Source organism: Phocoena phocoena, chromosome 3, assembly GCF_963924675.1.
Source record: "Phocoena phocoena chromosome 3, mPhoPho1.1, whole genome shotgun sequence".
Lineage (NCBI taxonomy): Eukaryota > Metazoa > Chordata > Mammalia > Artiodactyla > Phocoenidae > Phocoena > Phocoena phocoena.
In genome coordinates, this window is record NC_089221.1 from 59,500,341 (window position 1) to 59,788,698 (window position 288,358).

General features: G+C 37.5%; 3 protein-coding genes and 1 non-coding gene across 8 annotated transcripts in view; 1 reads left to right on the top strand and 3 right to left on the bottom strand.

The window, feature by feature from the left end:
- Window positions 1–13,482: 13,482 nt before the first annotated feature.
- Window positions 13,483–143,316, bottom strand: ANKRD31 (ankyrin repeat domain 31). The gene is given in 26 exon segments (XM_065873656.1): window positions 13,483–13,628; window positions 25,778–25,849; window positions 28,527–28,629; window positions 36,066–36,206; window positions 41,694–42,693; window positions 45,276–45,372; window positions 56,453–56,540; window positions 60,319–60,434; window positions 62,535–62,697; window positions 68,649–68,791; window positions 76,553–76,690; window positions 78,516–78,686; window positions 79,210–80,728; window positions 81,922–81,974; window positions 84,897–85,041; window positions 91,480–91,622; window positions 99,082–99,237; window positions 109,005–109,114; window positions 111,608–111,876; window positions 114,199–114,729; window positions 117,968–118,011; window positions 119,519–119,595; window positions 123,220–123,260; window positions 130,937–131,040; window positions 134,477–134,550; window positions 143,213–143,316. Coding segments are annotated over 26 exon segments (5,748 nt in total).
- A 32,723-nt stretch (window positions 143,317–176,039) lies between these two features.
- On the top strand, window positions 176,040–197,152 carry HMGCR (3-hydroxy-3-methylglutaryl-CoA reductase). 2 transcript variants are annotated; one of them, XM_065875527.1, is made up of 20 exons: window positions 176,040–176,117; window positions 181,135–181,322; window positions 181,748–181,859; window positions 182,133–182,220; window positions 183,550–183,634; window positions 184,533–184,638; window positions 187,682–187,788; window positions 187,893–188,009; window positions 188,441–188,589; window positions 188,708–188,955; window positions 189,065–189,243; window positions 190,277–190,471; window positions 190,815–190,973; window positions 191,115–191,272; window positions 192,003–192,108; window positions 193,722–193,892; window positions 194,185–194,325; window positions 194,411–194,569; window positions 195,014–195,168; window positions 195,313–197,152. In XM_065875527.1, exons 2-20 carry the CDS (start codon window positions 181,158–181,160, stop codon window positions 195,365–195,367), a joined length of 2,655 nt encoding a protein of 884 aa, XP_065731599.1. In that variant the 5' UTR covers window positions 176,040–176,117; window positions 181,135–181,157; the 3' UTR covers window positions 195,368–197,152. The 2 variants fall into 2 exon arrangements, with proteins under 2 accessions (XP_065731599.1, XP_065731600.1); XM_065875528.1 differs by lacking the exons at window positions 176,040–176,117; window positions 190,815–190,973 and having other exon boundaries at window positions 181,158–181,322; window positions 195,313–195,450.
- Window positions 197,153–213,149: 15,997 nt separating this feature from the next.
- The window catches only part of CERT1 (ceramide transporter 1), a 125,670-nt gene continuing 50,461 nt past the window's right edge, over window positions 213,150–288,358 (bottom strand). Inside the window, exons 4-18 of one of the 4 annotated variants that reach the window (XM_065873446.1) lie at window positions 281,992–282,099; window positions 281,060–281,198; window positions 276,182–276,265; window positions 265,816–265,973; window positions 261,558–261,650; window positions 239,360–239,446; window positions 237,173–237,265; window positions 236,589–236,666; window positions 230,226–230,321; window positions 222,322–222,454; window positions 221,405–221,475; window positions 218,706–218,834; window positions 218,027–218,156; window positions 216,675–216,811; window positions 213,167–213,211 (exon numbers count right to left, since the gene is read on the bottom strand). In XM_065873446.1, the coding sequence (XP_065729518.1) occupies window positions 216,684–216,811; window positions 218,027–218,156; window positions 218,706–218,834; window positions 221,405–221,475; window positions 222,322–222,454; window positions 230,226–230,321; window positions 236,589–236,666; window positions 237,173–237,265; window positions 239,360–239,446; window positions 261,558–261,650; window positions 265,816–265,973; window positions 276,182–276,265; window positions 281,060–281,198; window positions 281,992–282,099 (1,527 nt within the window). In that variant the 3' untranslated portion in view covers window positions 213,167–213,211; window positions 216,675–216,683. Of the gene's footprint in view, window positions 213,212–216,674; window positions 216,812–218,026; window positions 218,157–218,705; window positions 218,835–221,404; window positions 221,476–222,321; window positions 222,455–230,225; window positions 230,322–236,588; window positions 236,667–237,172; window positions 237,266–239,359; window positions 239,447–261,557; window positions 261,651–265,815; window positions 265,974–276,181; window positions 276,266–281,059; window positions 281,199–281,991; window positions 282,100–288,358 lie in introns of those variants that run through there. The other 3 variants (XM_065873447.1, XM_065873445.1, XM_065873448.1) reach the window with 3 other exon arrangements.
- On the bottom strand, window positions 287,132–287,204 carry TRNAG-CCC (transfer RNA glycine (anticodon CCC)). The gene has a single exon. It is a non-coding gene; the product is annotated as a tRNA-Gly (tRNA).

A 288,358-nucleotide genomic window follows, 5' to 3' on the forward strand; every position in this document is an offset into this window, starting at 1 on the left:
ACTTACGAAAGGGAGCGGGGGGAGCCCCGAGCGCGGGGTCCCCGCGGGTGCAGGAGCCGCTGCGGCGGGGCCGCGAGCTGCGCGGCGGACTCCTGGTCCCGCGGCGGCGGCGGTGACTGGCTCCCGCCTCCTCCTCCTCCTGGTCCTCCGCCGCCACCTCGGCGGCTCGCCCTGCTAGACAGTTGCTCTCCCTCGGCCGGGGACTGGAGAGCGCCGAGCGGCCCCCGTGACGTGGAGGGGAAGGAGGAGCGCCTCCGCCACGCTCCCGCAGAGGGAGCTCCCGCCCCTGCACTCGGGGGTCCAGGCTTCGCGCTCGAGACAAAGTTCCCAGGCGGCGCGCTCCGCTCTCTGCCGCTGCCCTGAGCGTCAGCCGGGTTCGGTTCCCTGCCCACATTAAACAGCAAGAAAGTCGAGGTCTGGAGAGCTAAGTGACTTGCCCAGAGATGCTCAGGGGGCGGTGACAAACCAAACACATCTGCGACTCCTTGCTTTTCCCTCTGCGAGGCTCCGGTCCTGCAGGAATCGCCTCGCTCTCATTGGTAAGACCAGGATAGTGTCCCACGCAGCCTGGAGAAATATCATCTAGGAGCAGCGTGGGAAGGGGGAGCTGTATGTCCAATAGTACGAAGTTGTGTTTCAGTCTGTGCCTACATTTCAAATAGACATTCTAAAGCTTCCTCTTTACCCTCAAGCGGGGGTGAAGGTGGCGGGCCGTGCCGGCACGGTATCCGGTCCCAATTCTGCTCACCCAATAATTGCCTTGAAAGCAAGCACAACGCCTACTTAACCAACTGGGCAATATCTACGCCTCAGCCTTGGTAGCGGGCTCTTGGGACTATACTAACTCTGTGAAGTAGATGCCCTACGCTGTGCTTGTAATTCCCGACCTCCAGACGTCTCCCGTGGCGCTCCAAGTCCCTGGGGGCCAGAGGCTCCTGGGCCCCGCTTCAGTCAGGGGATGCGCCGGGGAAGTCAATCCCAGCCGGTTTCTTCCTTCCGTCCTCAGTCAACTCACGTTGTCTGAGAGCCTGCTGTATGCCAGATGCGTTGGTGAGGAGCCAGAGAGGACCAGGTAAAACGTGTTAGGCCTTGAGACCCAGGGAATCCCAAAGAGGGAGCGCTGCATGGGACCCCATATCCTTTACTCCCAGGATCTGGAGTCTGCCCACAGTACTAGACACTCTGAGGCCACCCTGCCTTAAAAAAAATCCCTTGTGTTCGGGGAAAGCAAGTATTTTAATATCCACCTTACAGACTTATTTTCAAGCAAATGACCAGCTTTGCATTCATCTCCTTCTCGCTAGTGCGACCTCCTCTTTCTGGAAGAGTCATTAAAGGTCACATTATTCACCCTTCTGGTCTCCCTCATGGTGATGATGATGATAAAAACAACTAAGGCTTCTGTTATCCACTGTGAGCACTGTTCTAAGCAGTTTATGCAGATTCATCTTTCAATCCCCACAACTTTATGAGGGAGAGGCCATTTCTATTCTGATTTTATGGAGGACCAGAGAGAGGTAAGTGAGGTGTAATAACGAACCTGTAAGGGACAGAGCCAGAACTCAGACCCGGGTGGTCTATCTCATTGTTCATGCCATAAAAGTTGAGGAAATGGAGGCTTCCAGGGCTGGAATCCAAATAATCCACCAGCCATCATCAGCCTGGCTCACACCATAGATTCCAGTTACCTAAGCAAGGGGTGCTATGAAATCCATACACACACAATTCCTCCCAAGTTGGTCAATTGAAAAGTTCGAATATATCATATCATAAAGTAGTTGTCCATTCACTTACTTGCTCCCCTGTTTCCAACTCCCAGATCAACCTTTTTGTCATAAAGCAAATTGTTTCTATGGTGGGACCTTAAAAAAATACCTTTACCATAAAGTTTGTAAATTTTTTTTTTTTCTACTCAGACCATATTCAGCTCATTCCCTGTCTTCTTCAGTTAGTTACTCTCTTCCCTTAAAACCTTGCTCTAATCAGCATCCTAGGTCTTCAGAAAGGATGCCTCTAGGCTGGATGGTGGCCCCCTAAGGCCTCTGCTACACTCTACAGTGTACTTAGCATCCCCAGGGTATTAGTTTCCCAGGGCTGCCTAACAAATTACCACAAACTGGGTGACTTAAAACAGCAGAAATTTATTCTGTCACAATTTGGAGGCTAAAAGCCTGAAATCAAGGCATTGGCAAGGCTGTGATCCCTCTGAAGGATCTAGGAAAGAATCCTTCTCTGCCTCTTCCTAGCTTCTGGTGGTTGCTGGCAATCCTTGGCATTCCTTGGCTTATAGCTGCATCACTCCAATCTCTGCCCTGTCATTACATGAGCTTCTTTTCCTGTGTCTCCTCTGTGTCCAAATTTCTCTCTTCTTTACGGACACCAGCCATTGGATTTAGGGTCACTTAAGTCCAGTATGACCTCATCTTAACTTGATTACAATACATATGCAAAGACATGAACTTTGAGGAGACACTAGTCAACCCAGTACAATCCCCAAAAGTCATCATCAGTGAAAATGTATTGCTTGAGCTAAGGATGCAAAGAGGCATAAATCACAGACCTTGCCCTCAAAGAAAGACACTGTAGTTACAGAGGTGGTCCCTGCACTCGGAACATAAATCACCAACAAGATAGGGGATGCTTAGAGTCAACTGACTGGGGCCAAATGGCAGCCATGCCAGAGGAATTCAGCCAAGGGGACACAGTCACTGAGGACACCACTAAAAGATTTCACTCAGAGTGGCAGGGCGGGTGGTGGTGAGTTCCAAGTAGATCCTTGAAGGAAAAGTAGGAAAAGCAAAGATAAGTAAGGAGGGCTTATCAAAAGCACAGCTCCAAGGGGGAAGGTGTGCCTGGCAGAATCTTACTTCTGAAGTTTTGCTGTAGAAATGAGAGGCTGAAAGGATGCAAATATCTACCATATGGAGTAGAAGAACATGGTGAATTACTTTGGCTATAATAATAGTATGCTGTAATGCTGCAGCAATTAGCATGTTGTGAAGTGGTCTCTCGTTCATTAATTTTATCTAGTCTTCAAAATGACAATCCTGAGTGTTATCATATAACCAAGGATCCTGGGGCTCAAAGGTCAAGTAACTTGTCCAGGTCAATCAGCAAATCAGTTGTAGAACTGGCAGGAAACACACTGGTCTCGCTATTCCTCGTTCAGGAATTTCCCCATGAAATGATGTTGCCTCCTGGGTCAACCTTCCAGTACTGATTGTGTTGTTCTTGGCCCAAGGAAAGCATTTGAAGAACAGAGTAATCCTGCAAGAAATAGAAAGGCTCCTAAAAGCCATATAAATCCCAAATTGGAATTGTGAAAAACCCTCCCAAGCCATCTGAATTGGTTTCATGAAACCTTCTGAGGAATTTCCAATGTAGTAAAAAGTCTTCTTTGGCCTTCAGAAACATTATATGATCCAGTGGCCTTCTGCAGAACTCAGCTGTTTATCTTGAGGAAATAGGGGCTGAATGGAACTTGAAGGCATGCAGAGACATTGGTAAGAAGTTGAGGGGAAGTTGAGTACAAAAGACAAATTACATCACAAGGTGGTAAGGCAGCAGAAACTGATAATCGAAGCTCTGGGGCTGGGCTCACCAGCGTGGAGTCATACACCGACGACCAGATCTCGGCGTGTTTTGGAGCCTTTCTAATCAGAATTTGTAACTATGGCTACCAACTGGAAGCAAGCAGGAAGTCTAGCCTTGGGCTGAATGTCTGATGCTTAATATGTTTCCCTGGATTTTCCTTTACTTAGCAAGCAGGTAACTTGCCAAATTCTCTTCTGGCTGAGTCTTTAAAGGTATATTTAAGGATGAAATTCTTTTGCGACTAGTGTGATTCACTGAATTCTTGCTTGTGCAAAATGCCGCACTGGTTGCTATGGAAGAATACAAAAATATAAGACAGTCCCTGACCTTGAAGAAAATCCCATTTAATTTAGGAGACATGAGACATATAGAGTAAACATGGTATAAGTGAGACTACAAATGAAATTTGTAAGCAGTTTCTCATCACTCAGTTGTCTGTTCAGATGCAACTTTTCAAAACCAGGCCCTCCTGGCTCCCCTTTTAAAAACAATGGCTTGCCCCACCTCCATATCACCTTCTAGCCCTTTATCCTGATATGGCTTTATGACATCTATCACTATCTGAAATTAAATTTTTTTGAATTTAATTATTAAATTAAATGTTTGCTTGTTTACGCTAGACATACTCAAGACATAATAACCATGAGGACATGGAATTTGTCATGTTCTTTGCTGTATTCCTAGCACCTAAAACCATGTTGAACACACATTAGGTGCTCACTAAATATTTGTTAAATAAATGAATAAAATACATATTAATCAACTGAAAATGGGCTAAGATAACTTGGATTAATGTAGTGTTTCCCACATTTGCCTTATAAGAATCACCTAAGCAGCTGTCAAAAAAATTCCCTGAAGGTTTTGATTCAGTAAGCCTGGAGTAGGGCCCAGGAATCTGTATTTTAAAGAAGCATCCCCAGTGACTCTTTTAATGGGGCAGCATTGGAAACACAAGGTTAATGCAGTGATTGATGGTGGGTGAAAGAGAAAAATGAAGTGATAAGAGCAGGTGCCCGAGGTCAGTGGCTGCTCATTGGAATCTCATCACTGAGTGATGAGAAACTGCTCATTGGGGGAGATTTAAAAAGTACTGATGCATAGATGCACAGATTCCAGATCAATGAGATTAGAATCTCTGCCAGTGGGTCCTGGACTTGGGCCAGTTTTAAAGTTCCTCAGGTGATTTTCATGATCAGCCAAGGCTGAAAACCCCCTAAGGTCTGTGGAAATATTTTATCAGTACTCCAAGTATATTGCTAGGTTGTGCTCCAGTGGTGTCCAGCTTCTTGGATCCCTCAGCTGCAACCCTTGATCTCCTAGTCTGGAAGGGACATGTGTAACTCGGTTTGTGGTGAACTATAGTAGCTTTTTGCTCTTGTTTTTTAAAAAATGTCATTTAAAGCAACAACTGAATGTAATCTCTTATACTTCATGGCTGGAGTGGAAAACACCTACAAGAATATTTTTATGGTGAGAAAGCCAGGGTGCCCTGAGCAGAGCCTAGATGGGCAGAATTGAGTCACAGAGCCCAAATGCTATGCTTCTAATACAATGAGGAAAGCATAGGAGAACACTGAGTTTCTCTCATGGGCCTGGAGAAAGGTGATAGGTGGCTCAGGAAAGAAAGCCAAGGGGAAGATGTTGAAAGAGTCTATAGATGTAGGTCTCAGCCTGGCTGCGTATTATAATCACTTGGGGAGCTTAAGTCATTACTGATGCCCAGACATTCTCAAAGATTCTGCTGTTATGGATATAGGGGTGTAGTGTGAGTGTGTGTGTGTGTGTGTGTGTGTGTGTGTGTGTGTGTGTGTGATGCAGCAGCGTTGTTAATCAGAGGTTTACAGAGAAAGGGGGGAACCTGGTAACTTACTCCTCATAGAAACAAAAGCTACTATGTGCCAGCCACCGGGATGCCCGCTTTGCACAGATTATCTCATTTAATTCTCAGGAACATCTCAGGAGGGAGGCACCTTGGTAGCTCCATTTCAGACATGGAATGAGACCTAGGGAGGGTCACAAGGTTCCATAACCAGTGAGTGGTGGAGCCAGGATGTCAGGTGAGTCTGCGCTCATACCCACCGTCCTATACTGCTTCAACCAGAGCAGGGTCTAAAGAGAACATCCTTGAGGAGAAATTCCCTGTGGTAGGGGTCATGTCCAGTCAACCTTAGGTTGTTTGCTGTGCTGTGCTCTCACTCCTTTCTCTTTACCACCAAGCCTTCAGTGAAGCCTGCCCCACAAGAGCGGGGGTGGGTGGGGCTTTGGGGGAAAGACCGGGGGGTGAGATTAGCATGTGGTAGAGAGCTTTGGGGGTAAGGACAGCACTAGTGGCTGCGAGCAATGCCCAGGTACCAAGCTGACCGGCTTGCTGCTGGAATTTCATAGAAAAGCAGCTACAGGGACTTCCCTGGCGGTCCAGTGGTTGGGACTTCCCCTTCCAATGCACGGGGTGCGGGTTTGATCCCTGGTTGGGGAGCTAAGATCCCACATGCCTCCAGGGCCAAAAGACGAAAACATAAAATAGAAGCAATATTGTAAAAAATTCAATAAAGACTTTAAAAATGGTCCACATCAAAAAAATCTAAAAAAAAAAAAAAGAAAGAAAGAAAGGAAAGCAACTATAATGGGAGAGCCCATTCTTGGGAAAATGTAGAACAACAGGGGTACCTAAAGACAGGGAGGTGGTGGACTTTGCCCTGTACATTGACTGAGGGACTCAAGTCATTCTACTTGGCTTCTAAAGGAAAAGGAGATGCACGGCTACAGAGACTTAGGGCTCTCTGGTTTACATTACTACACATAATCATTCGTGGCACAGAGCTAAGCTCTTCCAAATTTCACTGTTTACTCCTTTTTTCACCCTGGTTTTTTATTTGGCTGAGAACCAACATTTTTTTTTCTTTCCTTTTTAAAAAAATTGAGGTATAGTTGATTTATAATGATGTATTACTTTCAAGGAATTATATATATATAATATATATGTATATATATTAAATATATGTATATATGTGTATATATATATATATATATTTTTTTTTTTTTTGAGGTACGCGGGCCTCTCACTGTTGCGGCCCCTCCTGTTGCGGAGCACAGGCTCCAGACGCGCAGGCCTAGCGGCCATGGCTCACAGGCCCAGCCGCTCCGCGGCATGTGGGATCCTCCCAGACCGGGGCACGAACCCGTGTCCCCTGCATCGGCAGGCGGACTCTCAACTACTGTGCCACCAGGGAAGCCCTATATTCTTTTTCAGATTCTTTTCAATTATAGGTTATTACAAGACATTGAGAACCAATATTTTCTTAAACCTCTTCATTTCCATCACCAGCATTGCTTTTGGGGCCATTTTTACCCAAGAGATATAGTTTTTGTTTCGTTTAATCATTTCACGACAGTTAATGAGTAGGCAGTAATGAACAGAGAACAAAAAAGCTGTGCTGATATGAATATGCTGAGGGATTGGCAAACTCGCCCACCAACTCGGTGACTTGCCTCACCACTTCCTTGCCGCCAGCTTTGAAGGACATGAGCCAACGTCGTATCTCAGCCACAATGCCAGGTGTCATTGAACTTCAAGGTGTCTTGTGAACAGCGAAAAACAGAAATGTTAACTGCTTTTACCTTTAGAAGTACCACTCTTTACATTACAGCTTCAAATGTTTGCATCTACTGTTCCTACTTTAAAGTCCCTAGCAGAGTAGCCTAAATGAAAGAATATGAACTTACAAATATGTCCAAGGAATTTAGAAGTTAACTATGTAGCTTTTACTTGGGACTTTAAATGGAGGCGACTTGATTTGACATGGCCTCAAATTCTGTTCCTCTTATTTAGGTGGTAAGAGAACTGGGGACATGAGAACATTATGATTAAGTTTAAGCAGATAACACATATATATAGAATCTAAAAAAAAAAAAAGGGGGGGCTCTGATGAACGTAGGGGCAGGACAGGAAAAAGATGCAGACATAGAGAATGGCCTTGAGGACATGGGAAGGGGGAAGGGTAAGTTGGGACAAAGTGAGAGTGGTGTGGACATATATACACTACCAAATGTAAAATAGATAGCTAGTGGGAAGCAGCTGCATAGCACAGGGAGATCAGCTCGGTGCTTTGTGACCACCTGGAGGGGTGGGATAGGGAGGGTGGAAGGGAGACACAAGAGGGAGGGGATATGGGGATATATGTATACATATAGCTGATTCACTTTGTTATACAGCAGAAACTAACACACCATTGTAAAGCAATTATACTCCAATAAAGATGTTTAAAAAAATGTAGGGCTTCCCTGGTGGCGCAGTGGTTGAGAGTCCGCCTGCCGATGCAGGGGACACGGGTTCGTGCCCCGGTCTGGGAAGATCCCACATGCCGCGGAGCGGCTGGGCCCGTGAGCCATGGCCGCTGAGCCTGCGCGTCCGGAGCCTGTCCTCCGCAACGGGAGAGGCCACAACAGTGAGAGGCCCGCGTAACGCATAAAAAAAAAAAAAAAAAAATGTAACTACAAAGAAAAGTACATAATTCTAAATACATTTCTGTGATTGCATTAAAAAAAAAAAGTTTAAGCAGAAACTTACCACATGAGATGAGAAGAAATAGAAGACGAAGGAGTCCAAAGAAATACACGTGGAGGTTACGTGCTACCAGCCCTCACAGTCTTGAGAATCCAAAGGGACTTAAAATACAAGTCCTATGGGCACATGCATTCAATTAACAAGGTAGTTTTCTGTGAAAATTGAGTTTGGGCAATATCTCAGATGAATAAACTTTACACATTCTTTATGCCTGAAACTCCCTAGATTGAAAAGGAGAGAGCCCAAGAGCAGATACCAATGTATTCATATTGGAACTCTTCCAGTAAGACTTCTGTATTCCATTTTCTATCAATGAGTATCTCCGTCTGTCCTGCCTGTCATCCACCAAAGTGAGCAAACACTGACACCTCAGAATGTGTAGGTGGCAGAAGTAGGGTCACTGTCACTCACAGTGATGTTCACAGTTTTAATCATAACATATTTTCAGGCAGATAATTTTGGTTGAGACAGAGGAAATATATGATACCTAACAGCATGAGTTGTGAAGCCAGATTACCAGGTTCGAATTCCAGCTCTACCACTTGGTAGCTGTGTGACTTTGGGCCAAGTTACTTCATCCTATACCTCAGTTTCCTCATCTATAAAATGCAGATATTTCCTACCTCATAGGGTGTGGTGAATATTAAATGAGTTAACACATCGGAAGTGCTTATAACAATGACTGGTATATGTTAAGTGCTCAATAAATATTAGCTCTTACCCCACCCCTGCCCCTGCCTTACACAGGTTTTTTTTTTTTTTTTTTAAATAAATTTATTTACTTATTTTTGGCTGTGTTGGGTCTTTGTTGCTGCACATGGGCTTTCTCTAGTGGTGAGCAGGGGCTACCCTTCGTTGTGGTGCACGGGCTTCTCACTGTGGTGGCTTCTCTTGTTGCAGAGCACAGGCTCTAGGTGCGTGGGCTTCAGTAGTTGCGGCACACTGGCTCAGTAGCTGTGGCTCGTGGGCTCTGGGGCGCAGGCTCAGTAGTTGTGGTGCACGGGCTTAGTTGCTCCGAGGCATGTGGGATCTTCCTGGACCAGGGCTCGAACCTGTGTCCTCTGCATTGGCAGGCGGATTCTTAACCACTGCACTGCCAGGGAAGCCCCAGGGTTTTTTTTTAACTGGCAGTGTGGAGTTTGTACATCTGACTACTTTCCCGCACATGGGCATGTACTTACTTCTCGCAGCCAGTCAAACCACTTCCCTGGCTAGTGACTGCTTTGGAACAAGCAGATGGCACAATTTTGTCTAACGACATACAATTTCCTGGGGTGGTGGTGTTCAGGGAAGGTTTCTTCCCAAAAGACGTGCATTGGAAGAAAATTTTCCTTCCTTCTTCTAATAATGCTGTTTCTGCATGTACACCTGCCTATAACAGCAGAGCCATCTTGGCACTGTGAAGGGAGCTGGAAGAAAGATGAAAACAATCATGATATTGTTGAATTAAAGAATTAACCAACCCCCAAATTCCTACCTCTGGACTTAATATATGAAATAATACATTTTCCATTATGAGTATGGTTTTCTGTTATCATACTTGAAAACACCCTGATTGATACTTCTTGAGTATCTAGTATGTTTGAGATATTTTATTAGAAACACAAAGTGCAAAACCCTAAACCTGACCTCGACAAGTTTTCCAGCTACTTGAGGGAGATGAGCCATTGAAAGAAAACTAATACCAAGCAGTAAATATTAAGTGCTTGGCCTGAGAAAGCAGCACAGGAGGTCATATATGAGGAGAGGGCTCAAAGATGGACATAGATGGACAGATGGGAACATTCCCGGTAGTATAAACAAAATGTTGGCTAGAGTTAGGGATTGTATTAGTTTGCCAGGGCTGCCATAACGAAATACTACAGACTGGGTGGCTTAAACAACAGAAAATTATTTCTCAAAGTTCTGGCGGCTAGAAGTCCAAGATCAAAGCGTCAGCAGGGCTGATTTCATTCTGAGTCCTCTCTCCTTTGTTTGCAGATGGCTGCGTTTTTGCTGTGTTCCTTATGGTCTTTTGTCTGTTCACATGCACCCCTGGTATCCCTTTGTATGTCCAAAGTTTTTCATGTAAGGACACCAGTCAGACTGCATTAGGACCTACATTAATTGCCTTATTTTAATTTAATGGTCTCTTTAAAGGTCCTATCTCTAAATACAGTCACATTCTGAGATACTGAGGGTTAGGACCTCAACATATGAATTTGGAAAGGGCACAATTTCAGTCTATAAAAGGGACGAAGAAGGAGCTTAAGAGTGAGTAAAAGGTTAGAGATGGCTGGAGATGAAGCTGGAAGGTTACATCAGGACCAGAGAGCTAGGGGCCTCAAACGTTGGGCCTAGATTTTACTCTCGCAGTAGCAGCAGGGAAGTAAAACAGACCCTTAGGAAGAATAATTTGCCGGAGCGTGCTGCAGGTTTTTATAAGGCAAAGAACTAGGGTGAGAGAAACGGGATAGGGCTGCACATAGTCTAGTCCTGATAAAGGACTGAGCTCAGGAGGGGAATTCGAAGTGACTAACTGAAAGAGAAATGGAGGACGAAAGGACAAGATGTATGCTTGGACATTCCCAGCAATCAGGCCAGGGGAGGCTTATGCTGTAAATTCAAGTCTTAAAAGGAAATGTTGTGGGGCTTCCCTGGTGGCGCAGTGGTTGAGAGTCCGCCTGCCGATGCAGGGGACACGGGTTCGTGTCCAGGTCCGGGAAGATCCCACATGCCGTGGAGCGGCTGGGCCCGTGAGCCGTGGCCGCTGAGCCTGCGCGTCCGGAGCCTGTGCTCCGCAACAGGAGAGGCCACAGCAGTGAGAGGCCCACGTACCGCAAAAAAAAAAAAAGGAAGTGTTGTGAGTCCTGGGACATTGGGGTTCCAGCTTTCTAATATTTAGGAGTACCTGTCTGAAAGGAAATACAATTCCTTGTTGGGTAGGGAGTATCCTGGAGATATTCAGGAACTTAGTTTTATAGAAAGGATACAAATATCAGAGAAGATTGCATTATTAGATATTCTTGGAAGTCCCTCGTATGGCTTAGGGTCCAGAAGCTTGTTTCATTTAGAACACAGAATAGGCAAAACATCTAGCCAATACCCCAAATCACCCAATCATCTCACAAGGAAGATCTGAGGTAAGGTAGCTCTCCAGACCCCAACCCTGCTTGAAGTAGACCCTTTTGTTTAGTTTGGGCAATACTCAACATGCCTCCACTAGGTGTTAAGTCAGTTGCCAGTTGGTATACTTAATGTTAAATGGGCTTGGAAAACTAAGTTTAAGAATTTGATCACTAAAATGAAAACTCAGAATTGCAAGATATCTTATACTATAAACTTAGAATGTATGACTTTTGTAAATTGTAATCACTAAACAAAATACCTGCTTTTAAGTTATTTTTTTTTAATATTTTTAAATTACAAAAGAAATGTGTGCGTGGCTTTTTTTTAAAGTTGAAAGTAAACTGTAATATATCCTTCCAACTTCCCCAGTCCCTTAGGGACAGGCACTGCAATTTTATTTGTAGCATTCCAGACCTTTTACTTGACATCTCCCACACCACACACATACTTATACATACAAATACACATTTCATAGCTTATAAAGTAGATATACCACGCATAATATAAAAATATGTATATTTATATGGCTATATAAATATAGCCATATAAATATATATATTATACATGCACTCAAAGGCATATAATTTTCTTTAAACTTTTTATTTTATATTGGAGTATAGCCGATTGACAATGTTGTGACAGTTTCAGGTGCACAGCAAAGGGACTCAGCCGTACATATACATGTATCCATTCTCCCCCAAACTTCCCTACCACAGAGGCAGAAAGGCATATAATTTTTATTTAACACAACCAGGATTTGTACTAAATACTGTCTAACAATTTGTATTTTTCAGTTACTTATATATATAAGTATATTGTATATTTATATACACTGTATATATTTCCCACGTTAGTGCATATATTCCCAAATGGCCCATGTTTTAAATATCTCCTTAAGTAATGAAAGCCAAATAGACCACCTCAGGTATATTATTCAAAAATTAGAAAAATAGGGTAGTCTAAGAAAATGATAATGGAACAATAAAATTCTTGTCAGTTCTCAAACATTACAACATGTAAGGTTCAACTTTATCCTGAACATTTTCAATGGACCCTCAAAGGAAGAAAAATGAAATGATCTGTCTTTACACTTTTATGAATAGGCAAACATTTTCAGGTGCTATCTTTTCAGATATTTAAAATTTTTATCTGAATACAAAGAATAAACACAAGAGTACCAATTTCAAAGTTGCCAAAGGGTGCATGTAGTTAAAAGTCTTCCTTTCCCCTTAGTTCCCCAGTCCCATAATTCTTCTCTCCACAAGCAACTGTTGACAAGTTTCTTGTGTATTCTAAAGATATTTAAGATTCTGTACATTTAAAATAAGAAAATATCAAAAAGCAACACCATATCGCTCCTCCCCATCCCCGCCCCCGCCAAAGTTCCAGCACTTGCTAGGGTAATTTTTATTGCAATTTTGACCTGTCTACTCAAATGAGAGAGAAGTGACAGAATTAGGCCACAGAGTTAAAAAGCATATTTGGGAGCCTGGGGTAATGACAGATAAGAATAAGATGGCTATCAAAGGATTAAGAAAGACCCGTATAAAGAAAGCTTATAAAAACTTATAAAGCTCTTGAATATAGCTCTTTTAAAAAAAATCTTCATGACAGTGTAGCAAACGTTAAAGATGAAATATATCCTATTTAAAATAATCAGCTCCCGAATCAACACTTGATTCATTTTTTGTTCTCAGACTTAGCACAGCTACAATTCTATCTACACTAAATTTTGTGAAACTTAAGACAAACCTCTTTCATAATTTTACATTTTCATTTCAACATAAATTCTAAAATAAATGGGGGAAGGTAGTAGGACTTTAAGTTCTTTTTTTTAAGTAGATTTACTTTACCAGGGACTTTTCAGGACCAATAGTCACTCCTATTTGTATTCTTACTTCCCATAAGGAACAACTGTTATTTATGCAAAGGTAGAGGTGTTGATTTAAAGATTTGTTTGAAGTTTATTTTAGTAAAAAGAAAGCCAGAGAGTCAATATTGTTTATGTCAAAAATGTCTTTATTTTAATGGCAAAAAACGATTAATCTTACTACAATAGTGGAAGAGTTATATTTTTTCTTAAAACAGTAAACACATCTTAAGTAGTAACTCATAAAGTGTGTATTAAACAGGCCCACCAGCCCACACACGACAAAATATGAACATTGGTTAATAATATGAACAAATACCTAATAAATTATTAAGAAAACAAGGCTTTAGAATGTTAGCTCCTCACATTCCACATAGAACTTCCAATGCTCATCCATTATATGGCATGGGAGAAATTCTTGATCGCTGATTAACAGTATTTCATTTATTTGAAGATAATGTGGGATGCTTTTCATTGACCCTTTGGAAGTTCCTGTTTAAAGAAGAGTCAACAAATTAAAAACTGTCTTTTAAAAAATAAGATTTAAAGATGATACAAACAGATGGAGAGATATACCATGTTCTTGGATTGGAAGAATCAACACTGTGAAAATGACTATACTACCCAAAGCAATCTACAGATTCAATGCAATCCCTTTCAAACTACCAATGGCATTTTTCACAGAATTAGAACAAAAAATTTCACACTTTGTATGGAAACACAAAAGACCCCGAACAGCCAGAGCAATCTTGAGAAAGAAAAATGGGGCTGGAGGAATCAGGCTCCCCGACTTCAGACTATACTACACAGTTACAGTAATCAAGACAGTATGGTACTGGCACAAAAACAGAAATATAGAGCAATGGAACAGGATAGAAAACCCAGAGACAAACCCATGCACGTATGGTCACCTTATTTTTGATAAACGAGGCAAGAATATACAGTGGAGAAAAGACAGCCTCTTCAGTAAGTGGTGCTGGGAAAACTGGAGAGCTACATGTAAAAGAATGAAATTAGAACACTCCCTAACACCATACACAAAAATAAACTCAAAATGGATTAAAGGCCTAAATGTAAGGCCAGACACTATCAAACTTAGAGGAAAACATAGGCAGAACACTCTATGACATAAATCACAGCAAGATCCTTTTTGACCCACCTCCTAGAGAAATGGAAATAAAAACGGAAATAAACAAATGGGACCTAATGAAACTTAAAAGCTTTTGCACAGCAAAGGAAACCATAAAAAAGATGAAAAGGCAACCCTCAGAACGGGAGAAAATATTTGCAAACGAAGGAACTGACAAAAGATTAATCTCCAATATTTACAAGCAGCTCATGCAGCTCAATATCAACAAACAACCCAATCCAAAAATGGGCAGAAGACCTAAATAGATATTTCTCCAAAGAAGATATACAGATTGCCAACAAACACGTGAAAGGATGCTCAACATCACTAATCATTAGAGAAATGCAAATCAAAATTACAATGAGGTATCACCTCACACTGGTCAGAATGGCCATTATCAAAAAATCTACAAACAATAAATGCTGGAGAGGGTGTGGAGAAAAGGGAACCCTCTTACACTGTTGGTGGGAATGTGAAATTGATACAGTCATTATGGAGAACAGTATGGAGGTTCCTTAAAAAACTAAAGATAGAACTACTATACAACCCAGCAATCCCACTACTGGGCATATACCCTGAGAAAACCATAATTCAAAGAGTCATGTACCACAATGTTCATTGCAGCTCTATTTACAATAGCCAGGACATGGAAGCAACCTAAGTGTCCACTGACAGATGAATGGATAAAGAAGATGTGGCACATATACACATAATGGAATATTACTCAGCCATAAAAAGAAATGAAATTGAGTTATTTGTAGTGAGGTGGATGGACCTAGAGTCTGTCACACAGAGTGAAGTAAGTCAGAACGAGAAAAACAAATACTGTATGTTAACATATATATATGGAATCTGAAAAAAAAAAGGTTATGAAGAACCTAGAGGCAGGACAGGAATAAAGACGCAGATGTAGAGAATGGACTTGAGGACACGGGGAGGGGGAAGGGTGAGCTGGGAAGAAGTGAGAGAGTGGCATGGACATATATACACTACCAAATGTAAAACAGATAGCTAGTGGGAAGCAGCCGCATAGCACAGGGAGATCAGCTCGGTGCTTTGTGACCACCTAGAGGTGTGGGATAGGGAGGGTGGGAGCGAGACGCAAGAGGGAGGAGATATGGGGATATATGTATATGTATGGCTGATTCACTTTGTTATAGAGTAGAAACAAACATCCCATCGTAGAGCAATTATACTCTAATAAAGATGTTAAAAAATAATAAATTTTTAAAAAGGTAAAAAATAAGATTTAAATTTACTTATTACGAACCCTAGACCCTAGTCAAGTCTACGAGCACATATAACAGGTTTTCTGACCAGGTCATTCTTCACTCACTCCATTTTCTATACCCAAGATAGAGCTGTAAATCAGCACTGACCTATCTTGGAAGAAAGAAGCCTGTTTGCAGTCTAAAACACCAAGGCAAAAAATGGATAACTGAAGCTTCTGAAGGTAGTTATACAAAGCCCCTCTGTGCCTCAATTTCCAATAAATTGAGAATAAAACAGTTGTAAAGATTAAATGAGATACTGCATGTGAAATGCCTGTCTACTGCCTAATACAGAGCAACCACTCAATAAATAGTAGCTGCTATTATTATAGCAGGTAGTTATTACTAAAAAGAGTGTTAGGCTGGAAGATGGATGATCAATTTTCTAGGTCACACAAACTTGGTTGTGATCTCAAGCAAGTTATATGGGCTTATCTAGATTTCCATCTCCTCTGAGAGGTGAGAGAGTTGATGATCAGCAGGGTCCCTTTTAGCTCTGCCAGTTTAAGAGCCAATGATACTAAAACTGGCTTCTTTAAGCTCCCTGACAGTCTCATAGGTTCCTTTCTTGGAGACTGGCTATATGAGCTATACATCATTCAACTAGTTGAATCTTATTCCAAGGTTAGCACCAACATGCTATCTGTGTGACCTCAGCCAGACAGTTTCAGATAGACGTATGTATAGTCCAAGTGCTTTGTTCATAATTCTAAGCAGTACAAATGTTTACATAGTTACACATCTGCATGGATATCTGGTGCTCCTGATAAAGTACCCATTTATCCTTCTAATGGTGATCCCACCCTAATTTGCCTCTGGAGGACCATCCCTTTCCCCACACTTGGTCCATGTGCTTCTGGTGGAATTGTTCTCAACTGTGTGGCTGAACCACACTGACTCCATTTTGTCAGCTCCATCTTAGGTCTGCAGTCCTATCCCTTCCCTTTCTGCATGACTGTACTTTAGCCTACTCACAAGGAATGCACCCAAGCCAGCTTTTACCTTTGTCTTCATCTGATATGAAAACTGGAAGAATGCCTTTGCTGACGCAGATAGTTAATAGTTCTCTATCAGCTTATCCTTGTCTTCAACTGATATGAAAACTGGAAGTATGCCTTTTGCTGACGCAGGTAGTTAACAGTCATGAGACCCCTCAGGGAAGGGCAGGGAGGAAAAACAGGGGTTCCTGTCAGTGTGGACCAACCACACTTCTCCCAAGTAGTCAGATTCTATTTTTAGCTTTGGTCCCTTTAAATCTTCCTTACCCTTTTCAGAGGCAGAGTAGGGCTATGAATGCTTCTGGATCATCTCTTCCTGATCCTTCCTACCCGTATGTAAGTTACCCACAATAAACTTCACAATTACCCTTTATGGAGTTGCCTGCTTAGTTTTTTGGTCTGAAAGTTCTTGCTCAGTTCAGGGGATATAATTCAATATCTCTTCCTTCCAACATTCATCTCCTGATTTGTTTAGATCTGGGCCAATCAGTGAACAGGCATTGATTCAGGGTAAGAACACGACCCATTCGGAGTGAAGTTACATGCAATGAGATCTTTGTTTCGCCTTCTGGGAAAGAGTCACATCCAAATTCTTTCCCTCTGGACTTGAATCTGGAAGCATGTAGCTCTGGGATGATGAGAGGAGAGGCTGCTACCATGGAGCTGAGAAATGGAAAGCAAGAAAAACTGGGTGCTCAGTCATGCTCTGTGAACACTGGCTTAAGCCTGAAGAACCTACTCCTGGTCTTTCATGTACATGAGTCAATAAAATTCCTTTTTATGGGGGGTGTAAGCCAGTCTGATTTGGGTTTTAAACTGTTACTTACAACCCAAAGAATTTAAACTGTTTTACACATGGTCCATATGTAAACAAAATAATCCCCTCATTAGCAGGTTTGTTTTATAGACTATCTGAAGCAAGGTACCTCACAAAAGTTGGGAGTGGAGAGCATTCATCCTTCAGGAAAAGCCCATGGAAATAAGGCTTTAAATATTAATTTAAATTAATTTTGCTAATATTAGCTTAGTTTCATCAGAGCAAGGATGGGCCTGTATGCACAAAAACCCTATTCTCTTTCCAGTGAATGGGCCTTGCCTTAAAAGTCACAGACCCAAACGTGGGCACTTGTAAGAGATGGCCAAGAGCACCTGAATAGCTTCATCTTGTTTGTAACCAGAAATTATCACCATAGGGCTCACATAGAGAAGGTCACAAACAAAAGTGCAGAATGATAAGCAGTAGCTCCACAGGAAGCAACCTGCCCATCTTCCCAATTGACATGCTGGAAACAGAGTGGCCCAAACTTGGGATGCTGAGATGACATAACAAAAGTGTTTGAAAAACAGCATTTTCAGATGGACATCTGTTAACCTATTAACCCACAGAAGTGGAGTTTGGAGTTTTCAATAAAGTAATGCTAGTGTTAAACCTTTTTTTCCTTTTGTCTTACCATTCCCATCATTCACCTTTGTCAAATGAGAAAATAACACCTATGTGAAAGTTTTCTGTAAAATTGTAAAGTGTTATTCAATACGGCTTTGCACTCTAAACTAGCTTTGCTTGGAGTTGATCTGGCTCTCTCTCTCCCTTACGTGCTGTAATAAATTAAGATAAAGGGACCATTTTAGGCCCACCTTCTTTTTTTTAAGCAGGGCTGACTTTATCACTAAAGTCAGTAGGGTGTGATGGCCTTGATTTATAACTTTCTCAACAGGTTAGCCATGATATATCCACAGAAGTTATTTGGTTGATATTCTGTCTAGTGGCTATTCACATGGCTTCTCTTTCAAAGGAACAGAGATCATGGCAGCCAAAATGCCACCCCCAGATCCACTTAATTTCACTGTCAGCATAATACACTCCTGACTTTCCTGTAATCTGCAGGACTTTAGGAAAACTGCAAGTGGCTCTGTGGTAACAGAAGGTGCCACTTCCTGGGTAAGCCCATGGACATGAAATTCTGGGAACATACATATCACACCACAAAACTCAGTATTGAGACCATCCCCCAGTTTCTCACAGAATAGCCTCTTTTCCATAATGATCAGACTGGAAGAAACAAAGACCATTCCTTACAAAACACCTGTTCTCATCTCCTTTACCTCTCATCTTCTGCTGCCTTTTCTTTCTCCTCTACCACCTCTTCCGCAACAGATACCTCTGAACTCCATCTGCCACTGCATTCCCACCCGCTTCATTCCAGCCCATGATACCAGGATATGGCACCTTTGGCTGACCACAACTTCTAGCTTCCAGATTTCTTTGTTGTTATCCACAATTCCCAGTAATATTGGGATGGGGTGGGCAACAAAACAAGAAACACATTCACACAGAAAACTGAGCTAAACAGGGTAATCCTCATATAAGAAAATGTAAGAATACAGCAAACTGATTTCAAATTTATGATCCCAGTTTGAATTGTGTTAAGTAACTATACAATTGCTACGTTATCTTATTACATAATAGTACAAGTTTCAAAATTATTTGAATCATTCCAGGCAAATAACATTCAGGAAAGTTAAAGACAAAGAACTTCACTAGCTTTTCTTCCTTTTTTGAAGTTGAGTAAACCTTTTCTCCATGTCTACATATGGAAAGCATACCTGAAAGCATCAATGCCAGTATGTAATATTTTAAAAACGCTTTGCTTTTTCTTTTCATAAAAAATTAAACATACATGCAGTGTACTACAGCTACTTAAAATAAGTAAAAATATATTGTGGTTTGTATTATCAATCTTCTGAGAAATAAGTAATAACCTGTTACTATAGCGGCTGAGAACACAGTTCTAGAACTGAGATTCTCTTCTGTGGGCCCTAGTCTGGGCTCACTCTGCATGTCTCCTGCTTTCAGGGCTTTTAGAACTATTTTCAGTGTTTTACTTTGTTGTATATACTCTAAATTTGGCCCGAAGGTATGGTTTTCCTGCAATCCTCTCCCTGCCCCAACTCCCCTGCTACCCAGGTAACCAACGCTAACAACCTAGGGTATATCATATCCTTCTATAGTTTGTTTCTGTGCTCTAATAGTCATATCACACATTTGTCCATCACTTTTCAATACTTTAATCCTTGTACAACCATGTGAGACAAGAAAGGGAAAGAATCCAAGTAGTTAGGAAACTGAGATTTAGATTTTTTTAATTTAATAATTCATTTATAGTACTCAATAAACTGTTACTTAATAGGAACTTAATAGGTTGCACAAAATACAGGCACTTAAATATAAAAGAACAGTGAACTAAAGTTTCCTCACCAATGCAGTCTATACTCTTACTACAATGCTTACTACTCCCACCAAGCTTTCAGCCAGTTAGCATAGCAACAAATAAAGGGACTGCAGGAAGCACACACTTAAAAGACCTGTTTCCAAATGGGAAGCTCCCAAACACTGGAGTTTTGCTTCCACTCTAGCCCTGACAGTCATGTTGGAGGTAGGTGGCTAAGAGGGAATGAAGCAGCAAGATTCAGATATTGGATGTAAAACGTTTACATTTAATATACTTTATAGGAAATGATTTTACTTTGGGTCCATTAGTAAATTGTTACTGTTCCATGGAAAGATCTTAGAAAAACTAAGCTGTTGTGATCTGCAGCAGCAACATGAACCGACAGGTACGGCACTGTAATACCAGGAGCAAACACACACACAGTCTTAAGCAGTCTGACAATATCAACTATTCATTTTTCCCAGTCCTCACTGTGGGGAGGATTAAGTGGACTAGTGCTCGGAAGTTCAGTTCTGCTTAAGGGGCCAGACACCTGTGGCTCTGGAGCCTCAAAGAAACAAAGAGGAATAGGAGGATTTAAAAAAGAAGTTCTGTCACTGAAAGAATTTTTGTGAATGAGGTAAAGAGAAATTAGAACCCTGAGAGATAGTAACTTAATCTGTTATTTGGTCAAATAATTACCATCTTCTTTGCAATGATAACTGAGGACATCTACTTGTAGCTTTGTGACAAAGAATTTTTCCATCAGAACTGTGAAAACCACCAATTCACCCCATTAGAAGGTAGGAGCCCTTCTCCCTTTAATTTTCACTTTTACTTGGGGTAGATTCCCTAGGCAAAGTCAGTGCCCTCTGAGATCTATAAATAAAATTTCTAAACAGTAGCACATTTAGCAGCCCAGTACAACTACGAAGATGGCCATTTAATCGGACATTTGTCTTTTCTTGTCCCTAAGCCCCAACAGGAAATGCACAGCAAAGGAACTAAGGAACCATTCTGCTTATGGACAAGGTAGGGAGAAATAAATCTCCCTCAAGTAATATCACCAGACTTTAGATATTCTGCACAAGTCTGCTTAAACTGAATTGATAGATTCTTTAGTAGTCAAAAGAATGGCTCATGCAACTATTCATGTTATTCAGTGCCCAAAACTGGCACTTCAAAATGACATACTAGTTAGGTTAAAAATAATTTAACTTTTACTGTTCTTTTTCCTCTGTTTTCTTGGGTTTTTTTTTTTTTTACAGTAAAAGAGAACCTTTAATGTATGTCATGAAAACGTCTTTTATACCAGATTTCAATGACCACTGAAAAATGCAATAAATAATGTGAGATAAAATAATTTTTAGACAAAGTAGAGAGGGTTTATGAATGAAGGAAATTCTAAAGGATATAACACAGGAAGGAAACTTGTCCTAGATGGAAAGTTTGAGAAGTGAAATAGAATGGAGAGCAAATAAAGTAGTAAATATGTAGATAAATCCAAATGAACATTGACACTTAAAAAACAATACACAATACAAATACTACATATGATAATACACAATTATGTAAGGCTGATGAATTTTTTTTAAACATCTTTATTGGAGCATAATTGCTTTAAAATGGTGTGTTAGTTTCTGCTGTATAACAAAGTGAATCAGTATACATATATCCCCATATCTCCTCCCTCTTGCATCTTCCTCCCTCCCACCCTCCCTATCCCACCCCTCTAGGTGGAAACAAAGCACCAGGCTGATCTCCCTGTGCTATGCAGCTGCTTCCCACTAGCTATCTATTTTACATTTGGTAGTGTATATATGTCCATGCCACTCTCTCGCTTCGCCCCAGCTTCCCCTTCCCCTTCCCTGTGTCCTCAAGTCCATTCCTTACGTCTGCGTCTTTATTCCTGTCCTGCCCCTAGGTTCTTCGGAACCATTTTTTTTTTTTAGATTCCATACATATGTGTTAGCATACGGTATTTGTTTTTCTCTTTCTGACTTACTTCACTCTGTATGACAGTCTCTAGGTCCATCCACCTCACTACAAATAACTCAATTTTGTTTCTTTTCCTCTGTTTTTGAAAAAAATTCCCTTAATATATCAAAAGCAAAAATAATCAGATTCATTATTTTAACTGATGGTTCACTTCTGACACATCCCTAACCCATCTTACTCCTCTGGTTCTCAGTTTCATCATCTGTAAAACAGGTTCAAGACTAGCTGATCTATTAGGTTCACTTCTAACTTGAAAATTATTGAACTCAGACTTCCAGAACTTGTGCTTACAAACTAAGCATTCTAAACTTCATTACGATTATGGAATGAAACATCACTTGCTCTAGTTACAAATGAAAATGAACATACTTATGTATACATTCTCATCCTGAACCAGAAATATAATTCCAATCGAAGGCAAAATGATTATGAATAATTTTAATGAATTGTAAAACTACATCTGCTCTAGTTATGATGGGGGAAAAATTCTACTATGGCTATTTAAATACAAAGTTCAGGGACTTTCCTGGTGGCGCAGTGGTTAAGAATCCACCTGCCAATGCAGGGGACACGGGTTCAAGCCCTGGTCCAGGAAGATCCCACATGCCACAGAGCAACTAAGCCCATGTGCCACAACTATTGAGCCTGTGCTCTAGAGCCCACGAGCCTCAACTACTGAGCCCACACACCACAACTACTGAAGCCTGCGTGCCTAGAGCCCATGCTCCGCAACAAAAGAAGCCACTGCAATAGAAGCCCGCGCAACGCAATGAAGAGTAGCCCCCGCTCGCTGCAACTAGAGAAAGCCCATGCACAGCAACGAAGACCCAATGCAGCCAAAGAAAAAAAAATAAAGTTCAGTGTCTTCTGATAAATGAAGGATCCTAAAGGATAACTATGGTGATAGAGTATTACATGATTGGATATCTAAAACTAAATTAATAATTTTGCACAGATTTACATGGATAATATCAAAAGCCATCTGTGGAACTGTACTGGAATCAAGAAACAGGCTTGATTATTATACTTAGAAGTTTAAAACTATTTAGGCCCTCATTGTTCGGGGGAAAATTGAAATTAATAGGTGGTTCTTTAAGCTGAATTGGATTTGAGATACTTGATTTTATATGTAAAGTGTTCAGGTTTTCTGTGTCTCTGTCGTACAGACGTGAACCTTGGAGTTCTACTAAAAAGAAGCTCCTAAATGTCCTAATGTATGTAAAGAACCTGGCAGGGGGTCTGGCACATGGCAAATGCTCAACAGGTAATTTGTTTTCTTCTCTTTCCTCCCCTATCAGTAGATATAAAATACCAGGATGAAAAAAAATACGATTAAAATAATGAAAAAGGATCAGGAGTTTAAACAGGAGCTGAAATAAACACCCCGTGCTCTGTTATCAGGCACCCATCTTCCTTGGCTGTTTAAGAAGTTCTTAACTACATAAAACAGAAGCACCTGTGAATGTTTGTGTTCTATTACATATACTTTTACAGAGAAATGAAGCACAATAACAGCACTGAAATGAAGAAAACTCTTTCTTTAAAGTCATTTATTCACAACAGATTATAAGTAGGTCAAAGACTGTTTTCATTAAAAACAAAAAAAGTCTATTTTTTTCCTGAAAAAGCATATTCTATTTCAAATGAACAAGTGATGTTAGATCTTCCTGAGAGAAAATTATAAATTATATAATCAGTGTGCATTAAATGATAGCCTGGGAAAAGAAAGGCCTCAGGAGATACTCTTTTTTGTTTGTTTGCTTTGCTTAGATGAATACATTCAGCTTCATGTGTTTTGAGTGTCTTGGTACTATGGTGACAGGGGACATAAATATATAAAACTGGCTTTCCAGGTAAATAATGAAATGTGATCTATATTAACAGAATGTTTTTCTAAAGAACTTTGTGAAAAATATGTCAATATTTTTATACATAATGTTCACATTATGTAATAGAAGTTTTCGGAATGTTCATTTTTCCCATTCCAATATATACTGAAATATTGATGAAGATTCCCTCAATAACACAAAGGAGGAACTACAGCCAAGTAGGCAAAGGGGAGAGAGGCTTGGGACGAAGCTGTGAAATTTTAAGGGAAAATGCATCATAGACTCACTCCATTTTAAAGCTTATAAAGGACTTTAGAGACAGATACTTCAGGGATTTCATCAACATTTCATGAACAGAACTTCATTTTTAAAGATTAGCATTGGTATGTTTACAATCTTTCATTACAAACAACATATATCCTCGAATGTGTTAATATACCACATTTTAACATCCTGGAGTCTATCAATACATTGCCTCAAGTTGCCAAGTTAACTAGTTTTTGTGTAGAACTCAAATAAATAAAAAGCTCTTCCATTATCTCTGACTTACTGAAGCAAGTCATTTTATCACTTATCTTCATGACTCATGATTTTCTTGACACCATGAATCCAAAATGATATGTAGAAGTAAACTGGATGAGGGGAAAGGAGAAATAGTTCTCTGAAATTTCTGGTTGAGAAAAATGTGGAGGGCCATCATTCTTTTTTCTTTTTTTTTGAAGTATAGTTGATTTACAATGTTGTGTTAGTTTCTGGTATACAGCAAAGTGATTCAGTTATACATATATATATTCTTTATCATCTTCTTTTCCATTATGGTTTATTAAAGGATACTGAATATAGTTCCCCATGCTATACAGTAGGACCTTGTTGTTTATCTATTTTACATATAGCAGTTTGTATCTGCTAGTCCCAAACTCCTAATTCATCCCTCCCCCACCACCCCCTTTCCCCTTTGGTAACCATAAGTTTGTTCCCTGTCTGTTTCTGTTTCACAAATAAGTTCATCTGTGTCATATTTTAGATTCTACATATAAGTGATATCAGGTGGCACATGTCTTTCTCTTTCTGACTTACTTCACTTAGTATGATAATCTCTAGGTCGATTCATGTTGCCGCAAATGGCATTATTTCATTCTTTTTTATGGCTGAGTAGTAATTGTGTATATATACTACATCTTCTTTATCCATTTATCTGTTGCCGATGGACATTTAGGTTGCTTCCATGTCTTGGCTATTGTAAATAGTGCTGCTGTGAACATAGGGGTGCATGTATCTTTTCGGATTATAGCTTTGTCCAGATGTATGCCCAGGAGTGGGATTGCTGGATCATATGGCAACTCTATTTTTAGTTTTTTAAGGAATCTCCATACTGTTCTCCATAGTGGCTGCACCAATTTACATTCTCACCAACAGTGTAGGAGGGTTCCCTTTTTCCCACACCTCTCCAGCATTTGTTATTTGTAAACTTTTTAATGATGGTCATTCTGACAGGTGTGAGGTGATACTTCATTGTGGTTTTGATTTGCATTTCTCTAATAATTAGCGACGTTGAGCATCTTTTCATGTGCCTATTGGCCATCAGTATGTCTTCTTTGGTGAAATGTCTATTTAGGTCTCTGCCCATTTTTTGATTGGGTTGTTTGTTTTTTTGTTGTTGAGTTGTATGAGCTGTTTGTATATTTTGGAAATTAAGCCTGAAGGGCCATCACTCTTATACCTCACAGTTAGACAGAAAATTCAGATAAGGGAGATTAATTCAGATAAAGGAGATAGTATTAGCTAACCAAAATCCCATTTACCATTTGTTGAATTCTTCACCACAAATTCTGTTATAGCCTGTGAGATCTAGGAATGTCCACCTATGAGGACCGTCAACTGTAAGTTAATTCAGTTTTAAAATAAGCAGTCCTTTGGATCATGTTCATGTTTCCATTCACTCATTCATTTATTCAATGAACATTTTACTTGGAAGCTACTATATGCCAGGCATTGGGAATATAATAGGAAGCAAGAGCCCACAAAAATCTCTCTGAACTCAAAGATCTTCTCAGTCTATCGGGGGTTAAGATTAGGTAACCAGCAATTATTTATAATATAGAGTGATATACATAAGATTTAACCATCTATTTACACAGTAGTATGCTAGAAACTACACTTAAAAACTTAAATAAAACTGAAAGTTTCTCTCTTTCTCTTTTTTTCACCTTGTCCAAATTTCATTTTTTCCAACAGTTATTTGCTTGGTTCCTGTACTAGGTCATCTAAACAAGGCATGTCTGAAAGTGAAAGGGAGTGGTACTAATAATTTTGCTGGATTAGGGACTGCCCCAGTCAAATGGGGATACATGGTCATCCCAGTTATGGGAAATGTAAATATCTCTTCCTAGTCCACTATTTCCAAAAAACAGTATTCTGAAGAGTGTGATCATCAAAAAGCATAAGAGAACAGATATGTTCATGATCTGAAGTAGGCTAATTAAATCCATGTGGACATGTTTTTCCTTTAGACTTTATGGTCTCTATGATGTCAGAGCCACAACTTCCATTACCACATTTTGATATGCGGAAGAGGGGAAAAGATTCTCTCCAGAATGCTTTGCTTGTAATAAAGTTAGAGACTTTACATTTTTCTAACTTACCAGGTCTTTGGATTTCTGTCAGGTACCACAAAACCAGGTACAAAAGAATCCTAAATCAAAGATGCTCAAACAAAACTTCAACAGCAGCCTACGGATGCCTGCAGGGACCTGTCTATAGATTCCTAGGTCCAGATCAAGGTAGCAAGATGCTGGTTGGCATACTGGCGCCTCCACAGTTCTCAAATTAGCACTAACATTTTCGGAAATATCTAAAGGAAAGAAAATTCAGGATTTCTGGACAGAAATTAGTAACAAGAAACTGTTTATACTGCAGGCAACAGAAGCAGCAATTCAGAACCCATTTTTTATTTCATGCTCATTTAGCAGAGGAACTGTGAGCCCTCTGAGGAAGAAGACGCATGGCTGGGGCTGGAAATACGTGCCTGGAGCTAGAAAATCTGAGGAGCAGATATGCTTTCTGATATGAGGAAGAACCTATATTTCTGCTTTGACTCTTAAGGATAGAAACTAGGAGAAAGGGTTTGCTTGACTTTCCTTCAAGTGTGTGTGTGCGCACGTGCACGAGACAGAGAGACGAGAAGGACAAGAGAGACAGAGAGACAGAGGGCTTGAGTGTACAAGCACAAAAGTGGGTGTGCTTTGGAATCAAAGTGAAGGGCTGAATATTAAGAATTTTCAAATTATTACCTGCATAAGAAATCAGATACTACTAGTCATTCAAAGTCAACAGTCAGGCTGGCTGCGTAAGAATCACTCCTAAAAACTCAGGTTCCTTGGCCTATCTCTAAGATTAGATCAGGTAAGGAACCAAAGACCATGAATTACTACAACTCCTTCCAGTTTCATAAGCTCTTTAACTTCCCCACAATTGTTTTATTTTATGTGTTTCCCCAAAATGATGAAAAATACTTTTGAGGCTATCCTTAGAAAACAGGGGAAAATGCATCTTATTCTGAAGCCAGTTTTTGAGACAAAGGTTAGAGTGAATTCAGTATAAACTTAGGAAAGTACTTTGAACTATTGGGATTTGTTGTAAGGAAAGGAGTAACCCTGGGAAACCCCTGGTTAGAGGCTTGTGATAGTAATCCTGTTTGGTTCTTGACTCTGGTTGTCACAGAATTATCATTTTTTGTTTTGTACCTCCTGTCCTCATATATTGTCCCCAACTGGTCTAAGACAGGGTAACTGGGGGAAAAAGAGGGTGCACTGCAACAGAGAAGGGTGATATAACTATGTCTGCTTTTCATAAATGTGTACCGCCCTTTCCAATAACTTCAAAATCGGCTGCTGACTGGTGAAGACCACATTCTCTTCAGTTTTCTGAAGGTTTATTAGTATACCCTAACAAGCAAAGACTTAATTCTAATATCTAGGATCTATTTTTAGAAAATATGGAAAACTAACCAAATCATGCCTGCAGGAAGGAAAAAAATACCATTTTTCCCTTTTACATGACACTTAAAAAAAATCTGCCTAAAGTAAGCACATCACAGATTCAGAGAAAGGAATTGTGAGAGAAGGTGTCATTCTTCTAGAATTTAAGTTAAACGGTGTTTAAACGGAGTGCTGTAAACAAACAAACAGAAAATAACAAGTTTTGGTGGAGATGTGGGGAAACTGGAACCCTTGTACATTGCTGATAGGAATGTAAAATGATTCAGTTGCTGTGGAAAACAGTAATGGCTGTTCCCTCAAAAGTTAAACATATAATAACTAATATAGCAATTCCACTCCTCAGTATACACCCAAAAGAACTGAAAACAGGTATCCAAACAAATATATGTATATACTGTTAATAGCAGCACTATGTCCAACAGCCAGAAAGTGGAAACCCAAATGTCCATCAAAGGATGAATAAATAAGTAAACTGTGGTTTATATATATATGTAATGGAAGCCATAAAAAGGAACGAAGTACTATTACAATGTAGATAATCCTTAAAAGCATTATGCTAAGTGAAAGGTGCCATACACAAAAGGTCATATATTGAAGGATTCCATTTATATAATATTCAGACTAGGCAAATCCATGCAGACAGGAAGCAGACTGGTAGTTTCCAGGGACTGGAGAGAGTGGGGAATGGGAAGTAACTGCTGAATGGGAAGTAACTGCTGAATGGGTATGGGTTCCTTTTTGGGGTGATGAAACTGTTTTGGAACTACACAGAGCTGGTGGTTGTAAAACACTGTCAATGTACTAAATGCCACTGAATTGTTCACTTTAAAATGTTTATTTGAATATCATGTGAATTTAACCTGAATGGAAAAAAAAAAAAAGACAAGTGCAATGTCTTATCAGCAGATGTGGGTGTGTTTTCCCCACAACTAAGAAACAGGTGTTGGTCTGCACATACCTGGAAGACAAGGTTGATGTTGCTGAGGTACCAAGTTTGGGTCTGGAGGCAAGGGTAATTCCTCAGAAATATACTTTAAAAGTTCCTTCCCCCGGTATGTTACCTGCACATAATTAAACACAGAACTTCAAAATCATATATTTTATAAGAAGCAAATACACCTTTCTCCTGCAAATTGTAACTCCAGTAAAGTATTGATTGTTGTACATTATGTACTGGCAAACTAGCCCACAGCCAAATCTGGGCTGCCATCTTTTTTGTAAATAAAGTTTTACTAGAACACAGTGATACCCATTCATTTACTTAACATCTATGGCTGCTTTTATGCTACAACAGGATGGAGTAGTTTTGACAGAGACCATATGCTCACAAAGCCTGAAATATGTATTATCTGGCCCTTTACAGAAAAAATTGCTGATCCCTGATATGTATCATTAATTCTCTCATATGTTCACTTATTCAACAAATATTAATCCAGCACCTGCTACTTTATAACTTTAAAAAATTAATGTTGCATTAATAAAATTAAGTCATAAAAGTAAAATGGTACTTTTCTAGAAATCAGATACACAGCTGGTTAGATTAACTGCATTTTAGGTCTATACATCAAAGTTTTTTTGTTTTTCTTGGTTTGTTTTTGAACTTAGTTATTGTTTATCAGCCCAAAAGGTCAGAGCTTAGAAATATGTACATACAAATGGGCTGGACTGAGGTAGACTGGCAAACACCTGCCAGAAATGTTCTGAGTCCAAGGGTCTTTGCGTCCTCCGGACCTAGTTCTAGAGCAGTCTAATAGTATACTCCAAGAAGCTAGGTTCACTATGGTTAAACCAGCAAGTCTTAACTTGGACATCCCTTCCTCCAGGATGCCTTCCTATAACTGCTAAGCTCAAGTAATGACCCTCCTCTAGGATCCCATAAAGTCTGTGCTCATATTTCTGTCAAGGCACTTATCCCACTTAAAGGAAATTATGTATTAATGTGTCCGTTTCCATTAAACTATAGGCTCCTTGAAGAAGGATCTGTATAATATTAATTTTTATTCTCTAGCTCTTCATATAGTGCCTGACAATACTAAGAAAAAGCTCTTGAGTCCCAGCTCTTCAGCAAAATTCTTAAATCCTCTGAGCCTGAGTTTGTGCATCTGTTAAATGAGTATCTCCAGATTTTTAAGTTGGGAGGGGTAAAGGAGATAATATATATGATAATATATACTTTTGGCATGCTGTCTAGCACATCCTGAGTGCTCAGGAAATGCTTGTTACTGAACAGAGCGAGGAAGGCCTAAGGAATACAGAATGGTTAAGCAGACTTGTAGCTCAATCCTATGACTAAACAAAGCTTGGTAATGTTAATGGAACAGACCTGGCCTACTCAGTATGCTAAACCCTCCTCACTTGCCAGGGAGAAAGAGCGGTGAGGCCACTGAATGCCACCTGTCATTTCTCCAAACAACTAACAGTTAACAACAGTGGATTTTGAACATTCATCCAAAAACAGCAGAATATACATTCTTTTCAAGTGCACATGGAACATTTTCCAGGATAGATCACATACTAGACAACAAAACAAATCTCAATAAATTTAAGAAGACTAAAATCATATCAAGCATCTTTTCCAACCACAACACTATGTGACTAGAAATCAACTACAAGAAAAAAAAACTGCAAAACATCCTCACAAACACGTGGAGGCTAAACAATATGCTACTAAACAACCAACAGTTCACTGAAGAAAGCAAAGAAGAAAAAAAAAATACCTAGAGACACATGAAAACAAAATCATGATGATCCAAAATCTATGGGATGCAGCAAAAGCAGTTGTAACAGGGAAGTTTATAGTGACACAAGCTTACCTCAGGAAACAAGAAAAAATCTCAAATAAATGACCTAATCTTACATCTAAAGAAACTAGAGAAAGAAGAACAAACAAAACCTAAAGTTTGTAGATGGAAAGAAATCATAAGGATTAGAGCAGAAATAAATGACACAGAGACTAAAAAATAGAAAAAGTCAATGAAACTAAAATCTGGTTCTCTGAAAAGATAAAACGGATAAACCTTTAGTCAGACTTATCAAGAAAAAAAGGGAGAGGGCCCAAGTCAATAAAATCAGAAATGAAAAGGAAAAGTTACAACCAACACCACAGAAATACCAAGGATCTTAAGAGACTACAAACAATTACATGCCAATAAAATGGACAATGTAGAAGAAATGGACAAATTCTTAGAAATGTACAATCTCCCCACACTGAACTAGGAAGAAGTAGAAAATCTGAATAGACCAATTACCAGTAATGAAATTGAATCAGTAATTTAAAAACTCCCAACAAACAAAAGTAAAGGACCAGATGGCTTCACAGGTGAATTCTACCAAACATTTAGAGAAGAGTTAACACCTATCCTTCTCAAACTATTCCAAAACACTGCAGAGGAAGGAACACTTTCGAACTCATTCTAGAAGGCCAGCATCACACTGATACCAAAACCAGACAAGATATCACAAAAAAAACCTCACAAAATTACAGCTAATATCACTGATAAACATAGACACAAAAATCCTCACAAAATATTAGCAAACAGAATCCAACAATACATTAAGAGGACCATACACCATGATCAAGTGGGATTTATCCTAGGGATGCAAGGATTTTTTGATGTCTGCAAATTGATCAATGTGATATACTATATTAACAAACTGAAGAATAAAAATCATATGATCATCTCAATAGATGCAGAAAAAGCTTTGACCAAATTCAACATCCATTTATAATAAAAACACTCCAGAAAGTGGGCACAGAGGGAATATACCTCAACATAATAAAGATCACATATGACAAACCCATAGTTAACATCATACTCATGGTGAAAAGCTGAAAGCATTTCCTCTAAGATCAGAAACAAGACAAAGATGCCCATTCTTGCTACTTTTATTCACATAGTATTGCAAGTCCTAGCCACAACAATCAGGCAAGAAAAAGAAATAAAAGGCATCTCAATTGGAAACATGTAAGTAAAACTGTCACTGTTTGCAGATGACATGATACTATACATAGAAAATACTAAAACCACCACCAGAAAACTACCAGAGCTCATCAGTGAATTCAGAAAAGCTGCAGGATACAAAATTAATATATAGAAAATTGTTGCCTTTCTATACATTAACAATGAACTATGTATGCATATGGCTGATTCACTTTGTTGTACAACAGAAACTAACACGGCATTGTGAAGCAATTATGCTCCAATAAATATGTGTTTTTTAAAAAAACGAATGAACCATCAGAAAGAGATTAAGGAAACAATCCTGTTTACCATTCCATCAAAAAGAATAAAATACCTAGGAATAAACCTACTTAAGGAGGTAAAAGTCCTGTACTTGGGAAACTGTAAGACATTGATGAAAGAAACTGAAAATGAAGCAAACAAATGGAAAGAAAAACATGTTGTTGGACTGGAAGAATTAATATTGTTAAAATGACCATACTACCCAAGGCAATCTACAGATTCAATGCAACCCCTATCAAAATACCAATGGCATTTTGCACAGAACTAGAACAAATAATTTAAAAATTTGTATAAAAACACAAAAGACCTGAATAGCCAAAACAATCTTGAGAAAGAAGAACAAAGCTGGAGGAATCATACTCCCTGACTTCAGATTATACTACAAAGCTACAGTAATCAAAACAGTACGGGCACAAAGACACACACACAGATCAACAGAACAGAATAGAGAGCCCAGAAGTAAACCTATGCACTTATGGTCAATTAATCTATGACAAAGGAGGTAAGAATATACAATGGAGAAAAGACAGTCTCTTCAATAAGTGGTGCTGGGAAAACTGGACAGCTACATGTAAAAAAATGAAATTAGAACATTTCTCATACCATATACCAATCCAAATGGATTGAAGACCTAAATGTAAGACTGGAAGTCATAAAATTCCCAGAAGAAAACATAGGCAGAACACGCTTTGATATAAATCAGAGCAATATTGTTTTGGATCTGTCTCCTAAGGCAAAGGAAACAAAATAAAAAGTAAACAAATGGGACCTACTTAAACTTAAAAGCTTTTGTACAGCGAAAGAAACCATTGACAAAATGAAAACACAACCTACTGAAGGGGAGGAAATACTTGCAAATGATATAACTATTTGCAAGTACTAAGGGGGTAATATCTAAAATGTATAAACAGCTCATACAACTTAATATCAAAAGACAAACAGCCTGGTCAAAGAATGGGCAGAAGACATGAATAGAAAGTTTTCCAAAGAAGACATACAGATGGCCAACAGTCACATGAAAAGATGTTTGACACTGCTAATCATCAGAAAAATGAAAATCAAAACCACAATGAGGTATCACCTCACACCTGTCAGAATAGCTATCATCAAAAAGAATACAAATAACAAATGTTGGCAAGGCTGTGGAAAAAGGGGAACCCTTTCGTATGCTGTTGGTGGGAATGTATATTGGTGCAGCCACAGTGGAAAACAGTATGGAGGTTTCTCAAAAAACTAAAAATAGAACTGTCATATGATCCAGCAATTCCAGTCCTGGGTATATATCTGAAAAAAAAAACCCAAAAGCACTAATTTGAAAAGGTACATGCACCCAATGTTCATAGAAGCATTATTTACAGTTGCCAAGATATGAAAGCAACCTAAGCGCCCATCAAGAGATGAGTGGATAAAGAAGATGTGGTATATATGTACAATGGAATATCACTCAGCCATAAAAAAGAATGTAAACTTGCCATCTGCAACAACATGGATGGACCTGGAGGGTATTATGCTACGTGAAATAACTCAGACAGAGAAAGACAAATACTCTGTTATCACTTACATGTGGAATCTAAAAAATAAAATGAATGAATATAACAAAACAGAAACAGACACAGATAGAGAAAATAAACTAGTGGTTACCAGAGTGGAGAGGGAAGAAGGGCAAGATAGGGGTAGGAGATTAAGAGGTACAAACTACTATGTATAAAATAAATAAGCTATGAGGATATATTGTACAGCACAGGGAATATAGCCAATATTTTATAATAAATTTAAGTATAATCTATAAAGATTTTGAATGACTATGTTGTATAGCTGAAATCAGCTATACCTCAGAAATAATAAAGTTTACCTGCAAGTATATAAAAAGAAGAAAGAATGGATTTTGTTCACATTATCACCCTGACAATATCCAACACACCTTATACACTCATCAATGTGTAGGCTCAGTATGTTTTCACCTATGTCTCAGATTTAAAGTATATTTTTATCAGTTAGTGCTGGGTAAACTTTTACCTTAGTAGCCTTAGAGGTCATGAGTCCCCATAGGTCCCAGACATCACTAGGGATAATTCACACATTCAAAGAACACAGCTTTGAGAAAATCCACTGAGTTAAAAATATATTTTCCACAAGGTAGGAGTGATTTAATGAACAAGGATAACAATGAATAGAACTCAAACTGAACAGGCACTAGGTCACTTCAGGAGACTGAAGTGGCAAGAGGAGTGAGTGATGTCCAGTGGAGTACGCATGAGGATTCCCTTGGCAAAGCTGTACAGCTGCTCAGCTGCTTGGGTACGAGGTATGAGTCATCTCCGTGTCTAGTGGCTGTGTCATTCTGTCTGATGTAGGACAAGACCTAGTTTTCTGGCATTTCTTGCCTGACAACCAACCAGTCCTGGCTCTATAGCCCCACCACTGTACTAGGAACTAGTCGGTAGAAATGTTCACATTTACCGAGGTAGCAAAAAGCTCCTATCAAGAAGTGACTGTGAATTCAGGAGTTACCCCAAGACAAGAGGGGTAGAGGTTACTGTGGTAAATTTTAAAAGAGGCTTTAAAAAATTGTAAACAAACTCACTGGGGCAGTGCTTCTCAGCTTGTGGTATTTACTAGAAGTACATGAGTGTCCTACAGTAATTTTTGAAACTATTTCCATTTTTAGGATAATTAAAAAAAAATCTAAGCTTGCTCAGATAATCTGTATGAGTATCTTATATCCAAGAATTGCCCTAATTTTAGTGCCCACATTTGCATTTGGCTTCACTATCACATAGATGTTAAACAATATGACTCCAATTGACATGGCTAATGAGAAAAGACCAGAGGCAATGTGATATGTAAATGAGGCATATAAGTACAGAGTGAGAGCCAAATGATATCACATCCAGCTATTCAAAAGCAGAAAATGCAGTAGTTCCAACAGAGAAAAAGAGTGGGAGGACTGAGTCATCATCAGTGGGCCACAGGCATGTTAAGCTCAAAACAACCTAAGCTACAGCAATTAGTACCATATTCACACTGTGAGCATAGATTCAGTTTCAGCAAAACAATATCATCTATCATGAATTTAAGAAACTTTGCAATAAAAAGGGATTTCCATGGGTAAAATGTTAATTACTAACATGCAAATATGATTTATGAATCCATGGAAAGGATTAGGCAGGTTGAATTGAAAGCAGATGGCCTGGTGACTCCAGTGGTGGGAAATAAAAAATAATAATAATACAGGAAAAAAGGAACACAGAGAGACTATAATATAAAGCAGAGAAAATTTTAAATGTGCTCATGTAAGTGAAGGAACTGAAACACTGTTCTGGAAGCACCTGCAACAGAGGTCTAGGAGACCAGAATGCAGAGTTTAGGGACTAAGACTGAGATAGGAGCTAGGAAGGAGAGTGGGCAGAGCTGAGTCGGACAAAAAACGAGAGAGGAAACCACCTTCTATTTCTGGTGCACGGAGACTTACTGTAATGGCTAGTGGAGGTTAAAGGTATTTGCAGTTCTGTGAAACAGTAATGGTGACTGTCTGATGACTCACACTTTCCTGGGTGAATCATTGCAATACTGTTCCCTGAAGAGGTGCCATGGACATCTGGAGGTGGCTGATCACTGGAACTCAAGGGTGTCAGTCATCGATACTCTTCAAATTGGTTATTAAACTGGGCTTATAACTCAGAAGTCAGAACTGAGCGGGAGACCACTAAGTCTGGGAAGTCTGAATAAAAATTCAGAAATATTTTTTGGGGAGGCTAGCAATTCATGGATAAGACTATGTTCAAACATAAAAGTGCACCATAACTTCTGTGTGTCTTAGGCCCCTTTATCATAATTTTCGTCTTTAGGGGAATATTTTGCTTTATTTTATCAGAATACTAGTAACATATTAATTAAACTATCAATTCACCAGTGGTTCCAAATTTTCTATGTGGAGTCACAGGGACCTGCAATCACTGTGGAGGTGAGGTGGCAGGGACAAGAGGGGAAGATCGGGGGCATTCAATTTTCTGAGACTAGGTGAGGAACAAGGAAGGAGAGACTCAGTCAGCTGTGCAATCCGGCTGTGGGGAATTCTGGCAAATGGGAATTGTGGGAGAAAGCATGTAGCACACTGCAGAAGGGATGCATGAGGACAAAACTAATTTGGAGAACTTTCAGATTTCTTAAAAAAAGGAAATAGTTTTATCATCAAAAAATATGTACCTTTCCATTTGAATATGAAGTTAAAGATAAATTTAAGAATGACCCACCTTACTCCAAGCATAATTCCAGGTCACATAACTGTCAGCTCCTAGAAGATCCTTGAGCCAGATGACTGGGTTTTGATAAATCTGACCATTTTCTACCTTAATTTTGCCATTCAATAAAACACTGGCTTTATAGGTAGTCTCCTGAGGTGAAAAATAAAACAAATATTAGGATTAAAAAGTATCTGAAATATATGAACTTCTGCTTCTGTCCATGATGAAGTAACAGGGACCAGATTTACCCTAACACATGACACAACCAAAAAAAAAGGCAAACTAAATATATGAAACAATGGTTTCCAAGATACCGAACATCAAGGAACAAAGTACAGTGATCCTGAGAAATGAGAAACTAATGAGGTGAGCCCTATAATTGTCCCAACTCACTGCCTTGAGAGTTTCCATGTCATGTTACAGAGAGAGGGCATCCAGGCAAAACCCGTGGATTCTCTGAGTTGAATAGACAGAGCATAGTCTAGGGAGGCATGATGGCTAGAGTCTGCAGGACACAGTACTGAAGGAGAGAGAAATATATATAGAGAGAACTCTGCAGATCTTCAGGGGGTCCTTTTTAAGTATTCCGCTGAGCTGTGATTGGCCATGTGTGTGAGGAAATTACCCAAGCCTGGGAAAAGAACTACTTGAAAGAAGTAGAGGTAATGGCATTCTATGGCATTCTCAAAGGGCAGAAATAGCACCTGTTCCCAATAGTAAGACTAGAAAAACCTCAAAACTGATGGGGCATTGGGAGGTACACAGAAGAGTCTTGCCTCTGTAGTGGGATATAATTAGCCTTAGACTGAACACTGCTCCAATTCTGCCTAACAAATTATAAAAGCAAGACCCAAAAGGATAAAACTGTTTCTGTGTAAATTAACTATATTCTAGAACAAATACCCAAAATATTTTTAAGAATAAAAACATATCTGGCATCCAACAAGATAAATTTCACAATTCTGGGATCCAATAAAAAATTAACAGGCCTAGAAACAGGTAGGAAAATAAATCCATATGGAGGAGAGAAAGCAATCAATTGAAAATGACTGAGAACTCTCAAAGATGTTAGAATTAGCAGATAAGGACATTAAATAGTTATTATAATCATATTCCACATGTTCCAAATGTTACATGAAGACATGGAAGATATAAAAGAAGACTCAAATCAAACTTCTAGAGATGAAAATTACAACATATGAAATGAAAAATACACTGGATGATGTTAACAGATTAGACACTGCAAACAAAAAGATTAGTGAATTCAAAGACACAGGAATAGGAATGGCATAAAAAACCCACGGAGAAAAGAGATTTAAAAAATAAGATCATCACAGTGAGTTGTGGAATGATTTTAAGCAGCCTAATATATATGTAATGGGAATTCAAAAACGAGGGGAGGGAAGAAAAAATATTTGAAGAAATAATAGCTGAAAATGTTTCCAAATTTGGAAGAAAAATTTCCAAATTCTTCTGTTTAACCTGTACTGGTGAGACAGAGTCTCTACCTTTGGCAAGGTGCTACTGAGACTATTGGGGTCCTGCTCACACTTGCCCTGGCTTGTAAGGTGGTGGTTTCATGTCAGGAGAGGCAAGTTGAAAAGGCAAGAGGCTAGTGTGCCCCTTTCCACTAAATGCTCAGATCCTAAAGCAGGGGTATAATTCAGAGAGAAGTTGCCATGTTCCTGCCCTAAGCTCCAGAGCCATGGCACAAATATTTTGCCTGGGAACAATAACAAACGTAAGAGAAGATGGGGATCAATATACAGACTTGCTACAATACACTGCCTACTCTAAAATGTCCAGGTCCAACAAAAAATTATGAGACATGCGAAGAAACAGGAAGTATGACACATACAGCAAAATAAACTAACGAAAAAGCAACATAAACTGCCTGTGAGAATGACCAGGTGTTAGATTTAACAAAGACTTCAAAACAGCCGTTTAGAGCTTCCCTGGTGGCGCAGTGGTTGAGAGTCCGCCTGCCGATGCAGGGGACACGGGTTCGTGCCCTGGTCCGGGAAGATACCACATGCCACGGAGCGGCTGGGCCCATGAGCCATGGCCACTGAGCCTGCGCGTCCGGAGCCTGTGCTCCGTAACGGGAGAGGCCACAACAGTGAGAGGCCCCCGTACCGCAAAAAAAAAAACAAAAAAAACAGCCGTTTATATACATGTTCAAAGAACTAAAGGAAACCATAATCAAGGATGGAAAGCAAGGTATGATAACAATATCACATCAAACAGAAAGTATCAATAAAGAAACAATTTATTAAGAAACAAAAAGAAGTTGAATTGAAAAGTACAATAACTAAAATGAAAAATTTAATAGAGAGGCTCAACAGATTTTCAATGTCAGAAGAAAGAATTAGTGAATTTGAAGAGAGATCAACAGAGATTATGTAAGCTGAAGAAGAAAAAGAAAAAAGAGTGAAGAAAAATGAAAAAGCTTCAGAGAAATGTGGGACACCATTAAGCACACCAACACATGCATAATGGGAGTACCAAAAGGACAGGAGAAAGGAGCAGAAAAAATATTTGAAGAAATAATGGCTAAAAATTTCCCAAATTTATTAAAAAACATTAATCTACATATTCAGGAAGCTCAATGACGTCCAACAAGGATAAACACAAAGAGAGAAATAAATAGATACATAGTAAAAATACTGAAAGTCAAAGACAATAAGAAATTATTGAAAGAAGTAAGTGAAAAATGACTCATCACTTACAAGGTAAACTCCAAAAGATTAACAACTGACTTCTTATCAGAAACAACGAAAGCCAGAAGCAGTGGAATAACACACTCAAAGTACACAAAGAAAAACCTGTAACCAAGAATTCTATTTTCAGCAAATCTTTCAAAAATAAAGGTGATGTAAAGACCTCTCTTGAGAAAATTTGTTGCTAGCAGATCTGCCTTACAAAAAATACCAAAGGAAGTTCTTCAGGTTGAAATCAAGTGACCCCCAAATGGTAATATGAATCCATGTGGAAAAACAAAGAGCATCAGTAAAAGTAATCACATATTACAAAAGACAATATAAATGCACATTTCTTCTTTCTTTGCTTAACTGGTTTTTAAACCAATTGTACAAAACAATAGGGATATAATACATATATATTTGCAAAAGCACAAAGGAGGTGGGTGGAAGAAGTTTTACTGGGCCAAGAAAATGACTCCATATGGTAACTCAAATCCATAGGAACAAATGAAGAGAACCAGCAAGGATAAATAAGAGGGTTAATATATCAAAAGTTATAAATATAAACTTGTTCTCCTTTCTTCTCAGCTCCTTTAAAAGTCACAATATTTTATAAAGTAATAATTATAACAATGAATTATTGGGTTTATAACATTTACAGATATATCAATAATATATATAATAATAATATCACAAAAGGGAAAGAGAAAAGCTGAGCAACACTATAAACTAACTAGACTGAACAGGCATCTATAGAAAACTTCTCCTAATGATAGGAGAATATATACATTCTTCTCAAGTACACATGGGACATTCTCTAGCATAGGCTATACACTATCTAAGCCACAAAATAAGTCTCAGAAAATTTAAAAGGACCAAAATAATACAAAGTATGTTCTCTAAGAGCAATGGAATGAAATTAGAAATTAATAACAAAAAAATGAGAAACTCACAATTATGTGGAACTCAAACAACATACTCCTAAATAACCAATGGGTTAAAGAAGTAATCAAAAGGTAAATGAGAAAATACTTTGAGATGAATGAAAATGAAGGCAAAACATACTGAAACTTATGGGATGTAGTAAAAGCAGTGGGTTAGAGGGAAATTTATAAGTGTAAATGCCTATATTGAAAAAGAAGAAAGATCTCACATCAATAACCTAAACTTACACGAAAGACACTGGAAAAACAGCAAACTAAACCTAAAGCAAGCAGAAGGAAGGAAATAGTAAATATTAAAGTGGAAAAAGTAAAACATGCAATAGAAAAATAGAGAAAATTAAAAAAATCAAAATTGGTTCTTTGAAAAGATTAATAAAACGGACAAACCTTTAGCTAGATTAACCAAGAAAAGCAAGAGGGAAGACTCAAATTACTAAGAGCAAAAATGAAAATGTGGACATTGCTACTGACCTTATAGAAATAAAAAGGACTATAAGAGACACTATGAACAGCTGTATGCCAATAAATTCGATGAAATGAGCAAATTCCTAGAAAGATACAAACTACCAAAACTGACTCAAGAAGAAATAGACAATCTGAAAAAAAAAAACTATAAAAAGCAGACACTGAATTAATAATCAAAAAACTATCAACAACAACAAAAAAGCCCAGGTACAGATGGTTTTACTGCTGATTACTAGAAAACATTTTAAAAAGACTTAATACCAATTCACAAACTCTTCCAAAAAACAGAAGAGAAGGAAACACTTTGGAATTCATTCTGTGAGACCAGTATTACTCTGAGACCAAAACCAAAGAAAACTACAGACCAATATGTTTAAATGACTCTATGGACACCCTGTAGGAAGAAAGAGGAAAAAATACAAAAACAGTAGAAAACTTTTTTTTTTTAGCAATCATTTAGATTTTATACTTTGCATATGTACATACATCAAAACTTGTCAAATTATATACTTTAAATACATGTAGCGTATTGTGTATCAATTATATCTCAATAAAGCTGTTAAAAATAGCTGAAATACAAAGAATTATATTAGAATTTTATCATTGCTGATCCAGAGGAGTAACCACAGCTGTCAAAATTTTAGTTAATGTAACCAATTAATAACTGAAATTTGAGTTGCTTTGGCTAATGTGAAGTAGGTACTACTTAGCAATAAATTGGTTGACAGGCAAGCAAACAGGAACATCAAGGGATCTGAGATCAAGCTGCTAATTTAGTGTTTAAACTATAGTTTGGAGCTTTAAAATTAAATTTTTTTGCTCCTAACTTATAAATAAAGCTTATTAACTAGGAAAAGTCTTATAATCCAGAAGTAGAAAAGGTTGAAAAAAGGGGTCATTTAGATTAAATTCCAATTAGCTTGGATTGGTTTTCTGTTGGATTGGTCCACAAGCAAAGCAGCATTCCAGGACCCTGCAATCTTTGCCACTCTTATATCCTCTTTCAAAAAATGAATGGGGGGAAAAGGGAAAGGAAGCCTCATTTGTAGGCATTTCTAGCAGAACCTTTTTTTTCCTCTTCTGTTATTATGCATATGTGATATTGTTTTAATTGAGTTATATTTACCCAAACTCCAAGTCACTTTCTGTTTTTAAATTGAGCTACTATGGAAGATGTGTTTATACATCTTATTAGGGGAAGCTTTAGCAGTGCACACTGGTAGTTTCCAAAACTTTGGAACCAAACACAGCTCCAATTTATTATTTTTATTTTGTTCTTAAATCCTTCCTGCTGCAGTAAAACTAATTCTGGTCTGAGAGCCTAAAGGTGCTTGTAACTAAAATGTACAGGGCAATTTTAGAAGCATGATTTCACTTGCTAAGATATAATGGTTAAGTCTCTCCATTCAAGAAGACCAGCCAAACCCTATTCCCCTAATTAGAGCTAAACACTGACACTATGTGACAGCAACATTTACTCACTTACTTATAAAATTTATGTAATTTTAGAGAATAAAAAAGGATACCTGTGTTTTGAATTCCAGAATATTATTTCCCGGATTAATTCTTCCTAGCAATATCAGATCCTTTATCTGCATACATTTCTTTTTAGGAGTTGTGCTGTATTTTGAAGGATTTTTTACAGTATGTTGACGGCCAGACCCAGAGGAGGAGGAGCTCTGACTATCATTTGCATGTGGAACAGCAAGAGCTGATTTTCTAAGATAAGGTTTCACCTGATGCCCCGTATTACTGCCAAAGACATCAATCCCTTGATGTACCAGGGATTCTGATGTCCCCATATGTGGTTGCTGGGAAGCTGTTTTCCTGTTTCCTTTTTTTGGATCACAATTGGAAAGAGCCTGATCACAAATAACAGTTGATGGATTGGCATCATTGTGGGCAAATACACTTGTGGTTTCTGAAATCTTTAATGTGCCAGTTACTGCTGAAGGACTAAAGGACTCATGCCCTTTGGCTGTAGTATCTGTAAGATCATTTTCTTTTTGTGAATATTCTGCTTGAGCAATAAAAGAAATAGGTTGCGATTGTAATTTAATCTTCTTAGTGCCATCTGAAAGTCTGGATTTTGATAATCTATCTAAGGTACAGTCACTGACACTTTGTTTAGAATTCAGTTCATTTCCAGATAATTCTTCCCTTCTCACTGTCTTTGAATTTAGACAAGTGTTGGTATTTTGGTTGTCATGCCAGATTTCCCAAGACAACTGTGTTTCCTGCATGCTTCCACAAACAAGGCTGACAGGAGAAAGTGAACATGACTGGGGCTGTACTGAATTTTCCAGACTAGTAAACTCTTGGCTGTCCTTTTCATTAGAGATTTCTGAGCTCAATGGCAGCTTCTTGAAACTAAGACCAGACAAAGATGTAACATTCCTATAGTTCTGAATTTTCTGGCTTATTTTTTTCTGTTTTTTTGCTACAAATAAAAGGCTCTTCTGCCTTGTGGCCAAGTTAGCTAGTTGTTCTCTCAGGACTCCATGCTTAAATGACTCTATGGACACCCTGTAGGAAGAAACAGAAAGAGGAAAAAATATAAAAACAGTAGAAAACTTTTTTTTTAGCAATCATTTAGATTTTATACTTTGTGTCAAATTAATCAGCTCAAAGTACACAAGAGACTATCTTTGCAATGTATATTCTTTGAGAGGAAACTGTTGCTTTACTTGAGGTAAATAAGTTTGCCTTTTTTAGGTGACAGCGTGGTTATCCACATTTATATTCACATCATTACTTATCAGTTGTGAGTCAGCCCTAAAAGAGAAACAAAACTTGGGTTGTTTATCTAGATACCTAGTAGTCCTTTAGTTGGAAGGTATAAATTGATGGCCAAGGAGCAACACCATTCTTTAAGTTTGGAATTTGCTTACCTGTTTACAGTGAAATGGTGTATCAAGAAGTAAAATTTGGGAGTAAGTTCCACCCAAATTCCCTTAGTTATGGAGGATGAGATTGTTTTGTGAATAATTATAAGTAAGCTAGACCTGAGAAATGTCAATTCATCAAGTACTTATTGTATTGGGTTGGCCAAAAAGCTCATTTGGGTTCTTCCACAAGATGTTACGGAAAAACCCGAATGAACTTTTTGGCCAACCCAATAATTGTACTTTGAATCTGTAGTGAGGTACTTTGAAGTGACTACCCAGATAAGCATTATCCTGTGTGCCCTCCTTAAAGCAAGTCTCTCAGGGGCTTGAAGACTGAATGGGAGGAAACTGGCTCATCCACACCTGTCTTTTGGTTATACTCACCTATTCCACACTGATCTTCAGGATATTGGACACTTAGTTTCCAGTAGCTCTCAAACTTTTTGGTTTCAGGACTTTTTTATACTCTTAAAAATTATTGAGGAATGCAAAGAGCTTTTGTTTATTTGAGTTATATCTATCAATATTTACTGTTTTAGAAAATAAGACAGAAAATTTTAAAACACAAGACTACACAAGTGCACATTCCATTAGCTATTAGAGTGATGATATCATCACACGCCATGTGGCCTCTAGAAAATTCCATTGTACACTTATGAGAAAATGAGAGCAAAAGAGGGCAAATAACATCTTAATGTTATTATAAAAATGGTTTCGGGGGTTTCCCTGGTGGCGCAGTGGTTGACAGTCTGCCTGCTGAGGCAGGGGACACGGGTTCGTGCCCTGGTCTGGGAAGATCCCACATGCCGCGGAGCAGCTGGGCCCGTGAGCCATGGCTGCTGAGCCTGCGTGTCCAGAGCCTGTGCTCCGCAACGGGAGAGGCCACAACAGTGAGAGGCCCGCGTACAGCAAAAAAAAAAATGGTTTCAACTTCTTAGACCCCTTGAAATGGTCTCAGGGATCCTCAGGGACCATCTTTTTAGAGCAGCCGTTTTAAGAGAAAGCAATAGTATAGATACTTGTCTCTCCTAACACAGTTTAGAGTTGTCAGTACTGAACTCCAAACCAACTGGATGTCAAAGCAAGTAGTAGATGTAAGTGGAAGAAGCATCAAGAAGAAATCAGATTAGCAAATAACTGGTAGTATAAAATGCAAGAAGCTGGATAAATAGAGGAGAAGAAAGAAGAAATTAATATCACATTTAAAACTATGTGAAACAAAGAGTTCAGACAGAAAATAAAAACGCTCTTTAAATTACAAGATTTTAAGGCAAATAGCAACATTAGTATGAAGACACACATATATAAAGGCATATTATTCAGCCACAAAAAAGAAATAAATCCTGCCATTTGAGACATTGATGGATCTTGAGAGCACTATGCTAAGTGAAAATAGACAGAGAAAGACAAATACTGTATGATCTCACTGATATTTGGAGGCTAAGACAAAAACAAAAAAGGCATAGATACAGAGAACAGATTGGTGGTTGGTGGAGGTGGAGGTGGCAAGTGGGTGAAATGGGTGAAGGTAATCAAAAGGTATAAATTTCCAGTTATGAAATAAATAAGGCATGGGAGTGTAATATATAGCATGGTGACTATAGTTGATAATACTGTATTACATATTTGAAAGTTGCTAAGAGAGTAGACCTTAAAAGTTCTCATCACAAGAAAAAAGAAAAAAAGAATAGAAAAACTAAAAAAAATAATGCTCAAAACAAGAAAAAATCATATAACAAATTTCTCAAAAAAAAAGGATGATAAGAGGTAAATAATCAATATAATCAGGATAAAACTCTTTAAGGACCCTGAGAGTTTAGAAGTACACAAAACCACAAAATATACATGATTAAACTGCTTAGAAGAACAACATTTGTGATAGCATAAAAGAAAAAATTTTAATGTAAAAAATGTGAGTTTACTAAGGAAAGAAATTTACTTATGGAATTCATGACCAGAAAGGCTTTCATAAAATTCATGGCTGTAGACAACTTTTTAAGATAGGAAAATGTCCTTTTCTGAACATTTCAAATAATAAAGTAGAAAAACATCTTTCTAGGAAGTATAATTCCTCATGGAGGTAATAGATTAGATGACCTCATAAAGTCCTTTTCTGGTCCCAAGCAACATTTGTAATCTTAAGAAATTCTAGGCCTACTGTAGATAAAAATAGATAAATTCTGAAAACTCTAAAGCATTCCTATTTTTTTTTTTACTCACCTGTATTTTTTAGCTAAATCATCCCTTTCTGCCTTCTGTTTGGTAAGCACGTTGTCCATAACCTCCTTTATCTCTAACATCTTATCAGTGTATTGTTCTAGAAACATGGTAATAAAATAAAAAGTCAGTTAATTGAGAGATAAATGTTAAATTTGGTCACATAGGACTTAGCCTTACTGTTAATTAAAAAGCCATTATTTCCCTAGGAATTATGTCACTCTATGGAAGTACCCTGAAGTGTATAAGTAAGAACATGGTATCAAGAAGAAGCAGGCCAGACTGAATTCTAATCCTGCTACCCCACTTACTAAGCTTTGTGAACCTGGACAAGTCACTGACCTCTCTGGTCAGCTTCCTTACCTGTGAAATGAGGGTAGTAAAGGAAAATAAATAGGAAGATAAATATTTTGTCTGTTAAAATTATGTACTTTTTAAAATACAAAAGGAATACACTGTCAACGTAAAGAAAATCTGCAAATAATATGAATGTTTACGGAGAAGAGAAGTCAAAGAGTATCCCACTCAACCACTCCTTCTCCTCAATATTTCACTCCATGAAAGAGACTGCTGTTAATACTTTGGTAGGGGTGTGTGTGTGTGTGTAAACTTTAAAATATATTTATATATTGTTCTATACTATATTTTTACTATATATAACTTATACGTACTTAAAAATAAGAGTCACTATCAGTTCTTTTTTTAAATTAATTTATCTTTTATTTTATTTACTTTTGGCTGCGTTGGGTCTTCATTGCTGCACATGGGCTTTCTCTAGTTGTGGTGAGTGGGGGCTACTCTTCCTTGCAGTATGCAGGCTTCTCATTGTGGTGGCTTCTCTTGTTACAGAGCATGGGCTCTAGGCATGCAGGCTTCAGTAGTTGTGGCATGCAGGCTCAGTTGTTGTGGCTCGTGGGCTCTAGAGCACAGGCTCAGCAGTTGTGGCGCATGGGCTTAGTTGCTCTGTGGCATGTGGGATCTTCATGGACCATGGCTCGAACCCGTGTCCCCTGCATTGGCAGGAGGATTCTTAACCACTGCACCACCAGGGAAGTCCCACACTGTCAGTTTTTGTTCTTTACACTTAACACTTAGATAGGGCTATATGATATCTACACTTATTGTTCTATATAAAATTACTTTTATAATAATTAAATTTTTCCTACTTTCTTCCATTGCTTCCAAAGGTATCATGACCTCCCGCATCACAGATTCACAGGATTTACATGTAAAGTCAGTTATGTCCAAACCCAGATTCCCAAATAGGAAATTTTGCTTAGATGAATACATTTTATTTCTTTTAAGCCTACCTGCTATTCATTTCATTTTTGGCTTTGTTTCTTAAGCTTTTTCCTAATTCTTTTAGACCAACGCATATTTTTCTAGATAATTTAACTAGACAAAATCAGTGGTGAAAAATGACATGAAGTTCATAGTTGGAATTTACTCCAGAACCTCTCTCTGCAAATCAGACAAATAAGTATAGAGTCTGTTCCCAGACTAGTTTCTATCTCCCTATTATTATGGCAAAAGATTAGTTTCAGGATGTGATGCATATGCTAACAAAGGGGAGAAACTTGTATGATAATTAAGAATTTAGATATAAATTTTTTAGCAGATTTGACACTTTAATAAAAAACATTTACATTATCTATGTCTCCTGTTACATTTGGGTTTTCTAACTGAATTTAAACCACTGGTAAAAATAACATTATCATAGTAACCTAAAAGATTCTATATATTTCTATAAGAATGGATATAAAGATGTTTTATATGTAACTTGATACTATATACTTATTTATCAAAGAGACAAAATTAATCAATGGTATCTTACAGAAAACCTAGAAATTGCCCTAATATGTGTAAGATTTTAATATGTGGTAATAAGGCACTGTAAACAATGAAGATGAGAGGAATTATTCAACAAATAAGACTAGGCAAATGGGGTAGTAATATGGGGGAAAGCCCTATTCTATCCTTATACCGTATGTGGCAGAGAAATTTCAGTTGAATTATAGAGTTAAGATGCTTAGGAAAAAAAACATATAAAATGTTTAAAATGAACATTTTTTCTGTCTCAATTCAGTTGAGACACTAAAAATATTTGACATCAATGTATATAAAACATCAACAAGAAAAATTTACAAAGAAATGTACAAAAAAAATTCATTACTCTTGGATCCCTCAACCAGATCAAAGATACAAAAGATGTCAGAATATGGAGGTGGTGACTTTGTAAAGCTGTTTCTTTAGAGAGCTGTAGCTTAACTGGGTGGGATTCTCTATGCTGAGCAGCAAAAGTGAAAGGCGAGGGCGTTTCTCCCCTTTACCTCAACCCTAAAGGGGGAGTTTCTCAAAGGACTATTAAGAGTGTAACGACTTTCTATTGAGGTGACAATGGACTCATATCCGACTTCCTCTTTGACCTTGAACATCTAGAGGTTGAGACCCTGAAAAGCAGGGAGCTTCTACAGCAGGGCAAGGAGAAAGTTGCTGCTGTGCTAGGAATTGATTGTCCTTCCTTCTAACAGTGGGTCCAAGGAGCCAGGATCTTGAAGACAGTGTGGAGACTGCCCTGTGGTCCTGCTTATGAGGGTTTGTACCTGAGGGTGACAATCTGTGTAAGGCGGACCCAGGAAAAAAAAGAAGCTGAGAGGAGACTGAGAGGGCCCCGGGAAAGAAAAATGTGCACTGTCACATTATGGGAGCTATATAGAAGTTTCAGAACAGCCTCAGAAATTTTGTTTTGAAGAAACTTAGTTTTAAACAACTGCAAAAGAGTGATGGCGCCAAACACAGTCAGGACTTGATCACCAGCCAAGAGCTCTAGAGTCCTACTGCCTTACCTCTCCTCCCCTAAAGGGGCAATGAGACCAAAAATAGGGATCATGATTAGAATAATCATGGTGATAACAGAATCATGGTTATAACAGAATAAAATTAAGTTACAAAGCCTGGGGGTGGGGAGGGGAGGAAAGTTTCTAATCTTAGAAGCATTAAAAGAAACAGCAAAGAGGCTGATACATTCTACTATACAGAATTTGAGAATTTCTGTATTTAAGCACACACTAACATGTTATGAATAAAAAGACAGTTAAGGGGTGAAAAAAGTACTTGCAGCAGTTATGGCAGAAAAGGGGTCAATAACTTGATTATATAAAATGGCTCCGATTTATTAATAAACAGGAACAGTCAGTTCACGAAACAGAAAATAAAACTAGTGAAAAAGTACCACTAATAAAATCAATAAGGCAAATGAAAATACAATGCATATTTTTTATTAAATTAGTAAAATTTTTTTTTCTGTAAAATTATTTAAAATGAAAATACTGAGGCTGTTAGCAGCATGAAGGCAAACAAACATGAATGTGTGTTGGCAGAAGTACAAATTATTATGCAATACTTTAGGAAATCAATTTATCAATATGAACCAATAGATTTTATAATGTTTATATATTTTTGACCCAATAATTTCAATTATGTTAATTTTTCCTAAGAAGATAATCCTAAATCCAGAAAAAACTATGTGTTGTAGTGTAATAGCAAAAAAATTATAAAAATCTAAATGCTCAACAAAAAGGGGAAAATTAAGTAAACCATGGAACATTTACTGAACATTTACTATGTAACCACTAAGAATGATGACTATGACAAAAAAAATGTAAAAACAGCACATCTAGCACACCTACCAAAAAAGATATCCTACATCCAAAGACAAAGAAACCACAATGAGACAGTAGGAAGGGCACAATCGTGATAAAATCAAATCCCATACCCACCAGGTGGGCAACCCACAAACTGTAAAATAATTATACCACAGAAGTTCTCCCAAAGGAGTGAAAGTTCTGAGCCCCATATCAGGCTCCCCAGCCTGGGGGTTTGGCAATGGGAGCAGGAGGTCCCAGAGAATCTGGCTTTGAAGGCCAGCAGGGTTTGATCGCAGGAATTCCACAGCACTGCGGGAAACAGAAACTCCACTCTTGGAGGGTGCACACAAGGTCTCATGTGCACCAGGATCCAGGGAAAAAAGCAATGACTTCATTTTAGCCTGGGCCAGACCTACCTGCTAGTATTGGAGGGTCTCCTGCAGAGGTGGGGGGTGGCTGTGCCTCACTGCAGGGACAAAGACACTGGTGGCAGTAGTTCTGGGTAGTACTCATTGGCTTGAGCCCTCCTGGAGGGCGCCATTTTCTCACCAAGACCTGGCCCCACCCAACAGCCTATGGGCTCCAGTGCTGGGACATCTTGGGCCAAACAACCAACAGGGCAGGAAGACAGTTCCACCCATCAGCAGACAGGCTACTTAAAGTTTCCTGAGCACACAGCTGCTGGCTAAACACACCCCTTGACATGGCCCGCCCACCAGAGGGACAACACCCAGCTCTACCCACCAGTGGGCAGGAAGCAGTCCCTCCCACCAGGAAGCCTGCACAAGCCTCTTATACAGCCTCATCCACTGGAGGGGGTGGGCAGAACAGAAGAAGCAAAAAGAACTATAACCCTTCAGCCAGCAGAATGGAAACAGCAATCTCAGAAAGTTAGACAAAATGAGACAGCAAAGGAGTATGTCCCAGATGAAGGAACAAGATAAAACACCAGAAGAACAACTAAGTGAAGTGGAAATGGGCAATCCATCTGAAAAAGAATTCAGAGTAATGATAGTAAAGATGATCCAAGACTTTGAAAAAATAATGTAGGCACGGATCGAGAAGAAATGTTTAACAAAGACCTAGAAGAATTAAAGAACAAACAAACAGAGGTGAAAAGTACAATAACTGAAATAAAAAATACACTAGAAGGAATCAATAGCAGAATAACTGAGGCAGAAGAACGGATAAGTGAGCTGGAAGCCAGATGGTGGAAATCACTGCTGCAAAACAGAATAAAGAAAAAAGAATGAAAAGAAATGAGGACAGCCTAAGAGACCTCTGGGACAACAATAAATGCACCAACGTTCACATTACAGGGGTCTCAGAAGGAGAAGAGAGAGAGGAAGGACCTGAGAAAATATTTAAAGAGATAATAGCTGAAAACTTCCATAACATGGGAAAGGAAATAGTCACCCAAAGTCCAGGAAGCACAGATAATCCCAGGCAGGATAAACCCGAGGAGAAACATGGTGAGACACATAGTAATCAAATTGACAAAAATTAAAAACAAAGACAAAATATTAAAAGCTACAAGGGATAAACAACAAATAACGTACAAGGGAATTCCCATATGGTTATCAGCTGCTTTCTCAGCAGAAACCCTGCAGGCCAGAAAGGAGTGGCACAAAATACTTAAAGTGATAAAAGGAAAGAACCTACAACCAAGAATACTCTATCCAGCAAGGCTCTCATTCAGATTTGACAGAGAAATCAAAAGCTTTACAGACAAGCAAAAGCTAAGAGAATTCAGCACCATCATACCAGCTTTGCAACAAATGCTGAAGGAACTTCTCTAGGTGGAAAAGAAAAGGACACAACTAGAAATGAGAAAATGATGAATGGAAAAGCTCACCAGTAAAGGCAAGCATATAGTAAAGGTAGGAAATCATCCACATACAAATATGATATCAAAACCAGCAATCGTGAGAAGAGGAGAGTACAAATTCAGGAGACTGGAAATGCATTTGAAATAAAAAAAAAAACAGCATTTAAAACAATCTTGTATATGTATATAGACTGCTATATTAGAACCTCATGGTAACCACAAACCAAAAATCTACAATAGGTACACACACACAAAAGAAAAAGAAATCCAAACACAACACTAAAGTTAATCATCAAATCACAAGAGAAGAGAACAAAAGAGTAAGGGAGGAAAAAAGACCTAGAAAACCAAATCTGAAACAATGAATAAAATGGCAATAGGAACATACATGTTGATAATTATCTTAAATTAAAACAGATTAAATGGCCCAACCAAAAGACATAAACTGGCTGAATGGATACAAAAACAAGACCCATATATATGCTGTCTACAAGAGACCCACTTCAGGTCTAGGGACATACAGACTGAAAGTGAGGGGATGAAAAAAGGTATTCTACGCAAATGGAAATCAAATGAAAGCTGGAGTAGCAATACTCATATCAGACAAAATAGACTTTAAAATAAAGACTGTCACAAGAGACAAAAAAAGGACACTACATAATGATCAAGGGATCAATCCAAGAAGAAGATATAACAATTGTAAATATATATGTACCCAACACAGGAGCACCTCAATATACAAGACAAATACTAACAGCCATAAAAGGAGCAACTGACAATTACACAATAATAGTGGGGGACTTTAACACTCCACTTTCATCAATGAACAGATCATCCAGACAGAAAATAAGTAAGAAAACACAGGCCTTAGATGACACATTAGACCAGATGGACTTAGTTGATATTTATGAAGCATTCCATCCAAAAGCAGCAGAATACACATTCTTCTCAAGTGCACATGGAACATTCTCCAGGATTGATCACATGCTGGGCCACAAAGTGAGCCTTGGTAAACTTAAGAAAATGGAAATCCTATCAAGCATCTTTTCTGACCACAACACTATGAGATTAGAAATCAACTGCAAGAAAAAAACTGTAAAAAACACAAAACATGTGGAAGCTAAACAATATATTACTAAACAACCAATGGATCACTGAAGAAATCAAAGAGGAAATAAAAAAATACCTAGAGACAAATGAAAACAAAAGCACGATGATCCAAAACCTATGGGACACAGCAAAAGCAGTTCTAAGAGGGAAGTTTATAGCAATACAATCCTGCCTCAGGAAACAAGAAAAATCTCAAATAAACAACCTAGGCTTACACCTAAAGCAATTAGGGAAAGAAGAACGAACAAAACTCAAAGTTAGTAGAAGGAAAGAAATCATAAAGATCTGAGCAGAAATAAATGAAATAGAGATGAAGAAAACAATAGAAAAGATCAATGAAACTAAAAAGTTCTTTAAAAAGATAAACAAAACTAATAAACCTTTAGCTGGACTGATCAAGAAAAAAAGGGAAAGGGCTCAAATCAATAAAATTAGAAATATAAAAGGAGAAGTTACGATGGACACCCCAGAGATACAAAGGATCACAAAAGACTACTACAATAAACTATATGCCAATAAAATGGACAACCTAGAAGAAATGGACAAATTCTTAGAAAGGTACAATCTCCCAAGACTGAAACAGGAAGAAACAGAAAATATGAACAGACCAATCACAAGTACTGAAATTGAAATTGTGATTTAAAAGCTCCCAACAAACAAAAGTCCAGGACCAGATGGCTTCACAGGCAAATTCTATCAAACATTTAGAGACGAGTTAACACCCACCCTCTGAAACTATTCTAAAAATTGCAGAGGAATGAACACTCCCAAACTCATTCTGTGAGGACACTATCACCCTGATACCAAAACCAGATAAAGACAGCACAAAAAGAAAGAAAATTACTGGCCAATATCACTGATGAACATAGATGTAAAAATCCTTAACAAAATACTAGCCAATTGAATCCAACAATACATTAAAAGGATCATACACCATGATCAAGTGAGATTTGTCCCAGGGATGCAAGGATTTTAAAATAACCACAAATCAATCAGTGTGATACAACATCACATCAACAAATTGAAGAATAAAAACCATATGATCATCTCAGCAGATGCAGAAAAAGCTGGACAAAATTCAACACCCATTTATGATAAAAACTCTCCAGAAAGTGGGCAGAGAGGGAACATTCCTCAACATAATAAAGACCATATATGACAAACCTACAGCTAGCATCATACTCAATGGGGAAAAGCTGAAAGCATTTCCTCTAAGATCAGGAACAAGACAAGGATGTCCACTCTCATCACTTTTATTCAACATAGTATTGGAAGTCCTAGCCACAGCACTCAAAGAAGAAAAAGAAATAAAAGGAATCCAAATTGGAAAAGAAGAAGTAAAACTGTCACTGTCTGCAGATGACATGACACTACACAACATTTCTATACACTAACAATGAAAGATCAGAAAGAGAAATTAAAGAAACAATCCCATTTACCATCACATCAAAAAGAATAAAATACCTAGGAATAAACCTACCTAAGGAGGCAAAAGACCTGTACTCTGAAAACTGTAAGACGCTGATGAAAGAAACCAAAGATGACACAAACAGATGGAAAGATATACCATGTTCTTGGATTGGAAGAATCAGTATTGTCAAAATGACTATACAACCCAAGGCAATCTACAGATTCAATGAAATCCCTATCAAATTACCAATGGCATTTTTCACAGAACTAGAACAATGGAGACACAAAAGACCCCGAATTGCCAAAGTGACCTTGAGAAAGAAAAATGGAGCTGGAGGAATCAGGCTCCCTGATTTCAGAATATACTACAAAGCTATGCTCATCAAAACAGTATGGTACTGGTACAAAAACAGAAATATAGATCAATGGAAAAAGACAGAAAGCCCAGAAATAAACCCACACTCCTATGGTCAATTGTTCTAAGACAAAGAAGGCAAGACTATACAGTGACGAAAAGACAGTTTCTTCAATAAATGGTTCTGGGAAAACTGGACAGCTACATGTAAAAAAATGAAATTAGAACATTCTTTAACACCATAAAGATAAAATAACTCAAAATGGATTAAAGACCTAAATGTAAGACTTGATACTATAAAACTCTTAGAGGAAAACACAGGCAGAACACTCTTTGATATAAATCGCAGCATTATCTTTTTAGATCCATCTCTTAGAGTAATGGAAATAAAAAATTTGACATGTATGTTCCTATTGCCATTTTATTCATTGTTTCAGATTTGGTTTTCTAGGTCTTTTTTCCTCCCTTACTCTTTTGTTCTCTTGTGATTTGATGATTAAACAAATGGGGCCTAATTAAATTCAAAAGCTTCTGCACAGCAAAGGAAACCATAAACAAAACAAAAACTCACAGAATGGGAGAAAATATTTGCAAATGATGTGACCGAAAAGGGATTAATCTTCAAAATTTACAAACAGCTCATAAGGCTCTATATCAAAAAATAACCCAATCAAAAAATGGGCAGAATAACTAAATAAAAAGAACATTTCTCCAAAGTATATATACAGATGGCCAAGAGGCACATGAAAAGAGATGGTCAATATTGCTAATTATTAGAGAAATGCAAATCACATCTACAATGAGACATCACCTCACACCAGTCAGAATGGCCATCACCAGAAAGTGTACAAACAATAAATGCTGGAGAGGGTGTGGAGAAAAGAGAATCCTCCTACACTGTTGGTGGGAATGTAAATTGGTGCAGCCACTAAGGAGAACAGTACTGAGGTTCCTTAAAAAACTAAAAATAGAGCTACCATATGATCCAGCAATCCCACTCATGGGCATACATCCAGAGAAAACCATGGTTCAAAGGGATACATGCAACCCAATATTCACTGCAGTGCTGTGTACAATAGCCAAGACATGGCAGCAACCTAAATGTCTGACAGATGAATGATAAAGAAGATGTGGTACATATATACAATGGAATATTACTCAGCCATTAAAAAGAATGAAATAATGCCGCCATTTGCAGCAACGTGGATGGAGGTGGAGATTATCATACTAAGTGAAGTTAGACAGAGAAAGACAAATATCATATGATATCGCTTAGATGTGGAATCTAAAAAAAATGATACAAATGAACTTATTTACAATACAGAAAAAGACTCACAGACTTAGAGAACAAACTTATGGTTACCAGTGGGCGAGGATGGGGGAGAGGGATACACTGGGAGTTTGGGATTGACATATACACACTGCTATATTTAAAACAGATAACCAACAAGGACCTACTGTATAGCACACGGAACTCTGCTCAATATTCTGTAATAGCCTAAATGGGAAAGGAACTTGAAAAAGAATAGATATGTGTATATGTATAACTGAATCACTATGCTATATATCTGAAACTAACACAACATTGTTAATCAACTATACTCCAATATGAAATAAAAATTTAAAAAATAATAAAGTAGCATATTGGAGAAAAAATTAAATATAGACCATCCATTGTTTAATTAATAATATCTAATACATTATTTCTCACACATCTAATATATTATTTCTGGTAATGCCTTAAATGTTTGAAATTTTGTGAGTTTCAACTGTAAAATTCAGATGTTTTAGTAAATTAATGCCAAAAAAGAAGAAGAAAAAAGGTTATAAATCAAGGATCTTCCCAAGCTGTCTGATTTTATCTCAAAGGGTACTTTTATCTTATGAGCAGAATATGGGAAATTTCATGCAGGATAAAAGAAGCAAACAAACAAGTCTTCAAATAAATCCTACTCAGGACAAATAATAATTTGGCTTATGGCTTAGTAATTATTATCAAATTGCAACATGACAAACATGGAATGTATAGTCAAGTCACAAATGATTCAGAACTGGTTCCCTCTGACATGAAGTTTTTCTAGTGCATTTGAAGATGTGTAATTATATTTTTAAAAATTCTTCCTAATGAAACACCAGTAGCATAACCATTTTATAAAGAGAAACTTGCCCTAAATACTTCTATGAGAAGATACTTAGTCTACTCAATAACTTAGAATTAATTTGAGGATTTATTATCACTTTTAAAAAATGATTTCATTTTATATTATTTTACTTTGGTTTCAAGGGATATCATACTCCTGCAAACAGTGAAGTCCAAAATTAAGGTACTGACAGTACTGTACTCCCTCTGAAGGCTCTAGGGGAGGAAACTTCCTTGCCTCTTCTAGTCTCTGGTGGCTCCAGGCATTCCTTGGCTTGTGGTTGCATCACTCCAGTCTCTGCCTCCATCTTCACATAGCCTTCTCCTTCTCTCTGTGTCTCTCTCGTGTGTCTCTTATATGGACACCTGTCATTGGATTTAGAACCCACTTGGAAAATCCAAGATAAATCTCATTTCAAGATTTCTAATTATATCTGTAAAGACTCTCCCCCCTGCAAAAAAAGTCACATTCACAGATTCTGGGGCTTAGAATGTGGACATATTTTGGAAGGAGGGCACCTTCAACCCCACTGCACTCCTATTTTGAATTCTACCAAAAGTTAATTTGGCCTGTTCTTGAACTTTATAAAAATGGAATCATACTTATACCCCACCCCCCAAAAAAGAAGATGAGATAGCAATAGGTTGGATGAATGAAATAATCAGACTTGAGTATGAGTATGTATTTACCTGCATCTTCAGGAGTTCTTATTTCAAACGCTAACAAATTTTCTTGTTTTTCTTCTAAATCTTGTAGAATGGCACTGATGGTCTGATGCTATCAGATAAAATATTAAAAACTTCATTACAGGAAGGTAGATGTTTTTCTCTGATATGCAACTGACAAATGCACAGTAAAAGTGCTAAAGAAAGTGACACTAAAAATGCTCATTTCCCTTTATGTTCCAAATGTACTCAGGCTTTGTTTAAACTTAATTGTATATATATCACATATTTGGGGAAAAATTAAACTTAAATATATCTTGATTTATGTAGCAGATCTGCTCCAGGAAAACAGAATGTAAGAGTAGCAAGCATACAAAGAATCACAATTTCTCAATGACTTCTGTTATAGGCATAGGAGAAAAAGAACAACTCAGCACATAATATTTAAAGACAATATATATGCAACAAGTTCACTTTAAGGCTTTATGACTATCATTGTACACTATTGAAATTTCACACACAGTCTTACAAATACTAAACACTCTCAAAAACTCACAAAGGGGATTTAAAACCACCTCTTTATATACTTGTCAGTATTAATATTCCTGACTCAAATGCCTTCTATGTATTCTGCCCAGAACTTTCTCCTTCTTATCAGAGATGGAATTGAGGAGTGGACTCGGGAACTGGACTGCTTGGGTTTGAATTCCGGCTTCATCTCTTCCTAGCTGGGTGACTACAGAAAGTTAATTATCCTCTCCTTGTCTGAACTGAGTAACACATAAAAAATGTTTAGGACAGTGTCAGCACAAAGTAAAAGTTCTATAAATACTGCTTATTATATTAAACCAATCTCACACACAAAACCCCTGACTAATCTAATCCATACTGATTTCTTCTTTCTCAGAATTACTTAAGAATTTTAGTGCTACAGAAATTAGCATTAACATGTATAATGTCTTATATATTTCCTCCATCAAAACAATGAGATCTTGTAGGCTGGAGCATGGCTTTCATATGTGTACAGGTTTCCACACTGCTGGATATACAGTTGTTGCTCAATAAATGACAACTGATGGACTGACTCGTACTATGTATCCTTTAATACATTCTCAAAACACATTCATTTTTAAAAGATGTATGTCCTCAAAGCCTTGTGAAGTACGTTGCTCGAAAGTTTTACTTTGGTGCTCACAAGGGATATGGAAAATGCACATAATAAAACCATCCAGTTATGTGGAAAAGTAAACTAAAGGTCTAAATTTGTGACCAGACTAAGCCTCTACCTACAGGTTGGGATAAAGAAAACATCTTTTGGTGCTGACTTCTCCTTCTGTTTTGTCTCATATTGTAGATGCACTCAGTCTTGTCCACCATGGGCCATAACTTTTCACTCCATACCAGCTCCACATTTTACCATGGGGGGCCCAGTAAAACTTTCCCTCCAAGATCCCCCTTCTTAGTCTTTCATTACTATTTGTTTATCTTACCAAAAACAAAAAACAAGAAAAACCACCCCTAACCTAGGATCTGTCTTTGGAATAAGCAACTTATAGACAGTTTACACTCTACTAACTGTAAAGCTTCACTAAGATTTTATTCCAGATTTACAACTTTTACTATGGCAGGATCATCTTTGCCTCTGACATCTCTTTTATAATTTTGAATATTAAAAATAAAACATAGTGGTTAAGAGCACAGGCTCTGGAGTCAGATTGCCTGGAGTTTAATTCTGCCATTGCTACTTAATAGAAATGTAATTCTGGATTGTTACTTACCCTCTCTTACTTTAGCTTCCTTATCTGTAATAAGGAAGGTAATGATATTAATAGAAACTACCTAGAAGAATTATTGTAAGGACTAAATGAGTTAATATAAAGCACTTAGAGGAGAGCTTACCATATAATAAATACTCGGTGAATGCAAACTATTATCATTATTATTTTTTATTACTTCTGTACTCATTCTATATGGAGGTAGAGAAGGAGGCTGCCTACACATGCTGTGATCTGAAGGTGTTAGAAGGTAGCACCAAACTAAAATCATCTCATTTCCTTTGCATCTGGCCATAGAGTCGCCCCCCCTCCCATCCTCAATTTGGTTTGGAAATTTCAACATTCAAAAACAATTTTACATTTACAAAAGACAAACCCTTGATGATTTTAATGTCTGCATATTTAAGTTTCTTTTTCTTTTTTTTAAAGTTGGTTTTCATTAAACTCCTGTATCTCCACTATATTCCTCTGTGGCTCAGCATCTAAAATGATATACATTATTCCTGAAGCAAATACCCATATAGTTAATAACAATAGGGTGATTTTTCCATAATGTTTTAATCTTTACATGAAAATATACCTTAAAGATACTAATGGTCAATATGGTGAACTGAGCTGATACAGAAGGACTCCAGTCTACTCCAAACAGTTGGAAAAACACATTAGACAAAATACAATAAACTTTAACCACCTGTCCCCAGCTAAGATTGGAAAAAGAAAGAGAAATAAAATGAAGTTAGTAGCAGCCCATGAGGGATCTGGAACAAACATAGATATTAGGGATTAGGGTCCTACAAAGGAACAGAAGATAAGGCCTCAGGGCCACATGAAGAAGGAGTTAGAATGGAGTCCCCTCATGAAGCTAGTGACCTTAAGTGGGTGTCCTTTAGCTTAAATAAGGATTAGAAAAAATTCTACTTGACACCCACCCAAGGCTTTGGGTAGAAAATCAGTGATCAAAGGCTATTGCCCAGAATATAGTGCAGAGAGTTAAAGAGATGGAGAATATGAAAAAGACATATGGAGACTGGTCTAACAGCCATCTAAATATGAGTTCCATAAAAGGAGATACTGAGAATGGGACAGAGGTAATATTCAAAGATATAAGGGCTGAGAGTTTCCAATATACAAATGAGAAATGTGTCTTCAGATTAAAGGAGCATGCCTAGTCCTTAGAATAATTAATTAAAAACACAACCACATTTAGACATAACCTAGTGAAACTGCAGAATATAAAAGAAAAATCTTAAAAACTGTAAGCTTAAAAGACATTACCTACAAGGGAATGACAATTAGATTGACAATTAACTTTTCATTCATTACAAGAGATACCAGGAACAATGTAAAATATTTTTTAAATGCTGAGGCAAATACAATTTAGTCTGAATACCATTCAAAATATTTAAGGTATAAAACAGTTGATTAACCATAGTTTAGGTTCAATGAATAATATTTTCCCCTCTACACTAACAAAAAATATGTAAGGGAAATCTAATCAACATACATAGTCTTATTCAAAATATTTCATTGAGGATGCTACTTTGCTTAAGAAGTTAGTGTCTAGTAAGCTGTATGTTTTAATTAAACTAAGAATATCCATTTTATATATTTATATATGTACGACTACTATGGGTTTTTTTTTTCAAAAATATACGTTTACATGAGGGATTTCACATATAGCAAACACTGTCACTATAAACCATGTGGGATCCACGTTGGTTAAACCAGGTTTCTTTTCTCTTCTCTGTCTGGGTTCCAGGGTCTTTTCTACCTAGTATGTATCTTAGATACTTTTTGGAAGTAGGTGGGTGAAGACACGCTATGACAGTGGCACTGTCTGTCGGATAAGAAGTAGCCAAAAAACGCAATCTAGGTGTAAAGGATAGCAGCTAAACTATAATTCTGTGTTCAATGCAGATAATGGAGAGTTAACTATATACCATATTTTCTTGGTTCATTCTGTTCAATTATGCTATATTATTTTCTTATGACAAAAAACATTTTCAACCTGTATGTCCTTAAAATGGAAAGAGTGCTGCCAACAGCCAATGGCTGGCTGGCCCAAAGAATGGCATTTTCTAGGCTGAAGAACAAAAGGATTTCAACTTCACTCACCATGGCGAGGTTTTCTTTTGTTTTTTCTTGGTGTGAAATAGAACGTGTATCAACAGTTTTGCAGTCATCACAAAAACACTGTTTATGTCTTTTTGCCTGGATAGCAGGAATTTTTACTTTAAAACATAAAATTAGAAAATATAAGAATGTGTAAAAATTTAGCATCATTTTATCAATTGTAATGGTGACAGGAATGGGAAGGATAAAGTAAGTCTATAATTACTATGATATCTTAATGCTGGTCAGCACCTCATTATTTATTATCAATTGACTAACTACAGCTAACATTTGCTGAATACTTATCACATGCTGGACATCGAATTCTTTTCCTGAATCATCTTATTTAATCTTCATATGAGCCCATGAGGTAGGTAATTAATTACATCTATTTTACAGAAGAGGAACATGAAGCTTAGAGGGATTCAAGAAGTTGCCTAAAGTTACATAGCTAGTACTGAAACCAGATCTGACTTCAAGTCCATGCTCTTAAATACTATGACTATAATTCACTGTCTCCGTAAAATTCTCTCTGAACCTTCTCCCATTTTGGATTCTGTTTCTCCATATATGGGTACCCTATACCCCTCATTCTGCTGGGGAACCTGATGAAGGAAAGGTATATACAAGAAACAACAGAAAAGTGGGAATAGATACAGCACTTTTTAACAAGAGTACCCAATAACTCCAAATATGGCTTTGAAGAGGGAAAGAGACATGCCTGGGGCTCTAAGAAAGTCCCTGACCCTATGGACTTAGCATATGGTAGCAGGCAAAGAAAAGAAGATTTGTGTATCAGTCTCTTGACTTTGACCTACATGTGATCTAGCTCACTAGTAAAATAGGACACAATGATTATCCTTGCCTCTCACCAATCGTATCAGTAATAATGATTCCTCCCTTGAAAACAAACAGTTGGTAAGGACTGTGGTAGGCTGGGGGAAAAGTGAGTAACGGGGTTTCTCTTCCTAATATTCTCCCTCATAGAGAGGACAGATAAGTTCCCGGCTTTCTTCTTCTATGAGTCAAGGCTCAAGCATGAAGGAAAAGGAAGAACAATTCTCTCTCCTCAACATTCCCAAAGTTGTGTTTAACTGCCTGTTTTCTGGTTATCTCCTCACAAGACTGGAAGCTCTTCTTGGGCAAGTGCCTGGTTTGTATAGCAGGTGCTCAACAAATGTACGTTTTCTCAATTAGTGTTCACTAAATGCTTCTTTCTTTTTTTTTTTTTTTTTAACACATCCATCACCTGACATTGTTACCGTGTGTGTGTTGGTGAGAACATTTAAGATTTACTCTCCTGGCAAATTTTAAGTATACAATTTATTATTATAAACTATAATCATCATCTTATATATAAGCTCCCCAGAAGTAATTCATCTTACAAGTGAAAGTTTGTATTCTTTGACAAACATTTTCCTATCTCCCCCCCATCACCCCCTCTCCCAAGCCCTTGGCAACCACCATTCAACTACCTACCTGGTTCTTTAAGCTTGACTTTTTTAGGTTCCACATATAAGTGACATCATAAAGAGTTTGCCTTTCTGTGTCTTTCTATGCTTATTTCACTTAGCATAACATCCTCCAGGTTCACCCATGTTGCCACAAATGGCAGGATCAAATGCTTATTTCTTATAGATAACTCATTATATTATTTAAGTGCAAACTACTGCTAAAAATGGTTCACAAAATGTTACCTATATATTCCCTTGAAATATTCTTTCCATTGTAATATATTACACATACACTCACATACATATATAAGCATAATATATTTGCTTAACAAATTCATATTCTAGCATTAGAAAGTTTGTCTTGAAAAGTTGGCATCATTACAAATTTTGAAGTAATGGAATATTAGTTTCAAAGACTTTAGTATAATGTCATTCTTTTCCAGCCCCACTACAAGTAAACCAATCTGCATAGTTTCAGTGACATCTCTATCTCAGATCCAATGTTATGAGAGATTAATGTTTGTTTAATGAATGATATGTTTTGTTTCAACATATAATCCCAATACAACAGGACCATATAATCTATAAATTAAACCAAGTTTGGAAATGTTATTTCTAAAAATAAATTATGCTTTTCAAGAGTTTAATAAACATACAAAACATTTATTCCTAGTTATGAAATAATTTACACAAATCTTAAGATTTTCTTTTTCTAAGCAGAGGTACACACCCTTATAAAATAGCAAGCACCACTGACATACATACCAGTGACTACAGCATTACTCTCATCTCTATTGTCAGTCTCAATAGCACCATAAGATTTTAGCAGTTCTTTCATGTTTTTATCATCTGCTTCATCCAAAGCAGTCTTCTGCTTTTGATCCTTTTGATTAGGGTTTGCTCCATGTTGTAGTAGAATCTCAGCTGCCTAAAAGGTATTTTTCCAAAGTTATCTCTACAGACACCTAAGATCAATAATTCCTGCTTGCATTACAAGACACCACTATCAAGTATTAAAAGTTATCAAAAAAAGTTTTGGAACTCTGACCAAGAAAATCTTGATTAAATTTGATATGACAACTGTAAACTGCTCCACTGATTTGGCCTGATCTGTCCTCACAGAAGAACCAAACACCATGACATGAAAGTACCAGATATGCTGCCTTCATGGCTGAAGAGGCAGACTTTGGGAGACTGATGTGCAAAAGGATTTACTCTATCTCTTTAACACAGCCCTTTGTCCTCCCCTAAATTGCTGGAAGATAGGGTGGAGAAGGGAGGAGGGATCATTTCAGGATTATATTAAATTATACACTGTATTATAAATTGCCATCAGACATAGTTGAATAAAGTTTCATTTGAACTATATTTCAGGTATGTTACTTGTTTGGGAGGTTTTATAAGCTAGCCTGGGAACCTAATGTCCATTCTAATATTTTCTATGCAAATGTTTCCTAAATAGATGACATATTCACAGAATGTTAATAAGATTAAAAAGAAACAGAAATAATCTACTCCAACCCCACCTTTTAAAGAAGAGAAAACTGAGGTCAAAGATAAATGTTGTGACATTTTGGGGGCAAAAGTTTCTAATATAAATAATGCTTCCCTGAATAACTCAAATAACTCAAATTTGTGTTTAAAAAATTTGAATAACTCAAAGTTGTGTATTAGAAGTAAGTTTATAAGTCATCAAAGTTAAAGATTGTCACTAATTAGTTGACAGTATAAGTCAACTAGTAAAAAACAATCAGTGATTCTATCTGCACAAGGCAAATGACTTAAACCACTGAAAAATCTTTTGTTTAGGAAAAATGGTTAGTATTTTGTTAAAGTAAAGATATGCATATGTGCTAGTAGCTTTTCTCTTTCAACTTGTGTCCAGGTATGGAAAAGCAGAAAAACTTAGGAGCAAATGGGCCAGTAGAAGTAATAAGGATAGCTCCTTATTTGTTCTATCAGCCTATTTGTTTTAAAGTCAAGCATACAAAACTCACTCCTGCTACTTACTATCTATGTCCTTGGGCAAGTTATTTACCATCAGAACCTCATTTCTCTCACCTATGAGGCTTAAATGTGAACCCGTGTAAAGTATTTGGCACATGGTGGGGCTTAAGGACAACACTCCCCTATTTAGCCCTGTGTAATCTCCAGCCTGCTGGCTCTTTGCTTAACCTCATGTAGTTTCCTTACCCACATCTGTAGATCAGCCAAGGAATTGAGGGGATTCCCCTTTAAATCTCTGGAGAATTCTCTCTGTGCAGATATATTCTGTCTGGTATTTTGCCCCATAAATTTCAGCTGTTGGAGTTTAAAACTCCAAACAACCTTCTCAACTCATTGAGATCATAAGGCTATTTGCTTTCTTCCTCCCTAGGCTTCTGCCTGAAAACTCCTCCTAGTCCATGAGGTGGGGCAATCATACGGTTCGTCTCATGTTTCCATCCTGTCGGGGATCACTGCCCTCTGCTGCATGTTGTCTAATGTCTCAAAACCGTTATTTCATATATTTTGCTCACTTTTCTAGTTTTTAAGGTGGGAGGAAATATCTTATCCCTGCTATCCCAAAAGTGGGTACCCATTCCCCCCCACATTTTATCTTTTAAAAAAATCTCTTATTCTTCTTTTCCTTATCTTTTTATTCTCCACATTTTACAATGTAGAATACATGACCATCTTGGAAGATAACTTAAAAAATAAATTAAGATTTTTTTTAATTGAAAGTTGAAAAAGAAAATAAGATGTTGAATAACTTTGCATGTAGTCATGCCAGAGAGAAAATTAGGAATTAAATATACAGGGTGTTATAGAATTGATATTTAGTAGGTCTACAGTACCATATATTTACCTTTCTTGCTCCCCCTTATTAATCTTTCTAGATCATCTATCAATATCCTACCTCAAAATAAAGAAATAGGGACAAAAGGGGAGAAAGTGAGTCAGAAATAAAATGAGTCAATGATAGAAGAACTGTCACATGGAGGGAAAGTTAATGAAGATATGAAGAAAGATGCTGGCAATATATCAGTATCAAAGGAATTAAAATATCATTAAAAATACTACCTCCTTCTTTTTAAATAGAATATTTCTCCTTAAAGTAAAGGCAACAGAGATGTGGAAGGTTATTCCAAAAGCAAACTTTGTCTTTATCACCACTTAGGTAAAAGAATGTCAGTAATTCTCTAGATCAAGCAATAGCAAACTATGGCCCATGGGCTAAATCCAGTCTGCTGCCTGACTTTGTAAATTAAGTTGTATTGGCACACAGGCAAACCCACTCATTTACATGTTGTCTAGGGTTGCTTTTGCACTAGAACAGCAGTTGAGTAGTTGCAATAGAGACCGTGTGGCCCGGAAAACCTAAACTGTTGATTAGCCCTCTGTAGGAAATATTTACCAATCCTTGCTCTAGACCAGAGCTGTTCAACAGAGTTTTCTGTTATGATGGAAATGTTCTAATCTATACTGTCTAATATGGGAGCCACTGCCACATGTAGCTATTGAGTACTTCAAATGTGGCTAATGCAACTGAAGAATTGAAACTTTCCCCCCAAATTTTATTTATTTATTTATTTTGGCTGCTCTAGGTCTTAGTTGCGGCACTAGGATTCTTTGTTGCAGCGGGCTGGACCTTCATTGCAGCGTGCGGGATCTTTTAGTTGTGGCATGAGGACTCTTAGCTGCGGCATGCAAACTCTTAGTTGTGGCATGCATGCGGGATCTAGTTCCCTGACAAGGAATCAAACCCAGGCCCCCTGCACTGGGAGGGCAGAATCTTAACCCACTGGACCGCCAGAGAAGTCCCTGAATTTTCTTTTTAAGATTTATTTTTTTTGATGCGGACCATTTTAAAAGTCTTTATTGAATTTGTTACAATATTGCTTCTGCTTTATGTTTTGGATTTTTGGCCACAAGGCATGTGGGATCTTAGCTCCCCGACCAGGGATCAAACCCTGCAACCCCTACATTGGAAGGTGAAGTCTTAACCACTGGACCACCAGGGAAGTCCAAGAATTGAATTTTTTAATTTAATTAATTTTAAGTAATTTAAATTTAAATAGCCACATGTGGTTAGTGGCTACAGTATAGGACAGTACAGCTCTAGATCAAATTCCTTATTTCAGGGGTAAAGATATCTTTAACTTTCTCAAGCAGCAGAACTAGGCCGAGAACTCAAGTTCTCTAAAATCCAGTTCGGTGTTTTGTCAAGCTCCCTTTCTGCTATTTCCTGTGGTGAATTTTCAGTTCTTGGCATTTACTTTACAGAAGACCCGCTACATCTGAGTTATCATTTTCTCTAACCCTTGAAGTTACCAAATTTCTATGAGGGAAGCTACAGTCTTCAAACTAGGAAAATTCTCACTTATGAAGGCTACTTACAAAATTTGATCTAATCAAACATCCCTCCCTGTTCAATAACGTGGCATTTTTTTCCATCCATCAAGTCAACATATTTCTCTTGAGTTTTGGTCAATTTACTACTGGTCCCTGATATTGTAAATAGCCAACAATAAAATGGAAATACACTACAAATTGATTACAAAGCCAAAATGTAAAGATGTAGGATTTCCTGAAGTCATATATTAAAATAATATTGTAGGGCTTCCCTGGTGGCGCAGTGGTTGAGAGTCCACCTGCCGATGCAGGGGACGCGGGTTCGCGCCCCAGTCCGGGAAGATCCCACATGCCGCGGAGCAGCTAGGCCTGTGAGCCATGGCCGCTGAGCCTGCGCGTCCGGAGCCTGTGCTCCGCAACGGGAGAGGCCACAACAGTGAGAGGCCCACGTACAGCAAAAAAAATAATAATAGTAATAATAATATTGTAGAAATGCTTGAAGCACCTGTGAAGCAACTGATAAATGAGAAACTTAGAGGTAAAACTGTTAACCTAAAAAAAAGAAAACTTTTGAATATGAATGGATTAATACAGGACCTAGGGAAAACTTGTGGTACCTCTCAAAATTTTTGAAAAAGAGACCTTCCCTGAGGTCATGATGCAAAAAACCAACTGTGAGATAAAGGATGTCCTATGTGCTGTCATACTATTTTGCCAGAAAAGCTAGGCCAAGGAAGCATACATTATTCTGTTTTTGCTGTTCCAGAAATCAGTATGTATTTCAATTAGAAACTAAATATAATACTATTTAGAAAGGAGTTAACATAGCAGGTATAAAACTGCTATCTAGGAAGGCTGCTTGCTAGGTTGGTCTGTAGCTGGCATCTGTGAACTTGGCTGGTAAACAGTGCCCTACACTGATATAAAACTGTCCATAATTGATAAGAGTGGCTCTCTGTGCTTAAACTGTCTACACAGCAATGTGGTTCATTTATGCTTCTGGGAGTCTGGAATCTTGCTATGTGCTAGGCAGAGGGTGCCTACATGACCAGCCCTCAATATAAATCTTGAGCACTGAGTTTCTAATGAGCTTCCCTGGACAGAAACATTGCACTTACGTTGCTACATTTTCACTGCTGAGGGAAAAGCAAACTGTATGTGACCTCTCATAAGGAAGAGTGCATAGTACAGCCTGCACATGGATACCTCCAGACTCCACCTTTTTCTCTGATGATCCCCCTGTGTACCCTTACTATACTGCTGTAATAAATCTTAGCTATGAATACAATCATATGCTGAGCTCTGTAACACCTTCTAACAAATTTCCAAGTATAGGGGTGGTGGTATTGGGAAACCCCTTATTTTGTTTATATTGCATTTTTCAGGATAATGTCTAAAATCCTGATTTTCCTACTATGAAATTTTGGCCCTTATTTAAGTGGTTTCACTTTAAGTAACCTTTTCCCTGTACATATAACCAGTAAGTTCATCACTTCAATGACTCTTCCTGTTTGCTTTCTTCCATTGCATGACCACATAACTTTGAGACTTTGTCAATTCTTTTCTAATTTAAATATCTTAAAGATCAAAGAGCTTCTTTGATCAAAAGAAGCCTCCCTGGACATTAGCCCACCCATTTGGTATTATTCTTAATCATTAGTTTATCTCTCTTATCTCTGCAAATCATAAATTCAATACTATTCTTTCACATGACTATATTTAGACTGAAAACAGTGGGGATATATTTTCAAAAAATTAAATAAAATTACCAGGCTATTAAAAATACCTAGAGACAGATAAAGTAGTTTTAGTGAGAGATCCAAGGAATTTTTTGTATGAACCTTGGTTTTATATTGTTGTTGTTGCTGGTAGTTTCCTTAACTATTTTTCAAAGCCAATAATTATTCCTGAAGTCTATATTGCCTACTGACAAATCTTCTAAGGTTTGTTGAACAAAAAAGATGAGTTTAAAAATCTGGAGAATTTTAAAGTCTAGACTTGAAATTGAGTGTTACTGAAATAATTACCCTGGTGATCTTCTCTTGTGATATTTTTACCATAGCTATCTGATTAAAAAAAAAAAAGGAGAAAAAAAAATACAAGAACCCCCAAGGAAACAAGCAACTTGAGCTTTTACCCATTTCTTTGAAACTTCAAACCCACTGAGAAATTTCGAGTTTAAAAAACATCTGGCTGTCACATATATCATCACTATATAGACTCTTTTATACACAACAGCAAAGCATTTAACGCAATTAAAATTGGAATGTATTATATTAATAGGCTGTGTTTACTTCTAGCCCTTTCATTTTATTCTCACTTACATGAATTACATGATGAAGAGACAATGGAAAAATGATTCATTAGGAAATACACTGGTTTTCTAATCTATATGTAATATCATATTCATTTGTACTTTTAAGCAGTTTTTAAAAATTATTTGTTTTAAGGAATCACTTCAGTTCACAATTTAAAATATCTTCACTGTCTTCACTCACTTTTTAAAGAAAAAGAAATAGGAACCTAATCTGATGTGCACTATACCTTTAAATGGTTGTTTGCAACAGCACCATGTAAGGGCAGAATTCCATCTACATTTTCACAATTAACATTAGCACTAGCTTTTAACAACTCTACAATTATATCATTACATCCCGTACTAGCTGCCTCATGAAGTGGTGTCCAACCTAAAAAGGGAAAAAAGAAAAAACAAAACAAGCTGCTTACAAATCAGTATTCAAGTAGTATATTCATTATTAAGTTTATTTGCACTAATGGAATTATTAACTTTATTGATTCAAATGTATGTACTAAGTACTGGACAAGAAATAATATTGAAAACAGGCTACCTAAAGATCCCTGAGCCCAGAGCTGCCCCTGGACATGGGCCTGTCCACCAGAGGGCCCAGGATCCAGACCCGCCCACCAGTGCACAAATTCTAGACCCAGGATGCACAGGGCCCTGTAGCCAGAGACCCTGGCACCCAGTTCCACCCACCAGTGGGCAGGCACCAGCCGAGAAATCCTTAGGCCCCAGGTCTGTGCACCAGCAAGGCTGCTTTAGCCTTGGGAACAGCCTCACCCACACTGGGTGGATACCAGCCCCAGGACAACTACAGCGCCACAGCCTGCTGTGGCAGGAGTCAGCCTACCCACAGGCAGGCCAGCACCAACCCTAGGACCAGCTGGGTCCAAGCTCTGCCTAGCAGTAGGCCAACACAAACTTTAGGACACACTGAACCCCACAGCCACCTGTATCAGGAACTGGCCCCACTCACCAGCAGTCCAACACAAGCTCTGGGACCCCTGGGTCTTGAAGCCAGACGCCAGGACCTGGCTCTGCTCGCCAGTGGGCTGGCACTGGTCCCAAGAACTAGCTTCACCCACTGGCAAATGGGCACCAGCCCTGGGATCTCCTATACCCAGACTCTGCCCATCAGTGAGCCAGCACTAGCCCTGGGGTCCCCTGGGGTTTAGCAGCCAGCCACCTTGTGACCTAGCCCCACCAACCAGGGGCCAGCAGCCTCCACACAAAGCAGGGCCTGGCAACCAACTGTACTGGGGGCCAGCCAAGCCTACGAGACCACACACAGTAGTCAGCCTGCCACAACAGAAAGACCCATGCAGCCCACTTAGGGGGCACCCCTAGAACATACAGTTCTAGTGATCAGAGGGGAGTGAACTCCTGGAAGCTTAAGACATTTCCTATAAAAGGCTACTTCTCCAAGGATGGGATATGTAACAAGCCTACCAGATACATAGAAATAACTAGTTAAGCAAAATGAGGCAACACAGGAACATGTTCAAAACAAAGGAACAAGATAAAACCTCAGAAGAACTAAGTGGAGATAGGAAATCTACCTGAGAAAGAGTTCAAGGTAATTACTGTAAGGATAACAAAAGAACTTTGGAGAAGACTGGATGAACAGAGAAGTTAGAAGTTTTTAACAAAGAGTTAGAAAACATAAAGAACAACCAAACAGATGAAGAATACAATAACTGAAATGAAAAATACACTAAAAGGAATTAACAGTACACTTAATGATATATATAGGAACGAATCAGCAAGCTGGAAGACAGGGTAGTGGAAATCAAGAAGTGAGGACAGTTTAAGAGCTCTCTGGGACAATATCAAGTGTACCAACATTTTCATTATAGGAGTCCCAGAAGACGAAGAGAGAGAAAGGGACGGAAAGCATAATTTAAAACATAATAATCTGAAAACTCCCCTAATCTGGGAAAGGAAAGAGATATCCAGGTCCAGGAAGCACAGACAGCCCCAAACAGGATCAACATAAAGAGGACCACATTAAGATACACTGTGATTTAAATGGAAAAATAAAATATTAAGAGCAGGAAGGGAAAAGCAACAAATAACGTATATACAAGGGAACTTCTATAAGGCTTTCAGCTGACTTTGCAACAGAACTATGCAGGTCAGAAGGTACTGGCAGCATATATTTAAAGTGATGAAAGGGAAAAATGTACAACAAAAAATACTCTACCCAGCCAGGCTCTTATTCAAATTTGATGATGATATCAAGAGTTGTACAGACAAGCAAGAGCTAAGAGTTCAGCACCAGCAAACCAGCTTTATGTGAATGTTAAAGGGACTCCTCTAAGCAAAAAGGAAAAGGCCATAACTGGAAACATGAATATCACAAAATAAAAAGTTCATCAGTAAAGGCAAATATACAGTAAAGGTAGTAAGTCAACTGGGTACAAAACTATTAGGAAGGTTAAAAGACAAAAGTAGTAAAATCATCTATATCCACAATAAGCAGTTAAGGAATACACAAAACAAATACATGAAAAATACGATGTTGAAAACAGTAATTGTGAGGTGAGGAGAGTAAAAATGCAGGGTTGTTAAAATGCATCTGAAATTAAGAGATCAGCAAGTTAAAATAATCATATATATATACACACACATATATAAATAAAACTCATGGTAACCACAAATCAAAAATCTATAATAGAGCCACATGCAAAAAAGAGAATGGAAACCAAACATAACATTAAAGATAATCATAAAATCACAAGAGAAGAGAACAAAAGAAGAAAGGAATAAAAAAGAATTACAAAAACAACTCCCAAACCATGAATACAATGGCAATAAGTACATATATATCAACAATTACTTTAAATGTAAATGGACTAAATGCTCCAATCAAAAGACACAGAGTGGCTGAATGGATACAAGAACAAGACCCATATATATGCTACCTACAAGAGACTCACTTGAGATCTAAAGACACACACAGACTGAAAGTGAGGGGATGAAAAAAGGTATTCCATGAAAATGGAAACAAAAAGCAAACTGGGGTAACAATATCTGTAACAGACAAAATAGACATTAAAACAAAAACTGTTACAAGAGACAAAGAAGGACATTACATAATGATCAAGGAATCAATCCAAGAAGAAGGTATAACGATTTTAAATATATTTGCACCCAATATAGGGCCACCTAAATACATAAAGCAAATATTAACAGACATAAAGGGAGAAATTGACAGTAACACAGTAGGGGACTTTAACACCCCACTTTCATCAATGGACAGATCATCCAGACAGAAAATCAATACAGAAAAACTGGCCTTAAATGACACATTATACCAGATGAACTTAATTGATATATATAAAACATTCCATCCAAAAGCATCAGAATACACATTCTTTTCAAGTGCATAAGGAACAGTCTCCAGGATAGGTCACATGCTAGGCCACAAAACAAGAACTGGTAAATATAAGAAAACTGAAATCATGTTGAGCATCTTTTCTGACCACAACACTATGAGACCAGAAATCAACTACAAGAACAAAACTGCAAAAAACACAAACACATGGAAGTTAAACAACATACTACTAAACAACCAACAGATCATTGAAGAAATCAAAGGAAAAAACAACAAATACCTAGAGACAAATTAAAATGAGAACACAATGATCCAAAATCTATGGGATGCAGGAACAGCAGTTCTAAGAGAGAAGTTTATAGTGATACAAGATTTCCTTAGGAGTGAAGTAAGTCAGAAACAGGAAAACAAATACCATACGCTAACACATATATATGGAATCTAAAAAAAAAAAAAAAAAGGGTTCTGAAGAACCTAGGGGCAGGACAGGAATAAAGACACAGACGTAGAGAATGGACTTGAGGACATGGGGAGGGGGAAGGGTAAGCTGGGACCAAGTGAGAGAGTGGCATGGACATATATACACTACCAAATGTAAAATATATAGCTAATGGGAAGCAGCTGCATAGCACAGGGAGATCAGCTCAGTGCTTTGTGTCCACCTAGAGGGTTGAGATAGGGAGGGTGGGAGGGAGAGGCAAGAAGGAGGAGATATGGGGATATATGTTTATGTATAGCTGATGCACTTTGTTATACAGCAGAAACTAACACACCACTGTAAAGCAATTAAACTCCAATAAAGATGTTAAAAAAAAGATTACCTCAGGAAACAAGAAAAATCTCAAATAAACAATCTAAACTTACACCCAAAGAACTAGAGAAAAAGAACAAAAAACCTGCAAGTTAGTAGAAGGAAAGAATCTTAAAGATCACAGCAGAAATAAATTAAATAGAGGCTAAAAAAATAGAAAAGATCAATGAAACTAAGAGTTGGTTCTTTGAAAAGATAAACAAAATTGACAACACTTTGGCCAGACTCACCAACAAAAAAAGAGAGAGGGCCCAAATCAATAAAATCAGAAATGTAAAAGAAGTTACAATGGACACCACAGAAATACAAAGGATCCTAAAAGATTACTACAAACAACTATATGCCAATAAAAAGGACAACCTACAAGAAATGGACAAATTCCTAGAAATGTACAGTCTCCTAAGACTGAATCAGGAAGAAATAGAAAATAGGAACAGATAAATTACCAGTAATGAAACTGAATCAGTAATGAAAAACCCCAAACGAACCAAAGTCCAGATGGCTTCACAGGTGAAATCTACCAAATATTTAGGGAAGAATTAACACCGATCCTGCTCAAACTATTCCAAAAATTGCAGAGGAAGAAACAATTCCAAACTCATTCTACAAGACCAGCATCTCCCTGACACCAGAGAAAGATATCACACAAAAGAAGAAAATTACAGGCCATTATCACTGATGAACATAGATGCAGAAATCTTCAACAAAATATTAGCAAACAGAATCCAACAATACATTAAAAACATCATACACCATGATTAAGTGGGATTTATCCCAGGGATGCAAGGATGACTCAATATCCACAAATCATTCAATGTGACACATCACATTAACAAATTGAGGAATAAAAATCATATGATCATCTCCACAGATGCAGAAAAAGCTTTGGATAAAGTTCAACATCCATTTTGAAAAAAACTCTCCACAAAGCAGGTATAGAGGGAACATACTTCCATGTTATAAAGACCATATATGATAAGCCCACAGCTAAAATCATGTTCAATGTGAAGAGCTGGAAGCATTTTCTCTAATATCAGGAACAAGACAGGGATGCCCACTCTTGTCACTTTTATTCAACACATTATTAGAAGGCCTAGCCACACCAATGAGACAAGAAAAAGAAATAAAAGGAATCCAAATTGGAAAGGAAGAAGTAAAACTGTCACTCTTTGCAGATGACATGGTACTATACATAGAAAAATCCTAAAGACACCACCAAAAAACTACTAGAGCACATCAATAAATTCAGTTAAGTTGCAGGATATAAGATTAACATACAGAAATCTGTTGTATTTCTATACACTAACAACAAATTATCAGAAAGCAAAATTAAGGAACCTTCTCATTTTCAACTGCATCAAAAAGACAAATACCTGGGGATAAACCTGCCTAAGGAGGTAAAAGAGCTGTACTCAGAAAATTATAAGACAGTGATGAAAAAAAAAAAAAAAACTGAAGATGACACACCCAGATGGAGAGACAAGATATACCGTGTTCATGGATTAGAAGAATTAATATTGTTAAAATGACCATACTACCCAAGGCAATCTACAGATTCAATGAAGTTCCTATCATAATAACAATGGCATTTTTCACAGAACTAGAACAAATAATTTTAAAACTTGTACTGTAGCACAAAAGACCTCGAATAGCCAAAACAATCTCAAGAAAGAAGACCAGAGCTGGAGGAATCACATTCCCTGACTTCAGACTATACTACAAAGCTACAGTAATCAAAACAGTCTCAAACTGGCACAAACACAGACACACAGATCAATGGAACAGGACAGACAGCCCAGAAATAAATCCACACATTTATGTCAATTAATCTATGACAAAGGAGGCAAGAATAAACAATGGAGAAAAGACAGTTTCTTCAATAAGTGGTGCTGGGAAAACTGAAGAGCTACATGTAGAAGAATGAAATTAGAACATTTCTCACATCTATACAAACATAAACTCAAAATGGACTAAAGAACTAAATGTAAGACTGGAAACCATAAAACTCCTAGAAGAAAACATAGACAGCATACTCTGACATAAATCATAGCAACATTGTTTTGTATCTGTCTCCTATGGCAAAGGAATCAAAATAAAAAATAAACAAATGGGACCCAGTTAAACTTAAACGCTTTTGCACAGCAAAGGAAACCACTGACAAAATGAAAAGAAAATCTACTGAATGGGAGGAAATATTTGCAAATGACATGACCAATAAGGGGTTAATATCCAAAATATATAAACAGCTCATAGAATTCAAAACCAATAAAAGAAACATGCCAGTCAAAAAATGGGCAGAAGACCTGAATAGACATTTTTCCAAAGACATACAGATGGCCAACAGGCACATGAAAAGATGCTCAACATTGCTAATCATCAAAAAAATGTAAATCAAAGCCACAATGAGATATTATCCTACTCCTTTCAGAATGATTATCATAAAAAAAATACCAATAACAAATATTGGTGAGGATATGTAAAAAAGGGAACCCTTGTACACTGTTGGGCATGTAAATTGGTGCAGCAACTGTAGAAAACAGTATGGAGGTTTTTCAAAAAACTAAAAACAGAACTATCATATGATCCAACAATTCCACTGCTGGGTATATTTCTGAAGAAAACAGACACTAATTCAAAAAGATACATGCACCCCAGTGTTCACAGCAACATTATTTACAATAGCCAAGACATATAAGCAACCTAAGTGTCCATCAACAGATGAAAGGATAAAGATGTGGGGTGTGTGTGTGTGTGTGTGTGTGTGTGTGTGTGTGTATGCAATGAATTCTACTTGGGCATAAAAAGAACGAAATTTTGCCTTGTGCAAAAACATGGATGGACCTGAAGGGTATTATGTTTAGTGAAATAAGTCAGACAGAGAAAGATACTCTATGTTATCACTTACCTGTGGAATCTAAAAAATAAAAGAAACAAGCAAATTCAGCAAAACAGAAACAGATTCATGGATATAAACAATAAAGTAGTAGTTACCAGTAGGGAGAGGGAAGGGGGGAGGGGCAAGACAGGCATAGGGGATTAAAAGGTACAAAGTACTATGTATAAAATAAATAAGCTACAAGGATATATTGTAGCACAGGGAATATAGCTAATATTTTACAATAACTAAGTGGAATATAATCTATCAACTTTGGGGTTTTTTGTTTGTTTTTTAGTTTTATTTGTAATTAAAAATTTTTCTGAGGTATAGTTGTACAATATTACAACTTTGAATCACTATGTTGTACACCTGAAACTAATATAACAAATCAAGTATACCTCAATAAAAAAGTATGCTTTTTTTTAAACAAATTAACCACATCAAAAATATTTGTTGATACAAGTGCCAAAAGACTCACAGAGCATAAGATATAATGGAACTAGAGTAAATACTAATCATGTCAAATGGTTTCAAGTCAGATATTAAAATAGAGTAAGATCATCTGACCTTCCTATTTATATCTTGTATTGTCACATTTCTCTTTGAAATGACATTTGATCAATCAGTCTGAGTTTTTTCCCTCTGGAATTCCTTATACAAGTTTCTTTTGTGCTTGAGAAAAATGTTAGAAGACCAATTTAAAAATGGAGGTTTAAGATAAAAACAAGACATGGGAGAAAAAAGGAATAGTATTAATAGACAAGGAAAGAAAAGAAGGGACAGGGAAATGGGAAAATTTGGTATTCTCTACAAAATTAGATAATGATATTAAGGTCTCCAAGGAAAAGGTCTAAATAAAGCTTCTTTCCCTTCCCATTCTGTATACTACCTCTGAATGTTCCCAAACGTATGTTAAAAACTGTTTCAAAGGAGAAGGTTATTTTAGCAATTGGTGTGAACCAAGATAAATCTTACTATTCAACTAAATAATAATATATTACAAAAAGATTTTCAAAGTGAGCAGCTATATATCAGCCAGGATCAAAATGGGGGAGGGTAGATGAAATGTGTGTATCAGTGAGTTCAAATTATAAAGACAACTACAATTTAAAATCGAAACCTGCGTTATCTTTTAGATTCACAGCTGCTCCAGATTCTATCAGAGCTTTCACCAGAGACAAGTTTCCTCTTCTGGCAGCCAAATGAAGCCGGCTTTCTCCTCTGGCATTCCTCTTATTGATCTCAGCTGTTTTCATTTCTGTAAATTTGCCAAGCAAAACTGAGTATTCTTTTCTGCCAAGTGCTGATTATTATGAAGGATCTTAGAAAATACACAGCAACTTCCTCAGAACATCCTAAGTAGGATGTACTACACAGAAACATACCTCAATTAATATCATCACTGTTACTATTTAAAAATATAACTTATAAAGAATTGATAGAGCATCTGATCACATTACTTCAAATTCATTCTAGCTGTTCACTCTATCATATGCTTGATTAAAACAAATAATACTTGCTTCATTTCTACACTCACTTCACTCTCAGTAGTCCTCTATCAATGGATAAAAATTTTCTTAAACCAAATTGTGATTTTATAAAAATCCTCTTTCTATAACTATTCTTATATCTCAGTGGGTGTGTTTCTGATCACAAAAGATGCCAACAACCAAACCATGGCCTATTGGGTATTTCGTTTTCTTTCATAGAAAATGTAGTACAATATCATTATCTGAAGATTTTTAAATCTTTTCCTTGCATCACAAGTTAGACTTGAGTTGGAACTAAAAACAGTGAATAGTTTTTTTCCCAAACTATGCTAAAATGATGTACTAAAAGATTTTTTGTAACATCATATAAAGAAAATAGAAGACAATATCTCTTCTTCAAGTGGCCTACAGTATAGTGGAATGACAGACATGTAAAAAATTACATTAAAATATGATTCAGTGCTGCTAGAGAAATGTATTAGTTTCCTGTGGTAGCTGTAACAAATGACCACAAACTGGGTGGTTGTGTTGTGCTTAACACAACACATATACATTATCTCACAGTTCTGGAGGCCAGAAGTCCAAAACCAAGGTGTCAGCAGGGTTGCACTCTCTCTGGAAGCTCTAAGGAAGAATCCTTCCTTGCTTCCTCCAACTTCTGATGGATACCAGCATTCCTTAGCTTCCTTGGCTTTTGGCTACATTGTTCCTTTGCCTGGCTTTTCACATTATCTTCTCCTTTCCTGTGTGTCTCAAAGCTCTCTCCATTTTTCTTTTATAAGGATACTTGTAAGATTTGGGTCCCATTTGGAAAATCCAGGACAACCTCCTCATCTCAAGATCCTTAACTACACCTGCAAAGATTCTTTTTCTAAACAAGGTAATGTTCACTCTTTAAATGAGATAGTATCACAGATTCCAGGGAACAGGACATGGACATATGTTTTGGGGGGCCACTATTCAACCCGCTACAGGAGGTATGTATAAGAAGGGCTTTAGTTTACATGACAGGCGGACAATGCGGGAAGGTTCAAAGAGTATGCCTAATATTCCTACCTCTTACTATATCAACTTTTTCTTACTAAATCAACTTTTCGGTGCTTAACATTTAACCTGAAGTAGTCCAGTCTATTGTTCACACAGAACTAGCTCCAAGAACTATCAAAGAATAGTCAGCTATCCATGCTGCCAAACACACACAGTTCATGCATCTGACACAAAGAAACTAGTGGCTATGCTTCTTTAATTTCCCATGTGTTAAAAAGGTTCAGTGGAAGTATCTAAGGGATCTGACACAATTCAGATGTGCTGCCCCCGCTCAACATTCTTGCTGTCTCTACTGTTTATCTTATCTCCTCTAACATAACAAATTAGAAGTCATAGGCAAAAGTATGACAATATATTGTAAGACTAAGAGATTCTCAAGTGGTGGATTACAGTAAAACCATCTGACAAATATAGATGAAATAATCTTATAAGTTAGTGAATGACTAAAAAAACAGTAAATATGAAAGTGTATAATTCTTTGAAGCAGAGTGGATTGCTAGGCTTGATCGTGCAAACCTTTCCCTATATAAAAATAGGAATACAAACCTTGGCTGCAGGTAGCTTTCAAGAAATTTTGCCTTTTTCTGAAATTCTGAACTTTTTTGTGTTCCTGGATGTTAGTAGGCATGTGGATTTCTGAATCTGTTTTTTCCTTCTTCTCCTCACAATTTCTTATAGTGTTTTCATCTCCATTGACATTATTAGTTAATTCCTCACCTGAAAAACAAACATTTTGCAATATCAGTGTTGTAGTTCTCCTTACCGGTTACATGACTAAAAAAGAGTCTAGTCATGTTAATTGCTCCAAGTTTCTGTTCCTAGCTGGACTGCTTATTTTAAAGGAGTGGAAGCCTTTAAAAATGTTTTCATACAACAAACATAAATTAGTTTCCTGGATGCAATTTCAACTGTGAATCACTGAAATCAATGGAGCTAACAATTTCCTGCTATGAAAATGTTGTTCGCTTTCTTGATACTAAGAAGGTGCTATATTAAAAAAACTCATAGAAACATAAAAACTCATAGAAATACTGTTTATTATCTCCTGTCATTATCAATTTAGCACATTCTTTCAAAGTAAATACCATTACTTAACTAATTAAAAGTATCTCCAAATTATGGTCCACATGTCCTCATTCTTATCAGTTTGGGCATAGGTTGAGTGAAATTCAGTTAGAAATTTCTGTGAAATAAGTAAATCTACAGGAAATGTGTACAAATTGAGCAATACTACTAATACCTGGTTTGTGAGAAATTTCCTTCTCTTCTCTTTGACTAAGCTGTGAGACGGTCAATTCTTCATTGATATTGTCAGTGGACTGAAAGCCTATACTATGTATAGTTTTGATCTCTTGTCTCCTTTTTTCAACTTTAGTTGTTTCCATTACTTGAGAATGAACAACTCTGGATAAAGGCCTATTTGAAGAACTTGGTTTTTGGCCTTTGTCAGTGTAATTCCTTTTAGTGTCTCCTTCCTTATTCACCTTTTCCCCAATATGTGTATCTGTTTGATTCATTAAAGGAGTTGGTATTCTGGGGCTACAATCCTGAGGCCTCTCGAATAGTTCCACATGACTAGTCAACTTTGAAACTTCATGTGTTGAGAGTGTTCTTGTACAAGCAAGGGAAGTATGTTCAGGACTGCCATGTGAGTGATCAAAAGAAGTTCCACATGTACATTGTTCATAATTTGAAACATGTTCAGAAACTATTATATTATCTGAATTAGAAAAATTAACAGCTTCCTGTTGTGGAAATATGGTTAGGCTGCCTGCTTTTATTAACTCATTTTCCTGTGAAAAATGGTCTTGAGAAGGTAAAAATTGTTGAAAATCCATTTCTTCTCTATTTGTTTTATTCTCTTTATAATTATCGTGGTTTTTGCAACCTGAAGAACTGATCACCTTTTTAAATGTTACAGTCTCCTCAGGAGCACAGGAATCACCATCATCATCATTATTAAAATTTTCCTTTATAAAGGATGGAGAAAAGTTTTCCCACTTATTAGGGCTCTCATCTTTTTGACCTGAGTTACTGTTTTCATGAGATTTATAAGGGCTAATGTGCTGCTGTTCTTGGTGAGTATGAGGCTGCTGATCTGTAGTAACAAGTGGTAACTCGGTTTTTTTATGTAAAGAAAGTCCTGAGAAAGAAACGGCTTCAGCTTGGTCAGTGGATTCTAATTCCAAAAATTTTATTTCTTGTCTATCTGATAAATCCAGGCTTTGGGTATGTGTCTCTTTGGGAAATGAACAGGTCTCAACATTGTTACTTAAACCATTTTTCAGGCCTGACAGAGATGGGCTAAAAGGTTTACATGACTTTTCTGGAAGGTCATCAAGGGTTTGGAGAGTATGTTGTTGACAAGTAACCAATCTGTTTATTTTTCTGGAAGAAGAGACAGCTATTGTCTTTCTTGGATTGATTTCTTGGATTGCATCATCGACTTGAGTTCTTTTATGTCGTGTATTTCTTCTTCCTTTATCTTCAGACACATTTGTGCTGGGATCCTCAACACCATGGAGATTGTCCTTTCTGAGTCCTGTCGAGTATATTTGGTTAAGAGTTGATCGTTTATACTTGGATTTACCAAATTTCGTGTTTTGGGAATCTTTTTGGTAATGTTCATATACATCTTCTTTATTTATAAATAAACGCTCTTTGCTTCCTTTATTGACTTTTACATGTTCTGGCTTCTGTCTCTTGGAATTTTCATCACAAACAAACCCACTGTGATTTTTAGAACTGAATTTTGGTTTCTGTAGAAACAAAATACATAGTTAGCTTTAATTTTCAACTATAGTTCTACACTTAATTCATTCCGGATTGGAGATAAAGCAAACTAATATTCCATTCAATGTTATAATTTGATCTAACCACAGGACCTGCTGGGATATATACAACCTGATTTGTATTTCAGAAAAGTAGACTAGCAGAAGAAAGGCAAAAGTAATAGACTCAGTATGTGTACTAATCTTTATTTTCTCCTGTACATTTTAATTTCTTTTTGCCAGTATTTTAGCACTATCTATCTTACTAAACATAATGAAAAATTTTAATCTACCTAATTTTTAGAGGCTTTTAAAACAATCAGATAATTCCTTTACAAGGAATCTTTACAAGAATACTGTAGAAACACTCTCCTCTCCCATTTGTTATATAGATAGACCTAGAATTAAGAGAGTTTCTTCCTCTGGTATCTGTGAGAGACCACAGGTAGGGCAGTGGAAGAAGGGATTTAAAAACAAAAAGACAGACATACAACCAAGTTGGCCTGCATGGGAAGATTACTGTGGGCTGCCAAGATTAAAACAGGGACAGTGCTTCCTCTCACACGTCACAACACAAGCACCAGATGAAAAGTAACTGCCCACCACGTGAAGTTTGAAGGGATGGATCGACACCTTTGACTCTTATACTGTGCTCAGGCCAGAGGAAATTCGACATTGTTGATAACCCTCATGGCTCCATAAAGAGGAGAAAGGAAATGCAAATGGCTACCAATACATTAGTGTGCCCACATATGCTTTATTTACTCAACTGCTTCCCAAACTAACAGGCCAGAACCTTCTGATTCTTATGTAATTATTTCAAAGTGTCTTAAAAGCAAAGGTGGGCTTCCCTGGTGGCGCAGTGGTTGAGAGTCTGCCTGCCGATGCAGGGGACACGGGTTCGTGTCCCGGTCCGGGAAGATCCCACATGCCGTGGAGCGGCTGGGCCCGTGAGCCATGGCCACTGAGCCTGCGCGTCCGGAGCCTGTGCTCCGCAACGGGAGAGGCCACAACAGTGAGAGGCCTGCGTACCGCAAAAAAAAAAAAAAAAAAAAAAAAACCAAAGGTGAAGTCACTGTTCCTGGTGAATGCTTCAGTAGTCTTTCTTTCCCCTGTGACGATCTATAAAATAACCAGCAGGTGTGCTCTATAAAAATGTTTATTGTTGAACAGAGATATACCTTGTGGTGGTGTTCATCCTCTAAGTCTGAAGGGTCAGTGCTATTTGTCTGTGCTGTAAGCAAAAAGAGAAAAATCAAAGAAAAGAGCCTCCAGTAGTCACTCTAGACTTCTAAAACCAAAACTCCTTTGCCATGAGAAAACCAAGTGGAAAAAGTGAAATTATGCAAACACTTTCTATTAAAATTGGCACATATAATATTCCATAATTTATAATTTCCATATTTATTGAGAAAGCTGAAAATATTTCTCTAGGAAAAGCAAAACAGACCCAGCAAAATTATGTTAAAGATGTTAAATACTGAACTCAGTATTTTTATATTCCCCACAGTTATACTCAGATATGCAACTGTGTGCAAGGTTTTATAAGGCAAAACATTCTTTCATAATTAATTGTATTATCATCATTTTCTAATATGTCTGCTTAATAAAGTTGCAGGATACATAAGTAATATACAGAAATCTATTGCTTTTCTATATACTAATAGTGAACTATCAGAAAGAGAAAGCAAGAAAAAAATCCCATTTACATTTACAATCTCATCAAAAAGAATAAAATACCTAGGAATAAACTTAACCAAAGAGGTGAAAGACCTATACTCTGAAAACTATAAAACACTGATGAAGGAAACTGAAGATGATACAAAGCCATGGGAAGATATACTGTGTTCTTGGGCTGGAAGAGTACTGTTAAAATTTCCATACTACTCAAAGCAATCTACAGATTTAATGCAATCCCTATCAAAATAGCCGCAACATTTTTCACAGAACTAGAACAAATAATCCCAAAATTTATATGGAACCACAAAAGACCCTGAACTGCCAAAGCAATTTAGAGAAAGTTGAACAGAGCTGGAGGTATCGTGCTCCCTATTTCAGACTATACAATACTACCATAGTCAAAATAGCACAGTAATGGCACAAAAACAGACACATAGATCAATGGAACAGAATAGAGAGTCCAGAAATAAACCAACACACCTATCTTCAATTAGTCTATGACAAAGGAGGCAAAAACATACAATGGAGAAAAGAAAGTCTCTTCAACAAAGGGTGCCTTCAATAAGTGGTAAAACTGGACAGCCAAATGTAAAAGAATGAAATTAGAACATTTTCTCACACCACATACAAAAATAAACTCAAATGGATTAAAGACATAAATGTAAGACCAGAAACCATAAAACTCCTAAAAGAGAACATAGGCAGAACACGCTGACATAAATCATACTAATATTGTTTGAGATTTGTTTCCTAAGGCAAGGGAAACAAAAAATAAACAAATGGGACCTCATAAAACTGAAAAGCTTTTACACAGAATAGGAAACCACTGACAAAACAAAAAGATGACGTACTGAATGGGAGAAAATATTTGTATAAGATACGACCAATAAGGGGTTAATATCCAAAATTTATAAACAGCTCATACAACCCAATATAAAAAAAAAAATCTAATCAAAAAAATGGACAGAAGACCTGAAAGATATTTTTCCAAACAAGATAACACAGAAAGGGCTTCGCTGGTGGCACAGTGGTTGAGAGTCCGCCTGCTGATGCAGGAGATGCAGGTTCATGCCCCGGTCCGGGAAGATTCCACATGCCGCGGAGCGGCTGCGCCCGTTAGCCATGGCCGCTGAGCCTGTGCGTCCAGAGCCTGTGCTCCACAACGGGAGAGGCCACAACAATGGGAGGCCTGCATACCGCAAAAAAAAAAAAAAAGTCTACAGATAACAAAGATTGTTAAGGATTTGTAGAAAAAGGAGCCCTTGTATACAGTTGGTGGGAATGCAAACTGTTAAAACCACTATGGAAAACAGTATGGAGGTTTCTCAAAAAACTAAAAGTAGAACTACCATATGATCCAGCAATTCCACTGCTGGGTATATATCCAAAGAAAATGAAAACACTAATTCAAAAAGATACACACACCCTAATGTTCATAGCAGCACTACTATTTACAATAGCCAAGACATGGAAGCAACATAACTGTCCATAGCAAGTGAATGGATAAAGAAGATACAGTATTATATATATATAATGGAATATTACTCAACCATAAAAAAGAATGAAATGCTGTCATTTGCAACAACATGGATACCTAGAGGGTATTATTCTTGGTGAGATAAGTCAGAGAAAGACAAATACGCTGTTATCACATATATAGATTCTAAAAAAATAAAACAAACCAATGTATATAACAAACCAATGTATAAAGAGAAACAGACTCACTGATATAGAGAACAAAGTAATGGTTACCAGTGGGGAGAGGGAAGGGGGAGGGGCAAAATAGCGTTTTGGAATTAAGAGATACAAACTACTAGGTATAAAATAAATAAGCAACAAGGATATATTGTACAGCACAGGGAATATAACCACTATTTTGTAATAACTTTAAATGGAGTATGATCTATAAAAATACTGAATCACTACATTATACACCTGAAACTAATACAATATTATAAATCAATTATACTTCAATAAAAAAAATAAACAGTTCTTATATAATCTTCTTGAAACTGCAGGTCAAGTTCTTTTGTAGTTCAACTTAGTGCAATGATGAATGACAAGGCAAAAGTACAGCCATAAGAAAATATTCTTAAGGAATGAAAGTAAACAATCCTGGCCATATTCATGGAAAATGATAAATCCAAATATAAGTTACATCACCCATGTTATTCAGACAACGGATTATGGGGAAAAGACCCAGAACCTTACAAAAGTTTTCTTAACTGTTTCCAACACATATCCTGGGGGAAAGTACATTTAATACTATCTTTCTTTGTTCTTTTAGAGTTCTTCCATTTGGTGCATTTGCAAACAAGTCAGTGTGCTCAACTAAAGGAATGGAGCAAGGACACCACAGGATGGATTTTCTCAAAATTTATGAGGAAAACCAATTTAATTTCTATAATTCCAAGTTTGATTTCTATAACTCTCTACTGACATGATGAACAGATATAACAGGGCAGTTCAATTTTACCTGATATAAGATGCTTTTGATGTTTAGGAACATATCTCTCAAGGAGACGCTTCATACATGAGTCTTTGGCTTCATCCAAAGCACACTTTCCACTGTCATTTCTAAATAAAGGATCTGCTCCATTCAAAAGAAGTAACTGTGCCACCTAGAGGAAGATTTTGTGAGGGAGCCCAGACAAAAGGTGTATTATTATAAATGTGTGCCAGCATACAACTCTAAGCAACATTAAATATTTCTTTCAACAATACAGTTTGGGTTTCCTGTAATATTACTGCCCCAAACCAAAAATTAATGTAACTGCTACTGAATTATAATTAATATAAATATGCCTTCTCTTACAAAAAAAAAAAAAGGAGAGAGGAAGTAAGGAAGAGGGAGGAAAGGAGGAATGGAGGGAGGGGCAGAAATGCTTGTGGTTCAGTTGCTGATGAAATGGAGCTAGCAGATATACCAGGAATTAGGATTACATTCTGTAGTAGTAAATGTAATTTTAACAGGTTCCAGGAAATAGCTATGTCTTCTGTATAAACCTGTGTTGCTGCTGCTCCCCCTCAGTATCAGAGAGAAACAGGTAAATCTTTAATCTGTTACTGCTCCTCGAGTAACCTCCTCTATGAAGCTCTCCCTGACCTCCTCACCCACTGATCCCCTAGAGAAAAATGACCTCTTCCTTCTTTTATGTACATATTTTATGTCCAACATGCTGTATATTATACTTCTTTCTTATATATTTCTCTCTCCTGTACTCCAAGTTTTTTGAGGGTAGGACTCTGTTTTCTTTTAAAATTAATTTATTACTTTTGAATAGGAAATTAATAAATACGGTTCAAAATACAGAAGGCTCAGAGAAGTAGACAATGAAAAATAAGTTTCCCTCCTCAACCCCTGTCCTCTAGTCATCTAATTATTTTTTCTAAGTCAGCTCTGGTTACAGTTTCTTCTGAACTTTTCCAGAGTTAGTCTAGTCCAACAGGTATATATGTACGAATCATAACTGTGTACATATATTTTTTCTTACACAAGTGGTCATATACTATATACATTCCTGCCCACCCCATCCTGCAACAGACTTTGAAGATTGTTCCAAATCAGTATGGATTGAACTTCATTATTCTTTTTAGCAGCTGAGTAATAGTTTACTTTTGAATGTACTATATGAATGTACTATAATTTAGTTAACCAGTACCCTACTGATGCATGTTTAAGTTGCTTCCAAGTTTTTGCAACAGATATATGTCTTAATTATCTTTATATTCCCAGTGTCTATTTCAGTATCTGGCATAGAGTATATATTTAATAAATGTTGTTTAATAAAAGAATGAATGTTGACCAAGGAGGATGTGGGTAACAGGCTTTAAATAACATACTAAATGAAGCCTAGATTTCTCTGTTAATGTCTGGAATGAGAGAAAGGATCTGAATTTCTGAAAATTTTATGCATCTGAAGAGTAAAGATATATACATTTTTCCTTTTATAAGAAAGCATTCTAGGAGAGAAAAATGCCCCACCACACACAGGGAGAATATGAGCCAAATCTTTTAAAAATTATTAAGACTCAGCAACTTGATTCTGCTTTTCAAATGGCTTTACTGTGGGAGTTTAATACTAGATAGGGGGATTGAAAGTAACAGTAGATACAATTAAATTTATAATTCATATTCCTGGAGCTTCACATTTTGTTTAGTAATACAAATAGAGAGTGTATCACTTTATTTCAGGAAAAGTAGTTTCATAAGTGGGTTGCCAAAGGAGCTGTGTTGCTTATCTCTGGAGGTTTTATGTCAAATAATAAGCCATGCAGTATGAAAGTAACTCAGGATCAACAAGCATGAGAAAGAAGATGGGAGGAAGGGAAAAGGCAAGGGCTAGAGCTTCACTTTTCTGGAAATCTGGGTTGGTGATCTCAAGGGAGTGAATACATTACTTTGGCAGTCTCTGTTTTAGACTCTGGATACTCTGCTTCACCAACTATGCACATTTACCAATTCTCTCTATAGCTTGGTATCAGGAATTCTGAAGTCTAACTAATATACCCTCTTTAAAAAACTCTCTTCTTACCAAATGGCAGTAAATCAGTTATTTCCACTACGTTTTTTACCCCTATTTTAAATCTGCATTTAGGTTCTGTATCAGTTATCTGTTGCTACCTAACAAGTTACCCCAAAACTTAGTAGCTTAAAACAATAAATAATAAATATTTATAATCTCATAGTTTCTGTGGGTCAGGAATTTGGGAGTGGCCACAGGTGGATGGTTCTGCCTCAGGGTCTCTCATGAGGTTACAGTCAAAATTGGAGATACAATTTTGGCTGGAGATACAATCACCTAAAAGCTTGCCTGGGGACTTACCTGGTGGTGCAGTAGTTAAGAATCCGCCTGCCAAGGCAGGGGACACAGTTCGAGCCCTGGTCCGGGAAGATCCCACATGCCGCGGAGCAACTAAGCCCGTGAGGCACAACTACTGAGCCTGCACTCTAGAGCCCGCGAACCACAACTACTGAGCCCACGTGCCACAACTACTGAGCCCACGTGCCTAGAGCCCATGCTCCGCAACAAGAGAAGCCACTGCAATGAGAAGCCCGTGCACCGCAACGAAGAGTAGCCCCTGCTCGCCGCAAGTAGAGAAAGCCCACATGCAACAATGAAGACCCAATGCGGCCAAAAATAAATAAATAAAATAAATTTATTTTTAAAAATTTAAAAATTAAAAAATAAATAAAAGTTTGCCAGGGACTGGAGGATCTGTTTCTAAGATGGCTCAGTCACATGGCTGTGGGCAGGAGGCCTTTGTCTACTGCCACGTGAACCTCTCCATGGAGCTGCTTGAGTGGCTGCATGAAATGACATCTGGCTTCTCCCAGCGTTGCTGAACAAGTGAGTGAGTGAACAAGGAAGAAGCCGCAACAGTTTTCAACCTAGTCTTAGAAGTCATGTACTGTGTCACTCCTGCCACATTGTGTTTGTTAGAAGCAACTCACTGAAACTCCAGCCTACCCTCCTGAGGAGAGGAATCAGGATCCACCTTTCGAAGGGAGGACTGTTAAAGAATTTGTGGACATATTTTAAGATTACCACATGTTCTTAACTGGAACAAGCAGAGCAATTTCAGTAAGTGGCTGGCCTCACAAGCCCCACTTATGTAGTTCATCAAACAGTAGGCCCCATAAGGAAATACACTGCTACTTAAAGCTTGCCCGTGGCTTTTCACCTTTAATCATATTATTGACTCTAGTGCTTTCCTCCCTCTAGAATCAGCTGACTTCTGTGTGGCTGAACCACACTGACTCCATTTTGTCAGCTCTATCTTAGGTCTGAAGTCCTACCCCTCCCCTTTCTGCATGATTAAGCTTTAGCCTACTCACAAGGAATGTGCCCAAGCCAGATAAATTCCCTGTCAACTTTTACCCTTGCTGACAGAAAACTGGAAGAGTGTCTTCTGTTGACACAGATGCTTAATGGTCATGAGACCCCCCAGGGGGAGGAAAAATCTCCAGTTCCAGTCAGTGTGGACATGCTTCTCATTTGGTAGTCAGATTCTGTTGTTAGCTTTGGCCGCTTTAAATCTCCCTGTGCTCCTTTCAGTGGTGAGGAGCACAGCTGTGAATGCCTCTGGATTGTGTCTGCCCAATCCTGCCAGTATGTAAGCTACCCACAATAAACTTCACAATTGCACTTTGTGGAATTGCCTGCTTTGTTTTCCAGTCTCAGAGTTCCTTTTCAGTTTGGAGGATATTATTCCATATCTCTGCCTTCCAACAACTTCCTCGCATAAGAAGCCAACAGGACAGAGAATAAAATTCTTTCAAGTACTGGAAAAGACAGTATTTTTACCGCACATCCCTAATGGAATATAAACAAAACAAAAAGAACTGTAAAAAAAGCACTCCATTAGTAGTTCCATTGTTAATAATAATATTGTTAATATTCATAATAATAATACACTAATAGTAATACTGTTAAGTATGCTGTACGATAAAGAAATTAATGTATTAAGAAACAAATGTTTAGCATAAGAGAAAAAGAGATACAAGTATAAAATCAAAGTTATTATGAATCTATAATATTAAGTCTGAAATGGAAATATCAGTAAGAACTCATGATTTGTTTTTCTTTCTAAAAGTATACATTTCACTGAAAATGCCTAAAAACAATGACATCCAATAGCAATGAGCACACATAGCACCCAGATTGTGGTCTCTGATAGTTTTTACATTAAAACACCATTTAGAGAAAATATGGGAAGAAACATAGATAAAGTCAGTCAAATCCAGAATTTAGGAAATTCTATAAGACAAATGACCCAGATTCTAGAAGACACACACAAAAGAAAATATAGGAAGAACTGTTATAGATTAAAACATACTTAAGAGGGACTTCCCTGGTGGTCCAGTGGTAAAGAATCCACCTCCCAATGCAGGGGACGCAGGTTCAATCCCTAGTCAGGGAACTAAGATCCCACATGCCGCAGGTCAACTAAGCCTGCATGCCACAACTACTAAGCTCCTGCACCTCAACTAGAGCCCACGTGCTACAAACTACAAAGCCCACACACTCTGGAGCCTGGGCACCACAATTAGAGAAGAGAAAACCCGCATGCCACAACTAGAGAGAAGCCCGAGCACTATAACAAAGAGCCCGCGCGCCACAACGAAAAATCCCGCACGCCTCAATGAAGATCCAGTGTGCCGCAACTAAGACCCGACGCAGCCAAAAATAAATAAATTAAATAAATAAATAATAAAACTTAAAAAAACCCACACACACTTAAGAGACATAACAAATACATGTAATGTACAGACATTGATAGATCATGATTCAAACAAAAACTTGTAATAAAAAACATTTTTAGATAATTTGGGGAAATTTAAATATGGACTAGATATTATTAAGTGGTATTTAAAATTTTAATTTTTATAAGGTAAGATGATAAAAAATGTGGGTGTGGAAAAAAATGTCCTTATCTGTTAGAGATGCAGGTACAAGTATTTATGGATAAAATGGTATGATGTCTGGGATTTTTAAAAAATACTCCCAACAACAACAAAACACCATCCATGCTCTGGCCTGTTGATGTGGTATGACTTTTTAAAGTGTAATAGAATATACAATCAAACTTTATAAGAAAGCTCACTCCAGACACAAATGGAATGCATAATCACCATGTCTGGGGGATATCTTTTCAATATCTGTGAATCCCAGCAACATTGTCAATGAACCTCCAATTCAACATCTCAAATATTTATATACCACAGGATACTTCAGGAGTTAGAGGCCTGTGTCTTTGGTCCCTTTTACTTCACTAAGGGTACAAGAGAAGGCTACATATCTGCAAAGGCCAGAAAGAAGACTGCCAGTTATAGCCTGCGAGGCAGAAGTTAATTGGAGCCAAGTTATCAGGAGGGGCAAAGGAAGAACTGAGAAAGAAAAGAAAAAAAGGTATAAATCACCCATGGCTCATATTACCCAAAGGGAGAAAAGATTCTTGACCAGAACAGGACAGCCCTGGCAAGCTGGAGAGTGGATGGGCCATGGAGAGAGAGAAGAAATGCTTTGGCATGAGGTTTCTCTGCTAGAGGCCAGTTTTGAAGAGCAGATAAAAGACAGAGAGAGGGCTCACACCATCACTTGTTCTAGCATTCTTCTGGCCATTAAATTAGGTCCAAGGCAGAATTTTCTCCCCCAAGCCCTCTACAAAATGTGCAGGAATGAACACCTACCATCAGGTGATACATTATCCAAAAAAAGCAAAACCACCTAAACCCTCCAAACTAGGAAGGGATATGTCCTATTTGTCTACGCCCATGGTTCCTGGCAGCCTTCCCCAGCTTTACCTGTGGTAGGCATTTCTTCTGGAGGAACACTGAACAGATCTTCCTGAGCCTTGTTGATTAGCCCCCTTTCCTACCCTAGAGGTTTTAAACCCAGAGGCAACTTCCAATACTTGAAATAAATAATAAGCTATTTTCACAACTGCTTCAGACCAATGCAGTTCCTGGACCAGAAAAATGTCTAGGAAGCTCAGAACATATATGATAAAGCAAGTGTGCTGGAATTCATAATCTTAATTAATATTACCATTATTGAAGTTACTATTAGCCAACTTGTATAGAATTATAGTATTTTGATACTATAACCACTGGTACCTCTGTGCTGGTGTGTACTGGCTGATCATTAAAACCTGGGAGGTTCTCATGTCTTAGTCTGACTCTGAAAGTAACACTAGACTACAAAAAGCTGTAAGCCTGCTATTAGGGCTGGACATCACTGTGTAACACTCTAAGAAGGAAATGTTCTCCTAAAGCCTATAAAGAACCATACAAAAAGAGTCTAAAGAAATTTTTAAAATACTGTGTATAACCAAAATACGCATTCTGAAGTTATTAAAAGTAACATGTAAAATGGGATCTACCACATTAGGCACAACTGATCATCACACAGTAAAATTTTATTATGAATTCTGAGTATTGATTAGTAGAATGAACTGAAACTGGATCCCTATCTGTTTTTCTATTGCTTGGTCCCAGAGGTTTTTAATACTTGCAGAATGTAGTGTTTGCTCTGCAAACGAAAGAATCACAGTACCTTATAATGTCCATTCATCACAGCATCATGTAGGGGAGTGATCTGGTACATTCCTCTGATATTTACATCTGCTCCACCCTTTAACAGTTCACTTGCTGTCTGATAAAATCCTCCTACACTAGCTTCATGAAGTGCTGTCCAACCTGTTACACAAAAAAGAAATGGTGTTTATTTATATTTGGCATCTTAATAATGTTTGTGTTTGCCCTTAAAATAAGAACTCTAATTCTAAGTTGTTGCTTTAAAAATATTTTGGTTATATGAGACAAGATAATCTCACCATGAAAGCAACCTGTATTATTTGTGGATTCAATAAATCTGATGGACAAATAAAATTCCTACCCCTAATTCTGTTGGTGTTAATATGGAAAAATATGAAAATAAGTAAAATATTTGAAACTATTTTTGCCCCCCTCAAATAAAAAGGCTGTAAGGGCGGTCATTATTAGCTCATAGAGAATGCTGGTTGCAGGCTAATTTTCTGCAGAGAAGAGGGGGAAAAGTCTTATTTGTAACTCAAGGTACTTCCATTAAAATAACCCACCCAGCCAGCAAGACTACGCAGAAGTCAGTTCAAAAGTATACAGTCGACTCGTGAACAACATGGGTTTGAACTGTGCAGGTTCACCTTATACACAGATTTTTTTCCAACAGTAAATACTACAGTACTACACAATCTGAGGTTAGCTGAAGGAGTAACCATGGATACGGAGGGCTAACTGTAACTTATTCTCAGATTTTTGACCACACAGAGGGTTAGCACCCTTAACTCCCACGTTGTTCATGGGTTAACTGTATATATCTTTTCTCCCTATTTGCAAAAAGTTAGTTACAGTAAATTCAACAAACATACCACAAACTGCTCCAAGAAAACCAGTCATCCAAATAAATATCTTCTTCCTTTGCTAGCCAGATTTAATGGTATAAGTCAAAGATATCTAAACTCCAAAAAATCATACGATTGATATAAGAAAACATAAAAAGTTTCAAGTTAAAGTGTGCTTCATTCTTTCCTTCCATAAACCAGAGTTTCTCAATCTTGGCACTAACATTTTCAGAACCTTCTCCATAATCCAGTTTCTCAACCTTGGCACTGACATTTTGAGCTAAATGTTCTGGGCACTGTAGGATGTTTAGCAGTATCCCTGGTCTTAATCCATCAGATGCCAGTAGTACCCTGCTGCCCATTCCAGTTGTAAAAACTAAAAATGTTTCCAGAAACTACCAAATGTCCCCTTTGAGGGGACACTCCAGTTAAGAACGTCTATAGAAGGAGTTTCTCCAATAGTATTAATTAGAAAGCCTTGAGGAAGAAATGAAGAGCACCAAAACTGGTAAATATATAGTTAATAGAATTTATTTCCTATAAATTTCCTTAAAATACACAAGGCTACTTAAAGCAAAAATTATAACTTTATGTTTTGGAGTTTATCCTGAATATACATGTAATATATGTGATAGACATAACATAAAGGATAAGGGAGGGGCTTCCCTGGTGGCACAGTGGTTACGAATCCGCCTGCCAATGCAGGGGACACGGGTTCAAGCCCTGAGCCAGGAAGATCCCACATGCCACGGAGCAACTAAGCCCATGTGCCACAACTACTGAGCCTGTGCTCTAGAGCCCACGAGCCACAACTACTGAGCCTGTGTGCCACAAGTACTGAAGCCCGTGTGCCTAGAGCCCACGCTCCACAACAAGAGAAGCCACTGCAATGAGAAGCCTGCACACAGCAACGAAGAGTAGCCCCCACTCACCGCAACTAGAGAAAGACCACGCACAGCAACGAAGACCCAATGTAGCCAAAAATAAATAAATAAATTTATTTAAAAAAAAGGAAAAGGGAGATGTATTTGATGTTCTTACATTTTATATGAAGTATTACAATATTAACTCTAAGAAGACTATAAAATATTAAAAATATATATTGTAATCCCTAGAGTAATCACTACAAAATAATGCAAAGACAAAAACAAATAGATGAAGACACAAGAAACACAAGTAAAATGGCAGTAAATCCAAATATTAAATGAAAATCGACTAATTACCCCAATTAGACAGGCAGAGGTTGTCAGAATGAAATTAGAACATTTTCTTACACAATATACAAAAATAAACTCAAAAAGGATTGAAGATGTAAATGGAAGATGGGAAAACTCCCAGAAGAAAACATAGGCAGAACACACTTTGACATAAATCACAGCAATATTTTTTTGGATCTGTCTCTTAAGATGAAGGAAACAAAAGCAAAAATAAATGAATGGGACCTAGTTAAACTGAAAAGCTTTTGCACAGCAAAGGAAACCATCAACAAAACAAAAAGACAATGTACTGGATGGGAGAAAACATTTGCAAATGATATGACCAATAAGAGGTTAATATCCAAAATATATAAACAGCTCATACAACTCAATATCAAAAAACAAACAGGCCAATCAAAAAATGGGCAGAAGACCTGAACAGACATTTTTCCAAAGAAGACATACAGCTGGCTAACAGGCACATGAAAAGATGCCCAAAATGAAAAATTATCAGAGAAATGAAAATCAAAACCACAATGAGATATCACCTCACAACTGTCAAAACGGCTATCATCAAAAAGTCTGCAACTAACAAAGGCTGGTGAGGAAGCAGAGAAAAGAGAACCATTGTACACTGTTGGTAGAAATGTAAATTGGTACAGCCACTATGGAAAACTGTATGGAAGTTCCTCAAAAACCAAAAAACAGAACTACCTTATGATCCAGCAATTCTACTGCTGGGTATGTATCTGAAGAAAATGAAAACACTAATTTGAAGATACATGCACCCCAATGTTCACAGCAGCATTATTTACAAATAGTCAAGATTTGGAAGCAACTTAAGTGCCCAACAATTATGCACAGAAAAAGAAGATGTGGTACACACACACACACACACACACACACACACACACACACACACACTGGAATATTACTCAGCCATAAAAAAGAATGGAATCTGTCATTTGCAACAATGTGGATGGACCTAGAGAGTACTATGCTTAGCGAAATACGACAGAGAAAGACAAATACTATATGTTATGACGTGTGAAATCTAAAAATTAAAAAGAAATGTATATAACAAAACAGAAACAGACTTACACATATGGAGTAAAAACTAATGGCTACCAGTGGATAGAGGGAAGTGGGGAGGGGCAAGAAAGGGGTAGGGAATTAAGAGACACAATCTACTGAGACACAATCTACTATGTACAAAATATATAAGCAATATGGAAATATTGTACAGGACTGGGAAATATAGCCATTATTTTGTATTAACTTTAAATGGAGTATAACATATAAAAATATTGCATCACTATGTTGTATACCTGAAACTAACATAATATTGTAAATCAACTAAACTTCAATTTTTAAAAATAATAAAGAAATAAATGTTTGAGAAAGCCATGTTGGAGTTGAAAGAATAATTTAAAAAATAAAAAATATGTATACTGGCCTCTGTCCCCTGGTTCCTAACACAGAGCTCCTAAAACCCTTGTAAACAGGGGTGGCAGGATGATCTTTCGTCCTTATAGTCTTTGACCCTAGTTCCTGATTCAGAATTTCCAAGACCTTTGTAATTTCCTGAATGATAGGAGAATCTGTCTCAGAGCTCCTAAAATCCCTTGGAATTTCCTGGGAGATATAAGTGTATTTTGTTCCAATGAGGCAAGTTTTGGTGGGCTCATAGATGAGGCTGGTCACCAGAAAGACAAGTCATAATTAGAAGCTGGAACTTTCAGGTCTGCCTCTGTTCTTCGGAAAGGAGAGAGAGGCTAGAAATGGATTTAATAATCGATCATGCCTATGTGATGAAGTCTCCATAAAAATCCCCAAAGTATGGGGTTTGGAGAGCTTATCCAGGTTGGTGAACACATCTGAATGCTGAGAGGACAGCACACCCCAATTCCATGGAGACAGAATTTCCTGTGTTTCGGACCTTTCCAGACCTCACCTTATGTACCCTTTTCATCTGGCTTTTCATCTGTATCCTTAATCATATGCTTTATTATATAATAAACTGGTAAATATAAGTTAAGTGTTTCCCTGAGTCCATGAGCTGTTCCAGGAAATGATCAAATCCAAGAAATGGGTCATGGTAATCCCCAGTTTGTAGCCAAGGTGAATGAAACCTGTGGGTAACCTGGTGATCTCCTACTTGTGATTGGTATCTGAAGTGGGGGTCAGCCTCATGGGACTGATGTCTTAATCTGTGGAGTCTACACTAACAATGTCTAGTGTCAGAATTGAATTGAATTGCAGGATACCCAGCTGGTGTGGAATTGTTCAATGTGTGGAAAACCTACGTATCTGAGTGTGAATAGAGGAGAAACACATGAGTGTTTCCCATTACAATAAGTATGTAACAAAACAAATATGGAGAATCTAGAAATTAGGTATATGGATGCTCACTGTTCAATTCTTTCAACTTTTCTGTGTTTGAAATTTTTCATAATTTCATAAAAATTTTCAAATAAACGTGAACTTTTGGAAGATAACTATTTAAGATCTATTTTTTAAAAAAATAATATAAAAACTCTCTTCCCCCAAAGTACTGTCTCCAATAAAAAGCGTGAACTAATTGCTATTTAGGTTCTGGGACCTGTAAACCAGTGGAAATTTGCTTTCTGATAATGTACACTGGTTAACTTGATTATTTGCCACAGTCTAGGTTTGGTGGGATGAAAAATGAAGTATCAGAAATCCAAAAGTTATTAACTTTGGAATGCAGATGATGATTTTCCTTCTAGGAAACCTCCTTTCCTTATTTAGGTTTTGCTTAAGCTACAATAAAAATTAGTTTCCTAAAGGGGACAGAAATGGCTGCTACAGGAATGAGAAAATAACCATAACAAAAGATGTTTGTTTTCCCTGAGCTCAGAATGACTAAAAGATAAGGTAAATGTACAGCAACTGTCTGGCTTCCAAGAAAAAGCCAGTCTCATACACTAAATTTACTTCAGAAAATTCCCAAAGAAAACAAAGTACATGTGAGCAATTCATAGTAAATGATGGGGTCTTGGGGAGGGAAGCTGAAAATGAATGCTACTTTAAGTGTGACCTAAGTAAGCAAGGAGGAGCCAGTGATGAACAGTATCAGTTCCAGGGTTGAAAGAAATTCCCAGCAGCAACAAAGCCAGAGGGACCTTTATTCTGCAGAGCTACTCTAGACCACATAAAGGGCTACATATTCCAGAAAGAAATCAAATGTAACAAAGAATTTCCCTTCTCCTAAGGTTTACTCCTTCGGTGTTGTAAAACCACTCCTCGTAAATAAAGATGGAGTACATTTTATAACAGATCTTTTATTATCTCCCAAAACTGCAGGTTGGGAGATCCTTAAACAACATAGTTTTTTCTTTTTAAAAATGTAAGTATCTTGGAGGAAATTTCTTCAAAGGTTTATAAGAGTGTAAATTTCCTATGAAGACAATATAATTTAATGCATTTGTTTAAAAAGATTCAAGATCATAATAATATTAGTTATATGATCTAATGCAGCAATTGTTAACACCCACAGGGATATAAAGTGCACTCTCTTCATTAGGGTCCTCAACAATTTTGCCTCTCATTTTTTATGTCTCTTGCCTTGCTGTAGGCTTAAACTTCTTGCTATTATCCTGACCTAAGCCAACCTTTCTTTTCAGTTCTAATGTGTCATAGGCTTAGGAATCAGATAGGATTCTGTGAAAAATAATGCTCAAGTCATTGATCTGAGAGGGTTTTAGCAAAGAAGATTAGATCTATTTTAGGTATTCAGAATTTATTTTCAGGCTACTTCATGGTTGTCACCCTTGGTTTTGATAGGTAAAGAATTACTGAAATTGGTTTTTTAAATCAAAGATATCACAAAATGTAAATAAGGACTTAAAAAATACAAATGTTACCTATAAAAAGAACATTGGTCTGTTACTATAACGTTTTGTTAATTCCTCAAAAGGCACTTAAGCCTTTATTGGATTATCTCACAAAATAAATTTATTTAAACCTTCCTAGTAGATACTGTTCATCTTTTTGTTTTCATAGTATCTGCCACAGAGGAGGCATACGGTAAAAGCTCACTACATTGAATTATATGGAGGCCATACACTTCTTGTCAGTAGTTCTTGAACATTAATGAGAATAAAAATCATCTAGGGAACTTGATTTCCAGATTTTAACCTACAGATTTTGATTGTGATTTTGAGTGATTTTGTGTGTGTGTGTGCTTTGGGAGGGTGAAGTAAAGGTTGCATTTTGAACAAATATTTTAAGTGACTCTTACGAAAATGGCTTATGGACAACCCTTTGCAAACACTGCCCTCTGCAATTCTGTGGGATGTGGTAGCCAGAAGTAGTAAAGGTCAGATTAAGATGCAAATTGAGAAGGAAAAATAGAAAACAAGAGAGTTCAAAAAGTCTGGAAAATATGGAAGGATAAAGAATTCATGAAGGTCACAGAAGTACCTAGGGAAGTGAGGAGAAGGTCACTGCCTGGCCAAAGACAAGCAGGGAATAGCAACTGGGGATGTTAGTGATGGCACAGAAAAAAAGGTTAATGAAAAGAAACATGTTAAGATTGATGCTTGGGAAATCCATAAAGTCCAGTTATTGGCATGCAGAACTACTCCTAAACTTAAGGAGCACATAGAGACTAAGAGAAAGAACCATTTATTTCTCAAAATCAAAGGAGCAAGTGCTCTGGCTAGCAAGTAAGGATCCAAGGTTGAGAGCTATAAGACCATAATGGATGAACTGGGTGTGAGACTTAGAATAATAGTCTTTAAAACCCTGATTATAGTATAAACCCAGGTGCTGCTAAAGTAAGTACTGGGGGTGCACTTGTAATCACCTGCTTGTCCATGGATCGTGCTGCTGATCTCTGTGTACCATAAGACTTTGTGCATTGTTTCATACACCGAGAAAGTCTAGAAACAATAGTAGAAGTATGGACACAGTGCTGCTCAGTGTTTTAAGTACTTACGTGCCTTTAAGGAATCATTCCTCTCCAGGAGAACGTATCAGGTTCTCCCCACAGGAAGACTGTACAGAGACCTAGCCTTGCAGAAAGACTGTTCTTTCTGAGCTTCCTGCCCCACCCTCTCTACCTCATAGTCTGTTCTCTCCATTTCCCTGGCAATTGTCCTTGCTGTACATCTACCATTTTATCATCAATTTTCCCTGAAGCTCAATGTACCATCAGCTTCTTTCAGCTTTGAACCTCACTTCTCTTCCATTAAAAGCTGAGTCTCATAGTAAAAATGCCCACACAAAGCCAGCAAGCCAGCCCCAGGAACCCCATCCTTCTGTGTAATGCTACTGCACATGGCCCACCTGGTGCGGTGGGCCTTTGAAGGCATAACCTTTGAAGGCAGGCATAATCTTTGAAGGTGAAATGCAATGTTCTTCTCCTGCCTCTCCCCGCCTATCTTACCACTTCCCTGGGAGATGATGGTGAAGCACTGCCTAAGTAGAAAAATTACCTGGAAGCTTTCTGTTTGAGACTTGCCTTAGGCCTACTTTGCCATACTTACATAGTAGTGACTCAGCTGAAACTACAAACCACTCTTAAGATAACTGTAAGTGGTAACCACAGCCTACCAGCATAACTTGGCTGATTAACATTTCCACCTTTCTTCATATAATGATGAACAAGATTAGCGTCGTTGTTCAGAGCAGCTTTATACAGTAAGTTCTCTCCAAAGATGTTTCTACGGTTAATGTTACAACGAGATACTTTATTCATCTTCATATTTTCTGAAATGAGGGCATGAACAAAAGAAAACAAAAAAATTAATAATCCTTATTTGAAAATCAAGAGGAATATAAGTAATAGAATGAATCCAGTCAACATTCTGGAATAGAGCATATTACATTATGGAGGAGTATTTCATCCATTAACCCAACTATAATGGTATCTACATGCAAAAAGGTGAAAAAGACAAATGTCATTAGTTTGAAATATTTGAGTAAATTATAAATCATGTAAGCAGTTTATATTGATTGAAACTCTAGGAAAGGTGCATGTATGAGAAGACTAATGTATTATTTTCTTAAAAGTTCTGGTGAAAGGTATTATTTAAATCCAGAATTAGATGTTATTAAACCTAACAAAATATTAAATACCAAAATGTCTTATAAAACCATGAGGAGAAAATCTCAGAAGTATATAAGCAAGATACAAAAATTAACCCCAGCAAGACCAGAAAAGAGAATGCTAAATTTTCTTTCTTTACTAAAAATAATTGTCATGAACTTAAATAAAGCTTGGTCTTGAGCAGTATAATAGTTTTGATTTCCTAACCTGGGAAATACACAATTAAAATAGTTTTCCAGGTTATATATACCAAGTATCATTTCTCCCCTGTGCCTCCTAAACTCCTCATCTAGATAATCCAAATCCTGTCAGTTTTTACAGATAATACTCATTTGGTTTTCCTGAATTTCAGAACAGCTTTTCTTTCCTTTGGCGCACCGCCCAGCTTGTGGGATTGAACCCGGGCCCTCGGCAGTGAGAGCGCAGAGTCCTAACCACTGGACCGCCAGGGAATTCCCTCAGAGGAACTTTGGTGATAGCTTTTCCAGGTTCATCTAAATAACCTGCCCCATCCTTAAACCTCCGAAAGGTAACTGAGTACTGCAACAGGTTTCTTAATGGACCACAATTTAACTGCTTTGTTTTTATTTGATTCTCTCCATTCAGTTCCACTGTAAAACAAACCAACTGCTGAACACCTGAGCCTGCCCTCCCCCATCCCAGACTACAGAGCATTCTGCTCCCACCAGATAAACTATATGCAAAAATCAATAGTCTTTACTCCCAGATCTGTCTTTTCCAGTTGTACCCGCTATTATAAATATGCAATTTATTAAAAATAACAAATTAAGAATACAAAAATTTTCAATGAAAACTAAGTTGTGAAAGACATTCACTTCTAATCATGACTAAATAACTGCTGTGACTTGCCCTCCCATTGTAAACAACTAGAATATTAAACAAAATATATGGGGGAAAAAGACCCTTTATTCAAACATTGGAAAACATTGGTAGTTCAGACCTATTTGACCTCCCTGAGTGAAGACAAACAATGAAGTGAGCCCTAAGGTCACTCACTCCAGCTTCTTGTCTGGAGGCTTTTCAGAGTATAGCACAAGCATAGCAAGGTGATTCTGCTGAGCTAAGGAGACAGAGGTCAGAGTCTGGGGAGGCTGGGGTGAACAGAATTTACAGGGCAGGGCACCAGAGATGAGAGCATAGAGAAAAGGCACCAGAAATCTATACAAAGGGCTCCTTGAGTCATTATCTGAATACTGAACTGCTCATGCGTGGGGTGAATCTTCATGAGGCTGGGCAAGAACAATTACCCAGGAACTATAAATTAACAACCATCAGAGATCACACAGGCTGGGAGACATTCACATTCCTTCCAGGCTGAGGAGAGACCTTGCTGAACTACTGGAACATTCAGAGAGACCTTTAATGGGTCATGTCTTAGTAGCAGAGCTAAACTAGTCCTAGAGTAAGGCCTACACTAGACCTGCCTAACAAGGTTTTAAAAAAAGCGTTGAAAGGATCAAACTGATCTTCAGGTAACTTGCTGGCCAAAACAAAAATCAACACTCTTAAAATACACAGAATGGCACTGAATAACATTCTGCTGCATATGGATATACAATTGTTTTCCACTACAAAGGCCTTGTGCCTTTGTCAAAACTCAGGGTTTATTTCTGAACTCCCTTTTCCTTCCATGGACCTATTTCCCTATCTTGATGCGAATACCATGCTGTTTTGATTATGCCATATAATAATTCTTGAAATCAGGTAGTGTTAGCCCTTTAACTTTGTTCTTTATCAGAGCTGTCTTACTATTCTAGATTCTTTGCATTCCATATGAATTTTAGAACCAGCTTTGGCATTTCTACAAGACAATCCTACAGGAATTTTGATTGAGATTGTGTAGAATCCATAAATATACCTGAGTAGAAATAACATCTTAATAATATTGTCTTCTGACTCAATCTCTCTCCATTTCTCTCCATCAAATTTCCTGTGTTTTCTCTGTTTAATATTTTGTAGGTTTCAGTGTACCTGTCTTTTACATCTTTTGCTAAATTTTATCTTTATTTCACATTTTTTGTAACTGTGGCATAAATTTCACTTCCTAATTGTTTGGTTTTCATATTTCACTTTCTAATTGTTTGTTGCTAGAATACAGAAATATAATTAATATCTGTATATTGATCTTGTATCTTGCAACTTTGCTAAACTCACAGTTGCTTTTATTGTAGATTCCATCGGATTTTCTATATAGATGATTATGTCACTTGTGACTAAAGACTGTTTTACTTCTTCTTTTCCAACATGGATGCCTTTTATTTGTTTTTCTTCCTGACTATACTGGCTAGGACCTCCGGTACAATGATCAACGGAAGTGGTGGGAACAGACATCTCTGTCTTATTTCTGATCTTAGGGGGAAAGCATTCACTCTTTCACCATTAAGTATGACAGCTGTGTATTTTTTTTGTAGATGCCCTTTGTCAGATTAACCAAGTTCCCCTCTATTCTGAGTCTGCTGAGAGTTTTCATCAGTAATGGATGTTAGGTGTTGTCAAAATCTTTCTTTGCATCATCTACTAAAATGATCATATGGTTTTTCTTTTTTAACTTATTAATATAACAAATTACAGTGATTGATTTTCAAATGTAATGTAATGGAAATTTTTTGTTCTAGTTCTGTAAAAAATGCCATTGGTAATTTGATAGGGATTGTACTGAATCTCTAGATTGCTTTGGGTAGTATAGTCATTTTCACAATATTGATTCTTCCAATCCAAGAACATGGTATATCTCTCCATCTGTTGGTATCATCTTTAATTTCTTTCATCAGTGTCTTACAGTTTTCTGCATAGAGGTCTTTTGTCTCCCTAGGTAGGTTTATTCCTAGGTATTTTATTTTTCTGTTGCAATGGTAAATGGGAGTGTTTCCTTAATTTCTCTTTCAGATTTTTCATCATTAGTATATAGGAATGCAAGAGATTTCTGTGTATTAATTTTGTGTCCTGCAACTTTACCAAATTCATTGATTAGCTCTAGTAGTTTTCTGGTGGCATTTTTAGGATTCTCTATGTATCCTGTCATCTGCAAACAGTGACAGTTTTACTTCTTCTTTTCCAGTTTGTATTCCTTTTATTTCTTTTTCTTCTCTGATTGCTGTGGCTAGGACTTCCAAAACTATGTTGAATAACAGTGGCGAGAGTGGACATCCTTGTCTTCTTCCTGATCTTAGAGGAAATGCTTTCAGTTTTTCACCATTGAGAATGATGTTTGCTGTGGGTTTGTCATATATGGCCTTTATTATGTTGAGGTAGGTCCCCTCTGTGCCCACTTTCTGGAGAGTTTTTGTCCTAAATAGGTGTTGAATTTTGTCAAAAGCTTTTTCTGCATCTATTGAGATGACCATATGGTTTTTATTCTTCAATTTGTTAATATGGTGTATCACATTGATTGATTTGCATATACTGAAGAATCCTTGCATCCCTGGGATAAATCCCACTTGATCATGGTGTATGATCCTTTTAATGTGTTGTTGTTAATCCTTTTAATGTGTAGTATTTTGTTGAGGATTTTTGCATCTATATTCATCAGTGATATTGCTCTGTAATTTTCTTTTTTTGTAGTATCTTTGTCTGGTTTTGGTATCAGGGTGATGGTGGCCTCATCGAATGAGTTTGGGAGTGTTCTTTCCTCTGCAATTTTTGGAAAGAGTTTGAGAAGGATGGGTGTTAGCTCTTCCCTAAATGTTTGGTAGAATTCACCTGTGAAGCCATCTGGTCCTGGACTTTTGTGTGTTGGAAGATTTTTATTACAGTTTCAACTTCATTACTTGTGATTAGTCTGTTCATATTTTGTATATCTTCTTGGTTCAGTCTTGGAAGGTTATACCTTTCTAAGAATTAGTCCATTTCTTCCAGGTTGCCCATTTTATTGGCATAGAGTTGCTTGTAGTAGTCTCTTATGATGCTTTGTATTTCTGCGGTGTCTGTTGTAACTTCTCCTTTTTCATTTCTAATTTTACTGATTTGAGTCCTCTCCCTCTTTTTCTTGATGAGTCTGGCTAATGGTTTATCAATTTTGTTTATCTTCTCAAAGAATGAGCTTTTAGTTTTATTGATCTTTGCTATTGTTTTCTTTGTTTCTATTTCATTTATTTCTGCTCTGATCTTCATGATTTCTTTCCTTCTGCTAACTTTGGGTTTTGTTTGCTCTTCTTTCTCTAGGTCCTTTAGGTGTAAGGATAGATTGTTTATTTGAGATTTTTCTTGTTTCTTGAGGTAGGCTTGTATAGCTATAAACTTCCCTCTTAGAACTGCTTCTGCTGCATCCCATAGGTTTTGGATCATCATGTTTTCATTGTCATTTGTCTCTAGGTATTTTTTAATTTCCTCAGCCATCTCTTGGTTATTTAGTAACGTATTGTTTAGCCTCCATGTGTTTGTGGTTTTTACATTTTTTTCCCTGTAATTCATTTCTAATCTCATAGCATTGTGGTCAGAAAAGATGCTTGATATGATTTCAATTTTCTTAAATTTACTGAAGCTTGATTTGTGACCCAAGATGTGATCTATCCTGGAGAATGTTCCATGTGCACTTGAGAGGAAAGTGTGATCTGCTAATTTTGGATGGAATGTCCTATAAATATCACTTAAATCTATCTGGTCTATTGTGTCAGTTAAAGCTTCTGTTTCCTTATTTATTTTCATTTTGGATGATCTGTCCATCACCTGTAAGTGAGGTGTTAAAGTCCCCCACCATTATTGTATTACTGTCGATTTCCTCTTTCATAGCTGTTAGCATTTGCCTTATGTATTGAGGTGCTCCTATGTTGGGTGCATATGTATTTATAATTGTTATATCTTCTTCTTGGATTGATCCCTTGATCATTATGTAGTGGCCTTCCTTGTCTCTTGTAACATTCTTTACTTTAAAGTCTATTTTATCTGATATGAGTATTGCTACTCCAGCTTTCTTTTGATTTCCATGGAATATCTTTTTCCAACCCCTCACTTTCAGTCTGTATGTGTCCCTAGGTCTGAAGTGGGTCTCTTGTAGACAGCATATAGATGGGTCTTGTTTTTGTATCCATTCAGCAGGCCTGTGTCTTTTGGGTGGAGCATTTAATCCATTCACGTTCAAGTTAATTATTGATATGTATGTTCCTATTACCATTTTCTTAATTGTTTTGGGTTTGTTTTTGTAGGTCCTTTTCTTCCCTTGTGTTTCCCACTTAGAGAAGTTCCTTTAGCATTTGTTGTAGAGCTGGTTTGGTGGCACTGAATTCTCTTCGCTTTTGCTTGTCTGTAAAGCTTTTGATTTCTCCGTCGAACCTGAATGCGATCCTTGCCAGGTAGAGTAATCTTGGGTGTAGGTTCTTCCCTTTCATCACTTTAAATATATCATGCCACTCCCTCCTGGCTTGTAGAGTTTCTGCTGAGAAATCAGCTGTTAACCTTATGGGAGTTCCCTTGTATGTTGTCATTTTTCCCTTGCTGCTTTCAATAATTTTTCTTTGTTGTTAATTTTTGCCAATTTGATTACTATGTGTCTTGGTGTGATTCTCCTTGGGGTTTATCCTGTATGGGACTTGCTGCGTTTCCTGGACTTGGGTGGCTATTTCCTTTCCCATGTTAGGGAAGTTTTTGAATATAATCTCTTCAAATATTTTCTTGGGGCCTTTCTCTCTCTCTTCTCCTTCTGGAACCCCTATAATGCAAATGTTGTTGCATTTAATGTTGTCCCAGAAGTCTCTTAGGCTGTCTTCATTTTTTCTCATTCCTTTTTCTTTATTCTGTTCCGCAGCAGTGAATTCCACAATTCTGTCTTCCAGGTCACTTATCTGTTCTTCTGCCTCAGTTATTCTGCTATTGATTCCTTCCAGTGTAGTTTTCATTTCAGTTATTGTATTGTTCATCTCTGTTTGTTTGTTCCTTAATTCTTCTAGGTCTTTGTTAAACATTTCTTGCATCTTCTCCATCTTTGCCTCCATTCTTTTTCCGAGGTCCTGGATCATCTTCACTATCATTATTCTGAATTCTTTTTCTGGAAGGTTGCCTATATCCATTTCATTGAGTTGTTTTTCTGGGGTTTTATCTTGTTCCTTCATCTGGTACATAGCCCTCTGCCTTTTCATCTTGTCTATCTTTCTGTGAATGTAGTTTTCGTTCCACAGGCTGCAGGATTGTAGTTCTTCTTGCTTCTGCTGTCTGCCCTCTGGTGGATGAGGCTATCTAAGAGGCTTGTGCAAATTTCCTGATGGGAGGGACTGGTGGTGGGTAGAGCTGGGTGTTGCTCTGGTGAGCAGTGCTCAGTGAAACTTTAATCCACTTGACTGGTGATGGGTGGGGCTGGGTTCCCTCCCTGTTGGCTGTTTGGCCTGAGGCAACCCAACACTGGAGCCTACCTGGGCTCTTTGGTGGGGCTAATGACAGACTCTGGGAGGGCTCACACCAAGGAGTACTACCCAGAACTTCTGCTGACACTGTCCTTGTCCTCACGGTGAGACACAGCCACCCCCCACCTCTGCAGGAGACCCCCCAACACCAGCAGGCAGGTCTGGTTCAGTCTCCCCTGCGGTCACTGCTCCTTCCCCTGGGTCCTGACGTGCACACTACTTTGTGTATGTCCTCCAAGAGTGGAGTCTCTGTTTCCCCCAGTCCTGTCGAAGTCCTGCAATCAAATCCCACTAGGCTTCAAAGTCTGATTCTCTAGGAATTTCTCCTCCCGTTGCCGGACCCCCAGGTTGGGAAGCCTGACGTGGGGCTCAGAACCTTCACCCCAGTGGGTGGACTTCTGTGGTATAAGTGTTCTCCAGTCTGTGAGTCACCCACCCAGAAGTCATGGGATTTGATTTTACTCTGATTGCGCCCTTCCTACCATCTCATTGTGGCTTCTCCTTTGTCTTTGGATGTGGGGTATCTTTTTGGGTGAGTTCCAGTGTCTTCCTGTCAATGATTGTCCAGCAGCTAGTTGTGATTCTGGTGTTCTCACAAGAGGGAGTGAGAGCACGTCCTTCTACTCCGCCATCTTGGTTCCTCTCCCCTCACCTTCATTTTTGAAAGATATTTTGCTAGGTATAGAATTCTAGGTTCTAGTTATAGAATTCTATAGAATTTATTTTAGTATTTTAAAGCTGCTGCTCCACTGTCTTCTTGCTTGCACTGTTTCCAACAAGAAATTTAATATCATCCTTATGACATGAAAAAAAAAAACACATGGCCTTCTTTTCCTTATCAACACATACATATTCTTCTGACTTCCTAAATGACTGAATATTATTTCATTGGTTACATTATAATTTGTTAACTATTCACTTAATTTAGATAGTTTCTAGTCATTTTATTATAATAAACAATGCTGTAATGAACATCTTTATAAAATATATTTAAGCAAATACAGCCATAGAATAAATCCCTTTAAACAGAATTGCTGATTCAAAAGAATTGTGATTTAAAATTCTGATGAATGTAAATAAACTGCCCTATAAAAAGACTGAAAAAACTTTTACCAAAAACATATGAGATTGTTTACTTTTTCCACATTCTTGCCACTGGGAATTCTCAAATGTTTATTGGCATTCTCTTAGGTGAGAATTGTACTTGTTAATTTGCATTTCTTTAAGTATGAGTGAGATGTTAATCTTTTCAGGTATTTACATTTTTTTTTCTGTGAACTCCTATTTTTCTTTATCCTTCCTGTTTTGTAAGAGCTCTCTGCATACTAGTATAATTAACCCCTTGTCATATGTTATTAATATTTCTTCTGTGTTTGATGATTGTTTTTTTTAGGATATCTTTCCATACAATTTTTAAAAAATGTATATAGTCAGTTTTATCATTCTCTTCCCTCCTGGCTTCTGGTCTTGAATTGTTCTTTACAAAGGGTTTTTCCAAGATTATAAAAAGATTCACTTGCCTTTTCTCCTAGAACTTTTCTTTTCCTTTAACTCTGGCCAGACTGGAATTAAATTTGGTATAAGGAATGTTATAGGGATCCAACTGTTTGTGTTTTTCACTATTTATTATTTACTCCTTCTTTCTGCCATCAATTTGAGATGCCATATGTATCACAGACCTACCCCCATATTCCCATTGTATCTGGCTTCTACATCTAAACCCTTTATTCTGTTTCACTGATTTATCTGTCTATTCCTGTGCCAATACCAACTTATTTTAACTTCTATTGTTTTCTAATTGCTTTCACATTATGTAGAGCAGGTTCCTGCCTCTCTACTCTCCCTTTGTTTTATTTTTCAGAATTTTCTTTGTTAGTCTTTTATATTTAGTTTTCCAGCTGAAATTTCATATCATTCTCATAGCTAACCTCCAGCCTTATAAAGCAAAACAAAACAGAACAATTAACAAATACACAAAAATCTGTTTTTGATTGAGCTCTCGTGCATTTACAGAATAATTTAGGGAGAAGTAAGTTTCTTACAATGCTGAATCTTTATGGTCAAGAATAAGGCTCTTCTTTCCATTTATTCAAGTCTTTTTTATGTCCCTCAGCATAATTTTTACACTTTCTTCTTACAGGTATGGCAATTTCTTACTAGGTATATAAGCAGGTATTTCCTCTCTTTTGTAACTATTATAAATGGGATCTTCTCTTATATTTTGTAACTGGGTAATACTTATGTATATGAAAGGTATTTACTTTTGTCTTCTTTTGGTTTATTGAATTTTTAAACTTTTTAGCTGGAAATAATTTCCGATTTATAAAAAAGTTGTAAAAATAAAACAAAGGATTCCCCCATTGTTAACATTTTGCTGCCACTTAAATCATTCTATCTGCCTCTTTATATATACATACACATGCACACAGACACATATACACATAATGAATAACTTGCATACACCATGCCTCTTTACTTACTAATACTTAAGAGCATATTCTCTAAAAGCAAGGACACTATCTTACATAACCAAATTATTAAATTAAGAAAATTTAACATTGATACAATATTATTCTTTAATCTACAGTCCATATTTCAATTCTGCCAACTGTCCCGCCATCTATTATTTTGTAACCAGTACTCCTAGGTTCTTATTATTTCTGATAGTTTTTTAGTTCATTCTTTGGGGCTTTATATATAGGAACAAAGAAATAACATCTAAATATATAATAATTTCCTCTATTTATTCTTCTGGTTATAATTTCCCAAAGCCTATGCTAGGTTAGTCACACCACAAATAGGTCAGATATCTAAATTTGAAAAGGGTTCTGAAACTATTCTCTTAAAAGTAAAAGTACAGGAAATATACCAGCCTATGAGGCAGAAGTTCAGGATCCTAGTTATACTACTAATGAGCTGTGCAGTGCTGGGGAAAATCCTTAACCTCTCTGAACTTCCTCATCAGTAGAATGAGAAAGTTGAGACATATAATCTCTAAATCCTTTTTTAGTACCAGGATTCTATATTTTTGTAAGTTACTTATTAAAGAAATAAAGAAATAAAATAGGCCTCACCATTTTTCCCTGCAAGTTTTCTGTTTTTCCTGATCTGTTCTCCACTCTTGAGTCTGGATGAATGCACAGTCTTCCCTTTACCTTCAATCCTTAAAGCAGGATTCTGCATTCTTGAAAAATAAATGTGCTTTTAAAATTACTATCATGTTCTCCACAACCGTTCAAAGAGAATCATACCGAATTTTTGACTAATTTTTTTTAAAACTCAAAGATATTTTACTGAGCTGTTGTCAAGCAGGATAGCAGTTTTAAATATGGAGATGGCTCCTGAGTAAACTGCAGATAATTCTGTTATAGACATGCCAGTCATTATGGTTTCTTTGTCTTTGTGCCACCTATGGGTTTCTCTCCTTTAGGGATAGTCACCTATAAGTGAGTATTCTGAGGCTCCTGTCCCTCACTCCCCATGCTGGCATGCCACTATCCACTCTATTCACAACTTCTAGGAAAAAAGAGGCAGGCAAAAAAAAAAGGACTTGCCCTGTGGTATGGCACTGATCAAAAACTGTAAAATACTGGCATAAAAGCATATATGGGTAGGTTTATTTTGGTTCTCTCTATTCTGAGAGCCCCAAAATAAACCTACCCATATATCATCAATTAATCTATGACAAAGAAGCCAAGAATATAGAATGGGGAAAGGACAGTCTCTTCAGTAAATGGTGTTGGGAAAACTGGACAGCCAAATGCAAGAGAATAAAGCTGGATCACAATCTTTTTTTCTTTTTTTCGGTACGTGGGCCTCTCACTGTTGTGGCCTCTCCTGTTGCGGAGCACAGGCTCCGGATGCACAGGCTCAGCGGCCATGGCTCACGGGCCCAGCCGCTCCGCGCGGCATGTGGGATCTTCCTGGACCGGGGCACAAACCGGTGTCCCCTGCATTGGCAGGTGGACTCTCAACCACTGCACCACCAGGGAAGCCCCTGGATCACAATCTTACATCATATACAAAAATCAACTCAAAATGGATTGAAGACTTGAAAGTAAGACTTGAAACCACAGAACTCCTAGGAAAAAACATAAGTAAGCACCTTGACATCAGTCTTGGCAATGATTTTTTGGATTTGACACCAAAAGCAAAAATAAAGAAGTGAGACTACATCAACCTAAAAAGTTTCTGTACAGCAAATGAAACTATCAACAAAATGAAAAGACAACCTACCAAATGGGAGAAAGTATTTGCACATCATAGACTTGAAAAGGGATTAATATCCAAAACATATAAAGAACTCATACAGGGGCTCCCCTGGTGGCGCAGCGGTTGAGAGTCCGCCTGCCGATGCAGGGGACGCGGGTTCGTGCCCCGGTCCGGGAAGATCCCACATGCTGCGGAGCGGCTGGGCCCGTGAGCCATGGCCGCTGAGCCTGCGCGTCCGGAGCCTGTGCTCCGCAGCGGGAGAGGCCACAACAGTGAGAGGCCCGCGTACCGCAAAAAAAAAAAAAAAAAAAAAAAGAACTCATACAACTCAATAGCAAAGAGAAAAGCAATCCGATTAAAAAATGTGAGAGGAACTAAAAAGACATTTCCAAAGAAGGCATCCAAATGGCCAGCAGGTACATGAAAAGGTGCTTAGCATCACTGATCATCAAGGAAATGTAAATCAAAACCACAATGAGATATCATCCCACACCAGTCAGAATGGCCATCATCAAAAAGTCTACAAATAATAAATGCTGGAGAGGGTGTGGAGAAAAGTGAACCCTCTTGCACTGCTGGTGGTAATGTAAATTGGTGCAACTATGACGGAAAACAGTATGGAGATTCCTCAAAAATTAAAAACAGAACTACCATATGATCCAGCAGTTCCACTCCTGGGTATTTATCCAAAGGAAACAAAATCACTATCTCAAAATAATATCTGCAGTCCCATTTTTACTGTGGCTTTACTTACAATAGTCAAGACATGGAAGCAACCTAAATATCCATCTATGGATGAATAAATAAAGAAAATGTGATACACACACACACACACACACACACAATGGAATGGTATTCAGCCACAGAAAAGAAAAAATCCTGCCATTTGCTAGAACATGAATGGGCCTTGAGAGCATTATGCTAAGTGAAATAAGTCAGAGAAAGACAAATACTGTATGATCTCACTTACATGTGGAATCTAAAACAAAAAATCAAAAAACCAAAAACCCTAAACTAATAGATACAGAGAACAGACTAGTTCTGGAGGTAGGAGACGGTGTGGGTGGGTGAAATGGGCGAAGGTGGTCAAAAGGTACAAACTTCCAGTTTTAAGATAAATAAGTCCAGGGGATGCAATGTACAGCATGGTGACTATAGTTAATAATACTATATTGTACATTTGAGAAGTTGCTAAGAGAGTAGACCTTAAAAGTTCTCATCACAAGAAAAAAAATTTGTAACTATGTGTGGTGAGAGATGTTAAAGAAAGAAAATTAGCATTAAGCTAAAATACAACAATTTCCCATTACTTTGTCTTAAAAAAAGAAAGTAAAAGAGTTTTCTGGGTTTTTTTTAAATTGCAAAATAAATAAAATAACAAAACTGAAAAATAAAGTTCTTTACTTAGAGGTACACTGACTCTAATGTCCCAAACACAGAATTATGTATTAGGTTGGTAGCATACCTGAAATTCTCAGTTGAAGAGTTATTTGTTTGATCCTCACAGCCAAGCATTTTGGGTAAAATCTTTTCTGGCATCTTATATATGTCATCTGTGGGCTTTGCATCTCTGCCTACTTTCAGTCTGGACGATCTCCTTAACACACATGGAATGTCCTGGTCAGAGCTATTTTCCACCAGCTTTGAATTTCCCTTATTATTTAGTGGATCACAAGAGGTGACATTTTGATGAACCAAAGTTTGCAATCCAAATGGATTTGGGTCTTCTAGACTCTGTAATAAGATGTAAATACATACACAAATAATTACGACAATGCAAAAAAATAAAATAAAATTAGAAGAAATTAAGTTTTATCTTGTCCTTTGATTACACAAAAATACCATATAAGATGGAAATACAAAAACCCATAGACATATGTGAACATAATGTAAATTTTATCATAGTTAATGTAACAAATGACAATACAGATTTAAAAGCCTAAGACAAGAAAAGCATAAGTAAATATTATTTTTATCAATATTCATCCTTAAAACTCAAGGATAAACCTAAGGTCACTCTGGGTGCTTTAATTTCATAGGAAATGGGTAGCACAAAATGATAAGAGACACATAAAAAGAGTAGTACTGTCACGCCAGGCCAGATCAGTGTTCTATTCAGCCTAGTATTTTGTTATTTGATAGCAACAGTAAGTGATATTTGTGGGATGAGATACTATATAACTTCCATTATATTGATTTTAAAAGGTTAGCAGTATATCATGAACGGCTCTAACTTCCCCTTAAAGTTAAATCCATTATAGATTTAACTTTTGTGGGGATACATATTTTTACACATATCACGTAAACCTTTCTTGAGCTTATTTATATATCCAGCTTGCAAAGCTTCTCAAGGTAACAAGTTTCATATTTTATTTAAAATATTTATTTATTTATTTATTTGGCTGCACCGGGACTTAGTTGCAGCCCACGGGGTCTTTGTTGCCACATGTGGGATCTTCATTGCGGCATATTGGATCTTTAGTTGTGGCATGCAGGATCTAGTTTCCTGACCAGGGATCGAACCCGGGCCGCCTGCATTGGGAGCGCAGAGTCTTAACAACTGGACCACCAGGGAAGTCCCTCAAGTTTCATATTTTTATTATAGCTAAGTAAAAGAGTATTTACTTTGATTTGTTCTAAATCAATCTCTTTTCTACTTCTAAGTAGACTTTTTTTTGAAGACCTCCTAAGTTCATGCTCACTCTATCAATACCAGTCATAATTTCCTACACTTTACTCATATTACCTCTTTTTAGATTAGAATCCTGGAATGTTTAACTTAATCTTCATGCCCTATCCCCATGATTAGTTTCTCTTTTTCTGGATTTTTAAACATATCATTATATCTGTTTTGAAATTTTTTGACCAGAATTGCATGCAGTATTATTCCAGGTATGTATGTTATAACCTGAGCTTAGTATCATGTTATTTAAATCTTCCAAGAAATGTTCACAGGAGCATTTTTGTAATAGCCAGAAGGAGGATAGAAAAGAAAAGAAAAAAAAATCCAAATGACCATCATTAGTGAATTGGTTAAATTATATTATTATACACACACACACACACACACACACACACACCCATAGAGTGGAATACCATTCAACAAGTAGAAAGATTTAAGTAGTGCTACTTTTGTTGACACAGAAAGATAACCACGATGTGTTATTAAATTTTAAAAACAAGTTGCAAAGCATTATGTATAATATAATCCCATTTATATAAAATAAACTTACATAGAATTATGCATAGAAAAAAATGGAGACATGCAGCAAACTGTTAACAATGATTATCTCTGGAAAGTGGAATTGTGGGAGACTTCCTTTTACTGTAATGTTTGATTTTTTTTTTTTATAATGAGGATGTGTTACTATTATAATCAGGAAAAAATAAAGATTATTTTTAAAAAGAAAAAAATTGTCAACATGAAAAAGGGACTTGGCAAGTGACAGGCCACTCCAGGGTCTCCAAGCGTAATAGTCCAGGAATTCTACACCCAAGAACTGTGTCACCTGACAGTATCCTCAGACACAGTATGCAAAGTTGTACTGAAGCCAGGCATAATTTTCTCCCTCTCCTGGCAGTCCAATTGCATATATTTTACTTCCAACTAGAAACTGATGTGGGTATCTTATCTCTACTCTGCACCTAGGCAGACATAGTGATTTTCTGAGCTAACCGGGAAAATTCTGGTAACAAATTTTTTCCTTCTTCTATATAAGCAATGTAATGATGATATATCTTCTCAGGTTTTCCGAGGAGAAACTTATCTATTTTAACTTTTAACCCCTTGAAAACTCTACCCCGGGAACCTCAATAAAGGTAACTATATGCTTCAAAGTTAAAAAGTATCTTCTGAGTGTTGGTATTTGGGTAGAATGTTTGAATTTAAAATAAAGTATATGGGCAATGAAGACTTGTTAAAGGTCACTATAAAAGGCAAAATCATAGACTCATACTTGCACTTACTTGCTGCACTGAAAGATGCTTGTCCTGTAGCTCACCTAACTTGGAATCTTGTTCAAATGGTTGAGTAGAACAAAGAGTCTCAAAATTCACCTCTGCTATTTGTGTACAATCTTCATCAGTCTGAGACATACTGGGCTCCACTCCTAAACATTCATTTCCAGCACTGAGACTGGTATCTCCCTCTTTTCTGTGACAGATGGGTTCCACCTTGGCTTCTGACAACGTGTTTAAGGCTGCTAACGACTCAGCTGGCAATGCATCATCCTTTGAGTTTTCTAGTAAATCTTTGTGACATGTCAAAGGTATTGATATGGAACTCGAAGAATTGCTCAATGGGTTCATCAACTCTCTACATTGAAAATCACTCATTATTCTAATCGGTCTTTCCTCCTGGGTGATTTCTGGTGATGTCAGTAACTTTTCTAAGGTAGACACAAAAGTTTCAAGAGAGCTTTCTTCATCTTTGGTTTCTTCAGAAGTCATGGTCAATGTGACGTCCTTGCTAGGCTCCTTCTCTGGCTCTATTAACAAGTTCTCCTTTACAGCAAATGTACCAAGTTCTTTAATAGTAGTACTTGAGAGAAGGCTTATTTCAGGAGAGTCTCTGTCTCTACTTAGTTCCTGTATATTCCAAATAGAATTTACATCATTATTACATATACAAAAAAGTGTTTAAAATAAAAATGTTATAGTTTTCTAGTTCATCATGTTGCTAAGTTACCACCAATAGCTTTATCAACTTTCCTCCCTTCCATAAATAAAAATACTCTTTGTTGGGGCTTCCCTGGTGGTGCAGCGGTTGAGGGTCCGCCTGCCGATGCAGGGGACGCGGGTTCGTGCCCCGGTCTGGGAGGATCCCGCGTGCCGCGGAGCGGCTGGGCCTGTGGGCCGTGGCCGCTGGGCCTGCGTGTCCGGAGCCTGTGCTCCGCAACGCGAGAGGCCACAGCAGTGAGAGGCCCGCGTACCACAAAAAAAAAAAAAAAAAAATACTCTTTATTACTTTCCTATACCAAATTACTAATGACTGTGAACACATGGTTAAACATTTAATAGTAGACCAAGGGTAAAATTGGCCGGGCCATAATTACAGATGGCAAATTATCTATTCAGCTAAGTTTAAATTATCTGGGCTAAGGGAAGACCAGAGATAACATGGATAGTTAAATCAACAGATAATCTAAAAACTTTACTGCAGTTAATAGTTGAAAAATTCTCCCTTGCTAAAAATCCCTATTGAATTTTATTAATTAACCAGGAACAAAATTGGTGTAGTTTCACCTTCCTTTTATTCCCCACCTCTGTACGCATATGTAAATGTGATGTAAAAAGGCCAAAGGACAGGTGGTCAGGGAGGAGAAAAGGAGAAATGAAAACAGCTCTATGTAAATATTACAGGCTCTGGCTATAAATCAATGGTTCTGACTTATGGTTGTTTTAAACAAAAAACACAAAACTACAAAACACAAAATGACTATTATCTTCAAAGACATCACCTTAATAGGTTATACCTGTTCTCACAATATTTCCAATGATCAAAATATTATTAGACTTCCTCTTTTGAAAGCGCTTTCAAAATTGTTTATAAGCCATTCAAGAAAATCAGTCTCAATAACTTAAAGGCATTAAACTTTTTTTCAACATTGAAAACTGTTAATTTGCTTGACCTTAAATATCAGAATGGGTTTCAGTGACTTCTGCCTGTTTCTAAAAATCAAATCCACCTTCACTGACACATCACTCTTCCAGAATGCACTGTAACTTGTAAGCCCTCTAATACTATGATTTGATTTGAATAAGGGAAGTGAAAACCATTTTATTCTCCCTCTCTTCCTTTTCTACCTGCCACCATTTATATTCTCTGTACATAGCATCCAGAGCTTAATAAGATATATTTATTAACAATGCGAACTATAATTTGCTCAGAAAGATAAAAGAAATTTAGAAGGAATTGAAGAACTGGATCCTATCCATTCTTGAAGTCATGTTCAAGATCTCACTCTTATCTGAAGTCCTTATACCTACTAAATTCAAGGCCTTAGATCTAATAAAGTATATATATATATATATATATATATATATATATATATATATATATATATATATATTGAACTCTGCCCTAAAGGAAATTAATTCCTAAATTAAGATTGAAGGCATTAATACATAAGACATTAAATAAACTATAAATCGTGCTTTGCTGCTGGCACAGTGGTTGAGAGTCCGCCTGCCGATGCAGTAGACGCAGGTTCGTGCCCCGGTCTGGGAAGATCCCACATGCCGTGGAGCGGCTGGGCCCATGAGCCATTGCCGCTGAGCCTGCGCGTCTGGAGCCTGTGCTCTGCAACGGGAGAGGCCACAACAGTGAGAGGCCCGAGTACCACAAAAAAATAATAATAATAAAATAAATAAATAAATAAATAAACAAACTATAAATAATGTCAAAAACACTGCATGAACTCAAATGAATGGCATAAACCATAGCCCTAGTGTAACAAGAATAAGTTTTCTGGGGGGAAAGAAAGGGAGGCAGTGAAGGGTTTTCAAGATTGCCTGAAAAATGCTCAGTTAAACAAAGTTAAACAGATTTATTTACTACAAGACTTTTCAAAATGTGCACTATAAATCTCTGAGGAGACTTCAGGATACAGTGTTCTCTAAACTTCTTTGTTCAAAAAAATCCTTTATTCTCAGAAGATCTATTAATGTCACAGGAGGCAAGTGATAGGGAAATACTGATATAGTGAATAAGCAATGTTAAAGAGGGAGCAATTACTTTGGTCAAGATCACCACAGTCATCTGAGACAGATTCAAAGAGGAGAAGGAACTTAAGCCAGAAATTAATGATTTGTGAAGGCGTAAAAGTAGGAAAAACACGTATTTCTTAAGCACCAACTAGGTACCAAACACCGTGAGCCATCACTGCTCTCAGTCCTCACCATAATCCTATGAAATGAGTATCACTTTCCGTATATTACACATGTAAATGACACACTTGACCTTGGAACACAACCTATGTGGTTCCAAATTTTATGCTCTTTCCCTTGCTTTCTGGCTCCTGACTTAAACAAAGGCATGGAGGTGGGAATGTGTAAGGTATACCTGAGATGAAGTAAGGTACGGGTGTATGACAGGGTTGGCCTGGGGAGGTCCTTGATTGTTGGAGTCTGTTATGGGCAGAGCCAATCTTATAGTCCTCTGATTTCCCATAGCACCAAGCAGAAAGCAAAGCCAAAACAAGCCCTCAGGTACATGGTTACTGATTAGTAACTGGAAGATGGGAAAGCAGTATCCAGCAGGAAATATTAAAGGAACAAGGGTAATAGACAAAGCAACAGAAGGCATTTTTGCTATTACATCTCAGCAACTAGTTTGATATTAAATTATATGCTTCTCCTCTAGATAAAGAATAAAAGACTTATAATGCTAGATAAGAAACACAGATCAAGAAAACTCTATTTCATTAGAGATAAGGAAGAATAAATACTGAAATGGGTCTCCACTACAGATGTAAGAAAAGTGTCCTCGCACTTTCTGTCTGACCGTGGCAGCCCAGACTGAATGCGGGAATGCAGGGAAAAATTTTTTGCAACTCGCAAAAAAAACCTGTGAACAGTGAAAGCCTGCTTTATTCCAAAGACAGATATACAAGAGTTTACGAGAAAAGTACTGGAAAATTATTCCCCTTAAAAAAAACCAAAAATACTGAAATGGGTTGTTACACAATTCTATCTATTGAAATGGTTTAGTCATATTCCTGCCTAGGGGAAAACTTAAATGAACTTGATACTTTAAGCAACATAATGGTTTTAAAAAAATCTAAACCCAAGATTTGAATAGCTAATTTCTATTATACAGACCAACCTTTTCTGGGTGTGTTAACACTTTAGGATCTTCAGCCTCAGGTCCTAGAAGATAACATTATATGTTTTCATTCCAGTTTTATTAAAGCATTAAAACATATTGTCTCACTCAGCATTTCTTAATCATATAACTTGAAATGACTCCCTCATTCATGTGATATATCAAATATTTAATAAATATGATACCAATTTATTGATATAAAAGTATGTTGGCAATAAAATTATGAAATTCTTCCATTCCTTAAAAAAATATTTCACATGAAGCCAGGTAATATTATAATTGTTTGGAATTAGTTTAGTTAAAAACCAACCTCTCTACTTTGGCTGAGTTATCCTAAGTATTTGCAACTACATGGAAAAATCATATCTACCTTCTCTGTGTCATTATCATCTCCATTACAGGTAACAGAATTTAAATGAATTCATGCTGTTGAGTTAGGCATAAAAAGGAACATTCATGTAGCGGCCAAAAGGAATCAGGAGATGTCCTAAAGGTACATGTATCAACAAGTCTCTATTTCTTAAAGTTATTAAAAAATTTTAAACATTCTACGATAGTTGTTTTTTTTTCCTGTATTGAGACTACCTTTTGAACACTACTAACATTTTTTGAGTATCATTATGAACTCATGATTTTTTTTTCACAAACTTATTTCCATGAACTAAAATCATGTTAGTTTTTTTCCCCAGCTAATTTGTCACAGGTTGGCCAGTAGGAGCACAATTGACCTAGCTCTTTACCCTTTTAGCACTGCCCCTTGACATCCTTGAAAGCATTTTTGTTTTCCAACAATGGTAAGATTTTCAGATCCATCCTAATATCTTCAAGCTCCAAGACAGATCAGCTATCCTTTTAGGATCCCTGGTTTGCTTGGCATTTGTACACCCATAGCACCCATACACCTGGCACTTAGCAGGTTCAATAAATATTTGTTAAAATAATATTACAGACCAAAATCCAGGCACTAGGAGCGCATGCAAGAGTTGGTGATGGCGTTAAGTGGTACTGCTATTGTTGTAGTAGCAACAGATCAGAAGACAGATATTTTAAAACTTAGCTTTTCAACTTCAAGTATCACGTCCTTGTGCCTTTTCTTATAATACAAAGTTTCAATGACCACTAAGAATATTTACTACACTGTCATACAACATACATAGGTGGCACTTCAAAGTGAAAGACAGCTACCCTCTAATACAGCTGAAATCAAGTAAATGGCCTGCCTAACTGCCAATCAAGAAAGACAGACATACATATTAAGAATGCTATGAATAGAGAAAACAAACATTGTTTTCAAATTTGAGCCCCCAAATTACAAGTCAAAAAAGTAGATGTGGAGGAGTAGGTATGGACCGCACCTGAGTTCTTCGCATATGGGCAACTTTAAGCAGCATGATTCCAAGGTAAACAGCAACACTGATTTCATATGTAAAAATATATGGAAGCAATGTATAGTAGACCAGCCTAGTTGTAAATAAATCCATATCTAATTAAGCCTTCTATTTTTAGGCAAAGACAAATTCACTTTATATGACTCTACTCATAAAAGTGTACCTTGAATACTCTGGTGGTTCAGTGAAAGTTCAGCCTGGGGAAATGATACAGTGAACGCTGGACAACTTTTTCTAATCCTAAAAAAAAAAAATCAATCAATTAATTAATAAATACATATAAAGTTTCAAATGGAAAAAACCCCACTATTTCTCATTCAGATACAATTTAAACTTCTTTTTAATTTAAAGGAATTTCAAATAGGATCAACTTTTTTTGCTCCAATTACTAGCAATTTGTTAACATTTAAATTTCAAATGGCTGCAAAAATGGAGAGAGCCAAAAAAATTAAGGAATGAACTTTAGGAGTGTAGACAAGCTAAACTACATTTAGGTCTGAAAGTAACTTTGGAGATGACTGTCTACCAAATAGAAGGGTGGAGTGAGAGAGAAAAATTGGTCCTAATTTATGAAGCTTGACTACTTAAATCCTCAAATACACTGAAAGTTTGTCATTATAGCTTGAGATGTAAGTGAAAGTCACTCATGAGAAAATTCTCAGACATTATTTACCTTTCTTGTATTTCACAGCAGGGGATAAAAAGGTAGGAACTACTGAAGGGAAGAGGTTGTGAGCAAAATAAAGGTCATGCCTAATCTACAATTTTGATCATCTACCCTGGGATAATTAAAAGTTGACTGTAAGCTGGGACGAAGTAAGAAAGTAGCGTTGGCACATATACACTACCAAATGTAAAATAGATAGCTAGTGGGAAGCAGCTGCATGGCACAGGGAGATCAGCTCAGTGCTTTGCAACCACCTAGAGGGGTGGGATAAGGAGGGTGGGAGGGAGACGCAATAGCGAGGGGATATGGGGATATATGTATATGTATAGCTGATTCACTTTGTTATACAGTGGGAAATAACACAACACTGTAAAGTAATTATACTCCAATAGAGATGTTTAAAAAAAGTTGATTGAAGAAAAGCAATCAGTTAACTATTTTTTCTCAATCTAATTTACTATACAAATGCAATCAAGATATCTTCCTTTAAAAAAAAAAAGCCTCTTGTTCCAGTTGTTTTAAGAACAGTTTTTATGAACCAGGCATAGCTACTTGAATCCTAAGCAAGAATAATAAATTGAACATTCTCTCCTGCCTAAAAAAAAAGAAGTGATCAGTATACGCTATCTTGAAAATGAAACTGCTCATATAGAATAACTTCAATGAGGCAAATAGAAAAGAATGCCATTTTTTTCCTAAAACATGATTCTTTGAGTACAAGCTAATTTAAAATAAAACAAAATCGTAGTTTGAATCAACAGCAGAATTTTTTCCTTAATTATAAAAGAGAATTTAACACAGAAGTTTTGAAAATAGAGCAAACTTTCATCTAAGGTATTAAAAAATAATTATTTATATTAGGCAAGACTGCAAACAACATACATGTCCAATATTAGCGAAATGATTAAATGAATTACAGTATAGTAAGTTATACAATGAAATATTATGAGGTCATTAAAATTCATGTTTTTACAAAATATTAATGATGTGAAATAATAATTACGATAAACACTACATAAAATTTGAAAACAGGGGGAATTCCCTGGTGGTCCAGTGGTTAGGAGGCTGGGTTTCCACTGCATGGGGCATGGGTTCGATCCCTGGTCAGGGAACCAAGATCCCACAAGCTGTGTGGTGTGGCCAAAAGAAAAAAGAAAGAAAGAAAAAAAACCCAGGAAACAAAAGTATCTGCAGAATAATCCCAATTTTGTAGAAAATATGAACAAAACAAAAATATATAGAAAGCCTAAAATAAAATGTACCAAAATGTTAACAATGGTTCTCTCCGGGCTGTGAGACCATGGATGCTGCATTAGTCTTTCTTAGTCTTTTTCCTTTTTTCCACTTCTGTAGATGAACTTATATTGCTGATATATTCAGTAAAAGGATTATTTTAAAATAGTGATTCTCAAACTTTTGGTCTTTGGACTCCTTTACACTCTTAAAACTTAGTGAGGAACTCAAAGAGCTTTTGTTCATGTGGCTTCTATTTATTTATATTTACATATTAGAAATTAAAATGGAGAAAAATGTTAAATAATCATTAATTTTTAAGTAACAGTAATAATCTAATATATTATTATATTGTTATGAAACATTTTTGCATTTTCCAAAATGAAAAAAAATTTAGTGAGAAAGTGGCACTGTTTCACATTTTAAAAAATCTCTTTAATGTATGGCTTAATGAAAGACAGTTGCCACCTGAACTGCTACAACACATTCAATCTTTTGCGAGATATATATATATATTTTTTTTTTTTTTTTTTTTTTTTTTTGCGGTACGCGGGCTTCTCACTGTTGTGGCCTCTTCCGTTGTGGAGCACAGGCTCTGGACACGCAGACTCAGCGGCCATGGCTCACGGGCCCAGCTGCTCCACAGCACGTGGGATCCTCCTGGACCGGGGCACGAACCCATGTCCCCTGCATCAGCAGGCAGACTCTCAACCACTGTGCCACCAGGGAAGCCTTGCGATATATTTTTTTATTTGAAGTATATTACAAAAATCTGGCTTTATACAGATATGCAGTTGGAAAAGAAAGGAGTACTTTAGCAGCCTTTTAGGATAATAGTGCATATTCTTTTTAGATAACATACCAAAACTCTAAAAGCAATAGCTTCCTTAAAGGTTACTGGAAATGTGAAAATTGAAACAAAATCAATGAACTTTTATATTGGTTTACGCTGCACTTTGAATGGATATTTTACTTGTCTGTAGGTGATGCTGTGACATTATGCATTGGTCTTTCAGAAAATACTGATTTGCTGAGTTATGTAGCTCTTCCCTATATTGATCTATTTCATCATAAAAATCTCAAAAAGGTCACCTTTGTAAATATTTCCACTGATCTTACCAGAAAGTTCAAGAAAATGTCTGCCATATACTCCATTGTGAATAACCAGTTAGTTATTCTTCCAAGTTAAAAAAAAAGGTGAAACTATTTTTTTTTTTAACTAATCTTATAACTCAAACAAGTGCACAAGTGCTCTTCTTAAGACAACTATCACACTTTACACAGAAGTGTAAAAAGATATATATTCAAGGGTAGAAATTTAATAAAACTAATAACTTTTCTGCTTCATCAAATGTACTAAGTAAAACTGGCCTTTTTTTTTTTAAACCGCTAGTACATGGCTGTGAAAAATACAGTGACTACCAGTCCTATTTGGTGCCACTGCCCTGATGCCTACTAAGGCTCCAGCTTTTTATCCACCATTTGCTTTAGCACTGTAAGTGCAAATGTCAATACCATGAAATAGGCAAATAATGTGTTAGCATTATTATGAAAATAGTTTTGACCTCACAGATCCTCTGGGAAGAGCCTCAGGGACTCCCAGGGGGTCCACAGGCTTTACTTTGAGAACCATTGTTTTAAAAAAAATTGAAAGGATAAGGTCTCTTTAAGTATAATAGTTCTATGAAAGTCTAATTTCAATAAGCTCTACAAATTCTTCCCTCATGCTATGCTATAAATTTGCTTTTTAAGTAATATTAGAGAATCAACTGATTCAGTCTTTCTCATGAAATGAAACTTATCTACAATGTTCGTAAAATAACATATATTTATGTTGCTAAAGGGGCAATTATTCAAAAATATACAATAACTCTAAAACTCTTAAGAAAAAGAACACTTATTTTATATGTGTAAAATGACAAAAAATATCTATAATATAATAATGCCCAAATCATTATACTTACTGTAACGAAGCTTCATTTTGTTCCATTTCATCTTGAGGTTGCTAGAAAGAAAAAACAGTAGTTTTTTCCAACTGAGGAATACTAAGCTAATGCAACAAGCTAAAAATTTATCATTTAAGATACGTTATTCTTTCTTAGTATCTTTTTTTATTGTGGTAAAATATATAAAACATAAAATTCACTGTTTTGACCATTTAAAGTTCTGTGGCATTATGTACATTCCCATTGATGTACAATCAACACCAACATCCATTTCCAGAACTTTTTCATTTTCTCTAACTTAAAGTCCATACCTATTTAAACACTAACTCCCCATTTACTCCTCTCCCAACCCCTGGCATCCATGATTCTTTCTGTCTCTGTTTTGACTACTCTAAGTGCCTCATATAAGAGGAACCATACAATATTTGTCCTTTCGTGACTGGCTTATTTCACTTAGTAATGATGTCTTCAAGGTTCATCCTTGTTGTAGCATGTATCAGCATTTCTTTCCTTTCTCAGGCTAAATATTATTCCATTGTATGTATGTACCACATTTCATTTATCTACTCATCTATTAATGGACACCTGGGTTGCTTCCACCTTTTGGCTATTGTGAGTAATGCGTCTATGAGTGTGGGTATACAAATATATTTTCGAGTCCCTGCTTTCACTTATTTTGGGTATATAACCAGAAGTGGAATTTCTGGATCATATGGCAATTATATGTTTAATTTTTTGAGGAATCACCATACCATCTTCCATAGCAGCTGTACCATTTCATTCTACATTTCCCACCAGCAATGAGCAAGAATTCCAATTTTTCCATATTCTCATCAATACTTGTTATTTTGTTTTGGTAATAGCCATCCTGATGAGTGTGAGATGGTATCTCATCATGGTTCCAATGTGCATTTCCATAATGGTTAAAGATGCTGAGTATCTTTTCATATGCTTATTAGCCATTTGCATGTCTCTTTTTTTTTTGGCCACGCTGCAGTGGCTTGTAGGATTTTAGTTCCCCAACCAAGGATCGAACCTGGGTCCCAGCAGTGAAAGCGCCAAGTCCTAACCACTGGACCACCAGGGAATTCCCTACATCTTCTTTACTAAATGTCTATTTATGTCCTTTGCCCATTTTTTAATCAGTTGTTTGCTGTTGTTGAGTTATAAGAGTCTCCATATACTCTGTGTATCAATCCTGTATCACATATATGATTTACAAATAATATTTTCTCCCTTTCTTTGAGTTATCTTTTCACTCTGTTGATAGTGTCCTTTGATGCACATAGGCTTTTAATTTTCATGAAATCTAGCTTATCTATTTTTTATTTTGTTGCTTATGGTTTCATAGTCAAGAAATCATTGCCAAATTGAATGTTATGATACTTTCCCGCTATGTTTTCTTCTAAGAGTTTTATAGTTTTGGCTCTTATGTTTAGTATTTTGTTTTAATTTCTTTCTGTAAAAGAATTTGTGGAACTTAGGTAAAGAGAAAGGGAGTGTTCCTTCTTTTTATCCGTAGCATTTCCCTTTTCTTAGTTCATTAATCCATAATAGTTCTGATGAGCCACTCTTGTCAGGTTCTGAGTTCTAATATTTCTCCTGAGGGCCAAAAATCATACAACCTTTGTGTTACAGTGTTAATGCTTAATGGATTCTGCCTAATTCTCAAGTCATGCCAGAAAACCTGAAGTTGTTGTGTCCCTTTCAAAAAAGATTAAAATGTTCTGATAAAATGTTTCCATTTTAAGATTTCACAGCACATTGGCTTTCATCGCTTTAAAAGGAATTCTTACCTTAAATATCTTATTAGTATCAAAGAAGATCTTTACAAAAAGATCTCTCTTTGGGGGACCCTCTATGTTTGTTTCTATGATCAATAATAAAGCTTTCTGAAAATATGTAAAGCCATTAGCCTGAACTTCCAAGCATTTTTGATCACTGAAACAGCCATAATAACAAGAAGACACAAAGTAATTTGAGAACTTAAATCCTCTCCAATTAATAATGTTCATTGTTATTTATTGATAGTGCATCCTTATAGTGCTCAAGGTTATCACATTGGTTCCACATATACATACTTCCTAAGCAGACTTTGCAAAAACCTCAGAGGTCCAGAGTGAAGAAGGAATTTCAAGAAGTAAACCTAGGGACTTCCCTGGTGGCGCAGTGGTTAAGCGTCTGCCTGCCAATGCAGGACACAGGCTCGAGCCCTGATCCGGGAAGACCCCACATGCCGCGGAACAACTAAAGCCATGCACCACAACTACTGAAGCCCGCGTGCCTAGAGCCCGTGCTCTGCAACAAGAGAGGCCACTGCAGTGAGAAGCCCGTGCACCGCAACAAAGAGTAGCCCCCGCTCGCTGCAACTAGAGAAAACCCGCGCACAGCAACGAAGAGCCAACACAGCCACAAATACGATAAATAAATAAGTAAATTTATAAAAAAAAAAAAAAAAAAAAGAAAGTAAACCTAGATATTCCCAAGGATTAATTAAACAGGGTACACTTATGTACTTACCTGGTATTTCTGAGTCTTCACAAAGCAATTCATTCAAGTATCTGTAACACTCATTTCATTCATCTTACTAAAGGACCAGTGAATTTTCCAATTGAGGGCTAATTTTTCATTTGACCCTACCCACATAAGGAAAATACAAAAGATAAGAGAGCAAGTAAGCAGAAAGTCTGCTCCTGACAGCTGATTTTTTTTTCCTCTTCCATAGGCAGAAATACCCCTCAAGAGGTAATGCCTCGGAATATAATGGGGGTTGGAGCTGTTCATTTGTTGATTAACAAAATGTAAGGATACACTTCAATCAATTCTTTCTTAAAGGGTACAAATTGCTATCTATGCTTTTGATACATGTGACATTTTTCTCCTGCCCCTACGAGGGCAATAAAGTGCAGACATTAAAAAAAAAAATCTGTTGGGGGTGGGGTGTGAGAGGTGAAAGAAGGTTTAAATTAATTGTATTAATTTAGAGGATCTGGGAAAGGAGCAAATCTGTTTATATATCCTTAACCAGAAAACAATACTCTACTATCTGAGATCATTTTCTTCAACTGAATCATGGATTACTGGGAGAGAAATGGAAGCCTGGCCAACCTGATCAACCTGACCAACCCTGGCTCTCCATGAGGCATGAGATGTCTCACACAAACTATCCTCACATTCTGCAGAACAGAATACACATTCCTGATGTTCAGCGTTTTAGTGATCTTGATGAATTATTGATAATGTTTGCTTAAAATACCTTTCTCTCAGACTGAGGTAGCCAAATTCGGTTATCTATACAAATATTTTTTATTATTTCCAAATATCCACATGATTGTCTTCTAGAGAGTTTGATCTGGACATATGGTACCACCTCTACATTGCTTCAGTGTTAGTAATGCTAAAATGATCATTTAAAACTCCACTGAGTAGTATCTAAATACAACTTGAACACAAAGTTATTTAACCACTGAATGAGAAATATCTTTACTCTGGCTGAGTAAGGTGCCAAAGACCTGTTTTCATCCATTCCTTCCCAAAATATTCCTAAGCAATTGCAACTCTGGGCAGAGACAGCAATTCTAGGACCCTAAGAATTAAAGCAGGTCAGGATGGGTTAGTCAGGAAAAGGATATCAAAGACATTAATGATCAGCATAATAGAGTCAAGGGGTTCCCTAAGTTTTGAAAACTCACCTTGAATTTGAATGGTCCAGCTATTCATGAATCAGAGAGGTAGCTAGCAAGAGAGAGTATTACCTGCCTACTGGGGCTTAAAAAGACCCTGCAGGATTCAAATTACTACATATAGAATGGATAAACAACAAGGTCCTACTATATAGCACAGGGAACTATATTCAATATCCTGTGATAAACCATAATGGAAAAGAATATGAAAAAGAATATGTGTGTGCGTGTGTGTGTATATATACATATATATATATAACTGAATCACTTTGCTGTACAGCAGGAATTAACAACATTGTAAATCAACTGTACTTCAATAAAATAAATTAAAAAAGAAAAAAGACCCTGCAGTATATATATACATAATCTCTCCATGAGCTCTGGTCTTGCCAACCATGATCCTTCTTCCATTACACAGTTGTCGAACAAGCCTGTGCTTGTTTGTTTCCCTTTCAAGGTTCTCTTAAATGTTCATTTTAACTGATTTCACCACTACATATGGATAAGGGTGGAAGGTGGAAGCTGCTTAACGGAGAGGAAAAGTGAATTCAACCTGGTTTCGTACCTCTTAGACAACATTTCAGTGAGTAGAAGATGGAAGAAGCAGCCTGATGGTAATAACCACAAGATTGAATTAATCATTATTCCCTATCAAACAAGTATTTTCCAGTATTCAAAAATGATTATAGTAAGATCAATGATGCCTGCTATATTAGTCAGTGTTCTCCAGAGAAACAGAACTAACAGGATATGTTTATACATAGAAAGAGATTTATTGTAAGGAGCTGGATCATGTAACTATGGAAACTGGCAAGTCCAGATCTACACTGTGGGCCATCAGGCTCAACACCCAAGAAAGCTGATGGTATAGATAAAGTCCAAAGGCCGTCTGCTGGATAATTCTCTCTTGCTTAGGGAAGCTGGTCTTTTTGTTCTATATAGGCCTTCAACTGGTTGGATGAGGCCCACCCACATTATGGAGGGCAATCAGATTTACCCAAATCCTGTGATTTAAACGTTAATGTCATTCAAAAACATCCTCAAAGAAATTCCCAGAATAATGTTTGACCAACTATCTGGGCACCTGATGGCCCAGACAAGTTGACATATAAAATTAACTATCATACCTCCTAATTTTGATAGTAATGTCTCCAATTATCTCTCCATATATACTACTAAACTCTCCAAACAAAATTTTTTAAATTTCTATGTAAAGTTTAAAAACTGCTTGCCATAGCACCTATAAAGAACAAGAAAAGGTACAGCAAGACCCAATAAAAATGATGAGCATGAAATATTTTAAAAGACTGCTCCCTGTGTTTTTAAAAATTAGCATAGTGGGGCTTCCCTGGTGGCGCAGTGGTTGGGAGTCCGCCTGCCGATGCAGGGGACACGGGTTCGTGCCCCGGTCCGGGAAGATCCCACATGCCATGGAGCGGCTGGGCCCGTGAGCCATAGCCGCTGAGCCTGCGCGTCCGGAGCCTGTGCTCCGCAACGGGAGAGGCCACAGCAGTGAGAGGCCCGCATACTGCAAAAAAAAAAAAAAAAAAAACAAAAAACAAAAAAAATTAGCATAATGCATGTCAAACCAAAGATCCTCTATTTCTTCATAGTTTGCCCTTACTTGAAATGTTCCATCATTTTTAAAAAAATTTTTATTGCAGTATAGTTGCTTTACAATGTTGTGTTAGTTTTTGCTGTGCAGTAAACTGAATCAGTTATACATATACATATATCCACTCTTTTTTAGATTTCCTTCCCATTTAGGTCACCAAAGATCATTGAGTAGTGCTACCTGTGCTAAACAGTAGGTTCTCATTAGTTGTCTATTTTATACATAGTAGTGTATATGTGTCAATCCCAATCTCATCATTTCTAAAATAGTTTGTTTTGAAGTTGAATATCAATATTATATCTGAGTTTTAAGAAAAATTTATTTAGAAATCTGATTAGTAACTGAATTATTTAGAATTTACTTAAAATCAGGTTGAAGTTGTGAATCAATATATATTTTTTTCTTTAAATAACTCTGGGAAAGCACCTTTTCTGGTCTATTTATTTGACAAAATCAATTTTACTCATATAGTTAAATTTCTAAAGGTTTATTTTCAAAGAATAAAATTAAAAACTGTGAAAGCAGCATCTGTCAATTTAAAAATTGATATCAATTAAAATTTGCTACAGATGTTTAACACTTTGGTAACATGGTCTAACTCTTACTGTAAACAAAAACGGTTGGGGGAGGCGGGCAGTGGAAAGTTAAAGGAGGTATCTGTTTTACTACCAATGAATTCCCACGAAGGCAAAAGAGAGGGACAAATACCAAGTGCTTCATTTATCCTTCTTATCTTAATTTTACAACAAGCCCATAACCAGCAGATTCCTGAGTTACAATCTCATGAAAAATCTTTGAAACATACATTCATTAACTCTTCAAGTCCTCTATGGCAATTGTTCCAACAGCTGATCATCAGCAATTACTTGGGAGGCTTTTGAAAAATGGACAGTCCTAGGTTCTACTCAAATACGGGTCTGAGAGTCTATATTTTTAAAAAGCTACTGATAAATGGAATATTTATAAATGGAATGGAATATTTATAAGTGGAATATTTCCTGCCGTATCGATAAACAAAGGATGTCACAGTCATCAACGATTGCAACCATCCAACGTGAGCCCGTGAGCCCTGAGGAAATTCAGGGCTGAAAAGAATACCTGCCATCTAGCAGCCATCAGACTGCAGCCACTCCCTGCGGTGAGCCCTGAGGAAACTCAGGATGTGAAAATACAGGATACCGGCCCCAGAGAGCTGAGGTTCATATCAAAGGAATGATTTCAACGAGCCCAGACTCTGGCATCTTCCCATACACAGAAAAGATCTAAATTCCTTGAGATATCTGGTTTTCTTTCATTAACAATAATCTTTTAACGTCCCCGACTACCTGCCCTTTGTTGCAAAACTCCTAATTTATCCTGGCTGCTCCCCTCGCCTGCTCAGAGCAGTTTCTCAGAGTTATCTGAAACGCTGTCTCCCGGGCTGCAGTGCTCATTTTGCCCCAAATAAAACTTACCTCGTAACTCTCACCTTGTGCAATTTTTTAAGTCAACACTATCCAAATAAGTTTGGTAATCAAGTTCTCAAAATCACCATTCTGAGGTACAATCTAGAGCCTGATACAATATTCACATGGTAAATGTTTCTCAGATAAATTGAAAAAAGTTAATTTTTATTTCCCATTTCATAGTTACTGAAGCTAAAGGGAAAAAATTATTTTTCTTAAATCATAAGTTACAAAAATGATATTTAACAAATTAGTAGAAACTAAATATGGACATCTCAGCTTTAAAAAAATATTTGGTGTTGAATTTTACTCTTTTGACTAGATATAATTCAAGTGATACACCTTCCTAGGTACAATATTAAATAAACCCGCATGGTCACTCTTTGGAACTGCCGTCAGTTTCTGCTATTAAAATACATGTATTCTCCGTTCTATTCCTTAAGACTCTGTAGTTATCTCTGGTTAGCTAACTTATTTATGCCAAGGTGCTAAATGAGTCATCCCTTACTTTTCCCCATGGTGACTGCATTAAAAAGAAACAAGTGAAAATTTGTGTATCTAAGTGTGTGCCCACACACATGCACTCACACACACACACACACACACGACAATAGAAGGGTCTTTCAGTGGCTCATATCTCAAATTATACTACACAGACTAGTATCTTCTTCACAAATTTAAGGTGACCTCTGACACACAATGGAGATGAAACTGTAATTATTATATCCTATTTTAGCCTATTTTAACCTTCTCAATTCCACATCTCTACCAGAAAGAGAAATAAATAAAGGAAAGAGGGCCTAAAACACTTGGCTTTTACTGAAGTTGCAGTGAAGAAACAGAATGACTGGCGAAGAAAAGGGAAAAAACTGAGTAAGAAAAGAAAGAAGTAAAATAATAGACAAATAGAATTAATCATTAGTAATTTGCCCCTATTTCAAACAGCATTATCAATTTTCAATAAGTATGTATTTAATCAATATACTACATACCTGTAAGACTGCATCCTCACTAAGAATAGGCATCATCTGATTTTTATTCAGTTGCTCTTGTGGATCCTCTCTGAGTTTGAATCCAAGTTGAATCTCTGGAGTGCCTAGAATGAAATATAATCATAAATCATTTGCAATAGTTTTATTGCTCTGCTTTAACAATGACCCAAGGATTTTATAGACACTGCAAAATGTCATTAAAAATCATCTTGTACGGGACTTCCCTGGTGGTGCAGTGGTTAAGAATCCGCCTGCAAATGCAGGGGACACAGGTTTGAGCCCTGGTCTGGGAGGATCCCACATGCCGCAGAGCAACTAAGCCCGTGTGCCACAACTACTGAGCCTGTGCTCCAGAGCCCGCGTGCCACAACTACTGAAGCCCGCACGCCTAGAGACCGTGCCTTGCAACAAGAGAAGCCACGACAAAGAGAAGCTTGCGCACTACAAGAGTAGCCCTTGCTAGCCACAACTAGAGAAAGTCTGCGCACAGAAACAGAGACCCAACGCAGCCAAAAATAAATAAATAAATTTAAAAAATCATTTTGTAAATCATAATTTCCTAACTGCCACTTTTATGTGTCAAGGTTTTTAAATTTAAGAAGAAACGTATACACAATGCTGAATGAAATAATACTTGATATTTCTTTGTCCCAGGATGAATGAATGCAAAGGATATATAAAGAAAATTGTACAGACTTAAACCCTGCTAGAAAGAACACTTTCTTTTTTCATTTTAAGTCATTTTTTAAAACTCATAATGCTAATATATTATTCAAGAAGAGTCAGAATTTTCAAGACAGCAAATTTAGCCCATATTTAACTTTTCTTCCCTTCCAAGTTCCCAAAAAGAATCCAAAGAAATTAGTTTTAAAAAAAAATCTGAAGCAGCAATGGGAAAAAGGAAATATAAAATAAAAAATATAGAAGATGGGAATGGATTAGAGGGAAACCAAACCCTGGTTAGCAGCTTGTCACTCATCATAGGAAAAGGAGGGGCTCCCTCAGAAGTAACCGGTATATGGAATTCTTCCATCAGAATCCCAGAAAACCACCTAGCTCAGAGCAAATCCCACAGACAAAATATGAAGGAGGGTAAGCTGGAAGCTCACAGTGGCTGAAGTCTCATACTATTTGTACCAAAGAGCTTGCTGTTTGTACCAAAGAAGCTTAGGATGTATGCTGCAAGCCAACTACTCTGTGTAGGAGAATATGTTCCCTCCAAGATATGGAAATGTATTAAAATCTAAGGCTGGTAAAATAATGTAGTGATGGCACAGAAGTAGAAATAGTCAAATATATCAGTGAAACAAAACAAAAAGTGGGAAACAGACCTATAATATATTTGGGAATTTAATATATAACAATAATGGTATTTTAAACAGTGGCAACAAGATGACATTCAATAAATAATACTGGGGCAATTAGTTAATCATTTGAAAAAAATGAAGTTAGAGACCTACCCTACCTACCCTCCATATGCTAAATTATTCTAAAAATATTAAAGACATAAAAGTAAAAACAATAAATATAATAAATGGAAAAAAAGATAAAGAAAATATTTTTATGGTCTTGAGATAGATAAAATATTTCTAAGTTTGAAAAAGGAAACCTTGAAAGAAAAGACTGACAGATTTTATTATATAAAAATTTTTAATTTCTGTACTACAAAACATATCATGAATAACATTAAATAATAACTAGGAAACTGGATAAAACTATTTACAACGTACATACAACAAAGTTTTGCTATCTTTAATATATAAAATACTCTTATAAATTAACAATAAAATGAGAATAAGAGACATTAAGGCAATTCACACACACAAAAAAACTATAAATGGTCAATATTAAAACATGCCTAGCCTTGGTATTCTTCAAAAATGCAAATTAAAATAATCAGATATGTTTTATTCACCAGTTTGGCAAAGATTGCATATGTCCTGTGTTGGACCTAGAGGGAAAAAGTCATCTATTTTAGGGGGCAATATATGTCAAGGTCTGACATGTGCTCATCCTTTAAAGCAAATCTAACTTTAGCTAGTTACTCTAAGGAAATAATCAGAAAAGTAGGCAAAGATATAATACTGAGAAACATCAAACATAATCAAATCATTAAATGGTACATTCATACAATGGAATAAAAGCAGCAATTTAACAGGCTGAGGTAGATCAATATAACAAAGAAATAATACATGTAGTACAATACTAATTATGAAAAAAGATATATATATTGGTATGCAAAAGTCTAGAAAGAAACACAAATACTAAACACTGCCAATTGTTGGGAGTGGAATTACAGGGAAGAGAAGGGGATGGGATCTTTCACTTTCTGCATTATATAATTTTACATTTAAAAAATATTTTATACTTTTAAAAATTGGCAAAAATAATTAAGGTCTATCCATTTGGGGAAGCGAAGGGAAGGGAAGGGAAGGGAAAAAACTTGGTTGGAATATTGAAACAGATCTCTAACTTCTTCCTAGTGTCATTTTATATATCATAAGAACACATTCTGGAGACCAATATTACACACTATCCCTTCCAATTACATGTAGGAAAAACTACTCCAAGAAGAAGCTGTAATTTGCCACTAGGGTATCAGGTGAGAGGAAGTACAGTGAAGACTTTGTGAACTACAGTGGGCTTGAACTACACAGGTCCACTTAAACAAGGATTTTTTTTTTCATAGATATATATTTGGCCCTCCATATCCATGGGTATGGCGTCCACAGATTCCACCAAGCGCAGACCATATCGTGTACTATGCTTACAATCTGCGGCTGGTGGAATTTGTGGATGTGCAATCCACAGATAGGGAGGGCCAACTATGGGACTTGAGAATCTGAGGATCTGGGTGTACACAGGGGTTCCTGGAATCAATCCTCCATCGATACCAAGGGACAAGTGTATACACACAAGAAGATTTTCATGATGTTTAGGAGATTTTCCTTCCATTCTACACCTATTTCCAGACATCCTCCAATAAAAAATGGCTCACAGGAAGAAATCATAAAAGGAACTAACCTACAATTTGAACAGCTACTGCAGAATTGATCTTTTTGAACTGTAACAATTAGTGATAGATTTTTCCAGAAGTGCTTAAATTGATCTAGAAGTGGACTTAGGAGGTTTGGAGAATTTGTAAGTGAAAGGCTCTTTTTTAAAATATATATACCAAGGATATTTGTACCTTAATTTTAGTCAGAAAGAATCAGACTGATTATTATAAAGTATTATTTACTTTTGCAAATAGGCAAGTTCAGGGTTAAGCAGGAAATTCTGGGGTGGAGAATTGCTATTCGAGTGCCACTTCCACAACTCAGTAGCCCTCTCTAAGAGTCTTAAACATCTTCCAGAAGTTACAATCCCCATTGCTATCCTTATAAAATAACAGATTTTAAGGTCTATTACAGATGCCTGTAAGAAACTAACTCCATGTAAAGAGTTAAAGAATAAGACTAAATATAAAAGGAGAAGTTAATGGAATAATAATACTTGGAAAATTAAAGGAACTACTTAGAGAAAAGAATTATTTCTCACCTTTGCATGTTCTACTTTTACCAGGATGGAGACTGAACTCAGATCTAAGAGATGTGTCTTCCTTAAAAATCAACCTTTCAAACATAAGAAAAGAAGGTACAGATGTTATGATGTTTCCTAAACAAAGACTAACAAATCAACTGTCATCTTTTAGAAAATTTTTTCCAGCTTTATCGAGATATAATTGACATACAACATTGTGCAAGTTTAAGGTGTATAATATGATGATATATTGCATAAACTGCAAAATGATTAAGTGGATAAACTTTTAACATGGTTCAATGTAAACTACTCATAAAAATTATAATTAATTTATTAAAATTCTTAGTTATACCACTATTAATATTCTATACCAAATTTTTTTTTTCAGAAATGTAGCCTTTAATTTAAAACTTATCCAAGATGAAAAATAAAGACATATTCATGCGGTCATGTTCATTTTAATAAATATTCTGCTATTTTTGTATATTTTGGAGTAAGGGACAAATATCAATATAGTTTTTGAACAGAAGTGAAATGAGATTATTTGAAGGACCAGTGCTGTTGGGTTTTTTCCTTCACCTTTCTCTATACCACAGAGAATTTGATTAAAATCCCAGGGTTAAATCTGAGTGTATATTTTCAGAACATACAATTACAGAACTTTAACTTTTGGATTCACTTCTTACTATACTCTTGGCAGCACCAAGGTAAAGAGAGAAGACAGTCCTTATTCTCAAGAAGCTTCAAATCTGGTGAGGGATACAAATAGCAATGATATAGCACAGTGAGTATGCTACTAGGCAGACCTAAGTATTTATTTCTTCTGCTTAAAAAACCTTTACAGAATGAAAAAACAGGCAAAGGACTTGAATAGACATTTCTCCAAAGAGAATATACAATTAGCCAGTAAGTACATGAAAAGATGCTCAACAATACTAAACATCAGGGAAATGTAAATCAAAACCACAATGAGGTACCACTTCACACCAACCAAAAAACAGAAAATAACAAGTGTGGCAAGGATATAGAGAAACTGGAATTCTTGTACTTTCTACTGGAAATGTAAAATGGTACAGCCACTGTGAAAAAGTTTGGTGGTTCCTCAAAAATTAGACATAGAACTACCATTTGATCCATTAATTCCATTTCTGGGTATGTACACAAAATAACTGAAAGCAGGGACCTAACTTGTACACCCATGTTCATAGAAACATTATTCACAATAGCTAAAAGGTGGAATTGACAAGTATCCATCGACAGATGAGTAGATAAACAAAATGTGTACAGACATACGGTGGAATATTTTTCAGCCTTAAAAAAGAAGGAACTACTGATACATGCTACAACATGGATAGACCTTAGAGACATCATACTAAGTGAAATAAGCCAGACACAAAAGAACAAAAATGGTATAATTCCATTTACATGAGGTATCTAGAGGAGTCAGATTCCTAGAAAGTAGAATGGTAGTTGCCAGAGGCTGAAGGCATGAAAGAATGAGGAGCTATTATTTAAAGGTACACAGAGTGTCAGCCTGGGAAGATGAAAAAATTCTGGAGATAACTAGTAGTGATGGTTGTACAACAATATGAATATACTTAATGCTATTGAATTATACACTTAAAAATGGTTAAAATGCTAAATTCTATGTTATATATATCTTACCACAATAAAAAAAAATGTTTTAAAATCTTGCCAGAATCCAAGAATGTAACAATGTACTAAGGCATAAATATATGATTTGTAACTAGGGGCTTTTTGGTTTATTTACTTATCCATTTTGCTTTTTACTCTTTTTATGGAAAATTACAAACATCAACAAGTAATAGAGACAATAGTATACTCATCGCCTAGGTGCAACAATTATCAGTACACAGCCAATCTTGCGTCCTCTATGATCCCTCTGCCATCCTCTCTACCCCCTGCGAGTCTCCCACTGGATTATTTTTAAAGCAAATCCTGGACATCTTATTCCACTTCATCTGGAAATATTTCAGTATTCAACTTTAAAAGATAAGGGCTCTTCAAACGTAACCGTAATAATCACACCTTTAAAAAAAAAGCCAAAATTTCATACCTAAAAAGAAGTCAATAATTCCTTAATATTACTAAATTTACAGTCTGTAGTAAGCAGCCTCTATAATGGCTCCTGGTATTTATGCCCTTGTATATGGTACTTATCCTTGAGTACGGACTGGATCCAGTGACTCTTCTTTTTTTTTTTTTTTTTTTTTTTTTTGTGGTACGCCGGGCCTCTCACTGTTGTAGCCTCTCCCGTTGCGGAGCACAGGCTCAGCGGCCATGGTTCACAGGCCCAGCCACTCAGCGGCATGTGGGATCCTCCCGGACTGGGGCACGAACCCGTGTCCCCTGCATCGGCAGGCAGACTCTCAACCACTGTGCCACCAGGGAAGCCCTCCAGTGACTCTTCTAACAAACAAAATACAGCAAATAGGTTGAGATGTTCCTTCTGAGATTAGGTTACAAAAAGATAGTGGCTTCCATCTTACTCTCTTATTCTCTTGCTTCTTCCCTCTCATGGAAGCCAGCTTGTCATGTTGTGAAAGCCATTTGCAGAAGCCTATGTAGCAAGAAACTAAGGGAGGCCCCCAGTCAACAGTCAGAGAGGTACTAAGGACTCAGTTCAATAGACAGAGAAAGAACTGAATCTTACAGCCACCATTTGGGAAGAATCTTTCTCATGAAGCCTTGAGATAAATGCAGCCTTCTGAGTCCTTGAAGCTGATGATCCAGTTAAGCCACTCCTGGATTTCTGAACCACAGAAACTACACAGTATGTGTATTGTTTTAAGATGCTAGTAAGTTTTGAAGTAAGCTGTTACACAGCAATGTAAACTAATAAACAGATTGTAGTCAGATTTCCCTGTCTCTTTTTACAGTTGTTTTGTTCATATCAGGCTCCAAACAAGATGCACACATTGCATTTGGTTGTATGTCTCTTAAGTCTCTTTTAAAATCTATAAGTTGTCCCCTTCCCTGCCCCTTACAATTTATTTGTTGAAGAAACTGAGTTGTTTTTCCTATAGAGTTTCCCACATTTTGGATTTGAAGACTGCATGTCATTTAACATGTTCCTCTGTCCTGTATATTTCCTGTCAACTGGTTATTATACATAGAGGTTTGATCTGATTCGAGTTCAGTCTGGGGAGGCACTGTGTGTACTTCCTACAGGAGATAACAAAGAATGTGCTGAGAAAGGCAGTCTTGTGCATACAGTCTTTCAACCCCTGCTAGGCCTTGGGTCTGGAACACCTTCTTACTAAAAGATAAGAGTCCTCCCAGCCTGTACTAGACTTACCACCTTATATGGGAATCCCTTTCCCTGTTTAGACTCAGTGTGTACTCCTTCGTTCTGTTTAAACGTGTGTGTCATATGGTACCTGGCCAACCCCCCTGCTCTGTCTATCCTCTGTGGGGAGAGGATGAAGTCCTTCGTTCTGTGGCACAAGAGGGGTGTGGGCAGGCCAATGGCCCTGCATCAGCTGCAGAGAGTGACTGCTGGCCACGGGGGACTGATGCCCACTACTGAAGCTAATCTTGCTCTGTCTCTTCTCTCCATTTAACAGTTTTAAGAATAGTATTTGGCACCATTCTGTTTTAATCATTGGAAGAGCCCCTATTTGCCGTATATCCTGACCAAAAAATGTTGCTTTCTTTAGCTAATTTAATGTGATTATTAATTCTTTGTCTCCTTGTATTTTGCTATTTTTCCCTTCTGCAACTGTATCCTTTAAAACAGGTATTTTCCATCTAGACAATTCACATGAAAATAGTGCTAGCCTATTTTAAGGGAAAGAATTAACACTCATCTTGCAGGGTAATTATGTTCAATTAGCCTTTTACTATATGCACTTATAATGTTCAGAGGACATGATGTGACCTGAACATATACCTAAATCCAGGTAATAATGAACTATCTTATAAGGTGGTTCTGTTTAAATGTATTGAACAGGATTAGTTTGCAGTATATCCCTTAATGTTATTGAGCAGTTCACATTTACGGGAGGCTGGGACAGAAATTAAGGATTGGTAAAAGGTTCTCAGGGCACATATAAGAAAAATGAATCCTGCCTCTTAGTAAACAAATCACAAGCAAACAAAACCTCACTAATCAGCAACTTAAATTCTTACAGATTAGTAGCAACACTTACCAAGCCAAAAAAGGGACTGGATGCATTTTACAGTTTCAAGAGGGCTAGGACCAAGTCCAGGTCCTCAGAGTACTTTCCAGGCACAGTTAACACCTGGCATCCTCATTCTTTGAAAGCCTTGCTTTATCTAATCCCAGTGGTCATCAAACCCCTTCTCAGATCTTAGCAAAAACACCTTAATAGCTGCAACATTTAAGGATTATTTATGTATAACATTTTGCCTGTTGGGGGTCTCTGCTCTACTAGGACCTGTGCTCCTCATTCCAGTCAAAGTAGAGAGCTTGTGCATGAAAAACAGAATAAACTGCATGTAAGTAAGCAAAGAAGATGGGTGGGAGGGAAGCAATGGTATTCAGCTCCAGCAATGCTTAGACTGTGTATTTCCATACCAATAAAAAGAAAACTAATTTTTAACCTTGAGCTATGAGATCTGAAAGAATGATGTTTCTATGGCACTGCAGAGAAGCATTTAAAAATGAATTAGGGGGGAAAAAAAAGATTGGTCAGTCAAGATAGAGTAATCCATCTATAGCCTAGTTCTCCACTCATTACAACTAAAAACTCTGGTAGATGGGACTTCCCTGGTGACGCAGGGGTTAAGACTCCATGCTCCCAATGCAGGGGGCCCGGGTTTGATCCCCGGTCAGGGAACTAGATCCCACATGCATGCCACAACTAAGAGTTTGCATGCCACAACTAAGAGTTCACATGCCACAACTAAGGAGCCCGTGTGCTGCACCTAAGAAGCCAGTGAGCTTCAACTAAGGAGCCCACCTGCCACTAAGGAGCTCACCTGCCACAACTAAGGAGCCCATGTGCCACAAATAAGGAGCCCGCGAGCCGCAACTAGAGGAGCCGGCCTGCTGCAACTAAGACCCAGTGCTACCAAATAAATAAATAAATAAATATTTAAAAAAAAAGAAGACAGTGCCATCTATAAAAAAAATAAAAATAAAAACTCTGGTAGAATTTTTTTTTAACAGCTACCTGAGCAATCTGAAAAGTAAATAATAGCAGGTAAACTGGGGACTGAAATTGAAATCTAAATAACAACTTTGGAGTAGGTGAGTCTCATGGTTTGCTTGGTTTTTTTGTTTTGTTTTTTGCTCTTTTTTTTTTCTTGTCTCCAGCTTTGATCCTAGGTCTAAACCTAGAAGTGTACAGTGGACACAGACAGCAAAAACTCCAGAAGAAACCTCTCCTACCTTTATCCAGAGAACTAGGGAAAGGGATCCCTGAATGCCGGAAGGTGTGGGGGGAATTGCCTGAGTTTTCTTGTTTTCTCTCTTTAGCTTCAGAGCTATACTGCTACCAATCATGGTAGCTTGGGCACTTAAAACTTAAGAGAAAACCTGTCTCTCTCCTACTAGAGGAACCATACTCCCAAGAGTATGAAAAGAACCTTTTTTATTTTCTTCTCTTTTTCTTTCACTTTGCCCTGAAGGTGGCCCCAACTGCAGGGAACTACTCTACAGCGAGAAGGCTAACACTGAAAGAAATCCATCTTTCTGGTCAAACGAATCAACATGTGGGCATGGGGAGGGAAGGGTGCATAAGAATCCTGGAGAAAAGAGAGCAGGAAGGGGAATCACCTACTTCTGTATATGATCCAACATAAGTGTGAGGCTCAACCCTGAGCTGTCCACATGCAGAGCAGATTCAGAAAAGTGTAACAAAGGCTTAGAGAACTGAACTATGATATTAACTACTGTCCAAATTCCAGATTAATCCCTGAGTGGTACATGAGTGAGACAGACTCACTAATCAGAACCTAATCAGATTGACTGCCTGTTACAACAAACAAAAATCAACTCCCTCTAGAGGATTTTAACAGGAACAAGAGTCCAAAACATAACATTCAAAATATACAGGATATAATCCAGAATTACTCAACGTGCAAAGAAAAGGAAAATCTGACTAATTCTTGAGAGAAAAAATAACAGATGCCAATGCCCCAACCTCCCAAGCCCAGATGCTGGAATTACAAGACAACGACCTTAAAGCAGCTATTATAATAATTCTCTATTACATAAAGGTGAACATTTATCAATGGATGAAAACAATGAAGTTCTCAGCAGAGAAATAAAAACTGTAAAAGAGAATCTGATGGAAATTTTAGGAGATATAATTATAATATCTGAAATTAAAAATTCACTGGATGGTCTCAACAACAGAATGGAGATGAGACAGGAAAAACTAAGTGAATCTTAAGATAAAGCAATAGAAATTATACAGTCTGAAGAACTAAGAGAGAAAAAGAAATTATTAGAGCCTCAAGGATCTGGAGACTGTCAAAAGGTCTACCATTCATGTCATTTAAAACCCCTGAAAGAGGGCTTCCCTGGTGGCGCAGTGGTTGAGAGTCCACCTGCCGATGCAGGGGATGCGGGTTCGTGCCCCGGTCCGGGAAGATCCCACATGCTGCAGAGCAGCTGGGCCCGTGAGCCATGGCCGCTGAGCCTGTGCGTCTGGAGCCTGTGCTCTGCAATGGGAGAGGCTACAACAGTGAGAGGCCCGCGTACCACAAAAAAACAAACAACAACAACAACAAAAACCCCAGAAAGAGAGGATAAAAAGATTGGTACATAAAAATATATATGAAGATATCATGACAGAAAACTTCCGAAGTTTGGTGAAAGATATGTTTATAGATTCGAGAAGCAGTGAACCCCAAACAGGAAAAACACAAATAAAATCATTACCAGAAACATCATAATCAAACTGCTGAAAACGAAAGACAGTGAGGGAAATGAAAGCAGACAGATTAAAAAAGATGATATATCACACAAACAGAAATAGTGATTTAAATGGGGAGGGAGGGGCTTGACTACAAGGGACAGGGCAGCCCGAAGGAGTTTTTTTTTTTTTTTTTTGGCATAACAGAACTGTTCCGGATCTTGAGTGTAGTGGTTGTTATAAGACTCCAGGTACCAGTCAAAAGGGTCCCTGTACACCAATAAGAGCAAATATTACTGTTTCTGTATATAAAAGAGCCAAAAATCTGGATATCATCCTTTACTGCTGCCCTGCCCTCATCCTCCATATCTCATCAATCACCATCTGCGGCTAAATTTACTTTCTAAAGGCTTCTCAGATTTGTCCTTTTCCCTCTATTCCCACTGTTTCTGCCTAGTTGAGCTCTCATCATCCCAGTCTGTTACTACTTTGATCCCAAAGCTAACCCCTATAGCCTTGCTTTGCAAAAGGTGATCCCCGATCTAATAGTACCAACTTTAACCTGGACGCTTGCTAGAAATGCAGAATCTCAAACCCCAGCCTAGAACTCCTGAGTTGGAATCCACCTTGTAACAGGATTCTGAAGTGATTTATAAGAAATTCATAACTTTCATTAAAATTTGCAAAGCCCAGGCTTCCCTGGTGGCACAGGGGTTGAGAGTCCGCCTGCTGATGCAGGGGACACGGGTTCGAGCCCCGGTCCGGGAAGATCCCACATGCCACGGAGTGGCTGGGCCCGTGAGCCATGGCCTCTGAGCCTGTGCGTCCAGAGCCTGTGCTCCGCAACGGGAGAGGCCACAGAAGTGAGAGGCCCGCTTACCGCAAAAAAAAAAAAAAAAAAAAATTTGCAAAGCCCTAGCCTAGGGCATGCCTGAGTGAATGAAAATCTGATTATGCTGCTCCTCCACTTAACATCTTACAAGCAGGACACACACAGGCTATAAAAGGCCTTACGTGACCTTACTGTACCTTTCTCTCCAGGCTCATCTTTCACTACACCCATCTCCCCATTTAACACTTCAGTAACACCCCAACTGTTTGCACATTCCAACACACATAACACAATGCTATGTCCCACCACTACACCTTTACCCATGCATGCAACTGCATGAAAACCTCCTTGGCCTGAAAACCTCCTCTCCTTCATCTGACAAATTCCGACCCACCTTCAAGACTCTACCCAGACGTCAACCCTGGCAAACTCTGATGACCACCTAGGTTGAGGTAAGCATCCCTCTGGGCTCCTAAACCAGCCTGGGCATCCTTCCTACTCTGACTTCCCACATTACATTGAAATTATCTGTTTACGTCTTTCCAGGCCTGTAGGTTTCTCAGAGTCAGTGGCCTCATCTCTTTTATCTTCTCCCTGTGTCCAGCACAGGGAACTAGATATGTTCTGATGAACGGAACTACCATCTTCCCTTGATTCTTATAAAACTATCCGTTTCCAGTTTGGTAGTAACCAGTTCCCCCGTCACACATTCTCTTCCTGAGAGAAAGTATACTAACCGTCTCCTGGATCTGAGCTACGAGTCGCTGGAAGCAAAATGCACTTGAGGAGTTTAGACCCAAGACTGTTTTGCCTACGCAAAAAAAAGCCCCAGGCTAAGAAAGAAGGCTTTTTAAAAATGTCAGAAAGCCACCTGCTATACAGCTCATTCGGTCCTAAGTTGGGGAAGGGCTGGGAGGCAGTTGCGGTCTTCTTTATCTACGAAATTCTGAGCTCAGGCCTAGCTGCCCCATAAGGCCCTACTCCCGCCCGCACGCAGATGTTCGGCTGGTAACAATTTCTCCTCAACCCTCAGAGGGCCACTCGCCGCCAGAACCCAGGCCCAACGGCGGTCACCTTCTCCAAGGCAACTCCTCTTCTTCCTGGTCGCTCTCCGTCACCGATGCCTCGATCACCGTTTCATCACTGTCCCAGTATGGGGCCTGGGCACCTTCCTCCATCTCCGCCTCACACTCCAAGTCTTTCTAATCCTCTTTCTCTAACTCCTCCATTCCCCCCAAAAATAAAAAATAAAAATAAAAAAAATTTTAAATTTGCTCTGAGGGCCAGGAGAAATTGTAAATTCAGAACAAAACTGGTGGCGGGAGCCCGGTGCGCCACGCGAGCACACACCGCGGGGTCGGAGGGCGTCGTGGGGAAGGCGGGCCAGCGCGGAGGCCTGACCCCACGCCGCCGGCAGGGGGAGCCGCGCGCCGCTCGTCTGACCCGCGCGCCGTACGTCGGCCCCGCCCGCCCCCGCTCCCGTGGCCGGAAGTGGCCCGAAGTGGCCGGGCGCGCGCCCGAGGGCCCAGTGTTTCTCGGCGGTTTGGGGCGTGGCCGGCTACCATACCCGCCTTCCGCACTTTTGCTTTGTGGCTGGGCGATTGGGGGGCGTCTAGAGCTGCGGCCGCGGGGATCGGAAAGGAAGCGTTGCACCAGACAGACTGGAGGCCGAGCCCGCCTAACGCTATACCGGCAGCGAGGGAGAGCTGGGTCACGTGCCGTGCAGCTCATCTCGGGCTTGTGAGACGCAGACGCGGAAAGAACTGTCATCTCTGCTAGACTTTTCTGAAGCCAGAATGTGGTCTTAGCCCCGAAGAGTGTTTTTGAGTCCTCCAAGTGCTGCCTTTCTCCTTAATCCCTTTGACATCCCTTCCCCAAGAGTCCCCCTGAGGTAAGCAAAACAAAAATGTTAATCAGAAGTTTTTAGATGATCCAACTTGTTTGTTTTATATTTCTGTTTTTTCCTCAACTCTTTGGTTATGCTGGAATACAGATTGTGTTGGAAAGGCAGGTTAAATGCCTTGTATTTTCCCTTTATTACTTTTTATAATAATATTGGTGCCTAGCAGCCTCCCACAGTAACCAATTATTATTTTTAAATGAAGTGACTACATTCTTATATATTTGATTTCAGTCTCTTTGCAAGTTTTTAATTCAGACTCATTCGAAACAGCCAAGTGAGCTCCACCTCCCAAGTGAGAGGAAGATTCCAATAAGACAGACCCTTTCTGCATAGCAAGTTTTTAGTACTCACTTCGGAATCTACAGGGTCCAAGCACATATTGGGTCTTTAATGGTTTGTCAAATAAATGAAAGAAACTAGGGTTTTCTGACTCCTCAATTTACTGTCCTTTTCAGTACATGGAGTGGCTTTGCCATACTTATTATTATTTTACTACTTTTTAAAATTTTTATTTTGTATTGGAGTAGAGTTGATTAACAATGTTAGTTTCAGGTGTACAGCAAAGTGATTCAGTTATACATATGCATGTATCTGTTCTTTTTCAAATTCTTTTCCCATTTATGTTACTACAGAGTATTGAGCAGAGTTCCCTGTGCACTTTATTATTTAGACCATAGTTAAGCCACTGCTGTTTAAAACACTTGGTTCGTGGTTGTCTTTTAAACTTACTTGGTTCTGGGTGTGGAGAAAAGGAAACTCTCCTACAACTGTTGATGGGAATGTAAATTGGTGCAGCCACTATGGGAAACAGTGTGAAGTTTCCTTAAAAAACTAAAACTAGAGCTACCATATGATCCAGCAGTCCCACTCCTGGGCATATATCTGGAAAAGACAAAAACTCTAATTTAAAAAGAGTCATGTACCCCAATGTTCATAGCAGCACTATTTATAATAGCCAAGACATGGAAGCAACTGAAGTGTCCATCCACAGATAAATGGATAAAGATGTGGTGTATATATATACGATGGAATATTACTCAGTCATAAAGACTGAAGTATTGCCATTTGCAGCATCATGGATAGACCTAAAAAATATCCCACTAAGTGAAGTAAGTCAGACAGAGAAAGACAAAAATTATATATCACTTATATGTGGAAAAATAATACAAATGAATTTATTTACAAAACAGAAACAGACTCATAGACATAGAAAACAAACTTAGGGTTACCAAAGGTGAAGGGGGGGTAAATTAGGATTATAAGATTAACAGATACACACTATGATATATAAAATAGATAAACAACAAGGATTTACTGTATAGCATGAGGAACTATATTCAATATCCTGTAATAACCTACAATGGAAAAGAACCTGAAAAACATATATATATATGTATAACTGAATCACTCTGCTGTACACCTGAAACTAACACAATATTATAAATCAACTATACTTCAATAAAAATAAAATAGCCTACAGTTAATACACAAAAAAATAAACTTATTTGAATATTCCTCACCTCAACTCTATAAATGAGGCAGAACAGTAATAAATATGCAAAGAACTATACCTCTTTGTGTTTTTTACACCTCTCCACCTATATATCCTCCATGTTTAAAACAGTCCTAAATTCCCAGGTAAAAGGCTGATGGGGAATTTTGTAACAGGTAGATCAGGCTGACAACATTACATCCACTGATAATCTTAACATATCACTAATAGTGAGATAACCAAATATGCTTCTTCAGGCATGATACAATAGGAATAAATGGTGCTACCTATGAAGTATTCTAAGCCCCCACAAAAGTTAAAAACCTTAATCTAATCAAGACTCTAGATCTAACTATCAGTTATTTATATGAGGGGGGAAGGTGGAAAAGCAGAGAAATGTGTTAACACCAGGAAGATAAAATTAACCAAATCTAGAATGTGGGAAATTCAATAGGACAAGTGACCTGGTTTCTTTCAACAATTTAATATCATGGGGTAAAAAAAGAGAGAATGGGAACTCTTTTAGATTTAAAGAGTCCTAAGAATAGGGGAGAAATTCAAGTACTTAAAAAGGAAAATTGATTGCTTGTTAATATAAATACTAACACATAGTGAATTAGTCAGAAAACCTTGAGAAGAGCATTATATTCTTTTTAAACCAACAAATATCTGTAAAAAATTAAAGAATATGAGGCAGAATACAATTAAGTTAGATTATATCAAAATTTGAATCTTTGAGGAATAATATTGTATAGTAAATTTATAAAATGAAACCAAGTAATCCTTCAGAACTATAACTAAATTTTAATTGCTTGATTTCCATTTAGGCTTTAAGTCTTTCAAGAAAAAGTTCTATTTGGGAATTCTTTACTTGTTTTAAAGGTGAATTAAAAGTAGAAGGCCAGCTTTGCCACCTCAGATTTTCATTAGGAAGGAAAATTCCAAAATCATACCAATAGCATATATGCTATACCACAAATGCTCGTGAGGCTCAATGCCCTGAAGTAGGGCTGGGAATTAGGGCCCTTCCCTTACTGGCCTCGCCTTCTAATGGATGAGGCAGACAACAAACAAGTACATAAATAAATGAGATAATTCAGAGAGTGATGTGTGCCTGAAAGAAATAAAGAGGCTGCTGATTAGAGAACATGGTCAGAGATCACCTCTCTGAATAGATGACATTTGAAGAATGAACATAAGTGCACAGGCCCTGAGACATCCCAGGAGGCTTGTGTGCCGGAAGCTGGGGAGTCAGAGGAGAGTGGTGTGAGATGACTCAGGCACTAAGCAGGAAGTGGAGTATGTACAAGGTGTACTATAATGAGACTTGTTTGGAAGTGTGGATTTTGAAAAAGAAGTCTCAGGATTTTTGTGGTTACACAATATATTTGACTTTTATAATTTAAATTTTTTCCTGCCTATATAGCTTCATAGCATTTCCATTCTATCCAGGTTACTTTAGATCCCAGAACTGTAAGAGATGAGACTTTCATGGAAGATTTGCATGATCATAAGTATAACACAACATGAATATCTAAGAGAGTAAACCCACTTTTCACCTTATTACTTTATTTCCCCCCAAAATAAAGGTATATAAAGTATTTCACTGAGTATTTTATGATGAGTATTTTAAAATGCATTTTCCAAAAATAACATTCATTTTCTCAAAGATTTGGATTAAAAAAAAAAGATTGCCATCCATCAACCCAAATTATTTGCATGGTCTTTAGCACAAATAAGAACTATTTTGTGAATTTAGAAATGAATGAGAATATGCATGTAATCCGAAAAATCAGTATATGTGAGACCCTTTCTCAAAAACTGCAAAATGTGGGAAAACACAGAGACAGGTTTACACAGGATTAGGTGTTGGTTCAATACCTAAATTTGTTTTGCAGTCATCGTTATAGTTGATTCACTTGTGTAGGAATATGCTGACCCAACTCCTACAGGCTATGTCCTTTCTTAGTGCAGAATTTAATATAGAAGCTCAATTTTACTTTAAAATGGCATACATAAAATAGATATGAAAATAATTCAAAAAGTTAAAAGTACTATGAAATTTAAGGTAGTAGCCTAATAAGCAATTAATATTTCATTTTAAAAAACCCTCTGAAGAATAATTAATAGCATGTGTTATTCTGGTGATTGACAGAAAGATACATTACAATGAAGCCCATAAAATCAGCAAAGGATGATTGCAAAAACTCGGCATTTCAAAAATGAGAATCAGAGGACTAGGCATGCCTAGTGGTAACTTATAACAACCCTCCCTGACCCATTGCCCCAGGATGCCTACAAGACGTTGCTATTCTGTGTGATCTCTAAAATCATAATTATTCATTGTTTAGCTCTATTAGATCATGAGTAATATATTTCTTTAGAATTGAAAATGCAAAATGACCTAGTTAGGGGGCAACAGTTATAAACTGATCATCTGTCTCAGAAGGAGAAATACATTACAACATTTTATAATTTATGATGACATGAAAAAAGCAACAGATGTTAAACATGATTATCAGGGTTTTGTAAGGATTCTTAAATTATTTTCCCCCTAAAAACACAGTATAATGTTGGTATAAAAAATTGGCAATCAAAGTGACAGATAAAGTCATGATAGGCTGTCAAAGAATTAGAAACACAAATGCAACAGCCTGGTGAAAATGACACTGATTTTGTCATCTAGTTTTGACAAGTTCAGAAGATTCCAACAGTAATTTTGAAAAGTTAGAGACACCCTAAATGTCCATCAATAGGGGATTATCAGTGGAATACTATGTTGTCATTAAGAAGAATGAAAAGCAGATATATACATAGACATGTATAGCTTCTCATAGTATACTATTTACAGAATAAAGCAAAGAGCTGAACAGTGACAGCTCTGGAATTTCATATAGGAAAGGTGTCAAGGTGGTAATCTTTTTGAAGTGAGAGCTATGAAACTTCAACAAAGGTTGTGTTTGAATAGCAAACACAGTTGTCACTTAGCTGCTTACACAGCAAATTCACACCTTTATCTTAGAGTGTATGTTTATTTGGGGTTGTTTAGGGGGATTGAGGAAATAAGAGGTTATCAAGCATACCAAGCCACCCCCTGACTCTGCTACTGAAGAACTGTATAATCTGTTTTTTATTGCTTCTCTTCATTAAGGAATAATTTGCATATAATGACATATATAGACCTTAATGTTTGGTTCAATGTGTGGTGGATTTTTTTTTTTTAAAGTTTCTGTATTTCTTACACCAGCATACACAACCTGCAGGAGGAAAATCAGAGTTGTAAGTGGAAAAACGGTAATCTTAAAAGCTCAAATCTTAAAAGTATAATTTACATAAATGATTAATACATAAAAAATAATAAATTTTAGTTGATTTTTGGACTCATGAAATTGCCAAATTTACATATGGTAATGGGATATTCTTTGTGTGTAACTGAAACAGTCATGTAAACTAGTTTAGACTAATGTATTAGCAGGTCTGCCAAAGTAGAAAGACACAAAAATGCCAGCCATGAAAGGTTAATCAGAATTTTGATGTACTAAAATGATGCAGTTCAATGGTTTTGAATACACACACATGCACACACAGACACACACACACACACACACACACTCAGGTAACCACTGCTTAAAACAGGATTAAGAATATTTCCATTGCTTCTTCCCTTTCCTCAATACCTAGCCCCAAGCAAACACTTTCTGATTTCTATCATGTAGTTTCTCTAGCACCACAGAGTAGCCTTTCATGTAAATGGAATCATATTGTATGTATCTTTTTAAACTGGATTCTTTTAGTAGGTTTAATGTTTTTAAGATTCACTGATGTGCTTTATATCAATGCATTCCTCTTTATTGCTGAGTACTATTACACTGTATGAACATACCAAATTTGTTTAGTCCATTCGCCTATTGACAAACATTTATTTCCACTTTGGAGGCTATTATAGAGAGGCTGCTAGTAATATTCTCACTGAAGTCTTTTTGTGGATGTATGTTTTCAATTCTCTTAGGTAAATACCTAAGAGTACAATTGCTGAGGTATATGGTGGGTATATGTTTAACTTTATAAGAAACTGCCTTTCTATACTCCTACCAGCCATGTATGAAAGCTCCCTTTGCTCCATATCTTCACCAACATTTGATAGTCAATCTCCTATTTATTACCCATTCTGGTGGGTGTGAAACAGTATCTCATTGTGGTTTTAATTTGCATTTCCCTAATTGCTAAGGACACTAAGCACCTTCTATGTGCTTTTTGACTGTTTGTACCTTTTGTAGTTTCTATGCAAATTTTTTGCCCACTTGTCAGTTGGGCTGTTTGTATTTTTATTGTTGGTTTGTAGGAGTCCTTTACACAGTCTGGACATGAGGCCTTTGTCAGATTTATGCATCATGAATACTTTTTACTTGTCTCTGGCTTGCCTATTCAATTTTTTTTCTTTTTATTTTTTTTAATACAGCAGGTTCTGATTAATTATCTATTTTATGCATATTAGTGTATACATGTCAATCCCAATCTCCCAGTTCATCCCACCACCACCACTCCCCGCCCCCCACCCCCCGCTTTCTCCCCTTGGGTCCATACGTTTGTTCTCTATATCTGTGTCTCTATTTCTGCCTTGCAAACTGGTTCGTCTGTACCATTTTTCTAGAATTCCACATATATGAGTTAATATATAATATTTGTTTTTCTCTTTCTGACTTGCTTCACTCTGTATGACAGTCTCTAGGTGATCCACATCTCTACAAATGACCCAATTTCATTCCATTTTATGGATGAGTAATATTCCATTGTATATATGTACCACATCTTCCTTATCATTCATCTGTTGATTGGCATTTAGGTTGCTTCCCAGACCTGGCTATTGTAAATAGTGCTGCAGTGAACATTGGGGTGCATGTGTCTTTTTGAATTATGGTTTTCTCTGGGTATATGCCAGGTAGTGGGATTGCTGGGTCATATAGTAATTCTATTTTTAGTTTTTAAAGGAACCTCCATACTGTTCTCCACAGTGGCTGTATCAACTTACATTCCCACGGATGGTGCAAGAGGGTTCCCTTTTCTCCACACCCTCTCCAGCATTCGTTGCTTGTAGATTTTCTGATGATGCCCATTCTAACTGGTGTGAGGTGTTACCTCATTGTAGTTTTGATTTGCATTTCTCTAATAATTAGTGAGCACGTGAGCAGCTTTTCATGTGCCTCTTGGCCATCTGTATGTTTCTTTGGAGAAATGTCTATTTAGGTCTTCTGCCCAATTTTTGATTGGGTTGTTTGTGTTTTAATATTGAGCTGCATGAGCTGTTTATATATTTTGGAGATTAATCCTTTCTCTGTTGATTTGTTGCCAAATATTTTCTCCCATTCTGAGGGTTGTCTTATCATCTTGTTTATAGTTTCCTTTGCTGTGCGAAAGCTTTTAAGTTTCATTAGGTCCCATTTGTTTATTTTTGTTTTTATTTACATTACTCTAGGAGGTGGGTCAAAAAAGATCTTGCTGGATTTATGTCAAAGAGTGTTCTTCCTATATTTTCCTCTAAGTTTTATAGTGTCTGGTCTTACATTTTGGTCTTTAATCCATTTTGAGTTTATTTTTGTGTATGGTGTTAGGGAGTATTCTAATTTCATTCTTTTACATGTAGCTGTCCAGCTTTCCCAGCATCACTTATTGAAGAGACTGTCTTTTCTCCATTGTATATCCTTGTCTCCTTTGTCATAGATTAGTTGACCATAGGTGCGTGGGTTTATCTCTGGGCTTTCTATCCTGTTCCATTGCTCTACATTTCTGTTTTTGTGCCAGTACCATATTGTCTTGATTACGGTAGCTTTGTAGTATAGTCTGAAGTCAGGGAGTCTGATTCCTCCAGCTCTGTTTTTTTCCCTCAAGATTGCTTTGGCTATTCAGGGTCTTTTGTGTCTCCATACAAATTTAAAAATATTTTATTCTAGCTCTGTAAAAAATGCCATTGGTAATTTGATGGAGATTGCATTGAATCTGTAGATTGGGTAGTATAGTCATTTTCACAATACTGGTTCTTCCAATCCAAGAACATGGTATATCTCTCCATCTGTTTGTGTCATCTTTGATTTCTTTGATCAGTGACTAATAGCTTTCTGAGTACAGGTCTTTTACCTCCTTACGTAGGTTTATTCCTAGGTATTTTATTATTTTTTTGTTGCAATGGTGAATGGGGTTGTTTCTGTAATTTCTCTTTCTGATCTTTTGTTGTTAGTGTATAGGAATGCAAGAGATTTTTGTGCATTAATGTGTCCTGCTACTTTACCAAATTCGTTGATTAGCTCTAGTAGTTTTCTGGTGGCATCTTTAGGATTATCTATGTATAGGTATCATGTCATCTGCAAACAGTGACAGTTGTACTTCTTTTCCAATTTGTATTCCTTATTTTTCTTTTTCTTCTATGATTGCCATGAATAAGACTTCCAAAACTGTGTTGAATAACAGTGGCGAGAGTGGACATCCTTGTCTTGATTCTGATCTTAGAGGAAATGCTTTCAATTTTTCACCAGAGTGACGTTTGCTGTGGGTTTGTCGTATATGGCCTTTATTATGATGAGGGAGGTTCCCTCTGTGCCCACTTTCTGGAGAGTTTTTGTTCTAAATGGGTTTTGAATTTTGTCAAAACCTTTTTCTGCATCTACTGAGATGATCATATGGTTTTTATTCTTCAATTTGTTAATATGGTGTATCACACTGATTGATCTGTGTATATTCAAGAATCCTTGCATCCCTGGATAAATCCCACTTGATCATGGTGTATGATCCTTTTAATATGTTGTTGGATTCTGTTTGCTTGTATTTTGTTGAGGAATTTTGCATCTATATTCATCAGTGATATTGCTCTGTAATTTTCTTTTTTTGTAGTATCTTTGTCTGGTTTTGGTATCAGGGTGATGGTGGCCTCGTAGAATGAGTTTGGGAATGCTCCTCCCTCTGCTATATTTTGGAAGAGTGTGAGAAGGATAGGTGTTAGTGCTTCTCTAAATGTTTCATAGAATTCACCTGTGAAGCCATCTGTTCCTGGACTTTTGTTTGTTGGAAGATCTGTAATCACAGTTTCAACTTCATTACTTGTGATTTGTCTCTTCATATTTTCTATTTCTTCCTGTTTCTGTCTTGGAAGTTTATCCCTTTATAAGAATTTGTCCATTTCTTCCAGGTTTTCCATTTTATTGGCATAGAGTTGCTTGTAGTAGTCTCTTATGATGCTTTGTATTTCTGTGGTGTCTGTTGTAACTTCTCCTTTTTCATTTCTGATTTTATTGATTTGAGTCCTCTCCCTCTTTTTCTTGATGAGTCTGGCTAATGGTTTATCAATTTTGTTTATTTTCTCAAAGGATCAGCTTTTAGTTTTATTGATCTTTGCTATTGTTTTCTTTGATTCTATTTCATTTATTTCTGCTCTGATCTTTATGATGTCTTTCCTTCTACTAACTTTGGGTTTTGTTTGTTCTTCTTTCTCTAAGTTTCCTTTAGGTGTAAGGTTAGATTGTGTATTTGAGATTTTTCTTCTTTCTTGACGTAGGATTGTGTAGCTATAAACTTCCCTCTTAGAACTGCTTTTGCTGCATCCCATAGGTTTTGGATCGTCGTGTTTTCATTGTCATCTGTCTCTAAGTATTTTTTAATTTCCTCTTTGATTTCTTCAGTGATCTCTTGGTTATTTAGTAACGTATTGTTGAGCCTCCATGTGCTTGTGTTTTTAACTTTTTTTTCCCTGTAATTCATTTCTAATCTCATGGTGTTGTGGTCAGAAAAGATACTTGATATGATTTCAAGTTTCTTAAATTTACTGAGGCTTGATTTGTGACCCAAGATGTGACCTTTCCTGGAGAATGTTCCGTGTGCACTTGAGAAGAGAGTGTAATCTGCTGTTTTGGGATGGAATTTCCTGTAAATATCAATTAAATCTATCTAGTCTGTTGTGTCATTTAAAGCTTTTGTTTCCTTATTAATCTTCTGTCTGGATGATCTGTCCATTGGTGTAAGTGAGGTGTTAAAGTCCCCCACTATTATTGTGTTACAGTCGATTTCCTCTTTTATAGCTGTTAGCATTTGCCTTATGTATGAGATGCTCCTATCTTGGGTGCATATATATTTATAATTGTTATGTCTTCTTGGATTGATCCCTTGATCAATGTAGTGTCCTTCCTTGTCTCATGTAACATTCTATATTTTAAAGTCTATTTTATCTGATATGAGAATTGCTACTCCAGCTTTCTTTTGATTTCCATTTGCATGGAATATCTTTTTCCAACCCCTCACTTTCAGTTTGTATGTGTCCCTAGGTCTGAAGTGGGTCTCTTGTAGGCAGCATATATATGGGTCTTGTTTTTGTGTCCATTCAGTGAGCCTGTGTCTTTTAGTTGGAGCATTTAATCCATTGACATTTAAGGTAATTATCAATAAGTATGTTCCTATTACCATTTTCTTAATTGCTTTGGGTTTCTTTTTTGTAAGTCCTTTTCTTCTCTTGTGTTTCCCACTTAGAGAAGTTCCTTTAGCATTTGTTGTAGAGCTGGTTTGGTGGCACTGAATTCTCTTCGCTTTTGCTTGTCTGTAAAGCTTTTGATTTCTCCGTCGAATCTGAATGCGATCCTTGCTGGGTAGAGTAATCTTGGTTGTAAGTTCTTCCCTTTCATCACTTTAAATATATCATGCCACTCCCTCCTGGCTTGTAAAGTTTCTGCTGTTAACCTTATGTGAGTTCCCTTGTATATTATTTGTCATTTTTCCTTTGTTGCTTTTAATAATTTTTCTTTGTCTTTAATTTTTGCCAATTTGATTACTATGTGTCTTGCGTGTTTCTCCTAGGGTTTATTCTGTATGGGACTCTCTGCGCTTCCTGGATTTGGGTACCTGTTTCCCATGTTAGGGAAGTTTTCGACTATAATCACTTCAGGTACTTTCTCTGGTCCTTCTCTTCTTCTTCTGGGACCCCTATAAATGTGAATGTTGGTGCATTTAATGTCATCCCAGAGGTCTCTTAGGCTATCTTCATTTCTTTTCATTCTTTATTCTGTTCTGCAGCAGTGAATTGTACCATTCTGTCTTCCAGGTCACTTATCCATTCTTCTGCCTCAGTTATTCTACTGTTGATTCCTTCTAGTGTATTTTTCATTTCAGTTACTGTATTGTTCATCTCTGTTTGTTTGTCCTTTAATTCTTCTAGGTGTTTGTTCTTTAATTCTTCTAGGTGTTTGTGAAACATTTCTTGCATCTTCTCGATCTTTGCCTCCATTGTTTTTCCGAGGTACTGGATCATCTTCACTATCATTATTCTGAATTCTTTTTCTGGAAGGTTGCCTATCTCTGCTTCATTTAGTTGTTTTTCTGGGGTTTTATCTTGTTCCTTCATCTGGTACATAGCCCTCTGCCTTTTCATCTTGTCTATCTTTCTGTGAATGTAGTTTTCGTTCCACAGGCTGCAGGATTGTAGTTCTTCTTGCTTCTGCTGTCTGCCCTCTGGTGGATGAGGCTATCTAAGAGGCTTGTGCAAGCTTCCTGATGGGAGGGACTGGTGGTGGGTAGAGCTGTGTGTTGCTCTGGTAGGCAGAGCTCAGTAAAACTTTAATCTGCTTGTCTGCTGATGGGTGGGGCTGAGTTCCTTCCCTGTTGGTTGTTTGGCCTGAGGCGACCCAGGACTGGAGCCTACAGGCTCTTTGGTGGGGCTAATGGCAGACTCTGGGAGGGCTCACGCCAAGGAGTACTTCTCAGAACTTCTGCTGCCAGTGTCCTTGTCCCCGTGGTGAGCCACAGCCACCCCCCCCCCCACCTCTGCAGGAGACCCTCCAACACCAGCAGGTAGGTCTGGTTCAGTCTCCTATTGGGTCACTGCTTCTTCCCCTGGGTCCCGATGCGCACACTACTTTGTGTGTGCCCTCTGAGAGTGGAGTCTCTGTTTCCCCCAGTCCTGTCGAAGTCCTGCAATCAAATCCCGCTAGCCTTCAAAGTCTGATTCTCTGGGAATTCCTCCTCCCTTTGCCAGACCCCCAGGTTGGGAAGCCTGACGTGGGGCTGAGAACCTTCACTCTAGTGGGTGGACTTTTATGCTATAATTGTTCTCCAGTTTGTGAGGCACCCACCCAGCGGTTTTTTTGATTTTATTGTGATTGCGCCCATCCTACCGTCTCATTGCAGCTTCTCCTTTGTCTTTAGATGTGGGGTATCTTTTTTGGTGAGTTCCAGTGTGTTCCTGTCAATGATTGTTTATCATTTAGTTGTGATTCCAGTGCTCTCGCAAGAGGGAGTGAGCGCACGTCCTTCTACTCCGCCATCTTGAACCAACCCTTCATTTTCTTATTAATGCCTTTTCATCAGAAATAGGTTTTGAGTGATGTCCAGTTTATCGATTTCTTCTTGTACAGTAAGTGCTTGCATTAGTTTCCTAGGGCTGCTGTAACAAATTACCACATACTGGATGGCTTAAATAACAGAAATTCATTATCTCACAATTCTGGAGGCCAGGAGTCTAAAATCAAGGTGTTGGCCAGGCCAGGCTCTCTCTAAAGCTTCTAGGTGAGAATCCATTCCATTCTTTCCTCTTAGCTTTGCTGTTGCTGATAGTTCTTGGCATTCCTTGCCTTGAGTCCAATCTCTACCCCCTTCATCAAGTGGTCTTCTCCCTGTACATCTCTTTCTCTGTGTCTCCTCCTCTTCTTGTAAGAACACTAGTCATATTAGAGCAGGGCCTACCCTACTCCACTATGACCTCACCTTAACTTAAATTACAACTATAACAACCCTATTTCCTAATATGGTTGCATTCTGAGGTTCCTAGAAGAACATGAATTTGGGGGAGGGTGGCACTAAACAACCCAATACAGTGCTTTTTGTGTCTTACGCTAAAAACCTTTGCTTAAGCAAAACTTATTCTACACGTTGCTTTTTCTTTTCTGCTTCCCTTCCTCCCCTTAACTAACCTCAAAGGCTGATCTCTCCAGGACTGGACTATGGGGAAGACAGAGAGTTGCGGGAGGGAGGCAGGGAAGTTCTTACTAGAGTGGTGTCAAAGGTGAACTTGATCCAGCTTCTACTAGTTTGTAAGAGCTGATTATTAAATTTTCAGGAATTTGGAAGTCAGTTATTAAACGTAGTCACTATTAAAAATTAAAGTATATAAGCATAATTGAACAAATTATATTAAAAATAAAGGCAGTAAATACCCAAAACTCATCACTTCTCAATTATTTTGTTACATTTTACTATGGGGCCAGATTTTGTGGTTTACTGAGTGGAGGAAGAGGACCAGGAAAGAAGAACTAATAATGTGTAGAGTAAGTTTTGGAGTATTTACACCACAGAAATCTGCAAATTTTACAAGTAACCCCCCCCCGCCGCCTGCCCTGCTCCCACACATCATAGGGCTGGTTGTTATTATGTTTAATAGCTTCCACAGGATGTGTGTATGTGTGTGTATGTGTGTATATTGTGTGTATATATACACACATCGTATATCATATATATACAATATGTTATCATCAAACAAAAAAGTATGTATGTATATATACATATACAACATATATAATTAAGCAAAAAGTATATATATACATATATAATTTATACAATATTTTATAGTTTAGAAAGTATAGGAGAGGGCTTCCCTGGTGGCACAGTGGTTGAGAGTCTGCCTCCCGATGCAGGGGACACGGGTTCGTGCCCGGTCTGGGAAGATCCAACATGCCGCAGAGCGGCTGGGCTGGGCCCGTGAGCCATGGCCGCTGAGCCTGCGCATCTGGAGCCTGTGCTCCACAACGAGAGAGGCCATGACAGTGAGAGGCCCGCGTACCGGGGGAAAAAAAAAAAAAAAAAGTATAGGAGAAAAGCTGGAAGGAAAGAAATGTGCTAAAATGCAAAAGACAGTCACCTTGAGTGACTATCCTTGAGTTCTGGGTAATTATTTTCTCCTCTATAATTTCCTATTATTTTCCTAATTGCTTAAATGGCAATGTAATACTTTTAGAATGAGAAAACAGTAATTTTTACAATATTAAATACTTTTTAGGATGTCCAGAATGTTTGTACTGTTTTTGAAACCTGATTTGAAACCTCAGTCAAGTTTCAGATGCCCTAGGAGAGATAATCTCTAAAGATTTAACATTGTATTCAGCTGACAGATGTCAAAATGCTAATGCACAAGTTTCAATTACACCAACATTGTCTTTTAAATATTCAGTCCTTAGTCAGTTTTACTTCCGTCCTATCTTTTGAAGATATGCTTCCTGTTTCTGTGTTTAAGCTTATATCCTTCCTGTTTCTGATGGCTGCAAGTTTCTAGTTCAGTAATTCAGAAGCTTTGGATGAAACTGAAGACTTTTTCCCACAGCCCTGTAGCAACATCTAGTGGGTATTTAAAGACAGGACAAGACAGAGCAGCAGTTTTGATAGCAAATGTGACTTAGCAAAAAAAAACCAAAAAAACCCAAAAAAGCCTTAAATCCTCAAGACAAATAGAATCTCTCCTGTGATTAAATAACTTTACATACATTGGTGTGTATGTAAACACTTAAGATAAAACATAGCTGACATTTCCTCATCTAGCCTGCTGTGAACTTAAACAGCATTTGTTACTACATTATATAATGGGCATTATCATGAAGAACCATATGAGAGGTCCCTAAGCAAGAGTACCAGAGCAGTGTAAAAACCTCCAAAAGCAAAAAGGAAGAACTTGTGTAGAATGGCATCTGAAAGGAACAGAAGTGTCCAGGAGTATAAGCAGAGAGTAAGAGAGAAGAGACAACAGGAGGGAAGGGGTAGAAAGGAAGCCAAGGAAGAAGAGAAAACTAAAGCAAAATCATGGGAAGTGGTAAGTTTACAGAATCCAGATTTATCCTAAGATAACTGCAGTCCAGTCATTGTTCTCTTAACCAAAAGGTAGGTGTTTCTTAACCCCTCAAGGCTGTTCGAGGTACCCAGTCCCCCAAAGATCTTTGCCATGTTTCCCTTTGACTTGATGCATTACCTTTCCCATCTCACTTTCACTAGAAGTTCAGGACCTAAGTAGGTGATGGGTGGTAGCTGATGAGTGAGGAAAAAAAGTTACCGTAGAAACTTTCTCTAATCTCTCTCTGCCTTAACTTCTCTAGTTGAAAATTAGAGAATAATTTGGTCCCTGTAATTTTCATAGACATTTTTCCATAACCATCAATTATTTATGAAAATGCTATTACTTATAGAAAAAATCCATAAAGCTTAGATACTAGTGGTAGCATTCCTATGCACACCTAAGAAACAAATACCTGCTTATGGCTGTCAACATGTGGGGCTGGGCTGAGCTCCACACGAGTTAGGAAACCTCGTTCTGCAATCTGGGACCATTTTTCTAATCTGGCTTGTTGGAGAGGGAAATAAATAGAGACATTATTGAGGAATTATTGAGGCAGTATGATGGGGGAGGCAAAAAATATGAGATTGGGGAAAGGGAAGACTTGTCCTATCAGATATCAAAATGTATTTTAAAACTATGAATTATTATATATACTGGAGCAGATATAGACAAATAGCTCAGTGAAAGAGTATAACTACATAACTAGATCCATGCATGTATGAACTGCTTGGCAATGAAGATCAATAGGGAAAGGGGGACTTTTTTTTTTTTTTTTTTGCCGTACGTGGGCCTCTCACTGTTGTGGCCTCTCCCATTGCGGAGCACAGACTCCGGATGCGCAGGCTCAGCGGCCATGGCTCATGGGCCTAGCCGCTCCACGGCGTGTGGGATCTTCCCGGACTGGGGCACGAACCCGCGTCCCCTGCATCGGCAGGCGGACTCTCAAACACTGCGCCACCAGGGAAGCCCAGGGGGACATATTTAAGAAATGGTATTGGAACAGTTCTTCGTGTACAAAATATTAAATTTGGATCCATACCTCAAACTATACACAAAAATGAATTCCATATGGGTCAATGAAGAAGCCAAATTTTTAAGCATTTAGAAGAAAATATATCTTTATAATCTCAAGGTAAGGAAGGATTTCATAAACAAAACAGAAAAAGCAAAATTCATTTTAAAAAGGTTGATAAAGTATATAGTATAGAAATTAAGAATTATATTCTTGGAAAAGACAAGGAGAGCCCAAAAACAGAAATGCACAAACCAGGAAAAAATTATTTGTAGAACATAACCAGGAAATTATTAACATCCAGAGTATATAAAAAGCTCTTCTAAATCAATAAGAAAAAAAAATCAAACAATCCATAGAAAAATGTGCAAAGGTCACAAACAGGCATTTCATATAAGAGGAGACTTGGTTGGTGGGTAAACATGAAAAGATGCTCAACTTCTTTTGTAAGCAGGAAAATGCAAATGGAAATTAAAAGTAATACCATTTCATATCTACCTAGGCACACTTCCTTGGAAGATCTTACACATGTGCATTACAAGTATAGAACTTGCCTGGTGGCGTAGTGGTTATGAATCCACCTGCCAATGCAGGGGACACAGGTTTGAGCCCTGGTCCAGGAAGATCCCACATGCCGCGGAGCAACTAAGCCCGTGCGCCACAACTTCTGAGCCTGCGCTCTAGAGCCCGCGAGCCACAGCTACTGAGCCTGTGTGCCACAACTACTGAAGCCCACGTGCCTAGAGCCCACGCGCCACAACAAGAGAAGCCACTGCAATGAGAAGCCCTCACGCGCACCGCAATGAAGGTATCTCCCGCTCGCTGCAACTCAAGAAAGCCCGCGCAGCAATGAAAACCTAATGCAGCCAAAAAATAAATAAATAAATAAATAAATTTTTTAAAGGCAAGTATAGAATATTCATCAAAGCCTTATTTATGATTATCAAAATCTGAAAAAAAATATTAACAGAATGGATTAATGAATTGTGATATATAGTCATATAATGTAAATACAGCAGCAAAAATGAATGAATACAGTTATAAGTATCAACACGAATGACTCAAAAACATAAAATTTGGCCAAAAAAGGAAGGTATGGCAGAGCATACCAATTTATATAATTTTCAAAGGAAGAGAAAAACTATCCAAAATATACTGCTTAAAGATACACAGATTGTGTAACGTTATAAAGAAAGTCAAGGTGAAAGTGGCAGTGGCAGTAGCACAGGTTTTTAATCTTTTCAAATTCCCACATAAAAACTAAGTGGCAAAACCAAAAACTCGTGGACATTTACAACATGACTATTTGCCAAGGTCTCTCCATGGACCTGAAAATACAAATGGGTGGAGATAAACATCCATGGTCCCAAGAGCTGTGTGTACCTGGGGCTATGCAGGAGGAAGCAGAGAGGAACAGGGGCGTGTCTGACAGACCTGAGAACAGGGAAGCCCCGAAGAGCTGACAGATGGTCCCTGGAAAGCATGGTGTGCCCACTTCAGAACAGCTGTTGAGATTGACAAGGGTGTTGTCCAGTGCAGTAGGGTGAGTACAGGGGTCCTTGTTAAAGTCTGAAAAGGGTTCAAGCAGCCTGGGCTGCGTGAACTTGTAAAGACAACCAGGCAAAGCTGCCTTTCAAGACAACTGCTGAAAATAGGATAGAAGAGAGTAGAGATACAGTGTGCACCTCATAATACAAGAATAGACTTTTTAGAAAGTGTATTTCCATTTTTTACATGCATGTAGTTTGAAAACCATATTGCAATAGCTATCCCAAGTTTTAACTCTAGTCTTTCCTACTCTGCCTTTTGAATTACGTTCCTAAAGCTCTTATGTGGTCTTTTTGCCTATCTACCTATAGACATTTAGGCCCGTATTCCTCTAAGTGAGATGCATCAATCCCGTGCACTAAAATCACCTGGGCTACTTTTTTTAAAACGCAAATTACCCAGGCCCCTTCCTAGACCTGTGAAATCAACATCCAGAAGTGAGGCTCAGGAATCTGCATATTAAACAACTCTCCCCCACCATATTCTTGGGTGCACTAAAGTTGGAGATGGTCTCAGTCCTGTGAACTTAGGCATGACCCAAATAGGCCTGCATCTCCACCCACCTGAGAAGCAGGCACCATAAGTTGCAGGACAAGGATGTTTCTGTGGGAGGTGACTGGGCAGATAGGAAGAATGGTAAGGGGACTATTTTCTGGCCTCCTAAACCTAATGTGGGGTACGTAGGTTTAAAATGGATCATGGTCATATATGGAATCTAAAAAAACGGTATTGATGAACCTAGTGGCAGGGCAGGAATAAAGACGCAGATGTAGAGAAAGGACTTGAGGTCAGAGCCGGGGAAAGGGGAAACTGGGATGAAGGGAGAGAGTGGCATGGACATATATACACTAAATGTAAAATAGATAGCTAGTGGGAAGCAGCCACATAGCACAGGGAGATCAGCTCGGTGCTTTGTGACCACCTAGAGGGGTGGGATAGAGAGGGTAGGAGGGAGACGCAAGAGGGAGGGGATATGGGGGTATATGTATACATATAGCTGATTCACTTTGTTGTACAGCAGAAACTAACACAACATTGTAAAGCAATTATACTCCAATAAAGCTACAAAAAAATTTTTTTAATAAAATAAAATGGATCGTGGTCAAGCCAAACACATCAGGAGCTTTTTTGTTTCGAGCAATAAATCCAAATGGCAATGGCAATTCAGTTTTTTTCTTAAATTTATTTATTTATTATTTTTGGCTGTGTTGGGTCTTCGTTTCTGTGCAAGGGCTTTCTCCAGTTGCGGCGAGCGGGGGCCACTCTTCATTGCGGTGCGCGGGCCTCTCACTGTTGTGGCCTCTCGTTGTGGAGCACAGGCTCCAGACGCGCAGGCTCAGTAGTTGTGGCTCACGGGCCCAGTTGCTCCCCGGCATGTGGGATCCTCCCAGACCAGGGCTGGAACCCGTGTCCCCTGCATTGGCAGGCAGACTCTCAACCACTGCGCCACCAGGGAAGCCCCGGCAATTCAGTTTCTATTTGTTCTGGCTTAGATCTATAGTACTTGTAGACACCATAACATATATGTTCAATTTGGCCTCTTTAGGTAGGACTTCTGTAACAACCAAGAGCCCCAAATCTGGAATAAATAGAGGTTAAAGGAACCAATGCAGAAATGCCAAGTAGCTTTTTGATATGTTGGCTAAGAAAAGATGTAGAGAACAGTGAACAATCCCACCCTGGGACAAAAAGAGATAAAAACTTCCCTTCTCCCTCTTCCCATGTGTACACAACACATGACCGAATGTGTTGAGTCTTTGAGCAGAGGGTGAAGGTGGGGAATGGTATTTTCCTTGAGTCCTTTCATTGGGTTCCTGGTGCCTTGTATCAGTGCAGCTTTCATGACCCACCTCACTTATAGCACACATCTTAGTTTTTTAGCAAAGCACTTAAAAATGTACAGTTAGCTCTCACCTGTTGACTAATAAGGCCTAATCACCCAGAGGAAGGGCTCAACAATGTGTATTTTCAGTAAGTGTCCCATAGAGTTTTTTAGGAAACTAGCCTAAACATGGAAAAGCTGCTGAGGAGAATAAGCAATAAATTTTTTAAAATTTCAACATTTACTCAGGTCAAAGTGAAGCCAGGTGTCCAAGCTGCCCTTGCACCATTCATTTGTACAGTTTGTGTGAAGTTTGCAGGTCAAATATGTTTCATGATAAAAGAATTTCTATGATAGAGTAATTTTTATTTGTTCTTTTATCTTGTGCCAGCTGATGATGAAACCCACTTTTTCCAAGTCACACCAGCTGGGAGCAGGGCTAAAATAATTTCAAATAGGAGTCCTCCACTCAGCTGGCCCTGGCAAATTGGGTGAATGACCTCCTCCATTAACTCAAATCCCTTTCAAATAGTACAGGAGGTCATCCTGGGTGCCTCACTGGTCTCTTTATTTGCCTGTGCCATTGGTGGAAGGATCCTAGGCCATTCTTTGCCATCGCCTGCCACTGGGTGGTTCCACTCCAGGTTTCTGATGCCTTCTGAGGCTCCTGGTGTTGACTACACAGATCCCCCAACCACAACTGGCATATCTTCTGTCCTCAACACTTCACCCTACTTAAATTGCATACATTCCAGAATGGCACTGAGGTTAAAGTGGCACAGATTTTTTTTTTTTCCTGCTTTGCTCATCCTTAAGTCCTTGGAAAAGGTAAGGTCAGTGCATATCCTGGTGACTTCAGAATTGCCCTTTCCGAAGAGGCCTAATCCTTTCAGACCAAGCTTTGGTGCCCTTGCTCCTTAGGTTGAGGATGAGTTTTTTCCTAAGAATTTCTGCAGTTCTCAAGGCCCTCTGCTCCACTGCACTAGGACTTGTTTAAACTTGCAGGATAAATGTGGTTTATGCTCCCAGACTGGGGCTACCACTGCATGGAATATTCTGAACAGGTTAAAGCAAAGAGTGGAAATATAGTTTGTCTGAAAGCTGTCAAATGGCTGGATTGTAGAAAGTCCAGAAGAAATCTTTTGGGAATATTCTAAGACAGTTACAGCCATCACCATTTGTTGAGTGATGACATACCAGGTATTATGCATACATTCAAGTTTACAACAACCCTGTGAGATAAATCATTGGATACTACAGGTGAGGAAAGGGCCTCAGAAAAGTCAAACAACTTGTCCCAATCATAGAGATAGTAAGTCGGGGAGGAGAGGTCAGGACGAGGGGATTAGGTTTGCTCCCAGGTCCAGGTCCAAGTCTGTGCCCTTACAAGCTCAGCACCACCAGATCAAGACCTTTTGAAGTGAAAGGGCTCTGAGAGACCAGATCAGTTGAGATCAAGATTGTGCTCTATTGTGTTGTTTGAGGAAAGGCAGGTGTATAAACACAAATAAGACAGGTGGATTATTCAAAAAGAAATTGAAGACACAGGGCATTGGGGGAGGGGGAGTTGAGGTGAAAATTCCAACCCTCTAATCATGCCTTGGTCTTTGTGGTGACCAGCCCTCATCCTGACACTATCTAGGGACCCCAGCCACTAGTTGTCTAATTAGCATACAAAAGACACTTTCATCACTCTGCAGATTCTAAAGGTTTTAGTAGCTGTGTGCCAGGAACCAAGGACAAAGACCAAATAGCTATTTATTTTGATTATATCATAGTATCCCAAACAAAACAAAAACTAACAAACTTGCCTGCTAAATTTCTGAAACTGGAAATCAAGACATTTCTACTTAAGAACAGGCATAATTACCCTACTTAAGGGGCAGTTGTCTTCTTTGGGTTTCTGGATCTGACAACATAGCACCAATTATCACATACCAACATACTAAGTTGTTTAGATTTTTACATTATTTATACTTACATATACTAAAATATGCTATCCCTTTGCCCCCAGCATCTCCAGGGATAATCCCTCAGTGGTCAGGCTTTCTCTCCATGACTTGCCCCCTGCCTGTGACCTCAATAAGAGTGGGCAGCCAATTCAACCTGGTCCAACCAACCTCTTCCATCTGAATTTGAATTGTGAGGCATAGAGACTAGGAGTTGGGAGATGCATGCCATCAATAGCAGAGCTTTAAGCAGATCTCTCATCTCATGCTGTTGAGATTCCTACCTTCTGCTTGTTTAAATTTTACTTAGATTGCATAAGATCTGGTACTGCATTTTCATACCTGCATCATACCAGACATTGTTTTCAGCAAGCAGAAATGAGATATTTCAATGTGGTCGATCCATTGGTTGGTTAAGTAGCCATTCCCAGTCCCCTCTCCCTTGCTGTTTCCCCCAAAAGAGATTACAAAACTTAAATATTTTATTTCCCTGCTTCTCTTGCATTTAAGGGTGGCCATGTGATAGTTCTGGCCAAAGAAACATAAGTAGAAGTCTTCTGAAGAACTTTGGAGAATTTTTTTTCTGATAAAAGAGATAGATGCAGTATGCCCTTTCACCTTATTTCTCCTTTGAACTATAGGGGAAGCAAAACTTTTCCTCAACCCTCTTAGAGTCTCTGGCTGGGCCTGAGAATTAAGTTGACATAAGACAGGTTAACAAGAGAAAAGTGTACAAATTTCATTTTTTACATCTACGTGAGAGACTTCACAGAAAAATGAAGACCCAAAAAGCAGTTACACCTAAGTGCTTATATACCAGGTTGAACAAAGAGTACTAATTGTGGAAAAGTAACTAAAATATATGGGGAGGCTAAAGGAATATAAGTGTTGATTTAACAAATCTGTTTGTACAGGTTTCCCTTAGCCTTGACTCCTGATCTCTGGTGATAAGAATATTCTTTCCTTCCTGGTGTAGAGAGAGCATCTTCCACATGAAAGAAAAAGTGCTTTCAGGAAGAAAAAAGGAGGTCACAGTGCCTTTCCTGAATCTTCTATTTTTCAAGTGCCTCTAGTTCAAAATTATCCTTGTGCCAAAGTGGTGTATTTGGGGATGGCACATTCTACTACTATTCAGAACCCAGATGTAACACCTGGAGCTTCAGCAGCCCTCTTGGGACCATGTGTCAAAGGCCAACAGAATTGTAGAGGTGCTATTCCTGACACTATTGTGCTACTGGACCAATGCTAGTAACCACCTACCTCCAGATTTCTTGATGTGAGAGGAGGAAAAATGTTTAAACCTCTGTGAGTTAGGTTCTCCATTATCTGCAGCTGAAAAGAATAATTCAAAAGCAACTCATTCGTAAAGACTAATTACCCTATATATATCCGAAGAAAACAGAAACACTAATCTGAAAAGATACATGCACCCCAAAGTTCATAGCAGCATTATTTACAATAGCTAAGAGATGGAAGCAACCTAAGTGTCCATCAACAGATGAATGGATAAAGAAAATGTGATAAACACACACACACACACACACACACACACACACACACACACACACACACAAAATGGAGTACTACTCAGCCATAAAAAGAACTTTGCCACTTGCAACAACATGGATGGACTTGGAGGTATCATGCTTAGTGAAATAGGTCAGAGAAAGACAAATGCTATATGTTATCACTTACATGTGGAGTCTAAAAAATAAAACTAATGAATATAACAAAAAAGAAACAGACTCACAGATACAGAAAACAAACTAGTTGTTACCATTGGGGAGAGGAAAGGGGGGAGGGACAAATAGGGGTAGGAGATTAAGAGATACAACCTACTATGTAAAAAATAAATAAGCTAGGGCTTCCCTGGTGGCGCAGTGGTTGAGAGTCCGCCTGCCGATGCAGGGGACGTGGGTTTGTGCCCCGGTCCGGGAGGACCCCACATGCTGCGGAGCGGCTGGGCCCGTGAGCCGTGACCACTGAGCCTGCGTGTCCAGAGCCTGTGCTCCACGACAGGAGAGGCCACAACAGTGAGAGGACCACGTACCGCAAAAAAAAAAAAACAAAGCTACAAGGATATATTGTACATCACAGGGAATATACCCAATATTTTATAATAGCTATAAATGAAGTATAATCTTTAAAGATTGTGAATCACCGTGTTGAAACTAATAGAACATTGTAAATCAACTACATCTCAATTTTTAAAAAAACGAATTACACTAGTGCAGGGAAAGTACTTCCTGGTATTGAGACAGTAAGCCAAAATGTAAATTTCATTAGTTCTATGCAGTCTTCATTTGTTTTCTAATCACTCTACATATACTCCTTAATCATGGGAACCATATCATCCACCTTACTTAAAATATCCACAATCCTTGAGCAGGGCTGGACCATCAGAAAAGTGTTTTTTAAATACAATATTCTTTTCATGAAGCACTAGGGCTCCAGGTAAGGTACACCCCAGAATCTGTAAGCAGTTTCAGAAAATAGTACCCTTTGGAACCAAGGATACTGTTTGTTTTGTTGGAACCAAACAAAAAAACTAAGATGATTCAATACAGGCAGAAGTGACTCACCCTAAGAGGGAGTTATAGATGTGGCTGCAGAGAATACAGTGTTCTCTGTATAAGAAAACCGGAATACAGCCACTTGGCAAAAGACAAAATTGGATCTACACCTCACACCATGTACAAAAATAGACTCCAAAGGAATCAGAGATCTTAATGTAAAGAACAAAACCCAACAAGTACTAAAAGAAAACACAGATGGATTCCTTTATAATCTGGGTGTAGGGAAAGGCTTTTGAATTATAATTCAAAATCCAGATATAATAAAAGACTACATTTAAAAAAACAAAAACAAAACCCAAAACTTTTGCATGGCAAAAATCACTATAAGCAAGGTCAGACAAACTGGAAGAAAACATTTGCAAAATATATCACAAATAATGGGCTAATTCTCATAACAAGAAGTACATCTCAAATCTAACAGCAAGTAGAAGGGTAACACTGACACAGATTAGACCAACTCGGTAGGCAAGCAGGGATATATTACCATTCACTAGCTAGTTCTCATGCATATTAGGACTTCATAGTTAAATCTTACAGGCAGAAAGTTTCAAACGCTTACCTATCTCTGATAGACTCTTTCAGTAGTCAGGTGGTGTCAAATCTAGTGTGCAGAAGAATTTCTGTCAAATCTGTAATATGCACCCTATATTTTAAGAAATATAAGTAGAATTCAAGGATACTTTTGACTGGGACATTTTCCCTCCTCATATGGTTTTAAAAAAATTAAAAAGCTTTGGGATTCTGCTGGAGTTCTGATTTTACACTGATTTTAGAAAATAACTCCCACAAATAATATGCTTCCTCTGTCCAACAAAGATAAGAGTTTACATATTGGAATCATAGTAACTCCACCTGTATGTAGAAGCTTCATGAATTCCTGCTTAACCAGCCATCAGCCCTCTTGTCCTTTCTTTGAAATACTCAGGGCAAGAAATGTTTGTTGACTTGACTTGACTGGGCAAGTTCCTGCTTAACAGTATTTATAACCAGAGTCATAGTTTCACTATTGTTAGAGCCATCAACAAATATATATTGATCACTTTCCATATGTAAACTAGAGTACTCGCAAGCTTAAAAATGTTGACATCCACCAGTTACGGGGACCAGGTCTACTCAGAGGCCAAGGACAACCAAAGTGAGAAAATAAGAGGCCTTCAGAATGTGGTTTGTGAGTGGAATACTATTGCCCAGGCATTAGGAAGGAATTATAACAATTTCGGGGGGAACAGGGCCAGCTTCTGAAATGGCTTAGGGCTTGTAGTCAAAAGAGGCCCAGTAGGAATATAAAAGGAATGAAAAGGCTGGCATGGCAACCCATGATGCAGTCCTCACAGCTACGAGGTACCTCTTGCCACATCTCCTGCTCGTGTGTCATCAGCAGCAGCAATTCCTGGCAGGCTGAAGACTTCCACCTTCAAGTGTCAACCATCAAGTCTTCCAACTTTTTTGTCTCAAGGCTTTTTCCAAAGCCTCAGTATCTCTGCTCCGCGTACATGTAGCTGGAAGTGTGCCCCAGAAGGCATTCTCAACCAAAGAGTGAGGGACAAGTGATCCCACCTCACCACCACTCCCCCACCCCCTCTCCGCCATCCTTCAGAGGGCCATTCTACAGAGGGTCCCCAGCAGAACTGAGCCCCAGTTGCCCACAGTGGTGGCTAGCTGGATACTGGCCTTTTCCTTCTTCCCTGTTATTCTTTGCATTCTTATTCTGACCTCCTGGGGTCATCCCCCAAATGAGTTACTGCACTAGGGTTTTTGACCCAGTCTTTGCCTTTGGGGGAATGCAAACCAAGACAGTCCTACTCTCGGTGAAGGAGGAATAGGATCAACTGAAAAAGCAGGTTGAAGTTTTAGACTCAGTCAGGCCTGCTTGAAAAGAATAGGGTACCATAGAGAAGTGGGTCTATCATATGTGTGCAGGGGAGAGTGGACAGAAATGCTTCTGTTATATTTAAGGGCTACCCAAATCAGAATGCCTTCCTTCTCTGTACCTGACTATACTTTTATCTTTTTCTTTTTACTAGAATGAGAAGGGCACCTAAGAACAGAGACCAAACAGTTTCACTCTCACTTTATTCCCTATTAAATGCAGTGTCACACCATGGCCAGATATTACAATCTGAGCTTTAAGCTCTTTACCAAAATTGAGATTATTTGGTGTCCAACTAGTCCTAGATTCCAAAATAAAGATGGCTCCTCTTGTGAGGAATAAAGTAGAGGAGACCTAAGGCTTTGTCCACAGCCTGTAATCAAGCTCCTGGAGAGTTTCTAGAGCAACTGTTTCAATAAAGGACTGGGCAAGGGTCTGTTCTGGCTACTTGCATTACCTTCTTTAGGGCAAAAATTATTAGCCCAACTATAATTATCTTAACTTTCCTTGGTGTACATGGGTCAAATTCCTTCCTAAACGTGTATTTCAAAAGAACAAGCAAGCGGGAGTTCTGAACAGAGAGGCATTGAGCAGTCTTTGCAGATGTTTTATGTTCTCCCTTGGGGAAGATAAACAGCCCATCTTTCTAGAGGAAGCACAGAGACCTTGGCAATACCGTTCGTTCTTTTTTTTTTTTTAACATCTTTATTGGAGTATAATTGCGTTACAATGGTGTGTTAGTTTCTGCTTTATTACAAAGTGAATCAGCTATACATACACATATATCCCCATATCGCTTCCCTCTTGCATCTCCCTCTCACCCTCCCTATTCCACCCCTCTAGGTGGTCACAAAGCAGGCAATACCTTTCTTGAGAACAGAGGTTAGTTTGCTAATTCTACTCATTCTCCAGGAGAAGGGAAAAATTAGCTTTAGGGATGTTTGGACCCAGCTAGGGAGATTTTATCAAGAACATCTCATAACATACTGTCATTCAAGAAGCACAAATTCTTCAAAGCCTGGAAAGAGCAAAGTCAAACGGAAAAAGTAAGATTTTAGGGATGAGACAAGGTCAGGAGACTTATCAGTGCTCATCGGGGCCCCCAAGACATGGGCTTTGAAAGCATCAATAACTAGTTTCAGTTCAGTCCAGCTGAAACAAATGTGGAAAGAACTGGAAACCTTCTCAGGGAGGCAGGAGTCACAGGCCTAAGCAATTTCAGAGAAGGAGGTAGCCATTGTGGTAAAAAAGCATGGAGATCATGGTAGGTATTAAACGATGCAGAGGAAAAAGCAGGGAAATCAAGACCACACGCTGGTTGAAAGTTGCTGGTAACTATTCATTCAGTGTTACAGGTGTTAAAGCAATGAATAAGACCAGTGAGGCCCTTTATTCTTTTTTTCTTTTTCTTTTTTTTTCTTTTGGCTGTACCACTTGGCTTGCAGGATCTTAGTTCCCTGACCAGGGACTGAACCTGAGTCCTTGGCAGTGAAAGTGCAGTCCTAACCACGGACCACCAGGGGATTCCCAAGACCCTTTATTCTGAGAAGAGAGAAAGAGAGCCCTCTTTGCTAGTTTTTTTTATGTTCAACCATTTGTAATATTATACATTTTCGATGGATTTAGCTGAAACTCAAGTCTAGATGTTAATGAGAATTCCATTGACCTTTCAAGCTAATGTTTATAAAATAACAGATCTTTGATCTTAGGTTTATATCTTTTGCTATGCCCCTAAAATCTTGATAGTAAAATTGTTTCCTGTTTTTGAGTTAAGTGATCAGCAACTGGTTTGGGTACTTACTGTATGCTCACCCAGTGTGGGGACAATATGGAAGATTTAGAGGTGGGAGCCTTTCTTCAGTTTTGAGCTGGGCACATTGTCGAAAAAAAGGTTACATTCCCCAGCTCCCTTGTTGCTAGGTATGGCCTTGTATTTCTGGCCACTGAGATATAAACAATGAAAAGGAGCTGACTCAGTTGGGAGGGGCCCTTTTCCCACCCTTTTGTTTTTATTCTGCTCCTTCCAAAAGGACTGAAATGCAGATATGGAAATGGAGCTCCAGTTGCCATCTTGGACCATAAGGTGACCCTGAGGATGGAAAACACAGGCTGAGGATGGTGAAGCAGAGAGACAGAAGGGTCCCTGAAAGCATCTTGCACTTCCATGTTAATCCTAGATGAACTATTTCCAGTTTTCTTTACCCAAGAATAAAAAGAAACGCTTATCTTGTTGAAGCCACTTCTAGTTTAGGCTTTCTGTTACTTGTAGCCAAATTCATTGCAATTTGTAGCAGATACAGTTAGGGTGCTATATACTTTTTGGGCCATATTTACGTACGAGCGACAGTACTTTCATATTAAAAGATGGCCTACTATTTGCAGGCCTGGGCAATTGTTCTTTGTCTTTTCTTTCAATGGAGTTGCTCAGGGAAGCTGAAGAGAGCCCCCTTGCGCCATCATCCTTCTTTATTTTCTTTTACACTTGCCTTGTTTTTTCTCGCACCATTATAATTTCCTCCCTCAACTGGGAGCAAATATAAAGCTGAAGGAAGAGGTTGGGATTGGAAGAATGAAGGTGAACAGGAAGAAGATACTGGGGACTTGACAACTGAGCTGGATACAGATTTTATAGTAAATGGCTCACTCCACTCTTATCAACTGAGACCAGGACCAGGTTTGCTACTGAAGGAGAAAAAGTGGTGCTCACACTTGGGTCAAAATGAGTTCTTTTTCTTTCCCCTTTTATTGGTCTTTCATTGACTTTTTTTGGGAACCAGTCACCCTAGCCAAGAATCCCTAAGAATCTCGGGAATAGATGTTTACTCCTCATTAATAGATATGCTGTTTCTATTGATATGCTGTCTGAACATTCTTTTTTCCTGAGGAGTGTAAATTCCTTTAAAAGAAAAAATATATATATATTCCAATATATCTCATACCCACTCCCCAACTGATTCTACAAAGCTGGGGAAGGGCCTAAAGAGAGGAATGGGGAAACTAAAGAAAATCACTATTAAACAGTGAAAGCAGGTTTGGTGGACAGAAGAAATCTTTTAACTGTGGGCACCCTCTCCTGCAGAGACCTTTGCTCCTAACTTCAAGAGAGGCTCCAGCTATTGATTTCTGTTTAGAAAGTTTTAGAAACAAAGAAGCAGAATTCTAAGTTTTGCTACTGAAGTAAAATAGCAAAAAAAATTTAAAAAGAGGAGTAGCCAAGACTTTGGCCCACGTGAGATGCCACCAGTAGAAACTTGAGATCAGCCAACCTGCTCATGACTTCCTCACCTTTTAAATATCTCCTATCCTACAGTACTTCAAGATTTCTGCCTAATTAAATGTTCTGCTCCTGTATCTGTCACCTCCATTCTCATGCTCACAATCTTGACTCTGGTGCCTACAATAGCCTTCCTTCAAACCACTTCCTCCCCTTGTTCAAAACGCCCTGCACCCCAACTCCATGCCCTACCTCTTTTCTCAGTGGACCCTTGGCATACCTCACTCAGAACCCTTACCATGTTATCTGGAAGGATCCGTTTGTGTATGTTTTCTTATTTAAATCTGCACCTTGAGGGACTTCCCTGGCGGTCCAGTGGCTAAGCCTCCCCGCTCCCAATGCAGGGGGCCCGGGTTCGATCCCTAGTCAGGGAGCTAGATCCCACACGCCACAACTAAAAGATCCTGCATGCCGCAACTAAGACCTGCGCAGCCAAATAAATAAATAAATATTAAAAAAAAAGACTCTGCGCTTCCACTGCAGGGGGCGTGGGTTCAATCCCTGGTTGGGAAACTAAGATTCCACATGCCGTGCGGCACAGGTAAAATATATATATACATATAAGAATCTGTACCTTGAGTGCCTAGCCCTTTGCCTAGCACAGAGTAGCTCCTCCGTGAATATTTCTTGACCTTGAGCAGGAGCGATAATCAATCACAACATCTGCCAAAAGCTAAGTGACCAGTTATCAGTTGTAATGTACTAGTTAAAAAAGACATCCCTGAAATTAAAAAAAAAAAAATTTTGTGCAAGACAAAGAGAGAGAGAAAATTACCCAAAGCTGGAAGATATAAATTTGAAAACAGCTGGGAACTGTGAATGGGAAATAAATAAGTAAAACTCTTTGTTGATGTTATGAAAGGTCTTTCACAATGGATCATCAGAAGCTTCAACAATCATGATATGTGCTAATACTAAAGATAGCACAGTGGAGTGGTTTAGAGCATGTGCTCAGGAAATGGACTTCAAAGTTCATATTCCAGCTGTGTAAACCTAGGCAGATTACTTAACTTCTCTGTTTCTGTAGCTCCATCATTTGTAAAATGCAGATTCTACTAATGCTTTCTGAATGTTATGAGAATTAAAGGAGTTAATAAAAATAAAGCACTTAGAAAAGTGGCTAGTGCATAGAAAGAGCTATGTAAAATTTTACTACTATTGTTATTATTGTTCCTGTTATAATTCCTCATCCTAAAGCATGGCCTATGACAACAAGAAGAAGGAAAAGTGATGGAGGGCTAACATACTTATATAAGTAAATACTAAGAGCTATGTGGATAAAGATGGCAATGTGGGCCATTCACTACTTTAAATTTAGATCTCTTAAAATTGTACTTTTATAAACTCTTTGCTGTGAGGGTAAACCCACAAAAGAAGAAAGCACAGATTCCTTTGTCCCCACGCCCCCACTTTCCCCTTCTATGTGTGTCCTTGTCAAATTTTGTGATTTATCATTAAGTACAAATTATTATTTAAGTGCATAAAGATCCTTTTGACATAAATTGGGGATCATATAGAAGTTGTTTTAAGAACATAAAACTAGACAATTAGAGTTTCTTTATTACTTGCTTTTGAACTCATAATCTCACTGGAGTTCTTAATTAAGCCGAGTTTGGGAATACAGTTTCCAGATCTTGGTCTAAAGACTTTTTGTTGAAACACCTTCATAATCCTTATTTGAATTTATATTAGTAAGCATTTATATAATCTGTAACTTATAATTCTGAGATAGCTGGTCCTTTTGACTTCTGGGGACATTAAAAGTACGACAAAGTTTCTAGCTCTGAGTACTTACAGATCTTTTTTTCTTTCTTCTTCTTCCTTTTGATAAGACTCATAATAGGATACTTTAGTTTTTGGTTACTTCCCCTTAGTCTTCTTCACTGTGAAAACTCTTTCCTTCCATTATGATCAATTCAACAAATATTTAACAGTCATCTAATTTTATGAAGGGGTATAAGGTTTATAAAGGAAGTTTCCATGTCTGTCATGTGGCTGCTATAACTCCAGTGCCAACCAAGGTGCGTTGCACATAATGGGTGCTTGAAAAGTATTTCGTAAAGAGATAGGAATAAAGATCCTATACTGAAGCAGTGGAGGATAGTAGAACCAGTATAAGTTTTAGATATGTGTTCAAATCTCAGTTTTCCAAATTATTATCTATGTGATCTAAAGCAAGTTGTTTAACAAACTCATTTTTTCTTGTAAATGGAAATATCTATTTCATAAGGATTATGAGAATTTATCAAGATAATAGTTTATTAAAACTCCTCCTGAGTGTATAGTGGGTATCAGGGACTGCGTTTCAAAATATAGGTCTTTAAACGTTGAGGGGATTGCAATTCCTGTTCTTAAGAAAGTTCCACATAATAATAACACAGGTCACAGAATATGGACATGTTATGGGTGTTCAGAGTAGGGAGAGATGACTGTATTTGAGGGCATCAGGAAACGAGGTGACATATGAAATAGTCCTTGAAGGAGAGTTAGGATTTCAACAGTTGAAATGTGCAGGCATGTCCAGATTAAACAGAGAACATAAACAGGGAGCAAAAAGGTACTGAGTGTGACTGAAAAAAGGACAGTTACTCTTTTGGCTGAAATGTAGGGTTGACACAGGAAGTAGTGAGAGATAAACAAGAAATGTGGGGTAGGGCCATATTGGGGTTGCCAATTTCTTTAATTCAACAGACAATGAGCAACTCTTGGTAATTTGGGGGTAGGCCAACGGAATAATAGGATTGGAAGGTGGAAGCACCTAAGCGTGGAGAGACCAGTTAGGAGAGGCTATTGCTTTATTTCAGGCAAGAGATAATAAAGGTCTGCAGCAGGGAGGGGTCAGAAGGAAAGCAGACACGACAAAAAAGCAGGCACATTTCAGAGCGAATCGACAGTCTGTGCCTAGTGCCTTGTGCTGTAGGGAGAGAGGGAGAGAAGGGGGGAAGAGAAGGAGGGAGATGGGGGAAGAGGAGGAGGGAGAGAGAAACCCCATGACTGGAGCCATTTACACTATTTACAGGAATGGGTAAATCACAGGAAAGTGTCGGTTTGGGTTTCGGAAATGGGTCAGCTTGAGGTTTGGATTGCTCCTTGCTGCCACCTTCCCTTTTGTACATCCTGGTTTTCAGGGCCACCTCCACCTCTCTCCACCAAGTAATTGTGCATTCTATCCTTGACCTGACCCTGCCTTTATCTTCACGCCCCAATTCTGCTCCCTACTACTCCTGGCCATTGTACTCTCACAGCCACAGTGACCCTGGGGCAGCCAGGCCCGCGGGTCCTGGGCTGTAGGACACTCCACCCGCCAGATCCCCTATCGTCTTCGCCTAGGCAGCTTCCATGCGTGCGCCCCCACGGCTCTGTGACCAATAGGCAGGCCCTAGTGCTGGGATTCGACTGGCTATTGGTTGGCTGAGCCATGGTGAGAGATGGTGCGGTGCCGGTTCTCAGCACGGGTGAGAGCTGTGGGCGGTTGTTAAGGCGACCGTTCGTGACGTAGCGCCGTCAGGCCGAGCAAGTCCCAGATGATTGGCTAGACGATCGGACGATCCTTCCTTATTGGTCACAGGCTCGTCCGGCTCCGAGCGTGCGTAGAAGCAAAGGTTTCTTCCGCTCCGCGTCTTCGTTGACTGGAGACGCGCGGAGCGCCAGCTCCTGGGGACTGTGGCCTCTGGTGAGATAGGGAGGTGAGGAGGGCGGCGGTGGGCGGGAGCGGGTTAGGGTTGTGCAGGTGGCGGTTCTCGAGTTCCGTCCGGCCCTGGAAAGGGGCAGCCGGCACCTCCTGCCGACCCGGGGGGAGCTGCGCTGGCGGCTTTGCCCGGGGTGGCGCCCCGGTCCCGCGGGGACTGCGAGGAGACGTCCTTGACGCGCGGCCGGCCGAGTGGCGGCCCGCATCTGTGCCGGGGAGCCCGCGGGCCAAGCTGGGCCAGAGGGGCGGGCGGCGGGCCGGCCTCTTCTGGACTCCCGTCTCCATCGGTGGACCGGCGGGGCGGCGCCGCGTTCGCTGGCCCTGTCCGAAGTCGGCGGTGCTGGCCAAGCAGTCACGATCGTCGGGGCGGAAAGGGTGCCAGGCAGGGTGATCTCGGAGTCCCCTTAATTCGAGGAATGCTGGTGGGCTGTGGGGCAGCCAGGCCCGCAGGTTGGGGAGGGAACGCGAGAAGGTCTGTCAGGTGTGGGCATTCACGCCCAGGCTTGCAGTTATCACTGGGCTCACGCCCTGGCGCTGCTGTTCGTCAGCACCTTAAATGCTGCTGACTAACCCAGAGCCGTGAAAGAACCGTGGATCTGCATAGATGCGTCTGGTTATTTCCAGGAGAAACGGATTGAGAGGATGCAGAGCCCAAGGTAGAGACTTGCCCGAAGACTTCAACGATTCTTCCTCTCCGTCTCCTTCCTCTCCTTCTTTCTTCTTCTTCTTCTTCTTTTTTTTTTTTTTTTTTTTTTGTCAGGGGGCGTGGTCTCCTTGGTGCTGATTGCTTATGTTCTTTAGTCCAAACCTTGTAGGTTTTTCGGAATATTTGGTTTTGGTATTTTGATAAGGAAGAACGTACCTTGGAGACTCACAAATAGAACAGTCAGTTTTTGCAGTAGGAGGAGGTTGATATACTTCATCTTAAATGGTCGTTTGAAATTTTTCAGGTCTTTGAGGACATGCCTTCTTAGACTTGGTCCTGAAAAGTCATGGGAAACATCTGTTTCCAGGCCGTACTAAGTAATCGTGTAAAATTTTAGCGTCACGCAATGTAGAGAATGTATTTTTTATGTTTGCTTGTGAATTAATTTTTTTTATCCGTGCAATGAAAGACACTTTTTGATTTAGAGGTAATCTAGAAAGGCCCAGAGTGTGACAGACTGGATTGTGAGGGCCTGCTTGGTGGTAGTGTCTTTCCAACTTGTGATAAACTTGGCAGTAAAGACAATGGGAGTTAGTAATATGAAGGCTTAAAAATGTGCAAAGATTACATCATTAACATGTGAAAACGGTTGTGTGTGTGGCATAAGCATTTCAAGATGAAGTGTGTGCGCACACATGTGCACGTGCTCTTCTTATTCTTGTATGATCCAGTTTCTAGGCCATGGATAGATTAACACATCTATATCACTATCTATTTAGGTTGACCATATGAAATTGCTGATATTTGACATTTGACCGTTTTTCCCATACAAAAAATAGCAGTTTCATATGGTTCACTTAATACTTGCCTTTGTTAAAAAACTTTGGAGCTCTAGCTTCATAAGTGAATAAAAAGATATGTGACTTACACAGAGGCACACCATGTCATAGAATTGGGTGTAGAATCCAGGTTTCCTGATTCCAGTGTGAGAATTTTTTTTTCCATAGAATAGTGGGTTGAGCAGCAGAATTCTCGATCCTGTTGGAATAAAAATGACTCAGTACAAGACATGGTTTATTTATTTGTTTGTTTGTTTATTTTTGGCTGCGTTGGGTCTTTGTTGCTACGCATGGGCTTTCTCTACTTGCGGTTGAGCGAGGGCTGCTCTTCATTGTGGTACGTGGGCTTCTCATTGCGGTGGTTTCTCTTGTTGCAGAGCATAGGCTCTAGGTGCTCTAGGTGCACGGGCTTCAGTAGTTGTGGCTCACGGGCTGAATTCAGTAGTTCTGGTGCACGGGCTTAGTTGCTCCGTGACATGTGGGATCTTCCTGGACCAGGGCTCGAACCTGTGTCCCCTGCATTGGCAGGCGGATTCTTAACCACTGCACCACCAGGGAAGTCCCCTACATGGTTCTTGCCTTCAAAGAGACAAAACGTACACAGCAATTAATATGAGAACAATGTAAGATAGTGTATAATCAAGTACTGGAATGTGTAGCACAGGAAGAGTGCTGAGTGGGAGGAAAGAATCAGAGTAAGATGCCAAAGCATCTTTTTCTGTAATTGGCCATAGTAGGTGGTTTTTGTAGCATATTGAATTAGAGTTTGGGGATTCAATTTAATTTAAATTATCCATTCTTTTGAATAATCTGTGAAATGTTTGCAGCATACTTCAGTCTGAGTAAGCAAGGCATACATTGCCTAACTTGATTTTTTAAACTAAAATTTATTTTTATTGCAGCATGGCCTAAATACTGTACTTTGAATTGGCATGAGCTGTCTATTGCCTGCTAGTGCCACTTGCAACTGCTGATGAAGTTGGAAGATTGGATTCCATGGCATTTAAATGATTTGCAAAAACACAGGGAAATGGAGAGGGTGCTAGTGGGAAATGTGCAATTATAGTTACTTTTGACACACCTTTGTACATTTGGTTACTCATTTTGTATTTCCAAATAGGTGAGGTTCTCTGTGTTTGGAGACGATTTATGAGATCATGTCACGGGATCACGTGTAAATCTTTTCCGGAATGTTGCAAAGATGACTTTACACCTAGGAAAGAAATGCTCCAGTATTGACAATGCTACCATGAAGCTTTTGAGGGAAAACATAATGTCCCTAATATATAATTATAGATTAATAATGCTAAACCTATTTGTGATCAAATTGGGGTGCCTTCTTGCTAGCAGCTCAGATTTTAATTCAACCGAATTAACTTTTTAATAGTGAAGAATACATTTTCTTGTTAAGGGAATATTCTAAATTGAGGGGGCTTGGGCGGAGAGAGTGTTAGAAACTTTGACCTAGTTTCAAAATGTGTTTTTAGTTAATTCATTTTCTGCAACACTGATGCTAGTTGATCCTTTAGACTAGTTTATAGGGTTTTGTTTTTTTGTTTTTAAATATAAGGAAGTTATGTGATAGAAGGCTGTCATGAAAATCTAGGCTCTTATGAGGCTTTTAGTTGAAATGAAGTAGAGTTCAAATCTAAGATATGATTAATATTCTCCAATACTTTAAGTCCAAGTCCCTGCTAATTTAATAGAAAGTATGTTTGTTATTGTTCATTTTCCAGGATAGTATAGGAAATGTATAGCCTCTCTTCCCAACCCCATCCTCCCTTAATATGTTCTCTGAATGCAGAGAACTGGGGGGCTTGAAGTGGGGGAGTTATATCCATATCTTTAAAAAAGTCATCTTTAGGTCTGTTTCAAGATGTGTCAATAAAATGCATGCTACTGTAGCTTAAGAATTTATTTTTAATTAGCAGGTATTTGTTGAGCAACTGCTATGTATGAATGCAATGTGCTGGAGGATGAAATGAGCAATAGGCCTCAGGGAGGAAGGTTGAAAAAGCCTGAATAAACACAGGCAGATGCATGCCACATTTATACATTTCAGTGACCTGCCTGCCTTTTAAAATTGAGACCCACAATAAGAAATACATGTTATGTCGGAAGCCAGTACAAACACTCATATGTATAATTTCATGAAACGTAATGTTTCAAAAAATAATATCTACCCATACCACATGCCTTACCCACAGCTTTTTTCTCTTTTTCCTTTTATTTTAAAATATTTGTTCTGACTCATAAACTTGATTTCATGATCTCATCGATCCAGTGAAGGGTTGTGACCTGTGGTTTGGAAACCAGGTATCTATTTGGTGGCCTGGTGTGGCTGAAATGTAGAGAATAGAGAACATTGAGTGATGCAGTGAGAGGTGATGCTTAGTAATTGCTTTGGTTTGTAAAAGCATCTCATTTTCTTTTCCCTAACACTTTAAATAGATTAATGCTTTATTTTCCTTAATTTGGTTCCTTTTTATTTTCTTTCTTCAATAAATGAATCACTTTCTTAATTATTACCATAAATGTGAGATTCATTTGAATTCTTGATAGTCTGTCAATCAGTGGCCTTAAAATTAAATCTTAATTGATTTTTATGGGTAGTTAATATGCTTTATCATAAGCATTAATTTTAGTGTAAGAAGGCTTGCAAGTTCCTATATTAGAGATTAATAACTATACTAGATTTTTTTTTAAACCAGAATATCAAAATTATTATTACTATTATTTAGCCAGCAAACATGGAAAAGTTTTGCCATGGTAGTCATTAGGTCAAAATAACCCATATTCTGTTGGGAATTTTTCAGTGCTGTATGTCTACTTTGGCCAGCCATCCTCTTATTCTAGTACTGTTCCAGCATTTTTATTAAATGCTGTTAAAGTTTGGGAAAAGACCTCTGGTGACAGCAACATTGGGAAGGTTTATTAAACATTTTGCTAGTGACATATTATGCCATGTGTTTTATGGAATGGAAAAGTCTAATGGACTCCTGCCCTTGAAGAGCTTTATAAACTAAGATAATGATTTACAGGAGGACACTGAACAAGTAGATTGTTTGGTATTTACCTTTTGCATAACTAGAATGTAGAGAATGAAGAGGGTGCTTATATGCATTTTGTGTCAGGGTAATCAGAAAATAAATGTGAATGGTGGTTTCTCACTTTTGTTTTGTGCTTTATTGCTCTCCTCCTTGCCTCAGATAATAATCGGGCTGAGGTATTATTTGGTTTGATCTTAAATGCTCGAATTCATACAACTGGTAAGAAAAAGCTGCTTTTAAGTTGTTTGTTAGTAAATAATAGAGGATTTAAGTGTTGTGAGTAAAGAAGTAATAACAGTCCTCTTATTTTAATTTTGTAATTATTTTCCAGAATTATAAGGAATACTGTCAAATAGTTTTATTCTTAATATACAAGACGCTGCATACAAATCAGGGTTTACAATGCACTTTTCCTTAAAATGTTTTCCTAAGAATACAGTGAGCTGTATACTAAGTGTTCATACTTGATATTCCTTCCAGGATCCAAGGATCCCTCAGCTACAATGTTGTCAAGACTCTTCCGAATGCATGGCCTCTTTGTGGCTTCCCATCCCTGGGAAGTCATAGTGGGGACAGTGACACTGACCATCTGTATGATGTCCATGAACATGTTTACTGGTAACGATAAGATCTGTGGTTGGAATTATGAATGTCCAAAGTTTGAAGAGGTTTGTGAGATTAATCTGATTATTGACTAAATACATTTTGAATTTCTAAAGAGTGTTTCCTTTTAGAGACCACATAATCAAAAAAACTTATGAGTAAAATTTTTATTTCAGTATTCATAACTTTCATTTACTTATATAGTATGGAAATGCACTGGAAATACTTCTCTTTTGCTTTTGGTATACAAATGAGTGTAATTGACTTTACTTGAGAAATATAGCTTTCATAAGTGACTAACAGTGAAAAATGATCGGCTTAAACATTAGATTGTTTAAAAATTAGGAGTAAATTTTTGATTTGCATTGTAATATTTTATTTGACTTGTGCCTAAATTTATACTATCATGATGGTATGTAAACTAATGATGCATGCAAAATAAAAATTCTTATTTTTAATTTGGATTTTTCTTTTCTATCTCTCCCAATAGGATGTCTTGAGCAGTGACATCATAATTCTGACAATAACACGATGCATAGCAATCCTGTATATTTACTTCCAGTTCCAGAATTTACGCCAACTTGGATCAAAATATATTTTGGGTAATAATTTTATATATTTTTGTATGCTATCAAATTTTTGATTTACTGTGGAAATTTACCTGTTTGTTTAAATCATGTGTGTGGAAATGTGTGTGCTGCATGTATTCAATACTTTTATTTCTTTTTATTCAAGTTAGACGTTCTGCTATTTGAGACTTTCATAATCTGGAGAAAATAGTATTATTTCTCTCAGAATATCATATGGGACTGTGTGTTATTGTGTGTGTAAAAAAGGCTGAAGTTTTTTCAGTTTGCTGAATTTTGTCATTTTAGGTATTGCTGGACTCTTCACAATTTTCTCAAGTTTTGTATTCAGTACAGTTGTCATTCATTTCTTAGATAAAGAATTGACAGGCTTGAAGTAAGTATTTAAGCATAAATATACTTTCTTTTAAAATATATTGTTAAGAACTGTTCTTCTCTATGATATAAAGCATTATAGTATGTAAATTATCAAAAGTTTATAGAAAATATGGGAAAATTTTTCATGTAATCATTTAGCTAATTTTAATACCTGTTAATGTTTTAGTATATATCCTGTCCCACTTTTTTATACTTAAAGAAAACTTCTGAGATCATACTGTATATACTGCTTTATAACTTTTATGCTTTATAATAGTTTATCAACATCTTTGCATGTCCTTAATGCTAAACTAAATTATTTGTAATAGCTGTCTAGTATTCCCCTATCCTCTAGGTTGGATTGTTAGGTTATTTAATTTCCCCCATTAATAACAACACTGTGATAAATGTCTTTGTAGCTAAATTTTTGTTTGTATTCATAGTTATTTTCTTAGGATACATTCCTAGCAGTGAAACAGTGGCTGTGTAGGTTTTTAGGGCTTTTAAGTGCTGTTATCGCCAATTTGGTCTCTAGAAAGGTTGTTCAGTTTATTCTTCTATAGATAGTAATTAATGAAAAAAGAATTGCACACAGTATACAGGTTTCCCCTGCTATCCGAAAGTACAGCTTTCCTATGAAACCTTTTGTAAGTGAAGAAGCAATTGCCTTGGGACACATCTTTGAAGGGATGCACACAATAAATCAAGGTAAAGCACAATGCTTACAGACACAGTTCAAAGCTATGGCAGCTCGGTGCTGAGATGCTAAGTGTAGTTCCCAGGCAGTGCCGTTCTCTCTGTCTGCTCCAGGTACCCACTGCCTCTATAATGGTTCCCTGCAAAACAAACACTGAATGCTATTTTCTCTTTTCACCTTTTTTTGTCAAAGTGAAAACCTTGTTTGGATTTCTTTTGGTTAGCAAAAATGGTTACTATGTAGGTCTTTCATAAAAGTGAAGTGGCGTAAAGCAAACTTTCGAAAAGTGGGGGACACCTGTATTCCTCTTTTTCCCCCATGTTGATTCACAAGGACACATTTTTTTTTAAACTAAGGATGATATTTTGCTATAGAATTATCAGAAGGTGTTTCTGTATAAATATATTTACATTTTTAACATTAAAAATATTCTTAAATATTTTGAGTGACTAATATTTAGCTTTGAGGATGTCAAAGGAATATAGGTTATACCTTTTGTTCTGCAAAGAGGTAACACATGCCAGAGCTCATACAAGGCATGAGACGAGGGGTGGGGGGGGGAGTTTTGTTTTAAGAAGGGATTTTTCGGTAATATTTTTTCTTTTGTTAAATAATACCTGATCATCTTGTTTTCTTTTTTTCTTCCCCCAGTGAAGCTTTGCCCTTCTTCCTACTGCTGATTGACCTTTCCAGAGCAAGTGCACTAGCAAAGTTTGCCCTCAGTTCCAACTCACAGGTATTATTTATAAGACATGAATGTTAGTAGTATCCTTTTTTTCAGATTGTTTACATTAATAGGAAAGATTAATAGAGTTTCTTCACAGTTCAAGATTCAGGAATTGCCTGCAATTTTGTCAAGTCCTAAGACTGGTCTTCCTAGGAGCCCTAGGAACTGTCCCATTTATCTGACAACTCAGTTGTAATTCCACAGCTTCTAGAATTTGGAATCTTCCTATTTTCCTTTTTGAAGTTTTCAGAACGTAAGGTATTATGTCTTTTGGATAAATTGGAGTATACACCTAGTGAAACATAGCAGAGAACAGACAGGATCTAATGGAAGAATCTCAGGGTAGATTGATTTCTAAACCCCGTGAATTAACACTAGCATTATTTCCCATCTAAAGTTTTATCTTGGTGTTCATTAGTCACTTTAAAGAACATAACATTTTTAATAACGCTGAGTAACTGAGTATAAAATATCGTGTACTTCTGCCCTGATGATGTATTTGATGAATATTTATGATCATTTGAGCATTTTGACAAGGATATTTAGGTTTCATAATACTAATATGATCTCAGAAAATTTGCAGCTAAGAACTTCTGTCAATGGTAGCCAAAGTATAAAATGTAGGATTTATGTGGGATTTAAATGGCAGGATTAATGCACCACTTCAAAGGACTCTTCCTAAGAAATATCTCGTTCAGTGGACGGGGAAAGCAGGGCAGTGTACATATTCTTCTTTCTTTAGTCCTCTATATTATCCTTTGTATCTGGAATGCCTGTTAGTCTTAGCATATTGTGTATTTTATTCTTAATATAGTAAATTAGGTTTAGTAGAAGCCCTGGGATGCTCTAACATTTTTAAAAGTTACTTTGTACCTTACCCTCATGATATGTTTGGTCTGTGTTTTAGGATGAAGTAAGGGAAAACATTGCTCGTGGGATGGCAATTTTAGGTCCCACATTCACCCTTGATGCTCTTGTAGAATGTCTTGTGATTGGAGTTGGTACCATGTCAGGTTTGTAAACAGTTTTTAATATATTTTAAAATGAGTTTGTAGAAGAGAAAAAGGAATATATTAAATTGTATCAATTACTCTTAAATTCTGACTTTTAAAAGTCTGACATTACTCTTAAAATTTTTTAATTGTATGAATATGTGGGTATATCTGATCTGACCTTATGTCTGTCTGCTTTAGCAAAAACTTAGTAGGTTACCGATTTCTTTTTTTTTTTTACATTAATTAATTATTTTAAATATTTGGCGGCATTAGGTCTTTGTTGCTGTGGGCGGGCTTTCTCTAGTTGCATTGAGCGGGGGCTACTCTTTGTTGCGGTGCACGGGCTTCTCATTGCAATGGTTTCTCTTGTTCTGGAGCACGGGCTCTAGGCACGCGGGCTTCAGTAGTTGTGGCATGTGGACTCAGTAGTTGTGGCTCGTGGGCTCTAGAGCACAGGCTCCGTAGTTGTGGCGCACGCTCTTAGTTGCTCTGCAGCGTGTGGGATCTTCCCGGACCAGGGCTTGAACCCATGTCCCCTGCGTTGGCAGGTGGATTCTCAACCACTGCACCACCAGGGAAGTCCCCTGATTTATTTTCACTCTTACTATCTCATCATCTTTTCCTGTGCTCTACTTTTTTGATGACTTTAAGGTGTTTTTATTTGCTTTTTGTTTGGTTTTTAACCAAGATTGTATTCTAGGCTCATTTAGAAAGCGTCTTCCATCCTCTACTGTTGTCTGGACTAAATTAATGACTTGGTTCCTTGTATTTTAATTGTCATGTAGGAGACAGGCAAAAGTCAGGAGGTGGACAGATCTAAGTTGGGTCCACCTAACTGAGTGGTTAGGAAGATTTAATCAGACAGTATGCAGTACATCTTAGCACTTAGCCAGCACTGACCCCAACACATATGTTTCTTCATCCTTAATTGGATAGTAGAGAATTAGATATTAAATATCAAACACAGGACTCCATTATATAGGACAAAAATTATGGCCTCATATGGAAATTTGCCAGAATGAATATATCATGCTGTTGTCAAGGTTTCCTAATCAACTAAGACTAGATTTTATGGCTTTCTCATGAGGGTCACACTTAGTTAACTACTATGCTAGTGTATTTCCTGGTGCCTTAGTGCCCTCAATAAGGGGTTTCATTCTTTCAAAAGTGTATTATCTAACTTTTAAGAGAGTAGTTAGTTGCTATTATAAGTTGAGGTCTGTTCACTAGATAGTATGTTAAATATATATAATGTTTCTGCTAACTTTCTGAGGGTAAATTTATTATTTATTCAGTTATTTTACCTGTCATTCAAAGTTTATTTAGCAAAGATTTTTTAAAATTATTTTTTTAAATGTACATTTCTTAAAATTTACTTTTTGGGTATAGTTTTGAGTATTGACAAAGATGTAGTCATGTAACTGCCACCACAGTCAAGAAAAATGTTTTTGATCAGGTGAAAATATACCTATGTGATTTTATACAAGCAGAACAGTATGTAAGAAGATGAGAGGATTAGTTAGGAACTGGTAGCGGGGCTGTGAAACCAAGGATTATTCATTTGAAACTGATGTGGAAAGCAGTGGAGACTGATGTGGAAAGTAGGGTGATGAGTTTGGTCATAAGTCAGAGCAGTGGACAAAGGAAGTGATTAGATTTGATATTGGAAAAGCCAGCTAGGAGGCATTTACAGCCATACAGAAATGGTAAAATTAGGGATTTGGCTTAGGGTAGAATAAAAGGACAGATTTAACACATACTAACTAGGAAGTAAACCTTTGGAAAGCCAGTAAAAAAATTTTAAAAAGTCTTTACTTCTTGGAACTTGTAGATTGGTGCTTCCTCCTTGTAGTAAAAAAGTGGCACAAAGAGGCTACGCCACTGGGACAGAGTAAGGAAGAATGCCTGAAGAACCTATGACGACAGTAGTTACTGTTGTACAGAGGGAAAGAGTAGGTAGCCAGGTGGTAAAAAGCAATGGTCAATATGGTTTTGATAGTCTCAAGTTTGAAAAGATTACATTTGGCTACTTTTTAAATTTAGGTTGTTCTTAATGCTTTTGTCATTGTAATTTTGTATTCTCTTGAATTTCTGCATTTGAGGGTAACAGCTATAGAATTTTTAGAAAATACAATGTATGCTTTTTTTCTATTATTTAGTCAAATGATCTATTACGATTCAGAGAATAAAATACAACATTGAGGGTTTTTTTGTATTACTCTAGTTAGCAGTCTTTATGGGAGAAGGGAATCAATTTTTATATGTATTTCAAAACATTTTTATATTTAATGTGAATAACATCAGAAATACATTTTATATTTTATATTCAAGTTTATTTGTAAAGAGAGGGAGTAGGATTTGGTAATCTAATCTTTCCCCAGCTCTGTTCCCTTCTATTTGAGAAGATTACCAAGTGATATCGCAAGCATTTTGTAATGGAACATTTGTTAACTTTGGATCTTGGGTTGCCTTTTTGCATTATATCATTTTTCAAACAGATCAATGAAAAGAACCAAAATTGTAAGAACATCAGTAGACACCACAGAGGTTATATTGAAAATAGAGCTGAGTAGTACACATATTTATTATGATACTATATCAGGAATGGTATAACTAGCAGTGTGTTTTTTACAAAAAGTCCTTGGTCCACAGGTGAATTGCTTTTGTGGTGATGAGTGGGATTGGATCAGTAGTATAATGGGGTGGGAGGAGTTTGCTCCATTAGAGTTGACTGTCCTTGATATCCTATCTCAAAACAGAGTACACCATTTGATCAAAGGGGATGATCAGACAGATATTGAACGCTGCCGTGCCTGGCATTGTGACGTTGGGGACATGGGAGAAGCCAAGGTCGCTGCCCTCGAGGAAGTTATCCTCTGTGTGCTCAGGCTTCACAGCACCTCTGAGTTTCTAATTCTTTTTCCAGTAGATGGCAAAGAGCTTAATATACTAATACTTCCATGTATTTGTCTACCCATAGGAAGAGTCCTTGTGATGTATGCAGCGTCAGAAATACACATACTGCTTTACTAGCTGATGCATTTAATTTTTCTCTAACCAGGGGTGCGTCAACTTGAAATTATGTGCTGCTTTGGCTGCATGTCAGTTCTCGCCAACTACTTCGTGTTCATGACTTTCTTCCCAGCGTGTGTGTCCTTGGTTTTAGAGGTAAGAGCAATTCTTTCTTATATTAGTAGAAGAGTAATATTTTTCATATTAGTTCACCTAAAGAAAATTAGCACCTTCTAACGTAGTGCTGACTTACTTTGTAGCTTTCTCGGGAAAGCCGCGAGGGTCGTCCAATTTGGCAGCTCAGCCATTTTGCCCGAGTTTTAGAAGAAGAAGAAAATAAACCAAATCCTGTTACTCAGAGGGTTAAGATGATTATGGTAATTATACAGTTTTATTCTTCTTTCATTATTTTTAGTTCCAGTATCATATTCTGCTTTTCAATTTTTTTCCTTCTTGTTGTCTTTATGCAATATTTGGCTCTTTCACTGATGTTCCTGTTTCCTTTTTTTTTCCTTTTTCTATCTCTTTTTCTCATTTCTTTGAGGCCCCTGGTTTTCTCTCTGCCCTAAATAGATTTTTCAAGTTCTTCCACTTTATCTCTCCTTGAAAATCTGTTCTTTTTTTGGGAATGTTTTCAGCCGTTCAGTGGGGCCATTGCTTTAGTCAGTCACATAGCAAGCCTGGGTCTTTCTTTTCATGGTAAGGGAGGCCATGGGAGGATGGTAGTGTTTAATTATCCAGTTGCACAGGATGAGTTTAGGTTCCATTGATATGCAGAGGATACATGATTTTTACATTTTTATTTCAGTCTCTAGGCTTAGTTCTTGTTCACGCTCACAGTCGCTGGATAGCCGATCCTTCTCCAGCAGACAATTCTAAGGTTTCTTTAGGATTGGATGAAAATGTGTCGAAGAGAATTGAACCAAGTGTTTCCCTATGGCAGTTTTATCTCTCTAAGTAAGTTCCCTGAGCCCTACTTTGTTGTCTGTGAATCATAGCACTCTATGCTACTGAGAGTTTAGGTGTGCCTTTTGTATTTGAGTAATAACATTTTAATTTGCTTTCTTTTATTCAGAATGATCAGCATGGATATTGAACAAGTTATTACCCTAAGTTTAGCTCTCCTTCTGGCTGTCAAGTATATCTTCTTTGAACAAGCAGAGACAGAATCTACGCTCTCGTTAAAAAACCCTATCACATCTCCTGTAGTGACCCAAAAGAAAGTCGCAGACGATTGTTGTAGACGTGACCCTATACTGGTCAGAAATGACCAGAAATTACATGCAGTGGAGGAGGAGGCCAGGATAAACAGAGAAAGAAAAGGTGATTTCTTATTCTCTTCATTTTCCATTCTTCCACTGTTGATTTGTCAAGAAGTCGAGTCATTTTTAAAAGTTCAGTGTTGTGAGATTTCTTTTGATCTCTTGAACAGTTGAGGTTATAAAACCCTTAGTGGCAGAAACTGACACCTCAAACAGAGCTACATTTGTGGTTGGTAACTCCTCCTTACTCGATACTTCACTGGAACTAGAGACACAGGAACCTGAAATTGAACTTCCCATGGAGCCGCGGCCTAATGAAGAATGTCTACAGATACTTGGGAATGCAGAGGTGAGAAAATAAAACAAACTCAAGCTGGTATCTTTCTTAAGAAAAGGAGCTTTTTTATTAAAGGAAGGAAGGAAGTTATAGCTACTGAGTACCTAAGTTCTGGGCACACTGTTGCATGGTTTACAGGTACTGGTCTTATTTATTTATTCCCTACAACCTTGTAAGATAGGTGGAATTTTCTCCATTTTTCAGATGAGAAAATGTAAGCTCCAGGAGGGTTAATTAAGTATGTCCCAAAGTAAAACATCTAGGAAATGGTAAAGCTAGGATCAAGAGTCCAAGATTTACTGACTCAAGTGTCACAGTGCTCTTTCTACTTTATTACTGTTTATTAAAGAGATGAGCAACTGCTGTATTCTCATATGTGTTAAGGCCTAGGAAAGCTTTCACACAGAAATGAACTTCAGAGAAAGAAGAAAGGTTTTGGGGGCTTTTTGTTTGGTTTGGTTTTTTAAAGTAAGCTTGATGCTCCTGAGGAGGCTTATTCTCTTTCTGATGTTTGAACAGGATGTCCTGCCTACAGTCTGCTCATGAGTTAGCGTGACTATTGTGTTCTATCCGTATCTGCTTACTCTGGTTCATTCCTAATTTATGTGCATATGAGTGAGAACAGATTGTGTTTTTCTTCATCAATTTCCTTTCCCTCATTCTTATTAACATGTGTACCAGTATCTCAACTGTCATGCTGTATTACAAAACTTATAGGATGGGTGTCGGAATCTCAACTGGAATTTTTTTTTTCTATGAACATCACTTGAACAATTTAGTGTTTTTGGTTTAACATTTGTTTAGTTTTCACATTTTTATAAAGAATTTGTTTTTATTTTGATGTTCTTATTTCTACTTAAATCATCTCCTTCTTTAGAACTTCAGATTCCTTTGGGTTCTTAAAGTACTTGTGTTTTAGTTCTATGGAGAGCACTGTTTGTATTAAATGGTCTATTTATTATGAAGAGTATGAAATATGGTTCTTCAAGTCTTTTTTCATTTCCCTCTATCCAACCCCCTTCTATTTTTCTTCCCATTTCTTTAGAAAGGTGCAAAATTCCTTAGTGATGCTGAGATCATCCAATTAGTCAATGCTAAGCATATCCCAGCTTACAAATTGGAAACTCTGATGGAAACCTATGAACGAGGTGTATCTATTCGTCGACAGTTACTTTCCAGAAAACTTCCAGAGCCTTCTTCTCTCCAGTATCTGCCTTACAGGGACTATAACTACTCCTTGGTATGTTATTTTCTTGATTTGAGCAGCTTTGCTTTGTAGCTTTAGTCTTTAGTTTTTCAGTCTTTTTCTTGACTTGTCTTTTATACGTACATAGTTTTATAAAACATCTTCCTTTTTAACTCATTTTACTGTAATTTTGTATTCTGCTTATGATATAGGTCATCAAAATTAAAAAATATTTTTCCTGTTGTTATTTATATTCATTACTCAAGACTTTTAAAGAGTAAATAAAAAACTTGGTTGAAAAATACACTAAAGCATTAAGTTTGAAGAAAGTTATTAATGACAAGGGCTGGGTATTTGCTGTATAGATTTTCACATGGTGCCTGACTTTACCTTTTAGGTGATGGGAGCTTGCTGTGAGAATGTTATCGGTTATATGCCCATCCCTGTTGGAGTGGCAGGACCTCTGTGCCTGGATGAAAAAGAATTTCAGGTTCCAATGGCAACAACAGAAGGTTGTCTTGTGGCCAGTACTAATAGAGGCTGCAGAGCAATAGGTGTAAGTTGGCATTTATATATTTGCCTGTTTTAAGATACACTCTAGGCAGTGAGAAGAAATTTGGGGACAATCAAGGACACCTTTTGGGACAAGCAGAACTGTTTTCAGGATTAACGTGCTTTTGTAACATACTCTTCATAGCTTGGTGGAGGTGCCAGCAGCCGAATCCTTGCAGACGGGATCACTCGTGGCCCAGTGGTGCGTTTTCCCCGTGCTTGTGACTCTGCAGAAGTGAAGGCCTGGCTCGAGACACCTGAAGGGTTCACAGTGATAAAGGAGGCATTCGACAGCACCAGCAGGTGTGTGTGTGGGGGGGCTTATATGTGCATTTATGTTTATTTCAGAACCAGTGCCATCTTCTAGGATGGCGAAACATAACTGTTAACGTATTGACTGCCTAAGGTGATGTAACAAAATATCAACTTTAAATCCATTCTTTCAAAATAAGTAATATTAATGCTTGGTTGGGATGGGGGGAGCAGAATGTTGATACAAATGAATATCTCCATAAAGGTTAATTAGAAAAAAATAGTGTGAGCTTGTAAGTTTGTGCTTTGGTTTTATAAGGCTCACTTTGATTAGGCTATTACTTTGCCCTAGAAGAGTTTTGACCAAAACTTGCCCTAGGGCAGAATTGCCTGAGAAAAAGATTTTCCAAGCAGGATAGAGGTAAATATTAGTATAGCAGATTTACTTTGAATACAAAAAATTAAATTTATAAAGAAATATAATCAATACAAATGATAACCCCACTATAGTTCAAGCTTATATGCTTGTTTTTATTTGAACTTTTAAAGTTTATTTATGATGACATGACTTTCTGCAGCCCTTCCTTCTTGCAGCATGTAAGAATGAGACAGAGTTGAAGTAGTATTCTAATATAATGTTTAATTAAAGAAGGTACATTTAATATGTAGTCTCCATGAGTTTTCTCTTATGTGTAAAATGAACCAACTAAGGTAGACTTTAAGATAACTTCCATTTTCTTAAAAAAGTAAAAAATAAAGTCTTTGCTTCTTTTATTTACAGATTCGCACGTCTACAGAAACTTCAGATGAGTGTGGCTGGACGCAACCTTTACATCCGTTTCCAGTCGAAGTCAGGTGATGCCATGGGGATGAACATGATTTCAAAGGTGAGCATGGATGGACTGTATGAGAACTTGCAGGAGTGACTGTCCCTGGAGGGGCGGAACAGACTTGCTCTTTACTTTATTCCCTCCTGTACTTTTGAATTTTGTACCATGTACACATACTACTTAAAGAGTTAATTGATTGAAAGATTTTTATTGAAAGGTAAATATGGATTCATGTAACTCGTGTTATATAAAGCAGGCATTTGTTGATTGGTGTTGTTTGTATTTGATATATTTAGACTTAACATTGTACATGTTCTGGGTCTACTCAGAAGGGCTGGGAGGAATCTGGGGATTTGTTCTTCAAAGCTTTCTTAAACCTGAAAGCTGACCTCTTCTAGAGGCTTCAAGATATATTTAAGAAGCCAAGTTCATGTGTGTATAGTTCCTTTAATTATCTCCTCATAAGAAGATTGTGTATAGCTTAAATTTTATTCTACTGATATTTGTTGTTTATCAGATAGAAATGTAAAATGTTAAAATCAATTAGCTAGGCTAATTGTGCTTTACCTGCTATAAGGACTATTCAGAAAGAGAGTATAGTGACTAAATACATACGCTTTAAAATTTTCCAATAAATAGTATAGCAGTTCCTGAAAAAAATAAAAATAGAATTACAAGCAGGATCTCAAAAAGACATTCGTATAGCCATGTTCATAGCAGCATTCACAATAGCCAAAAGCTAGAAGCAGCCCAAGTGTCCATCAGCAGATGAATGGATAAATAAAGTGTGGTATGTACATACAGTGGAATGTTATTCAACCCTAAAAAGAAAGGAAATTCTGACACATGCTAATTGTGGATGAGCCTTGAGGTTCACTTACTAAGTGAAATAGTCTGGTCACAGAAAGACAAATACTGTATGATTCCCACTTAAGAGTTCCCTAGATTACTTAAATTCATAGGGACTGAGAGAAGGGTGGTTACCAGGGGCTAAGTGGAATGAGGAGTTTAATGGGTATAGAGTTTCCGTTTTGCAAGACAAAGAGTTCTGGAGATTGCTTACACACAGTGTGAATGTACTTAACACTACTGAACTATACACTTGAAAATAGTTAAGATGGTAAATTCTGTTTTGTGTATTTTACCACAATTAAAAAAAAACACTTAAATTGCCAATAAGTATGTTTTGTGTTTTTGAAGTGTGAGTTAATTGAATTAATTTAACTTAATTGGAAGTCATTGGAAGGCTTGTTTACATTTTATGTAAATCCTAATGACTTTCCGTTAACAACAAGATTTACTTTAATGTCTGACTTCTCTTTACAGGCTCGGTAACTTGGGCCTTTAGGTAACAATTTAATAACTAGAAGAGGGAATTTATTACACGTTGATGGTGGGTTGAGTACTCACTCCCCAGTGACATGAATATAGTATTATATTCTCAATGAGTTTTTTTTTATATTCTCATTATATTCTCATCATCCTGTTCATCAATGACTATAAAGAACTCCATTTTCGTATCTAAAAACGTATTAGGAAAAGATTAGTATACTTATTATACTGAGAAGTGTTAGTATTATTAGATACAAATAAAGCCTCTGATTTATAAATAACTGTGTTTTAATACAGTTTTTGCTGTTGCTGTTTGTTTGTTTTTTTCTGGCTAATAGGGTACCGAGAAAGCACTTTCAAAACTTCATGAGTATTTCCCTGAAATGCAGATTCTGGCAGTTAGTGGTAACTACTGTACTGACAAGAAACCTGCTGCTATAAATTGGATAGAGGGAAGAGGAAAGTCCGTTGTTTGTGAAGCTGTAATTCCAGCCAAGGTTGTCAGAGAAGTGAGTGATTGATGACTTTTATTTTGTTAATCTTTCATTGGATTACAAAATTGGGAAAAGTAGTATTAAGGGTTAAGTAAACTTGAATATACGGGTGTGTTTTATCTTATCTCGCCCATCTGCCTGTGGGTGGCATTCACAGGAACAGACCTTACTGATAATCTTTTTATTGAGGATGGGGCTTACATGGGGCCACGTACGTCTACACTCCCTTGTTTTCTGGTAGATCTGGGTAACCCACTCCTGAATCTTCTGGGGGAAGTTGTAAGATGTGCACCACTCTGTTTTCTAGGTATTAAAGACTACTACAGAGGCTATGATTGAGGTCAACATTAATAAAAATCTGGTGGGCTCTGCCATGGCTGGGAGCATCGGTGGCTTCAATGCCCACGCAGCAAACATTGTAACTGCCATCTACATTGCCTGTGGACAGGTGAGGGCGCCAGCCTCCACCTTTCTTGTCTTTCGTTGTTCTAAGTGAGAGAAGTTTTATATATTTTCCTTTCTGTTTTTTTAAGGATGCAGCACAGAATGTTGGTAGTTCAAACTGTATTACTTTAATAGAAGCAAGTGGTCCCACAAATGAAGACTTGTATATCAGCTGCACCATGCCATCTATAGAAATAGGGACTGTGGGTGGTGGGACTAACCTGCTCCCTCAGCAAGCATGTCTGCAGGTAAGACACATGGGGCACAGGCTCCAGTGACCTCAAGCCCAGTTCTGACTCGTTGGGATTCTTTGTGTTTCTACCTGATACCACATATCGCTCCCCTCTCTATTTTAGCCGGTCTTTTCATTCGTTTCCCACCAGCCTAATCCAGTGTGTCCAAGTAAAGCATGGTCAGGCACAGGCTTAGTAAATTGAGAAAGTAGATTAAGAGAGCAAATGATTGTTCATCTGCTCTGAGTAAGTGCACTGCCAGCCAGGCTGTGGATGTTAGGTTCACTGTGGTGTATTCCATTGTTAGTACTGGCTGTCAGATCTTGGAAATGTAGTACTTCCACTGGAGCCTGGTTCTACTCCAATGCCATTGTAGCTGTCCTCATTTTAGTTGATTGAGTAGGACGTTGCTGCCATGCCTTGAAGGGTGAGTCCTGCTGTGTCTGTCCCTGGCTGCAGATGCTAGGTGTTCAGGGAGCGTGCAAAGACAATCCTGGGGAAAACGCCCGGCAGCTTGCCCGAATTGTGTGCGGTACAGTGATGGCTGGAGAATTGTCTCTGATGGCAGCACTGGCAGCAGGACATCTTGTCAGAAGTCACATGATCCACAACAGGTAAGACTTAAAGATTTGTTTAATATGTTTTCCCTATACTTAAAATATGCAGTGGAAAAACCTACTTCTCAGATACAAGTCCTAACTTAAAATTTTGCTTTCCTGATATTTTGTATATCTCTCCTTTGTCTTTTTCTGCTGTAGGTCAAAGATAAATTTACAAGACTTCCAAGGAACTTGCACTAAGAAGGCAGCTTGAATAGCCCGACAGTTCAGAACTGAAACACAGGCGTTGGGTTCTAAAGGACTAACATAAAATCTGAATTTAAAAAGCTCGATGCAGTGTCTTGTTGAGGATGAATAGACATGATCAGTGAGACTACTGCTTGGTTTTTGGCTCTTTCAGAAAGTCTGAGGTTCTTCTTTCCATGCAGAGTTCTCAGATCTGAGAAGTTTACATGCTTTACATGCTGTGCTCTTTGGAAAGATCTCAACATGGATATTATGTGTTTATAGTATCACAGATGGTAAGCTACAGCACACTTCTGAAAGAGAATACAGCTGGAAAAACAAGTTTTCTTTTGATAAAATTCTTGGAGTTCATGGTGATCAGTGTGAGATTAAACCCTCCTCCTGTCCACACCCGCCCTAGCCCCAATCCTGGGTTGAAAATGGATTTTTAAATTATAGCTGACAAAACTCCTGATTTCATAGCTAATTTATTAAGTCTGGGTTGTAGACCTTTAAAAAAAATAAGAGCTAAGTTTATTTTTTGTAAATGAATACTTCATTTGGTGCTGGTCTGTTTTGATTTTTGGAGGTGATAGGCAACATGATTCTTCAGAAGGGGACCTGCTTTCTTCAGAGGAAGAATTACTCGTATTCCCAAATTACAGAATAATGTGCTCAGCAGTGCTAAATAGTTCTCTTTCAAGAAAAAAAATCACTGCATTTATCTTTGCAGGCTATTTGTTCAGAGAGGACTCTTGTCAAATGTTTGTCTAGATTGGCTATAACATATCTTTCAGCATATAAGCCTTTAAGAAACAGAGTTTTGTGCTTTTTATGAAAGATACAAGAGCTCTTAATATTGCTTAGACAAAGGTGACTCTGTTTATCAACGACATACAAGTCTGTGACCTCTCTTAGAACTCAGGGGGTAGAAAACACAAGTTTGGAAGAAAATTACCATTTCTTGAAGCCAAGTTTAATTTCTTAAAAGACACTTAAATTTATTTAGCTGAAAAATCTAGGTAGTTTTTTGTAAAGAACTGTACCAAATCTGTATATGTTGTAATAAAGCTTCTTGTGCTAGGAGTTTATTGAAAGTGTTCAAGAAATAAACAAAAATCACCTGATATACTGGTAAAACACTCTAAGCTTGGGCCAGAGAAGGCAGTGTTCTTTAATGTTGTCCAGGAAAGCCTGGCTTGCTTGTTGAGCCTAACGAAGGGGAAAGTCAGCTTTCAGAGCCAGTGAAGGTGCCGTGTGAATGGCCGTGGAGGGAGTGTCCCTTGTCCTGTGGCCAGGAGGTTGGTGACTGAAACATCCACACAGGGCTCTTTGATGGACCCATAAAATCTTCCTCAGGGGGTCAGCAGAGTTGTTGAATCTTGATTTTTTTTTTTTTAATGTACAACTTTTGTATAAATAATAAAGAACTCCTTATTTTGTATTACATCTAATGCTTCAAGTGTTGGTCTTGGAAAGCTGATGGCTCATGTAGAAGATGGACTCTGAGAAACATTCCAGTAATGCCGTGGCCGTACAGAGGGCCTCTGAGTGATTGTGTCTGCATTGTTGGGGAAGATTGACAATTTCTGTTTTATGTAAAGTTTAAATTGCTTCTGTTGTGACTTTTCAGCCAGTGACTTTTTATCTGAATTTTTCATGGAAGTGGCAGTGAGAACTATTTTGAGTCTTCATTTTGGTGACTGTAACCAATATCTTGCTACACTAATGTTTTGTACAGTTACTAAATTGTATACATTTTGTTATACTTTTTCCCCCAGTTCCAGTAAATTATGAAAAGGAGGTTAATACTGATAAGTGTAATCAGTAACCTTTTTTGTTTGGATTAACCATAGGCCTGCCTGAGACCTGGAAGCTTTAAAGTCTGGCCAGAGTGGTACCCTGTAATTCACACTAGGTGCCCCAAGACCCGTTTATCATTCCCATTGTCTTCTCCCACTCTACAACAGGAACAGCAGGCCAGGGTTATATACATATATTAAAACTATCTTCCTTATACTTTGAGTAGTTCAGATTTATCATCATGGACTACTTTTGGATATTGGGGGTATGACAGTCGAGAGGAAGCAGCCATAAAGGTTGGGCAGCCAAAACCAAATGGCCATTGCAGGTATGTACATAAGCTGTTTCAACTGAAAGTACAGCTTATATACTGAGGCTGGCCTCTTTAAAATCCCAAATTCTGGTGATTTTTGACTATACTTCTGCCATAGTTAGAGGTGAACAGGTGTGTATAAGCCACTAAGAACTAAGCCCAGATACTTGAGAATCATTTTGAATTTTTCTCCCAAAATGGCATGTGGTCACTTGTCTGGTCGGCCTCTCGAGAGTGGGGCAAGCCGGACAGGAGATGGGGAAGTTTCGTCGCCTTACTGCTCAGGTGATTTGATGAGCAGTGAGATGCATGTGGCAGCACAGGACTTCTCCTCATCTTTGGAGAGTGTGGAGAAGTAAATCCAAAGAGAACGTCTCACATTGAAGGGTCTGAGCTCAAACAAGAGGACACAGAACAGCAAAACATCAACACAAATCCACTGTGTACAGAAGGTTCAAGTAAGAGCAGTAAATTCACTATAGGAATTCTTTTTCAAGACCAGTGTTTCTCAAGCTGTCTTTCTGTTCTGGACATGACTTGAATTTATTAAGAATGAACTTTGCCCAGTTAGCAAAACGATAACTTCTACACTGCAAGCCAAAAGAAGATGGCAAATGATTTATTTATATCTTAACAGATTCCCTTTTCCATTATGAGATGCATGGAACCCCTCCTTCCATCACACCCACACATACTTTTTGTTCTTTTCTTCCTGAGCAAGTTTGGGAGCTCCCGAGGAGGTGTGGGTACTCTTGTATCAGGATGTGAGACACTTCCACACAGTTGTTCTCTAAGGCCAGTGGGAGAGACCCTTGTGCCACCAGCTGGAGTTAGGAGGTGGGACACGAGAGAGCGTTGTAATCCAGGGATTCTCCAGCTCCAGTGCAGCACACTCACCTGGGCTCCTGATTCCCTTGGTCTTGGGTGGGGCTGGGACTTCCGCATTTCTTTCTAGTATTGCTGTTGCTGCTCTAACGGTGCTGGGTTTCAGTGTGAAGTGCCTGGTGTTACTGTGAATAAATGGTATTAGAAAGTTGTGCTTATTCAGAAGCACACAGCAGACACCCACGGAGAGGCCAAGTGCTGCTTAATAGCGGCTTAATGAGACAGAATTAATCCTAGAGAGATATAACCAACTAGAAGGTATGTTATTTGGGTCTGTGTCTCCCCTACTGCCCCCCACCTGTGAACCTGCCCCCCCTTGGCAAAACACCAAATTATCTGCATTTTCAAAGAATGGAATGACTGCCCCAGAAAAGGACATTTTTAGCCACTTTTCCCCCTCACTTTCCTACCCCTTGGTCTCTGGTCTCTCTCCCAAATGAGACAGTGGGGGACCAAAGGGGAAAAAAGTCTACCTTTAAAGAGGTTCGTGTATATATCATTCCCTGCTCAGTACCCTCACCTCACCCACCCTATAGCCGCAAAGTTTGACTGCTTTGTACTGATACCTTAACTTCCCAGGATTGCGGCCCTGGAGCAGGGTCACTCAGAGGCAAGAAGCTGAGTCCACAGACCATTCGACCGGTCAGTTCTGAAGCCAGAGGGCAGAGAGCCTAAAGGCAGTAGGGCCCTGTGCCATTTACTAACATAAAGCACACAGGCAAGAAAGTATCAGGAAGTAATCCAAAAGAAAAGGACTGCAGTCACTAGCCTGTGTTGATTATGGAACTCCTTTGCTTTCCTGTCACTTGAAATTTGAAATGGTAAATAGCGTTTAGTGGGTGAAGTGGAGGGAGGGGACAGTGAAGGGAGCTCTGTCTCAGTCTCCACAGGAAAATCAGCTGGGATTGTATGCTAAAAGCAGTGGACACAGTCAAGCAAATCCAGAGTATTATTAGCCCTAAATGATGTGTGATGGAAGAACCTCATTCTGCAGCTCTCTCCTAGCCCTTAGTTCACAAAGGAGATAAACACTGGTGCCCCTACCTCCCCGCCCATTTCACCGTGTGGACTAGGGCTATAGCCTCAGGGCTCTAAATGGTCAAAACCCACCAAGTTTTGGTGCATTTTCTACCTCAGTCTCTTTTGATCTAGGGCATGGCCTGTGAACAACTTACCTCATTTTTAAACCTTTATTGCTTTTAATAGGAAAGTAGACTCAGGTGTGTGTGAGCAGCCCACTCACCTCTGGCCATGGTTCCTTCAGATCTGGATGATCTCACCCACACTGCACAACCCTTGGTAAGCAGCCAAAGCTTGAAGCTGGCTTGCTGGTATAGCCTGGATAATTTAACAACTTTAAATGGAAAGCTCTTGAGGAAAGGCCCATTTTTAACTTGCTTTTAGGACAGTGCCTACCCAGGCCAGTAGAATCCAAACCTTGAACAACCTTGAGCACTCCATCAGAAAAAGAAAAACTAAAAAGATAAAACAAATAAAAGTTGAAATTTTTTGTTTCCATATTTCAGTGGTACATCTTGCCCACATTTTCCTCCAGACCAAGGTGTCTTGAAGACAGGCACCATGTCTTTTCTTGTAACCTAGTTACAGTACCTTAAAATTAACGGTCCTCCGTGTTGTTGAATGACTGACACAATAAATCTGTAATTAGGACTTACTCCAAAGAGAAAGTAATAGTTAGTTACAATAGGAAGACAACGGCAGTGTTGAGGGAGCTGGGAATCCAGAGACCTCCATTTTCATTCAAGGCTCTGCCACTAGCTGTGACACCTTGGGTTACTGGCTTCGTGTTTCTTTCCCTCAGTTTCCTTATTCGTATAATGACATAGTTGGATTGGCTGGCTTCTAAGCCCTTAACTGGCTCTACAAATTCCATGAAATGCTTTATTTACTCTCTCCTGTATATACATGAGCCAATTGCGCTGATAAGCTAGAGTCTGGCTTATTAGTAGAGCTGATAGATTAATACAGCAGTGTCACAGTAGTTGCATAATCCAAGTATGATGGGAAAAGCACATACAACTGGAGAGGAAGAGTTGAGGGTTGAGGGGGCTGGTATAGTTAAGGTCAGAAATTGGGACCCTGAAGTAGGTTCTGGATGTTGACTGAAGGGAGGAGAGAGAGAAGTTCCTTCGAAGGTGAGCATGGATCACTGAGTGACTGGAGTTAAGTCCACCTGGATGGGATGATTTATTTGTAGAGGGGACCAAGGAGAGGCAGGCTGGTAAGGCAGATGCAGTAAGGCCAAACTCTTAAAATGATACATTGAACATCAGACTGAAGTCAAGGAGTGTGGACTCACTCAGTCCTTGGAGATAAGGGCACTATTGAAACATTTAGCAAGAGGCATTAGGTATTAACGGATAACTCGATCAGGAGAAAAGAGGTCACTTAGGAGACTCATCTCTACCCTGATTCTTCAGCTCTGAATGCTTCCACATTCATCTACAAGCTTGGCAGTGACTGCTGGGCAGCTTGTTGGAGGCACTATCACTTTCATTTCCCAAGTTTTAAAAGCTGTCACTATTATTACTTATTCTGACATTAGCATGAGAATTATACACAAGTAAAAACATTATTCTGACATTAGCATGAGAATTATACACAAGTAAAAACATTAATGGTTGACTTATTCTACATCCAAACCACCAGGCACCAAGTCCCACTGATTTTTCTTAGATATGTAATGCTTGTCAAGAAAGCCCTTCAGTGATGCCCATTGCTGGTAGAATGAAGATCAAGCTCTTTGCACAGCATTCAAGGTTTTCCATGAACTGCCTCTGCCTCTTTCTGGTTTTCTCCCTCATTAGATGTACCCTATAGGCTAAACCCCACATGACTTACGGTTTGGCTCAAAGCCCCAAAATGTTTGCGTCCTTCTTGTCATTATTCCTGTGTCTTATTCAGATTCCCGCCTTCAGCACTCAAAAGACAGTATATAGCACATATCTGTGGTTGACCTAATCATTCCTTACATTTGCACAGTAAAGTGTTTTGAATACATTATCACACTCTTCCCCAAACAATCCTGTGATGTAGATGATTTCATATTATTTTATGGAAGAGAAAAATAGATTTAGAGACATGAAAACGTCTTGGCAAAAATCAAACGTGTTCAAGTGAGAGAGCCAGAAAAACTCTGGTCTTCTGGCTTCTAAATTTCATTCCTTTCAGTTTGTTGAATGCATGGTATCCAGAAACATGGGGAGAAATACACTTAGAAGTAACAGAAAAATCTACTGGATGTTACAAATGAAAAGTCAAAGTCACAAACCACAAAATAAATTGTAGATTTAAATAATCAGCAGAGTAGACCAGCTTACTAATTTGGTGCTATTGATGTGCATGGAAGTTGGTGAACTTGTTAAAACATAACAACAGGGCTTCCCTGGTGGCGCAGTGGTTGAGAGTCCGCCTGCCGATGCAGGGGACACGGGTTCGTGCCCTGGTACGGGAAGATCCCACGTGCCGTGGAGTGGCTGGGCCCGTGAGCCATGGCCGCTGAGCCTGCGTGTCCGGAGCCTGTGCTCCGCAACGGGCGAGGCCACAGCGGTGAGAGGCCTATGTACCGCAAAAAAAAACAAAAAACAAAAAAAACAAAAAGAAACATAGCAACAATCCATTCCCTATCTACCTTTTGAAGACACAACTGAGAACCAAGAATCAAAAAGACTTTCACACACCTCAAATGTGGTTAAGTCTACCATTAATGCACTGTATTGAAATGCTCTTGATCTCAATGTCTATTTCCTCTTAGTTTAGGTGCATTTCTAAAAAGCTTGGTTATGACAAAAACGCCAGATGTGCTGTTTGTTGCTGTATCCTTAATCCTGGAACACTTCATGGCATGTAGTAGGTGCTCAACAAATATTTCTCTGCAACTTGTTTTGGGTGCTGTAGTATTAGTGCTACATATCTATATTGCTAAAATTGCTGGATGTTGACATCTTGACTTACTGCCACACAAGGATTCCCTGCTGCTGGGCTCAGCTACCACTTGGGTCTCCCAATTGCAAGGAGTAGTAATAGAAAAGAATCACAGTAAACTGACTAAGGGTGGGTCCAAAGCATGTTTCAGTCACTACCTCAGTGGTCATTTTGCAGCAGGCTGCCCACAAAAGTGATAGCTATGTTGAATCTCATCCTTGGGTTGAAAAATCCAAGATAAAATACCCTCCTTGGGCTTGTTTGTGGTGATGTTTCATCCTTCCAAACTGGAAGACAGGAAGGCAGTTAAGGCACCAAATGAAGGCCAGATTTAACCTTTAAGACAAAATTTATAGATCTGGTGGGGTTTTGTGACATGTAGGTATTGTGGTTTTGTGAAGCCAGCACTGAAGTGTGTGATGTTAAGACCTCTACCCCCAAAGTTCTAGTCTTCAAGCACGTCAGCTCTTCCTATTCTGCTAAACACTATATTCTAGACATTAAATACATAAGGCACTAAAAAGTAGCAGAGTCAAACAGAGAAAAGACTTGAGAGTCACTCAGTAGGCCTGGAATCCTGGCCCATTTCCTTATCTTTATAATACGGGTGGTACCACCAACTACTACCACCACCAACCACTGCTGCTGCCACCCAGCATGTTGTAAGGGAGGAAGTTAGATAAAATGCAGGCAAGGTATGTGCTATACATAATGGAGACATCCTCATTTAGCACCTCAACAATCCTAAAGCCTGGGTGATGAGAAAATCCTGGTTGGGCATCTTTTAGTAACTTCAAAGATCTTGAAGATTTGTTCTAGCACTAACCTCACAGAATTCTCTGCAGCAGAACAAAGAGGCCAAATAAAGTAGTTTAACTTTATGATACCTGTTTAAGGCTATTCAAAGTGTACACAGAGGGTTCACAAAAAATTTCTTAATCGGAAGACAATGCAAATGCCAACAATATGAGTCCTCTGGTAGTCTAGTTCAAACAATGACGAGAAAATCTGGAAGACACTATAAAAACAATTCAATTGAAAAAAGCTAGTTAGAACTACACCTTTCCAATTTTGGAGACTGGTTCAAGATGGAGGAGAAGGACGTGCACTTACTCCCAACTTAGAATCACAACTAACTGCTGAACAATCATGAACAGGAAGACACTGGAACTCACCAAAAAGATACCCCACATCCAAAGACAAAGGAGAAGCCGCAATGAGACGGTAGGAGGGGCGCAATCACAATAAAATCAATTCCCATAACCGCTGGGTGGGTGCCTCACAAACTGGAGAACACTTATACCACAGAAGTCCACCCACTGGAGGGAAGGTTCTGAGCCCCACATCAAGGCTTCCCAACCTGGGGGTCCAACAACAGGAGGAGAAATTCCCAGAGAATCAGACTTTGAAGGCTAGCGGGATTTGACTGCAGGACTTTGACAGGACTGGGGGGAAACAGAGACTCCACTCTTGGAGGACATATACAAAGTAGTGTATGCATCAGGACACAGGGGAAGGAGCGGTGACCACAGGGGAGACTGAACCAGACCTACCTGCTAGTGTTGGAGGGTCTCCTGCAGAGGTGGGGGGTGGCTGTGGCTCACCATGGGGACAAGGACACTGGCAGCAGAAGTTCTGGGAAGTACTCCTTGGCGTGAGCCCTCCCAGAGTCTGTCATTAGCCCCACCAAAGAGCCCAGGTAGGCTCCAGTCCTGGAGCCTAAACAACCAACAACAACCATACAACCAACAGGGAGGGAACCCAGCCCCACCCATCAGCAAACAAGCAGACTAAAGTTTCACTGAACTCTTCCCACCAGAGCAACACCCAGCTCTACCCACCACCAGTCCTTCCCATCAGGAAGCTTACACAAGCCTCTTAGATAGCCTCATCCAGCAGAGGGCAGACAGAAGAAGCAAGAACTACAATCCTGCAGCCTGTGGAACAAAAAACACATTCATAGAAAGACAGACAAAATGAAAAGACAGAGGACTATGTACCAGGTGAAGGAACAAGGTAAAACCTCAGAAAAACAAGTAAATGAAGTGGAGATAGGCAAACTTCAGAGAAAGAATTCAGAATAATGATAGTGAAGATGATCCAGGACCTCAGAAAAAGAATGGAGGGAAAGATTGAGAAGATGCAAAAAATGTTTAACAAAGACCTAGAAGAATTAGAGAACAAACACCTAGAAGAATTAAAGAACTAACAGAGATGAACAATACAATAACTAAAATGAAAAATACACTAGAAGGAATCAATAGCAGAATAACTGAGGCAGAAGAACGGATAAGTGACCTGGAAGACAGAATGGTGGAATTCACTGCTGCGGAACAGAATAAAGAAAAAAGAATAAAAGACAGGAAGACAGCCTAAGAGACCTCTGGGACAACATTAGACACACCAACATTCACATTATAGGTGTCCCAGAAGGAGAAAGGAGAGAAAGGACCCAAGAAAATATTTGAAGAGATTGTCGACAACTTCCTTAACATGGGAAAGGAAATAGCCACCCAAGTCCAGGAAGTGTAGAGAATCCCAAGGAAAAACACGCCGAGACACACAGTAATGAAATTGAGAAAAATTAAAGACAAAGAAAAATTATTAAAAGCCAACAAGGGAAAAACAACAAATAACATACAAGGGAACTCCCATAAGGTTAACAGCTGATTTCTCAGCAGAAACTCTACAAGCCAGGAGGGAGTGGCATGATATGTTTAAAGTGATGAAAGGGAAGAACCTATAACCAAGATAACTCAAGGATCTCATTCAGATTCAATGGAGAAATTGAAAGCTTTACAGACAAGCAAAAGCTAAGAGAATTCAGCACCACCGAACCAGCTCTACAACAAATGCTAAAGGAACTTCTCTAAGTGGGAAACACAAGAGAAGAAAAGGACCCACAAAAACAAACCCAAAACAAGTAAGAAAATGGTCATAGGAACATACATGTCGATAATTACCTTAAACGTGAATGGATTAAATGCTCCAACCAAAAGACACTGAATGGATACAAAAAGAAGACCTGTATATATGCTGTCTACAAGAGACCCACTTCAGACCTAGGGACACATACAGTCTGAAAGTGAGGGGATGGAAAAAGATATTCCACGCAAATGGAAATCAAAAGAAAGCTGGAGTAGCAATACTCATAGCAGATAAAATAGGCTTTAAAATAAAGAATGTTACAAGAGACAAGAAAGGACACTACATAATGATCAAGGGATCAATCCAAGAAGAAGATATAAGAATTATAAATGTTTATGCACCCAACATAGGAGCACCTCAATACATAAGGCAAATGCTAACACCTATAAAAGAGGAAATCGACAGTGACACAATAATAGTGGGGGATTTTAACACCTCACTTACACCGATGCACAGATCATCCAGATAGAAAATAAGGAAACACAAGCTTTAAATGACGCGACAGACCAGATAGATTTAATTGATATTTATAGGAAATTCCATCCAAGAACAGCAGATCACACTTTCTTCTCAAGTGCACACAGAACATTCTCCAGGATAGATCACCCATTGGGTCACAAATCAAGCCTTGGTAAATTTAAGAAAATTGAAATCATATCAAGCATCTTTCCCAACGCTATGAGATTAGAAATCAATAACAGGGAAGAAAACATAAAGAGCATAAACACATGGAGGCTAAACAATACGCTACTAAATAACCAAGAGATCACTGAAGAAATCAAAGAGGAAATCAAAAAATACCTAGAGACAAATGACAACGAAAACACGACAATCCAAAACCTATGGGATGCAGCAAAAGCAGTTCTAAGAGGGAAGTTTATAGCAATACAATCCCACCTCAAGAAACGAGAAAAACCTCAAATAAACAACCTAAGCTTACACCTAAAGCAACTAGAGAAAGAAGAACAAACAAAACCCAAAGTTAGCAGAAGGAAAGAAATCATAAAGATCAGAGCAGAAATAAATGAAATAGAAACAAAGAAAACAATAGCAAAGATCAATAAAACTAAAAGCTCGTTCTTTGAGAAGATAAACAAAATTGATAAACCATTAGCCAGACTCATCAAGAAAAAGAGGGAGAGGACTCAAATCAATAAAACCAGAAATGAAATAGGAGAAGTTACAACAGACACCGCAGAAATAGAAAGCATTATAAGAGACTACTACAAGCAATTCTATGCCAATAAAGTGGACAACCTGGAAAAAATGGACAAATTCTTAGAAAGGTATAACCTTCCAAGACTGAACCAGGAAGAAACAGAAACTGTGAGCAAACCACTCACAAGTAATGAAATTGAAACTGTGATGAAAAATCTTGCAACAAGCAAAAGTCCAGGACCAGATGGCTTCACAGGTGAATTCTATCAAACACAGAGAAGAGCTAACATCCATCCTTCTCAAACTCTTCCAATAAAGTACAGAGGGAGGAACACTCCCAAACTCATTCTACGAGGCCACCATCACCCTGATACCAAAACCAGACAAAGATACTACAAAAAAGGAAAATTACAGACCAATATCACTGATGAATACAGATGCAAAAATCCTCAACAAAATACTGGCAAACAGAATCCAAAAACACATTAAAAGGATCATACACCATGCTCAAATGGGATTTATCCAGGGATGCAAGGATTCTTCAATATATGCAAATCAATCAATGTGATACACCATATTAACAAATTGAATAAAAACCATATGATTAGCTCAGTAGATGTAGGAAAAGGTTTTGACAAACTTCAATACCCATTTAGGACAAAACCTCTCCAGAAAGTGGGCACAGAGGGAACCTACCTCATCATAATAAAGGCCATATATGACAAACCCACAGCAAACATCACTCTCAATGGTGAAAAACTGAAAGCATTTCCTCTAACATCAGGAATAAGACAAGGATGTACAGTCTCGCCACTCTTATTCAACAGAGGTTTGGAAGTCCTAGCCACAGCAATCAGAGGAGAAAAAGAAATAAAAGGAATACAAATTGGAAAAGAAGAAGTAAAACGGTCACTGTTTGCAGATGACATGATACTATACATAGATAATCCTAAAGATGCCACCAGAAAACTACTAGAGCTAATCAATGAATTTGGTAAAGTTGCAGGATACAAAATAAATGCACAGAAATCTCTTGCATTCCTATACACTAACAATGAAAGATCAGAAAGAGAAATTAAGGAAACAATCCCATTCTCTATTGCAACAAAAAGAATAAAATACCTAGGAATAAACCTAAGGAGGTAAAAGACCTGTACTCAGAAACCTATAAAGACACTGATGAAAGAAATCTAAGATGACACAAACAGATGGAGAGAAATACCATGTTCTTGGATTGGAAGAATCAATATTGTGAAAATGACTATACTAGCCAAAGCAATCTACAGATTCAATACAATCCCCATCAAATTACCAATGGCATTTTTTACGGAACTAGAACAAAAAATCTTAAAATTTGTATGGAGACACAAAAGATCCCGAATAGCCAAAGCCATCTTGAGGGAAAAAAATGGACCTGGAGGAATCAGACTCCCTGACTTCAGACTTTACTACAAAGCTACAGTAATCAAGATAGTATGGTACTGGCATAAAAACAGAAATGTAGAGCAATGGAACAGGATAGAAAGCCCAGAGATAAACCCAAGCATTTATGGTCAACTAATCTATGACAAAGGAAGCAGGGATATACAATGGAGAAAAGACAGTCTCTTCAATAAGTGGTGCTGGGAAAACTGGACAGCTACATGTAAAAGAATGAAATTAGAACACTCCCTAACACCATACACAAAAATAAACTCAAAATGGATTAAAGACCTAAATGTAAGCCCAGACACCATAAAACTCTTAGAGGAAAATATAGGAAGAACACTCTTTGACATAAATCACAGCAAGATCTTTTTTGACCCACCTCCTAGAGAAATGTAAATAAAAACAAAAATAAACAAATGGGAGCTAGTGAAACTTCAAAGCTTTTGCACAGCAAAGGAAACCATAAACAAGATGAAATGACAACCCTCAGAATGGGAGAAAATATTTGCAAATGAAGCAACTGACAAAGGATTAATTTCCAAAATATACAAGCTGCTCATGTAGCTGAATATCAAAAAAAGAAACAACCCAACCTAAAAATGGGCAGAAGGCCTAGACATTTCTCCAAAAAAGACATACAGATGGCCAAGAAGCACATGAAAGGGTGCTCAACATCACTAATCATTACAGAAATGCAAATCAAAACTACAATGAGGCATCACCTCACACCGGTTAGAATGGGCATCATCAGAAAATCTACAAACAACAAATGCTGGAGAGGGTGCAGAGAAAAGGGAACCCTCTTGCACTGTTGGTGGGAATGTAAACTGATACAGCCACTATGGAGAACGGTATGGGGGTTCCTTAAAGAACTAAAAATAGAATTACCATATGACCCAGCAATCCCACTACTGGGCATATACCCTGAGAAAACCAGAATTCAAAAGGACACATGCACCCCAATGTTCACTGCAGCACTATTTACAGTCGCCAGGTCAAGGAAGCAACCTAAATGCCCATCGAAAGATGAATGGATAAAGATGTGGTATATATATATATATATATATACACACACACACACACACACACATATATATATATATATCCATACAATGGAATATTACTCAGCCATAAAAAGGAACGAAACTGGGTCATTTGTTTAGACGTGGATGGATCTAGAGACTGTCATATAGAGTGAAGTAAGTCAGAAAGAGAAAAACAAATATCATATATTAATGCATATATGTGGAATCTAGAAAAATGGTACAGATGAACTGATTTGCAAGGCAGAAACAGACACACAGATGTAGAGAACAAACGTATGGACACCAAGGGGGGAAACTGGGGGGGTGGTGGGTGGTGGTGAGGGTGGGCTGAATTGGGAGATGGGTATTGACATGTATACACTAATATGTATAGAATAGATAACTAATAAGGACCTGCTGTTTAAAAAATAAGGAAAAAAAAGAACTACACCGTATTTACAGGTTATATTCCAAAGCCAAGCCTAAGGCAAAAGCTGCAGTAAGTTAAAAATTGTTCTTGAAAAGCTTCTTAAAAGTGTGCCATGAGGGTGACAATACTATTTCTCTGTCAATAAACCCAACACAACAGCCAGATTTTCTCTCCAGCATCCCCTGAGATTAAGTAGTTGGCTTGTATGTCAGGTCATATTGTTTGTATGGTATTTCTCTTTGAACACCAGGAGAGAAATATGCTCAGTGCCTTTCAATATGGAGGAAACCAACGACCAAGTGAACTGCAAATCCACACTTCCCATCTCATCGTGGTTCTAGGGTGTAAATTCCCTGAGTGTAACAAGTGGAGCTGGCCATATTATTTAAATAAATGAGGGATGATTTTTTTATGGTTAAACGCATATAGCAAACTTTCATGTGTGTATGACTGGCTGGGTTTTAGAAACACCCAGCTGCATACGGCTTCACTCTCTAGCAACTGAAAACAAACTTTTGGACCAGGGTCCATAGTAAAAAAAAAAAAAAAAAAAATCATTTAAAACTGTAACCTACTACACACACACACACGTCTGTGTGTGTGTATATACAATACATGCATATACATACATACACACATATATGTAAAAAGGTTCACAAAATATTTACCTTTATTACATCCTATGTATTTGATCTATTCCATTCTGTTCTACTTTCTTAAAATTTTTTTAGGTTGCAACTCAGTAGTTTTCTTGATGCCCAACCGGGTTACAACATACAGTTTGAAGAACATTGAACTGGAGTATTTCAAGCTCTTAACTACTCAGAGAATTATGTAGGGCAGTACCTGGGGGTTAAGAAAAACAATCAAGCAAGCACATTTGTCCATAATATTTTAATACTTTTCCACTTTTAAATACTGGTTTTAATTTTGTGATTGTAACATGGAAGATCCAACTTTATTATTTTTTAAAAACATCACCAGGATCATAAAGCTATTTAGAATACACTCTACACACTCCCAAGGTACTTTAAAATGATTATGTTTTGAGTTTGTAGATGAACAATGACAATAATCCAAATACACTGTCTGTACAACTTGGATCAAATAGTGGTGAAAGTGTTTAACTGGACAAACAACTGATAAGCTTAAAGATAATCAGCACAATTTCACAAGAGAACCAGCTCAGCCCAACTACAATTTTCTCAATAGCAATTGACACTGATGTTGTATAGGAGTACAAATTAGTTGATGAAACTGAACAAATGGGAACCCCATTCCTCCTTTTCCTTCTTTTGTATTCCTACATCCCTCCCAGTCATCCTCTTCCTTGGTCTGGCTACCCCTGTGGCAAACCCAAATCAAGAGCTGCCATGACACCCTCCATCTCAAAATCAGGAGCCCTGAATTACAAGTGAAATACTGTGCTCTCTTGAACTGTACAGTGGGCACTCAGGGACAAAACCCCTCATCACCAATATTTTTCATGTTTCTATCACAGTACAAAAGAGTAACTGAGTAGAAAAGAGAGTAAAATGATATATATTTTTTTTGCTTGGGGAAGAGAAGTAGGAAATAACTGTGGATGAGAAAACATCATGTATATTCAATATGTAGGAATTAGCCTTATGGAAATAATTCTAGAGGGTCTGAATGCTGTCTAAAGGGCTAGTACCTCTCCAAATTTTGATCTCTTTTAAACTCCTTTCATATTCCCCAACTCATTTCTAAATCTGGTTGGGCAGGATTAACCCTAGTGAAGTACCAGTGCAATTACCTGAAGGTAAAATGTATCCTTTACTTTTCTTCTTTTTTTTAATACAAATATTTTTCCTGTAATCATTTACAGAATTGCAAAAGTATATCATTAACATTTAGTGCAAATGCAACTAATGTAGGTTTAGACACTGCTCTGTAAACTTTCCATGCCTTTGTAAAATAAAGCTATCCAATTTAGTCATGATAGTACCAGAAATGGCAAACAGAGAAACATTTATAGCGGGCATATAGAATTGTTTTTGAAGATTCCCATCAGTGGCTACTATGGTGAATAAACCTTCCCTCCCCAACCCTCCCATACTCCCAACCCCAATCCCACAACTGATTGTAAAATAAAATACACATTTGAGGTATAAACTTTTCTTTTTTAAACATCACAATATAAAATGTTAACTGGTGATGTAGTAAACTGATAAGATAATTTGTCTTATTTGCCTTAACTAGCATTACCACCATATAGGCACTTTTTCCTTGTAGTCAAATTATGAATAGTATTTTTCTGTAATAAGGCATATTCCATGCACATCATTTAGAGAAAGGTAAATTAAAAAATAGAAAAGATTTATGGAGCATGAAATCTGCGTGCATGTAATGTAAGCATATGTTTTATATGTATTTTCCTCTCTGTACAGACTAATAAATACCACTTTATCTGATGCAAGTAATTCACTTCCAGGATTGTGTATATTAAGTGATCAGACTAATCCCATCATTAAATTATCACCTTGCATTTATCATTAAGACTCCATTACCATGTAGGAAATATATACAGGACATGTTCCACGTGACATGATTTCCTGCTTTACAAAATGGGTCTGGTTTTTGTGTTTCTATAGAGATGAACAAGTCAGCAAAGCATCTACAAAATGCCTCTGATTTACGTAAGCACATTTGTGTATAAACACAGTGAAGATTCTGAAGTGGGCGGTCATTTCTACTTCAATGAGTACCATTCCCTGCCTCTGCTCCATGTTTCAGGGTTTTTCAAAGGGGCCTAAAACTAAAAAAAGTATTTTACGTTTAACTTCTTACAGCAACTAAAGAAAGAATTTCAGTTTGAATCACATGGTCTTCTTTACTGCCCTGTTGAAGTTTCTGATCAAGAGGCAAACAGGAGCGGTGCCCACATTTTCTACGCATATCTCGCAACGTATCTTTTAAACTGACCCAAATTAGAAGAACAACCACGTGTTACTGAATACTAGAAATACAGAATCAAATGCCAAACTCAAACAGTGAGATTTGCTGGAACATGTAATACCGTATATCCTCTCACCAATTTCAGGAAAACATGAGCTCATTTTATTCTGACCGTTTTACCAGAAAGTAGTTTATGCCTATAAGGTTGTACAGATGTTTCTGTTTGGAGGCAGGCAGAACCAATTTAGAAATTACCAAATTGTGTTTGTAACAAACTGAAAAAAATCTGTAGCACACAGTACGCAACTAAAAATACAATAGAAATATAAAGATATCTGGAGAAAAAAATAAAGCTTTTCACTCTTTCTCCATCAGAACCAAAGTTCTTCATGGGAGTAAGACTATAGAAAAGGCGAAATCACAGGTTATTGACAGCCCTCAGTTATTAAGAGACACTTTACATGACAACATGAATTATTATAGAAATCAGCAGCAATGAATTCTATGATTATACAAAGCAAAAATGTCAAAAAATTCTGGACACAGATTTGACTGTAGGCCTATAAAAAGAACCCCATCCAGAAATTTGGTGCACAGAAAGCACATGCCCCATGTGCGTCCAACTTTTGTGCTTTTTCTCTTGTGCACAAAGCCTGGTACAACTGAGGATCTTAGGCCAAACCATAGTAAATTAAAAATTCTGAAAAAGTTTCCAAAAATTAAAGCATCGATTCCTAGTTGTGATTCAAAGTTGATTTTTTTTTTCTCTTCTAGGAGCAAGCAAATAAAAATATAGCCATATACATGTAACTTTACATGTATTTATAGTTATATGCTGAGCGAGGAGATCTAGCAGAAGACAGCTAGTGTTAAGATGTTCAGCTTTGCTATTGCAGTATTTCTTCATTTTTGTACACAAGGCCAAGGTGTTGGGCCATAGACAAGGCTATAGATCCTATGTTCCAGCTTAGAGCATTCAATTTTGTTTTTTAATTTTTTTCCTCCAACATGGAATGTCACACAGCCTTGTTTCAGTCACTGTAGGAAAGAAAATGACAAGTAAAACACTCAGCACTGTATTATTTACTAACAGCTGCAGGACTAACAGAACAGACTCCTCCTACCTTCTGAACTCATGCAATGCACAGAATCTTTATCAAAGTTTATATTTTAAGAATTTTTCACCTTTAAGAATGTAAAATTATTAACTTTACATATTTGAAATTTATCATCAGAAAGGAACAGAAGGTATAAGAAATGTTCTGAAAGTTAGAAAAAATTAAAAAGGGCAATGTGCTACAAGAAGCAAAGAGGGAATCAAGTAGAGGTTTCTGGATCTGTACCCCATAAAGTGGAATTTCCTTCTTCTCAGTGTTCAATAAAAACTATGCTATACAATATCATTTATCAAGAATTAAAAAAATTTATTTAGGCTACGGGAAAGAGGTCTGCCTTATCTTAAGAAATACTGTGTCAAATGAGTTTAAGAGTTTTGACTAAGTTTTAAATATCTTTGGGCCTCATTAACTCTTTATGGAATTTCTCTAAAGATGATACACACTCTTGAAAGTTACTATTTCTCCATCACCAAAATTAAGAATGTTAGCTTTCCTAAGGTTTCAATGCTAGGATCCACTTCATACATACATCTTCCAAAATTATTATGAAACAATTATTACTTTAGGTAAATGAAGATTTATTTTAGGTAAATGGAAATTTGGTTCTCTGCCAGAAAGAAGCTCAATCTGGACTCAAAGGCCAGAGCTAAGTTTTGGCCAGTGAGTCTTTCCAGTTCTATCTTTACACACACACACACACACACACATGTCCACAAACAATGGTACCATCTCCTTCCCCTAATATGAATTCTTTTCCAAGGATTTTGAGCCCTTCCCTCTAGGTCCACAAAAGAAGAATGTGTACACTCGTGGGCACACACACAGTCAGTCAATAAAACAATGCCCCAAATCCAACAGTTTAGAGGCAAATGCCGTGGACATGTTAGCATGTATTTTGCAAATATTTTCAAAATTATTCTTCTCAAACATAGTTGAGAGCATGTTTTATTATATAACTGCATTCTGATTTCTTTTGCTTAATACCCAGTTATATTTTCTACCCTTCTCTGCAAGGCTGAAGGTAAAGGTGAAGAGGGAAAACAGATACAGCTGCAAGCTTGGTCTTGGTTCGAGCAAACAGCAACTCTAGAAATCTTAAGGCTGTGGGGAGAGACGCACAGCTAAGTAAGTTGACAAGCCTGATGCCATCGTGTGGCATCACGTTTTCAGTGTATTTGATAAATATGGTGCAGTGACAGAATCAATAAGAAGCTATGTGTCCAGATCGAGCCACAACAATTCTGAAGTACAAGATATCCTAAAAACAGTGCATTTTGGCAGTGCATTTATGCTTTAAGAGAATCCCTCAAAGGTCAGGCTTTGTCCCAAACACTAACCATTCAGAGAAGTAAGACTAGAACCTGTGTAACATTTTCATGTAACCTGTTTTCCTGGGAAAAGCTACATATCTGGGACATCAATGCACTAACCCTTGTGTTCGTGTCTGAAAATAAATTTAGGCTTTGAGTTTTGTTTTTTTAAGAAATAGCACACTATAAACATTATCAGAAACCAGACTTAATTAAAAGTATAATCACTACAGTTGACCCTTGAACAACATGGCTTTGAACTGCGCACATCCAACTACATGCAAATTCTTTTCAGTACTACATGATCTGGGGTTGGTTGAATCCTCGATGCAGAGGCACCTAGGACATGGAGGGCGGACTGTAAGTCATACTCGATTTTCATCTGTGCAGGGGGCCAGCGCTCCTGACCCCCACGACATTCATGCGTCAACTGTATATGGTTATTAACTATATTATTTTTATCTAAAGAAATTGACTCAAGAATAAAAATTTCTCAGCAAATGATTTAACAGTCAATGTAGGTGAGCATGAAGGACGGTCATAAGCACTTACTGCTTGTGAATTATACTTTGGTAATATCTATTACAAATTTAAATGTTAACACTCAGAGAGTTTCACAGGAATTGAATTATACAAATGGTTCTCAAATGGATGAAAAGATGCTCAAATTCATTTGTAACAAGAGGACTATGACAGTTATTTTTTGGCCATGCCACGTGGCTTGTGGAATCTCAGTTCCCCGACCAGGGATTCTGGAATCCTAACCACTAGGCCACCAGGGAACTCCCAAGAGGACCACAATTTAAACTACACTGGGAGAGTATTTTTCACCTATCAAGTTGGAAAAAAATCAGAAAGTTTTATTTCATACATTGTGTGAGAGGGTCAGAGAAACAGGCATTCCAACATGTTATTGCTGGTGAGATGGTAAATTAATACAACCTCTACAGAGGCCATTATCTAAATTACAGATGCACAAGCCCCCCAGAAGTGCCAGCAGTGTCACATCTAGTAATTTACCCACATACAAAATGACATATGGATATGACTGCAATACTGTGTGCTCTAGCAAAAATTAGAAACAACTTTAACATCTACAAATGGAGAACTGGTTAGATAAATTGTGTACATCCATACAAATGGGATTCTACATAGCCATAAACAAAGAATAAAGCAGCTCTGCACCAATATGGAAAGACCTTCGAGATAAAGCATATGCAGAAGCAAGATGCAGAACCCTGAGTAGAGTATGCAATTTCTTTCAATAACAATAAGTGTATGTGTGGGAGGAATACACTTGTATTTGCTTATTCAGGTGAAAATGAAACATCTCTGGAAAGACACAAGAACATATTCACAGCAGTTATACACTTGTGTGCGTGTGTGGGGGGGCAAGTGTGGTGGTGCAGAACTGGGTGAGCAGGGGACTGGGGATGAATTTTACTGTGTATCTTTTCATACTTTTGACTTCTGAACCATGTTAACATGTCACTCATTTAAGAAAAATTAAAGAGTTCAGCTCCTTGCACAAAGACAGTCAGTGCAGCATTATTTGACAGTAGAAATATGGAACCAACCAGACATTAACATGGGACAGTGGTTAATAAATTCTGCAACATTTATACAACAGATGTTAAAAGAATGAGATGGTTTTGTATGTCTCATATCTTTATATGGACTAACAGTCAAGATATATTAAGTAGAAAAAGCAAGCTGCAAGATAATGCTTTGAAGAAAAAATTTTTAGATATATGTCAATACATATGTACAAGTCTGGAAGAATATACAACAAACGTAACACTAATTTCTGGGAAGGGAGAAACATAGGGGATTTGTACTTCTGAAATTTTATAGTTCTATAATATTAAAATTTCCTTCAATTAAGCAGACACTATCTAACATAAACAGAAAAAATAATGAAAAATTAAGTTTTAAAGGCTATAAAAACTACAACTCTTCACATCTGGAAACATCATGTAAAAGAAACTACTTTCAAAAACTAACTTGTAATGTCTGCAGAGCCATATTAGTCTATAAAGTTTAAAAAAAAGAATAACATATATTTTCCAGTACCTGTTAATACTAGAACAAAATAGGTTTTCCTGCAGTTTTTTCTTGTACGTAAGAAGTAAAACGTTTTAGAAACTTTGGATACTCTCGCTTTGCCACTGCCCTTAACACTGAGGCTGGTGCCCATCCTCCAGGGTTTACTGTGAGACAAAGGAAAATGAAAACTGTTAAGATAATTCTCCAAATACACGTAAAGCACTCATTTTGTTCCTTTGTTTTTTAAAAATTCCTCACATTGAAAAAGCATCTCTTAAAAGTCTTGACCACTCAGTACTTAGTACTGTACTAACCACCAGATGAGAACAGATAACAAATAAAAAGCATTTATTACTGTTCTGAAATGTTCTTGGTTCCCTAAATTATAAGTAAATACTAGTATAGCAACACTTTAGGTTACTTAAGGCAGATTTATTCAATGAACTCTACTATAATCAAATAGTAGCTTGCTCAGGCATAGTTGTCTCTTTAAACATACTAGCTGTGATGGCCCTGTAATAAAGAAGGCTTGAAGTTTTATTAGAGGGACTCCAGTAACTACTGCAGGTAGGAAATAGGTGTAGCAAGGAACCATAACAAGTGATAAACAGGGCTGTCCAGCAGAAGGCCGATGTGAAATAAGTCACTAGCAACTAAGAAAGAAGCAGGGAGCAAAGATTCAGAAAACTAAAAAGCCTGACAACAAGAAAAAGAACTGTTCACCTGAAACATAATATTTTATATCAACTATTATTTCAATTAAAAACAAAAACACACACAAAAAACCAAAATTATAAAGTAAAAAAGAAGAAAACTATTTCCAGTAATCCAACAACCAAGCAACAATTCAATATTAACATTTTGTTGTATTTCTTTCCAACTTTTCACATATATATTCTTTTAAAAATTACTGAAATGGTATTTTATATGCTTTTTCTCACCCCACTTAACATTATTTTGTAAACATTTTTCTAAATCACTAAATGGTCTTTGAAAATTTGGGAAAAAAAAGAAGTATTAATTTTCTTTCTCACTGTTGCTTATTTTCCTAATTACACATATTCTGTTAGGCAAATATCTAGTAAAACAGTTCTTAAAACCAATAATATGTAATAGTGATCTAAAGATGAAGTTTAAAAATTTACCTATCCAGCCCCAGCTTCAGAAATTCTGACACAGCAGTTATTCAGACATGTATATTTTGAAAGATTCCCGATAATTTTGATATACATCTCTCCAAATTAAAAATTACTAAATCTAAAGGATAAAAACTAAAAAGACATTTATAAATGGTATTTTTCCAAACTGTCAGTTATCATGTAGATCACAATAAAAACATCCATATTCCCAAGTAGCAAAAACAAAACCAAAATACATACCATTAGCTACATATGTAATCTTGCATAGAATGTTGTCCCTGCTAATCTCCTGGTTTCCCTCTGGCGGGCTTACCAAGGTTTGACAAATCATAGCAATATTTATTTTGGCACGGACACATCGATTGTTTAGCTGCCAAAACAAAAAGTAAAAACAAAACACCAGTGTAGAAGATACCCAGTATTTTGTAACCTCTTCTGGTCTAATTCTACATTAGATTAACCAAAACCGTAACTCATCTACATCTCCCACAAAATCTCATAAGCACTAATAAAGAATACATGCCAAGCTGATACGACACCAGGAATGGTTTTCCGCCCCCTCTTATGTAGTAAAAGGAGCTAAACCAAGGTAGAAACCACAGAGGTTTTGCCAGTAGTTGATCATGGCTTGAGAGACAACTGTGAGAAATAGCCTACCTATACTACCCATTCAGCTGTCTCATCTAACCTCAGGAGGAAAGGAAAACAACCCTGCTGGGATGCTCATGGCCATGACTGTTGCCCTCAGATAACACAGTGGCTATACTCTTCCAAGAAGCCAACTTTAATAAACAAAAATGTAAGAAGCATTTTCAAATCAATTATCTCTGTATGTGTGGTATGCGTTTATCATTTTTGCCCTGTGTTGTATATTTAGCTTTGTATTGTACAATTATACACATTTATACAATGTACTTACAGGAGCACTGCTGTGATCCACAGAAAAATTACAAACTATCCAAGTTTCCGGGTCATTTTCAGTCAAGGCTGGTATCTTTCGAATGGCAGAAAGATATAATACATCCCGCTGAGAAGCAGGCCACACTCTCTGTGGAAGAAGTACAAATCTTTTGAAAATTTGAACTACTTTTTTTTTTTTTTTGGCCGCACCACGTGGCATGCAGGATCTTAGTTCCCTGACCAGCAATTGAACCTGCACCCCCTGCAGCGGAAGCTCGGAGTCTTAAACCACTGGACCGCCAGGGAAGTCCCCAAAATTTGAACTACTTTTTATTTATATATAATATGGAACTAACAAAGAAACAAGTGTAAAACTAATAAATGCCTTTAAGGTAACATCTGTCAAATTTTAAATGGAAAGCACCCACCAAAGGATTGATTATGAACACTGAGTTAAAGGCTTTGAAGAACATACCAAAGGAATAATGTTCTGCTATTTCTTTTTTTCTTTTTAAAATGTTTATTTATTTATTTGGCTGCTCCGGGTCTTAGTTGTGGCACGCAGGCATATGGGATCTAGTTCCCCAACCAGGGATCCAACCCCAGCCTCCCTGCATTGGGAGTGAGGAGTCTTAACAACTGGACCACCAGGGAAGACCCTATTTTTCCTTCTTTTTAAATTTGGTAATATATATGTAACATAAAATGATATAAATAATTTTTTTTTTTTTTTGCTGTATGCGGGCCTCTCACTATCGCGGCCTCTCTTGTTGCGAGGCACAGGCTCCAGACGCGCAGGCTCAGTAGTTGTGGCTCATGGGCCTAGTTGCTCCGCGGCACGCGGGATCCTCCCAGACCAGGGCTCGAACCCGTGTCCCCTGCATTGGCAGGCAGACTCTCAACCACTGTGCCACCAGGGAAGCCCCACTTTTAAGTATAGTATTAAACCTCTGTTTCAACTGTTCAGAGCGAAGATTTTAAAAGCAAGTATATTAGGGAAAGAGCATGCTCCTTTGATATCATAACCATATTTAAAGAATTCCAAACCAGTAATTTAATCTTCCAACTTCATACTGTTGGAATGACATGGAACCTAGGTCTCTGAAAACTGGGACTATGTACTTTTAAATGAGAGAAAATATGCACAGGGTCTTTCCCGATTGCTGAATTTAATAAATCGCCAACAACTCAGTGTCAATACAACACAAAGCATTTGCAAAGTGAAACGGTTCATCTTTTAAAGATACAAAGTTTCATTAAGTTGATGAAAGTAGTGCTGGGCAAATGTATGTGAAGCCAGTAATAAATGAAAATGTGGCCATATTAGAACTAATGGATACAAATCCACAAGGATGATGATAAGACAGAAATTTAAAGAGTGAGAATGACAAATATCAAGAGATGAGAAGCCCTTTTTAAGACCATATTATAAAAGAAGCCAAATCTAAAAAGAAAGATGTTGAATAGTTATTGGATTTTGTTGAAAAAATTATGCCAGGACAAGTCATTTATTCAAATAATTACAACTGTAACTTAAATTTTGTTACATATAAAGTACATTATTTTAATAATTTTTAGTTTTATTTTTCCAGAAATAATCCTAATATAATCTATATAGTCCTCCCCTCCATCTACTATTTACCAAGTGAAGTACTTTCAGCAGACCATTTTCCAGGATCAATTATCTTCACAGAATAAGAGTCTTCTGATTCTAAATGACTGGTCATTTATTTGCATTGCAAATTACGGGACAACTAATATTTTAAAGTCTACTAAATTTTAGACTTCACTTTTGACCCCCCTCAATCAGTAGGTTGAAACAGAATCTTCATTGTTATACATTTCTTGAGTAGCTGTTATGTAAAAGGAAGCCTAGGTCATAGTCGTTAAATATAAGATGCCTCAGATGACAAGACTGAGCTCAAGATATACACAGCAAACCTAAAATATTTTCAAATATTCAGCTCAGTTAAAAATTATTTTAAAAAAGAAAAATGAAGTACTTACTGAATTATCATGTTTCTTATATAACATACAATATTGTTTTTGGTAGATCTCTACAAATTTTTAATTTATTTTATTATTGTTTATTCAATATAATATTTGGCTATTTTCAGAGAGGAAACAGAGCAGAATAAGATAAATATTCTATAATTTAAATATCTGCATTAACAGAGGAAGAAATGAAGTGAAAGGCAACCAATTTAAATGACAATGTTTCTTTGTGCTCTCGTGTATGACCATCCTCTCAATAGCTGATGCTCAGCAATTTTCCCTTGATGTCAGATAATCCACTTAGATCACCTTTACTTCTGAGTCTTAACATAGACTAATAACATACTTTGCATTTCCTTATTATTCTCACAGGAAACTGATTCACTTTCATATTTGGTAATTCATCTATCTCCTCTAGAGACTAGATGCTAGAAAAACATTTAAGTGGATTTTCGTACTTTCTTGTTCAGACTTAAAAGTTTGCGGAACTAACTGTACATCTTTGTCAAACACACTGTTTCTGGATATTTCTCAGGTTCTTATTTTCACCCATTTCTGCTTTAAATGAACTGAAATTACCTTTCAAATACATGAAATTCATGAATTATTAATAAAGTCTTTAAATCTTTTGTGGCACTTAATTTCCTCGCAAATTTTACTTTAGAGAATTTATGTTTCTGTTTGAACTACGCTGGAATCCTTTTGGGATGAAAAGATATTTACCTTGTGCGTTTGATAAATGATGATTGCATTATCAGCTAATGTTTCCACCACATGAAAGTTTTCTATAGTTGCTGCAATGAAGAAAAAATGTTAGTAGTCAAAAAAGATATATTACCTTTTCCCAGAATGTGATTATTGAGAAAGTCAATTACGAATGGACATTATAGTAAAATGAACAGGATCCTGCCCTACATAGGCTAAGTCCAAATGGAAAGCGGTTTAGTATTAGGGCTACAGGTGGTGGCTGTGAGACCTAATCACGAGGAAATCTCATTAGCTTCCATCGCAAGAAAGCAATTCTAATCACCATTTCATTACTAGGGCACAAATTATTCCCTAACACTATGGCCCCTCCCCTCCCTATAATCCTTAATTTATTGAAGCTGAATAAGCTGTTCTATTTAGGTTTAGGTGACTATGTTTGTGAGAGTGTCAAACTGCCATTGATAAACATGTTGTTCAGAAGTACCCATATTTATGAAATTTGATGCCTGAGGGGATCAAATAACTCTAAACAAACCACAGCAGGATTCATCTACAATTTATGATGGAAACAAAACAGTCTAGGAAAAGAGAAGATGATAAAACAGAAACCTTTTATTTTAGTCCTGGCTTTTCCAATAATTAGTTCTGTGATCTATGACAAGTCACTTGAGCTATCTGAATTTTACTTTATTACCTACCTATCACACAGGATCACTGAGGTAGCAGATCAAATGCTATACCTTACTGAGAAGCATTCTGTACAGTGAAAAGCTCTATTTAAATGTAAGGTATTATCAGTTCCCTATACGATTCTCCAGATATTTTCTATATTGACTTTGTAAACCATAGATCAGACGTAGAAAGCCAGGTTAGATTAGGTATTAAATTCAAACTAATAATTTTATCAAAATATACTAATAATGGCAGCTTACTTTCCCAATCATTGCGAACATCAACATTCCAGAAGTAATTGCAGACCTCATGTCCTGTGACACCTTTAACTGCGTGGGTAGCTTTCAAAGGATCCAAAACAATCCCGTTTTCTTCTACTTCTCTTCTGTATACCTAGAGGATATATTTTAAAACACGTTAATACATATTGATAATTAACTTAAATGTAAATGGATTAAATGCTTCAACCAAAAGACACAGACTGGCTGAATGGATACGAAAAACAAGACCTGTATATATGCTGTCTACGGTCTGAAGAGACCTACTTCAGACCTAGGGACACATACAGACTGAAAGTGAGGGGATGGGAAAAGATATTCCATGTAAATGGAAATCAAAAGAAAGCTGGAGTAGCAATTCTCATATCAGATAAAAATAGACTTTAAAATAAAGACTATTACAAGAGACAAAGAAGGACACTACATAATGATCAAGGGATCAATCCAAGAAGATATAACAATTGTAAATATTCATGTACCCAACATAGGAGCACCTCAACACATAAGGCAAATGCTAACAGCCATAAAAGGGGAAATTGACAGTAACACAATCATAGTAGGGGACTTTAACACCCCACTTTCACCAATGGACAGATCATCCAAAATGAAAATAAATAAGGACACACAAGCTTTAAATGATACATTAAACAAGATGGACTTAATTGATATTTATAGGACATTCCAACCAAAAACAACAGAATACACTTTCTTCTCAAGTGCTCATGGAACATTCTCTAGAACAGATCATATCTTGGGTCACAAATCAAGCCCTGGTAAATTTAAGAAAATTGAAATCGTATCAAGTACCTTTTCTGACCACAATGCTATGAGACTAGATACCAATTACAGGAAAAAATCTGTAAAAAATACAAACACATGGAGGCTACACAATACACTACTTAATAACCAAGAGATCACTGAAGAAATCAAAGAGAAAATCAAAAATACCTAGAAACAAATGACAATGAAAACATGACAACCCAAAACCTATGGGATGCAGCAAAAGCAGTTCTAAGAGAGAAGTTTATAGCAATACAATCCTACCTGAATAAACAAGAAACATCTCAAATAAACAACCTAACCTTAAACCTAAAGCAATTAGAGAAAGAAGAACAAAAAAAAAAAACCCCGAAGTTAGCAGAAGGAAAGAAATCATAAAGATCAGCTCAGAAATAAAAGAAAAAGAAATGAAGGAAACAATAGCGAAGATCAATAAAACTAAAAGCTGGCTCTTTGAGAAGATAAACAAAATTGATAATCCATTAGCCAAACTCATCAAGAAAAAAAGGGAGAAGACTCAAATCAATAGAATTAGAAATGAAAAAGGAGAAGTAACAACTGACACTGTAGAAATACAAAGGATCGTGAGAGATTACTACAATCAACTATATGCCAACAAAATGGACAATCTGGAAGAAATGGACAAATTCTTTGAAAAGCACAACCTTCAGAGACTGAACCAGGAAGAAATAGAAAATATAAACAGACCAATCACAAGCACTGAAATTGAAACTGTGATTAAAAATCTTCCAACAAACAAAAGTCCAGGACCAGAAGGCTCACAGGCGAATTCTATCAAACATCTGGAGGAGAGCTAACACCTATCCTTCTCAAACTCTTCCAAAATACAGCACAGGGAGGGACACTCCCAAACTCATTCTACGAGGCCACCATCACCCTGATACCAAAACCAGACAAAGGTGTCACAAAGAAAGAGAACTACAGGCCAATACGACTTATGAATACAGATGCAAAAATCCTCAACAAAATACAAGCAAACAGAATCCAACAGGACATTAAAAGGATCATACACCATGATGATCAAGTGGGGTTTATCCCAGGAATGCAAGGATTCTGCAATAAACACAAATCAATCAATGTGATACACCATATTAACAAATTGAAGGAGAAAAATCATATGATCATCTCAATAGATGCAGAAAAGGCTTTTGACAAAATTCAACACCCATTTATAATAAAAATTCCTCCAGAAAGTAGGCATAGAGGGAACTTACCTCAACATAATAAAGGCCAGATATGACAAACACACAGCCAACATCATTCTCAATGGTGAAAAACCGAAACCATCTCCACTAAGATCAGGAACAAGACAAGGTTGCCCACTCTCACCACTATTATTCAACATAGTTTTGGAAGTTTTAGCCACAGCAATCAGAGAAGAAAAAGAAATAAAAGGAATCCAAATCGGAAAAGAAGAAGTAAAGCTGTCACTGTTTGCAGATGACATGATACTATCCAGAGGAATCCTGAAGATGCTACCAGAAAACTACTTGAGCTAATCAATGAATTTGGTAGAGTAGCAGGATACAAAATTAATGCACAGAAATCTCTTGCATTCCTATCCACTAATGATGAAAAATCTGAAAGAGAAATTACGGAAACACTCCCATTTACCACTGCAACAAAAAGAATAAAATACCTAGGAATAAACCTACTGAAGGAGACAAAAGACCTGTACGCAGAAAACTATATGTCACTGATGGGAGAAATTAAAGATGATACAAATAGATGGAGAGATATACCATGTTCTTGGATTGGAAGAATCAACATTGTGAAAATGACTATACTACCCAAAGACTACAGATTCAATGCAATCCCTATCAAGCTACCAATGGCATTTTTCACAAAACTAGAACAAAAAATTTCACAATTTGCATGGAAACACAAAAGACCCCAAATAGCCAAAGCAATCTTGAGAAAGAAAAATGGAGCTGTTGGAATCAGGCCCCCGGACTTCAGACTATACTACCTAGCTACAGTAATCAAGACAGTATGGTACTGGCACAAAAACAGAAATATAGATCAATGGAACAGGATAGAAAGCCCAGAGATAAACCCATGCACATATGGTCACCTTATTTTTGATAAAGGAGGCAAGAATATACAATGGAGAAAAGAGAGACAGCCTCTTCAATAAGTGGTGCTGGGAAAACTGGACAGCTACATGTAGAAGAATGAAATTAGAACACTCCCTAACACCATACACAAAAATAAACTCAAAAACGATTAAAGACCTAAATGTAAGGCCAGACACTATCAAACTCTTAGAGGAAAACATAGGCAGAACACTCTCTGACATTAATCATAGCAAGATCCTTTTTGACCCACCTTCTAGAGACATGGAATAAAAACAAAAATAAACAAATGGGATCTTATGAAACTTAAAAGCTTTTGCACAGCAAAGGAAACCATAAAGAAGACGAAAAGACAACCCTCACAATGGGAGAAAATATTTGCAAATGAAGCAACTGACAAAGGATTAACCTCCAAAATTTACAAGCAGCTCATGCAACTCAACATCAAAAAAACAAACAACACAATCCAAAAATGGGCAGAACTAAATAGACATTTCTCCAAAGAAGATATACAAACTGCCAACAAACACATGAAAGAATGCTCAACATCACTAGTCATTAGAGAAATTCAAATCAATACCACAATGAGGTATCACCTCACACCAGTCAGAATGGCCATCATCAAAAAAATCTACAAAGAATAAATTCTGGAGAGGCTGTGGAGGGAAGGGAACCCACTTACACTGTTGGTGGGAATGTAAATTGATACAGCCACTATGGAGAACAGTATGGAGGTTCCTTAAAAAACTACAAATAGAACTACCATATGACCCAGCAATCCCACTACTGGGTATATACCCCGAGAAAACCATAATTCAGAGTCATGTAACACAATGTTCATTGCAGCTCTATTTAAAATAGCCAGGACATGGAAGCAACCTAATTGTCCACTGACGGATGAATGAATAAAGAAGATGTGGCACATATACATATAATGGAATATTACTCAGCCATAAAAAGAAACGAAATTGAGTTATTTGTAGTGAGGTGGATGGACCTAGAGTCTGTCATACAGAGTGAAGTAAGTCAGAAAGAGAAAAACAAATACCATATGTTAACACATACATATGGAATCTAAAAAAAAAAAAAAAAAGGTTCTGAAGAACCTAGGGGCAGAACAGGAATAAAGACACAGACATAGAGAATGGACTTGAGGACACGGGGAGGGGGAAGGGTAAGCTGCGACGAAGTGAGAGAGTGTCATGGACTTATAAATACTACCAAATGTAAAATAGATAGCTAGTGGGAAGCAGCCACATAGCACAGGGAGATCAGCTTGGTCCTTTGTGACCACCTAGAGGGGTGGAATAGGGAGGGTGGGAGGGAGATGCAAGAGGGAGGAGATATGGATATATATGTATATGTATAGCTGCTTCACTTTGTTATAAAGCAGAAACTAACACACCATTGTAAAGCAATTATACTTCAATAAAGATGTTAAAAAAAAATTTTAAAAACCCCAAACATGTTAAAAAAAAAAAATCCAACCCCAAAACTACAAACTTGAAGTCATGTTTTATCATTCAGCAGCTTTTTAGAATTTTATGTATGAAAATATACTTATGGAACATAAATATTCTGCCGAAAAGTTTAAAATTTCAAATTATTACCACATAAAAATATTTAAAACTACAAATCTGGGCCTCTCTGGTGGCACAGTGGTTGGGAGTCCGCCTGCCGATGCAGGGGACACGGGTTCATGCCCCAGTCCGGGAGGATCCCGCATGCCGCGGAGCGGCTGGGCCCGTGAGCCATGGCCGCTGGGCCTGTGCGTCCGGAGCCTGTGCTCTGCTGCGGGAGAGGCCACAGCAGTGAGAGGCCAGCATACTGCAAAAAAAAAAAACCAAAAAACCCCCTACAAATCCAAGGTAAACACCAACTATGAAACAATGCATATATGATGAATGACTAAATTACTGTGAGTCGTTGAAGGAGTAAATATATCAATTTAAATTAGGCATTATTTACTGAACATTCTCAAAGACCATTCAACATGGCTAAGAAGGCCAAATAAAGCTAGTTGGAACATAATCTCCTTAGGGACAATGACTTAAGGCAGCTCTGATCAATGTTGTATCCCCACCATCTAGAACAGTATCTGAAACACAGTAGGCACTCAATAATTTGTTGAACCAATGATGGAAAGCTAAAATCGCTTAAAGATCAATGATATCTTGCTTTTAAATACTGAGGCTGCAAACCTAAAGGTCTGTCTTGCTTTAAATATTGAGACTGTATACATAAACTGCTGAACAAAATTAATTACTTCAAAATTATAGAGGGCTTGCTACTTTAGACAGCTCTGCAGTAAGTTCTTTTGAAAAATGAATAAACCAGCTCTCAATTTATGGAGTGCCTATGGTGCCAAACACTGTGAGGCATTTCACATTATTTTTCTTTTACAATCTCTCTCTCCAAAGTACCTTTCCTTACATACTTATTCATGCTATGGGGACTGATATTTTCCCAGTCATGGGAACTCTAGACTTTTGATTCCTTCCCTCACATTTCATGTAGCTATTAAGCTCATTACTAATCTTCTATAAGACATCCATAGTAGATGGATGTAGAAAAGTAGACTTTTCTACTATTGGATACTTTTTTTAAAATTTTTATTTTATTTATTTTATTTTTGGCTGCGTTGGGTCTTTGTTGCTGTGTGTGGGCTTTCTCTAGCTGCAGCGAACGGGGCTACTCTTTGTTGCAGTGCGTGGACTTCTCATTGTCGTGGCTTCTCTTGTTGTGGAGTGTGGGCTCAGCAGTTGTGGTGCATGGGCTTAGTTGCTCTGGGGCATGTGGGATCTTCCTGGACCAGAGCTCGAACATGTGTCTCCTGCACTGGCAGGCGGATTCTTAAACACTGTGCCACCAAGGAAGCCCTGGATACTTTTTTTAGGTAAGCTTTAATGACCTCATACCTGACTCTCTGAAGTGGTTTTCTTGGTCTCTAGTTTCATCCCTATCAGCCTAGTCCTCCAAAAATGTTACTTTGTGTACAATGGCTAGCCTACTGCTACAGACAACAGAAAATTCTGTTTAGTAGGTTATTTAATACTCCCCATAATCCAGCCCCAATTTCTCTCTCTCTAAAGTTGTAGGAGAACTTTTTCTCTACCACTCATTCCACGTGGAAGACCATCATCTAGACTATCACTCCTGGTTTCTCTTCACCCTTTCACTTCCTCCTCCTTGGGGGGAAATGGGGACATCTGAATGGTGAGCACAGAAGGAAGACTAGGCAGGCCTGGCTCAACCCCTCCTCCTGTGGACAGGATGTATGCTGGTCTGCTTTTGGGGCTTGCTCTTGTGGGGGAAGGCCTGGGACTTTCCAGCTATGCCAGAAATATTATGTTTAGGGGACTTCCCTGGTGGCCCAGTGGTTAAGAATCCACCTTTCAATGCAGGGGACATGGGTTCGATCCCTGGTGGGGAACTAAGATCCCACATGCCATGCACTGTAACTACTGAGCCCCCAAGCTTCAACCAGAGAGCCCATGTGCCACAACTACAGAGCCCACGTGCTCTGGAGCCCGTGTGCCACAACTAGAGAGAAGCCCACGCACTGCAATGAAAGATCCCGCGTGCTGCAACAAAGATCCCATATGCCGCAACTAAGACCCGACACAGACAAAAATAAATAAATAAAATAGTTTTTAGAAGTACTATGTTTAATTCTGGGGTAACATATTAGCAAGACCTCATGGCACCTGGTCTTCATGCTCTCCAATCAGCTTATTAGAATTATAACTAACATTTTGGTATCTCATTTGCCTATCTCCTCTATCTTATTTCTTAATTTCTTCCATATTCAGGAGGAGAGGAAATCCCAACATCTAATATTGTATCTCATTTGCTAGAATAATTCTGGTCAAAAGTCTATACAAAACTGAATACAAAATTTGCTTTGAAGTTTTAGCTCATGTTATATTTCTTTTCTAAAATGCCCTCACCTCACCTTTGTCATAACTTGTTTCCATTTCTAGACATAGTTCAAATGCTCCTCAGTGTAAAACAATCTGTCTCAAATCAGAGATCTCTTTCTTTTCCAATTTTTCTCCACTATTCACCTGTACTTTTCACTCACTGTTATCCAATGAAGCTAATTTTTTTTTTTTTTGCGGTACGCGGCCTCTCACTGTTGTGGCCTCTCCTGTTGCGGAGCACAGGCTCAGACATGCAGGCTCAGCGGCCATGGCTCACAGGCCCAGCTGCTCTGCGGCATGTGGGATCTTCCCGGACCGGGGCACGAACCCGTGTCCCCTGCATCGGCAGGCGGACTCATCTTCCCAGACCAGGGCACAAACCCGTGTCCCCTGCATCGGCAGGCAGACTCTCAACCACTACGCCACCAGGGAAGCCCTAAGTAATCTTTTAAATGTCAATGTCCTCTTTCTCCAACCAAAGTTTCAGCTTGCAGGGAGTCTTACTAAACATCTCTTTATTGTTAGCATAGCACCTTGGGCATGAGGTAATCCAAAGTTCAATGCTGCTGCTGCTGCTTTTCAACCCAGCTCTCAATCTCTTGTTCCTTGCGCTTACTGTCTTCTGTGTTTAGGGATGTGAGCAAGATTAGCTAACCAATGTCCAAATATCAAAAAAAGATGCAGTGAGAGAAAGACCAGGAAGTGAGGTACAGACCAAAGAGGGAAAAAAGTGACATCTGGGCACAACATTTAGTATATTAAAAGAGACAAATATCCGAAGAGAGAGACATCAGCTAATTATGACCTGTTCATACTGAAACCCCCAAACTATTTTCTCCATGGCCTAGGTAAAACAGAATGACCTGTGCACAGATTTATATTATGATCATAAAGAAATTATGTAAAAGCTAAACCAGGGAAGCAAAAGGACATTTTATTTCTCAATATTTAGTGCTTCTTTGATCACATGTAATAATTTATTTAAAAAAAAATTTTAAATGCTATCTTACTTATATCAATAGTAATAATATAGTATGATTGCAACAGGGCTGCAATTAGCAACCTACAACAATACACTGGGAATTACCTTCATTTCTCCTTCTTCTACAACCAACTGCCAATTGGCATCTCCACCTACATCCTGTAATGAGTAAGTCATGTGGTTCTGCACCATCTCTTCAACCTTAAAAAGAAAAATAGAGCCATAAGAATCCTCCTCCAATTAATAGCTATGTCATAATCTCTAAAACAGAATGGTATTCAGTTTACTTCAGCTCAGAAATGATGTTCTTAGAAAGCTAAGCAACCAAATGCACAAAGGTTAGTAGGTTTTATAGTGTTGAAGAGTTTTAGTCCACATTCCAGATATCATATCCAGGTTAATGACAGGAAGGAGAAATGCGGGGAAGGAAGGTGCTTCACTCTAATAACATATTGGCCTAATGCGCATCAAGTGACCAAAAAAAAAATTATTCCTTCATCATAAAATGCATCCTTACAGAGATAGTGTTTTAAAGCATAAAATCATGGAACATTAAGGGTAAAAGGGGCACAAAGAGATGACCTAGTCCAATGTTCCTATATTTAAGACTATATAGAGATATTAGAAAGCTCGTTATTTGTCAAGACTTCTCTATAAAAAGGTAAGAAGATTTTTGTTATTTCACTGATAAGCTCCTCTTTTATCATGAATATAAGCCAACTTAAAAAATAACCAATCCCTCTACATATTTGATTCCAATTTCATTGGTCTAAACTCTTTTAGGGACAATGCTAATAATCATACACACAAAGATTTGCAAATTATCACCTTTTATTAATAGTTCATTCTTTCTAAATTTCTAACTAAATTTCTTACTAAATTTCTTTTACTAAATTTAAATTGCAACCTCTGCTTTTAACTATCAAATTACCCCTACCCATCTTTTATAAGCAAATAAGGTCAAAAAGTTCACACTCCCACAATCCTCAATCAGATTTATTGGTAAGATTTCATTTAAGTGTTCTTTGGAAACCTTCCTATTATGAAACATATTTTTAAACAGAACTGAAGTGACAGAAAGATCATCTCTGAAGGAACTGGCACCTTTACCATCTACACATAGACACTTAGTTTCTAAGTTCTATTTTCTAAACTTTTACTCATAATTTTGTTTTACCTAGTAATATTATTAAGAGAAGGCAGAAAAGAGTTGAAAAATATGCATATTATATACTTCAATTTTAAGATTTATTCCTAAGTTTAATTACTTACTTTACATAAAGTCTATTGCATTTGTCAGGGAAACATAAGAACCAGGTTTACATGTGTTTTGAAATAAATACATGAATGCTTTGGGGGCAGAGATCTGAAAATTATTCACCCTGGGGATATAATTTTTCTACACAAAAGGATGTTATCAATATGTTATTGTGATGTGTAAACCAAGTTTTCTGGATTTCAGAATGCAATTTTGGTTACTGAAAGTAGTTATGGCTTTAAGTATCTCTTTAATTGGCAATGATCACCAGAAAAGTTTTTGATAAAATGATTATGAGGAAATTCTACAATCTAGTTTCGTACTAAATAAACATTACATAATATATTATTTCTTTATTCATAACCTTTAATGTGAATGGTGCTGGGTTAGAGACTTGAAAGAAATTTTAAAACATGACTACTAGTACCTCTATAATTTTATAAAGCCTTAATTAGAAAACATAACTTCAGAGGCTGACTGGAAAAAACCTTTGTGCCTCTAAAATTTTGAAATCTGCTTTGAGAGGGTAAGGATGACTAATATAGGACTCCAAGTTACAAATAATACATACAAAACGTATTTTATTACCAAAAGACGAAGAACAAAGAAGTCCCAGTTAGTATGCATAAATAAAGCCTCAACAGTAGCGCTGGCTTGATTCATTTGTCTGTGTCACATCATGATTGGGAAAAGTTTTTTTATGATTTTTAGATCCCAAGATCTTAAAAAAATCTTCAGATCTGAATACGTATGTACTTTTAGGTACGACACTGGAGTTAAGAACACCCATATTTATTATGAGATTAGAGGCAGAAAGAAATGTTTCCCCCAAATAGGCCCTACTTTAAATGGATTACTTGTGAAAGAAGAATGTTAAGGATTTTATTCTGCTAAAAAACAAAGAGAGTTCTGTATAAAAAACCTTTAGTGCCATTTAGCTCTTTTGTTGAAAAATATTGCAGGTAATTGTGTTTCTGTTTAGGAGATTATTCCTCAATTAGTTATTTCAAGTGTTTGAAAAACGAGGTGTTTTTGATTTATGCTTCAGTGCAAATAGAAACCAGATTCCACAAATATAAATTGATATAAGGTAACTTAAGTTTGAAACAATGTACAGTAAATGCATTCAACATTGTCTTTCTAGATAGATGAAAGAATGGTTACCACTGCATCTATGGAAAAGTTTTGCCTTTTGTCCTCATTTATTTCCTTAAGAGGGCTTGAAAAAGTCCAACAGAGAAACAAACAAGATGTATTCAGTACTGTGCTCCTAGGAAATTAATGAAACTATCGAAGTACCCAATTACTGTACTAACCATGTCTGCAAAGCCTTCATCAAGGAATCTTTATCCATTATGGTATATTCCCTGAGGTAATAACATTAAGGTTAAAAAGAAAGATGATACTGGTAAAATTTCACTATTATGAATTTTATGTTAAAATATGCAGTCGCCAATGTTTCTATAGGGGCAATGACCTGGACACATGTGACCACACTCACATTTCAGATATAAACCTAAAGATGCTCCATTTACTGTTTTCAGTTACGACTCTACATCGAAAATAAGTGGGAAACTAGGGACCATTAATTGGATGACAAGAATAAACATATGCCAAATTTTCTACCTTATCAGGTTCAAATTTTGATTACTAGAAAATGTTACTAGAAACATCTATCACTTAAAAAAAAAAGGCTGAATTTTACACTAAGCATAATTTCAGGAATCATGCCCTTGATTTTTCTGCACCTTACATACAGCATCCTCATACCAAATGAACTATGAAAAAACTGAAGACAAAACAGATTTGAAATAGAAGGTGATGGCACTCCAATTCTTACCTTTTCTTTCACTTCACATTTGAATCACTCAGTATGCCATTTTAGGAGGCTAGATCTAATTGGATCTTTCTAATATTATTAATATAGAAACTTTAATAGAAAAATGTCCTTTGATGGTACAACAAAATTGTATTGAACAAAAGTCTCAGAAGGGCTCAAACAGAGCTTGGATCTCTTTTTCTTACCCATGTGAAAGGAATACAACTATGCTTATTGTTACAGAGTCATAAAGGGATCTGTTGGATTCAATAATTTATTAATAACAAATTAACAGTGTACTGTTAACCCAAAAGAAAAGTGGTCAAGGACATGAATAGCCAATTCACTGAAAAATGCAATTAGCCGAGAAGAAAAATAACACTTTTATTCTATCAGATTGGCAAATATTAACTGAATAATAATATTCAGCGTCAGTATAGCAAAAGAAAACTGACCTGGGAGTGTAGCTGGTTCAACTTTTCTAATGAACAGTTTGGCAATAAGAATAAAAAACTTGGGTGTGTGCATGGCCTTTGTCCTAAAAATTCTACTTCTAGAAATATATTCTAAGGAAATAATTGGATAAGTGTACAAAGATGTACATACAAGGATGCTGTATTTACAAGGACGCCCATGTAGCACTATTTATTAAATAACAGAGACTAACTGAAAATAAACTAAGTGTTCAATATTAGGTGAGTAGGTAAATCTAGTAATCATATCCATACAAGGAGATCTAGACCTATATTTACTGATGGGAACATGGGCCTAATTATATGTGTGCTTTAAAAAAACAAAACAGCTAGTTACAAAACAGTATATATAGAATTACCTACTTTGGTAGAAAAAAACAATTACTAAGGTGTGTGTAATCAATATGTGACTGATTTTATTTAATTTACATATATGTGGAAAAAGGATATGCATAAGAATATTAATAGTGATCTAGTAATTTTATTTACTTTCTAGTTCAGCTAAATTAGCATTCTATTACTTATACTGGTACAATAAAAAAGGGAGGGGTAAAATAAATAATTACCACAACAATGATGTTACTATGCACAAAAGTGGGAAAAAGCTTTACGCAGAATTGTTTTTGCAATGGTGATGCTCATCATATATTAACCCACAGATGTACTACCCACCCTTTGATTTTCTTTTTTTCTTTCCCCCAACTAAGGATGCTTTTTATTTCCCTTTGATTTTTGAGGTGACATCTTTAGGTGGTAACTGTTATAGAAATAAATGTGGCCAAGAAGATCCATTTATAAATCTAAGTCCTTCCTACTTTCTATACACTTTCATTGAGAGCTACTTCATTTCCAACATCTGTCCATCAGACAGATACAGATTCACGTGTTGCTAGTAATTTCCTAGTAGAGTCACATATTTTATTTGAAGTTATTTTCAGGGAATCTCTCAGTTCTACATTTAAGTATCTTACTCAAGCAGGACTATGACCATTATTTCAACAAGAACAAAACAGTCATGAGCCAAGACTTATAAGTAGATAGCAAAGCCAAATTAATCAACAGTTAACTGCCAGAGCCCAAGTCTGCTAATGACAACAAATACTTTAGCAAGGAAAATAAATACTTGAAGACCTCAATGCTGTTTTCCTTCATTTCCTCTTCTGGAATATAAAACAGTAGAATAATCAAAAGTTTAAAAACAGAATCGGATCAATAACAAACATCATACATTAGAAAAAAAATACTAGAAAGATTTTTGTCAACTTATACACAAAAGTTACACAAAAAATTAGGTAAAGAAGCTACAATTTGACAGTCTTATAAAAATGTGGACACCTGCTTCTCAGTGATAGTTCACCTGTATTCAAAAGCTTTTTAGCTGTTTTATATATCTCTATAGCTAAGGCCCAGGTCTGGGTTCTGAAGCCCTAAATCTTAGGCACCTATCAGCGGCTCAAATTCTTTTCTTGCTCTCATTACATTTTAAAAAATTTATAGCCTGTATATTTCTATATTTTAAGGGAAAATGGTGACCAGTACTGATGTCTTTTAGTCTGTTAATTTATTATTTTAATGCAAGGTGGAGCTTAATTAAGAATAAACCAAAGTCTCCCAATATAATCTAGTTTGGTCAATGATTTATTGTGAGTATAAGTCACTATTTTAAAAGCATACATAAATGAATGAGCAATAGGTAAGAAATATTGTAATAAATCTGGCTACGGGTAATTTCTGATGAGGAACTGATGCATCTCTTTCCCAAAATTGTTCAAGGAAAAAAAAACTACAAAAGTCAGAAAAAAATTTAAGTCTTAAACTTAATTTTCTTATTTATTACATAGTTGAAAACTAATGTAAATTTTATTTGTATGCCTGTTTTAAACTGACTTAAAAATTGTTTTATTGGAACACTCTGATAGAGAAAAAATAATGTAGATAATTTTGATTAGCTCAAAGAAATAATATTATAATGATAAAAGCTCACTTACTGAGCACTTACTACATGCTAGGTTCTAGCTCTATCACATTCCTAGCTAGATGACAGAAGCAAAGCACAGAGGAGTTAGAAAAGTTGTCAAACATCATGCAGGAAACCGGATTTAAACTTGGTCATTTTGACTACACAGCTCAGGTTCTTAAGATACTATGACATATTGCAATCCAAGAAAATGCAAACACCATAAAAATACAAAGTTGAATGGCAAATATGTGAAGATTAAAAAAAATTTTTTAACCTAATGCTGATGCTAAAAAAATATTCCTCCATTGATACTCTGATTTTATTATGAGGGCAGAGACTGCAAGCATCCAGCTTCCTGTCCTAAATTCCTAACCCGTGCTGATACTAAATAATTTAAAATCAATTTCCATAGATTTATCATATGGACTGGAATACTCATTTCCAGGGATAATTTGCCAAAGCAAAACGCAACCTGTTCAATGAAGCTTAGTATAATGGTAATGAGACAAATTTTACTTAAAAAATTATTTCCCTGTTGAAAATATTATGAGATATTTTAAATTAGGTTAGAAGTAAGGCTTTAATGCTTTAATGCTATAACATATCCTACAGACCATGTCCACAAAAGTTGCTGAATCCTGTCTGAAGAAACAGATATCACAGGATAGTTAAAAACCAGGTACCTTCTATTCGTTTCAATTCAATTTGAAATCTTTCAGGAGTATCTCCTATATGGCGAAATTCCAAGCTATTCACAATAGAGGATACAAAGGGCACATGCAAGCCTGACAGAGGAACTATTTAGCAGATAAGGAAGGCTTTCTTTAATGCTTGATGTTACTATTTAAAATTCAAAACCAAAACAAGTGGCCTAACCAAAAGATTTCTAGGAACTGGGAAAGCAGGCTGAAATATAGCAAAGAAAGTCTCAAGTCCACTCTATACATTCATACAGTACCTGGGAGCTGAATCTGTGAACATCGTCAGAGGCACTGACTAGATCAATGGAAGACATGGAGGAAGAGCGACTATAGGGCTACCAGAGACAGACAAAGAAAAAACCAAGTAATCAGAACAAAGGCACAACAGAGCATTCAGTACCAACTTCCAAACACAAGATAAAGAAAGAGAGAACAAAGCACTATATGAAACAAGCTCAGCAGCAAGTGCTGACTTCATGCACCTATTATGTGTTATGCTCCAAAATCGAATGCAGTGTTTCCAATACTACAAAATAATACCACTTAACCCCAAAAGAAAAAGCGATCTAATATCACTGGCTATGCTTCTGGTTAACTATTTTGGACAAGCCACTCCCTATTCCCCCACCCTTCTTTCCCCCTTAAATAAAAAAGAAAGAACATTATGTTCAGAAGATTTCTAACAGTTCTGGAGGATGTATATGGAAGAAAACATGTAATACCAAAAAATCTCATTACTTAAATTCAAGAAAAGGAAAAAGACTTTATATAACAGGATAGTTTCGTCAGCAGTGAAGAAAAATATAGCATATACTTTTAGTAAACTGTGACATTAGCTTACCTTTTGGACAAATCTATGAGTCCCCACAGAAGAAAAGGCATCTCCAGATGGCATTGAAGTAGGCCAATGTAACCTGACCTTTTCACTCTGTGACTAAGAAAACATATAATGTTAAATGGGAAGGTTTCGAAGTGTATGTTGCAGCTTAAGAATGGATAATATAACATTTAATTACTGAACACTTTAGTTCTTATAAATATTTGAATTATGAAGTTACTCTAAAGATACAAAGATACAAGCCTTGCCAAATCTTGACACTTCATGTATCCCAATTTTCTTCTTTTGGATTCCGTAGACACTACCAAGGATTAGTTCTTTTATTTTTGCTCCCGGTCAGAATTTCCAATACCAGCACGGCACCATTTACCATGAATCAACCTTAACACTGCTACCAAAATAATTTTCTTATCCAAACTCTGGCCAAATTATTCCAATCATTCCACATCATCAGGGCCTTGGAGGGCTGTATTATTTGAACCAATAATCATTGTTTGCTTCAGTTATGTTCAAAAGAACATATCATGTATAGCTTTGTCTCCTTTCCATGAAGGTAATCTGCCTTCATCCCATCACCTCACTCTTGTTAAGCTGCCACTTAACCTCTTGCCTCCTTCTCAGCTTGCCTAGTTTCTTCTCACTTGTTCAATAAATATTTACTAAATATACTGTACCAGAAACTATGCTGTATTGTGTGTGTGATTATCTTTGTCATATCAACGTGCCTGGCTCTTAGGCAAATAAAATCATGGTCTGTTTAATGACTTGTTTTTATCTACTAGAGTGTCAGGAATAGACTGATATTTATAAGTTGATCGCCCTGTGAATATTTCTTTTTTCTAAAGCATACAGAAGTTTTTATTGATTCTCTTCAACTCCAACTCAACCACCATATTGATACTCAGTGGAGGAGCATTTTAGAACCAGAAGGGATGACCTGAATCATCTTGTCCAACTCCTTGTTTCACAGATTAGAAAACCAAGGCCCAGAGGATTTAAGTGATACGTTTAGAGCTACACAGTTACTGGCAAAACTAAGACTAACTTGTCTTGACCTCACAGTTTGCTATTCTTCACGAAATAACACATCTTAGATTAAAACAAAAGCGAAAACACAGTGAAGGGGGAAAAAAAAAAACCCACCCAAAACACCCTAAAAAACCAAATACAATGATGCTATTTCAGATATTTTTGGCATCCAAAACTAGACCTTATTTAGGAACTGAAAGTTCTATTGAGTGCTGTGTAGCATCTTTTGGGTATAAAAAATGAGCAATAAGCTTTTATAAATTAATGTGACAAACTTTTCATCACTGATAAAAAACAGGGGAAAAATAAGCATGAAAAGCAAACAGCCACTATTGCAGATGACTTACCCTCGGATAGATAGATCAGTAAATGGGCATAATAGCCATGACTGCCCTAGCAATCAGAGGGAATAAACAAGCCAATTCTTCTATGCAAGTTAATTTGTAGTATAAAACTGATACACATATGATTTACTTGCAAGATGCTTAAAGTCTTGAGAAGAATAACTAAAATTCATCTTTAAGTACCATCTAGTGGTAATATATGGTAACTGCATTGTTGCAGAATTAAAGGTAAAGGATCAAATTAATCTTGAAACTAGAGTTAAAGGATTTTAGAAATGCCTTCCTTCAATTTCCACAGAAGGAGCTGGGTATAACTGCTGTGAATTTAATGATGAAAAAACACTGAGCAAAGTTAAAAGTGAGGAAGTAATTAAGGTGAAGGTAGTGAAAGCAATAAATGGGTTAATAATAAAAACTGAACGGTACTAACATAGAAGAAAAATAAATTCTTGGTCATCTTCCTTTTGAATTCACATGGCACTTGGTGGTGAAGAGAAATTCAAAGAGACTGTTTTACTCAGAGCAAATATATACTTTGTATTAACAGAATGATAATAGGTTGGATACTTCAAGGGGAACAGGCAGAATATTTCCATTTAATTTCATGTTAATTATGCATATTTGCTTTAAACAATCATTAGTCTTCTTTGTATTGCTTGGAAATTGGTCAATAAAGTGACTTATAAAGATTCTTCTACATTTGTGACTCACTGTAGACAAGAGTTCATTTTTAGGTTATTAGGATCATGATTTCAAATTCTATTTATATGAATAACATACATCAAGGATTTTAAATAATTTTTAATAATATACATACCTGTTCTTCTATTTTATCTTGTCTGTCAAGAGCAGCTTCAACAGCATCAAAGAACTCTTCCTCATTAATCAAACTGTTTGGGCCTTCCTATTCAGACATACAGGGAAAAAAAAAGCTGTTGATTCAAGCAAATAGAAAACACTGATAACCCTGGCATTAACTCTAGGAGAAAGTTGAAAAGTGAGCTGACAAACATTTCTGAACCAGTTAGTACACTAGGTAATATTATCACAAAGATGAACAACATATTGCTCTGTGCAAAAGCAGTGCACAGAGTGTTACAATTAATTCACTCACTCAGTACTCAAATACTTACTGTATATTGACCGACACTGTGTTAGGGCAATAATCTAGAGCAGGGGGTTGGTGAACTATGGCCTGTGGGTCAATTCTAGTCTACTGCCTACTTTCAGAATGGGCTTTAAGCTCAGAATTTCATTTTTAAATGGCTGGGAAACAATAACAACATTTCATGGGGAATTCCCTGGCGGTCCAGTGCTTAGGACTCTGCGCTTTCACTGCTGAGGGCCCGGGTTCAATTCCTGGTCAGGGAACTAAGATCCTACAAGCTGAGTGGCATGGCCAAAAAAAAAAAAAAAATCATGACATGTGGGAATTATATGAATTTTAAATAAAGCTTTATTGGAATATAATCATGTTCATTCATGTATTGTTTATATCTGTTTTCATGGTACAGTGGCAGAGCTGAGTACCTGTGACTTGAGGACTTATCGACGGAAACCATATAAAATTGCAGGAAGGTTTTAAGTACAAAGTTGCAGATCTATAGCCAATGAGAAGTACAGATAGGGCTTCTGAGGGGAACCTTCCTATAAGCAAAGACAATAATATCATAGAGAAAAAAAAGTTGAACTGATGCTTGAAAGCCTGCTTATAATGGTACAGCAGTGGTTCTCAATCGCTTGGGGAACTGCCTGGGGAATCTGTTAAAATGAAAATTCCCAGGCCCCCATTCGCAGAAATTACTTTTCAGTAGGTCTTGGGTGGAACCAGGAATATGTGTGTTTAATAAGTCCTCCAAGTAGTTCTAATCCAAGTAGAACCTCAGCTGTATCAGAAGATAAAAATATAAAGAATAATAGCAAAATGGAAACAAGCAAGCTATGTGTGTATCTTGCTGTGTTAAAACAAATTTAAGTGGACTATAAGTGGAACAATAGCTTTGTTGGGGCCCAAAGTAGACTACCCCAAAATGTGCCTCAGTGGCACATTGATTATTTTGAATTAAGGTTACTCAAGAGATGGCCAGTGCAAGAGGGACACTCTGACACTCCTGTCTCCCTGAAAGCAGGAAACAAATCTCATGTGAAATGTGTATTCCCTGCATCTGGAGGTAGGACAACATTATTGTCAAAGATAGGGAATCTGGTCTGAGAAGCAGGAAACCTATATAAACAAATCTTGTTACATTTTAAATTTACTACTCCAAGTCCAAACTCTGTTTAGATTCTTCACTAATTGGGCACCCCAAACCTAAGTTTCTTTGCCCTCGCAACTTTGTTGTTTCTTTGTTGAGAGTAAAAAACCTGCCTGCTTTGGCCACTGTTTTGGTCCCATTTCTGTGGGACCCACACACACATGAATTAAAATTTGTTTTTCTCCTATTAATCTATCTTGTGTCCATTTTATTATTAGTCCAGCCACAAGAACTCAAGAGGGGCAGAGGGGGAAATATCCCTCTCTACAGCAGCTTCATATTACTATTAAACTTGAGGCAGGAGATAGATGGGCCCCTGGGGCAAACAGCTGGAGTTTGTTCTCTGTGGATACTCTATGATGAAAATAGGAGGAGGAGGCTGGGACCTGCCCAGATAGAAGATAAGAGAACACATATTTCTCATTCTTGAAGTCAGGAGACCTCCCTGACTACACATGCACAGAAAGGCTCCTTGGAGGTCAAAAAGGGAGGGGGCGCCACCCCATAGTAAATGATGCTAACTACCCATAGGCCTCTTCAGTAGAATCCATCTCGGCTAAGAGATGTGCATGCACACATGGGAGGATCCTGAGATATACCAAATACGGACTCTGAACCAGGCAAATCAAAATGATTGGCCAAAGGAAACCGGGAAGAAACGCCCCATATAAGTGATTCAAACTACCACGAGGGCGTGACTCTCTGAGTCTGCCTGTGTCTATCCACACGTACTGTATAATTCTTTTCTTCCTCCTAATAAACACTTTACTTGTTTCACTACTTTCCGTCTTTGTGGGAATTCTTTTCTGCAAAGCTGAAGGGCCAGGGCCTTGTCACTGACCACTGGTCTAGTGGCTAGGATTTGGTGCTCTCACCACCGTAACCCGACCTCAATCTCTGGCTGGGAACCGAAACCCTGCTTCAAGCGTCTGCAAGCTGAGGCCACCTGAGATCAAACTGAAGGCTGAAAAGGCATGCTTGGGTTTAAGTTCCCCCAATTTTTAAGTATACAAAATAAGACACGTAGACAATTGTGGGTCTGTCTGGAATAAATCCCAAGTCGTCACTACTCCATTAAAAAGTATGAAGCAACATCATCCCTGCGCTACCACAACCTGGGGCCTCACAAGAAGAGAGGGAAGAACTATGCTGTAATGCTCCTGTCATTTCACACAGGCATATCGGAAATCTTGATTCAATGTAGTAGTTCTTGTAGAGTTATGGGGATCCCTCAAGTCACTTCAAACCACACACCCCCCACAACTTTTAATTTAACTACAACACACATACAGAACAGTACACATCTTGATGAATTACCATTAAATGAATATAACTGCAGGGGAGCAAAACGTACCACCCCAAAATGTCTCTTTGGCATGTGGATTATTTTGAGCTAAAAACAGTTAAGGCCCAAAAGACTCAGGAAGAAACTTTGACCTTCCCCTCTCACTGCCTAAAAAAATTTTAGATAGAGGGTCTGTTCCTGGAATAGAGCTATCACTAGAGATACCTGCGAAGAATATTGGCTAGGTGTTATGGGGGAAACTCAGCAGGGTCTAGAGACCAGAGCCTACTGTGTGTCCCACTGTTTCTGCATGGCCCAGCAAACATTTGTTTACCAAACATTTGCATTCCCATCTTCCTGTGAATTGTCTTACACCTCTTTTAAGTTCCAAACCACTACGCCCATATTTTCTTTTGTCTTTAGCTGAAGATGGTATTTAAAGTGAGGGTTTCAGTCATTTTATTGAGTTACGCAGTTTTCCTGGATCTCTCCCACATATACATATTATTAAACTTTGATTTTCTGTTAATCTGCCTCATGTCAATTTAATTCTTAGATGAGCCAGAAGAACACAGAAGGGTAGAGGAAAATTTATTCCTCCCTGACATAACCATCTAATGACCAGCTGGATCATGAAAGAGTCCTGAAGGACTCCCTTTATAAAGCCAAAACATTTCAGACACTTAAATGACAGCAGTATCACTTTGGTCTCTGCTGATATGAGAAAAATATAAAATACCCCAAATCTATTCTGAACTCAAACATATTTTCTAATGATTTAAAAATTCTATCGATCATAACCACATCTACTCTTTAAAAAATTGTAATACTCATTCAATCTATTCAATTACATCAGAGTCTCAGGAGTTTACCAATTGGGAACTACAGCGTTAAAAATCTGAGGGAGAACTAAAGTAATTGGAATAGATTTTCCTTTATTAAAAAACTAAAAGAAACACTTTTATCTCCTCACGCTTACCAAAGAAAAGAGCTATTTATTGCTGAATCTATGGGTCACTTCATAGTCTTTATCTACTTGCCCTAATTATTAGCAGCATTTCTTATGTTAATGACTCTCTTTGGAGCCATCTTTCCCCTGCGAGTCTTAATTTCCCGTTCCTCTCTAAGTAAGCACTGACAGGGCAGGCGCCTCCTCTGTCTACCCCTTAAACGTTGAGTGCTCCTTAGGGTTCCACACTTGCTCTCCCTACAGCATTCTTACTCATCTTCTGATGATTCCCAAGTTCATAGCCTGTCCACCTCTCTCCTAAGTGTTAGATCTTTACATCTAATAATGTATAAGATGGAATGTTCAAGTGAATGTTTCAACTCAGATGCACCATGTCTAAAACCTGTTCTTCCCTCATCTCCATATCAATCTATCTAAGGCAGAAACCTGGGCCTGTTCTTGAATCCCTTTTTTCCCTCATTCAGTCACCGCACCCTTCAGTTCTACCTTCCAAATATCTGATTTGTCCATGTAGGCTATCTTCAATTCTCACCTGTAATACTGAAAAAGTCTCCAAGCCCTCAGTCACAACAGTCAACTTCAGTCCACTCTCCTCACTGCAGGAAGTAAGAATGACTTAAACCCATTGCCTGAGGATACTGGTTCTAGCCAGTCTTGCCACTCCCTACTTTTGATTGGCTCTACCCTCCACAGATAAGTGCTTTGCGTTACCCTGCGGCAAAATGCTCTTTTTCTTCTGGTCTCCAAATGTCTTCTTTCTTCTCAGCCCCTATAAGCAAACACTTTACAGGCTATTCACCTGGTTAACAAATACTCAGCTGACTCATTCTTAAGGTTTTAGCTCAGACTTCGTTGCATCTGGAAGCCATCCCTGACTCAATATCTGTGTTCACAGTGTTAAAGTGTTCCATAACATACATTATTCTAATTGCCTGTTAACTACTCTGTGTTCCCATTATGTACGCAGCTAAGGCCCTCAGGCAGGACCCTTGTTTACCTTGTTCCTTGCAATATCACCCATGCCTAGCAGTGTCTTACATTAGTAACATCTTAAGGCACGGATTTAAGATTATAATTTCTGAGGCCACAGATGACAGAAACATTTAAACTTTGTTCAATAACTAGAACATCATGAATGTTTGATAAGGACCAAAACAAAGTCATATTTTGAATTAGTGTCTAAAATCCATGCAAATGTAGTATGAACACAAGTAAATACAGATGGTTCAAAACTCCAAAAGGGAAAAAAGTGTAAAAACAGGCCCTAGCTTATTTAAGAATTACATAACTTGATACTACAGGGATTTGAAATAAAATTCATACTTTATGGCAAGACTAGGAAAATTTAAACGTAAAAATATTTTCTCTGCCCTTTGGCCTCCTCTTTCCCCCCTACTCTGTACTGTATATCTGCATTATGCATCCTGACCAAATCTTCCCCAAGAATACTAGCCCAATCCTAAGGTGCAACATTTTCCTAGCATCAACAAGACAACTCCTTAAAAGATAACCTTCTTTCTTGATCTTGTAAGGGGTCACATGACTTACAACCTTGTTCCTGTAAAACTAGATTGTGTAAACTGTCAATATTACATCATTTGATGTACCGCCCTCTGTCTCAAAAAACTTATATTATTGTGCTTTGACTTCTAATGGGCAGAACAGTTCTCAATTTGGCTCAAATAAAATTTCCATTTCTTTCTCAGATTGACTGATTCATTTTTGTTGACATGCATTTGTTGACATGCATTTGTTGACATGCATTTCTTTCTCAGATTGACTGATTCATTTTTGTTGACATGCATGGTTTAGCTGGCAGGATATCAGAGATACCCACTAGTGAACACCTGGAGTCGACCCAGAGCTAGTGCTCAGTACCAAGCATGGGTCCATTGAGCCCCACCAACTTCTCAGTACTCCTCAGGTGTTCTGGTGAGCTCTCCTAATATCTGGATCTCATTGTTTGAGTAACGATCCTGAAATTTTATTTGAGCTGTTTCACTTAAGGCTTGGAGTCTTAAGGGGCACTGGTGCAGTTCTTGGGCAGGACTTCAGGGATCTGGACAAGGGGCCCAGGGAAACATAGGTGGCTGGGTTTTTGTTAACTTTGGCTTACATTGAAAAAAATGAGTTGATATATGTTCTGAACAAAGCTTTTGCTAGTGAAATGAGAGACTGAATTATTCAGCTCTGAAGAGTAAGGGAGATCCACTACAACCATTAGGTAAATACTGCTCATCCGACGGGGCACAACAGAGGCTGATAACCTAGTGCCCTCAGCACCCATGGCGGTTTTAGACTGTCACAGGGAGAAACTGAGCCATGTACAAGAGTCAAACCAACCCAAGGTTAACTCCTTGGGGCTAGACTCAGAAGCAGCACATATTTGATCTACAACACTGTCCTCAGAAAGCTGTGCAGATCATATCTCATATCCCATATCTGAATTAGGCTATGAAATAATAGGAAATTGTGCCTCAAAGGCCTAACAGCTCCCAGATGGACAGTCACCTATGGGAATACCAGCTGGGTTTATGTATGCTTGCAAGTTCTTAATCGGAACTAAAGGATGTTGTGCCCTGAAATGGTGAGATAGGTTCTTCTGGCACTCCCAAACTGATTTTTTTCAACAGCAGTAAGAGTTTTTCTCTTTTCTAAAATTATATTAGCAGGGAAAAATATTTGTCGGGCTAGCTTCTTAGATCCTTTGAATGGGAAAGTCTACTAAATTGTTAAAATTTTAGAGAGCTCTCATCTTAAATATTGTACCTATTTCAATTGGTATACAGAAGCCCCAAAAGGCTTCAAAATTTCAAAATAGCCTCATTGAAAGATTTGTTGTAGAAAGCTAATAAAAGATTAATGATATAAAAGGTACCTAAAACTTTAACTACTGTTCCCATCTACTAATAATCTCCTGTCTGAATTGCCTTTCTACTCAGAAGATCCTATTAAATGGTTACCTTTAGGAATGGGACTACATGAGGCTTGTAGGCAAGCCTCTTCAGATCAAAGGCTGAACTGAGGGCCACAGTTAAATAATTTCTTAAACCCAGGAAGAATCCTTAAAAGTGTTTATAAACAGATTACCAGGACTTCCCTGGTGGCGCAGTGGTTAAGACTCCACACTCCTAATGCAGGGGACCCAGGTTCAATCCCCGGTCAGGGAACTAGATCCCACATGCATGCTGCAACTAAGAGTTTGCATGCCACAAGTAAAGGAGCCGGTGAGCCACAACTAAGGAGCCCTCGAGCTGCAACTAAGGAGCCCTCGAGCTGCAGCTAAGGAGCCCACCTGCCACAACTAAGAAGCCCGCCTGTCGCAACTAAGACCCGGTGCAACTAACTAATTAAAATTAAAATAATAAATTAATTACCAAGTTGGGAGGTGGGAAGCCAATGGTTTGACTAAACTGACCATAGCTGGTAATTGGAACCTGATAGTAATTTTTTTTTGGAGGGGGGTGATGCTGCTTCTTCCCTAAGCTACATGAGGGAAAGTAAGACATTCCAACAAAGGTGAAGGGGTATGTCAGTCCTTTGAAATCACTGAGGTGGCCACCCAATTCTTTGAGAAAAAAACAAAAACAAAAAACTGTCCTTATTTTACAAATCTAGTCTTTATAGGACCAGAGGTATGGCTCCAGAAATAATCCAAAGCCCACCAATCTTTTTACCACTCCCAAAATGTCCCCTTATTTATCTTAAGAGGCTTGTAAACAGAGAAAAAGAAATTTTTTCTGGCCTTGAGGGAGGGTAAATAACTTGATACTTGACTTGTTAATGACAAATAGAAATCGTAAGTGTCTTCTCATAAATACTAGTAAAAAGGTTTTAGCAATCTAGATAGGTGATCTTGATTTGTTCCATCTGCCAGAAACCCAATTTGAATTCAATCTCTTTTATAACCGAGGGTTTTATATTGTTACACCTGATTCCTGGCTGAAATTTTGGAATGGGCACTATGAGGTCTCTGTGTCTGTTTGTGTGTTTCTTCATATTTACATAGGTGTGTTGTAGATGTGTGGTACTGCAAAAATTAATTTGTAAAAGAGCTCTGTTTAATTGGCTTAAAGGAAATTAAACACTTATATAAATATTCAGAAATACAAAAGAACCTGGCTAGAATGAATTTCAGGCTTATGTGATCTAGGAAATATTCAGTACTGAATTAATATCTGGTATTAAAGTTAGCTTAAGCTTGTTGGTTTAATTAATACAGACATGTCTTTAGAGTCATCAACATTAAGTATAATATTTTTATTGTACCTAGGTATACTAGAAATCAAATAAAACCTTATTATTCTTGTTAGAAAGTTGTTCAGCAAGAAAAAATAACAATACGATGAAACTTTTTAACTCTTTAGGAATAACTGTGTTTTGGGGATGTCTATCTAAAATACTCTTTCCAGATTTTGGTAACTTGAAACTTTAGAGTTGTGCTAAATTAACTTAAATAATGGGAATCCATCGAATACCCAGGTCATTTCCAGCTAAGATACTGGGACATTAATCACTGAGCATAGGTTTCCTTTTTCAAAGAAACTAAGGTTAGTTAGGACTATTAATATGTTTGATGTAACATTAAGACATTTTCTGTAAGAAAGAGAATGTTTTCTAGAACCATAAATATTATTTATAAGCTGGCCAATCTGAAGAATACTAACGGAAAAGACAGTTCATAATTGCTTACTTAGTTTTTGCTAGAAACTATGTTTTAAGGTTAAGAATTATAATATGTGTAACTAAAGCTACTAAAATAATAAGGGAAACATTTCAGGATCCAAGGAAAATGGGAAGTATGTTTTCACTAAAAGAGGGTATAAGGAATGGAAATGCATTTTGTTAAAGGAAAAAAAGGGTAGTTTTGTCTTAGAGCTGGTTGTTTCTGAATGGAAAAGAAAATAAGGGACAAAATAATATGGATACAGAAAGTTGTAAAAGGGTCGAGGAAAAGGAACACTGAGAAAAGAGTTTTGTACGTGGTCAGGATTGGCTAAGATTGAGTTTAGTTAAGAAAATGATTTTTAAAGGTAAAGTGTACAAAACCAGAATTTAGTTTTCTAAGAGCACAAAGTTTTCTTAAAATATCGAGCTGCTTTTGGTAAGAGATTGTGTGACTTTCTTTACCTTTAAGTGATTTATTACCTTTGAGATCTTTTATTGTCACTTTGCTTAAATGAATGGGTATTGTTTCACAGTGACCTATGATCCTATTTAACTAGGTATTTTGAACCTTTTTGATATTTTTGACAAATGTCCCAAAGATCGAATTCTAAATGAAGTTCACTGGACCTCTAGTTAACTTTGAGGTTTTCCAAAGGGTCCCTGGTATGCCTCAAAATATTTGTTTTCTCTCCCTCCCAGAGAGAGGAATATTAAACTAATTAGTCTTATTTGGTAGGTTAAATTACATGGGAAGCATTGTCAAATCTGAGTGGTGATAAAACTTCTCAGGTTATATCATATGGGTAAATGTTATCAATATAGAAATTCTAGAAATTATATAGAACTCCTAAAAATCTGGTATGTCCTAGTAAAATGTTATCAGTCATAATTCTAGTAATTATCTTAAATTGTTGTATGTCATAACAGTAACCAAGTTTATTTGTCAATTGGCATCGTAATCAGGTCTTTAGCCTTGACTTTTTGAATCTTTTATCATTTATGGACAGTTATTATTTTACTCTGAAGTTTTTGCAAAAATGCTTCATCTTGAAGAAGATTCACAGAAAGGACTTTTGGACAAGTATAGGTTTCTGATAACTTTCAGATCATACCACTGAACTGGGTAAGAAATTAAAGACTTCTGATGGAAAACCTGATGGCTTCATAAAACCATTAACTGAAGATTAAGATCAAGGATTAGTCACATAAGACTGTGTGAAATTATGAGTATGGTTATACAATTTTTGTTTTTTGTCTGAAATATTATTTGTTTTTAATCTGTTTTCCAGATATAAAGAAACCTTTAATTCACAACTCTGTATGTAGAACTGAAACATTTATCTTTTCTCTCTACCTGATCCCTTCAGAATCTGTAAACTCTTAGGTTCCTAGCAACTTTCTCAGGTAATAAGGAAGGTCACCTCCTAACAGGTACAGGAATCTCAAGGTATTCAGGAGACTATGAGAAGAGAGAAATTCACCCAAACCTAGCACCCAAATCTACAGCTGTCACAGGCGGAATCTATGACATGCCTTTAGTGTGGCTTTCCTGGCCCTGAGAATTTTTTTTTAAAAAGTTCAACCTGAGATTCCTTGTGAAAAGTTCCAGCACAGCCAATTTAAAGAGCCTAGGTTGTCAATTAACCAGACATTTTGCAAACCAATTAGTCTTAATGTGGCTACATTTGGTAGAAATTAGGGTAATTTTAGAGAGAAATAGATTGTTTCAGTGGATATTAAATTCTAGTTTTATTAAATGAGGTCTTTATTTACTACTGCCTAAGACTCATTTCCCAGATAGTTTCCTTGTTGTTATATTATTATAAAGTTTAGTTATTAAAAGGACACTCCAAGTTTGTTTCTGAAGCTTATCACAGTAATCTAACTTTGGATGAAGATCAGATGTGCCATGACCTGCAACCAGGAGATTATTCATACTGGAACAGGTATCAGATAAAGGACTCTTTATAGCCATATTGGAAGTCCTCCTCTCCTGAATAAACTGCAACTCCTGTTTCTGACACTTGACTTTGACTAAGAACAGCACTACCAGACCAGCAAGAAAAGACATCTGAAGAAGACAGCTGATCCAAGATGCTGTACTAGGTCTGTATACTGATTACTTTGACAACTGCTCACACTTTTTTTTCTCCTCACACTTTTGCTTGAGCTCAATCATTTGCAAGTTTCAAAAATCAATCTAATTACTGGGTTTGTGGCCAATTACCTATGTCCAGTACTCCCAGGTTGCCTTGGTAGATTTCTCCTCTCCAAGGCTCTAACTGGACAGCCCTTAGAAATTTTATTTTAAAAGAAAGAAACTCTAGCACTGTGCAAGCTAGTATCACTGCCAATATCACTAAGTGAGATGCTATTACCTGGCCAATTAATTTTTTTTTTGCAAGTTCATATTTTATTTCTAATACGTTTGGAGCTTTTATTTTTGCGTTTTTGTAAAAAAGTTTTCACTTAATTCATTGAAAGCCCTTTCGTGCTGAGCCCAAGGTGGGGCCTGGGCCAGGCCAGACCCTTTGTAGCCTTCTTGCTCCCACCCCAGACACCCAGTGCGGGTGCAGGGTGGCTTCCCTCTGTCCACTCTGCCCTCCCACCCCACTGCTGCATCTCTCTGTACAGAATAATTTTAAAATGGAAGCTAAGATACAATATACATTGGACAGGCACGCAAACACATGCACACAGGCATCTGCTCCAAATGGGCAGGACGTCACCTGCACTCAGAGAGCACCAAGGAATGCATACGGAGCCCCTCCTGGGGAGGAGGACAGGGCCTGAGCCCCACCTTGGTCCTCACAGACCGCAGCTCCTCCCCACCTATTGCCCTGCTACCTGCCAGAGGGAGGGGTGGACAGCACAGAGGGCTGTGCACAAGGGAAGACAGCTGAGGGCAGCTGGGGGGTGGTGGCGAGGGCAGTGCCAGCCTGGTACATTGCCCTGGGGCCAGGGAGGCTGTTCTAGGAGCCAGGGGGTGGGGGGAGGACTGGGGTAGACCCCCGGCCTCAGGTACCCGAGGGGTAGAAGTCCTGGGCTTTGCCCATCGAGGAGCTTCAAGTCTTACCTGGCCAATTAATGATACCTGTTCTGAATCTGGTCATAAACAATACTTTTCATTAGATGGTGAATACTGGGTAGCCCCTAAGAGGACCCAATGGTTTTATGGAACAAGTTTATGACCTTGGCTTTCCTCAGGTTGGTTATGAAGATATGCTATTCGTTTCCCTTGGGCTCAAGGTCACTGATGGGTAGCTCCTGTCAATCTCTGATGTCAATCTGTAATGTGAGAACACTGGTTTCTATCAGGTTTCCAATGGTATGACCATTTGGCCACGATATTTGTTAACTCATCTTATACAAAGAGTCAAGGGCTTCCCTGGTGGCTCAGTGGTTGAGAGTCCACCTGCCGATGCAGGGGACACGGGTTCGTGCCCCTGACTGGGAAGATCCCACATGCCGCAGAGCGGCTGGGCCCATGAGCCATGACTGCTAAGCCTGCACGTCCGGAGCCTGTGCCCCGCAACGGGAGAGGCCACAACAGTGAGAGGCCCATGTACCACAAAAAAAAAAAAAAAAAAAAGAGTCAAATTTCCACTCTGAAAAATCCTCTTCCCAGTTTAGGGGAAATACTAGGAAAAGGGTTTGGTTCAGGAGGATCTTGGCTTAAATCTTTGTTAATGATGTTGTTGGTTCTACTGGCAACTTAAACTAGTTTGTGGAACTTACAAGGTGATAGCTTCTTGCCTTTCATGCTGTGTATCACCTATTCGTAGTAAAATAATGATGTCTAAACAACTTAAAACTTTGGATCATGTCTACAGTGCTCTATAAAATAATAGGCATACATAATGCACATGTGAGGGGAATTGTCTTGTCTTACTGGACAGCCTAGAATTGGCTCCCAGTCCTTGCTAAACATTCTGCTAGTATAATTCCCCACTCCACCCCGCATCCCCCAAAAAGAGAACAGGGCTATTAGGACCCAACATTGAGGGACACGATGGACCAATGGCAAGCAAGCAACCACCCTGGCATCAAGGGACCAAATATTTGATCACCTAATGCGTTCCATCGAAAGGTTAATGATCAGAAAGAGGAAATTTTGAAATAAAATTCATATTTTATGGCAAGAAAAGAAAAATTTTAACATAAAAATTTTCTCTGCCTTTTGGCCCCCTCTTTCCCCTCTACAGTGTACTGTATATCTGCATTATGCATCATGACCAAATTTTCCCCATCGGCAAAAATACCTGCCCAATCCTAAACTGCAACATTCTTCTAGCATTAAGACAACTCCTGGGGCTTCCCTGGTGGCACAGCAGTTGAGAGGCCACCTGCCGATGCAGGGGACACGGGTTTGTGCCCCGGTCCAGGAAGATCCCACATGCCACGGAGCGGCCAGGCCCGTGAGCCGTGGCCGTTGAGCCTGTGCTCCGCAACGGGAGAGGCCACAACAGTGAGAGGCCTGCGTACCACCGAAAAAAAAAAAAAAAAGACAACTTCTTAAAAGATAACCTTCTTTGTTAATCTTGTAAAGAGTCAGGTTACCCACCACTTTGTACCTACAGAAGTGAACTGTGTAAACTGTCACTATTACGTCATTTGATATGATGTACATCCTGTCTAAAAAACACTTCTAATGGATGGAACAGTTCTCAGAGCTTTCTGAGATGCTGTTCCTAGCTTGTAATTCTCAATAAGACTAGAATATATTTTCCATTTCTTTGTTAATTTTTCATCAACAGGAAGATGGTGAAAAAAGAACTGAAGTGCCCTTAACTATTTTCTTCATTAAAAGAGAAAGAGGGAGATGCATTTCAAATGGCTGGGAAAAAGATGGTTTATTCAACAAATGCCACTGGAATAAAATATAGATTCCTCCATTACACCATAATTTTTTTTTTTTTTTTTTTTTTGTAGTGGCACTCACTGCTGTGGCCTCTCCCATTGCGGAGCACAGGCTCCGGACGCACAGGCTCAGCGGCCATGGCTCACGGGCCCAGCCGCTCCGCGGCATGTGGGATCCTCCTGGACCAGGGCATGAACCCGTGTCCCCTGCATCAGCAGGCAGACTCTCAACCACTGCGCCACCAGGGAAGCCCTACACCATAATTTTTAAAAATTCAGATATATTAATATATTTAGGAGAGACCATTAAAAAAAAAAAGAACAGAAAATACAGAAGATTATTTGAAGTAGAGTGTGAAAGGATTTCGATCTAAAATGGAACCAGATGGGACTTCCCTGTCAGTCCAGTGGTTAAGACACATTGCTACCAATGCAAGGGGCACGGGTTCGATCCCTGGTTGGAGAATTAAGATCCCACACGCTTCAGAGTGTGGCCAAAAGATTGAAATGGAGAATTTTATGCATGCACCCTCTGAAGAACAGAATTTAAGAACTGAGAGAAGGATTTCCCATAAATGCCAGATAATCAGAAGACTGAGCCTTATCTCCTGACCAATGACCATCTACCAAGTATCTCTCCCCATCTTCAAGCCAAAGAACTTACTGCTTGGACTCTGGCTAGACTCTCCTTGTCTGTACTCCTTGCCCATAAATACAACCTGCCCCAAACCCTCAACAAAACTGCCTGTAACTTGGTACTGCATGCATTCCCCGAATTGTAATTCCTCTGCTGTTCTGAAATAAACTCAATTTCTGGTAATTTGAGCATGTCTCAGTTTACCTCTTTAGGTTGACAAGAGAATGCTTTTTAAAACATGAAAAAAAATGTAGAGATAAGTGTACCAAAAGACTGTGAGTTAATTACAAGAAAGTATAAAACTTTTATATGACAAAATGAACAATTAAAAAGATTTTTTTAAAACTATAAAAAGAAGAAAATAATTGAGAAATAAAGTCAATCCTGCCCATCTTCTAAATCAATAGGGGGAAAACACCCAAATTCTAATAATAAAAACGTGAAGGGATGTGTACGAGAGTCATTAAAGAAGAAATACAAATGACCAATAAACATTTTTAAAAGAAAGCCTAAATCACATCGATCAAGCAATTTTTTAAAAAACTAATAAACACATAACCCTAGCACAAGGACCCTCCTTTCTCCACCCTGGTCTCTCCCCTGAAATATAATCTGTGTTGACCAAAGTGGGGATAAACAAATATAAAATTATACAGTACTTACATATTGCTCGTAGGAGATAAATGGGTACCACATATTGTTAAATTAAAAAGATAGGCTTATTTGTATTTTCTATAATCTTCCTATAATGTACATCTATTTTATTTATAATATGAAAAAAATAGGGTAATTTTTAAAAGCTGATAGTCCTCCCCAAAATAAACCTAAAATAGCAAAAGACTTTGCTCAGCTTCAGAATAAAAGTTAAAATTGTAACAGCTAATATTTCAGTAATCTAGACTTCTAAAATCCCAGACGATAGCTAATTATGTAATTTTTGTACATTCCAGAAGGAATGAGGTAACAGCTTAGCAATTTAAAAATATTACCGCTCATCAGAGGGTGTTTGTCCCACCCACCTGGGCCTGGGGAGTCTGCTGAGATCCCAGGCTGGTCCCCTGCCCTCCAAGGACACCCCCTTCCCCTGTCCGCATTGGTCCTGGGGTCATAGGAAGGAGGCTGAGGGTAGAACAGGAGAGGCAGGTGGAAGGGGCCCTCTAGGACAGGAGGAACAGGAGAGAAGGAGGGTGTTTTCCCTGCCGACTTGAGCCCAGGAAGTCTGCTGGACTCCCAGGTGAGGTCCCCTGCCCTCTGAGACCAGGGGTGGGGGGCACGCCTGGGTCCCTTCTGTTCCTTAAGCCTAAGCCACACACACCCTCCCCCACAGCCCCCAGGGCCTTTTCCAACTCTGTGGGTCCTGAGCATAGGTACTGCCCACCACCCAAACCTCACCCTTGCTTAGGCCCCGCCCTCCACAGCCAAGGCCTTTTCCCCGTTTTTTTTTCTCTTTTTTTGTTTTCTCTTTTCCCTCCCCCTCTTTTTTACTACTGTGGTACTATGGTACCTTCTGGTTGTTGATTCATCTATATTTTTTTTTTTTTTTTTTTTTTGCAGTACGCGGGCCTCTCACTGTCGTGGCCTCTCCTGTTGTGGAGCACAGGCTCCAGACGCGCAGGCTCAGCGGCCATGGCTCATGGGCCCAGCCGCTCCGCAGCATGTGGGATCTTCCCGGACCGAGGCATGAACCCATGTCCCCTGCATCGGCAGGCATCTCAACCACTGCGCCACCACGGAAGCCCTATATTTTTATTTTCATATCCTTTCTAATGTATCTGTTAGTTTCCTAATTTTATTTTTTACTTTGTTATTGTTCTCTCTCTCTTTTATTTTTTTGCCATCCAACGTGCCTTGCGGGATCTTGGTTCACGAGCTGGGGGTCAGGCCAAAGGTCCTAGGGCGGGAGCTCCGAGTTGGAACCACTGGACTAACAGAGAACTTCAGACCACAGGGAATATTCATCAGAGTGAGGTCTCACGGAGGTACTCATCTCAGCACAAAGACCCAGCTCCACCCAACAGCTTACAAACTCCAGGGTTGGAAGCCTCAGGCCAAACAACCAGTAAGACAGGAACACAATCCCACTCACACACACACAAAAAAAGAGACGGCAAAAAAAATAAGTCACATGAGAAGGAGCAAGGTAAAAAACTACAAGACCAAATAAATGAAGAGGAAATAGGCAATCTATCTGGAAAAGAATTCAGGGTAATGATAGTAAAGATGATATAGAATCTCAGAAATAGAATGGAGGTACAGATTGAGAAAACACAAAAAATGTTTAACAAAGAACTAGAAAAACTAAAGAACAAACAAACAGAGATGAACAACACAATAACTGAAATGAAAAATACACTAGAAGGCATCAGTAACAGAATAATGGAGGCACAGAAACGAATAGTGAGCTGGAAGACAAAATGGTGGAAATAACTGCCAAGGAGCAGAATGAAGAAAACAGGAATGAAAAGAATTGAAGACAATCTCAGAGACCTCTGGGATAACACTAAACGTACCAACATTCAAATTATAGGGGTCGCAGAAGAAGAAGAGAAAAAGAAAGAGGCTGAGAAAACATTTGAGGAGATTATAGTCGAAAATGTCCCTAATGTGGGAAAGGAAATAGTCACCCAAGTCCAAGAAGCACAGAGAGTCCCATACAGGATAAACCCTAGGAAAAACACACCAGGACACATATTAATCAAACTAACAAAAATTAAATTCAAAGAAAAAATATTAAAAGCAAAAAGGGGAAAACAAAAAATAACACAGCTGATTTTTCAGCAGAAACTCCACAGGCCAGAGGGGAGTGGCAGGATACACATACAGTGATGAAAGAGAAAAACCTACAGCCAAAATTACTCTACCCAGCAAGGATCTCATTCAGATTCAAGGCAGAAATCAAGAGCTTTTCAGACAAGCAAAAGCTAAGAGAATTCAGCACCACCAAACCAGCTTTACAACAAATGCTAAAGGCAGGAAACACAAGAGAAGAAAAAGATACACAAAAACAAACCCAAAACAATTGAGAAAATGCTAACAGGAACATATATATTCAGTAACAACCCTGAATGTAAACAGATTAAATGCCTCAACCAAAAGACACAAACTTGCTGAATGGATACAAAAACAAGCCCCATATATATGCTGTCTACAAGAGACCCATTTTCAGACCTAGGGACACATACAGACTGAAAGTGAGGGGATGGAAAATGATATTCCATGAAAATGGAAATAAAAAGAAAGATGGAGTAGCAATACTCATATCCAATAAAATAGACTTTAAAATAAAGACTATTACAAGAGACAAAGAAGGACACTACATAATGATCAAGGGATCAATCCAAGAAGAAGATATAACAATTATAAATGTTTATGCACCCAACATAGGAGCACCTCAATACATAAGGCAAACGCTAACAACCATGAAAGGAGAAATCGACAGTAACACAATCATAGTAGGGGACTTTAACACATCACTTACACCAATGGACAGATCATCCAAACAGAAAATAAATAAGGAAGCACAAGCTTTAAATGACACAATACACTAGATAGATTTAATTGATATGTATAGAATATTCCACCCAAAAGTGGCAGAATACACTTTCTTCTTAAGTGCACACAGAACATTTTCCAGGACAGAACACATCTTGGGTCACAAATCAAGCCTCAGAAAATGTAAGAAAACTGAAATCATATCAAGCATCTTTTCTGACCACAACGCTATGAGACTGGAAATCAATTACAGGGAAAAAAACCTGCAAAAAACACAAATACATGGAGGCTAAACAGTGTGCTACTGCATAACCAAGAGATAACTGAAGAAATCAAAGAAGAAATTAAAAAAATACCTAGAAACAAATGACAACGAAAACACGACAATCCAAAAACTATGGGATGCAGCAAAATCAGTTCTAAGAGGGAAGTTTACAGCAATTCAATCTTGCCTCAAGAAACAAGAACAATCTCAAATAAACAATCTAACCCTACACGTAAGACAACCAGAGAAAGAAGAACAAAGAAAACTCAGTCAGTAGAAGGAAAGAAATCAGAGCAGAAATAAATGAAATAGAAATGAAGAAAACAATAGCAAAGATCAATAAAACTAAAAGCTGGTTCTTCGAGAAGATAAACAAAATTGACATATCCTTAGCCAGACTCATCAAGAAAAAAAGGGAGAGGACACAAATCAATAAAATTAGAAATTAAAAAGAAGAAATCACAACTGACACCACAGAAATACAGAGGATTATAAGAGACTACTATAAACAAGTATATGTCAATAAAATAGACAACCACAAAGAAATGGACAAATTCGTGGAAAAGTACAATTTTCCAAGACTAAACCAGGAGGAATCAGAAAATATAAACAGACCTATCACAAGTAATGAAATTTAAACCATAATTAAAAATCTTCCAACAAACAAAAGCCCAGGACCAGATGGCTTCACAGGTGAATTCTATCAAACATTTAGAGAATAGCTAAGACTGAACCTTCTCAAACTCTTCCCCAAAATTGCAGAGGGAGAAACACTCCCAAATCCATTCTACGAAGCCACCATCACAATGATACCAAAAACAGAAAAAGATATCACAAAAAAAGAAAATTATAGACCAATATCGCGGATGAACACAGATGCAGAAATCCTCAACAAAATACTAGCAAACAGAATCCAACAACACATTAAAAGGATCATATACCATGATCAAGTGGGATTTATCCCAGGGATGCAAGGATTCTTCAATATATGCAAATCAATCAGTGTGATACACCATATTAACAAATTAAGGAATAAAAACCATATGATCATCTCAGTAGATGCAGAAAAAGCTTTTGACAAAATTCAACACCCATTTAGGATAAAAACTCTCCAGAAAATGGGCACAGAGGGAACCTACCTCAACATAATAAAGGCCATATATGACAAACCCACAGCAAGCATCATACTCAGTGGTGAAAAACTGAAAGCATTTCCTCTAAGATCAGGAACGAGACAAGGATGTCCATTCTCGCCACTCTTATTCAACATAGTTTTGGAAGTCCCACCATGGCAATCAGAGAAGAAAAAGAAAGAAAAGGAATACAAATTGGAAAAGAAGAAGTAAACCTGCCACTGTTTGCAGATGACATGATACTATACATAGATAATCCTAAAGATGCCACCAGAAAACTACTAGAACTAATCAATGAATTTGGTAAGGTTGCAGGATACAAAATTAATGCACAGAAATTCCTGGCATTCCTATACACCAACAATGAAAAATCAGAAAGAGAAATTAGGGAAAGAATCCCATTTACCATCCCCCCCAAAAGAATAAAATACCTAGGAATAAATCTGCCTAAGGAGGTGAAAGACTTGTACTCAGAAAACTATAAAACACTGATGAAAGAAATCAAAGATGACATAAACAGAGAGAAATATATCATGTTCTTGGATTGGAAGAATCAATACTGTGAAAATGACTATATGACCCAAAGCAATCTACAGATTCAATGCAATCCCTATCAAACTACCAATGGCATTCTTCACAAAATTAGAACAAAAAATTTTACAATTTGTATGGAAACACTAAAGACCCCAAATATCCAAAGCAATCTTGAGAAAGAAAAACAGAGCTGGAGGAATCAGGCTCCCCTACATCAAACTATACCACAAAGCTACAGTAATCAAGACAACATGGTACTGGCACAGAAACAGAAATATAGATCAATGGTACAGGATAGAATGCCCAGAGATAAACCCATGCACATATGGTCACCTAATTTATGACCAGGGAGGTAAGAACATACAATGGAGAAAGGATAGCCTCTTCAATACGTGGTGCTGGGAAAACTGGACAGCTACATGTAAAAGAATGAAATTAAAACACTACCTAACACCATACATAAAAATAAACTCCAAATGGATTAAAGACCTAAATGTAAAACCAGACACTATAAAACTCTTAGAGGAAAACACAGGAAAAACACGCTTTAACATAAACCACAGCAAGATCTTTCTTGACCCACCTCCTCGAGTAAATAAAATAAAAATAAACAAATGGGACTTAATTAAACTTCAAAGTTTTGCCCAGCAAAGGAAACCATAAACAGGACAAAAAGACAACCCTCAGAATGGGAGAAAATATTTGCAAATGAAACAACAAAGGATTAATCTCCAAAACATACAAACAGTTCATGGAGCTCAATATGAAAATAAACAAACAACCCAATTAACAACTGGGCGGAAGACCTAAATAGACATTTCACCAAGGAAGACATACAGATGGCCAAGGGGCATATGAAAAGATGCTCAACATCACTAATTATTAGAGAAATGCAAATCAAAACTACAATGAGGTATCACCTCACACCAGTCAGAATGGCTAATATCAAAAAATCTAGAAACAAAGAATGCTGGAAAGGGTGTGGTGAAAAGGGAACCCTCCTGCGCTGTTGGTGGGAATGTAAATTGATACAACTATTGAAAACAGTATGGAGGTTCCTTAAAAAACTAAAAATAGAACTACCATATGACTCCGCAATCCCACTACTGGGCATATCCCCTGAGAAAACCATAATTCCAAAAGAGACATGTGCCACAATATTCACTGCAGCACTGTTTACAATAGCCAGGACATGGAACCAACCTAAATGTCCATTGACAGGTTAATGGATAAAGAAGATGTGGCATATATATACAATGGAATATTACTCAGCCATAAAAAGGAAAGAAATTGAGTTATTTGTAGTTAGGTGGATGGACCTAGAGTCTGTCATACAGAGTGAAGTAAGTCAGAAAGAGAAAAACAAATACCGTATTCTAATGCACATATATGGAATGTAAAAAAAAAAAAAAAGGGTACTGATGAACCTAGTTTCAGGGCAGGAATAAAGATGTATACATAGAGAATGGACTTGAGGACATGGGGTGGGAGGGGGAAGATGGGGAGAAGTGAGAGTAGCATCAACATATATACACTACCGAATGTAAAATAGTTAGCTAGCAGGAAGCAGCAGCATAGCACAGGGAGATCAGCTTGGTGCTCTGCGATGACCTAGAGGGGTGCAATAGGGAGGATGGGAGGGAGGGGATATGGGAACATATGTATGCATATGGCTGATTCACTTTGTTGTACAACAGAAACTAACACAGTATTGTGAAGCAATTATACTCCAATAAAGATCTATTAAAAATAAATACATTTTAAAAATAAATAAAATAAAATTACCGCTCAAGTCTCATACTATGGATTTTCACAGTTGGAAATCAATTCCAACGTAAAAAATATTGTCAATAGGGCTTCCCTGGTGGCGCAGTGGTTGAGAGTCCGCCTGCCGATGCAGGGGACACGGGTTCATGCCCCGGTCCAGGAAGATCCCACATGCCGCGGAGCGGCTGGGCCCGTGAGCCATGGCCGCTGAGCCTGCGCGTCCGGAGCCTGTGCTCCGCAACGGGAGAGGCCACAACAGTGAGAGGCCCGCGTACAGCAAAAAAAAAAAAAATATATTGTCAATAGCAGATCTTATTTTTTCCTTTCTAGAATAAAAATGGCAGGAAATTTTTCTTCTGCTTTCTTAAATACAGTCTAACTTTTTTACCATTCTTCTTCTATGTCAACGATACTCCTTGCCACTCCTGTATGTGTTTGTATATGGAGAGGCAGATTTTACTAACTGCTTAACAAATAACCAACAGGGAAAAGAAGCTGATTTCAGACATTTTCCAAACATAAAGGCATGGCAATTTGAACAGTTCATGCTTTGCTATGGAGAAGACCTCACAGTATACAGCACAGCCTAAAATCTTTCACCTGTAAAGTTCTCAGGTTGTTCCTCTGTAGGTTGCTTTTTTTTTTTAAAAAAAAAAAAAAAAAGAGTTAGGGACTTTCCTGGTGGTCCAGTGGTTAAGACTCCGCATTCCCAATGTAGGGGTAACTGGTTCAATGCCTGGTCAGGGAACTAAGATCCCGCATGACTCATAGAGTGGCCAAAGAATAAAATAAAATAAACCATCTATAGATTTCAAATAATAAAATTAAAGAAAAAAAGAATTAGAATGTAATATCAGTAAGTATCACCCTAACAGGGGAGACAAAAACTTGTCCTATAAAGTAGACAGGCCTAGTAATAAGTCTTTTAAAGCCCTTTAAAGCTTTGTAGGTGAAAAAGAAAAAATTCTGTTTCAGGGTAAGCCTATCATATATACATTATGAAATATTCAAAACATTTAAAAGTAAAGTATTATGTAAAAATTAATCACTTTTGTGATATATATATATATATATATATATATATATATATATATATATATATATAAATCTGCTACATGTTTCTCTAAGACCAAAAACATAACTTCATACCTCATAATCTGGTCCTCCAAAGTGAGATTTTTTCTTAAGTTCTGTCATGGCATTTTTGTATGCTTCCTCTATTCTTCTTCTCTTCTCACTTTCCTATTTAAAAAAAAAAGCAAGTGAAAAATTTATCATGTCAAGTGGGATTTTCTCTACATTTCATCAAAATTTTATAACTTGGCCCCAAAATAACTCCACTTCTGTGAAAAATGAGTATTCTTCTGCCCAAGAAAACACTTTTTTCTGGGCCATATATCACATACAAGCTACCATTTAAAATACCACTAAGATCACCTTATAGGTAGGTTATATATTTAAATGGATTGAGTAACTACCAAAGTGTCTACACTTCAAAAAAAAAAAAGGATAAATTAGTACCAGAGAAATGCCTACAATATATATTCACGTGTTTGTTTCCCCCAGTAGGAGCTAAATTAATTTTGTTACAGACAAAAAGTCAAGTAATGGATGCCAGGAAGAAAATAACTCAATTATTGGTAGAATCAATAAATGCAAAAAGATATTCTAAAGAAAGATACCTTTCTTATACTTTCCAACTGCTGGTTAAAATTATTTTAGAGCTGAAAAAGAGCTTAGATTTCTACTTTAACCTTCTCCTTTTATAGACAGGTTCTATGGCTCTAAGAGTTTGCACAAAGATCCAAGGACAAAATGTAAAAAGGTTGGCCTTGACACCAACCTCAAACTTTTTTTTTTACAACAATGGACTACAATGAGTCAAATGTGATATTAAAGCCCTACAAGCTTATAAAGAACCTAATGCCTTTATTCCCTCACCTCAAATATTTAAAGGGCTAAATTAAAGTCCACACCGAACTCACCCAGAGCTTAACTACTTCTAAAAACCCTATCTGAATTAAGCTAGTGCAAATCAATGAATTAGTTCAGTAGGCCCAAAGACTAACTGATTTTTGTGTACTGAAGAGAAAACAGGACTACAGACCCATCAGAATGGCTAAAATTTAAAAACACAAAAAATCACCCACAAAAAAAAATGACAATACCAAGTGTTGTCAAGGGTGAAGAGCAACTGGAATTCTCATCTACTGCTGGTGGGAATATAAACTGATATAACCACTTTGGAAAATTGTTTGCCTCTACCCACTAAAGCTAAGCATATACCTCGTGAATCAATAATTTTACTGCTTGGTATGTGCCCAAGAGAAAAGAGTGCATATATCCACCAAAAGATACGTACAAGAATGCTCACAGCAGCTTTATTCACAACAGCCAAAATATAAAAAGTTAAATGTCCATCAGCAGGAAAAAGGAAAAAACAAATTGAAGTCGTACAATGAAAATTCATCACACAATGAACAGCATACAGCAATAATACTATACAACAATAAAAAATAATAAACTACCACTAAAAGTTACAAGATGAATGAACTTCACAGTCAGTGTTGAGGGGGTGGAGGAGCGAGCCAGACACACGAGTATATTTTGTATGATTCCATTTACATGCTGTTCAAGAACAGGCAAAACTAATCTATGACTGTATAAGTTAAAACTGTGGTCACTTCTTGAGGTACTGGTACGGCACGGACTAGGAAGGGGCATGAAGAAACCTTCTGAGGTGCTATAAAAGTTCTACATCTTGATTTGAGTGGTGGTTACAGGGGAGTATACATGTGTATAACACTCGTCAAGCAGTACACTTAAGATTGGTATACTTCACTGTATATATGTTAAACCTTAATTTAAAAAAATGAACAAAACAAAAACACACAACACAGCAATAATATTAAAATGATTTCAAGGAAAGAGAAAAAACGTGAAATTACACACTTGTAAATCCACTAATATAAGGAAACATCTTCAATGAATAATTTTTTTCTTTTTAACATTCTTAACAACTAAAATTTGTTTAATCTTAGAATTTTTGGTCTTCCTGGACACGACTGGCTAAAAATTAAGTACACTTCTTCAAGAAAAGAAGGAATTATTTTTATAGGTAACTAAGAATATTCAGTCATTTAGCTGTAAGAACAATGGAAATGACATTAGAAATGTACATAAGAGCTATTAAACATAAAATCAGAGAACTATTAGAGATTTGTATGTATGTTATACACATCTATTGTATGTGTATATCTATTATATACATAAACATATATTAGAAATCTACATAAAAGGTACACAAACAGCTATTAAATAGCTATTATTATATCACCTATCACCTACTTAATCACTCTCATTAGGTTTTTAGCTCCTTGAAAAATGATTTCCTGTACACTACTGTTTTCTCATTTCTAGCTTAGAGTCTAGCACACAACAAGCATATAAATACTTCTTGAATAAAACAACAATTTCAAGTAAACCATGTTGTTAACACTGTATTTTCCTCCTCAATTACATGAATTACCTAAAAGACATGTTTGTTGATAAACAACTCTCTCTATTCAAGAACTTCCTAATCTTCACAGCATGTGTATATATACATGTATGTATGCACATACACATATGTATACACACATATGTATATATACACACATGTATACACACACATTGAATATATATGTATATACTGTGTATGCACACACGGACTTACATTTCCTGTAAAATGTAACTAGGAGCCTATATCAACCTTGAGAAAAAAATTATGGTGGAAAAGGTGAATAAGATTTGACATCAGATAGACCTGTAAAAGGATTACAAATTACAGCCATTTGCAGATTTCAATTAATACTACCATCTTTTGTGAGTGTTATTTGGTTAAATGTGGTCTAACAAAACTGTTTTTTCACAGATCCTTTGGTATAGTCTACTTGTTGCTACCCAATAAAGAAAGAGAATGGATAAGATTACCAACATTGAAGACAACTGCAAGTACACATCCCTTTCAAATAAGAAATTTGATTGACAAAAAGATGGGGAAGCCATGTCTTGTTTTTAATGAATTTTTTAAGGCAGTGTGGTTAGAGCATATGACTAGAGATGATGATCCTTTAGTGAAGGATAAGTAGACTGAAGAGAGGGGAGCTTAAGAGAAAGTTGCCAAAAAGTTTTGAATAAGCTAATATGGATAAGTTGAATGATTCTCCTGAACCATTAGTCTAATGGATTTAAGGGATTGTCCTGTTTTCTCAGTGTTATTTTTTGTGTGAACAGAGAATCTTCTAAAAATTGAATTTGATCCAAAATTCAAATCTATGACAATGTAACAGTTCTACTCCAAAACAATAATGAAGTATCTGCGTGTACCTTAAATGGACATTTTCATTGCTTGTTTTAAAAGAATACATATTGCTAGTCAACCTGGCTTACTCTCACATGCACGTAAGAATTCTGACCAATTCTCTTTTCTTTAAACATGGGGACCTTCTTAAACATACCGTGCTGTTTAAATCCTGTAGCCATTCTGCTATTACATCAATGATGACATTGCTTTCCTTAGTGTTCTGTTCACATTGATAAGACCTCCAAATACCACAAGCAATATGACTCACTAATGAATGATAAGATTCTGACTGATGTCTGCCCTGATATCCAGAGCTGAAATATAGAAGAGTAAAATTCTTCTTATTCTGCTGCTTAACACCTCTAGACAAGTCTGTGGGCCTCAGCTGCTGCTTCTATAAAATGATGGCACTGGACTAGAACAAAATTCTCTAAGGTATGCTTTGGTTCTAAGATTTTATTGACGTTAAACTATAAACAAACGTTTTCCTACTAAACAAATTCACTGAGCCAAATTCTACTTCACACTTGCAACTAAAGATTCATATTATTATTATCAGTACTGCAGTTTAAACAAAGGTGGGAAAGGTGAACATAAGGCAAATGTTCAAGGAATAACAAAATGTGTGTTAAAGGATACCACAATGACCTTGGAAAACATACATGGCCATGAATGCAATAAGTTAATATTTAACTTTATAAATTGGTGTTTTTAGTAGTTCATATAACTTAAGTACAGTTTCATGTATTACACAATAAAGCTAGGAAATGTCAAATGGTTCATTACTTCTATTCCAAAGCATTACTATTACCATTACAAAAACTTTTATGTTAAAATCCAATGAAGAATGCGTATTGTACAGTAACCAAATACATAACTGGTGAATCTCATTAGAAAAATGAGTTTAAGATGCTCACAGAGTTTCAGAGGAATAGTACCACCTGCTACTTCTCTCAATCCAATAGATTTTTCCCTAAGAAGTTAGTTTGGTTTAAATGTTCGGTCAGTATATAAACAAACAAAATCTGACTATTTTTTACAAAGAAGAAAAACAAATCTTACCTTATCCAGTCTCTTTTGCCAGCTGTCTTCACGTTTTACCATTAGTTCAATACAATGAGAAAGTGTAGCAAGGATTCCAGCAGTAGTTGCTTTAAAAGTTATCGCCTCCCCTTTAAAGTCTATACCATTAATTCCTTTTGGTGTTACATGTGGAAATACTGAAAAAAAAAAAATTATTCACTAAAAATCTTTTTAACAAAGAAATCATTCCTCAGCACAACTTAAAATTAGAAAATTTTTAGAAAACTATCACATCAGAGCAGACTTTCAAACTGTAAGTTCCTTCCTGTTGGCCAACATTTTAAAATTTGCATCCATCTCTATGAGCAAAGAGGCCTGTGACAGCATATGTACTCTCAAGTCCTTTCTGCTGCATTCCGTTTCCGGAAATCTATTTGCTATGCTGCACGCAGTGAAGAAACTGGTAGGTGGAATACTACTTTAATAATAACACTCGAGACAGCCTAGAGTGAGACCGAATTATGGCAAGAACTACCTTACATTTTGAGAAATCCTGAATTTAAAAAATATCTGAAAAGAAACTGCGAAAATGAATAAAGTAATGTCCAAATATAATTTGGGGACCAATGCACACATTAAACAGTTCTTATGTTTACATATTATAATTTTAATTCAAAGTAAGTCTTTGAATTAAATGAAAAATCTTAAAACTCATAAGATGCAAATAAGAGAGCATAATATCTTATACTATAGTTAATAAGAAACCTTTTCAATAGAACTCTTTAAATGAAATAATGATACTTTAAACTTTAAAAACTCATATGTAGATATGACAGCAAAGGCACAATCCATAAAAGCTGACAAACTAAACTTCATCAAAATTTAAAATTTCTGCTCTTGAAGGCATTGTTAAAAGAAGGAGAGTTACAGTTATGTAGGATAAGTCAGTCTAGAGAGCTAACCTACAGTTAATAAAATAATGGTAACTGTGAAGAGATACATTAATTAGCTTGACTGCAGTAATCATTTCATCATGTACACCAAATCATCATATTGGACACCTTAAATACATGTAATATCTATTTTAAAATTTTTTAAAAAAAGAATGAAAAGACAAGCCACAGACTGGGAGAAAACCTTTGCACAGAGTATGTATGATAAAGGACATATCCTTTATCTATCTATATATTAATATAGGCATATTCTGTATTATAATATGCAAAATATAGTAATCTCAAACTCAACAATAAGGAAACATATAACCCAATTAAAAACTGAACCAAAGAATTGAACACACATTTCACTAAAGAAGAGATCAGGATGGCAAATAAGCAGATGAAAAGATGCTCAATACTATTAGTTACTAGGGAAAAGCAAATTAAAACTACAGTGAGTACCACTACACATCTATTAGAAGACTAAAATTTTAAAAGACTGACCACGTCAAGTGTTAGTGGGGGTTTGGATGAACTTGAACTCTCATAAATATGACTGGTGAAATGCAGCTTGGAAGATTTTTAAAAGGTTAAATACATACCTACCATATGATTCAACCATTCCACCTCTGGGTATTTAGCCCAAAGAAATAAAGTATATGTACCTAAAAAAAACTTGTATGTGAATGTTCACAGCAACATTATTTATAACAGCCCCAAACTGTAAACAACCCAAATGTCCACCAATAGACAAATGGGTTGAAGAAACTGTGGTTGTTATCTATACAAGGGAACATTACTCAGCAATGAAAAGAAATTAAATACTGATACGTACAACAACAACGAGAAATCTCAAACTAAGAAAGAGATCAGGCAAAAACACTGAGTTCATTTACATTAAATTCTAGAAAATGCAAACTAATCTATAGTGACAGAAAAATCAGTGGTTGTTTGAGAATGGAGGGAGGAAGGGAAGACAAAAGGGATGGAAGAAACTTTTGAGGGTGATGGACATAATAATGGTCTTGATTGTGGTGACAGCTTCATGATAATATCAAAACTTACCAAACTGTACACTTTAAATATATGTAGTTTACGGCGTGTTAATTATATCTCAGTAAAGTTGTTTTAAAACCTATTTTCTTTTTCTGGTATTTTCTGAAGATCTTTCCTATCACTATTTTCTACCATTCTTACCAAGACTGATGTTTTATTACAAACTACGATTTTTTAAAATAATCAACTTAGAAACTTAAAGTCATCTGTGTCCTATGTATGAGGATGTGTGCCATTGTAATAATGGGTCCTCCATGCTGTTTGCTAATTTATATACAGTCAGTACAAGATGAAAGACCAACATAAAACGTCGTTGAAAAAACTTTTAGAAATGTACCTCTTCAGCTGCACTTAACTACTTTCAGAAGCTGTCACCCTCAAATCCTTTTCAGAATGATACAAGGGTTATGTAACAGATTTTTAAACTTTCAAACAGTTGAAAGTAAGTGTCTCAAACATAGTAAGGTCTCTGAAATAAATTTCTCTCATGTTACATCTGTTAGGAAATGAAGGTCATGAAGACAAAACCTCATCTTATTTTGTCATCCACTGGGCTCCTCTAAGTACTGGTTACTTTGATTTTTGCTCTAAGTCTCTTATACCTTATCTTGTAGAACTACATTAATCTTGATGCAAAAACTTAAGCAAAACCCCAAAGTACTCAATAATTTTAGATGAGTATACTCATCTAAATGTCTCAGCTGATCACAAGGGAAAGAAGATCTTAAAGAGACAAGGTGGCATGCCTTAGTTTCTTCTGGGAAAATGATACACTGTAGCAAAAGGAAGTTCAAAGTATGTGAATGTAACCATGCTTATGAAGGGCAGAGATGAAAGATATTACAAAATAATCTATAAATCTAGATTTTTAAGTACTTAAGCTCTTAAAATTATCATTCAAATCTATAGTTCTTTTAGTTGAACTGACATTATACAGTTCAAAACTCTTTTAAAGGTGGTAACATTCAGAAAATCAAGGAACCCAGAAGCTAACATCAACATGTCAAAAATAAAAACAAATACTGACAGAAGCCAAGAGATTTGTAATCCTTTCATTTCATTACAACTCCCAAACACTAATTTAAATAGTAGGCAACCTAAGGGGGAATCCTGAGTTTCTGTGGTGAGGATTTTTTCATTTCCCCACCTGAAATATTCCAAATGACTGTGTCCTTCTGGACATACAGGATGGCAACTTTGTTTAAATCTCTCACCTGTCTACTATGATAAAGAAGAAACATGGCTTAAGACTATGACCATGCTATTAATCGTACTAAGGTCAACAATCAACTGATTTGGGACTACTGGTCTATTATAGATATGATTATTCTAACAAAGTAAGATACAGTTGGCTAAAAAACTAAATTTAAAATATTCTCACATGAAAAATCTGTGAGCTGAAAGACAATGAAAAGTGATCTGTGGCTGGTCCAACTTCATTTAGACAATTAATGTATGAGCATCTGTACACAGACTATGTGGGAGAAAAGGACAAGATGATAATCATGTTTCATAGAGTAATGCATGTTCCATTAACACTAAATTGCCTCTCAATGAGTTTCATCAAGAGTATACCTTGATTTGACAGATTAGTTAATATTTACTGTCATTATTTTATATAGTAGATGACAATATGCTCTTGTATATTATTTACAAAACAGGAATACAAGTTAAAAAACTGGTTAGAAAATATGGTTAAAAATATAGTTAAATGGGAACAACTGGAAAATATAATAGATATAAAAAAATCCATGCAAGTAGCCATCTTTGACATGTAATTAATACAATTAATCATTAGAAATAAGGGTTTAGGGGTAGGAAATTTCTGACTTTAGATTGATTTAATCTGAAGTAGAGGCCAGGGAGTTCCCTGGCAGTCCAGTGGTTAGGACTCTGTGCTTTCATTGCTGAGGGCCCAGGTTCAATGCCTTGTCATGGAACTAAGATTCTACAAGCTGCATGGTGCGCCCCCCTCCCCCCAAGAAAAAGTAGAGGCCAAAAAATTGAACAGCACTAAGTCAGTGAATTTATTTACACTTTTTAAAAAATTTAAAGTGTACATTTTATTTATTTATTTATTATTTATTTATTTAGCGGCACCACACAGCTTATGGGATCTTAGTTCCCTGACCAGGGATTGAACCCAGGCCCTCGGCAGTGAAAGCAAGAGTCCTAACCACTGGTCTGCCAGGGAATTCCCTAGTCTTTTTATAAATACCAGCTTTACTGAGATATAATTTTCACAGCATAAAATTCACTCATTTAACACATACAATTAAATGATTCTCAGTATATTCACAGAGTGTACAAGCATCATCACAATCAAACTTTAGGACATTTTTATGAACCATCCCCTCAAATCCCACATACATTAGGAGTCACTTCCCATTTCCCCCAACCCTACTGCCCAGTCCTAGGAAACCACTCATACAGTTTCTGCCCTACCATTTGCCTCTGAATATTTCATATAAAGTAACAATGAGTGGTCTTCTGTGACTGGCTTCTTTCACTTAGCATAATATTTTCAAGGTTCATCCATGTTACAGCACATGTCAAGTATGTTATTCCTTCATATGGCTAAAAAATGTTCCATTTTGTTTATCTATTCGTTAGTGGATGGATGTTTGGGTTATTTCCACTTTTTGACTGTTATGAATAATACTGCAATGAACATCCATGTACAAGTTTTTATATGGATGTATGTTTTCATTTCTCCTGAATATATACCTAGGAGTAGAACTGCTAGGTCCAATGGTGACACCATGTATAATATGTTGAGGAATTGCCAGACTGTTTTCCAAAGAAGCTACACCTTGTTATGGTATTTCTTTCCGATTACAGCCAGCCTAATAGGTGTGAAGTGGTGTCTCACTGTGGTTTTGATTTGCATTTTCCTGACGGCTAATAAGTTGAGGAACTTTTCAGGTGCTCACTGGCCATTTGTATATCTTCTTTGGAAAAATGTCTATTGAGATGCTTTGCCCATTTTTGAACTGAGATATTTGTCTATTATAGATTTGTAAGAGTTCTTTATGTATTTTAAATACAAATCCCTTACCAGATAAATGATTGGCAAATGTTTTCTCCCATTTTGTAGGTTATCTTTTCACTTTTTGATAGTTTCCTTAAAGCACAAAAGTTTAAAATTTTGCTAAAGATCAAGAAAACTTTGCCTTGCTCAAGGTGATTAACTCCTATATTTCTTCTAAGGTTTTATGGTGCTAGCTCTTTTAATTAGGTTTTTGATCCATTTTGAGTTAATTTTTGTGTTTGTGTGAAGTAGGGGCTCAACTTCATTCCTTAAATATGGATATCCAGCTGCCTAACACCATTTGTTGAGAAGACTTTTTTCCTGAGTTGTCTTGGCACTCCTGTGAAAAGTCATATTTATCTTACTATAAATGTGAGGGTCTATTTCTAGACTCTCAATTCTATTCCACTGTTCTATATATCTTTCCTTATGCCAGAACTATACTTTACTGTTGCTTTTGTAGTAAGTTATGAAATTGAAAGTGTGAGTCCTCCTACTTTGTTTTTTCAAGACTGTTGAAGCTACTCTGGGTCATTTGTATTTCCATGTGAACTTTAGGATTAGCTTGTCCACTTGTGCGAAAATCCTACCTAGGATTCTGGTAAAGACTGGATTGAATCTACAGGTCAATTTGGGGAATACTGAATTTTTAACAATATTAAGTCATCTGATCCATGAACAGGGCAAATCTTTCCATCTATTTAGGTCTTCTTTAATTTTTTCAATAATGTTTTGTGGTCTTCATAATATAAGGTTTGTGCTTCTTTTGTTAAATTTATTCCTAGGTATTTAATCCTTTTTGATGCTGTTATAAACAAAACTGTTTCCTTAACTTTATCTTCATATTCTTCATTTCTAGTGTATAAAAAATACTGGGTTGGCCAAAAAGTGCCTTCAGTTTTTAAGTAAAAATAAAAGACACATTTTTCACTTTTACCATGAACTTTACTGAAGAACATATGCACCCTTTTGTTCCACTACCTTCTGCCATTTTTCAAGCAACTTCTTAAGTCCATCTTCCCAAAACTTTATCTTTTCGAGCAAAGAATTGTTCCAGGTGCCTTTTATAGCTTCCAGGGGACTGAAATTTTTTCCATTAAGAGAATTTTGTAAAGACCAAAATAAATGGAAATCCGAAGGTGCAATGTCTGGTGAATATGGCGGATGAATCAGAACTTCTCACCCAAGCCGTAACAGTTGTTGCCTGGTCATCAAAGAAATGTGCAGTCTTGGAGTTATCCCAATGGAAGAGTATGCATTTTCTGTTGCCTAATTCCGGATGCTTTTCATCGAGTGCTGCTTTCAGCTGGTCTAATTGGGAGCAGTACTTGGAATTAATCGTTTGGTTGTCCAAAAGGAGATCATAATAGAGGACTCCCTTCCAATCCCACCATATACACAACATCACATTCTTTGGATGAAGACCAGCCTTTGGTGTGGTTGGTGGTGGTTCATTTCACTTGCCCCACGGTGTGGTTGGTGGTGGTTCATTTCACTTGCCCCACAATCTCTTCCGTTCCATATTATTGTACAGTATCCACTTTTCATCACCATCACAATTTGTTTTAAAAACGGACTGTTTTCATTACATTTAAGTAGAGAATCACATGTGGAAATACGTTCAAGAAGTCTTTTTTTTTCTTAACTTATGTGGAACCCAAACATCAAAGCGATTCACATAACCAAGCTGGTGCAAATGATTTTCAACACTTGATTTGGATATTTTCAGTATGTCGGCTATTACCCATGTGGTATAACGTTGACTGTTCTCAATTAATGTCTCAGTTTGATCGCTATCAACTTCAACTGGTCTACCCTACCATGGAGCATTGTCCAGAGAGAAATCTCCAGCACAAAACTTCACAAACCACTTCTGATGTGTTCGATCAGTCACAGCACCTTCTCCATACACTGCACAAATCATTTTTTGGGTTTCAGCTGCATTTTTACCTTTCTTGACATACAGCATAAAATGCTGAAAACATTGTTTTTCTTCCATCTTTAATATTAAAATGACTACGCAAAATTTCACCAATTTTGATAAATCTTTTTTAAAATGCACGCTGATATGCCTGCTGTCACATACAATCTAACAAAATTGTTTTGAATGACGTTAAAGCCGACTAAGTGCTACTAGAGCCATCTTACAGAAAAAACTGAATGAACCTTTTGGCCAATACAATACAATTGACTTTTTGTATACTGATCTTATATCCTGCAGTCTTAATTTATTAGTCCTAATAGGTTTCTAGTGGATTCCTTATGATTTTCTCTATGTAAGATAACGGCATCTTCAAACAGAGAAAGTTTTAATTCTCCCTTTTGAATCTGGATGCTTTTTATTTATTTTTCCTGCCCAGCTGTCCAGGTAGAATCTCTAATACATTGTTGAACAGAAGTGGCAAGGTTGAACAATAGTTAGGAACAAGGTTATCTTGTTCCTGATCTTAGGGGGAAAGCATTCAGTCTTCCACCATTAAAAGTGATGTTAACTGTGGGTTTCATTAAGAGATACTGGTTATCAAGGCAAAACTGGCCTCAGAGAATGATTAGTTAGGAAGTGCTCCCCCTATTCTACTTTTTGGAAGAATTTGTGAAGAACTGGTATTAATTTTTCTTAAAAGGTTTGGTAAAATTTACCAGTGAAGTCACTGGAGCCTGGGCTTTTCTTTGTGGGAAGTTTTTTTTACTAATTGTGTCTCTTTACTTATTATTGGTCTATTTGGATTTTGTAGGTCTTCTCGACATAGTTTCAATAGTTGGTGTCTTTGTAGGACTTTTGTCCATTTCATCTAAGTTATCTAATTTGTTGGCATACAGCTGTTCACAGCATCCCCCTATAACCTTTTTTATTCCTGTAAGGGCAGCAGTAATGTCCTCCCTTTCATTCCTGATTTTAGTAAGTTGAGTCTTCTCCCCTTTTTTCTTGATCAGTTTAGTTAACAGTTTGTCAACTTTGTTTTTCAAAGAATCAACTTAAAGTTTCATTGATTCTCTATATTGTTTTTCAATTCTCTTTCTTCTTTATAATAAATGTGTTTCACCTACAAATTTCCCTCTAAGTACTGTGGCAGCCCATAAGTTGTGGCATCTTGTGTTTCTGCTTTCATTCACCTCACAGTATTTTCTAATGTCCTTGGTGATTTTTGTCTTTGATCCACTGGTTATTTATGAGTGTGTTAATTTCTACATATTTCTGAATTTCCCAAATTTCTGTTATTAATTGCCAATTTCATTCCACTGTGGTTGGAGGACATACTTTGCTTGATTTGTCCTTTTAAACTAATTAAAGCCTGTTTTGTGGCCAAGCATAAGGTCTATAATAAAGAATATTCCATGAACAATTGAGAAGAATATACATTTTTCTATTGTTAGGTGGAGTGTTCTGTGAATGTCTACTAGGTCTGTTTATTTAGACTATTCTAATATTTTATTGTCTTGTCGATCTTTATCCTACTTGTTCGATTCATTATTGAAAGTTGGTTATTGAAGTCTCAAACTATTACTATTGACTTGTCTCTTTGGTCAGTTTTTGCTTCATGTATTTTGGGGCTCTGTTGTTACATGCAAATACGTATTTTATTGTCATAAAATCTCTCCTTTTGTCTCTAGAAATATAATTTTTAAAAGATGGTATAGAATTTAACAGAAGAAAACTTATATAGAGGTAGATGAGAAGTTTGTTCACAAAAGATTGAGGAAACATTCCTTTCACTGTGATCTAGAACTCTTAAAAGTCTTTAACTAAGGAAGATGTTTTCTAATTCAAAAATTTCTCCTCTGCTCTAATCTTCAAATTACTTTAATTGCCTTTCTTCTCATCTTAGAATATCTGGAAGTTTTACTCCTGTTTTAGTCTTCGCTCCATACCCCCCATTCCTATTCCTGGCATATTTACTAGTAGGTTGGTAAACTAGTTCTAAATTTTAAAAAAACTTCAGTATAGTTACATCACAATATTTGATCTAGACCTAATCTTTAATAATGGCCCTCCCTAATGGTAAGAACATTACAATGACCACTCCCAAGAACAGAGTATTATTTTTCCCTCTTCCAACAGTTGATCAATCTAGGACTAAGACCCTGTTTTTGAGAGATGACTAAAATACCCTAATCCCAGACTACAATCAAGTAGTTCCAGATTTAAAGACTATATGCTCTGTTCACTTTACCGGATTATACTCAATGCTTCTGACTAACTTATTTCTAGAGCTTAGCCATAAAAAGAAACTTTCCACCTATGATGATTTTCAAGAGTTAATTTCCATCAACATTAAGAAAGGAATTCTGTTCTTTAATTGACATATAGTTGATTTACAATGTTGTGTTAATTACTGCTGTACAGCAAAGTGATTCAGTTATACATACATAAACATTCTTTTTCATATTCTTTTCCATTATGGTTTAATCACAGGATACTGAATATGGTTCCCTGTGCTATACAGTAGGACCTTGTTGTTTATCCATTCTATATATACCAGTTTGCATCTGCTAATCTCAAACTCCCAATCCATCCCTCTCCCACCGCACCTCGCCCTTGGCAACCACCAGTCTATTCTCTGTCGGTGATTCTGAAGAAAGAAAGTTGCTTATTTGCAACTTAAAAAAAGTTTTAGGAATCCATACCAGCTTATTCTTAGGATATGTTAAAAGAAAGCACTGACCATGAATCACAAGTTTCTGTCACAACCTCCCTGCCCATCCCTGCCCCATACATAGATTCCACACATAAGTGATACCATGCAGTATTTGTCTTTGGTTTATTTCTCTTAGCATAATGCCTTCCAGGTTCATCCATGTTGTTGTAAAACACAGGTTCCCAATGAACAATTAAGAATTCCATCTAATGAGTGAGTCCTTATAAACAGAGCAACAATTAACAGATATATGAAATAAACTGATATATGTAATAAACCACCTTGCTCCTGAGTCTATAAACAACTGTGCTGTGAAATCAGTGATTTCAGTAATTTTCCTTTAATAACACTGATTATATAATTTGCAACACCAGTTTATCAAGTGGAGAGAGAAAAGAACATTAACAGAGAGAAATACACTCTAAAGAAACATTCAAGTTCCATTACAATGTTTCCTCCCCAAGAAATACTTTTTCAGTACTAGAAACTGATTCTACCAAATACCGCTGAAATAAGAGGCCAATGTCTAAAATTTAGAATAAGTCTTTGTCAGATGAGCTGTCAGATTATTTAATGTCAGAATGTATATATTACCTACATGTCTTTTCTTAGAAGAAAATTTTCGCTTTCCAGCTTAAAAAAATTTTCTTAACTATTCCATGAATTATTCTTGTTATATAGTTAGTTATTATGTAACTTCAGAAAGTGTATTTTACCCAACTGAGGGGGAAAATTTTACTACTTACCCTTTTCTTTATTGCCATTGGTATTATGCAAGAAGTCTCCATCAGAACGTGTTGTAGGAAAGTCATCTTCATCATCTTCTACCACTAAGTAAAATATATTGAAAGTTATCAGGATGAAATCATATAGAAATTAACCAGTTTATTCTTATGTTCAACAGAGTAAATATACTCTGGATTCTGTGAGTACATGGTGTTATTCATCTTTGTATTTTCAGTGCTTATCAATGTATGCCCAATAAATATGCTGCGGAATGTCTTTAAATACATTCTTATAAAAACTGTACCCATTCTCATTTGTGTAAGGGATGATACTGAGATACGATTTATTCTGTCCTTTAAGTCTTCCTATCTCTTCCTCCTGACCTTGGGGAGATTTCATAATTCTACCAGAGGCCTACAAAGACTGAAGAGGACAGTAATGGTACATGCAGAAGATACTTTATCTTGCCTCTAGGATATGCAGGGAAAATATAATGACTTATAGATGTGATATCAATTTTAATTCATCCCAATGTGTCTGTGCCTGGACATCCATTTTAACCTACCTAATTCCAGAAAATACAGAATCCCCTGTGTTCTTCCACATACCTCTTTCTTCTACATACTATCCCTTCTTCTACTGCCTAACATACTTAATCCTCTGCACTATGTATTACACTTCTTAGTGCAAATTTCTAAACCTGAGCCCCCAACCTTATTCTCTGTTTCTGAATGGCTTCTTTAGTTTATTATCGTTTGAGGAACTCCCTTTCTACAGAATAAATCTTCACTTTAAACTAATGTCTTACTCCTTGCCTATCTCTCTTTACATCAGGAGTAATTTGGCTCTATGAGGAACATTTCATCTATTTTTAACTCTCTCCAATGGATGCAAAGCCCACTACTATTCCTTACTCCCTCCCGTGACTAAATGGTAGTAATTACCCTGGAAAATACCTTTATTCTGTACTACAATTTTCTAATTACTGGGCTATTTCATTTTTTTCATCACCTGAAAATTTTGCACTCATCTATAACAACTTTTTCAAATCATAAGCTGCTATTATCTACTAACACCTACTATTTTATAACCAGCTAACTGCTAACAGTATCCAACTGACATTTTTCTTTTCCACATCCATCATTCCTACAGACTTCAGTATCCATATTGAAGCCTCTGCAAACACCTTAGTTCCAAGATTAATCAAATTCCCAGATTCTGTGGATCTTTGTCTTTTCATCAATAATTTGCAAATATGGTCAATTCTAAGAAATTAACTACTACAGTGCTGCTCTGATTTTAAATCATAACTGATTTTAAATCATCAGACAACATCCTGACCTTGACTCATTACTAATCTGATTAACTGCTCTTAAATACTGAAATGTCTGCATTTCGCTTGTCTCCTCAGTATCTACCTTGGGTTCCTAAGGATTCACTTTCATATCTCTAACCATCCAATAGCCTAGTACTACCAAACAGGGATTTTCAGCCTTCTTTTTCTAGTAAATACTCAAAATATAAGACTGATGAAAACAAGAGATGCTCTGGCTAAAAGAGTGGCCCTCCCCCTTTCCTTCCCAACCAAGCACTCCTTGTCCATCATTGAGGCACCTTTAAGGGATGCCTGACATGATTTAAAACCACTGTCCTAATACAAATCTCCCATCCCAATCAGACTGGTCTCCCTTACCAGCCCTCAAATCTATTATGCTAAATTCCATCTCTGGATCTTGTACATTTCTGCTTTCATTACCCCTGCAATAATCCAAATCAACCACATTAATAATAGCAACTATTATTGATTTTTTGCTATTAAGCACAGGGCTAATATACATATTCTGATTTAAATCTCACAATCATATGTGCTGGATACAACATCCATGTTACAGAGGAAAGAGATGTGCAGAAATGTTAAGTAATCTACTTCAAGTCATCAAACTAATAATGAATAGAAGAGCAAGATTAGAACCTTTATGTTTAATATGGTATATATGTCTTGTTTTAAAATATATGTTTAGGTCAGAGATAATGTCTTCTACTTCTGTAATCCTAGAGTATCTGGACCTAAATGGTTAATTAAATCTTACTGAAGTGTGGGGGGTGTGTGTGTGTATGTGTGTGGTTAAGTCTCCTTACTAGCAATTACGATAAAACTTTTTAAATGAAAACACTGAACACCTAAAATGAGAGCTTGCTATTATCATTTCAATGACACACTTAATGAAGAACAGTGATTCTTCTTAAAAAATTTTTAAGTCACAGATAATTTAGTCTTGATAATTTAGTGAAAGTACATCTATAGAGATCCTTAGGTCAGCAATTCCAGTCTATAGTCGAAGTAGGAAACTATGGTCCATGTTCTTATTTCACCTTTACCCAGCATGTACTCTTAAAAACATTTCTTAAAATAGCCATTTATAGGGAAATCAGTTGTTATATGCTGAATTGTGCCACTACCAAATTCATATGTTGAAGTCCTAACCTTCCTGTACTCCAAAATGTGACTGGACTTGGAGACAGGTCTTTACAGAGGTAATCAAATTAAAATGAGGTCATGAGGATGGGCCATACTTCAATATGACCAGTGTCCTTATAAGAGGAGGAAATTTGGACACAGACACTTACAGAAGGCAGATGATGTGAAGACACAGGGAGAAGATGATCATCTACAAACCAAGGAGAGGCTTAGAACAGATCCTTCCCTCATGGCCCTCAGAAGAAACCAAACTTGCCAAAACCCTGATCTCACATTTTTAGCCTCCAGAACTGTGAGGAAATACACTTCCGTTGTTTAAGCCACACAGTCTATAGAGTACTTTGGCGATGGCATCCCTAACAACTAATACATTAGTCTATGACTGTTGCTATATAATAAAACATGAATAATGTTTAAAAATATTTTTCAAATCTTCTACACAACATGGTTATTATTACATCCCAACTTCCACTCCTTCCACTATCACTTTTGTCTTCAAAATGCTATATATTATTGACGTGAATCATTTAAAAATAAACAAGGAATCCAAATCTGTATACATCCTGTTTTAGTTTAAAGGGCTATTTGCAAGCAAATGAAAGCTGATGTGTAATGTCTAATTTGACAAAAAAAAAAGTATACATACTTTTTTAAATTAATGAGAAATAGAAGTTCAACTGTCTTTATTTTTAGAGAAATAAATATTAAATGTTAAAGAACCAAAAACTTAAAAGTGCATCAAATATAAAGAACTTCAAGGATACTTCAGGTAAAATTAAGTGCTTTAAGATGAATATGGGCTTCCGCTTCAGGCAAAGATGGAATAACAGGGAGAGAATTTATACTCTAGCATGAAACTAAAAAATCAGACAAAATATATGAAACAATGGTTTTCAAGATACTGGATATTAGGCAACAAAGGATGATGATCCCTAAGGGCTGGGGAACAAATGATGTGAGCGCTGTGAATGCTCCAGCTTACTGCCATGGGAGAGTTTCCAAGCTGTAGAGTAATGAGGAACCCAGGAGGAGCCTGGTAGACTCTCTGAGGTGAAGAAATGGAGCTGAGAATCCAGAGAGACAAAGGACAGTAGAGTTCACAAGGCAGAGTACTTGAGAGGAGAGAACTGTATAGAGAGAGAACTCTGGAGATGGGCAGAAGGTCCCCTGAGTATTTAGCAGAGTACTGACAGCACATACAAGTTGAGGAACTATAGAGGTCATAGAAAGAACCATCTGAGAGGATTCCACCAGGGAAGAGTACCCAAAGCCTATGTGGGGCAGGGAAAAGCACCTGTTCCTATAACACAGACCTGGAATAATTCACAGGGAATTGGCTAGAGAATGCGAAACTGCCTTGGCACAGTCTTAGGGAGAAATGGAAATACATTATTCTAAGGTTCTTAAACAATACAGGAGGTGGGTATATTACTTGAAGGGAGACTGTAATAACTTAAATGTGCATACTATAAACCCTAAAGTAGCCATATAATAACAAAGAGTATAACTAAAAAGCCAACAAAGGAGATAGAAAACGGAATTATAAAAAATACTCAATCCAAAAGAAGGCAGAAAAAGGGAACAAAGAACAGAGAAGACAAAAAGAATATGTAAGAAGGGGTGAGCTCACGTCCTTCTACTCCACCATCTTGCCAGTGAGTCAACAAAAAGAATATGAATTCAGATCAAAGACATTTAATAAGACAAAGAAACGAAACCATGTTAGGCAACTTAGTTATACTGGGTATGAACTCAGAATGATTTAGTAATACTGTTATGAGTAGTTCATTTTTGCCCATTGTAACAAACTAAGAGAAAAACTAAAGAACAGATATTGACAACACCAGTAATATTTAGTAGTAACGAATGAAAAGTAACTTCAAAATTCACATTATAACTAAAGATCATCTCTCTTAAAGAAAAAACTCACTAAAATTACTTTTACATGTGTATGTAATTCCATTATTGACTTCTTCTATGAGAAAAAGGCCAGAGGAAGGGAGGGTGACAGAGGGAAGGAGAGAAAGAGAGGTAAAGAGGGAGAGGAAGAGGAAGAGCAAGGGATGAAAAGATCGACTGATTCCAGATCTGGAGGATTTAACATAAACATATGCTTGTCTCGAAGACTTGTCATAGGGTACATTTATTAGACATAATCATGTGAAATGCCCCATATTATCAAGATGATATTATATTTTTTAATGGAATAAAGAGCTCAAAAACCATTTTAAAATCTTCAGTGATATCTGGTATGGGTGATCAGATTAATTAGGATGTTATTAAAGTAGACAAGTTATGTGGACACTGAAATCTGTTACATTAGAGGTGTACAGCAAAAGTGACTATAATTACCTTCATCACTTAAAGACATTACCCTTAAGATCAAGAGGCTTTAAATAGTGGTAATAGCCTAATTAACCTTTATCCCTTTGAAGTTCATCCTTGGAGACAGCATCAGCACAGGCATCAAAGTACTTCTGTAGAGTATCGACTTGTCTGCATAGGATATCTCTAAAGGTTTCCATTTCAGCCAATTTCTCACGTAAACTGTGGCCCTTCTGCAAAACACAAAACGGGGGGATGTAATCCAAGTTAACAAAACTAGAATTTGTTTATACTTAGTCCCACGGTATTTCACCACCTTTTAAGGTCTGTATCTTACTATTGAGGGCATGGAGTAGGGAGAGTTGTCAAGTTCAATGTATTATTTCCAGGGACGGACTTGAAACTCAGTAATTAATGGCTTGACAGTGATAAGCCTGAAGGAAATGAGAGCAAGCCTGACAACTTGCCACCACAACATTTAATATTTTCAAATTAAACACTGTGATGATAAATTGTGAAAGACTTTAAAATGGGCAAAAATATTACTGGGTGTCTTTTGAAAGGAATAGTAAGTATCATCCATGGAGAGGGTGTCCGATCATATAGAAGTCTTTGATTTCACTGCATTTGAGCTATTTTACAACTCTTTAAGTCATAGAAAACTGAGAGTAATGTAAATGATTCTTGCCCATAGAAAAGCAAATGAACTTTGTCCAGTGGAGGTACACTGGTTACTAATGTGTGACTATTGATTAGTTTTGCATATATTAGCAAAATCATTCCAGCATTCTTCACATTCTTCTTTGAACTACATTTTTTCTTTAACATCTTATTTCATTAATGAATGAAACAAAATCTCTGACATGTGTTCATTTTATTTTTATGAGTCATGATTTTACCTCTTAAAAAACTATTCTGTAACAACTTCAAATAATTTACATTGTAGGAAAATTCTTTCAAAAAACTTATTCTATCAAATAAGTTCTGTTCACAACATTCAGTACTAAAGCATTCATAACCACAAACCTTGAATGAAGACGTGGATGTTGCAGAATAGCCACTTGCTCCAGACACCAGTGACACCATGGAGCCATGTCGACGCAAGCTGGATTCAGATCCATATCCAGACTCAGTCTAAAAAGGAAAGTAAACTACATGAAAAAAATTAAATAAAAAATACTTAATCATCACAAGAAAAAAGCTTTTTAACTACGTGAGGTTATGGATGTTAACTAAACTTACTATGGTAATCCTTTCACAATATATACATATATCCAATAATTATGTTGTAAACCTTAAACTAATACAATGTTATATATCAATTATATCTCAATAAAACTGGAAAAATACTTAAGAGAAAACAAAAGTTCCCCTAAAAAGTAGTAAGGTTATTGCAAAAAAATTTTTTGTTAAGGTTACCGTAACAATAATTAGTAGTTTGAGTTCACTCAAGAAATATAGGCAATCCGCTGGCATAAGCAATGCTTTCAATTCCTAACTGCCACTTCATTTAGAAATTTACTGAATACCAACTACATGCTGGGCTAGTTGGCTAAAAGAGTTTAATAATAGGAAAACTACCTAGAGAAGGTAAATTCATAGAGACAGAAAGTGGAACAGTGGTTATCAGGGGGCTAGGAAGAGGGGAGAATGAGGAGTTAGAATTTACTAGGTACAGAGTTGGAGTTGGAGAAGATGAAAAAGTTCTGGAGATGGATGGTGATGGTGGTGATGGTTGAGCAACAATGTGAATATACTTAATGTCACAGAATTGTACAATTAAAAATATCTGAAATGACAGATCGTCATGCATATTTTACCACAATAAAAAATTTTGGTAGAACAGGACCAAAAAAAAAAGAAAAAAAAGGAAAACTTCTTTATAGATGAATTATTTAGCCTGACACAGCTCAAACATCACTGTCTCAATGAAGCCTTTCCTATTATTCCAGATAGTCTGTCTCTGTATTCTCAACCATTCTTAACATATCATGATTATGGCATTTGCCACTCAATTTTAATAGTTTACATTTTGTAACTACTAGTGGACTTGTACCTTCTGTAAGAAGACTGCATTTCTTCCATTTCTGTAGCTACCTTGACAGTTCATGGCACAAAGAAAATCCCCAATTTTGCCAGTCTATTCTGTAATCACATCATAGAAGATAACTGAACTCTTTCTGGGGTTTAGTTAGACTCAGAACTGTGATCTAATTTTGATGGAGTTGGCACTCTTTAAAGTATCAATTTTGCATCCCATCCTCCTTAGGAAAATGCAGTACTAAAAACATGGACAAAAGAATTAAACATTTGAAAAAAACAACTTCCAAGTACCTAAAACCTGCTCAAGTATTTTGGGATCTCTGATTTCTTCCTACTGTTATTCTTTTACAAGTACTGTGCATAGTTTTAATCCTAGACACTAAACTTAAGAGGTAAAATAATATCTAATCATTTTTGGCATCACACCTAGTGCAGCTTCTTAAAAATTCAAGCTTCCAATACATACCGGTCGCTAAAGAGTCAAAGTAAGATTGTCATACTTTAATAATGCCTGTTCATAAAATACTCTACCTATAAATGGTACTGCAATATATTCCTAACTCTGAATTTACTAACAAATTACATATAAATTCATGACTAGATGGAATCAAAGGTACAATAAATTGGACCTCAATAAATTAGCTAAAGAAAAAAAGGTAAGCTTGTTTCAGTATCACAGAATCCCACAAAAAGAAAATTCTAATTACAGAAATCATGCAATTCATAAAAAAAGTAAGACTTCTTATCAAATAATGTCCTGGAACAAAGGTACTGAGCTAGGTTCCTTAACTAAAATGGCTCTAGTTTCTCTTTCTCGTTTGACAATAATGCTAACTTTCTAAGTATAATGTTTCTACATTTTAATTGTTGTACTGGTTTGGTAAAGTTTTTCGTTAGATTTAAATATAGAAGATTGGAATTAAAAATAAGAAAAATCTGGGCTTCCCTGGTGGCGCAGTGGTTGAGAGACCGCCTGCCGATGCAGGGGACACGGGTTCATGCCCCGGTCCGGGAAGATCCCACATGCCAGGGAGCGGCTAGGCCCGTGGGCCATGGCCGCTGAGCCTGCGCGTCCAGAGCCTGTGCTCCGCAGTGGGAGAGGCCACAACAGTGAGAGGCCCGCGTACCGCAAAAATAAATAAATAAAAATAAGAAAAATCTATCTGTGATGGACCAAAAATATAAGGTACGTACTTCAGCAATCACTTATCTCAGACACCTATATGTCATTCATTTCTCAGCATAAATTAATCTGAACCACCCATTTAAGTACAAAACTACCCCATAATTTACAATCAAAATTTTATTTAAAAACAAATTTTGGATATTTATTTGAAAAATATTTAAAACCAAACAATTTCAAATCCAAATCCAAATGAATCTACCCTCTCCATTTACTTGCTTTATATCAATGAGTCCTAAACGGAGTAAGTCAAAACTTTAAAATCTTGAAACGAAATATAAACACTACAAAGCTTTAATAAATGTTTTTTGACTATGAAACATACTTCTTACATCCTTGCCTGTTTTTTCAGGTTCCACGATTTCAAAACAGTAATATCTCCTTACAACAAAGACATGATAGAACAAAACACTCTACTATAGCAATACTGTTGCTGTACATTTTAAGTAATGGACAGTAAATGAATGTTGAGGCTAAGAGTTTAGAGTAATTGTATTTCTACCTTTAATAAAGTTTCACTTAAATAAACTGCATTATATACATCATTCCAAGGAAAAAGAAAATAAAGTATACTCATGAAGACCAATTCCATTTTATTCAATTTAAATAATGGGGATTCATTTGTCACTCTATGTCAGTATCTGCACTGGGATAACTTTTAAAATAAATAATTTAAGTGTTTAACAAATGCACATACAAATGAATCCTCACTGTTTAAAAACCGGTCATTCTGGAAATGTCTATAATTGTGCCAATGATGCTATCATTGCATAAAAGATTCCTGATGGTACTACCACAATATTTAGAGTAATTTTATGATACAGCCAAAAAATGGAGCTATCTAAAATCATTTCAGGGAGTTGCAGAATAAAACTTTTAAAACTGTTTCACTACTTCAAAGAAATAGCTATAAACTGTATAATTAAGCTTGACTGCCTTTCTTAGTCATATGACATGGCTCTGATTTAGTACTGGATTTCTCTCAAAAACATAATCTATCATTAAGATATCAGTATTTTAGAAACACTTCGTCACAGGGGCTAAAATGATTCTAAAAGATAAGTTATAAAACTATTCTGAAAAGCAGCAATGTTGTTGACATCTATTTGGCTTTCCAAGATGTCCACTTTAAGGCAACAATACTCATTCTGAATTTAACAAGGTCTGCTTTTCCAAGGTGGGGGTGAGAGAAATTTCCAAGGATGGAAATGGGAAGAAATTACTTTATGGTCACAACTGATATACACTGTTAAATGTTCCTAAAAGTCTTGACATGCCTTTAAAATCTCATTGGTATGATTTTAGGGATAATACTTTAAAGGCATGCTGGCTTTTTCTTAACCCTATTCTTCCATAAGAAAAAAGTAGAGCTTACTTACAAGCTCTAATCACCAATACAGTATTTTTGAAAATACCAATTTCCATCTAAAATTAATAATGTGGAATTCAAATACATTTACTATAGGAATATTTCCTTTCAACATATACGCTTTAAGATCCCTCACACAAATTGCTTTGCAAAAAAACCCCTTTCCCAAATTTGTGTGTTTGTAAGCAGTATTCCTCAACATGTTTTGCATGAACATACAATGACATTTTGGTTCAATGAAACACTTATTGAACATGTCCCGTATAGAACAAGGCTGGGTTCTTTTAAATATTACAGTAATGAGACCACACCTTTGTTATAACATTCCTCCTTATTTTGGGGGTGGGGAGTGTAATCTTTTGGCCACTAGAGGGGGTCAGTAGCACTTTCCAAGCAGTATACTTGGAAAGCTGACACAAAGGTTACTATTGGTCAAAGTACAATAGTAACCTTCAGACTAAATCCCTTGCATGTATGTACCTGTACTTTCTGTATCTTGATTTTCTGAGAACACCTAAAATCTTGATAAATTAAGTCATATAGTTCAAAGTTATGAATTTAATAAAGGACCAGAAATGCCTAAGAACTGATTTGAAAAGAAAACTCCCTTAAAGTCACAGCTAAATTTTATAGTTTGGCTTATTCATGTAGGAGATAAACATATATTTTCATTTTGCAAAGTCTGTTCATCAGCCTATCTATACTCCAAAAAACAGTGGTATAAAATAAAGGAAATAGGTTGGCTTATTATTTTTTTTTCATAGCACCTGCCTTTTGAAAAACTTATTCATTTTCCTAATAACACTCTCCAGCAAGAAGCACAGCAAAATAACTGAGAAAGAAATTAACTTCCTCATGGTGTCAAAAATTACCTATTTTGTGGCATAGTCTCCCTATTGTTTCTTCCCATTTTAATTATGGGAAGAGAGAAAGTAGAAGATTAAATGTTAACATTAGAACAATGGAGGATTTTCCAGAAACTGAAATTCTGAAACCCATAATAAAACCAAATGCGTTTTAACATTAGAACAATGGAGCATTTTCCAGAAACTGAAACTCTGAAACCCATAATAAAACCAAATGCGCTTGCTATGTTGCCAGCACCCACACATCTACTTTCAATATTAATATTGTAAAGCAAACCACATGAGAAGACACTATAGCCAGGAGAACAATTTAATCAATAAAATTATGGTTTACAGTATCATAATAAGTTACAATGGCAACAATTTTATTTATGATTGTAGGTAAACATATATTATTTGCTATAATAAAATTTGGCATGACAATTTCACGCTTATAAATATTAAAATCTCATCTATTTAGCCTTTCAAATACGTATGGATCCCCCCGTAGCCTCTGAAATATAAAGAACACAATGATAACAGAGAGAAGACCTGCTCGACTGTCACTGTCACCACTATACAACTAGACAAGTCAGTCATTACTTTCCTGGACTTAACTTTTTTTTTAATTAATTAATTTATTTTGGCTACGCTGGGTCTTTGTTGCGGCACCCGGGCTTCTCTAGTTGTGGTGTGCAGGCTTAGTTGAGGTATGTGGGATCTTAGTTCCCCGACCAGGGATCGAACCTGGGCCCCCTGCATTGGGAGCACAGAGTCTTAACCACTGGACCACCGGGGAAGTCCCCTGGGCTTAATTTTCTTATCTTTAAAATGATATGGCTAGTCTAGAATTATAATTCTCTATACTAAACCTAAATACCAAAACTTAGGCTAAAAATGTATACATCCAGTGGAGGCCAAATATAAGAAAGCCATTTGTTGAACCAGCTGGGAAGATTAAAACGTAACACAGTTGGACTTCCCTGGTGGCACAGTGGTTAAGAATCTGTCTGCCAATGCAAGGGACACAGGTTCGAGCCCTAGTTGAGGAAGATCCCACATGCCACGGAGCAACTAAGCCCACGCGCCACAACTACTGTGCCTGCACTCTACAGCCTGCGAGCCACAACTACTGAGCCCACATGCCATAACTACAAAAGCTCGTGTGCCTAGAGCCTGTGCTCTGCAACAAGAGAAGCCACCGCAACGAGAAGCCCGTGCACTGCAAACGAAGAGTAGCCCCTGCTCGCTGCAACTAGAGAAGAGACTGCACAGCAATGAAGACCCAATGCAGCCAAAAAATAAATAGATTTTTATTTTTAAAAAACACTATTTATTCAGAAGAGCAACACTAATAATGTATCAGATGAGGAAAGGTTCAACCTACAACGTTTTCCAGAAATTGCAGTACCTCATGAATCAAAGAAATTTTAAAATATATTTAAGAAAATGGTATTATAAAAGATTTTATCCATTTCTAACTGCTTAGAACCCAGCAGCAATACAGTTAACTTCACTGAGTAGAACATTTGCTTACCCTCAAGATACTTTTCTCAAATCATACTGGAATGTTTCCTAGTCATTCTTGTACCATAATTTAAAAACCAGTAACAAATAAAATACTTCCTTTGAAGGTCATTTATGGACCTTAGTTGCGGACCTTAGTTGGTTATTCGTTTTGCATTTTCTTCTAATAAGCATGAGGTAAGCTTTCCTTTACAGAAATATCTAAATAAGCAGTGTTGTAGTGATATGAGGCTGGAAGGGTTAACCAAGGCCTTATTGCACACCCTATTAAGTGTTAAAAGAATGATAGGGGGGGTAAAAGAAAATAAGACACTGCCTATGGAAATCCAAAGTACTAAAAAAATGCCCAAATACAAGATGATACTGTAGAAGTAGAGAGTTAACAATAGCTGCCTCTACTCTCCTTGATTTCAGAGCTTCCTCTTT

Coding starts and splice junctions, on each gene's coding strand:
- HMGCR (XM_065875527.1), top strand. CDS start 181,158: ATGTTGTCAAGACTCTTCCGAATGCATGGCCTCTTTGTGGCTTCCCAT. Junction 193,893..194,184: donor CAGCCAAGGTTGTCAGAGAA/GTGAGTGATTGA, acceptor TCTGTTTTCTAG/GTATTAAAGACTACTACAGA. Junction 194,326..194,410: donor TCTACATTGCCTGTGGACAG/GTGAGGGCGCCA, acceptor TGTTTTTTTAAG/GATGCAGCACAGAATGTTGG.